Here is a 245763-nt window from a genome sequence, read left to right on the forward strand (position 1 = left end):
CAAAAGAAAAAAAAACCACACTCTTCACAGTAGCATCCCCCAAAATGAAATACTTAGAAATCAATCTAACAAAGGAAGTAAGAGATCTATTCAGTGAAAATTGCAATACTCTGAGAAAAGAAATCAAAAAGGATCTCAAAAAATGGAAAGACATTCCCTGATCATGGATAATAAAGCAAGCATTGTGAAAATGGCCATTCTCCCAAAATTGTTACACATATTTAATACAATTCCAATCAAAATACCATTAACATACTTCACAGATCTAGGGAAGCCATTTCCTTAAATTCATCTGGATCCAGAAGAGTCCTAGAATAGCAAAAGAAATTCTGAGCAGCAAAGACAAGGCAGGAGGCATCACAATCCCTTACTAGAAATTATACTACAAAGCTACTGTGATAAAATTATCATGGTATTAGAATAAAAACAGACCTGAAGATCAAGGGAATAGATTAGAAAATACAATCACAACTACAAATACACTCAGCCACCTCATCTTCAACAAGGGGGCCAAACATTCATTGGAAGAAAGCCTCTTCAGTAAATGGTACTGGAAAAACTGCTTTCCATATGCTAAAAACTAAAATTAGACCCATGCCTACCACTGTGTACAAAGTATAGTCTAAATGGATCAAGGGTCTAAATATTACAACAGAAACACTATATTTGCTGGAAGGCGAAGAAGGTAGAAATCTTGAAGACATAAGGGTAGGCAGAGAGTTATGAACCAAAATCAAACTGCACAGGAAATACTCCCCAGAATCAACAACTTGGATCTTGTCTTATTAAAAAATTTTTGGATGTCAAAAGAAATCTGCAACATAATGAAAAGAAAGCCCACAAATTTGGGGGGAAAGTCTTAGGAGGCCTTTGTCTGTGGGACAGTTGGCTATCTACAACATATAAAGAATTTAAAAAACACCAGGCCCCCAAAATTCAAAGACCCAATTCAAAAATGGGCATCTGAGATGAATACACACTTCTCAGATGAAGAAATACAAATAAATATATGAAAAAATGTTCTACATCATTTGTCATTTAAGAAATGCAAATTAAAACAACAGTGAGATTCCATCTCACTCCAGAAAGAATAGCTAACATTAAGAAATCATACAATAACAAATTCTTGAGGGATTGGGGGGTGGGCCAGGCACCCTTCTCCATTATTGGTGGGAGTCTAGACTGGTGCAACCACCCTGGAAATCAGTTTGGAGTTTCCTCAGGAAACTAGGATTAGAGGTTCTATTTGACTCAGCTATCCTGTTTCTGGGAATTTTCCCAGAAGAACTCAAAACATCATACCACAGTGATATAAGTGCACCTGTATTTATAGTAGCATAATTTGTAATAGCTAAATCTTGGAAACAACACAAATGGTCATCAACTGAAGAATGGATAAAAAAGATATGATGTTTATATGATGGAGTACTACTCAGTTATAAAGAAGGATAAACTTGAGGCTTTTATAGGTAAATGGATGCCGTTGGAGACCATACTCATAAGTGAAATAAGTCAGACTCACACGTGTAAACACTGTATTGTCTCTTTCATGTAAGAAACTGAAAGATTAACTGAAGTCCAAAAGATAACATAGATATTGTGAAAGGGAAGGAAACTGCTCAAAAGGAAAGAAAAGAACTGGGATGGGAAAGAAGAGGAAAAAAAAGAAGGAAAAAATATACATATACACACAGAATATAGTTAAGGTAATTATACTATTAATCCGTTTATTTTAGGGAAAGAAACTGTGATTGCTTGTATTGTTTGATCTGTTTTATATGCCTGTATCTTGTAATCTAAAGATAACAATTTATAATGACTATTGTTGGTTTAGTATCAAGTTGTTTTGAAGTCTTGTGTCATTTTTACTGTTTTGTTTCATTTTTGGTTTGTTTTCTTTTAATCTCTTTAAAATAAAATAAAAATAAAAATTGTATCCATAGAATCAACAGCCCCTGCTCTCAATTTTAGGTGTCATGTTTCTAACAAGGAGGACCAATTGTTTCAGCACAAATCAGCCCTCAAAACCTGGAATAGCTCCTCATGGCACACTAAGAAGGTATGCCTGTGGATTTAGCTCAACGGCACAAGCCCCTGCCTGGCAAGCATGAGTCATGAGTTTGATTCCCAGTAGCAAATGTTTTTTTTTTTTTTTTAAAAAAAACGCCCTTCCTTTTCTGTTTGAAGGAGATGTCTAAAGACTTAAGGAACCATATGAGCATGTCATATCAGTGGTTTACAAATGTTTAGGTGCCACAGGGAAGTTGATACTGTATCGCAACTGGTGCTGATAAGGATTATTTTGCAGACATTTTGGCTTTTTGCTATTTTATGAGGAGGAAGTATTTTCTAGTTCTTTATAATGGAAGATTGAAATCACCAAATACTCTTCTAACAGCCCTTCTTGGTTTGGTGCTGTCATTGTATTCTAAAAGCTTGCATGCCAGCATTCTAGGGAAAGTCAAGTCCCTTGGATAACTTACTATAGAAAATAGCAAGCCTGAGGTTTGCAGCCTGAGCTGAGATGGAGGGTGGAGATGGCAAGGTGGCACAAAGAGAGTGTGTGGAAGCCAGACATTATCAATTTATTATGTTTATTTTATTGTATAATATTTGTATGTTTATGAGACAGTAATATATTATCTCAAGATCTTATATGTTAATATGATAGAAACATACTGACTCATTCTACATGATGCCTGACTTCTTACAAGATTCAGCTTTGCATAGCCATGTGTCTGTCAAATGCCCTTATTGATTTTAAAATGGTTATTGCTTCTTTTGTTGAGTTCAATAATATTATGTGAGCAGCCACCCTATTCCAAGGACAATGGTAGAAAAAAAGTCGCCCAAGGTTTTAACCTCGCCCTCAGAGAATTCAGGCACTGGGGGCAAGAACTAAGCAAACAAATAACACTACTGTGGGATTCATGCAAGCATAAGAGTGTGGACAAAGAATAGCAGCAAGACAGGGAGAGCGTAGTTTAATCTCAGGAAGGAGAGAGAGATTAGGCAAATCTTTGGAGAGGAAGAGATGCTTGGTAGTTTCAAAACATTGCTTCAAATGTAAGACTGTATCTTTTCACTTCAACTCGGTGTTTAAGAGTGGGCCATAAATTCTTCAATGAAATTGAAAAGGAAGCAATCCTCCCTAATCATTCCTGGAGGCAAGTATTACTCTGATACCAAACCAGAGAAAGATCCAACCAAAAGGAGAACTATAGGCCAATCTCACTAATGAACATCGATGCACAGATTCTCAATAAAATAGTGGCAAATAGAATGCAGCAAATCATCAAGAAGATTATACATCATGACCAAGTGGGATTCATTCCAGGAATGCAGAGATGGTTTAACATATGCAAATCAATAAATGTAATACACAACATCAACAGAGCCAAAAACAAAAACCACGTGGTCATCTCAATAGATGCAGAAAAAGCTTTCAATAAAGTCCAATATATTTTCATGATAAAAAAAAAACCCTTTAGAAACTCAGAATACATGATGTCTACCTCAATCTCATAAAGGCCACCTTTATGACATAACAAACCAACAGCCAACATTATAATAAATGGATAAAAACTGAAAGCTTTAACACTAAAATCAAGAACAAGACAAGGATGTCCACTATCACCACTCCTATTCAATAAGTTCTGGAAACACTAGCCACGGCAATCAGACAAGAGAGAGAAATAAAAGGAGTAAGGATAAGGAAGAAGTTAAACTTTCACTATTTGCAGATGACATGATACTCTATATCGAAGGCCCCAAAAACTCCATTGAAAGACTACTAGAGGTAATAAATCAATTCAGCTGTGTAGCTGGATACAAAGTCAACACTCAAAAATCAATAGCATTCTTGTACACAAACAAAAACTAACTGAGAGAGAAATTATGGAAATATCGCCCTTCACAATATCATCTAAAAAAATGAAATACTTAGGAATCAACCTAACCAAGAATGTAAAAACCTATATGCTTAAAATTATGCTACCTTAAAAAAGGAGACTGAAGAGGATATTAGAAAATGGAAGAATATTCCTTGCTCTTGGCTAGGAAGAACCAACATTGTGAAACTGTTTACTCCCAAAGCTGTCATACAGATTTAATGCTATCCCATTCAAAATACATTAACATACCTCACAGATCTAGAGAAAACACTCCTAAAATTCATTTGGAAACAGAAGAAACTGAGAATAGCAAAGGCAATTCAAATTCTGGGCAACAAAGGCAAGACAAGAGGCATCTCAATTCCTGACTTGAAACTACACTATAAAGCCATAGTGATAAAATCAGCATAGTACTGGCAAAGAAATAGACCTGAGGATCAGTGGAACAGATTAGAAGATGCAAGCACATCTACAAAGACACTCAGCCACCTGATATTTGACAAAGGGGCTAAACATGTTCACTGGAAATAAGATAGCCTGTTTAATAAATGATGATGGAAAATTGGCTTTCCACATGCTGAAGACTGAAACTAGACCCATGCATATCACCATGTACAAAACTAAAGTCTAAATGGATCAAAGATTGAAATATTAAAACAGAAACACTAAATCTACTGGAAAACAAGATTGGTAGAAGTCTTGGAGACATAGGTGTAGGCAGAGAATTCATGAACAAAATACAAACTGCACAGGAAACACTTCAAAAAATCAACAACTGGGATCTCATATTATTGCAAAGTTTCTGCACTTCAAAACAAATCACCAACAGAGTGAAAAGAAAACCCACAGAATGAGAAAGAATTTTAGCCAGCAACCCCTCAGACAAAGGACTTATATCCAGAACATACAAAGATTTGAAAAACGTCAAGCCTCCCAAATTCAAAGACCCTCTCCAAAAATGGGCATCTGAGATGAACACACATTTCTTAGATGAAAATATACAAATGGCAAATAAATACATGAAGAAATGGTCACCATCACTGGTCTTTTGAGAAATGCAAATTAAAACAGCATTGAGATTTTATCTCACCCCGGAAAGAATGATTGCCATCAAGAAAACAACTGATAAGAAATATTGGCAAGGCTGTGGTGAAAAAGGAACACTGCTCCACTGTTGGTGGGAGTGTAGACTTGTGCAGCCACTATGGAAATCAGTATGGAGAATTCTCAGAAGACTAGGATTGGAAGTTCCATTCAATCCAACTATTCCTTTTTTGGGGTATTTTCCTGGGAAAACTGAAAAGGTTGTGTCTCAGTGATATAGGTGCACTCACGTTCATAGTAGCACAATTTGTGATAACTAAATCTTGGAAACAACCAAAATGCCCATCAACTGCAGAGGAGGTGAAAAAGGTGTATTTCTATAGCATGGAATATTACTCAGCTATGAAAAAGGATGCTCTTGAGGCCCCCATAGGTAAATGGAGGCAACTTGAGACTATCCTCATAAGTGAAATAAATAAGAATCATATTTATAAATATCACATTATGTCTCTGGTATAAAAAGTAATAAGAATTATAGGAGTAATAAAACCCCAAATGTGTAATTGCTATTGTAAAAAAGAGAAAAAAAGGAAGTGCTCTAAAGGATATAACTGCATGTACATTTAAGTGTGTAAGATAACCATATTGCTAAGGTTTTGTTGGATCATTGAGCAGAGCTGTTTGCAGTCTCACTGTTTGAATATCCACATTGTATGCTTAATTTTGTAACTTGAATAACTATTCCTAAGATGACAGCATTTAATTTATCAACTAGTGATTTCTTAGTGTTTACTTTTTTTGAAATTCTGTAGTATTACTACCCATTTTTCTGTTTTGCTTTTTTCTCTTTAAATAATTTTTTTAAATGTAAAGAAAAAAGAAGAAGAAGAAGAATGGGCCACTATCTCCCCAAGAACTAATTGCTTCCTAGTTCGGGATGATGAGCAGATGTTGACAAAACTTCTACTTCAGGATGTTCTCTCTTAAAACAAGTGCTTTGGGGCTGGGGATTTAGCTCATCAGCATAAGCGCCTGCCTTACAAGCAGGCAGTCGTGAGTTCGATCCCTGGTACCGATAAAAATGGAAAAGACCAAAAAAAAAAAAAAAAGTGTTTCAAAGGTATCTGTGAAACCCATGCCTAAATAAAGCTATTTCAAGTTACATTTCATAACTTGTTTAGTCATAATATTGTCTTTTACCTATAAATGACTTACTTATTTTAATTATGAAGTTATTAGAAGCACATTACAGATAACATGGAAAAAGAAGCCACCTGTAACAAAACAATTTACACAACTAATGTTATTGTGGTAATGTATTTTATCTCCTTTCTGATACATATTTTTAATTGTATTATGAATTATTGTTATGACTTGTGTCTAGATGTCTTAGAGCCAGTCAATTATAGGTTGAAAACTCTACAAACTGTAAGCTAAATAAACCTTTCCTGTTTAACTTTGAGTGTCATGTATTTTGTCCAAAAAATGAGAGACAAGTAACTAAGACAGAATTTGGTACAAGAGAAGTAGGGTTGTTGCCCTTAAGATTCCATTGGACAAAAATACTATTCTCTATGCATTAACTCTACTGTAGATAGGTTGTGGGAATCTTTCTAGTTTATTGATATTACAAAAAGAATACTACAATTCATTTTTTCTTCTACATTTTATATACAGACATCCAAGGGATTCTTTACAGCAAATATCTAGAAATGGAATCTTTGAATCTCCAGGCATATTCATCTTCAATTTAACTGAGTAGCATCAATTGGTTTCCAAAGTGACTGAACCAATTTCCACTTTCCATGGCAATCTGAAACTCCCTCCTCACCCATTCTCACCAACTCATGGTACCTATATTTATAACTCTTAAAAACAAGGCAGAATATCTTTCACTTCTGAATCTTTCTCTTTATATACAGCTAAATAAAGATCACATACTCAAAACATTTTTTCTGACCATTTGCTGTCAGGGAATAGATTCTATGCAAAGACAACTGAGATCAAACATCTGTAGTTATTTATATCCATAGGTTAAAGCTTTGCTTTAATTTTTAAAGAATATTTATATAAACATATATTCAGACACATGAGTCTACATAGAAAAATATGCATAATTTTATTAATATAAAAAGTAGGAGCAAGTCAGTAGCATTTTCTTGGTTAAGAGAAATTCTAGAAAATCTGCACATTACACACATGGACTGTCTGTTTACATAGGAATGTAAGAATTCTTATATAGTTCCATTTATGAATCCTTATATAGTTACATTTATGAATAAAATAGGTTTTGAAATGCAGTCATTTGAACTTAGTAATTGTCTTAGTTACTTTTTACTTGTCCCTGAGACAAAACACCTGATGCCCAAAGTTGGGAAAGAAAAGGTTTATTTCTTACAGTTCTTAGAGGTTTCAGTCCATGCTCAGTTGGCTTCAAGGCAGGGTGGCATGGCAGGGCTGCAGTTCATGGCAGAGCAAACAGCAAGGTGGAACTGGCGAGAGTGAGCGACACATGCCTTCTTCCCGCCATTACATCATGTCCTGGCTCCACCCCTAGGCGGGTGTAGAACTCACACCACCAATCCAAGCACTATACAATGAACCAATCACAGATGCATAATGTAAATGCATGAGGCCTGGGGGCCACCGACATAAACCATGACAGTAATCCACTTCACAAAATTAGTACTTGGAACCACTAGCTAGAGGTTCTGATTTGTCAACTGGTATAAAAATCAAGTTAAACATACATAATTTAAAATGAGCTTAAATATATACCTTACTACTCAGGAATAGGGCTTGAAACTCTATAAATTTATTTTTTCTCTGATTATAACAGATTGTCATAGTCCCACTACCCCCACCAATTTAAAATCAAATTTGCTTTAAAATATGAAACATTTTATCATCCATCTGCACAATTTCAAGATAAACTTTGAGACATTTAAAGCTAAAAGTATTGTATTTGTGCAATTTCAACAATCAGCAAAAGATAAAATTTTAAATTATAGTTCTGAAAAGGAAACATTTCTTACTAGTCAAATATATAATTTTTATCTAAAATTAACATTACTAAAGTTATGTTAAAGAGAATATGGCAAACATTTGTTATCTCATAATTTTTTTTCTTTTCAAAGGAATAAAACAAGTGAAACAAAACAATGGGAATAATATTGGATTTCAAAAATAAGACAGTAGGAAATCAACCATAATTATTGTAATTCACATTGTTATCCTCTAAACAGATGCTCAGACCACCAGACACAGGCATGCAATTTAAACACTAAATTGTCTGTTTACTTCAGTTGCTATCATTTGAGAAATATCCAGTGTGTGACTTTAATTTCTTTTGTGCCTGTGTGTTCTGGACTTGTTCTGAATGCACTGGAGGTCAAGATTGCACCCTGCTCCTTTATTCTCCAATCTGAGATTCCCAGAGTAACGGAGAGATGTGGGCAGCTGCTTATCAACGTTCCCGTGATGGCTGTGTGGCCTCTTCTCCTACAGGCACAGGGCAGCCGTCTCACTGGAGCAGCATGGCCTCTTCTCCAGGCCCATGATAGTGGGCTCACCAGGGGCTATGGCTTCTTCTCCTCTGAGCTCATGGCAGCGGGCTCACTAAGGAGGTGCTAGAGGGGGGAGTTGTTTCTAATGAATTGATCATCACATTTCTAAAATTCTGAAATGGCCAACAGACCATAGCTAGATACCACTTTAGGCTTCAATTTGAAACCAACAGCTTCAGAAAATTGCCAGCCTTGATTCAGGGCCATATATCTCATAATTTTGAGGGAAAATTTTTTCAATTGCAGAAAATCTTTTTTTTTTTTTTTCACTAGTTTAAAAACATAATGGAGGGCCAGGGATTTAGCACAGTGCCGTAAGCGCCCCCTGGCAAGCACAAGGTCGCGAGTTAGATCCCTAGTACAAAAAAAGTATATATATGGCAATATAAGCTTGCTTGCAGGGGTTTTGTTTTTTGTTTTTGTTTTTGTTTTTGAGCAGGATCCTGCCATGTAGTCCAGGCTGGCCTTTTAGCCCAGGCTTACTTCAATCTTGCAGCAATCTTGCAGCTTCAACTTTCCAAGTCCTGGGATTACAGGTATTATTGACCACACCTAGCAAATATGACCTTTCTAGTATCACACCCTTCCCCCAATATTTCGTATATGCTTCTAATATTTAAAATATTTGATTTGTTAACAACATTTTATCCTTGATTTTAATTTCATTAAGTAAAAATAAAGAGGCTAGGCTCTGAGCAGAATGACTAACCTAGAAAATTATGAAATATCCCTTTTATTTTGTACTATACAGATTTTAGCTTTACAATAAATATATATATACCTGACAATGGCTGTCTGATAACTGAAGGATTCTGAAGCCTGAATCTTAGTACTTGACTCCCAACACTTGCTAGCTGAGTGACATTTCAAAGTCTGTATTCCCAAATGTGCAAATATATGATAATAGTTCCTGAATATCCCACAAGATATTCTAGGAATATCTCACAAGATGTCTGGGAAAATGAAGTGAAAGAATGTTTGTAAATGCAATCAATAAGCCATAAAATGTAAACAGATGTAAATCACCTCATGTTCAAATTCCAGCTTTATTTTTTGGTTAATGACTTTAACTTTTTAAAGCCTATTTCCTTGCCTTTGAAAATGGCAGTTTGATGAGATGTAAGTAAGAAAATACTCTAGAGTTTAAGCACAATATGGGTGATAAGGGGCTTAGTAAATGTAATCAGTATTTCTTAATTTATTGCCTTCATCAAGAAACAAATTGCTTAGCATTGTCCTTCCAATCATAATCAGTTATACAAACTACAAATTGTAGGTCATGATAAGTGACCTACAATTGGGAGAGAGCTAAATTTGATAACAGTCTGTAGAAAAATTGTGGATCTTTTCTCTATAAAGCCAAGCAGCCAACACAAAAACTAACCCTTGCACTTATTAAGTAACTAGTGAAATAACCTGGACAAAACTACATAGATAAATATCCCATTCTAAGAATATTGTTGCAAAGGTCAAGTATCAGCATCAGTACAGTTTGATAAATAAGATGCTCAACATGTTTGGGTAAGAATACTACTTGTTCATTTCTCACAAGGACACTTCAGTTATGACTTATGTTTCTCTCTTGGCTTGTGTTTTTATATCACTCTGTTCTTTGTTTCCTTATCACTCATATCTACAACCAAATGGCTTTGGGCATTATCATTCAGCTGTCTTTTTTCCATGTTGTCCTGGGTGTTGGACAAAGTGGATCATCAGGAGAAATGTCATGTGCTGCCTCTCACAGGCTTCATTTGCCTGCCCCTGCAGCGCTGGATGTCAGACATCTCCAAGCCGTTATGACCCAAATTCAGATCTGCCATGTGCCAGGTAACCTAGACAACTGTATTGGAAAATTCTGGCTCTAAGAGATGCTAACTCTTTAGATGATTCCATTAAAAAAAACTCAATTAAAAAGTATAGAAATTTTTGTGTACTATAATGGATGGCATAAAAAACAAGATAAATGTAAACCAAGTAGCTATTATTTCTGAATATGCATAGAGCACTGACTCATGGTAATTTCTGATCTTATCCCAATGAGTTGCACAAGTGCTGGAAGTCAAACACCTGCTCATTTGCTAATGCAGCAGAGGGAATTCAAACATTGGGATTTAATGACTCTAAAATATACCACATATTCTATTTCAGACTAACAATATATTTTCTTTCATACATGAGTTTGTTGTGATAATAAATTTCATAGCTAAAAAATCTGTGTATTCTATATTCTGCCTTACTGATGGTAATTTAGTTTTGTGTTCTAAGAAAACTATAAGCTCTGGAAGAATATTAGCCCATTTCAAAATTTGAGGAATTGTACACAGTGTCAAAAAATGATAGCATTCCTGTGGCATTCAAGGCAATTAAATACATTTATGTCACATCAGATCCTAATATAAAAATATAATAGCATACACTTTAAACATTAAAGGTAGATTTTAATCTCTCCAATTTTCTCTGGGGAGAGGATTTTGTCCACTGCCTGAAGATAACTTGGTTGATATTTATTACGCATGAAGTCTGTGTCCAAAACACAGCTGATAATCTGGTTATATATCTACTAGAAATGTTTGCTAAAATTATATATAGACCACCGATGAAGAGAATAACATTTATTTCAGCTCAGTGAACTTGTAATGACCTTCTGCTGCATGTGAGGTACCATGATGGGCACTGACAGGAAAAAAAGACAAAGCCCTTTGTAGTCTTATCGATGAGTAAGCACAAAAATAGGTCATTCACATACAATATATCAAATGCTCCGAGAGAGCTGGGCACAGAACCATGTAAATATGGACAAGGAACTTCCTTTCTAAATTTCAGACTCACTAATAGAACAGCCTTCTGGATATCATTAACTTCTCAATATATTCAAGACAAAACTCAGAAACTGTCCCACCCAAGTAATTTTAGTGAATAACGTTCATTTTCTCTGACTTATAGAGTCTGTTCTGCTTGTATGCGAGAGTAATATTCAAACAATAATTGACAGGGTGGGTATCTGACCCAGCTCTGCCCTCACTTAGGTGAGGTAATTGAGAGGTAGACAATTCTGTTACGTATTTTACTCATCATTTTGAATTTCTTTATACTGAGGAAACACTGCAGTAAAAATTAATCAAAAGAAAGCTCCTTGAAATTTATATTGTTACTAGGATTGTAAACCTTAAGAAATACCATGACCTTGGTGGAATTTCAGAGATTAGTTCCACCATCTAATACTTGGCAAAAAAGAAGGGATAGTGATAACTATTCTATTTCTGTTCAATTTACCTTTCTGGCCTGTATAGAAGTTGAATGGATCTTGGTGTCTGTATATTACTTTCCATTTAGGTGACTCCAGTGGCAGCTGCTGCTTAGATGTAGTTTGCTTTCAGCAACAAATTTAGCCCCTGGCACCTAGTGTACTGCTATTGATCTGCTAATGCTTCTTCTCCCACAAATATATACAAGTATTCCCCAGAAATAGTTTCCTACTACCTGATATATATAGCCTCAGGTCTGGGACAACTCTGAGGGACTTAGGACTTTGCATTGGGTAAGTAGGCACTCTACCTCACTGAGCTCTCTTTGCGGAGTTTAAGACAATACAGTGTGTACTACATTTGAGTGTACTACTTAGAGCCCACCTGCAAAACTGCCACTTCTGAGGGGAATTGTAGGCTGATGTGTAAGATGCTCTTCTTTGTCACAAAGCAGTCCAAATGACACTTTCACTGTCTATTGCAAATAAAACACTGTATAAAACCTCTGGCAAGCAGGAATTAGAGAATTCCCATGGAGAACTCATGCTATTGAGCCAAATCTTTGCCACTTCTCCAAAAAGCATCCACTACCAAGAAAGATCTTAATAATCACTTAGGAAAAAAAGGGTATATTCATTACATTTTGTTTTAATTTACTAATACAGTGCATAATGAACATTCATTGTTGTAGCTGGTATACATATGTCACACATCTTGATTCTTTTATGCACCTTCCTTTTTCCTCTCTCCCACATACCTCCATCACTTTGTTTCCTTATCATTTACATAAAATCTATGTTCTTCTTCTTATTATCTATATTTTATTTTGCTCTTGAAGTTACTTACATTTTTGGTTTCTTTATAAGATAAATCATGTGATATTTAAAATCCCATGTCTGATTTCATCCACTTAATACTATGGTCTCAAGGTATATCTATTTTCCTACATTTACTCAAAATCTATCTTTCTAGCAGAGTAGTACTTCATTGTATCTAAATTCTCACATTTTCTTCATCCACTCACCCATTAGTGAACGTACAGGCCACTTCCAAATTTAGTTACGAACAATTGTGCTTCTACAAACATGGATATGTTTGTATCACTATGATTTTAATTATAATCACTATATTTTAATTAACTCTTTGACCAGTCACCATAGAGCTATGTTATGATGCTGTATATGAAATGGTTGTAGCAGCAAGAGAGGAAGTTATTAATGTGCTTAACATCATGGACTGGGTTAGCTACTGTTTCTGATAAGTCCCTATGGGGCACAAGTCCTCAAGAAACTAACCAGCTACTTGATACAGACTGATTGCAGTCAATCCCTACGTTTTGGGGCAGGAAGAGATTTGGCCCAGTTAAGGTAGAATATATACAATACAATATATATATACATATATATTATATATATATTGCTTTCCTGAATGTGATAAGTATTTACAAAAGTATCACAAACAATATATATATATAATATATATAATATATATAATATATAATATATAATATTATATAATTATTATATATTATATAATATATAAATTATATAATTATTATATATAATATATATTATATATAATATATAAGTTATATAATTATTATATATAATATATATAATTATAATATATATGTAATTATATATATATATTGTTTGTGATACTTTTGTAAATACTTATCACATTCATGCACTTTCAGATATTTTCCTCACCTTCATAGTATTCCACAAAACATTATTCCTGATCATCATTCCTGATTTATAGCCGGAGAAGTGCAATATTGTGTTCATTCCCATTGAATTCTCTGCTCTTACCCAGAAAGAGCACCCAGAAATAGCTGACTTCATAGAATAGTGGAATGGCCTTCAAAACTCATTTAAACTGCAAGATAAAATTTTCTGAGTCAGCTACTAATAGATGATGCCATCTTCTCTGCAGCCAAAATAAATGGGTCTAGGAATCAAGAAGGAAGAGAAACCGATCTCAATATCACATGTGACTGTTTGAATGAAGCTGAAGATAGACTCTCAGACCTTGAACCCAGGATGAAAACTTATGATCAGGAAAGAAAAGATCTCTTAAAAATAATAAGGATCCAGGAAACAATTCAACAGCTGCAAGATGGTGCAAATGGAACTAAGACTGGTAGGTGTCAATGAAAAAGCCGGGGGGCAGCACAAATGACATAAGAAGACTATTTACAAAAATAGTAGCAGAAACTTTCCCAAACATGGGAAAAGAATCTGATATACAGATGAGTGATGAATTTAACACCAAATTAAGCATAACCAAAATAAACCTTCACCCAAACATATAATTAGGATATCAGGAACTCATCATAAGAACAGAACACTAAAAGCTGTCAGAGAACAGAAACAGATCACTTATGAAGGAAAGCCTATCAGTATCACAGCAGACTTCTCAGCACAAACCTTCAAGTCAAGAAGACCTTAGAGTGAAGTATTTCAAGTCCTGCAAGAAACCAACTTTCAACCCAGACTTATGTACCCTGCAACATTATCTTTGAAAATAGATGGAGAAATAAGATACTTCCATGACAAAGAAACAGCTGAATAAATTCATGACCACCAAACCAATACTACAAAGAGTACTGAAAAATACTCTAGAAGGAGATAACTACAACTCCAAGAACAACAGCAGACAGAAACCACTAAGCAGGGTAAAAAATTAAACAGAAAAAGTAGAAAACCAACAGCAGAAAGATAGCATGACAGGGATTAGTCAGTGTATTTCAATTATATCCAGCAATGTAAATGGTCTCAACCCACCAATAAAAAGACACAGACTGGCAGAGTGGATTTAAAAAATCCAACAATATGCTTTGTACAAGAAACACATTTAACTCAGAAGTAAATTCATAGACTAAAAGTCAAAAGATGGAAAAGAATAGTCTATACAACAGGAACCCAGGAAAAGGCATCAATAGCTAGTTTGTTTACAGATAATGTAAACTTCAAACCCAGAATGATCAAAAGAGATAATGAGGATCACTACGTACTTGTAGGGGAAAAACTCAAGAGGAAGAGATTACAATCATAAATATATATGCATCAAACATGGGAGCACCCAACTATTTAAGACAAATTTTAATAGACATGAAAAATCAAATAAGCAATAATAGTTATGATAGGAGAACTTAACATCACATTGCCACAGAGACAGATCAACCAAACAAAAAAATCAGCAAAGAAATAACAGAACTGAATCAAAGTTGTGAAAAAAAATGGACCTAATAGATATGTACTGAGTATTCCACACAACAATAACAGAATATACATTTTTTCTGAGCTGCACTTGGGTCATTCCCTAAAATAGATCATATATTAGCTCACAGAAAATGCTTAAGTAAATGAAAAGGGACTGACATAATTCTATGCATATTATCTGACTATATGCAATAAAATTGGAAATTAATGGCAAAACCCCCATTAGAACCCAATAACCCATGGAAATTAAATACCACTCTCCTAAACAACCAATTGGTCACAGAAGAAATTAAACAATATCTACAATCAAATGAAACTGCAAGTACAACTTACTAGTACTTGTGGGACACAGTGAAACCAGTCCTCTGAGGATAATCTACAGTGGTAAACTCCTACATTAGGCAAATGAAATGAACACAAGTAAACAACCTAATGCTACACCTCAAACATATAGAAAAAGCAGAGCAAGTCAAGCCCAAAACCCAAAGAAGGGGGGAAATTATAAAGCTCAGAGCAGAAATTAATGCAATTGAAACTAAGAAAACAAGTTAGTTATTTGAAAGAATAAATGAAATTGATAAATCCCTAGTTAACTTTATCAAAGAGAGGAAAGTAAAAATGCAAACCCATGCAATAAGAAATGAAAAGGGTGAAATCACTGCAGACCCTGTGGGAATACAGATCATCAATGCTTACTTCAAAAACCTTTACTCTCATAGATTTGATAACACAGAAGATATGGACATATTCCTAGAAACACTTGAATTACCAAAATTGAATCAAGAAGATATAAAACTGCTGAGTAACCCAATTTCAGTTAATGAAATTAAAAATGTAATCAGAACCTTAACCAACAAAGGAAAGCCCAGGTCCTCCTGTGGATTCACTGTGACATTCTTCAAGAAATTCATGGAAGACTTAATGCCAACACTCCTCAAACTCTTCAATGAAATTCGAAGGGAATCAATTTTCCCTACCACAAGGGAAACAAGTATTACCCTAATACCAAAACCAGAGAAAGACCCAACCGAAAAGGAGAATTACAGGCCAATCTCCCTAATGAATATAGATGCACAACTCTTCAATAAACTACTGGCAAACAGAATGCAGCAAGTCATCAAGATTATACACCACAACTAAGTGGGATTCATCCAAGAAGTGCAAAGATAGTTCAATATATGCAAATCAATAAGTGTAATCCACCATATCAATAGAGCCAAAGACAAGATTCACATGATCATCTCAATAGATGCAGAAGAAGCTTCTGACAAAACTCAATGCTCACTCATGGTTTAAAAAAATCCTATGGAATAAATGGGGTATACCTCAATCTGATAAAAAGTCATCTATGACAAACCACTGGCCAACATCTTACTAAATAAATAAAATTTGAAAACTTTCACACTAAAATCACAGACAAGATAAGAATGTCCATTATTACCACTCCTATTCAATATAGTTCTGGAAACATTAGCCAGAGCAATTAGACAAGAGAGAGAAATAAAATGAATAAGGATAGGAAAGGAAGAGATAAAATTATCATTATTTGAAGATGATACAATGCTCTACATAGAAGATCCCCAAAAATCCACTGAAAGACTTCTAGATGTAATAATTAATTCAGCAATGTAGTTGGATACAAGGTCAACACTTAAAAATCAATAGCATTCCTGTATACAAATAACAAACTCATTGAGAGAGAAATAAGGGAAACCACACCCTTCACAGTAAAACCAAAAAATGAAATACTTAGGAATCAATCTAACAAAAGAAGTAAAAGATCTATACTTTGAAAATTACATTACTCTAAAAAAGGAGATTGAAGAGCATATTAAAAAATGAAAGGATATTTCTTGCTCTTGGTTAGGAAGAACCAATATTGTGAAAATGGTCATTCTCCCAAAATTGTGTACAGATCTAATACAATTCCAATCAAAATACCATTAGCATACCTCATAGATCTAGAGAAGTCATTCCTAAAATGTATCTAGAACCAGAGGAGGCCTAAAATAGCAAAGGTAACTCTGGGCAACAAAGACAAGGCAGGAGGCATCACAGACTCTCACTTGAAATTATACTACAAAGCCACTGTGATAAAATTAGCATGGTATTAGAATAAAAACAGACCTGAAGATCAAGGGAACAGATTAGAAGATATAACTACAACTACAAATACACTCAGGCACCTCATCTTCAACAAGGGGGCCAAACATTCACTGGAAGAAAGCCTCTTCAGTAAATGGTACTGGAAAAACTGACTTTCCATATGTTAAAAACCAAAATTAGACCCATGCCTACCACTGTGTACTAAAGTAGAGTCTAAATGGATCAAAGATCTAAATCTTACAACAGAAATACTGTGTCTGCTGGAAGACAAAGAAGGCAGAAGTCTTGAAGACATAAGGGTAGGCAGAGAGTTCATGAACCAAAATCAAACTGCACAGGAAATACTTCCCAGAATCAACAACTGGGATCTTATTTAAAAAATTTTGTTGAGACCATACTTATAAGTGAAATAAATCAAACTCACATGTATAAATACCAAATAGTTTGACTAGTGTAAGAAATAGTAAGAATACATAAAAGTATGTGGGATAATCATGATTCTCCATTATATTGCTTTGAAGCCTTATAATGTTTTCATTCATTAATTGGAATGGTTTTATTCTGGGTTGTTTGATTTTATTGTCTGTGATGGTATGAACAGCTATTTTGAAGAAAACAAGACATTATAATAGCTAGTGATGATTTAATATCATCTTATTTTGAAGTCCCACCAAGCTTTTGTTCTTCTGTCTCCATTGGTTTTTATCATGTTGTATCTTACTGAATTTTATTATATGTGATAGTATAAACAAAATATTTTATAGACAAGGAGATAATATAGTAACCTTTGTTCATTTTCTGTTAGTTGATTCTGAATACCCTGTAATACTTTCATTCTCTTGAATGGTTTTACACTGTCTTTTTATATTTGATACTATAGTATATGAAGATATACTCAATTATTTCAAGGAAAGAGACACTATGGTAGTTACTGTTATGTCGGATTGTCTTGTGGTGAAACATTATGTTGCTTAAATTGTTCTGTTCTGACCTGTTTTGTTATGTCCTCTTTTATCTTAATATTTTTTTTCTAAAAATTTTTAAAAATTTGAATGTCAGAAGAAATCTGCAACAGAATGAAAAGAAAGCCCACAAATTTGGGGGAAAAAAATCTTAGGAGGTCTTTGTCTGAGGGACAGTTAGCTATCTAGAACTTACAAAGAATTAAAAAGAATCAGGCCCCCAAAATTCAAAGACCCAATACAAAAATGGACATCTGAGATGAATACACACTTCTCAGGTAAAGAAATACAAATAGCAAATAAATGCATGAAAAAATACTCAGCATCATTCATCACTCATGAAATGCAAATTAAAACAACACAGAGATTGCACCTCAGTCCAGAAAGAATGGCCAAGATCAAGAAATCAACCAATTAACAAATGCTGGAGAGGCTTCAGGCAAAAAAGAACTCTTTTGTACTATTTGTGGGAGTGTAGGTTGCTGCAACCACTGTGGGAAGGAGTTTGGAGATCCCTCAAAAAGGTAGAATTAGAAGTTCCATTTGACCCAGTTATCCTGCTTCTGGGAATTTTCCCAGAAGAATTCAAAACATCATACTACAGTAATATAAGTGCACCTATGTTTATAACAGCATAATTTTTAAAAGCTAAATCTTGGAAACAACCCAAGTGCCCATCAGTTTAGGAACGGATAAAAAAGATGTGGTATTTAGGGGCTGGGGATTTAGCTCAGCAGCATATGCGCCTTCCTTGCAAAGCAGGCAGTCGTGAGTTCAATCCCTGGTACTGATAAAAATGGAAAAAGACCAAAAAAAAAGATGTATTTTTATGCAATGGAGTACTACTGAGCTAAAAAAGAAAGATGGCATCAAGGCTTTTATAGGTGGATGTGACTTGAGACCACACTCATAAGTGCAATAAATCAAACTCATCTTTGTAAATACCATATTGTCTCTTACTGTAAGAAACTGAAAGGGCAAATATGACCCAAAATCTACAATAATTGTTGTGTAAGTGTACGAAACTGCTCAAAGAGGAAAAGTAACTGAGATAGGGGAAAGGAGGAGAGAAGGAAAGGAAAAGGAAAAAGACATAAATTTGTGTATGTAAATATATATACACACACACATAAAATGGCTAAAATGACTATAATACTCATTGCAATAGTCCTTGGAAAAGAACAGTTAATACTCATATGATTAGATCAATTTTCCATGTCTATATCTGGTAATCTAAGCAATGCTTCCAAAGGTAACAATATGCAATACTGCAAACATTGTTAAATTCCTATCACCTTATTTTGAAAACTATACTGTTATTGTTTTGGATCTATTGTTGTTGTTGTTTGTTTATCTTTTTTGCTTTTTGTTTTTCTTTTCTGTGTCTTTTTTTTCTCTAAAATAAAAAATATCAAAAGTAAGGACCATGTGCAGAGATTTTGCTGCCCATACTTCTAAGTTTCAGTTGTGGTGATCAGGCCTTCATTCCCCAGGGCAGAAGCTTTTTGCCATGAGACACAACAATGGATCTGTTGAACTGAAAGTTGAAACTAACACCTGAGCATTTTTTGGTTCTTTATGGTTTTGACTGGGAGAATTACTCCAAATTAATAAGGAAAAATTGAGTGGCAGCTGGTAGGACTATATCTGAAACCCAAGAGATTCTTTGAGAAATTTTTTTTGTATTTCCATATACAATGATGAAGTTTAATGGACAATGGAAGTAGTTTTTAAAATAAATCAGGACAAGCCAATATTCAGATGCTGAGGGACAATATTGAAAGTTTGAATCACACTGCCAGGCAAAAATAAAATCCAATCACTTCAGGACAAATGAAACAAAAAGGAAAAGAGTAGTTACAAATACCAGCGACAAGCTCATGACCAGTTATAAAAATAGACTATTGCAGCTTTGTACTTTTCTTCATAGCTTATTATATGTTTTTGTGTATGTGCAGAGATGAATGGGTAAACTATCTCAGAAGTTTAGTGGGTACTTTGAATTTTCTGTAGAAGAAATTCAAACGGGACTTTGACTGAATTTGAGGAATAATTGACCTGCTCCAGAGAGGGATATAGGGCCTCCCAGACATCACTTCAATGATTGTAGCACTTTGTGTTCCCAACTTTGGGTAAAGGAAGAGTGTATTCACTCATACAAAAGATAACTGAATCTTATTTGGAAAACATATAGAGTGTTTTGTTGGTGATGGTGATTGTAGTGCTTGGAAGATGAAGTATAGTAAATTAAATGTGGATGCTAAGTAGCCAGGATAGAGACCATGTTGATACCAAATTATTATTTCTCAGCTGCAAATGTGCCCTTTCCCACTGCACTTAATGGTGCTGGTTTAGGACCTTTCCAAACTGAAAGGGTTTTGGCCCAGACCGGACACTGTAGCTGAAAAAGCCTCAGCTGGAACCAGGGCGCTCCTACCTCCCCGGTCCCTAGAGATCTCCCTCCACCCTTCGGAATCTGCCCTGGCGCCAAATGTGTGCCAATGAAATACCTGTGCATCTTTAATGGCACTAGGGCACTACCCTAAGCTTAGGCTACTTATATACCCCCCCACGCCATGTGTCCGCAAGAGAGATCTCCGGACTCCAGCTGCCCAGGGGGTGTCGGTTATCTCTCTCCGTGTTCTCAGTGTTCTCAGAATAAAGGCCTCTTTTGTTTTATACTTCTTATCTTTTGGAAATAATCCTATCACAAACCACATTTCTGTTTTGTGAGTTGGCTTCCTGTTAAGCACTACTGATAGGATATTCTAGGATCCTGCAAAGGGAAGAAGGATAAAGGGACTTGCCATGCATTTTCTTTCTGCCTAATTTTTGTGTTTGTGAGTGCTACCCCAGCATGGTTTCTTCACACATTTTGTTTTTCCTATAGCAGCAACCTAACTGCACTGTCTCAATTTCAGCCCCACAGGACTCTATAAAAGCTTCTGAGCTTTTTAGTCATTTTACATTCTCCTCTGTAATCCACCACCTCCAAGTGGTATTTGCTTCCTGCAATTGCTACTCCCATATCTTTATGTTTTTCCTTTGTGTTTTTGGTTATGCAGTTGACAAGTTATACCTGGTTAATGAGTCCTTGTGTTAAATCCTTTTTGAGTAGCTTCTGTCTTCTGCCTGGATCCTGAATGACACAGGTACCTTCCTAGGATTCTCATTCCCTGGCCTACCTGGGAAATTCTCTTCTGCGGTATTATCAGCAATGATCCCTAACGTAGTAATGATTACATATCTCCATTAAATAGAAGGCTCTACAGCAATGTATACATTTCTAAATTATTCTTCTTGCTGGCTGCCTTTGTCATCATATTGCCTAAAAAGCAGGCATTCAATGGATATTTGTTGCACAAATATAAAGGATGTACTTGAGCCAGCCACCCTTCTCCCATGCAAAAACCACCTGATTTTCCAGTTCTGTCCCTCTTGTGTCACTCAGGCAAAAATCTCTTTTTCTCCATGGGAACAGCTGGGAAAGTAATTGTATTAGAGCTTTAATCGTCTGATACTGTTGAGCTTTCTCAATAAATGTTTCATGGTTATTTATCTATTAGTGAATTAATTATTTATTGAGTTGAGGTCTCACTATTGTTGCTCAGGTTGGTTTTGAACTTCCAGATCGCAAGGAATGGGATTATAGGGATGTACCACTGCATCCTGTTTATGATTTCTTATTTCAGAATAGTAGGTCTGATGACAGCAGGAACTTTTTTTTGAAACAATTTTTTGAAAAAAGAAACATTAAGTCAAATTGTTTATCACTGTATGGACTCTTGACAACACAAACAATTTCTCCTAATATATAATGTATTGCCTTCTATTTGCATTCTACATAAACAATCTTGTTTCCCAGGCCTACTTCGTAATCCCTGTTTCTGCATTTTCATAGATTAATCATTACACTGTTTTTTTTTAATAAGCAATGTTGTAAACAGAGGCAAAACATGCAAAATCCTAGAGTCTACATTTATGCAACTGCTCACACCATGAAGAATTTCAAGATTCAAATTTTAATGAACTATAAGGGAATTTTCAAAAATGAGTGTTTTTTAAAATTTGCTGTTTCAGCTGGGGATATATCTCAGTGGCACAAGTGCCTGCCTGGCAAGTACAAGGTCCTGAGTTTGACTCCCAGTACCACACACAAAAAATTTTTTTCATTTGTTGTTTCTATTGACTTAAAAATGCAAACAAAAAGAACTGGTTTTTTTAGATGAAACAGTGCTATGTGCATGCATTTTACCAAGTATTTTCCATACTTTCAACTTTTTTTTCATTTGAGGCATTGAAAATTATCCTAGAAACCAACTTACTTAATCTAAAATCCTGTCTATAATGATGGTACTGTAACCAAGATGAGATTATAAATTATTCTGTCAGACTCTCCAACTCATTCTGTGCTCTGTAAAATCTATATGTAGAAAATTATAAGTTTCAATGATCCTTTTATTCCCACACAAAAAGGCCATATACATTAGTGTATAGTATATACACTATAAACTCCAGTTAGATTAAAGACTTTAAATCCTTTTGTTGAGAATTGGGAGATTTTGGGAAAGTTGTCTGAGTCCACAGTGTCTGTTCTTTCATCTGTAAACTGGGGATGGTAATATTATCTGCTCACAAGGTAACTGTGAACAATGATCAGTATTGCAGAGCTTTTGGAAAGCAGCAGGACTTCCCAAAGGTTAGTAGTTATGGTAACTTTGCAACCTCCATTGTTTACTGCCCTTTCTTGTCTTGTATCTTTTAAGAATGAGAGAACAGGTACATTTAGAGGAAGGCTCTAATACTTAATCTTGTCTCTAATAATCTAATCTAATATGTCATTATTTAAGATGATGGTAGAAGAGATATGCTTAAGCTATGGAAGAGTCAAGGAAGAAGACATGATCTTTATGGAAGGACCAGTTCATGGTAGTAAGGAGATGGATGGCAGGAAGGACCTTTCCCAATCTGAGACGTTTCACTGACACCATTCTTTATTAAGCAGCTACAAACTCATTTGTGAAGCAGTACAAAAAAGAAATGTGAGAGCTGAATCTCCCAAAAACTTTTTTTAGCTTTACTAAGTATGATTGCCTCTACTACCAAGCCACCAATTTCCCTTTCTATAATTTTCATTCTACAATTCTCATGTTTTTTTTGCTTTTTCCAGATTTATTAACATCAGCAAATAAAATAGCACCGTGTTTTATATCTAACGTTATATTTAAATTCTTTGTCATCAGATCTATAAAAGATAATAGTATTATAAAAGTGACTTTATGATGCACTTAATTTATTTTTTATTTTAAAAAGAAAAAGTATAAAAATAATACAGAATCAATACAAAATAATAGAAAACTAACACTAGTGAATAAATTGCATATTGTTATCTTCAAAGCAGTTATAGATTACAAGTAGTAGACTACAAGATTACAAATAGTAGATTACAAGATTCAGGCATGAAAAAATGATCAAACAATCAAACAATGAAAATGCAAACTGTTCTTTTTGATGAACTGAGATTAGTATAGTTACCTTTCATACACACACACACATATATACACATATATACATACAATCTTTTCCCTTCTTTTTTTTCTCCTTTCCCCCATCAGTTCTTTCCTTCTGAGTACTTTCCCTTTCACTTTCACAATATCTATTGTACATTTTGGACCATGTTTATTCTTTCAATTGAGACTAGGCAGATATTTTTATTGAAATGAATTTTAGTAACTACAACATTGTGTGAAAGTGCTACCACACATATCATGCATGTAGATACATATATATTTATTATTCAATTAAATTAGTCTATTTTCCATAGCTCTTAAATCTCTAAGGGTCATTTTGAAAAGCTATACTGTTAAATCATTTTTGTTTTTTCTTTTGTTTCAGTTTTTTTGATACCGGGAATGGAACTCAGAACCTTGTGCTTGCCAAGTAGGCTCTGTGCCACTAAGCTGTATCTCCAGCCTCTAATCAGAAAATTTTTAAAAATTTTTTATTTTAAAGAGCTTAAGACAAAAGATATAACAAAGCAGATCAGATCAGATCAGAACAATGTAAGTAACACAGTACTTCACCATAAGACAACCTGTAATTAACAGTAACTACCATAATGTCTCTTTTTTAAAATAGTTGAGCATAACTTCATATACAATAGTATCTAACATAATAAAATAGTATAAAACCATTCAAGAGAATGAAAGTATTACAGGGCATTCAGAACTAAATAACAAAGAATAGACAATGGCTACTATATTATCTCATTTTCCATAGAAAATTTGTTTATACTAACACACATAATAAAATCCAATAAGATACAACATGATAGAACCAATGGAAACAGAAGAATAAAAGCATGGTAGGACTTCAGAATAAGATGATATTAAAGCAGAACTGGCTATTATAATGTCTTGTTTTCTTTATAATAGCTGTTCATACAATCATGATAATAAAATCTAACAACCCAGGATAAACCATCCCAACTAATGAATGCAAACATTATAAGGCTTCAAAGCAATGTAATGGGGAATCATGATTACTATAAACTCTTATGTACTCTTACCGTTTCTTACACTAGGGAGACTATATGGTATTTATACATGTGAGTTTGATTTATTTTGCTTATGAGTATGGTCTCAAGTTGTGTCCATTTATTTATAAATATCTCAATGTGATCATTCCTTATAGCTGTGTAGTACTCCATTGTATAAAAATATCACAACTTTTTTATCCATTCCTCAGTTGATGGACACTTAGGTTGTTTCCAAGATCTGGCTATTACAAATTGTGCTGCTATAAACATGGGTGCACATATATCACTGTGGTATAATGTTTTCAGTTCTTTTGGGAATATGCCTAGAACTAGAATAGCTGGAACAAATGGGACTTCCAATCCCAGCTTTTTGAGGAATCTCCAGACTGATCTCCACAGTGGTTGCACCAGTCCACACTCCCACCAATAGTGCAGGAGAGTTTCTTTTTCCCCACAGCCTCTCCAGCCTTTGTTATTGGTAGTTTTGTTGATCCTGGCCATTTTTCTGGAGTGAGATGGAATCTCAGTGTTGTTTTAATTTGCATTTCTCTGATGACTAATGATGATGAGTATTTTTCCATGTATGTATTTGCCATTTGTAGTTCTTCATCTGAGAACTGTATATTTATCTCAGATGCCCATTTTTGGAATGGGTCTTTGAATTTTGGGGGTCTGATTTTATGAAATTCTTTATATATTTTAGACAGAAGGCCTTTATCTGAGGGACAGTTCACTAAGATTTTTCCCAGTTTGTGGGTTTTCTTTTCACTATGCTCGAGATTTCTTTTGACGTGCAGAAACTTTTTAATAAGATGTGATGCCAGTTATTGATTCTGGGAAATATTTCCCATGCAGTTTGATTCCTGTTCATGTATTCTTTGACTACCCCTATGTCTTCAAGATTTTTACCTAATTTGTCTTTCAAATGATCTAGTATTTCTGTTTTAATATTCAGATCTTTGATTCATTTAGATTTTAGTTTAGTACATGGTGATAATCATGGGTCTAGTTTTAGTTTTCGGCATATGGAGAGCCAGTTTTTGCAGACCATTAAATAGACTGGTTTTTCCAGTGAACATATCTCACCCCTTTATCAAAGATAAAGTGGTTGACTGTGTTTGTAGTTGTGGTTGTATTTTTTAATCTATTCCATTTATCTTGAGATCTGTTTTTATTCCAGTACCACGTTGATTTTATTGCAGTAGTTTTGTAGTATAACTTCAAGTCAGGGATTGTGATGCCTCCTGCCTTTCCTTTGCAGCTTAGAATTGCCTTTGCTATTCTAGGTCTCTTCTGGTTCCAGATGAATTTTAGGAGTGATTTCTCTAGATCTATGAGGTATGTTGATGATATTTTCATTGGGATTGGATTGAATCTGTATAACAGTTTTGGGAGAATGGATATTTTTACAATATTTATTCTTCCTATCCATGAGCAAGGGATGTCTTTCCATTTTCCGAGATCCTCTTCAACTTCTTTTTCAGGGTATTATAATTTTCCCTGTATAGATCTTCTACTTGTTTCATGAGATTAATTTCTAAGTATTTCATTTTTTTGGATGCTAGTACAAATGGTGTGGCTTTCCTTATTTCTCTCTCTGTGGTTTTGTTGTTGGTGTATATGAATGCTATTGATTTTTGAGTATTGATTTTGTATCCAGTTACATTGCTTAATTTATTTTCTATATCTAAGAGTCTTTCAATGGAGTTGTGGGGGTCTTCTATGTACAGTATCATGTCATCTGCAAATAATGATAAGTTAACTTCTTTTTTTCCTATCTTTACACCTTTTATTTCTCTCTCTTGTCTAATTGGTCTGGCTAGTATTTCCAGTACTATATTAAATAGGAGTGGTGATAAGGGACATTCTTGTCTTGTGCCTGATTTTAAGGTAAAGGCCTTCAGTTTTTGGCCATACTGGCTGTTGGTTTGTCATAGATGGCCTTTATTATGTTGAGGTATAGATCATCTATTCCAATTTTCTGTAAGGTTCTTAGCATGAATGAGTGCTGGACCTTATCAAAAGCTTTTTCTGCATCTATAGAAATGATCATGTGATTCTTACTTTTGGATTTATTGGTATGGTGGATTACACTTATTGATTTATGTATGTTGAACCATCCCTGCATGCCTGGGATGAATCCCACTTGGTCATGGTATATAATCTTCTTGATGATTTGCTGCATTCTGTTTGCCAATATTTTACTGAGGATTTTTGCATCTGTGTTCATTAGAGAGATTGGTCTGTAGTTCTCTTTTTCAGTTGGGTCCTTCTCTGGTTTTGGTATTAGAGTAATATTTGCTTCTAGGAATGACTTAGGAAGAATTGCTTTCCTTTTGATTTCATTGAAGAGTTTGAGGAGTGCCAGTATTAAGTTTTCTTTGTATTTCTTGTAGAATTCCGCAGTGAATGCTTCTGGGCCTGGATTCTTCTTTGTAGGTAAGGATTTAATTACATTTTCAATTTCATTAATAGAAATTGGATTATCCAGCTGTTTTACATCTTCTTGACCCAGCTTTGGTAGTTCATATGATTCTAGTAATCTCCATTTCTTCTGTGTTATCGAACACATGAGAGTAGAGGTTTTTGAAATAGGTGTTGATGATCTTCTGTATTTCCACAGAGTCTGTAGTGATTTTGCCTTTTTCATTCCATATTGCATGAATTTGAGCTTTTTCTTCCCTTTTTAAAATAAGGTTGGCTAGTGACTTATCAGTTTCATTTATTCTTTCAAAGAACCAACTCTTTGATTCATTGATTCTTTGGATTATTTAGTCTCTATCGCATTAATTTCTGCTCTGAATTTTATAATTTCCTCCCTTCTTTTGGCTTTGGGCTTGACTTGCTCTTTTTTTCTAGATATTTAAGTTGTAGCATCAGGTTATTTATTTGTATTCATTCTGTTTTCCTGCTGTGAGAACTCAGTGCAATAAATTTTCCTCTGAAGACTGGTTTCATTGCATCCTGAGATTTTCGTAAGTTGTATTTTCATTTGCTTGTAGGTATTGTTTAATTTCTTCTTTAATTTCCTCTGTGACCCACTGATTGCTCAAAAATGTATTTTCAATTTCCATGTGTTTGTGGGGTTTTTACAGTTTCTTTTATCATTAATTTCTAGTTTCATGGTGCTATGATTTGACAACATACATGGGATAATTTCAATTCTTTTGCATTTATTTAAATATGTTCTGTGGGCTAGTATGTGGTCTGTTTTAGAGAAGGTTCCATGTACTGCTGAGAAGAACGTATATTCTGATGTTGTTGGATGGAGCACTCTGTATATGTCTATCAAGTGCATTTGCACACAGGTGTGATTCAGTTCTGTTATTTCCTAGCTGATTTTCTGTCTGGTTGATCTGTACCTTGGTATCAATGGTGGGTTAAGGTCTCCTGTTATAATTGTGTTTTAATAATTTGATTTTTCATTTCTATTAATATTTGCTTTGTATAACTAGGTGCTCTGGAGTTTGGTGATTATTATCTCTTCCTCATGACGTTTTCCCCTAACCAGTATGTAAGGACCTTCTTTATCTCTTCTGATCATTCTTGGTTTGAAGTTCACATTGTCTGCAAACAGAATAGCTACCCCCACTTTTTTTTCAGTTCCTGTTGCATGAAGTACTGTTTTCTATCCTTTGACTTTCAGTCTTTGAGTTTCCTTTTGAGTTAGATGAGTTTCTTGTAGACAGCATATGGTTGGATGTTGTTTCTTTATCCATTCTGCCAGTCTCTTTCTTTTAATTGGTGAATTGATACCATTTATATTAATGGTTATAAGTGTTATATATTAGTTTATTGTTGACATGTTTTCTTTCTCCTGTTGCATCTTTACCTTTCCATTCTGTTTAATTGTCTGCCTTGCTTAGTAGTTTTTTCCTATGTATATCTATAATATCTTTCAGTATTCTTTGCAGGGTTGGTTGGGTGATCATGAAGTTCTTTAGCTGTTGTTTGTCATGGAAGTATCTTATTTCTCCATCCATTTTGAAGGACATTTTTTCAGGATACATCATTCTGGGTTGGAAGTCATTTTTCTTTAGGGTTTGAAATACTTCACTCCATGCTCTTCTTGACTTCATTGTTTGTGTTGAGAAGTCTGCTGTGATTCTGATATGTTTTCTTTTATAAGTGATCTGTCTTTCCCTCTAACAGCTTTTAATATTCTGTTCTTATGTTGGATTTTGGGATGGTGATTATTATGTGTCTGGGTGTGGTTTTATTTTGGTTATGGCTATTTGGAGTCCTATATGCTTCAATAATCCATATGTCAGCTTCCATTCTCATGTTTGGGAAATTTTCAGCTATTACTTATGTAACTGGCCTCTTGATATCATTTGTGTTATCCCCTTCTTTTTCATTTATCCCTATCAATCTTATGTTGTTTTTCTTCGCATCTTGCAACTGTTGAATTGTTATTTCCCAATTCCTTGTTATTTTTAAAAGATCTTTCATTTCCTGTTCACTAGCTGCAATCTTGTCTTCAAGGTCTGAAATTCTATCTTCACTTTCATTGACATTGTTTTGACAACTTTCAATGGAATTTTTGATTTCCTGTATATCTCTTTGAATCTGCTTCATGTATTCTGTTTGTTTCTTATATTGTTCATCCAGGGATTCTATTTGTTTTATTTTGTTCCTCTAATTTTTTAACTGTGTCTTCTTTAGATGTGTTCAGTATCTCTTTCATTACTTTTATCATTTCTTTCTTTTACCTGGGACATTATTTCTAATTTGAATTTCTTTAAAGCTTCCTAGTGTTGCTTCTTTATTTCAGTTGCTATTATTCAGGTATTTCAGGTGCATGGCATATATTTTCTTCCATGTACATGGCTCCTAGGCTTTCTTGGGATGGGCTGGAGATTTGAGATTCCATTTTGGTCTTTTGTTTTGTCATTTTTTTTATATTTTCATGTTTCCAGTGTTGTTCCCCTGGGTGTTTTAGAAATCATTTTCCATGCTCTCAGCTCCTAGGACTGAATGGAGGTTGCTAAGTGTGGTTTAGTCAGGCACACAGGACCTCCTGTGCCACCTCCAGTGTTCTAGGATGCTGGGCGAGCACCTAACCACTGTGGATGATGTTCCCAACTCTCCCCAGGCAAGGACCAATGGGTTGAAACTTACTTCATGTGCTCTCATCTCCCCTGATTGAAGAAAGTCACTGGATGTAATCTAGTCAGGCCACAAAACCTCCAAGCCTAGTCTATTGTGGCTGGAAGCTGGGCGGGTCCTTGACCACTGGGAGCAATGATCTTAAACTCTCCTGTGGCTTGGGATAGTGAGCAGGAACTCACTCTCACTGGCATCCCAGTTCCCTCCTTCAGCAACACAGTTCCTTGGATTGAAAGAAGGTCACTGGGCATGGCCCAAGCAAACCTGAAACCTAAAGAGCCCAGTCTAGTGTGGCTGGAAGCTGGGCATGTCCTTAACCACTGGGAGTGATGATCTTAAACTCTCCTGGTGCTCGGGATGGTGAGAAGGAACTCACTCCCACCAGCAGCCCAGTTCCCTCCTCCCCTATTCAGTCTTAAGAACAAAAAAAGAGGGTCTGGAGATGCCAGAGCATGTTAAAAATCCTACAGTTAATAGGAAAATTAAGGTCCAGTAAACTTCTACAGACTTCACAATGTTCTAAATCCTTCTCTAAACGATATGTGCTACATAGGAATATGAATGTTACGTGCTATACACATGTACTAATAAATAAAATAAAATTAATAAAAAATAAAAACTGCACTTAACATGGTGATTCTTCACCTGTGTACTCTAGAAGTAGTCTGGCAGAGGCTGTAGAAGAGAGAGAGAGAACTTTAAACTCACAGTAGTCTCTACTGAAAGGCCCAGTGGAGGTGCAGAGCTGTCCCTTCATTTCTTTGGAGTGTCCTAAACAAGATAAAAAAAAAGTCACTCAAAGCAATCTCAGGCTACATTGTCCAGACATCTACTGGGATTAAATAGTGTCACATCAAATGCTGTGTGAGTGTGTAAGAGGTGAGAAGCACAAAGAAATCTGTTGACATAAGATTAAACACACCATAAAAACAGAAAGCAAGGCAAATCTGGTAAGAAATTCATGGAAGGGATTGAAACAGTGGCAGAGCATGGGTCCCATATCACTCTACAGTATCATCACCTGTAACACAGATATTGACCTCAAAAGCCTTAATCCAGCATCAACAACAGGGGAGTGTGGTTTTTGGTAAAGACAAACCATGAGATAGTGACCTCCAAGTGTCATGCCATGGTCAGACATAGCTGAAGAGCATCAGCACTTGTGCTAAACAACTCATACATAACAGAGAGATGTAATTCTTTTAATGGCTGTCAAAAACTAAAAAGTTAACTTAGCTGGGCAGAAACTGAGGCAGAAGGATCATAAATTTGAGCCTAGTGATTCAGAAAGACCTTGTTTCATAATAAAAAAAGAAAACTGGGGATTAGCTCAGTGTGAGGGCCCTGGGTCCAAACCAGTGAAAGAAAGAAAATAAGGAAAAGGAAAAGGAAAAGGAAGGAAGGAAGAAGGAAGGAAGGAAGGAAGGAAGGAAGGAAGGAAGGAAGGAAGGAAGGAAAAAAGGAAGGAAGGAAGGAAGGGTCATCCTTATAAGATCTTCCATGCAAAGGAGGAATTTGAGTGCTGGGCAGACTGAAGGACTGGAATTCAAGCATCTACACAGGGAACACCTCAGTAACAAACTCTCCTGGTGTTTTAACACCTCCAGCACATAACCATCAAACTGTCATAGAAAGTGGGAGTACGTATTGATGATAGCAATCTGTATTGAAGAAAAATTGTAAATTGGATGACTCAATATAAAAAAGGCCTTCTAATAAAATATGTTGGCCTTTAACTCCCAACATTAGAGATAATTTTAATATGATGATATTAATTCACAATGGCTGCTTTTGTTGTTTAGGAAATTATATTTTATCCTTTGTTTAATATATAACCATTTTATCAAAGTCAACATGAACTATTTGACATTATCGTTTTTATCAATTCAATTTTAATTCAGTGATGGAGAATCTAGTGTTATGTTTAAGAGAGAGATGAAAAGTCTTGTGCATTCAGATATGGGGCATGACCTGGAGACTGTATCCCCTCTTGACTCTGTTTTCTGCTCACCATGCCACTCAGGCCACTGTTTCTTCTTTGAAGCTGGACAACCCTACACTGAAACATGAGCCAAAATAAACTTCTTATTCTTTAAGTCGGAGGTGTTAAGTATTGGTCTCAGCAACAATGACAGTGACTAAGACAGTGACTGCATAGTTTTTTTTAACAGTTTTAGGAACCAAAACAGTTATATTTCTAAAGGCAAAGGTAAATAATAATACCCTATGAATAAACATACAAATGACACTTTTTTCATATAGACAAGATTCAATTTCTAACTGAAACCTTCTAGAGTAAAGAATATGACACATATTTTATCATGTACATGGGAGTAACTGTCAAAGGAAGTCTGCTCTAAGTTCTATTCAATGACTGGGTGAAAAAATGTGTTAGTATTCAAATCCCTTTTTTAATATTGATTATGTATTTGGATACATTTTGTAAATTCCTTATAATTACCAAGAGGCCACATTTCAGTGAACCTGTAAAAATTGATCATCAGCCCTTTCTGAGAGGTGTGCTAGAGAATTTGATATTTGAAGAGGAGAGGACTATCCCACGGACTTAGTTTCTGTCCTGTAGAAATTTATATTTTTCTGGTATTACTTTTTTCCTCCTTATCCAAACTTCTCCTCAAATGTTTGGAATGCAACTTTAATTCTGGAATGGAAATTATCTTACACTGAAGTGGGATAAAACATGCATGATTTTTTTCCTTCAAAAGCAAGTATTTGTTCACACAAGAGTTAACCTAAAATTAGTAGCTGATCATTTTCTACATAGATTGCTCCAAAAAGTCATTTAGGTCTCTGAATCGTAATTTTTACTCTCATACAGTTTCAATACATAATGTGTGAAGAACAGCTTTCTGAACACAGCAGAAGAGAACATTCCCCTGGAATGGGGTACTTAAAGGAACTATGCAATACTTCTAGTCTTAGTTAATTTCCTCAATGCTGAGACAAAATACCTGACACCCAAAGTTAAAGGAGGAAAGGTTTATTTCAGCTCATGATTTGTAGAGGTTTCAGTTTATAGTTCATTGACTCCAAGGCAGGCTGGCATAGCATAGCAGAAGGACATTTCAGAGGAGAAACAGTTCATGGCAAGCAGAAGACAGCAAGCAGCAAGCAAAGCAGCAACCCTCTTTCTGTCTCTTATAATTATCCAAAGTGCAGCATTCTTAACCCTAGCATCACATCATAAATCAATCCTGGCATCACATCTTTAATCCCACCATCACACACTCTATATCTAGTCACCGCCAAAAAGCCCCACCAATGGCACAAGAGGTTTCAAGGGAAAATCAAACTATATGTCATACCATTTTACCTCTGATCCCCCTGAGAACTGAAAAAGTCATTTATTTCATCTCTAAGAGTTTCCAAAGTCATAACAGTTTCCACTGAAAAGTCTAAGTCTCTTCTGAGATTTTAGGCAAACTCTTATCTGTAAGTCCAAGTACAAATGAAGAGAAAGTTAAACTCTTACAACATTCAATGGCACAAGATAAACATTACCATTCCAAAAGGTATAAATAGGGGGACAGAAAAGACAGGACCAAAAAAAGTCCAAAATCCATTAAGAAAAATAATAAGCCCTGCAGTCCTATATCCAGAAACTAAGGTAATCTCTGGGAAGATGTAAATCAAAAGGGCTTGGGTGGCTCCATCCTGTAGATAGCTGCATCTTTCACAGCTTCTCTCGTGATCTGCCTCTGTTCATTTCTTGCAGCTTTTCTTGGATGATCCATGTTCCTGGCCTCTCCAACCTTCTGGGATCCCCACTGAACCTTCAGCTTCAAACTCACAGATTTACACACTGCGCTCTCAGAAGCACACTGCATGCCCTCCTGTGTCTTCTTCTGAAATCAGGGTGGAAGCCTTTCTGACCCAACAATTCTTGCTATGTGAATGCACCTAAAACCAGTATCACACAAATGATGCCAAGGTCTGCTGCCAGTCTGAGCAGTAGCCAGGTTTCCCTCTCTCTTGCATGTAGGGATTGAATGTCTTGATCACTAATCCCTCTAAACCAAATTCTGATGAACAAATAGTTCACAGCCATTCTGGAATATGGTGCTCTGGGGCTCTCCTCTCAAAGCAAAGTCTTTCACTTTTGCAACTTGGAGGCTCCAAAGGCTGGAATCTTGTTGTTTCTTTGATATTCTCAGGCTATATTTTTCATCATCTTGTTCCTTCTCAGAAAACAAGTTCACCTCTGCTCTAACTTTGCAGGCCACAGCTTTACTGGAGCAACACTAATAGACCAAATCAGTGTTTTAAATCACTCTCCTAGCTGTTTACTATTGATTCTCCATATAAATCTGACTAAAATCCTCCAAGAGTAGTTATGTCATTGCCTGAACATTAGACTGCCTTCAAACATCTACTCCAAGATTATTTAGTCTGCTGTATTTAATCCCAGTCTCAGGCAGTCTCTGGAAAAAAGCAAAATGCAGACAAACTTTCTGCCAAAGCATAATATACATCATCTGGAATCCAATAACCAATGCAGTCCTTCTCAGCAGAAACTTCCTGAGCCTGGACTTTACTGTTAGGATTTCTATCAGCCTTCTGGTCTTCTGAGCTCTGACAAGAATCTCTCATCAAGTACAGATTAAGATATTCCAGGCTACTTTTTCAGCTTCCAATCCTAAACTTTTCTAAACTCTTCCCACAGTTCCAAAGGCTCCTGAATCTCATAGTTGGATACAGTCATAAAACAACCCCACTTCTGTTACAATAATCCATATCAGTCAGTGCTTACTAGAGAAACAGATTTAATGCAAGATATAATTAAAAAGATATACAAACTAAAAGAATTTACAAGATTAATTTACAATGACCACCACAGAGTCAGGTATAGAAGAATGCAAAAGGTCTGTCTGTGTACTTGAGACCTGAAGAATCTAGTCAAAGACTTGTAGCTCAATCTGTATCAGATCAGTCCTGTCAGTCTGTATCAGGAGGCTGAAAAGTCTGCACTAGAAGACTGAAGAGTCTACACTGGAACCCAGGAGATGACCTTCAAGGTAAAGGAGAAAACTGGAACTCCTCTAAAGAAACAAAAACTAAGCCTTCCTTCTTTGTTTCCCTTTATACCATTCTAGCAACAATTCTTCCTAGGGTGGGTCTTCTATGCCCAGAACTATAGATGAACCAATTTAGTTGGATGTTTCTTACTCAAGTTGACACAGTTAATTGTCACACATCCACAGGCAATTCTTCAAGGAAAAATAATAGAAAAAAACATTTTTCTATGGTGGTTTAGATCTAATTAAAAAGAGAAAGAATCAAAATCTCTGCATCAATTATATCCTATTTGTGTTAATGTGAGAAAAATAAAACTGGTGTGGCTAAAACTTTCACTTGTTGCTTCATGATATTTATGGAACCCTTTGCCAGTTGCACTAAAGACTGGTCACACTTGATTGCACTCATAGGGAGGGTATACAAAGTGGCACTGATGGATGGTCTTTTTTTGAGAAACAAACATGTCCCTTAAAAAACATCTATCTAATAGAATTTCCCAAATCACTGATAAGTTTGCAATTCACAAATTACATCCTGTTCTTAAGAAAGTTGAAGATAGGCTATTATGCATATCAGATCAGCTTCTGAAACTTCTTATCTTGTTTTATACTCTACCATGAGGTCTTCAGTACTGTTTTCCTATTTGTTTTGTTTTTGTTGTTGTTATTTTTGCAAGCTCAGTTCTGCTATCATCTCCAGCTTGATGCATCTTTTTGTTCACCAATTTTCTGGAGTTTTGGGGTTTTTTTCTTTCTTAATAGGGCCTATTCCTGTGTACAGTGGCACACTCCTATAATCCTAGCAGAGACTGAGGCAGAAGGATGACAAGTTTAGGCCAGAATGGAAAACTTAGTGACTCAGTGAGATCTTGTATCAAAGTAAAAAGATCTCAGGATGTAATTTAGTATGAAGGCCCTGGGCTTAATCTCTGACACACACACACACACACACACATCTATCCATAGACTTAAAATTCATGTCACTTTTGGGTAGCCTCACAATAGTCTTCAGACCCACTGTCTGTGTCTAGTCCTAAGTGGAGACCTGGGCTGGAAAAATCCAAAACAGCAAGTTGGGATTTTCATTTTTGACACTTCAAAAAAAAACACTCAGGTTTCTTGCTCTGCATTAGCCACAAGGCCGTTAGGTTGAAACTGCTTGTCTTTATGCACACTTTGCAAAGAAACGAGGTTTGAACGCTGTTCATTCCTTTGAAATCACTCAGTCTAGTTGGCCTACAAAGTGGATTGGTTAGTTCCTATGCACATTTCTGTCTTGTTAATTACACATTTCAAGTCTACTAGAAAACATGGCTAAAAAGAAGCCTTGAAAGAAACCCTTAAGTAGAAAGGAAATTTGAGAGAAGAAAGTCCAAGAAGATAGTAAATAATAGAGAAAAGTATTTTTGAAATGAAACTCATCATTTTGAGTTTTGCGAACTGTATGGAAAAAAATAATTACTAAAAATGTGAACTGAGTAGTACTGATGATGTTAATGTTTAAAATTATGTTTGTCATTTGTCAAGACAGAATTGAAGATCAAGCATGACAGACAAATATTCCAAGATATATTCTCTAAAAGAATTAGAATAATCTGGGGCTCCTCTAGTCCCCACAAATATCAGATATTAAAGATATTATTTTATGAATGTAACAAACATTGTACTTTAGCCTTTGTCACCAGTACTCTTAACTCCAAATTGTCACTATTATTTAAAGTTCTGTGTTAGTTAATTTTGTTTGTTAAGTTGACACATAAAATTATGTGTCCAGATATTTGTTCAAAACATTTTGTGAAAAATTTTTTTCATAACATCAACATTTAAGTCAGGATAGTTGGAGTAAATTACCTCCATGTGAATGGGCCTTCTCTAATCAGTTGAAGACCTTGTTAGAAAAGAAACTTATACACCCTGAGCAATAAGAAATGTATACACCCTGAGCATAAGGAATTCTACTGGCAGACTGCCTATGAATTAAAATGACAGCTCCTATCAACTGATATGCCTTTGTGTGTGTGTGTGTGTGTGTGTGTGTGTGTGTGTGTGTGTGTGTGTGTTTTGATGGAGTTCAGACCAATGGCCTGGCACACATTCAACAAGTAAAAATGCTTTACCACTGAGCTACACCTGCAGACCTAATTCTTTAAAATGGAAACAATCTGTTATGGATTAAAAACTGGTGGTCAACTTAAAGCCAGAAGAACTGAATCAACATGATGCTGAGCATAGATATTTCACCTGAGGAAAGTTGCCAGCATAAATAGAGATGTGGAGAAGGAGAAGTTGTACACTGAGATGCATTGAGGCATTGAGGCATTGAGGCATTGAGGCATCAAGGCATTGTGGGTTCTCCTATGTGTTGCTGTTTGAGCCATTTAGTTCCCCTGGGGAAGCTCTGGTCCTCACACTGAACATTGCTTCCTGGCTCCAGAGGGGAAGATGTGTGCTGCTTGGTCTCCAGGATGAACGCATCACACTGACTTCCTTGCATGTACTCGACTGTGCTTGTCATCAGAAGAGCTCAGGCTTCATGTCACTGAGGATGGCTATGCTGCTTTTCAGGACAGCCCTGGTCTTTGTTGTGAGTGTGACTTCTTGGCTCCAGCATAGAACCCTCAACCTACCAGCACAGCTCCTTCATTCTGCTGGCATACACTTCCTAGCTTCACAGCTAACCTTTTGGCCTTCCTAGCACAGATCCATAAAAGAGACTGGCATAAGTCCTTTTTGTGGACTTTAGACCTCCAGTTGGACTCATGGGAGGCATTGTCATGAGCTCTGGACTCATGTGGGACATTGATGTGGGATTCAGGCACTGGGCTGAATATTCTGTCTTTAATGTTGTGGATAAATTTCCTGTATTTTCTTGTGTTAACTCTGTAACAATAAAACAATATTATAAAATCCATGTCCTGATTCTAATTGTTCTCTGCACAACCCCTGACTATAACACAACTTGTTCTCCAAATGGGTATTCACACACATGTGCACATATACACATCCTGTTTGTTTTATTTCTCTGAAGCTTGCTCCCCAGTATAGTTAGGAATAAGATCAGAGTTCTAGGTGCTGCCCAGTCCCCATGGCCAATACTGGCCACATTGTACACCCCATGGAAAAGGAGAGAGGTACAGGCTCATTCCCACCACCCATACCAGCTGCTTTGTGTGCCTAGTAAAAGAAGAGAGAGGCTCCACACTGCCCCAACAGTGACCACTTCATATACCCTGTGTAAGAGAGATGAGCGGGCTCATTATGAAATCCTAGCCATCTCTACACATTGTTTCTCATCTGACCTCTTTGCTTTGGTTAAAGATGGTTGATGAGTGTTCTTAGGTTTTGTCAGTATCAGTTGATAATTAGTGCTGTAGTTGTCACTGACTTCCTACAGTCAAGGTGACACTTGGCTCTGTCAATTGGTTTTCTTTGTATGCTAATATCTGTATCGCCTGGGGGTTAATAATAATACATTCCCAAAAAACCAAGCAGTGGGCCAAAAAGGCTGTAAATCCAAGCACAGAAAACAAACAAACACAAAATAGAAATATGAATTAAAAAGGTAAAATAATGCCTCCCAAAATTCCCAGTCCTCCAAAGCCAATACAGGACCTTTGAGGGGGAGGAAATCATAAACTTCACAGAAATGACTGAAAGGCATCAACAAAGAAAACAAAACAGTACAATAAGTTACTGGTCGAATTCAAAGAATATAAAATTAATCATAATAAGCCAAATGAAATAAATTATCACCAGGTCTAGAAAAAAACTCAAAAAATCATCTAGTGAAGCTAAAGAAAGACATATAAAACGTGCAAGTTCAACATACAGAAGGATAGGAGTCCATAAAGAGTTTGAAACAGAAACCCAGGAGATTAAAATATTATTAAATGAAACATATTAGAAGATGCAGAAACTCAAGACATACTCAGCAACTGTATCTTTGACAAAGGAGCCAAACACATTGACTGGAAGAAAGATAGCTTCTTTCATAAATGTTGCCAGAAAAACTGTCTCTGCACATGCTGAAGATTACAATTAGATGCATGTATTTCACCATGCAATAAACTAAATTTGGAATAGATGAAAGATCTAAATATTATAATGGAAACTTAAATCTGCTGAAAGATAGAATAGGCAAAACTCTTGAAGACATTGATGTGAGCAAAGACTTTATCAATCATACAAGAGCTATCACAAAGAATCAACAATTGAGAACTCATCTGATTAAAAAGCATTTGCACAGCAAGAGAAACTACCAACACAGTGAAGAGACAATCTGCAACGTGGGAGAAAATGTTTGCCAGCTATTCCTCAGACAAAGGATTATATGGGAACATATAGAGAACTCAAATATATCAGACCTTCCAGATTTAAAGACCAAATCCAAAAATGGGCATCTGAGATGAATATATACTTCTCAGAAAAAGAAATACAAATGACAAATAAATATATGAAAAAGCGTTCAGTATCACTGGACATTTGAGAGATGCAAATTAAAACAACACTGAACACGAAGGTTCCTTCCTGCAGGCAACCAGCAGGAGCAGGGACACAACCAGGTAAGCCCTGTGCATCTGTAGGCCACTGTTGGAGGCCTGTGGTTCCCTCAGGCAGCCATCACCCATTAGCAGAATCAGACAAACACTTCCTTGTGTCTGCCACCATTGTGGGAATCCCAAAGTAGATACACAGGCAGACAAAAGCAGACACACCTCCATGCACCCCTGATCATCAGCAAAGCCCCAGGGTAGCTGCATAGGTCTGAAAAAGCCTGTTCCATACCCTGCCATCTCCCTGAAAATCTGGATTTAGAATAACCCAGGTGCCTGTCCCATCCTGATACACTGCCTAGGGGCAGCCAATGCAGGAAGTGCTTGGGGCCCCACAACTGGCTTGTTGGGAGGAACCCAGGAGAACGACAAGACAAAGGAGCAAAAGGCAAATTTAGACCTCTAGCCCACACACAATAAGTCTGGGACATATACTCATGGAAGAAAATGGAAGTCACACACCTGAAATCTCTGAGAGGACAGCAACTGAAATAAAGAAATAACTTCATGAAATTGTAAAAGCAGTCAAATGAGAAATAATGTTTCAGGTAAAAGAAGAAATCACAAACATACTGAAAGAATTGTTCAGCAGGTCTAAAGAAGACAGAGACAAAAAAGAGGAGCATAGGAAAATGATGGAAATGATTGAATGAATGTAGAAAGGAATTACAGTGCATGAAACAGATTCAAAGAGATATCCAGGAAATTAAAAATTCAATCAAAAGCTGGAAAAAGTGCTTGTAAGAAACTAAAGACATACTTTGAAACCTTGAAGATAGAATTGTAGCTAGTGACTGTGAAAGGAAAGATCCCTTAAAAATAACATGGAATCAGGAAATAACAACTCAGTGGCTGCAAGATAATACAAACAAGCATAATTTAAGAGTGATAGGTATCAACAAAAAAGCAGGGATCAACACAAATGAAATTAAAAGGATATTCACAGAAGTAATAGCAGAAAACTTTCCAAACGTGGGAAATGGATCTGACATGCAGATAAGGGAGGCATATACAACTCCAACTAGCCATAAGCAAAGTAAATCTACAGCCAGACATATAATAATCAAGATTCCAGAAATTCAACACAAGAACAGAATATTAAAAGCCGTTAAAGAAAAGAGACAGATCATCTCTAAAGGAAAACCAATCACAATCACAGCAGACTTGTCAACACCATCATCAAGACAAGAAGAGTTTGGAGTGAAGTGTTTCATACCCTAAAATAAAACAACTTCCAACCTGGATTGATCTACCCTGAAAAACTATCTTTCAGAATTGATGGAAAAATAAGATACTTCCAGGATAAAGAACAACTGAAGGAATTCACACCAAACCAACCCTACAGAGAGTGCTGAAGGACATTCTAGAGAGAGATAAAAATGACCATGGTTCTGGGAACAGCAGCAGAGGAGGATTACCAAACAAGATAGGCAACTGAATAAAGGGGGAAAGTGGAGGGCCAACAACAGGAGGATAGCATGACAGTGAAAAACCAACAGATGCTGGTTGTAATCATTAATGTAGATGGCCTCAGATCAGCAATAAAAAAGAAACAGAGAGAGTGGATCAAGAAATGAGATCCATTGATATATTGTATATAAGAAACACATTTAACTGGAAAAGAAATTCATAGACTGAAATCAAAGGAGAGAAAACAATTATTCCATGTAACAGGAGACAAAAAAAAAAAGCAAGAGTAACTTGCTCATCAACCATAGAATGGATAAGAAAGACATGGTATTTCCATGCAGTGGAAAGCTACCCAGCTCTAAAGTAGAATAACCTCAAGGCTCCTGTACTTAAAGGAACACAATTAGAGATCATGTTCATGGCCGAAACAGTTCAAACTCATATGCATGAACCCTAGCAAAAAATCAGAAGGAATCGATTGGATCCAAAAGTGAAATAGTTAATATAAGAGCAAAGAGGAGGGAAAGGTGGAAACCACTGTCAATTTCTTATTGCCTCATCTGGAACTCTTGCAATGTTTACACAATTTTGTTAGGTTTGGCTTTGCTCTGTCTTGTTTTGTTAGATTTTATGCTTTCAGATGGTAGGGCAGCTATTTTGAATATAATGGGATATATTATGGTAATGATCATTTCCTATTGTATTGCTTGGAAGTCTTATAATGCTTTCATTCGATTGGTTTTATTCTGTTTTATTTGATTTTATTATGTGTGATGGTACAAAAAAACAGGACATTATGGTAGCCACTGCTGATTTACTATCATCTTGAAGTCCTACCATGCTTTTGTTCTTCTGTTTTGACTTGTTCTATCTTGTTGTGTTTTATTTGATTTTATTATGTGTGATGGAATATACAAGTTTGTTTTTTTTAGGAAAATGAGATATGGCCATTATTCATATCCTGTTATTTGGTTTGGAAGTTCTGTAATGCTTTCATTCTTTTGAACGGTTTCATACTATTTTGTTATGTTTGATATTATTGTGAGTGAAGGTATGCTCAACTATTTCAAAGAAAAGAGACATTATGGTAACAACTGTTGATGTCCAGTTGTCTTGTTGTGAAGTGCTCTGCTGCTTGCATTATTATGTTCTGATTTGCTTTGTTTGTTATCTTTTGTTTTATTCTCTTTAAAATAAAAAATAAAATAACATTGAAGTTCTACCTCACTCTTGGAAGAAAGGCTATTACTAAGAAATTAGCGGCTAACAAATGCTGAAGAAGCTGTGAGAAAAAAAGAACTGCTCTGCACTGTAAGTGGAAGTGTAGACTGGTACAATCACTCTGGAAATCAGTGTAGAAACTCCTCAAAAAACTAGGATTGGTGATCTCATTTAACCCAGCTGTTCCCTTTCTTGGTATCTTCCCAGAAGAATTAAAAACATCATACCACAGCAATATATGTGCACCTATGTTTATAGCAGCATATTTTGTAATAGCTGGATCTTGGAAACAACCTAAATATCCATCAACTGAGGAATGGATAAAAAAAATGGTACGTTTATACAATGGAGTACTACTCAATCATAAAGGATAAACTTAAGACTTTTATAGGTAAATGGATGCAACTAGAGACCATACTCATAAGTGAAGTAAATCAGACTTGCATGTGTAAACATTGTATTGTCTCCCTAGTGGGAGAAGCTAAAAGAAATAATATATGTGTTTCATATATATATGTATATATATATATATATATACATATATATATATATACACATACATACTACTAGTTTCTCTTAGTTCACTGAAAAAACTGGTTTGTGCTAATATTGCTTGGAAAACTGAATGCAGATATCTTGTACGCTGAATAATTAAAGATAATAATATGCAATGTACTAACCACTGTTCCTTATAATTATAGTGTTTTAAAATGTTGTGGGCTTTTTTCTCTTTAAAAAATATTACTAAGACTTCCAGGAAGATGGAAAAGTAGAAAGAAGCAGAGAAAAGAGCCTCTATGGGAGACACCACCTAGACACAGGAATATCCCATTGTGAGGCAGACAAGAAGGAAGTAAATGGGTCTCTTGGACCCAGGAAGAGTCTGAAGTCTGAATCAAAGCCCACAGAGAGAGTCAAAAGAAAACTTGAATGAAGAAGAAGGCAGTAGCTGGCAGCACCTTTGCCCAGAGCAGGACTCACTGTGTGAAGGGAGCTGCTGGAACTTGAGGATGTGCAGTCATGGTGACAGTGGTGGCTGGCAACCCCAGAGGCCCCCGCAGAGACACTAGGCAGTGGAGGGGAGTGGCAGATGTGGATGACTGTAACTGACTTGCAGTGAGTGCAGAGGACTCCGTTCTCCCATGGGAGGCAGCGATTGGCCAGGAGCCATTTTGGAGTTAGGCTGAATAAGCCTGGAACCAGAATTGCTGCCAGCTTTGTCCAGCAGATCCTAGCTGGGCACAGATCCACAGAAATTTTTTGGACTGTGGTGATCCCAATGAGTCTGGTCTTGGGGAAGGCCTGCTAAGGTTGTCTACTACTCCATCATAAGGAACTCCTGGCTTGTGGGGATACAGTGGCATGATTCAGGATGCTGTCTCCACAGGCTGTCTACTAGGAAACCCAGAGAAAATCCTGGAAGTGAACTATTTTGTTATTGTTCTTTTGTTTTGTTTTTCTTTTCTTCTTTTCTTAATTGTTTTAGTCAGTTGTTTATTTATCTTTCCCATTTCTTGTTTTTTGCTTTAGTGTGAGTGTGGTTCCTAACCGCTTGTAGGTGTGGTTTTGTTCTGTTCTTCCTTTTATCTTTTCAAACTCTCTTTTCCTTCAGTCTTCTGCATCAGTTTCCCCAAGTTGGTGGGATCCATCTTTCTCCTCTGACCTACTTGTAATCGCTTTATCCTTTCACACTTCTTTGTTTTCTCCTTAATCCATTTTAAGCTTCAAAATGGATTGAGGATAGAATTGACATATTACAGACTCATATATTGTATATAATTGTTTTTCATTCTGTTATATGGTCACAAATTCAGTTTTTATAGTTAAAAGTTGCAAATCAGGGGTTGGCTGTTTATTGTTTTCTAGGCTGTGTTTGTGCTATTGCTAACACTACAGCCAAAATTGGCATAATTGTTCTAAATAGCTGTTGGTAAATCCACAACTGAGATTGCCAAGAGGTCATAGAAAAGACTGTGGCATGGAGCCAAAGAACCAGAGACTATGCGAAGTGAGTAATAGCTTCTCATCTCCAACAAACTGAGGAGCTAAGATCTTCCAACAGACTCAGAGTCCAAAATCCAGCTACACCTGGAAGACATCCCAAAGAAGTGATCTTAAACTGGGTGTCCTAAATATCACCAATAAAGCAACCCACCATAAGCATTTAACAAGTATCCCTCCAGAAATTAAACTAAAAAATAAAAGAAATGGGGAGATAGTTAAACAAGACACAACCTCAAATAGTCAGTTCACTAAAAGCAAACCCAGGGGGCAATGAGGCTGAAAAACTCAAAAGACTCCCACCAAGTTCTTTCTAAAGTGGTAACAAAGCAACTTAATGAAGTTCTGGAAAAAGTGAAATCAGAAATAAACTCAAATAACCACAGAGATTACCAAAATACACACCATGCTTAGTGATGTTAGAGCAGACATAGTCAAAAAAATAGATGAGATTAAGCAAATTATGGAAATACAACATAGGAAACAAGTGAAACCCATAAATCAGACTCAAACAGATATCCAGGAGAATAAAAACTCCACTGAAAGTATTAGAAGCCAATATGAGGACAAGATCTCATATTGAAGATATGCTTGCAGTAAGTGACCAGGTAAAGAAAAATTTCTCAAAACTAGCAAGGGAACATGAGAAATCAATCCAGCAGCTGCTAGATGAGACAAAGAAGAATAGCTTAAGATTAATTGGAGTCAATGAACAAGCAGGAGGTATCACAAATGATATTAAAAACATTTCACAGACATTGTGACAGAAAACTTTCCTGGCAGAGAAAAAGAATTTGACATACAAATAAGTGAGGTATATAAAACTCCAATTAGCAATGATCAAAAAAAAATATACAGCCAAGCCTATCATAGTCAAGATTCCAGAAATTCAAAAGAAGAATAGAATTTTAAAAGCTGTTAGGGAAAAGAAACAAGTCACTTATAAAGGAAAGCCCATCAGAATTGCAACTGACTTATCAGTGCAAACTCTCAAGTCAAGTAGAGCTTGGATAGAAGTATTTCAGGTTGTAAAGCAAAACAACTTTCAACCCAGATTGATGTATCCCACAAATTATCTTTCAAAATTGATAGAGAAATGATCATGACAAAAGATCTGACATGACAAAGAACATCTGAGGAAATTTATGGCCACCAAACCAGCATTCCAAAATGTTCTGTAGGACATTCTACAAAGAGATAATAAGGACTATAACTCTATCAACCCCACAGAAGACAAGTATGAATCCAACAGGAAAGGCAATTAGAAGGAAGGTAAAAAGGAAAAAAAGGGGGAGCCAGTAATAGGAAAATAACATGGTCTGAATTCACTAGTCAAAAGACACAGACTGGCAGGATGGATCAAAAAACACGATCCAATAATATGCTGTATACAAGAAACACATTTCATTCAAAAATAAATTCATAGTCTGAAAGTTAAAGATTAGAAAACAATACTCCATGTAACAGGAATTCAGAAAAAAAAGGGGGTTGCTATTCTATTTGCAGATAAAGTAAATGACAAGCCAGACTGATTAAGACTGATAAAGAAGGTCATGACATCCTAGTAAAGGGAATAACCCAAGAGGAAGAGATAACAATCAAATACATATGCAACAAATATTAGTGCACCCAGTTATATAAAACAAATATTAATGGACATGAAAAATCTAATAAGCCTTAATACAATCATATTGAGAGACCTCAATACTCTGCTGTCACAAAAAGACAGATCAACTAGACAAAAAAATCAATAGTTAAATATTACAACTAAATCAAACTTTTGAGTAAATGGACTTAGTAAATGTTATTAAAGTGTTCCACCCAATAACATCAGAATACACAGCCTTCTCAGCTGCACAAGGGACATTCTCCAAAATAGACCACATACTGGCTCATAGAACATGCCTAAGTAAATGTAAAGGAATTAAAATTTTCCCATGCATACCATCAGATATTGGAAATCCATGCCAAAGAAAACCACAAAAACTTCATCAATACATGGACATTAAATAGCACCCTACTGAACAATCAATGGGTCACAGATGGAATTTAAAAACACATTAGAGTTTTTACAGTTGAGTGATAATGACAATACAACAAACTGGAACTTGTGGGAACCAATGAAAGCAGTGTGAAAAGGGAAATTTATAGCAGTAAATACCCATATCAAAAAATAGAGCAAACACATATAAACTTCTCAATGTTGAACCTCAAACTTCTACAAAAAAAAAGAGCAAGATAAACCAAAAGTTCATACAAGGGAGAAAATTATAAGGACCAGAGCAGAAATTAATACATTGGAGATTTTAAAAAAGTACAAAGAATCAATGAATCAAAGAGTTGATCCTTTGAAAGATTAAATAAAATCGACGTCATTGGCCAACCTTATCAAAAAAAGGAAAGAACAAATCCATGCAATTAGGTATGAAAAAGGTGAAATCACAACCCTGTAGAAACCCAGGAAATCATCTATAACTACTTTGAAAACTTGTATTCTAATAAGATGGAAATACAGAAGAAATGGACAGATTCCTAGATACATATGAATTACCAAAGTTGAATTAAGAAGATATAAAACTCTGGCACACAGGCTGAGAATCAAATGTCACATCCTCTCCTCCCTCACCCTCCCCTGCTCCCCATTTAGCAACTGGAAGGTGTCAAGGACAGCCAGAGTTGATAGCAACTAAGGTACAAAAAGCAACTAAATGCTTGTATTGTTGCCTGAAGCCAGAGGTCTGAGAATCTCTTGGGAGGATGACTGTACGCAATATAGCAAATATGGGGGATTTCCTTTTATCTTCTCTTTGAAGGCAAATATTGTTTCCACTGTTTTGCTTTGTTCTGATCAATTGTCTTGCTCTATTCAGTATTCTGTTTTTATAGGTTTTATAATGTCTGTTTTTGCTTTGATTTTGATATACCTGATTGAATGGACAACGACTGCGAAGATAGCACGATATACTATGGAATCTATTATTGTTATCCCAGAATCCTACCTTGAAGTTTTGTACCAATTTCACTGCAGTTTTTGATTGGCTATTTTCTGTCTTGTTTTGTTGTATTTTGCTATCTTCAAAATAAAAAAGATATAAAGCTCCAGCATAACTCAATATCAATAAATGAAATTAAAGATGTAATTAAAAACCTATGAACAAAGAAAAGCCACAAAAACTTTAGTGAAGACCTAACACCACTACTTCTAAAACTCTTTAATGAAATTGAAATGGAAGTAATACTCCCAAATTCTTTCCTGGAAGAAACAATATTCTAATTCCAAAACCAGAAGAGGACCCAACTAAGAAAAAGAATTACAGATCAATCTCTGTAATGAACATTGATGCAAAAATCCTCAATATGATACTGGCAAACAGACTGAATCAAATCTTGAAGAAGACTGTACACCATGATCAAGTGGAATTCATATCAGAGATGCAGTGTAAATCCATAAATATAATACATTATATTAACAGAGCCAAGGACAATCATATGATCATCCATTCAATGCAGAAAAGGCTATTGACGAAGTCCAGAACCCATTCAAGATAGAAAAAAAAACCTACAGAAAATTGGAATAGATGGTCTTTATCTCAATCAGGTAAAAGCCATACATGACAAACCAAGAGCCAACATCATACTAAATGGACAAAAACTGAAGGATTTCACTCTAAAATCAGAAACAAGATAAGGATGTCCACTTTCTCCACTCTTATTCAACATAGTCCTGGAAACTTTACCCAGAGAAATTAGATAAGAGAAAGAAATAAAAGGAATAAATATAGGAAAGATGAAATTAAACTATCATTATTTGCAGATGACATGATACTCTACTTAAAAGACTCCAAAAACTCCACCAAAAGTCTTCTATATTTAATAAGCAAATTCAGTAATGTAGCTGGTTACAGATTCATTCAAAAATCAATGGCCTTCTCATACATAAATAACAAAGTCACTGAGAGAGAAATCAGGGAAACAATACCTTTTACAATAGCATCTGAAAAAATGACATATCTAGGAATCATTCTAATGAGGGATGTAAAAGACCCCTAACATTAAAAACTATAACACTCTGAAAAAAGAGATTAAAGAAGATATTAGAAAATGAAGAGCTATCCCATGCTTGGGTAGGAAAAACTACTATAATGAAAATGAGCATATTCCAACAACACTGTTATACAGATTCAATGCAATCCCAACCAAAATTCTAATAGCACATCTTACAGAATTAGATAAAATAATCCTAAAATTCATCTGGAATAGAAGATACCTAGAATAGCAAACACAATCCTGGGCAACAGAGACAAGACAGAAGGCATCATAATCCCTGACTTGAAATTATACTCTAAAGCTACTATAATAAAAAGTGTAGTACTGGCAAAAAAAGAACACACCAGACTTGAAGATCAATGAGGTAGATTAGAAGATGCAGAAACTTGTGCAGACACACTAGTCTACCTTATCTTTGAAAAAGGTTCCAAACACATTCACTGGAAGAAAGATAGCCTTTTTAATAAATGGTGGTGGAAAAACTGACTATATAGGCTGAAGATTAAAGCTGGACCCATCTCTTTCACCATGTAGTAGGCTAAAATCAGAATGGGTAAAAGATCTTAATATTAAACACAAACACATTGCTGGAAGATAGAGTAGGTAAAACTCTTGAAGACACTGGTGTAGGCAAAGACTTTATGAGTAAAATCTACATTGTACAGTACTTATTGCAAAGCATCAATAAATGGGATATCATCCTGCTAAAAAGATTTTCACAGCAAGAGAAATCACCAACAGCCTGAAGAGCCAACCCACAACGTGGAAGAAAATTTTCACCAGTGGTTCCTCAAATAAAGATGTATAAAGAACTCAAAAAATCAGTCCTCCCAGATTTAAAGACCGAATCCAAAAATGGACATCTGAGATGAACACACTCTTCTTGGATAAATAAGTACAAACAGCAAATAAATATGTGAAATGTTCAACAGCACTAGTCATTTAAGAGACCCAAATTAAAACAGCATTGAGATTTCACCTCACCCCATAAAGACTGGATAGTATTAAGAAATCAAGCAATAACAAATGCTGGAGGGGCTCTGGGGCAAAAGGAACTATTTTCCATTGCTGGTGGGAATGCACCACTGTGAAAATCAGTATGGAGATTCCTCAAAAACCTAGGACTAGAGGTTCCATTCAACTCAGATATTCCTCTTCTGGGAATCTTGCCAAAAGAATTTAAAACATCACACCACAGTGATATATATATATATATATATATATATATATATATATATATAGAAAGAGAGAGAGAGAGAGAGAGAGAGAGAGATGTTTATAGCAGCACAGTTTATTATAGCCAGATCTTGCAAACAACCCAAATGCCTATTGACTGAGGAATGGATAAAAAAGATGTGATTTTCTATACAATGGAATAATACTCAGCCATAAAGAATGATGAACTAGACACTTTTATAGGTAAATGGATGCACCTTGAGAACATACTCATTAGTGAAATAAGACATGAATTGTAAACATCATATTGTTTCATTAGTGTGACAAGTTGAAAGAAAAAGACATGTATGTATATAAAAATAGTTAAGATGTTTTTTTTAAAAGGAGAAGCATAATGGCCTCTTTTGTTATCCACATGGCCTGTTCAGAGCAAATTCAATACCTCCTTCACTGAACACCTCTGTAGGTTCTTTTTCCTTCTACACCTTGTCCTAGTCTTTTTATCCCAGATAGAATGACCTCAGCCAAAGCAATGACTTAGGTCACACCTGTCTTTAGTATAACTAAACCCTCTGTGAGTTATTTTGAGTTGAATTTTGGATATCTTACAAAATTTTTGATGTGCTGTAAGGTTTGGGTTTTTTGCATGTGGATATCCAGTTGTTCCAGTATATTTATTGAAAGTATAATCCTTTCTCCACTTAATTGCTTTGCCAGAAATCAATTGTCTATTATGTAGGTATCTATTTTGGGACTTCATAGTGTTATCTTGGTGGTTTGTCTGTCTTATATCAATGCCATTTTGTCATGATGGCTGTAACTTTGTGATAAATCATGGGATTGGTGATGGTTGGGACTCTAATTTTGTTCCTTTATCAAAGTTTTTTAGACTACTCTGTCTTTTGTATTTCTACAGAAATGTAAGAATCAAAAGGTTAATTTTTATGAAAAAGATGTTGATATTTTGATAAGGGATTGTGTTTTCTGATCTTTATTATTTTCTTCTATTGAGAACAGTAAAGGACTTCTGAGGTGAGCTTGACCTAGTGTGGCACCACTGAAGGATTGTCTGCTTGCTAGGTCTGAGAGTAGAAAAAAGGTCCCAGGTCTATAGAAAGGAAGGAAACTTAGTTATGGATCAATACTTCTTCTGTGTCTACTGATTAGCTCTCCTAATCATCTCTGAGTATTGTGTAAAAGCCTGCTTTGCATGACTTCCACTCCACTGACTACCTTACATTCTGTATTGCTGCTCTGAACCTGGGTCACAAGTTTGAATACTTCCTGGCTTGTTGTAAGGGGAAGCTGAGGCCATGTGAGGTGAGTTCCAGAGTACAGCGCTGGCTTGGAGAGAGTTTAAAACCATCACTCCCAGAGGTTAAGTGCCTGCCCAGCTGCCAGACATCCTGGATTAGGCTCCTGAGGTTTCACAGGCCTAACTGGACCGCACCGAGCGACCTTCTTTCAACCAGGAAGCTAAGACCATGCAAGGTGAGTTCCAGCATGCAGTGCTGGCCTGGAGCGAGTTTAATACCATTGCCCACAGTGGTTAAGTGCCCGCCCAGCTTCCCTACACACTAGACTAGGCTCATGAGGTTTCACGGGCCTAACTGGACCATGCCCAGTGACCTTCTTTCAGCCTTGGGAGTTAAGGTCACATGAGGTGAGTTCCAGCATGCGGTGCTGACCCAGAGAGAGCTTTGGACCATCATACCCAGTGGTTGAGAGCCCACTCAGCTTCCTGGAACATTGGAGGTGGCACAGGAGGTCCTGTAGGCCTGACTGGGCCATGCTCAGCAACCTCCATTCAGTCCCAGGAGATGAAGGGATAGGAGGCGATTTTCAACATGCCCAAGGGAAGCTTTGGAACATCACTTGAAACACAGAAATACAGGAAATGACAAGATGAAGGACCAAAATGTACTCTCAAACCTCCAGCCCATTCCAAGAAAGCCTAAGAGCCATGTACGTAGAAGAAAATATATGCCATACACCTGAAATACCTGAAATAATAGCAACTGAAATGAAGAAGCAACTCCAGGAAGGTTTAAAGGAATTCAAATTAGAAATAATCTCCCAGGTAAAAGAAGAAATGATAAAAGAAATGAAAGAAATGCTGAACACATCTAAAGAAGACACAGTTTAAGAATTAGAGAAACAATGTAAAAAGATAGAATCCCTGGATGAACAATGTAAGAAACAAACAGAATACATGAAGCAGATTCAAAGATATACAGGAAATCAAAATTCCATGGAAAGTTGTCAAAACCACCTCAATGAAAGTGAAGATAGAATTTCAGACCTTAAAGACAAGATTGCAGCTAGGGACCAGGAAAGGAAAGATCTTTTAAAAATGAAAAGATATCAGGAAATAACAATTCAACAGCTGCAAGATGATGCAAAGAAAAACAAATAAGATTGATAGAGATAAATGAAAAAGAAGAGGACAACACAAATGATATCAAGAGGCTATTTACACAAGTAATAGCTGAAAATTTCCCAAACATGAGAATGAAAACTGACATAAGGATTAGTGAAGCATGTAGAACTCCAAATAGCCATAACCAAAAATAACTACACCCAGACATATAATAATCACCATTCCAGAAAACCAACATAAGAATATAATTTTAAAAGTTGTTGGAGAAAAAGGACAGGTCACCTATAAAGGAAAACCTATCAAAATCACAGCAGACTTCTCAACACAAACAATGAAGTCAAGAAGAGCATGGAGTGAAATATTTCAGATCTTAAAGGAAAATGACTTCCAACCTAGACTGATGTACCCTGAAAAACTATCCTTCAAAGTGGATGGAGAAATAAGATACTTCCATGACAAACAACAGCTGAAGAACTTCATGTTCACCAAACCAATCCTGCAAAGAACACTGAAAGATATTCTAGATACACATAGGAAAAAACCACTAAACAAGGCAAACAACTAAACAGAATGGAAAAGTAAAGATGCAACAGGAGAAAGAAAACATGTCAACAATAAACCAATATATAACAGTTATAACCATGAATGTAAATGATCTCAATTCACCAATTAAAAGAAACAGACTGGCAGAATGCATCAAGAAACAACATCCAACCATATGCTGTCTACAAGAAACCCATCTAACCCAAAAGGAAACTCATAGACTGAAAGTCAGGATGGAAAACAGTAATTCATGCAACAGGAACTGAAAAAAAAAAGTGGGGGTAGCTATTCGGTTTGCAGACAATATGAACTTCAAAGAATGATACAAAGAGATAAAATAAGGTGACTACATAATATTAGTTAGGAGAAAACTTCAAGAGGAAGAGATAACAATCTTAAATATATATTCACCAAATTCCAGAGCACCCAGCTATACAAACCAAGTATTAACAGAAATGGAAAATCAAATAAGCAATAACACAATTATAACAGGAGACAGTAACACCATTGACACCAAGGTACAGATCAACCAGACAGAAAATCAGCAAAGGAATAGCAGAACTGAATCACACCTGTGTACAAATGGACTTGATAGACGTATACAAAGTGTTCCATCCTACAACACCAGAATATAGATTGTTTCAGCAGTACATGGAACATTCTCTAAAATAAACCATATACTAGCCCAAAGAACATATTTTAAGTAAATGCAAAAGCATTGAAATTATCCCATGCATGTTATCAGATCATAGCACCATGAAACTAGAAATTAATGATAAAAGAAACTGCAAAAACCCCACAAACACATGGAAATTGAATAATACACTCTTGAGCAATCAGTGGGTCACAGAAGAAATTAAACAATACCTACAAGCAGACGAAAATACAAATACAACTTTCCAGTATCTGTGGGATGCAATGAAAGCAGTCCTTAGAGGAAAATTTATTGCACTGAGTTCCCACATAGGAAAACAGAACAAAAACAAATAAACAACCTGATGCTACACCTCAAACAACTAGGAAAAGAAGACCAAGTCAAACCCAAAGCCAAAAGAAGGGAGGAAATTATAAAAATCAGAGCAGAAATTAATGCGATAGACTAAGAAAATAATCCAAAGAATCAATAAATCAAAAAGTTGGTTCTTTGAAAGAATAAATGAAATTGATAAGTCACTAGCCAACCTTATTTTTAAAAATGAAGAAAAAGCTCAAATTCATGCAGTAAGGAATGAAAAAGGTGAAATCACTACAGACTCTATGGAAATACAGAAGATCATCAACACCTATTTCAAAAACCTCTACTTTCATAGGTTCAATAACACAACAACATATGAAGTACTAAAACATATGAAACTAGAAACATATGAAGTACTAAAACTGGGTAAAGAAGACATAAAACTGCTGAATAATCCAATTTCTATTAATGAAATTGAAAATGTAATTAAGTCTTTACCTTAACATATTCACTGGAAGAAAGATAGTCTCTTCAATAAATGGTGCTGGAAAAATTGGCTCTCCATTTGCTGAAAACTAAAACTAGACCCATGCCTATCACCATGTACTAAACTAAAACCTAAATGGGTCACAGATCTAAAAATTGAAACCGAAACACTAAATCTGTTGGAAGACAAATTTGGAAAAAAATCTTGAAGACATAGGGATAGTTAGAGAATTCATGAACAGGAATCAAACCTCATGGGAAATACTCACCAGAATCAATAACTGCAATCATGTCTTATTAAAGAGTTTCTGCATGTCAAAAGAAATCTTGAGCATAGTGAGAAGAAAACCCACAAACTGGGAAAAAAAATCTTACTGAACTGTGCCTCAAAGGAATTCTGTGTAGAACATATAAAGAATTTTTAAAAATCAGACCCCCAAAATTCAAAGACCTAATCCAAAAATTAGCATCTGAGATGAATACAAAGTTTCAGATGAAGAAATACATATGGCAAATAAATACATGAAAAAATGTTCATCATCATTAGTCATTAGAGAAATGCAAATTAAAATCTCAGTGGGATTCCATCTCACTCCAGAAAGAATGGCCAGGATCAAGAAAACTACCAACAACAAATGCTGGAGAGGCTGTCGGGAAAAAGGAATTCTTTTGCACCATTGGTGGGAGTGAACACTAGTGCAACCACTCTGGAGGTCAGTCTGGAGATTCCTCAAAAAGCTGGGATTGGAAGTCCCATTTGTTCCAGCTATTCCACTTCTAGGCATATTCCCAGAAAAACTGAAAACATCAAACCACAGTGTTATATGTGCACCCATGTTTATAGCAGCACAATTTGTAATAACCAGATCTTGGAAACAACCTAAGTGGCCATCAACTGAAGAATGGATTAAAAAAGTTGTGCTATTTTTATACAATGCAGTACTACTCAGCTATAAAGAATGATCACATTGAATTATTTATAAATAAATGGATGCAACTTGAGACCACACTCATAAGCAAAATAAAGCAATCTCACATGTATAAATACCATATAGTCTCACTAGTGTAAGTAGTGGTAAGACTACATAAGATTTTATGGTAATTATGATTCCCCATTACATTGTTTTGAAGCCTTATAATGTTTTCATTCATTACTTGGAATGGTTTTATTCTTTTTGTTTGATTTTATCATGTGTGATGGTATGAACAGCTATTGTGAAGAAAACAAGACATTATGGCAACTACTGTTGATTTAATATCATCTTTCTTTGAAGTCCTACCATGCTTTTTTTCTTCTTTTTCCATTGGTTCATGAATTTTAATGTGTGATAGTATAAACAAATTTTATATGGAAAATGAGATAATATAGTATCCATTGTTCATTTTCTGTTATTTAGTTCTGAATGCCCTATAATATTTTCATTCTCTTGAATGATTTTATACTATTTTGTTATGTTTGATATTATTGTATGTGAAGGTATGCTCAACTACTTCAAAGAAAGAGGCATTATGGTGGCTGTTAATATCGTTGTCTTGTTGTAAAATGCTGTGTTGCTTACATTGTTCTGTTCTGATCCACTTTGTTACATTCTCTTTTGTCTTAATCTCTTTAAAATAAAATTTTAAAAATATGTTATATTTTCTTCTGTTTGTTATTTTATTGTCTTTTATTTCTAATTTCTTAAGGTAAGATATGAAAATATTTCATAACTTTCTTCTTTTCTAATAAATATACTTGGTGTTACAAAACATTTTTTTAAAAAAATCACAATGGGAAAACTTTTTAAAAATTATTAAAAGTATGTGCAGCAGAAGTGACCAATTTGAAGACACAGTGTCAGATCTGAAAGACAGGGCTATTATTGGTGATCACTTAATGAAAAATACTTTAAAAACAAGAGTACATGAAAAAAACATATCTAAGAGCTACTAGGTAAATCAAAGAAGACTATATAAGAGTAATTGGAATTAAAGAAAAGTCATCCATGTGTGGTGGTGTGAGCCTGTAATCCCAGCAACGAGGAGGCTGAGGCAGGAGGATCACCACACATCACAATTTGAGGCCAGTCTACAACACATAGCGAGTTCAAGGACAGCTTGAACTACATAATGAGACCCTGTCTAAAAAAATTAATAAAAAGATGGCACAAGGGGCATTAAAAACTAATTTACAGAAATAATAGCAAAGATTTTTCCAGGCAAGAAAAAAAATGTAACATAGAGATGAGGCATAGAGGACTTCCAAATACATGATGAGAAAAAAACACTCACGTAATTAAAATATCAGAAATCTAATACAAGGATAGAAACTTAAAGACAAGAGGAGCTTGGAAAAAAGTATTTTATGCCCTAAAAGAAAACTTCCAACCCAGACTGATACAGTCTCCAAAATGATCTTTCAAAATTGATGAAGAAATAGCTTATTTCCATAATGATGACCACCTAAAGAAATTCACACCACAAAATCAATACCCCCAAAATTCTCAAGAACATTCTTTAATGATACAATAAATCTAATAAAACCAAATGGAATGAATGCATGAAGTAGGGCTAGCAATTAAGTCAAAGGAAAAGCAAAACAGCCACTAGTAAATAGTAAAATGATAGGAATAAGTAAATATCTATCAATTATAATTATCAATGTGAATGAACTCAATCAGCAATCAAAAGACTAGCAGAATGAATCACGAGACAAAATCCAACATATGCTATATACAAGGAACTTATGCAAAAAGAAATTCAGACTAAAAAATAAATCAAAGAATGGAAAACAATATTACAAGCAACAGAAGTCAAAAAACAAGCAGGAGTAACTATCCTATTTTTAGATAAAGTAGACTGTAAGCCAAAGCTGCTCAAAAGAGACAAAGAAGGATAGTACATGTTAATTAACAACAATTCAACAGCAAGAGAGAACAATTATAAATATATATGTATTGAACTTCAGTGTGCCCAACTTCATAAAATAAATACTAATGGACCTAAATGATCAAATAAACTTCAGTATAATTCTACTGAGGACCCTCACTCACCCATTGTCACAAATAGATCAACTGAATGAAAAAAATCAACAAAGAAATATCAGAATTGGGAAGATGGTGGAACAGTAAGCAGCAGAGTAAATAGCCTCTCTGAGAGAAACAGTCCAGATGCTAGAACATAGCATTGTGTGGAAGACAAGAAGGAAGGAAGTGGTTCCCCTCAATACAGAAAGAACCTAAAGTGAGAATTGAAGCCCACAGAGAGAATTTTAAATAGAAAAATTTAAACAGAAGAAGGCAGTAGCTGGTGGCACTTTCACCCAGAGCCAGACCCACTGTGCAAGAAAAGCTGTTGAAACAGTCACAGTGAAGGTGGTAGCTGGCAAGCCTGAAGACCCCTGCAAAGAGACATTGTGGTGGAGGGAAGCAGGGGACTAGAGAACTGCATCAGCTGACAGTCAGTATAAAGGACTAGGACCTCCCATAGGAGAGGGTGATTGACCAGGAGCCATTTTGGAGTTGGGCAGGATAAGCCCAGAACCAGAACTGCAGCCAGCTTGCTTCAGCCACTCCTAGCTTGGAGCAGACTGCTGGAAATGTCTTGGACTGAGTCCTACCCTTGTGCACATTCCAACAGCCATCTCTGAGGTTTCCCTGAAGCTAACCCCAACCAGCTCCACCCACTGCTTGTAGTCACTGTGGTGGGGGCTCCCTGCTGTTAACCAGCATGGGAAAGAGGTGGCAGCCTGCTCCACCCCTCCTTGCACTCCACCAGCTACCAGTGAGCCAAAGCTGGCTGGGAAAAGCAGCAAACAGCCCTAATCCAGTGCACCCAATGGTCACCATCAGATATCCCTAGCCAGCACGAACTAGACAAAGCAAAGTCTCAATTCAGAGAAATTGTAGGCAACACAGGCAGTACCAGGGACCCCACAACCCACTTCTCTGGAAGAAACCAGGAACATAACAAAAGAAAGAAGCAAAAGGCAGTTTCTGGCCTCCAACCCAAGCAGTTCTGGTCCAGGAGATGTAAACACGTAAGAGACTGAGAGTCACTCACCTGAAGTTTCTGAAGCAACAGCAACTGAAGTAAAGGAACAACTTCATGGAGCTATAAAAGAAATTAGAGCAGAAATACTATCTCAGGTAAAAGAAAAAATGAGAAACATAAGAATTGCTAAGCATCTCTAAAGAAGACAGATGGAAGGATAGAGGAGCATAGGAAAATGAGGGAAATTTTGAATAAAGAATATAAAAAGACTTAGAATACATAAAACAGACTCAAAGGGATTACCAGCAAATTAAAAACTCCATTGAAAGCTGCTTGAAAGGAACTAAAAAGAGACTTTCAAACCTTGAAGACAGTTTTGCAGCTTGTAATTGTGCAAGGAAAGATCTCTTAAAAATAACAAGGAGCCAGCAAGTAACAATACAAAGGGCATAAGATGACATGAAGAAGTATATTTTAAGAATAATAAATATGAGTGAAAAAGCATAGGTAAATACAAATGAAATACCATGGCTATTTACAGACATAATTAAAGAAAACTACCCAAGCATAGGAAAATAAAATGATATTGAGATAAGTGAGGCATACAGATCTCCAGTCAACTATAATCAAAATAAATCTATACTCAGACATATAATAATCAAGATCCCAGAAATTCAGCACAAGAACAGAATATTAAAACCTGTCAGAGAAAAGAAACAGATCACCTATAAAGGAAAACCCATCAGAATCAGGACAGACTTCTCAACATAAACCATCAAATCAAGAAGAGCTTAGAGTGAAGTATTCCAAGCCCTGAAAGAAAATAACCTCTAACCCAGGTTGATGTACCCTGAAAAATCATCTTTCAAAATTAATGGATAAACAAGATACTTCCATGACAAGAGCAACTGAAGAAATTCATGACCACCAAACCAGCCCTACAAAAAATACTGAAGGAAAAAGACTGTGGTTTCAGGAACAGTGGCAGAAGGGACTCACTGAGCAAGGCAGACAATGCAATGAAGGCGACAAGAGATGGAGCAGAGAAGGTTGGCCATAGTCACTAGTATAGAGGGCCTCAATTCACCAATAAAAAGAAACACAGGCAGAGTGGATCAGGAGACAGGATCCATCAATATGCTTTATACAAGAAACACATTTAACCCAAAGGTGGTTTATAAACTCAAAGTCAAAGATGAGAAAACAATGCTGTATATGACAGGGAACAAGAATAAAGTGGGGGTAGCCTGCCCATCAATTGCAGATTGGTTAGAAAGCCATGACACTTTTATACAATGGAAAACTATTCAGCTATAAAGAAAGATAACCTTTAGGCTCTTTTAGGTAAACAGATACAACTTGAAATCATGCTCAGGAGTAAAAAAGTTCAGAGTCACAGAAGTGAATAGTGTGTTGCCTTCCTAGTATAAAAACTAACTCTTAAAGGAGTTAATTATATCCAAAATATACAATACATCCTGTGAAAGTGAAAGGGAAGAAATTGTCTTAAAAAAGGAAGACAGTGGCCATTGTTAATCTATTATCATGATTTGAACCCCATATTGCTTCATTGTTCTGTTTAGTTTGGTTTTATTCTGTTTCAGTTTGTCTAATTGTATTATATTTTGTGGCATGGTCAACTATTCCAAAGATAGCAGGATATATTATGGTAACAATTTTTTATTTCCTATTAGCTTGATTTGAAGCTTTTGTTGTTTTGTTTTGACTGATTTTATTCTATTGTGTTTTGTTTGACTGTATCATGTGTGATAGTATAGGCAACTACTTTGAAGACAATAAGATGCATTATGATACCTATTGTGGTTTACTATTATCTTCTTTTGAAGTCCTATAATGTCTCTATTGTTTTGTTTTTATTGGTTTTGTTCTGTACTGTTTTGTTTGATTTTATTATGCTTGATGATATGGGTAATTCTTTTGAAGATAACAAGCGGCATTATGGTAGCCATTGTTGATCTCCTTGTATTTTGTTTTTAAGTCATGTACCATGTTCATCCTTTTGTTTTAATTAACTCTATTCTGTTTGGTCTCATTTGGTTGTATTCTCTTCAAAATAAAAAAGAAATATCGGAGTTATATCAAAACTTTGAACAAGTGAAGTTAATTGATGTCTACAATGTTCCACCTAACAACAGAATAACATTCTTTTCAGCAGCGCATAATACTTTTTCCGAAATGGACTACACACTAGCCCATAAAGCATGCATAAGTAAATGCCAAAGAATTAAAATTTTACCATGCATATTATCAGATCACAGTGAAGTGAAACTATAAATCAATAGCAAAAGAAACCACAGAAACTATACAAACACATGAAAATTGAACAACACACTCTTGCATAATCAATTGGTCAAATTGTGGAATAAATAAGACAGTTTCTAAAATTAAAAGAAAATGCCTATACAACATACCATAACTTATGGGACACAACGAGAGAGGGCCTCCAAGGGAAGTTTGTATTTGTAAATGCTCATATCAGAAAATCAGAATGATTCCAAATCAGGAGCCTAAGAATGCAATAAACTGAAGGCATACAATGTTACAATAGACTAAAAACCAAAAGAAAGCTATACACAGAAGACATCTATGAGAAGTTGTCTTTTTTCCAAGGATTCTAAACCAGCAATAAAGCTACCTGCCATAAGCCATTTATAAACATGAACTCATGAATTAGGATTTTAAAAATAGAAAACTAGAAGATATTTAAACAAGATGCAACCCCAGACTTCCAGCTCACCGAAGGCAAGCCCAGGGGCAATGAGGAGGAACAATTTAAAAGCCTTCAACCAAGACTCTCTGAAGTGGTAACAGAAGTAATAAAGCAGATGAATGCAGCTCTAGAAAAAAGTCAAGTCAGAAATAATCCCTCAGATAACTACAGAGATGGTGGCCACAATGAGAGACACAGTTAGTAGCTCTAGAGAAGATACAGATTTAAAAAGTAGATGAGCTTAGGAAAACGATGTAAACCTTGAATGCCCAACATGGGAAAGAAACAGATTTGAACAGATTCCAGGAGATTAAAACTTTCAATGAAAGTGCAGAGAGAATATTAAATATAGAAGACAGGTGTCATGGTTACTTTTCTCTCTTTGTTGGGACAAAATACCTGACCCAAAATTAAGGAAGAAAACGTTTATTTAACTCACCATTTGTGGATTTGAAATATTCCAAGGTCTCCTTGAATCACACTTCAAGGCAGCAGCCAGCAAAAGCAGCCAGAGAAAAAGGGAAAATAAGCCTCTACTTCTCCCTTATATTTTAAGCAGGCTACCTCCATTCCGAGGGTGAGTGTAGCATGCACAAAATCTCTGATCCTTTCTCTTGCACAGAATGAGGATATTTACAAAGTAAGGACCATGTCTCCCTGCTGAATCTCTCAGTTAAACTCCTACACTTTTCAAGTTGACACAATGTATCAACCATAACAACAGGATTGTGGTTAGCAATCATGAAAAGAAAGATTTCACAAAAACAGCAAGGGACCACAATAAATTAATCTAACAGCTAGTAGATGATGCAAAGAAGAACAACATAAGATGGATTGGAGTCAATGGAAAAGCAGAAGATAACATAAATCACATTTTAAAAACATGTTCACAGAAGTAATGGCAGAAAACTTCCCATGCAGGGAGGCATATTTAACATATAGGTAAGTGAGGTATATAGAACTCCAATGAGCCATCAAACCCTTATCCCAAAAACAAAAACAAAACAAAACATAAAGCTACACTTAGCTATATAAGATTCAAGACTGGAAATTCAACACAACACAGAATATTAAAAGCTGTTAGAGTAAAGAAACAAATCACATATAAAGGAAAATTGATCAGAATCACAGCAGACTTCTCAAAACAAATCCTCAAGTTAGGAGACCTTGGAATATTTCAAATCCTAAAATAAAACATATTTTGTTTTACCTGAAAAACTATATTTCAAAATGATTTTAAAAAATAAGACACTTCCATGATAAAGAACACTGAAAGAAATTTGTGACCATAAAACCAGCTCTCCAGAATCAAGAAGATATAAATATTCTATATAACCCAATCCTAGTCAGTGAAATTAAAGATGTAATTAAAAATCTGTCAGCAAAAAAGCCCAGGCCTGGATGAATTCAGTGCTGAACTCTACAAGAAAATTAGAAAATATCTCATAGGAAACTGAAAGATAACTAATACTTCCAAAGTCATTCCTAGAAGCAAGCATTACCCTGTATCAAAACCAGAGAAGGATCCAACCAAAAATAGAATGACAGGTCAATCTCCCTAATACACATAGGTACAAAATTCCTCAATAAGATAGTGGCAAACAGAATGTAGCAAATCATTAAGAAGATTATATACCACACAAAGTAGGATTCATCCCAGAGATGCAGGGATGGTTCAACATATGCAGATCAATATATGTAACAGACCCAAGGATAAAAACCATATGATCATCTCAGAAGATGCAGAAAAGCATTTTTAAAAGTCCAACACCTATACACAATTTTTAAAACTTAAAGAAAATCAGAATAAATAGTCTTTATCTCAATCTGATAAAAGCTATCTATGACCAACAAGCAGCCAACATCATACCAAGTGAAAACCCGAAAGCTTTCACTCTAAAATCAGGAACAAGACAAAACCGTTCACTATCACCACTCTTACTCAATATAGTTCTGGAAACATTAGCCAGAACAATTAGACAAGAAAAAAAATAAAAATAATAAGTACAGGAAAGAAAGAGGTTAAATTACATTTATTTGTGGATAGCATGATACTCTGCAGAGAGGACCAAAAATTCCACCAAAAGACTTGTAGATTTAATAACCACATTCAGTAGAATAGATGGATACACAAAGTCAAAAATCAATAGCCTTCCTGTACATGAATAACAAAAACATTGAGAGAAAAATAAGGTAAACAACACCTTTCACAATAGCATCCAAAAAAGAAATACGTAAGAATCAATCTAATGAAGTTAAGCATTGTAGTCAGGGTTTATTGGGAAAAGATTTAATATAGGACACATCATTTACAGGATTATTTTATAATATTCAATGAAAGAGTCAAATGCAAAAGAGTGTGAAAGATCTGTCCACACACTAAGAATCCAGTTGAGTACTCAGATCCTACAGCAATGTCCTGCATGAGTCCAGCTCAAAACTTAAAGCCCATGGCAATGTCGTCTATGAGTTCACCTGCAGACCTAGAGTCCAGGACAATGTCTTATGCAACTCTGTATCAAGGATCTATGCTGCAAGGCCTAAAGGTCAGTGGTAAAAGCTAGAAATTCTGTGCCAGTGGGGTGAAGGATCTGTGATAGTAGGCTAAGGAATCTGCATGATCTTCACTGCAGCTAGGAGTGATACTCAAGGTAATAACCAGAGCTCCCCACAAAAGAACCACAGTCATCCTCAGAGACAATGAGATCTTGAGCTCCTCCAATGATTAGAACAGCTGAGTTATATTAGGAAAGCTAGTGTGACAAGCTTCTCCAGAAGAATCAATAGTACACCATCTTCCCCTCTAGTTATCCTCTAGTTATCCTTTTCATGCTGTTGATGACAATCCTCAGTGCCACACCCAGCACCATGCTGATTCCATTCAGCTAAGTGTTACAAGCTGACCATCAGTTAATCCACCACAAGAAGCAAAATACTTTTACATTGATAATTATAGTACTGTGAAAAAGGACATAAAATATAGAAAGATATTTCTTGTTCTTGAGTAGGAAGAACCAATTATGAAAATAGTCACACTTCCAAAATTATTATACACATTTAATGCAATAGCCAATATCATCTCTCACAGGACTAGAATCCTAAAATCCTAAAACAATCCTAGAATTCATTTGGAACCAAAAGAAACCTAGAATAGCAAAAGCAATTCTGGCCAACAAAGGTAAGGCAGGAGGCATCATAATTCTTGACTTAAAATTATACTACACCACTACTGTGTTTAAAAAAAAAACCATGGTACTGGCAAAACAAAAACAGACCTGAGAATCAATGGAACAGGTTAGAATGTGCAGAAATAACTCCAGACATACTCAGCCACCTTAACTTTCACAAATGAGCCAAACATTTGTTACCATTTGTTGATAGCCTTTTTAACAAATGGTGCTGGAAAAATTATCTCTGCACACACCAAAGATTAAAAATACACCCATATTTTTCACCATGCACTAAACTAAAATTAGAATGGATCAAAGATCTTAACATTAAAACAGAAACACTAAACCTGCCAGAAGATAGAAGAGGTAGATCTTTTGAAGATATCGATATAGGCAAAGAATTCATGACAAAACCCTGATCACAGAGAAACTATCATAGAGAATCAACAACTGGGATCTCATCTCATTAAAAAGCCTTTGCATAGAAAAAGAAACCACCAGCAAGATGAAGAGACAAGCCACAATGTGGGGGAAAAATTTTAGCCAGCTGTTCCTCAGACAAAGGACTAATACCTAGAATACATTAAGAAGTAAAAACAAACAAAAAAACAGACCAGGATTCACAAAGAAGCAAGCCTTCCCCGTGAATCAATGTCATGCATGGGCTACCACTGGCAGGGGACAGCCAGACTCAAGCCTTTTCCCAAGAGTCAGTGCCATTCATAGACTGTGGGGAATGGGAGGTGGGAAGAACAAGGATTCACCAAGAATCAAGCCCTCCCTGTGAACCAGTGCCATATGTGGGCCACCACTGACAGGGGGACAGCCAGACCCAAGCCTTTCTGCATGAGTCAGTGCCATTCACAATCTGTTGAGGGAGAGAACAAAAATTTACCAAGAAGCAAGTCCTCTCTGGGAACCATCATATATGCAGTCTGTGACCAGCAGGGAACCCAGCAGCCAGACCCAAACCTTTCCTTGTGAGTCAGCATCATTTGTAGACTGTGGGAGGAGAGAACAAGGATTCACCAAGAAGCAAGCCTTCCCTCTGCACATACCATGCATGGGCTGCCACTGGTGGGAGGACAGCCAGATCCCAGCACACAGGCTGGCAAACAAGAAAAGCTCCCCCCCTCGCCCCGAGACCCCCACCCCCAAGCCACTGGCTGATCCAGAGAGACACAGGCTGCAATGATAACTATTGAGGTGAAATGCAATTTGTTGCTTGTGGTGTTTTAATGTTTCACTGACCATGCAGGTCTAGGGCCAGTGGTCTGATCATCTGTTCAGAGGACAGTAGTACACAGTGTGGCATCTAGAAGGAATCTCTTTCTGAAGGTGGTAGCCATTGTTAATTCTCTGTTATCTTTTTTTGAAGTCCTCTCATTTTCATTGTTTTGTTGGGTTTGGTTTCATTCCATTTCATTTTGTTTGATTTTTTTATATATGATGGTATGAGCAGCTATTTCAAAGATAGTAAGATATATTATGGTGGCCACTTTGGATTTACTATTGTCTTGTTTTGAAGTCCTTTAGTGCATTCCCTGTTTTGTTTTTATTGGTTTTATTCTGTTCTGTTCTGTTTGATTTTTACAATATCTAAAGGTATCTGCAGCTATTTTGAAGATAATAGGCATTATGGTAACTGTTATTGATTTTGTACTGTTTTGATGTCTTGTATCACTTATACTGGTTTGTTTTGATTGATTTTACTGTTTTATTTTCCTTGGTTTTATCCTCTTTTAAAAAAAATCATACCCCAAATTTAAAGACCCAATCCAAAATAGGCATTTGAAATGAACAGACATTTCTCAGGTGAAGATGTAGGAATGGCAAATAGATATATGAAAATATGCTCAACAGAATAGGTCATCTAAGAGATGCAAATAAAAACAATGCTGCAATTCAGTCTCATTCCAGAAAAAATAGCTATTATCAAGAAATCAATCCATAATAAATTTTGGTGGAGCTGTGAGGAAAAGGAACCCTTCACTCCTGGTGGGAAGGCACCCTGGTGCAATCACTAGGGAAATCAGTGTGCAAATTCCTCAAAAAACCAGCACTTGAGGTTCCATTTAACACACCTATTCCCCTTCTAGATTTCTCCTTGAAGGAGTTAAAAGCACCATACCACAACAATATATGCATACTTATTTTACATTGACACAGTTTGTAATAGCTAAATCTTGGAAAATGCCCATCAATCAATGAGTAGATAAAGAAGACATATTTGGGGCTGGGAATTTAGCTCAGTGGCATAAGCATCTACCTTGCAAGCAGGCAGTTGTGAGTTCGATCCCCAGTACCGATAAAAAAAAAAATTTTTTTTTTAAACCAATGAAGTACTCTTCTTCTATAAAGAAGGATCAGCTTGAGATACTTTTAAGTAAATGGATATACCTTGAGATGATACTGTTAAGTGTAATAAATCAGACATACATGTTTAAATAGCACACTGTTTCTGTTGTGAGAAACCAAAAGTGTAAATAAGGATCCAGATGTATAACAGACATTGGGAAATGGGGGAAAAAATGTTCAAATGAGAAGGGGAGTAAGAGAAGGCAAGGGGGAAGGAAAGAAGAGATAAGAAAAAATAGAAAATAAAAGGAAAAAAATGGATACAAAGCTTTTGTAAATAAGAGGTAAAAAGAGGTTGAAAAATGGGGCAAAGAAGAGAAAAAAAGAAGAATCAAGACATTATTATGCACAGGTACAAATTCCCTATGATGAATGTGATCATTAACTATATCTAAAATGTTCCAATAAAAAAAGAGAAAAAAATGGGAAGTTATTCCCTGTTCCTAGATTGACAGAAACAATATAATCAAATACAAGTCAAAATACCAATAGCATTTCTCACAGATCTAGAGAAAACAAGTCTAAAATTCAAATGGAACCAAAAGAGACCCACAATAACAAAAGCAATCCTGGGCAACAAAAGCAAAGCAGGAAGTGTCACAATCCCAGATTTGAAATTATTCTACAAAGCATCTGTCATTAAAACATCATGTACTAGCATGAAAACAGGAATATGGATCTATGCAAAAGAAAAGAGGAAGCAGAAACAACCTCAGGAATGTCCAGGTATTTGCTCTTTGATAAAGAGGCCAAAGATATACACTGCTTCTTTAATAAATGATGCTGGGAAAACTGGATATCCACATGCAGAAGACTGAGTCTTGACCAACACAGCTCACCATGTACTAAACTAAAATCAAAGTTGATCAAGCTCTAAATATTACAACAGAAATAATCTGCTGGAAGACAAACTAGATAAAACTCTTGAAGATATTAGCATAGGCAGGGACTTTCTGAACAGAACCCTAGTTACAAAGAAATAATTCAGAGAATAAATAAATGAAATAATATCAAATTAAAAAGTGTCTGCACAGCAAAGGGAACAACCAACAGAGTGAAGAGACAACATAAAAAATGGAATAAAATTTTGCCAGCTATTCTAGAGGACTAATATCTAGAATATATATAGAAGTCAAAACACATTAGAATCCACAAAATAAAAACCCAAGCAAAAAAATGGTCAACCTAAATTAGCAGACACTTCTCAGAGGAAGAAGTATGATTGGACAATAAATACATGTAAAAATGTTCAATATCACTGCCCATTAGACAAATGCAAACTAAAACTACATTGAGATACTATCTCACTCCATCAAAAATGTACACCAAACAATAAAATAATGACAAATTCTGGCAAGGGTATGAGGAAGAAGGAACTCTTCTACATTGCTGGTGGGAACATAAGCTACTATAATTACTATGAAAATCAGTGTGGTTTTTCCTCACAAAACTAAAATAGAAACCCCATTTATCCAGTTGTCACCCTCCATTGTATTTTCCCAAAAGAGTTAAAGACATCATATTACAGGGTTACATGACTATGCATTTTTAAAAATTTTTTTTTATTAAGGAGAAAAAGAAAAAACAGAAATAGGATACAAGTTACACAGAATTTCAGAAAAAATAAACAATAGGAAATCACTAGTTAATAGATTACATATTATTATCTTACAAATAGTTGTTCAAGTTACAAAATTAAAGCATATAAAGTGGGCTTTCAAACAGTGAGACTGGAAACAGTTTTGTTCAATGATCCAACAAAACTCAGTAATATGGTTATCTATCTTATACACTTAAATATATATGCAGTTATATTCTTTAGAGCACTTTCTTTTCCTTTCTTTTGTACAATGACAATTACACATTTTGGGTTTTATTACTCCCACAGTTCTTATTACTTTTTTTTGAAGAGAGTAAAACCAAATGTGACATAACAGAACAGAGTCAGTCAAATCAAAAAGATGAACATAATAGATAATGTAAAAACAAAATACTAAGTGATCAACAATGGTTACCATACTGCCTCTTGCTATCTTAAAAAGAATTGCCTACATCATCAGTTATAATAAAATTGAACAAAACAGTAAAGAATAAAATCAAAATATTGGAGACATTACAGGGCTTTAAAAGAAGATAATAGTCAACCGGAATGTGTGTCACAATGAATATTATTGTCTTTACAGTTGTTGCCTATACTTTCGAACTTGGTACTATCAAACAAAGCAGAATAGAGGAAAATCAGTCAAAGCAAGATGGTGAGGGCTATGCAGGGTTCCAAATCAAGTTAATAGGAAATCAAAGTGGGTTACTATAATGTATCCTGCTATTTTTATCTTTCCCTTAATTAAAAAGAAAAAAATAAAAAAGTAAATAATTTAAAAAAAGGAGACTGAGATAAAAGAGGGCATAACAACAAAACAGCGCAGGTCAAAGCATAACCATTTAAGCAAAATAGTGTTTCACCACAAGACATCCCGACATAAGAGTAGTTACCATAATGTCTCTTTCCTTGAAATCTTTGAGTATAACTTCATATACTGTAGCACCAAACATATCAAGACAATGTAAAATCATTCAAGAGAATGACAGTATTACAAGGTATTTAGAACCAACTATCAGAAAATGAACAATGGTTTCTGTATAATCTCCTTGTCTATAAAAGTTTTTGCTTATATTATCATATATAATAAAATCCAATAAGATACAACCTGTTAAGACCGATAGAGACAGAAGAATATAAGTTTGATGGGACTTCAAAACAAGATGATACTAAATCAGCACTAGCCATTATGATGTCTTGTTTTCTCCAAAATAGCTGTTCCTACCATCCAATCTTCTCTGCCTCACTTCTGGTGAGCTCTTTTTCTGTCGTTTGTTGTCAGTTTGTCTTCTTCATTTTGCTTTCTGCTCCATTCATTGTGGCCTCTCTGCCAGTGTTTCTGAAGTCTTGGTATTTTCCTTTTTTAGACTATCCTGCAGTATTCTCTGTAGAGTGGAATTGGTGGTTGCAAATTCCCCTAGTTCCTCTTTATCCTGGAAGCACCTTGCTTTTCCATCAATTTCTAGGGACAGTTGTGCAGAATATATCAATCTTGGCTGGAGGTTATTATCTTTCAAAGCCTGAATTATTTCCCCCCATGTTCTTCGTGATTTGATGGTTTGTGCCAAGAAGTCTGCTGTAATTCTGATGGGTGTTCCCTTGTAAGTGACCTGTTTCTTGTTTCTGACGGCTTTTAGTATTCTGTTCTTATATTGGATTTCTGGAATTTTGATTATTATATGCCTGGATGTTGCTCTGTTTGGGCTGTAGGTGGCTGGGGTCCTGTATGCCTCATACATCTTGAGTATCTTTACCTTTTGCTAAATTAGGGAAATTCTCTTGGATTATTTCTGTGAATAGCTTTTGTAGTCCATTTGTTTGTGTCCCTACTTCTTCTTTTATGTTCTTAATTCTTAGGTTATAGATCCTCTTATCATCTTCTAGCCTTTGTATTATTGCTGTTTGTTTTCTTGTTATTTTTAAGAAGTTTTTCATTTCATGCTCCCATATTACAAGTCTGCCCTCCAATTGAGATAATCTATCCTAAGTTTGTTTCAAGCTGTTATGCCAGCTTTCGATAGAGTTTTTAGTTTCCTGGTAATGTCTTTGAACCTGCTTCACGTATTCTATGTTTTCTCTATTTTCTCCATCAAACAATTCTCCCCTTTTTTCTGTTCTTCCATTCCACCATCTGTTTTTTCTTGGGCAGTGCTTAGCATTTCTCTAACTATTCTACTTATATCTTGCTTTATTTCATTAAATACTTCATTTTTAAACTCATCTATGAGGCTCTGGAAGTATTGCTTTATGTCTATTGGTGCCATGCCTGATATTGCATGTTTTCTGTCTTCCTTTGCATTTCCCTTTCCTGGATCAGTGTTCTCAGGATTGGGGATTAAGGACCCTTTCTTGATGCTTCCTCTTCCCATACTTTTTGTTCCTTCCATGCAAGTGAATGTAGAAGGCCCAATTTTTTTCTCTTTTTCAGTTACAGTTTGTTTGAATTGCGCCAGCTAGGTATTCCTGCCCACTGCAGTGTACTAGGGAGACACAGACCTGGGCAGCCTCTGCTGGGCCCGCCCCTCCAGGTCAACCTACCGAAGGCTTCACTGCTAGGGTGCACCTCCAGGTGCTGGGACCTGGGTTGAGCTAGCCTACTGGGTCTTAGTCAGCGGCATCACGCAGTCCAGGTACTCCCCACCAATTCCGCTTGAGAGGGGAATATGTGACTGAAGTCACTGCAGCGCCCTGTTCCGCCAAGTCGGCCTGGCCCCAGTATGTCCTTTGCTGGAGCCTCCTACTCTATGAAAGGGTCCCCGTCCGCTCACTCACCACAAGTCGATGTAGTGCTCCCTGCTAGTCCTGCTCTCAACTCCATTCACAGATTCCCGCTCTCAGAGCTTTCGTGCGTCTCTCTCCCTGCCCTGCAGATTTGGACGCAGCAGCAGTAGCAGGAAATTCAAATCATGGCTTCCACTGGCGCAGGTTCTATCTTCCACACTGAGATTTTATCTGTTCCTGTTATAGCACCAGGATTGGATTTCCTGTTGGTTTCTCTTAGCTTACTTCATTCCTGGGTTGGCAGGGTGTATTTCCCCTTGCTTACGACTCCTCGTACCACAGCATTCCTGGATTCTAAGTGGGGTATCTCAGAGAGCCTCTGTAGTTGCTGCTATCTATCCACTGTGTTCTTCTTGATGACTATGCATTTTTATAGCACTACAATTTATAATGGTGTATCCTCAAGAAAACATGCATGCCCATTGACCAATGAATGGACAAAGAAAATGTTTTTTTTTAATTTGAAGAGAATAAAACAAAACAAAGAGCAAAACAAAACAGAACAAAGTACAGCAGAGTAAAACAACACAAATAACACAGGATTTCAGAAAAAGACAGCAGGAAATCAGCAGTGGCTACCATAATGTCTCTTGTTTTCTTCAAAATAGTTGACCATACACTCACACACAATAAGTTAAAAAACATCAAAATAGTATAAAAGCAATCAAAACATAAGAATAAGAGTTGTAAGGGCTTTCAAGACCAGACACTAGGAAATCAATAATGGCTATCATAATATCTCTTGTGTTCTTCAAAATAGTTGTCCATATCTTCACACATTGAAATTGAATAATTAAAAACAGACTAAAACCAATCAAAACCAAGAATAAAAAGTATTATCGGCTTTTGAATCAAAATGATCAATGGCTACCATGGTGTCTCATTTTCTTCAGTGTAGTTGTTCAGACTAACATACTAAAATCAATTCTCATAAACTCTTTAGGTGAAGTTCTAGTCATATATAAGCGTATACATGTACATCTATCCTTTATATATTATAAGAAAAAACAAATGAACAAATAAATAACTATATCTAAGAGCCCAAAACAATAACAATGTAGGCTTTCAAAACAAAGTGGTAGGAACATAACATGTTTTGCTGTTTTGCAGTTATCTTCATAAGTCTTATTTGAATTACTAGATATAGTCATGCAAAATTGATCTAATCCTATGGATATTGTCTGTTTTGTTCCAAGAACTAAAAGAATTAGTAGTACAATCATCTTAGTAATCTTAAGTGTATACATATGAATTTATATCATTTCATTCTCTCTTCCTTCTTTTCTTTCTCCCTGAGTTATTTTATCCTCTGTGAGCAGTTTCTTACCCTTTCACAATATTTATTGAAGATTTTATATCTTATTTACTCTTTCAGTTTCTTACACTAGGAAGACAAAATGGTATTTACACATGTGAGTTTGATTTATTTCACTTATGAGTATGGTCACAAGTCACATCCATTTACTTATAAAAACCTCACTGTGGTCTTTAGTATTTCATTGTATAAAAATACCACAACTTTTTTATCCATTTCTCAGTTGATGGATATTTGGGTTGTTTCCAAGATTTCACTATTACAAGTTGTGCTGCTATAAACATTGGTGCACATACATCACTGTGGTTTGATGTTTTCAGTTATTCTGGTAATATGCCCAGAAGTGAAGTAGCTGGGTCAAATGGGATCTCCAATTCCAGCCTTTTGAGGAACCTCCATACTTGAACCAGTCTACATTCTCAACAATGCAGAAGAGTTCTTTTTTCCCCATAGCCTTTCCAGCATTTGTTATGGGTGGTTTTCTTGATGCTGGCTATTTTTTTCTGGAGTGAAATGGAATCTCAGTGTAATTTTAATTTGCATTTCTCTAATGACTAATGATGCTGAACATTTTTTCATGTATTTGCCATTTGTATTTTTTCATCTGAGAAGTATGTATTCATCTCAGATGCCTATTTTTGGATTGAGTCTTTGAATTCTGAGGGACTGCTTTTTAAAATTCTTTATACGTTCTAGATAGAAGTCTTTTGCCTGAGGGACAGTTGACTAAGATTTTTTCCCAATTCATGGGTTTTCTTTTCACTCTGTTGGAGATTTCTTTTGACATGATAAAAAATTTTAATAAGATGAGATCCCAGTTGTTGCTTCTGGGAATATTTCCTGTGCAGTTTGATTTTGGTTGATGAATTCTCTTCCAACCCCTATTTCTACCTATTTTTTCTTCCAGTATATTTAGTTTTTCTGTTTTAATATTTAGATCCATGATCCATTTTGACTTTTGTTTAATGCATGGTAATAGGCATAGGTCTAGTTTTATTTTTGGGTGTATGGAAAGTGAGTTTTTCTAGCACCACTTGTTAAAGAGGCTATCTTTCTTCGAGTGAATGTATTTGATTCCCTTGTCAAAGAGGTGGCTGAGTGTGTTTGTAATTGTGGTTGTATCTTCTAATCTATTCCATTGACTTTCAGGTCTGCTTTAATGCCAGTACTATGCTGATTTTATCACAGTAGCTTTGTAGTATAACTTCAAGTCAGGGATTGTGATGCCTCCTGCCTTGCCTTTGTTGCCCAGAATTGCCTTTGCTATTCTAGACCTCTGGTTCTAGATACACTTTAGGAATGACTTCTCTAGATCTGTGAAATATGCTAATGGAATTTTGATTGGAATTGCATTAAATCTGTATAACAATTTTGAGAGAATGGCCATTTTCACAATGCTTGCTTTGCCTTTCCATAAATAAGGAATGTCTTTCATTTTCTGAGATCCTTTTCTATTTCTTTTATCGAAGTATTATAATTTTCACTGAACTTTGTTTGACTGATTTTACTTCTTTTGTTAGATTGATTCCTAAGTATTTCATTTTTGGTGATGCTGCTGTGAAAGGTGAGGCTTCTCTTATTTCCCTCTCCGTGACTCTATTGTTTGTGTATAGGAATGCTATTGATTTTTGAGTGTTGACTTTGTATCCAGCTACATTACTGAATTTGGTTATTACATCTAGAAGTCTTTCAATGGCATTTTGGGGCTGTTCCATGTAGAGTATCATGTCATCTGCAAATAATAATAGTTTAATTTCTTCCTTTCCTATCCTTATTCTTTTTATTTCTCTCTCTTGTCTAAGTGCCCTGGCTAGTATTTCCAGCACTATATTGAATAGGAGTGGTGATAGTGGACAGCCTTGTCTTGTTCCTGATTTTAGAGTGAAAGCTTTCAGTTTTTGACCATTTATTATGATACTGGCTATTGGTTTGTTATAGATGGTTTGTATCAGATTGAGGCAAAGACCATCTATTCCAATTTTCCATATGGTTCTTATCATGAATGAGTGTTGGACTTTATCAAAAAGCTTTTCCTGTAGCTATTGAGATGACCATGTGATTCTTATCTTTGGTTCTATTGATATCACATATTCTGCTTATTGATCTGCATATGTTGAACCATCCCTACATTTCTGGGATGAATAACACTTGGTCATGGTGTATGATCTTCTTGATGATTTGCTGCCAGTGTGCTGTTTGCCAGTATTTTATTGAGAATTTTTACATCTATGTTCATTAGGGAGGTTGGCCTGTACTTCCCTGTTTTGGTTGGGTCTTTCTCTGGCTTTGGTATTAGAATAATACTTGCTTCTAGGAATGAGTTAGGAAGAATTTTTTCCCTTTCTATTTCATGGAAGAGTTTGAAGAGTGTTGGCATTAAGTCTTTTTTGAATTTCTTGAATTCAGCTGTGAGTCCAACAAGACAAGACCTGAGCTTTTCTTTGTTGGTAAGGTTTTACTTACATTTTCAATTTCATTAACTGAAATTGGATTATTCAACAGTTTTACATCTTGATTCAGCTTTGGTAATTCATATGTTTCTTTTAACATGATAAAAAATTTTAATAAGATGAGCTCCCAGTTGTTACTTCCGGAATAACACAAATCTTCTGTGTTATCAAACCTATGAGAATATAGTTTTTCAAAGTAGGTATTAATGATCTTCCGTGTTTCCACAGGGTCTGTAGTGATTTCATCCTTTTCATTTCTTATTGCTTGAATTTGAATTTTTTCTTTCCTTTTGAAAATAAGGTTGGCTAGGGTCTTACCAATTTTATTTATTCTTTCAAAGAACCAACGCTTTGATTTGTTCCTGATTTTAGAGTGAAAGCTTTCAATTTTGACCATTTATTTCTTAGTATCTCTTGTATTGATTTCCACCCTGACCTTTATAATTTCCTCCCTTCTTTTGGCTTTGGGCTTGGCTTGATCTTCTTTTCTAGATCTTTGAGGTGCAGCACCAAGTTGTTTGCTTGTGTCCCTTCTGTTTTCCTGATGTGAGAATTCACTGTAATAAATTTTCCTCTGATGACTGATGACATTCCACAGGTTCCAGTAAGATATACTTGTTATTGGGGCTGGGGATTTAGCTCAGCAGCATAAGCACCTGCCTTGCAAGCAGGGGGTCATGAGTTCAATCCCTGGTACCAATAAAATTAAAATGAAAAAAAAGATATACTTGTATTTTCATTTACTTGTAGATATTGTTTAATTTCTTCTATGATCCATCGATTGTTCAGGAGTATAATATTTAATTTCTGTGTGCTTATGGAATTTTTGCAGTTTCTTTTGTCATTAATTTCCAGTTTTATAGCACTCTGATCAGATAATATGCATGGGATAATTTCAATTCTTTTGTATTTAATTAAGCATGTTCTATGGGCTAGTATATTGTCTATTTTAGAGAACCTCCCATGTGCATCTGAGAAGAATGTACATTCTGATTTTGTTGGGTGGAACACGTTGTACACGTCTACCAAGTCCATTTGTTCACAAGTTTGATTGAATTTTATATTTCTTTGCTGAATTTCTGTCTAGTTGATCTCTTTGTATCAAAGGGGGTGTTAAAGGCTCCCATTATAATTGTATTATTATTTATTTGATTTTTCACTTCTATTAATAGTTTTACATAGCTGGGTGTTCCCATATTTGGTCTGTATATATTTAGGATTGTTATCTCTTCCTCTTGAAGTTTCTCCCTAACTAGTGTGATCTTTTTTTATCTCTTCTGATCATTATTGGTCCTCGAAGTTCACATTGTCTGAAAATAGTACAGCTATACCTGCTTTGCAGGGGTTCTTATTTCATGAAGTATTGTTTTCTATCCTTTAACTTTCAATCTGTGAATTCCCTTTTGGGTTAGATTCTTGTATGCAGCATATAGTTGGATGTTGTTTATTGATTCATTCTGCCAATCTGTTTCTTTTAATGGGTAAATTGAAGCCATTTCCATTAATGGTTATAATTGATATATATTGGCTCATTTTTGTTATGTTTTCTTTCTGCTGTTGGTTCTTTAGCTTTCTCCTCTCGTTTATTGTCTGACCTGCTTTAGTGGCTTTTTTCTGTCGGTGTTCATGGAGTTGTCTATCTAGACTATCTTTCAGTATTCTTTGGAGGGTTGATTGTGGTTATGAATTTCTTCAGCTGTTCTTTGTCATGGAAGTATCTTATTTTTCCACCAATTTTATCTTGACTATTTTTATGTCTATCTAGACTATTTTTTATGTTTATCTAGACTATCTTGCAGTATTCTTTGCAGGGTTGGTTTGGTTATTATGAAATTCTTCAGCTGTCCTTAGTCATGAAAGTATCTTATTTCTCCACCAGTTTTAAAGGACAGTTTTTCAGGGTACATCAATCTTGGTTGGAAGTCATTTTCTTTTAGGATTTGAAATACTTCATTCCATGCTCTCCTTAACTTCATTGCATGTGTTGAGAAATCTACTGTGATTCTGATGGGCTTTCCTTTATAGGTGATCTATTTCTTTAACAGCTTTCAATATTCTGTTCTTATGTTGAATTTCTGGGATGTTGATTATCATATGTCTGGGTGTAGATTTTTTTTGGTTATGGCTAACTGGAGTTCTATTTGCTTCACTTATTTGTGTACCAGTTTCCTGTCCCATGTTTGAGAAATTTTCTGCTGTTTTTTCTGTAAATAGTCTTTTAATATCATTTGGGTTACCTTTTTTATTTACACCTATCGATCTTGTGTTATTTTTTTTTTGCATCGTCTTGCAACTGTTGAAGTGTTATTTCCTAGTTCCTTGTTATTTTTTTTTAATTTTTTTTGTCTTTTTCCTTTTTATCAGTACCAGGGATCGAACTCAAAACCGCCTGCTTGCAAGGCAGGCGCTTATGCCGCTGAGCTAAATCCCCAGCCCCTTCCTTGTTATTTTAATAGATCTTTCCTTTCTTGTTCACTAGCTGCAACTTTGTCTTCTGTATTTGTCTGAAAGTCTATCTTCACATTCATTCATGTGGGTTTGCCAGTTTTGATGGTAATTTTGATTTGCTGGATGTCTCCTTGAATCTGTTTCATGTATTCTTATGTTGTTCATGCAAGGTTTCCATCTTTTTGCAGTGCTCCTTGATTTTTTTTTAGCTAGATCTTCTTTAGAAGTTTTCATCATTTCTCTTATTATGCTTATCATTTCATCTTTCACCTGGGAGAGTCTGACATGAGTTCCTTTATAGCTTCCTGAAGTTGCTTCTTTACTTCAGTTACTATCATTTCAGAAGTTTCAGGTGTATGGCTTACATTTTCTTCTATGTGCATGTCTCCTAGGCTTGTTTGGGATGGGTTGGAAGTTGGAGGTCGCATTTTGCTCTTTTGTTTTGTCATTTTTCCATATTCCCCTACTGGCACTTAGAGATGCCCTGTATGGAGATGCACACTGGGTGAACCTTCAGCACTTTCCATGTGGCTCACCAAAGTACCTCAGCTGCTTGAGATTACTGGGAAAGGCCCTACCATGTTCTGAGTGGTAGTAAGGCTGAATGGTATGTGGAACATACTGGCCAGGCTTTCACCTCATGCCTATGGCACACCAAATCTGCTCCCTGGCTTCTTGGGGTCTTTGCATGTGGCTCCACCAGGTTCTAAGCAAAGACCTTCTGCTGCACAGCTAGGTAGGGATTGCTATGGTAGGCTTCAGCTCACAGGTGGTAGCTCCCAGTTACCTGGAAGATACTTGGCAGGGCCTATCCAGGAACCAAGTGACTAAAGGTCCCACAATGTTCAGAGACTCTGGTCAGGGCCCCACCAGGTTCCAAGCAAAGTCCTACAGCAGCACAGTTAGGTAGCGGTTGCTGTGGAAGGCCTCAGCTCACACGCAGTGGCTCCCTTCTACTTGGAAGTCACTGGGCAGGGACCAGCGAGGACCAGAGTGATGATCCAGAGGTCCCAGAGTATTCCAGAATGATGGGCAGGCACCTACCAGGTCCTAGGCAGAGTCCCATGGCTGTATAACCAGGTAGGGATCTTTGGGTCATCACTCATATGTGGTAGCTCCCTGCTACCTCCAAGTTGCTAGGCAAGGCCCAGCCAACCAAAGTGATGACCCAGAGATCCCACAGTGTTCCAGGATGTTGGCATGGGCCCACCAAGATCCAGACAGAGTCCCAAGGCTGCACAACTTGGTAGGGATCTCTGTGGCAGGCTTCAGCTTACATGCAGTGATTCCCTGCTACCTGGAAGAACAAAACGTGGTATTTATACATAGTGGAGTACTAGTCTACCATAAAGAAAAATAAATTTGAGGCATCCAGAGGCAAATGGATTCAACTTGAGAATGTAATGTTTAGTGAAATAATTCAGATGCACAAGCTTAAATATCACATGGCTTCTCTTATGGGAGAAACTAAAACAATACATACATATATAGAGAGAAAAAATTAGAACAATACATATATATATATATATATATATATATATAGAGAGAGAGAGAGAGAGAGAGAGAGAGAAAATAGATGAATAGGAAGTAGGGTGAAGTTCAAGTAATTTCCTAAATTATCTACACTGTTGTTTCAAAACTGTTTTAAAATATATGCTAATTTGTTTTATTTATATTACTTATTTGTTCATGGGAAGGAAAATTTTGTCCTTTTGTCTCTTTTTTGTAAGTCTTTTTGTGTATGACTTGTACTTCGAGTAACAGTCATTCTTTTAAAATCATGATGCACAGTCTACTATTGCTATTCTCTAATTATTTTGTTATTAAATTTTGCTTTATTTTCCAGAGAAGAGTGATTTTTATGTTTTCTTTATTAATACCTACTTGTATTACATTAAGATAAAAATTAAAATGATTATAGATTTTATAATCATAAATTTGAGTTCAAATCTCCCATTTACTAATTGTATACGTTAGAGAAGTCACTTTACCTGTGTGTCTCACTTTCATCTTTAAAATGAGAATGACAAACTGGGCATGGTGGTGCACCTGTAATCCCAGCACACTGGAGGATGAAGCAGGAGGATTCCCATGCTTCAAGGCCAGCTGGGATACATAGTTCAAAGCCAGCTTGAACTATATGGTAAGACCCTGTCACACACTCTATAATTTTGTATCTTTTGTTTCTTTTCTTTTTTTTTTTTTTTTTTTTTTTTGGTACCAGGGATCAAACTCATGACCTAGCGCTTGCCAGGCAGGCTAAATCCCCAGCCCTGTTCTTTTGTTTCTTCCATTTCTGCCCGCCTATATGTGGTCATTTTTAAGTGCGTGTGTGCATGTATAGTTTTGATATTCCTGCCTTTGAGCACAATTCTCTTCCTTTCAATAGACTTGGTTTAATAAATTGCTTTAAAGGAAAAGAACATGGCAGTGATGGTACAAAACTTCCCAGTTTAGGTCATAAAATGCCTGTGGCTCTCCTCTCAGTCTCAATGTTTCTCTCCCTGCCCCTCACCTGTCCTATTACTCCTTACTGGAATGCCTGAGCTTAGGCATCCCCATCATGAGGCTTACAGAGTAGAACTGAGCCTCCATCCTGCCTTTGGCTACTGAATGTGGAAACAGATTCTTCTCCCCACCTGGTGGCTTCAGTCCTGACTAACAACTCCATTGTAACTTTGTGAGATGCTGAGCCAAAACCCCACACGAAAGTGTTCACAAGTTCCTCAGCCTCAAAACTGTGAAAACAAATATTTTTATTTTACACAGTTTTGAGTACTTCATTACACAGTAAATTACGCCACTCAACTCAGATTTATAAAAGCATCACTAATGCACCAATGTCTCCCATTTTGCCATTGTATTTTGCATATTGATACAATATATATGCCATATTAACAGTGCTTTTGTTTCTCTCCCTCTCAAGGGTTTAAGCTGCATAAAACCAGGTCATTGTTAACTGTACTACATCAAAAAAAAAAAAAAAAAAGAACAAAACAAAACCTTAAGCTTGATATACAAAGGCTTTTTAAAGCAGTTAAACAAAGAATTGCTGTTGGCTATGTGTCATATGGCATTTTGAGCCTTTTGCAAATATTATCCCATTTAATCTTCAAAACACTTTAGCCAACATAGTATTATTACTACCTTCATTTTATATGTGAGAAAAATGAGGTCAAATTATAGACAAGTTGAGTAGTTTACCCATGGCCAGACAACTGGTAAATGTTACTGAATTAAAGAGGAATGATTGTTTTTTATAGTTCCACATTTTATTCATCTTAGAATCTTTTATAGTGCCTTGTATGATATACAACAGTAATTCAAATATTTGCTAATTTACGGTTTCTTTTGGAGAATAAAGTCTTGCAAACCTTGATTGTGGATAGTTTAAACTGACTCTCAATTGAAATAAAAAAATGATTACAGTCAACATGAGCCTAAAATAAATTTGGATGATTTTTTTTTCACCTGCCCTTACTTCACAAGGAAAAAAGGGGGACAGAGTTTGGTATTTTGATCACATAATATGCCTAAAAATGATTTTAATTAAATGTACTAAATTTAATGGTTTAGGATTCAAAACAGTTTTGTGTGGTTGGTGCTGGCTTTGTTCTTTTGTTTGTTTGAGACAGGGCCTTGCTGTGCAATCCAGGCTTTGAACTCAATGTGTAGCCCAGGCTGGTCTCAAACTTGCAGCAATTCTTTTTTTCAGCCCTAAGGGCTGGGATTACAGGTGTGTGCCACCATGCCCAACTAGCAGGAAGGGTTAAAAAATGACAACTAGATCAAAACAGTTGTTAACAAGAGTAATGCATGTTATTTTGGTATACTTTCTCACAACCTAAATAAAATATTTCTACAGAACCCTTTTGAGATATAAGTAGGTGGCTGCTGTCTTAGTTCTCCTAAAAAAACTCCTCCTAGTAAAAGTATGAGACCAATTATTTCTCCTGGTGAGGTCTTTTTTAAAAAGTACCCACATATGAGAAGCCTAATGTCAGTTTACAGTTACAGAGTTGGCCAAAGCCTGGAAAGCAGTTTGATTCTGACAGGCTCTCTCTCTGTGAACCTTTCCCTTCACCTTCATATTAATTAGAAAGTGTTTACATTATCTGGTATTGAATGAGAATTCCTTCTTTCTTGCTATGATGGCTGACAGGGGAGGTGTATTCCTCTTACATTCTGCCTCTGTACAGATAAATGAAAATAAGTATTTTCGAAGCTGTTTCTAGACTCAAGTGTAGGCAGATGCTAAAGATGTGATTCTAATGTCTAAATCATTTCCTTTGTTCCAGTAAGCAGGACTATTTCTCTGACAAGATACTATCTTTACTAACTATCATGTGAAAACATTACCTAAAAAATTCATTTAGGACAAACAAGATTGGAAATTTCTATCACTGACAATTACACAGTTTTGCTGTCTTTACTTGTGAAAAGCTCTGGAATTCTGATTGTATGTCTTGAAAAACTAAGAACAGACCACTTTGCACTCCCCAATTTGGTCCCCTTTAGCGGTCCTAGACTTTCGAGAAGGTCTCACATTAGGTAACTTTGCATTTTGAAACCCAAGCCCTTAAAGGTAGCAGTTTCACAAGTGCTTCTTTACTACTCTGCATTTGAAGCAAGATTTCATGACTGTGCCATAAAATCAAGCAAATATAAGAAATTTTGTAAGAATTTTTAATAAACCCTTCTCAAAGAAAAAACTTTTTAGAAATACAAATAACTGCTATTTTTTTTAAAAAAAGTAAGTTCTGTTCTGAGACTAAAGACAAGCCAAAAATGACTATGGGGTATTTTTGGTCTAAAATTTGTGTAAGCCAGAACCATCCAAAGAGCAAGACAATAAGGAGTGGCTTGCAAGTGCTATACTCTTCAGGGTCAGGAAAGCAGGGGTTCAACCCTGGGGGACAATCTTTGACATATGTTTTACTTCTTCATCTTCTGTAACATGGAGACAATTTTTTTTGAAAAGCCAATTATAGAGGGGAACTGAGAATTAAAAAATAAGAGACTACAATAAAAATGCTTAAATGCTTGGTATATAATTAGTCATCAGTATGGTTATTATTCTCAAATGTCCCATAGAATGGCTAATTTTACTATTTTGAATAAAAGAGAAACATTCTGAAAAAATATAAATTCCTTATCTCTACCTGAAGATTAATGTCTTCTTTATAGACTTTGTTTATTTTCAGAGGGGATTTCATAATTTTTGTAACCAGAATTTATTATAAAAATACAGTTTGGAATTTGTGTTGGTTTTTTTAAGACAAGGTCTCACTATGTAGTTCAGGCTGGGCTTGACCTCACTACGAAGCCCAGGCTAACCTTGAACTTTTTGACAATCTTCCTGTCTCAGCCTCCTGAGTGCTGGGATTACAGATATGTGCCACCACACCTGGCTAAAAAATAATCATTAAGAAAAAATATGTTGTTAAAGTCTTCCAAATGAATAGTGAAAACATAATTTTTCTTTGTATAACTTGCTCCTTACGGACCTATTATTTATAGTTATACTGTGGATTAAATTGTCATTGGTAATTTCCCAGACAGCAAGACAGTTCTAAATAAGCCAGAACATCAAAAAGAGTAAGTATATAAGTATATAATTGAGTGAGAGCTCTTAAATACTCCTGGTTATATTTTAATTGGCTCAATCTTCATGCCAAACAGTTTGGCAATTTGATACTCATTTAAAGCCACAAAAATGTAAATAACATTGGACTCAATAACCGAAGAGATAGTACATACATTTTTCCCTTTTTTTTTTTTTTTTGGTACTGGGGATTAAACTCACAACCTCACAAGGCAGGCACTTGTGACTGAGCTATATCCTCAGCTCCATCTTTTAAAGTAATAGCTTTAAGGCTATTTAGTTTACATACCATACAATTTATCCATTTAAAATTTTCAATTCACTGGGGGTTGTTTATTTTAGACAGAATCTTAGTATGTAGTTCACCCTGGCCTTGAACCCTCTATGTTGTCCAGCTTAGCCTTGAACTCAAAATGACCCTTGTGCCTCATAGCCTCCTAAGTGCTGGGCTCACAGGCATGCACAACCATGCTTGGCTCATTGGTTTTTGATATATTGAGCATTACCATCACCATGATCAATTTGGGAACATTTTCACCACCTCAAAAACAAACTCCGCACCTTTAACTATCATGCCTCAATCCAATGTCATGCCTCAGCTTTATGCAATCACTCTCATCTACTTTCTATCTCTACAGCTTTGCCTATTCTTAACATTCATAGAAATAGAACCACAAATATGGTCTTGTATGACTGGCTTGACTTGGCACATTTTCAAAGATTATCCACATTATACCACGTTTCTTTTCTCTGAGAAATATTCCATTGAATAAATATGACATACAATTATTAACTGATGTGTGTCCTAGTTTTGTTATAATAAAATAACTGGGATTGGGTAATATGTGGAAAGAAGAAATAGGGTGGGGTTTTTTGTTTGTTTGTTTTGGCTAATGGTTCTGAAGTCCAAGGCACGGTGCTGGATTCTGCTTCACTCCCAAAGAAGGCCTCACAGTGGGAGAGAGACTGGGTACCTGTGGAAGAGTGGAATGGATTACACGCAAGAGAGCCAACTGAGAAACAACTCCCTCTGCGACAACTTCTTTCAAGAACTAAGGCATTCCCGTGAGAACTAATGCAGTCTCTGAAGAAAGCCATTTGTCCCTCTCAAAAGACCTCGTGCCTCTCAGCATTAATACTTTGGGAAAACTGGTCACAATATAGGCTTTGTTGGGGACAAACCATATTCAAAGATTCAGAGATTTGGCTTGTTTCACATTTGCTGAATGTTCATAATGCATGTAAATTTTGCATGGATATATACTTTCATTTCTTTAAGTATACACCTAGGAGTACAACTGTATTATTGTGTGCATGACACACGCATTGCTGGACAATCAAATACATGCTCTTGTGCATTCTATGCAAGCGCATTACTACTGAGCTACACTGCCACCCCTCTCATGCTCCAACAAGAAAATTCTCAACACCCTCAGTATGGTGTTACCCTCTTCATAGAGTATTTCCAGAAAAATGTTGGCTATGCAAAATGAAGACCACGATACAGAAAAAGGCTGCAGGAAGTGAAAACAGCAGGGCACAAATGTAATTTACTTGAAATCCTTCCAGGGTCTCTCAAGGAGCTTTCTATTCTCTACTAGTCCCATGTAATCTATCCTCTGCCTTCCGTTTCGGCCTCAGCTCGCTCCCCATCAATTCTGTAAGGACCAAGCACACTGGTTTTTTTGTGGTTTTTATATTTGCTTCAGAGTTCCTACACATGTTGCGTCCTCTGCCAGTACTATTTTATTCTTTGCTCACTGGTTTCAAGTCTCATCTTAAAAGTTATTTCAGAGAAGCCGTCTCTGCTAAACCAAACTAGGCAAGAGGTGTTTCCATAGCAGCCTGCACTTTTCAGTCTTACTATTACTGTCTGATACTGATCATTATTTATTCAGTCAGCAATCAAACACTGACAGCCTTTTACACACACAGCAAAGATTCCTGCCGCCTGTGAGCTTATATTGTAGAAAGGGCGCACATGCACAAGTAAACAAATCAATGCATACGGTAACTGAGATACTCCTTCAAGACTGGAACTATTTCAGTCTTGGTTATTTCGAGTCTGCCAGAGTCTAGCAGCTGAATAAGCACAACACTACTTACTTTTTCCAGTGACTATTAAAATAGGCATATAGAAGACAAAAATGGAAAACACAAAGGAGGTCACTTCTTTAAATGTTTAAGGGTTTCCCCCTTTTCCAAGGCTTTTTGTAAGACTACATATTCTTTTTGTCTTAACAGCAATAAGAAAGATAAGCAAAAATTGCCGTTTGTAGTGGAAAAAAAAAAAACTCCAGCTAAAACATGTTTATGTTGCCACAAACGCGTTTCAGCCCTAATGACAAGTCCCTACCAGAAGCCCAAACCCCGCGCCTAGCGGGCGGCGACCCCGAGCACCGAGGGGTGGCCGCAGCGTTCAGGAAGCCTCTCCACTCCGCGGTGCGGGAACCTACGAATCTAATCACACGTCAATGGTAAGGAAACACGCAATTATCTGAAAGGTCAACAAAGGAGGCAAGACGTTTATACAACAGCCTGCCAGCTCTTCTCAACCAAGTTCCCCTATAAGCTCCGGAGCTCAGTTGGGTGGCCAAAGGCCGAGCGCCCACGGTGCGGAAACAACGGACCACCGAATGCCCATCCCCCCGCCCGAGCTCGCTCCGCTTCTTTCTTCCCCGAGGCGCATGCGCAGCGCACTCTCCGGGCCCCGCACACCTCTCCTGCTATCCGAGAAGAGGGTGACGTCATCTCTCGGCGGCTTGATCCTTCCGCTCCAACAAGAAACGAGTCCGCGCACCTTTGCTCAATTTCTGCCCAAGGACAGTATGCTCCCTCCTTCCTCCGTAGTGCTCACGACTTCCCCTGGTCCTTCCTGGCCACCCAGCGACGTCTTCTTACGCTTGTTGGTCCGGGAAGGTGGCGGGAAGGGAAAAGGGGGCGGGAGAGAGGCAGGTCGCATTGTTTACAAAGCGGCCGCAGTCTGGATTGGTCCGCGAGGGCGGGGCCAGGTGGCTGGATCTCCTTCCCCTCCCCAACCTTCCCGCGGGCGGACGCGGCGGCGCCTCGCTCTCGCCTTTTCTTATTTTTTTCCCCCCTTCCCCTTTCCTTTTCTTTTCTTTTTCCCCTTTCCCCCCTTTCACCATTTCCCCTCGGAGGCGCTTCCCCCGGGCAGGGGCCGAGCCGGTCTCACCCCCCGCCTCTCCCCTGCCCCCGCCGCCCTATGGCGAGAGGGAGCCCCCTCCTCACCGGGGCAGTGGCGGCGGCGGCGGGCACAGGCCCGGGGTCGTCATGGAACTGATTCGCTGACGACCCCGGCCGCAGCCGTGCGTTCCGCTCGCGCCCTGCGACCCCGGCCCGGCCCCCCTTCTCCCTCCTTGGCCTGCCGGGTCCTCGGTCCGCGCGCCCCGCCGCCGCGCGCGGAGGGAAAGAGAAGGTGACGCCCCGGATGCCCCCGTGTCACCCCTGGGAGGCCTACTGCTCCGCCAAGGGAGAGGAGGAGGAGGAGGAGGAGGTGAGAGCGAGGAACCGCCGCGTTGCTTCCGGAACTCAGGACGCCCGCGCGTCCGGCACCTGCTCCTCTACAGAACGGTGGCGCGGGGCTTGCTTGCAGCAGATGTTCCCGTCAGCCCGTAACTTTTCTGTAGCTGCAGCGCGGTGTCTGTCCCGGGGTGCGTCGTTTGCTTGCACAAAGCGGGAACGCGCCCCCATTCCCAGACTCCTAACACCCTAGGGGCCCTTGAAACCTAACTTAGCCTCCTGGTCTGGGTGGATTGGGCGAAGCGCCAGTGCAATGGAATGGTGCGGGGAGGAGAGCGTTGGCTGGGACTGGTCGGGCTGTAGAAAACGTGAGCTTTGAGTTGCACCCTGAGGAACAGGTAAAAATCCCGGATTTTGAAATCGGCCAGAAGTCTTTTGTTGAGCTAGGGGTTCCGTTGCAGATCATTTTTGCAGGAGTTGAGAATTGGGTAGCAAAGTAATGTAAGGTCTCTGTCAGGAGGTAGGACACATTTAGACGGAAGGATTTTGAGTATTGAGAAGCATATTTCGTTTTTATTCTGTCGATGAAGAGCCACTCAGCGCTTGAGCAGCAACACTTGATGAGGCTTATTATCTGCCAAGCACTGTTCTTCGTGGTTTGCAACTCCTTTCAGTCTCTCAAGGAGTCGTTGATGATGGGAAAAGCCTCTTTTACATGCGAGAAAACTTGAGACTGACCCCACAAGATTAAGTAACCTTTATTTTTAGATAACTTTTTTTTTTTTTAGCTATCAGAACCCGCTGGTCAGAATTCAGTCTGTTATGCTACGTGGTCTCTGTCCTGAAAATGAATTTGTCGGAAAGATTAACAGTAGTGTTACCATTTTCTAGTGGGAGTTTATATGCCACAGAAAAGAGCAGACAAATAGAGTAAGAAAGAGCGGGTGGGATTTAAATTGGCTAATCTGGGGGGGAGAGTAACCATAGTCTTGAAAAGTTTCTTAATACTGGTTTCTTATAGTGATTTTGGAACGGCAGATTGTAGACATGATCTTAGTTAGAGATGATGAGGATTTGACCTAGTGAGACCTAGAGAACTCTGCTGCACATCCTTGTCAAAATTGGACCCTGTGTGCGTGGTTTACTCTGTGTAGTACTTCAAAAATGATTATTCATCTTTCTGTGCATGCGTGTTCATGTTTAAATCCAATTTAATAAGGATTACATGAACTTTCGAGCTTTCGACGACAGCAGACCAAATACGTGATAAACATTTAGTGAATGTAACCTATTATTAAACACGATGCTAAACTTTGAAAAACGAGTGCCATCCAGGAACTCACGGTTTAGTAGAAAAGGTGGGTCTACAAATGCAGAAAGTAGAATTATGTCCAAAATTAAATGTAGAAAGGCAGCATACAACTGCATTAGTTCCAGAGGGTACTATTATAAATTGATGCCAATTTTAGGCAAGAAAGTTTGAGGTAGAGAAAGACATTTCAAGTTGAAAACAGTACATAGAAAGGCATGATGAAAGAGCACACTGTTTTTGAAACTAGAATACCCTATAGTGTCTCATTGCTAGTGCTTAAAATCAAGGAATGAATTGTAGAACTTTACATTCTTAGGGTCACAATAAATTTCTCTTTTTAAAAGAGGAACTAAGAATCCAGAGTTCTTAGTAATACAGTGATTACGTATTAGTGAGGTTTATTTTGTACGGGACTGTGCCACACACTTCCTCAGAAAAGGAGCACCAGTAAGTGTATCTGTATTACCGCTTATGCTGTGCAATAAGCATTTTATAAACTTTTGAGTCAGAAATTAGGGTATTTGGTAAGCATGGAGAAAACATGGTGCAGTTGAGAGGATGGGAAGAGAAAGTTGAAACTATCTTGAACTTGTGTGTGGAATATTGCAAAATTCAGTTTGAGCATTCCTAATTTGAAAATAAATGCTCCAAAATCCAAACATTTTTAATGCTGACCTGAGGCCATAAGTGGGCAATTCACAGCCTGAAAGTTTGTTCCATGACAAAATTACTGAAATCTTGCCCCAAATTACCTTCAGGCTATATATTTAAGATGTGTATAAATGAATTTCTTGCTTTAAGTTTGGTCCCAGATAGCCCTAAACCTAGAAAAATCTGAAACACTTATGATGCCAGGCATTTAGGATAAGGCATACTAAGCCTGTATAATTTTTTGTTTTTATTAGCTAAAAAGCAATCAGAATTCTCCATATAACTAAGAATATACATTAATGTAATACTGTTATACAGCTATGTTAATAAGAAATAAAATTGTATTTTGTTTTATTCCTTATCTAATAATCTGTTTTAACCATAAAATAGGCTTGTGCATAGTCCTTAAAAGAAGTAACTGAAACCCATATTGTATGAAGATAGTTTCTGCTTCACTGGCATTCTAAAAAGCAGTGTAAAAAATAGTGACTTCCATATATTATGAGTATTTGGTCTTTTATGCTTTGTTTTCTTTTTTTCTCCCTGGTGTGTGTGTGTGTGTGTGTGTGTGTACCAGGGATCAAACTTGTGACCTTATGCTTTCATATACTGTGTTATAATCCTCTTAAAATTATCAGTGTATGAATCATAAGCATAAGGATATGTTGTTACAGAATCACAGTTTTCAATTTTAATAAATTTAGCACGGATTTACTTTTGCATGATCTGCTGTCCGTGTTATATTTGTGTCATTTGAACTAGCAATGACATTTACAGCATTTATGTTCCTCCACTTCAGGAGTGAATCAGGTTAGATATAGTGTATGCTAACATTTTTAAAACTATAGCCTCATTTAGTCTGAAGCATATCCACAGTTGTGCAACACTGACTTGTTTTCATTTTTTTATTTGCATTGTTTTTAATATTTTTAAAAGGTTAACAAAATTGAATACTTCTTACATTTACCTAGTGCAAGCAGAATTTTTTTAAAAATCAGTAGTGTACTGTCTTATGTTAATTGATGTGTTCTTTTTACCACTGAACAAGTCTTGCAATTATTATGTTGCAGAATTTAGTTTGTTGATATTTTGTTGAAGAATTTTACATCTGAGAGATAATTTTCTAGTGATGCTTGTCTGGTTTTAGTAGGATAATAATTGGGCTGTACGATTTGTTGTGAAAGTTTCCTCTTGTTTTTTGAAAGTTTATAAAGAATAGTATTAGCTTTTCTGTAAATATTTTGTAGTTCAACCAGTGAAGTCATGTAGGCATCACTTTTTCTACAGTATTTTTTTTTAAACTAGTGAAATAAATGTTATTTAATAGCTGTTCAGCTTTTAATAAGTTTGGTGGTTTGTTGTATTTCTAGGCTTAGCCATTTCTTCTGTATTGACAGATTCATCTACATATAATTTAAATTTCATTTTTGTCTTTTTGTATAGTAGGTAGAAATGTCCTTTTATCTGTGATTTTAATAGTTTATCTTTTATGTTTATTTCTTGGTCAGTCTAACTTCAGGTTGACCAGTATTAATCGTTTTAGAGAATCAGTTTTTTATTTTGCTGACTTTTCTCTTTAATATGCTATCTCCACAAATTTTGCTAAGTCTATATAGTAGTACCAACCAATGAAAATACTGATACAGCAAAAACATTCTGTATTAATATCTACTCTAATATTTGTATCTGTCTTGCTTTAGCTATAGTTTACTCTTCTTTTAGGCTGGCCTTAAACTCACAATGATCCTCCCACCTCAGCCTCCCAAGTGCTGGGATTACAGGTGTGTGCCACCATGCTCAGCCCATTTTTTGGTGGGTTGTTTTTTTGTTTGTTTTTAAGACAGGGTCTTCCTGTGTAGTTCAGACTGGCCTTGAACTCACTGTGTAGCCCAGACACTTTACAGCAGTCCTCCTATCTCAGCCTCCAAAGTTTTATAGGATTCTGTTACAGATGTTTTTCTCTGTTCTCATCTATACCTGCTAACCATAAGACTTAGGAGTCGTAAGACTCAGAAGTCTTTTAAGGAGAAAATAGTCCTTAACTGGCAACCATTTGTTGGGTTGTATTGAGAAAGCTAATGAATCCTGGTGAACACTCTGTTTGGGGTAACCAGTGGCATGGAAACATTTACTAAATAACATGTTTTTGATGACAGTTCAAACATTACAGACTAAAGTTAGATTGGGAAGAAATCTTAGAGCCTACAAAGTCCAATCTTCATCTAATAATAGTGTTCTTCTAAATATCTCTTAATGGATAGTAGGCTCGTGTTCACAGTGCAGTTGTAAGGTTAATATTTATGATTATTTTAGAGGAAATTATAGTGAATCTGCCCATCAAATTGTAAAAGAGCTGAGGCAAGTTCTAAACAACAAAATTGGAATGTCAGAATATCTTGGTAAAATACAACTGTGGATGGACTGTAATAAGGTAACTTTTTTTTTAAAGAAAGAGTACTCTGGATTCTGAACATTCTTAAGGATGTACCTCCCTTAAGACCCTCCTTTCATGCACACCCCCCCCCCCACACACACTCTGTAAGGTGGGGTAGAGGCAGATGGAGTTGGCCTCACAATGAACCTGAGAAAGTCTTTAAAAGTTTTAGTTGAAGCTGAGCATGTGACACTCACCTGTAATGATAGCACTCCGGAGGCTGAAGCAGGAGAATCACTGCCTGCCTGGGATAAATAATGAGTTCAAGGCCAGCCTGAACTATATAACGTACCGTTTATCTAAAAAAAAAAAACAACAAAAAGTTTTCTTTGACCATAAATTTCATCTGAATTGAAAATGTAGAATTGGAGCTGCTATAAAAGAGCCAAAATGTCATGTGAGGAACAGTTTCTCACCTATGAAAAAGGTGAATCAGTGAGCTTGATAAGCAGCTTTCAGACATTTGAAGGACTGACTGTGAAACTGAAATTTGACTTGGATTGGATTGTGGTTGTATGTTTTTAGTTTTGACCCCAGTGTTTAAACTTAAATTACTTGTGCGATTCCTGTTTTATTGATAGTATTGTGCTTTGTGCACAGTGAGTAATAAAAAGATGATATTGGCAGATATAACCAAAGAAAAACTTTTAAGGTAGTTAGGGAGACAGTGGATAGCTGCTCTCAGAACGAACTCATATCTGGCTAGAAAATCAAGATAAAATAGGCCTTTTAAGTATCCTTTACCTCCCTTTATTTACCTTTTTTTTTTATTAGTATGAAAATATTTCATGCTCACCATTGAAAAATTGAGAAAACTCAAGAACTTAAGCACACTGTCTTGTTTTGATTGATTTTATTCGAATGTTTGGTTTGGTAGTATCAAATATAGGCAACTACTTTGAAGACAGTAAGATTCACTATGATACCCATTCTGATTTGACTGTTAATCTTCTTTTGAAGTCCTATAATATCTCCAATGTTTTGTTTTTATTGATTTTGTACTGTAATGTTAAATTCAATTTATTGCATCTAATGATGTGGGCAATTCTATTGAAGATAACAAGAGACATGGTAACCATTGCTCATCACCCTGTATTTTGGTTTTAAGTCATATACTATGTCCATCCTTTTGTTTTCTCTCATTTGGTTTTATTCTCTTCAAAAAAAAAAAATTTAAAGAAGCAAAAAACAGGGCTGGGGATTTAGCTCAGTGGCACAAGTGCTTGCCTTGCAAGCAGGCAGTTGTGAGTTTGATCCCTGGTACCGGTAAAAACGAAAAAAAAGACACACACACAAAAAGAAGCAAAAAGCCAGGTGATATGGTGGCATATGCCTGTAATTCCAGCACTGGGAATGCTGAGGCAGAGGACTGCCATGAGTTGAAGGCCAGCCTGGACTACATAGTGAGTTCAAGGCCATCTTGAATTATGGAGTAAAACCCTGATTCCAAAAAAAAAAAAAAATCATAAGCTGGTTAAATGGAGGTAGTCTAGATGGAGTATGTGGTATAGCAGGACAGAAGATAGTAGCTTGAATTGGGACAGAATGCGAAAATTGAAAAAGGTTTATTTGTTCATATTTTTAATTTTATCAAAAATTTGTAACTATGTGTGTTGATTCTGGACATTTGAAAAACAGCAGTTACCTGCTTTGAACCTTTTTCTCCATTCTCTCACTCTGGAAGTTAGCTTTTTAAAACTCATAACCTACTTTTCTGTTTTTTAAGAGCACATTTTTAAGTAACTTGCCCTAATGGTGTATTATGGTATATAGTTTTAAATACTATCTGTGGTTTTCCTATTGTTAAAGATAAGGCTTTCATTCTACCTTCTGCTAACATTTGTACTTGGATCTCATCCTCCTGACATAACCTTTTCACAATATTTTTGAAATCTTTATATTTGATACTTTAATTGTTAGGTAAATCTTGTGATAAATTACTTTGTGGAACTTTTTTGTGAAACTACTTTTTTAGTTGTTTAGCTTTGAAGAATAAAACTATATTTTCATATTCTTCAGCAACTTGTAAATGCAGTTTTCTATAATAGTCATGCTTCTCAAATCTGTAGGTTTTGTTTTGTTTTTTGTTTTTTAAATCTAGAAACATCTCTTAAACCCAGTTGCCCTGCTCTAATCTAAACTTGCTTTCTTAGAGGACAAGTAACTCTGCTGAACTTTCTAGATCAAGTTCTGCCCAGTAGAACTTTCTGCATTGATAGAAAGGTTTATTTTTCTATACTGCCCATTATAGTATCCAGTAGCCACATTGTTTTAAAGTAGAGCTTTGAGTAAGTATATTTTTAACTGTTTAATTCAAATTGAAGTAGCCACATGTGAACACACAGTTTTCCCCCCCTGGTGCCAGAGATTAAATCCAGGGACCTGTGCTGTACCCCACTGAGCTATACTTCCAAACCTCAAGCACAATTTAAGATTGTTTCATTGTGAAGAAGTGGGAATGGATTGGACTTGATGTAATGGATACAACTTTTTAAATGAAAACAATTGATTTCTACTTTTTAGGAGGAATGTTTGGGACAACAAATTCTAGATATATCTAGTATTAAACCAGTGACTTAAAATTTTTTTTTTTTGTCAGTTTTGCATTTAGATCAGAGTTCAAGTTTTGTTACATAGCTTTGTTCTCTTTATGGCTACATTTCAGATTTAAAGTGAGAATGTTTTAGGTAACTGATTATTATAACACTTTAATAGATTTTAAAGAGTTGTAAAATCTTATATTGCCTTAGAACATTCTTATTTTGCCTTATGAATTGCTTAATAAATACCAGCATACTTTTATATATGTGCATATATTATACTTACCCTATAATTAAATAATAAGCATTATTTATATTTGATTTTATAGGTAGTTACATCAAGCTGGGTGGCAGGCAGATCCCAAAGGATATCATGAAGTTTCCAGGACCTTTGGAAAACCAGAGATTGTCTTTCTTATTGGAAAAGGCAATCTCTAGGGAAGCCCAGATGTGGAAGGTGAATGTGCCGAAAATGCCTACAAATCAGGTAATGATTTCTTTCTTTAGATAGATGAATTTTACTAGACATAAGTGTACTAGTGCACACATTAAATACTATTTTGACACTGCTGTAGAAATGTGTACCATTATGGACATGTTTTATATTTTATTTGAGGAATTTCTCTTTGATTCTAAGAATAAGAACTAGTTTTATTGGCTTGTTTTGTTATCTGAGTTACAGTTTTCTGAAGATAGTTATGCCCATTCACTTTCCTCATAATCTAATATTAGCAACAGTAAGTTGTTTTTATTTCTAGTACAGAGTTAGGGAAGTAGAACATCTTCATACAATTATCCTTTTTTTGCTTCTTAACTAGTACATTTTTGCAGTACATAATGATTACTTTCATCATGGGGAGCTGATTCGTATACATAACACATCTTAATTTTTTCTGTGTCCTTTTATTCACTCTTGTGTCTCCTCTATCTCTTGATCTTCTCTCCTTTTTCAAAGACCTATTGTCCTGTTTCCTATTATCTGTCTTTTATTGTGTGTCTTTATTTATACTTTGGATTTCTCATATCAAAGAAATCACATGATTCTTAAGCTTGTGTGTCTGATTGATTTCACTTTATGGTCTCAAGGGGCATTCATTTTTCCACAAATGACTCTCATGGCCTTTGGCCAATGAAGCAGTGCTCCATTATGTATAAATGCTGGATAAATTTCTTCATCCAGTCATCTGCTGGTGGACATATAGGGAGCTTCCAAGATTTAGCTATTTTGAGTTGTGTGGCTATAAACACAAGAATGTTATATCACTGTAACATGATATCTTTAACTCTTTTGGGTAGATACCTAGAAGGCAAATAGGTAACTTGAATGGAATTTCTAGTTTTAGTTATTTGAAGACTCTCCATGCTGATTTCCATTGTGGTTGTAATAGTTACTTTCCCATTAACAATATAGAAACCTCCCCCATTCCACCTTGTAGCCTTGCCTACCTTTGTTATTTGATTTCTTAACTATAGCCATTCTTTTTGGAATAATACAGAATCTCAGGATTCTTTAAGGCCAGAGATGTTGAACATTTTTTCATGTATTTATTGGCCATTTATACTTCTGAGGTATGTTTGATTTCAGTTTCCTTTTTTGATGGAGTTTTATTTTGGGAGCTGTTACAGTAATTTTTTTAAAAAAAATCTTCATGTATTCTAGATACAAGTTTTTAACTAGCAAAAAAATGTCTCATTCTGTATGTTATCTCTTTATTCTGTTGGTTGTTTCCTTTGCCGTGCAGAAACTTTAATATGATGTAATCCCATATGTTGATTCTTCATGTTAGTTTTTGTGCAAAAAAGTTAGTTTTTCTGCTCAAAAAGTCCTTGCTTATACCTGTGTCTTCAGAAGTTCTACTTTTTTTTTAGGTTTTACTTGTTTTATCTTCCAGCAGATCGTTTCTCTTTTCATACTTAGATCTTTGATTTTGGTTTAGTATATAGTAAGAGATACAGGTCTAGATTCCGTCTTCAGCATGTGTGTAGCCAGTTTTCCCAGCACCACTTGTTGGAGACTTGTTTTTCATCCAGCCTATGGTTTTGGCCCCTTTGTCAAAGATCAAATGACTGATTATGCCTAGGGTTTCTATGTCCTCATGCTGCATGGCAGTTTTGAGCCAGTACCATGCTGTTATCACCATAACTTTGCAACATGCAGTAACTGGGATTGTGATGCCATCAGCTTTCTTCTTGCCCAGGATTGCTTTTGCTATCTCATGTATCTTTTGGTTCCTTATGAATAGTAGTATTGTTTCCTGTAGTTCTGTAAGGAATTCTATTAGTATTTTGATTGGGATTGTACTAAATCTGTCAATTTGGAAGTATGTCTATTTTGTCAATATCTTCGTTCATGAGCTTGATTCTTTCAAGATTCTGGTTGCAAACTAACTTGGATGAAAATCAAATCAAATTCAATGGTTAGGTTCAGTGTTGACCTTCTGGGGAAATTTGATTCAGTTCTCACCAGTTTGGTATCTCTCCATTTTCTGATGTCCTCTTCCATCACCTTTTTCAAAATACTACAGATTTCATTAAAGGTATTTTTTACTTTTTTATGTTAGATTAATTCATATATATATTGTATTTAATTTTTCTTGTAGCTATTGTGAATAATAATTGACTTCCTAATTTCTTTTCAGTGGGTTTTATTATTGGTGTACAGGAATGCTATTAATTTGTTTGTTTTTTGGGTACCGGCAGTCGAACTCACAACCTTGCACTTGCCAGGCAGGCACTTACGCTGTTAAGCTAAAATCCCTGACTCTAATGCTATTGGTTTTTATATGTTGATTTTCTATCCTGCAGCCTTATTGAATTTATTAGATCTAGGAGTCTTTTGGTAGAATTTTTTTTGGCTTCTATGTAAAAAAATTCATGTCATTTGTTACTAAGGATAATTACTAAGGAAAGGACTTCTTCCTTTCCTATAGGTATTCCTTTTCTTTGTCTTACCTGATTGGTCTGGGTAAAGTTTCAAATACTGTATTGAACAGGAGTGGTGGTGGCTGACATCATTATGGTCTTGTTCCTGTTTTTAGATGAACAGGTTTCATATTTTTCCCCATGTACTCCTTGGAGCATAAGACTAATTTTGTCATCAGGTACATAAATGTGTTTCAGAACCATGTTTATACTTTAGAATGTTTCTTTTGATGAATTATTAATTATAATTTTATGAGTCATATTAAACAGTATGTACTTAACAGGAAAGAAGTCTACAGAAATTAAGTGTTGAGTTTTTAATATTGTTATATAAAAAACGTAATTTTCAGCATTGGTTTTTGGTGTGCAGAGTCTTTGAAAGAACATCAGAAATACGTTTCCATGTGAACTACAATGAAAATTATAGTTTTATGAGTCATATTACATTAAACAATCTGTACTTAACAGAAAAGAATTCCACAAAAATTAAGCATTGAGTTTTTAATATTGTTCGTATAAAAACCTCAAAATTTTCAGCATTGGTTTTTGGTGGGCAGAGTTTTTGAAAGAACATCAGAAATAAGTTTCCATGTGAACTACAATGAAAATACCAATAGAACTGTACAAAAAAAAAGTTACTCTTTACTTCAGTTATCACACCTGGTGTAATCTTCACACGTGACAATAGTACCTTCCATACTTGTATCACTTACACTGACAGCACATATGTTTTGGTTTCCTGGCCTTTGTATAGGATATGCCTGTTGTTTTGCTGGTCTTGCCGTTTTTTTAGGAGGTTCCTACTGTATTATTATAATGTATAGTTAACAGCAACATAAAATATCAGTAAAATTGTTAAATTCTTAATATGTATTATGCATTTAAAATAAACATCAATATTTTAACATCAGCAGTGTACTTGCTTACAAAAACTAAAAGATATATCAGAAATAAATTGCTGTATGACCTACAATGAAAATACCAATAAAACTACAACAAATATAATCTTTGCTTCAGTGGCTATATCTAAAGCAGTCTTCACACATGACAGCTGAATGTTCCGTGCACATATTTCACACTGACAGCACATGTGGTTGGCTTTCCTTTCCTGTATGACAAGCCATTCTTGTGACCTCTCCAATCTTCCTGTTTTATCAGGAGCTTCCTACTATATTGTACGTTGTGTGCAGGAAAAGAAAATATCACTAAAAACAAATATATAATGAGTGCTTAGAACAGACAGAACATTTTCATATCAGCTGTTTAATCTGCTTCCAAAACCTAAAAGATAACATGAGAAATAAAAACCTATGTGAACTTTAATACAAATAAAAGTCTACCACAGAAATAATTCTTGCTTTGAACTGTCATGTCCCAGGCAGTCTTCACACATGAGAACTGCATGTTACATACACAAGTATCATTTACACTGATAGCACATATGTTTTGTTTTCCCTTCCTTTCCTGTAAGGCACAGTTGATATCTTTTTATTTGCCTGTTGTCATAGTAGGTCTTTGTGATGCTGCCCCTGCCTGTTCACCTGTCACCTTACCAATGTGCTCCACAATATTTTTGTGTAGTTCCCTGGGCAGAAACATCCTATTTTTCCTCTGCTGAAAATGGTCTCTTATGAGTTCCAGTCCCAGTCCTCTAAGAAAATTTCTCCATGATATTTTTCACTTATTATTTTCTTTATGAACTGTTTATGTCACACATATTTAAGATTGAGTAAAGCACAACCTTTGGTCAATGCTTTGTTTTTCAGATCACACAGCTGCTGCGTAACTTAGTAACAATATCTACTTAACCTTTGGTTTTGTTGTTGATAGTTAACCATCTCAGGCTTCTGTTTGTCAAGGTTTCCCTATCACTATTTCCATCATGGTGAAGTGTTGACATGAGTAGTATCAGTTTGTTTTTCTTTGCCATATAGGAGGTCAGTGATGCGTCTTTCTGAAATCTAAAGGTTATACTATACAATATTCTGTTTCAAAATTGCAACATTTCATTTGGAATTTCTGTTTTGTTCTTTCATACAGTTTCTACACTGGTCAGTTTGTGCTCTTTTAACAAATGTAACATCAGTTAGAAACTGGTAAACCAGTTGTCAAATGTCCCATTCAGATTAATTTGGTAAATGGGAACAAATCTATTCACAGCACCATTTGGTTTATCATTGGTGGCTAAGTTCCATGATAAATGTCTTAAGTTGAAAGAGTAGTAAGTCTTCACATCTATAAAGGCATAAATTTTTATGCCTTTTTGTTTGCTTTGTTGTGAGACAGGATTTTGCTGTGTAGTCCAGGCTGTCATTGAACCCACGGCAGTCCTCCTACCTCAGTCTCCTGAGGGCTTGGATTACAAGTGTGCACTGCTACTCCAGCTTATTCCATATTTTGACCCATCTGGTTTCTGTAAGTTTTTTAACATTTCTGCAATTGCCATGAGAAATCCCTGCTAAGTACAGCAGACCTATGAATGCTTTCAGTTCAGCTAGTGAGGTGTCATGATAAGTACATTTTTTAATGTGACTGTTGGTATATAGAAACATTTTAATTGCATTTCAGCCTTTGTGTACTTCACATCTTGTAGCATTTCATCTGTTACAGTTTTCAACACTGAATAGCTGTGCTGGAATTTTCGGACCTACTTCTAGCATTGAATTATTACATTTGGTTGCGTGGCCATTTAACAACTTTTCAACTAGTCAAATACATGCTCATGTTGCTGTTTTCATCCTCATTTGAAGCAAGGAGGTCTACGTTCTCTTGTCTATATCAGTTTTTTGTTCCATTTCATCACAGGAACTTTGGCTTTTATGGCCAGCATCAAAGGCATCACCATTTTCATCATGTACCCAAACCACTCTTCTATTATGAAAGCATATATTTTATCATAATGGATCATCTTCATCATCCACGCAGCAGTAATCTGATGATTCAGTTTTGACCTCCTCTGAAACTTGCAAATCCTGTTTTTCATGTGTCATTGTACTGAATTGGGCTACTTCTACCAGAAAAATCAAAAGAAAACTTTAAAAAAAAAAAAAAATCCTGGGGTGGTGTGGATCTGTTGAACCTTCTGTGATACTTGGTTGAACATGCACAAAAACAGTGGCACATAAAGGTGTGTCTGTATCCATTTTCTATACTTTTTCACGTGAGCACACTCCTTGCTGTTTGTCAGACCAAGTGAATAAACACATAGGTTGCTTCCTGTAACCCTCAGGAATGCACAGCTGGCTACTATAACACTAAAATACAAAGTAAAGTAAAAAAGTAAGGGGTGGTTCTGCTGGACCCATGCTTCTGCCTTAGGAGTATGATGATGTTGATTGACAGTAGATTTGTCAAAAATGACTTGAGATAAGGTCCTTCTATACCTGTTTTCTATTTTATTAGGAACTGGTGTTGAATTTTGTCAAAGGCTTTTTTTATGTCTATTTTGATGACCATGTAATTTTTGTCCTATTTATGGTCATGTATTATATTTATTGATTGCCTTTCAGTAAGCCAACCTTGCATCCCTAATACCTACTGCATCATGATGTATAATCTTTTTAATGATTTGTTGCATTTAGTTTGCCAGTATCTTATAGAAGATCTTTTGCATGTATGTTCATTAAGGAGATTAGCCTTTAGTTGTCTTTTTTAGATGAATCTTTGGTTTTAGAGTCAAGGTAATACTAGCATCTAGGAATGAGTTTAATAGTACTGTTTCACTTCTATTACTTACAGTATTGCATTAAATCTTCCCTGAATTCCTAAATTTGTAGAATTCAGTGGTGAATCTATGGGTGCTGGCTTTTTCTTAATTGGAGGGGTGTTTTTTTGTGTGTGGTGTTTTTGTTTTTTGTGTGGTTTTTGGTCTTTTAATTACTGCCTCAGTTTCATTGCTTGTTACAGGGTTATTCAAGATTAGTCTTGGTTCAGTTTTGGTAATTTATCTATACCTAGGGATTTTTCCACTTCCAATTTATTGGAGTACAGGTACAGGTTTCAAAGTAGTTAATAGTTTTCTGGATTTCTGTGGTATCTTGTGATTTTGTGTCTTTCCTTTCTAATTATAATTGATTTGGGTCTTTGGTTCCCTTGGAGGTGGTGAGTAGTCTGTTGTGAACCTGCTCTTTATTCTTTATTCTTTGCTTCTGCTGAGTTCTTCATAATTTCCTTCCTTATACTAGCCTTGGATTTAGATTCTTGTATATTTTTGTACCCTGACGTATATGATTAGGTTATTTGTCTTGCCGGGGGTTTTTTGTTTTGTTTTTTGATGTGGATGTTCACAGCTGTAAACTTACCCTTTAAAAGGACTGTCTTCATTAGGTTCTGGTATGTTGTACTGGCATTATTTGATTCTAAGAATCACTTTCTTGCTTGATTTCTTCTGTGACTCACTGATTATTCAAGATGATGATGTTTAATTTCTATGTGTTCACATAATACCTATGAAAGTTCTTGCCATTGGTTTCTAGTTTCCAAGCTCTATGATCTACTGATATGCATGGGATAATTTTGATTTTTTTTTTTGCATTTACTTAAGCATTCTTTATGGGCTACATGTAGTCTATGGAGAACATCCCTTGTGCTGCAGAGAAAAATATATATTTTATTGTTGGGTGGAACACTGTTAAGATACCTGTTAAGTGCTTGTTCAAAGGTTTGGTTCAATTCTGAGTTTTCTTTTTGTTTTGTTTTTTTGTCTACAAGATCTAATGACAGTGAAGTAGGCATAGAGGCCTCCTTTAGAGTTGTATTGATGTTTATCTGATCATTTAATCTGATACTGTCTGCTTTCTGAAGTAAAAAATGCTGCTGTTCATTGCATATGTGTTTATAATTGTTATCTCTTGCTGTTGAGCCATTCCTTTAATAAATACATTGTGATCTTGTTTACCTCTTCTAATCAGTTTTGGCTTGAAATTCACTTAGTCTGAAAATAGGGATAGCTGTTACTCCTTGTATTATTTTCCTGTTACTGATTCCTTTTTTCTTCTCTTTAGCTTAACTGCTTACCCTACCTGGTTTGGCATTCTGGCCTCATTGTTTATTTCTAGGATATCCTTGCTAATTTTTTGGAATGCTGGATGGTGGTCATGAATTTTTTAAGATACTGTTTGTCATAGAAAAACCTTACTTCTCCATCTGTTTCCCCTCCATCCCCCATCTATTTTGAAAGATAGTTCTGCAGGATATATCAGTCCAGGTTGGAAGTACTTTGTTTTAGAACTTGAAACACTTCACTCCAGGCTCTCCTGACCTTTAACGTTTGTGCTGAGAAATTACTATAATTTTAATGAGTTGACCTTTGTAAGTGATTGTTTGCTTTTCTCTAACAGCTTTAAAGGTTCAGTTTTTGTGTTGGACTTCTGGGATTTTTGCTTATGTGTTGTGGAGAAGTTACGCCTTGCTTATATGTATGTTAAATTCTTTCCCAGTACTAGAGGAAATTATATCGTTCTCTGAACAGATATTTTTAATGTCATTCATGTTGTCTTCCAATTTTTGACAAATTCCAGTTTATCTTAAAGTTTATCTTCCTTGTGTCGTCTAACAGCTTTTAGATCCATTTTCCGTGTTCTTTTATTTGGTTTTAAGGTATTGCTGAACACATGGTCACCTGCATCAACCTTACGTTCTATTTCTGACATTGTCCTCACACTGGTCACGTCTATCTCCTGGACTTGTTTGGTATCTTTTCGTAAACTCTGAATCTTTGGTAAAGTGGCTGTGTATTGTATTGTTTGGTTTAGCTTAGCTAGCTTTTATTATTATGTATACTGCCAAAGCAAACACATCAGCTAGCTTTTTAAAAGTCTTTTATCTGTTTAGTTATATAATTTTTGAGCTCTAGAGTACCTTACGATTTGGAGTTGAGGGGGTTCTTTTCTCTTTTTTTTTTTTTTTTTTTTTTGGTCTGTTTTATAACTGCTTTTGTATTACTTCATACTGTTCAGCTGTTTGGCTTTTGTTTTTGTTTTCCTCCCCTTCTGTTTCCTATGGAGCAACTTTGGGGGAATTGAAAGGTTTTTGAGGCATTTTGTTCCCTTGCTTTCTTGTATTTGTTTGTTTGATGGATTGACTGATTTTGACTAAGAGTTGAGAGTCACTTACAGTGAATTTTATTGTTAGCGTGGAGCTTTTTAATATCTTCTTTCCAGTGATATACTTTTGAGCATGACCAACTAACTATAGGCCTCCATTAATTTGGAGAGAGAAGGGTGCAGTGTAATAATACAGCTGAAGACAAACTGGATATTGACATACTATAAGAACCAATTAAAATTATCTGTGGTCCAACTTACCAGTAGAAAACAAATCTGTAATATAATATAGACACAAAGACAAACCAAATAGACATACAGGGGAATTACCTACTGAATGCATCAACTATACCACCATTAACATTAAAAGAATTGAACAGTAATAGGGTCAACTAAATATTTAAAGATTAATAATAAAGCTTAGTTGTAATATTGCTAAAGATGGAGAGGGTGGGAAATGGAAGAAGTAAAATTTGAAAAGTAACAAGAGAAGGCAAAGAGAAAAGGGAGATGAAGAATCGTATTAAGGATTGAAAGGAAATTAATAAAATTAGATAAAAATGACAGAAAAGAATAAATGAGAAGAAACAGCAAAAGGCGGGGGGAGCTAATGAGAAATAAGTCCAAAAGCTTCATGTTTTTGAACAAATGATTTCTTTCCAGGCTCTGCAGTATTGGAATTCATGAGAAAATTGGGGCGAGATAGTTAATCACTACCAGGACGTATTTTGTTTTCCCACTCATGGCTTAGTAAATGCACAGTCCTGCCTCAAGTTTTTAGGCTTGCTGTGGTCAGTCAGTGGTGTCTACCCTAAGACTTGATTCACTCCAGCTGCTTCCTGTTCCTGTTTCCGTCTGTTTCCCAAATTACAGCTTTCTCCGCTACCTTCATAGCCTATGGGTTTGTGAGGTGCCCCCTGTCCAGTGGCTCCTGTCTTCCTTCATACACCCCAGCCCGTGGCAACAGTCTAAGCTGAGTTGTATCCCTAGTCACATTGGCAGACAAGGAAAGCAAACATATTCCTGAGCTGTGGTGAATGTAAGCAGAGGGGCAGTGTAGGGGTGAGAGGGAATTAAGCAGTCCAGTGTACTTAATGCCAACACTTTCAGACCCAGCCCCTTCAAAAACCACAAGAATGGACTGCGTTCTCACTGCAGAGGGCAGGACCCCTATGTCCTTCTTGGCCTCAGCTTAAACTTAACAGAATTTCTATGTCTGACCCATGCCCTCTCTATGATAATGTATCAAGGCCATCTCCCAGTCAGCCACTGTGGTGTATTAACTCCAGAATCCTCAAGTATAATTGTTCTGTACCATAGTTTTAAACAGTTAAACCCATCCACAAATGACCCCTGATTAAATACTGTCCAATATGGCACCTGCTGCTGTGGCTGTTTCTCCAGCTCTAACTTGCCATGCAGAAGGAATTATTTTCAATGTAAAATCCCACACTGTTTTTGTTGTTTTATTTTGTTTTTCTTTGTTTCAGAGACAGGTTTTTGCCATTTAGACCAGGCTGGCCTTGAGCTTGTGATTATCCTTTTGCTTCTGCCTCTGCCTCTGCCCTTGCCCCTGCCCCTGCCTCAGGGATTACAGGTGTGTGTCACCATGTACATCCTCATGTTGATTATGCAGTTTACAATAACCATGAGCTTTTCTTGGAGCTAGCACTGCCAGTCTGTTCCTTTGTTTCTTACTAGAGCTGCAGCCTCTCTCTGAGCTCACCTTGCATTAGCAGAGATAAATCTTTCTCCCCAAAAGCTGGGCTTATCTTTCTAGATTGCCTCACTCTTTTTTTCTATTTGACTTTTTGAGACAGGATTTTGAGTTTAGTTTATGCTGACCTTAAATTTACTGTGTGGCCCTTTCCTCCACACACAGGCAGGGAGAACCAGAAGAAGGCCCACCTCTCCCTGCAAGGTCCCGCCACTGGAAGGCCCTTTCTTCCTCGCACCTAGCATGGGCAGAGAGAACCAGGTGATCTGCCTCTGCCTGCTGGGCACTGCCACTGGAAGGCCCTTTTTTCCACATGTCCAACATGGGCAGAGAGAACCAGAAGAAGATCCACCTCTGCCTGCGGGTGCCGCCTCCAGAAGGCCCTTGCCTCTGCATGCCAAGCATGGGCCAAAGGAGACAGATCCACCCCTGCCTGCTGTGCACAGCCACAAAAAGGCCATGTCCTACAGACAGCCAGTGTGGGCAGAGAGAACCAGCAGATCCACCTTCACCTTCAGGGATCTGCCACTGGAACACTCCTTCTTGCAGGCAGCCAGCAAGAGCAGGGACACACAGCCAGGTAAGCCCTGTGCATCCGTAGGCCACCATTTGAGGTCCTTGATTCCCTCAGACAGCCGTCATTCACTATTGGAATCAGATAAACACACCCCTGTGTGTCTGCCACCATGGTGGGAATCCCATTGTAGATATACAGGCTGAGAGAAGCAGCCTCACCTACATGCATCTCTGATCATCAGCGAGGCCCCAGTATAGTAGCTATGGAGAAGCCAACGCCACACCCTGCTACCTTCACGTAAATCTGGAATTAGAAGAACCCAGGTGCATGTCCGAACCTCCTACACTACCTAGCCAACGTAGAAAGTCCCTGGGATCCCACAACCAGCTCGTTGGGAGAAACCCACAAGAATGTCAAGACAAAGAAGCAAAAGACAAATTCAGACCTCTAGATTGTCTGGGAGATACAGTCTTGGAACAAAAGGCAAACTCAAACCTCTAGCCCACACACAGTAAGTCTGAGAGGTACAGTCATGGAAAAAAACGGAAGTCACACACCTGAAATCTCTGAGATGACAGCAATTAAAGTAAGGAAACAACTTAATGAGAAATAAAAGCAGTCAAATCAGAAATAATGTCTCAGGTAAAAGAAGAAATCACAAACATTCAGAAAGGGTTGTTCAGCAGGTCTAATAAAGAAGAGACAGACAATAAAGAGAAACAGGAAAATAATGGAAAACCTTGAATGAATGTAGAAAGGAATTACAGTACATGAAACATTCAAAGAGAGATGTAGGAAATTAAAAATTCAATTGAAAGCTGGCAAAACCACTTGAAAGAGAATGAAGATAGACTTTCAAACCTTGAGGACAGGGTTGCAGCTAGTGATCGTGAAAGGAAAGATCTCTTAAATAACATGGAATCAGGAAATAACAACTCAGTGGCTGCAAGATGATGCAAAGAAGCATAATTTAAGAGTGATAGGTATCAACAAAGAAGCAGGGATCAACACAAATGAAATTAAAAGGATATTCACAGAAGTAATAGTAGAAAACTTTCTAAACGTGGGAAATGGATCTGACATGCAGATAAGGGAGGCATATAGGACTCCAACTAGCCATATAAGCAAAGTAAATCTACAGCCAGACATATAATAATCAAGATTCCAGAAATTCAACACAAGAACAGAATATTAAAAGCTGTTAAAAGAGACAGATCATCTCTAAAGGAAAAACAATCACAGCAGACTTGTCAATACCACCATCAAGTCAAGAAGAGTTTGGAGGGAAGTCTTTCATGCCCTAAAAGAAAATAACTTCCAACCTGGATTGATTTACCCTAAAAAACTATCTTTCAGAATTGATGGAAAAATAAGATGCTTCCATGATAAAGAACAACTGAAGGAATTCATGACTACCAAGCCAACCTTACAGAGACTGTTACAGAATATTCTAGAGAGAGATAAAGATGACCATGGTTCCAGGAACAGCTGCAGAGGAAGTTCACCAAGCAAGATAGGCAATTGAATGAAGGAGAAAAGTGGAGGGCCAACAACAGGAGGATAACAGGGCAGAAGCAAACCAATGTATGCTGGTTGTAACCATTAATGTAGATGGCCTCGGGTCAGCAATAAAAAGAAACAGAGTGGATCAAGGAACAAGATCCATCGATATACTGTATACAAGAAACATCTAACTGGAAAGGAAATTCATAGACTGAAAATCAAAGGAGAGAAAACAATTGTTCCATGTGACAGGGGACCAAAAATAATAATAACAATAATAATTTGCTCATCAACTACAGAATGGTTAAGAAAGATACGGTATTTTCATGCAGTGGAAAGCCTACCCAGCTATAAAGTATAATAATCTCAAGGCTCCTGTAAGTAAATGGACGCAACTGGAGATGATGTTCATTGCTGAAACAGTTCAAACTCTTATGTGTGAACCCTAGCATAAGAAACAGAAGGAGTGAATGAGATCCAAAAGCAAAATAGTTAATGTAAGAGCAAAGGGGAGGAAACACCTGGGAGAGAAAGGTGGAAACTACTGTCAATTTTTTATTGTCTTGTCTTAAACTCTCGCACTGTTTACACAATTTTGTTAAGTTTGGCTTTGTTCTGTCTTGTTCTGTCTTGTTTGGTTAGATTTTTATGCTGTCAGATGATAGAGGCAGCTATTTTGAATATTTTATGGTAATCATGGTTTCCTATTATATTGCTTTGAAGTCTTTTAATGCTTTCATTCATTGATTTGATTGGTTTTATTTGATTTGATTTTGTTATGTGTGATGGTATGAGTAGCTATTTTGAAGAAAACAAGACATTATAATAGCCATTGCTGATTTACTATCTTGTTTTGAAGTCCTGCCATACTTTTGTTCTTCTGTTTTGATTGGTTCTATCCTCTTGTGTCTTACTTGATTTTATTATGTGGAAGATATAAACATTTTTTTAAGGAAAATGAGATATTATAGTAGCCATTGTTCATTTCCTATTACTTGGTTTTGAAGTCCTGTAATGCTTTTTCATTCTCTTGAATGGTTTTATAGTATTTTTTATGTTTGATATTACTGTGAGTGAAGGTATGCTCAACTATTTTAAAGAAAAGAAACATTATGGTAGCTACTGTTGATGTCTAGTTGTCTTGTGAAGTGCTGTGTTGCTTGCATTGTTCTGTTCTGAATTGCTTTGTTCTGTTCTCTTTTGTTTTATTCTCTTTAAAATAAAATTTAAAAAAGAACTCACTGTATGGCCCAGGTTGGCCTCAAACTCATGACAGTCTTCCTGCTTAAGCCTCCCAAGTGCTGGGATTACAGATGTGTGTGCCAGTATGACCAACGTAGATTGCTTATTATTTTCACTGTGTTGTACTCAGTTTCTCCACCATTTTTGTAGTTTCTAGGTTTTTTTCTTGAAAGGCAATAAAACAAAACAAAGCAGTGAGAACAATATTGGTTTAAAAAAAGACAGAAAATCATATTTACTACATTGCATTTTGTCCTCTAAATAGATGCGTACACTGCCAGCTTTACGTCTGCAAAGTCAGTAGTACAAGCATGAAGTTCTTTGTGTACTTTAGTTGCTATCATCTCAGCCTGCAGTTCTTCCAAATCAGCTGGTTGTTGGAGGTGTCAGGGTCTTCTCCCTGCCTGCATGCTGGCTGACTCATGGGGAGGCCACTGTTTCCTGGTTCTCTCTTGGCTGCCCCCCCGCCCCTCTTTGTCTTCATCTTATCTTCGTCTTCTCACTGTTTTTTAGGCATCTGGATTCCAGGTCCTGGAGAGGTTGTAGTTTGCTACTGGTGTTTACTCTGCCATTTTTAGTGACAGTGACAGAGTCCCATCTTTAGTGAATAATAAATGCTTTTTAGTTTTTTAAAGTCTTTGTTTTTTTTAGAGAGGATCTCTGTGTAATACAGGCTGGACTTGAACTTGTATGTCATCTAGGCTCAACTTCCTGTCTCAGCCTCCCAGTAATGGCTGGAATTATGGCTGTATGCTATCTCACCTGGTTTAAATCAGTCTTTTAAAGGTGTTCATTGAATTAATAAGGTAATGTCAGTGTTGGAAGTCTCTAGAAGTTAAGCTAAACTCTTGGTAGAGCCATCTCCTAGTGTGCCCTACTCTTACCTCTGTATCTTTCCTTCTAGAAATTGGTACATTTGTATCATGATATTATATGTATACACTATATTTCCCACAAAATAAGACAGGATCTTATATTAATTTTTGCTCCAGAAGACACCATAGGGCTTACTGGGGGAGGAGTTCATGACTAACAATCTACATTTATTCATGTCATGTTCTAAAACATCATCGTAACTCTCCAAACCCTGAATTCTGGCCTGAATTTCTTGAGACACTATTTTCTGTAGAACCAATCTCTCATATCCAGGAATAAAGTCCTCCCTAAATGAGTACTTCATGTCCATCTGGCCCGCTTGTAGTGCATCGTTATTTGACAGATGATTAAGATTCACGCTAAATACAACCATGCCTCTTCATCATCAGATGCTCGTATTATTTGTGTGTTGTCTATACTCGAGTTGATCATATGCCTTGGCAGTAAGTCCCGAGTTCATCTGTTTACATAGGAGCTTGTATCTGTCCAGAGGCATCTGCTTTAGTATTTATAGATACTTAATTATAACTTACACTATTGTATTAATGTCAGTAATATTTAATTGTATATTAGTATTGTGGTATTTTGTAATTTGATACATCCATCTTGTGTTGCAGCGGATTTACTAAACATGTCTGGCTGTGGGTCTTAACTGGGACCTATTTTTGGGTAAGGTTTTTATTGCAAAAAACCTAAAAAATTGTGTTGGGTTTATTTTCTAGTTAGCTGTTATTTGGGGGAAAATATGGGAGGAGGGTTTTTTTTTCCCGGATAACTGAAGTTTAACCACTCTAAAAGTTTTATATAGTACTTTACACATCTCTTTATCCCTAGAACTTAACATGGTGCTTGGTGGTCAGGAAGTTTTTAATATGAATGAATGAATAAATAAATAAAAATATCAGAGTTCTTTCTGTGTTGTGTTTGGTTGTCTTTTGTTCACAGATAGATGAAATCTTTGTGTTTCTTCTAATTCCACCCTGTTTCTGTTGTTTTTTCCTACGAGTTAAAAAATTCGTTCTGTACTTACTATTGTCAGTTTGCACATTGAAGATGAATTGACTTGAATGAATACCGTCTGTGGTACAAGCATGTATATGCACTGTTCACTTCTGAAATAGGCTGTAGTGTCAGTTTGCTCCAGACGTCAGCTAATAAATATTTGTCATAGTACAAAATTATACCTGAGGCAGTCTATTCCTGATCTACTTTTTCATTTTTATATTTTTGTTTCTATGTGTCTTTTAGATTTCTTTAAATGTTTATTGTTTGCTATTTCGGATACTATTCTATACCTGGGGGATGTATCACAGTGGAAGAAAAATTCTGGCCTTTCTGGTTCATTATATAGCTACTTTTAGAACCTTTTTTCTTCCTCTATCTTCTTGAGTTAGCATATAAACCAATAGTGATCAACAGTCTTTCAAGGTGTTTGCTGTATACTGCTATATTATTACTAGTCTATAAGTGATTTAACAAATATTAGCGAGGTAATACCAGATAGGACAGTAGCACTAAAGAATTTGCCTTTAGTAATGCCAAGCAGAAGTTGGACTTAATTCTTAGAAATTTTGAATGAATTTGGCCTGGTAAGGTTAGAAGATATAAAAAGGGGACTTGCCAGAGTAACCTGTTTAATTCCCTTATTTTATTTTCCTGTTACTTCCAGAGACGGGCTTTTCTACTTCCCTTTCCATATTTCACCTTTCTTTTTTGAAACATGATCTCACTTAGTTCAGGCTGACCTTGAACTCATTATGTAGCCTAAGCTGTCCTCAAACTTGGAGCCATTCTGCCTCAGCCTCCCAAGTGCTGGGAGTATAGTCATGTGGCACCACACCAGGCTTTTTCAACTGTGAATTTATTTTTTCCTGGAAATGTTGATAAAAATGGAAAATAAAATATTTTAAAACTTCATTTTATGCTTTACCCTAGTTTCCTTTCTTTTTTTTTTTTTTTTTTTTTTCCCCTTTTTCCTGCCTAGTCTAAGATCTTTCACAGTTTTCTTATAATTTATACCCCTTGTCCCAGAAATCAGGAGTCAGGGCAGCATGATCAGGAATGAATATTATACACCTGTCATTACCCTTCTATGTGCTCTCTATTAACACACTATTTCCCTTACGATAGCACACACATTTCCTTGTGGAAGAATTCTGTAACTTTTGTTTACCAGCATACAGTAGATCCAACAGTAAACATTTTTTAAATGAATAATGAGTATCATTTCTTCATAATTTATTAAGATACCCTACTTTGGGGGGGTCTTTTTTGTGGCATTAGAGATTTAGCCTAGGGCCTTGCACATACTAGGCAAGTGCTCTTCCACTAAGCTACATCCCCAGACCCTCTCCTGTGTTCTTGATACTTGTAGAAAAGTTCTGTATAGGGGCTGGGGATTTAGCTCAACGGGATAAGCGCCTGCCTTGTAAGCAGGCAGTCGTGAGTTTGATCCCCGGTAGTGATAAAAACGAAAAAGACAAAAAAAAAAAAAAAGTTCTGTATAATTGTACTTTCAAATTTATGATGATTTGGTTATATGAATTTAGGGGATAATGTAAAATCAAAGTTACATTTATATCTATTCTAAATTTTGCTAGCATACTTTTGATTGACAAAAGAAAACCTTGCCACAAACTTTATATAAAGATGATTTTTGTTAGAATTTTGTGACAGTGAGGAATCAAAGGCCATCTAATTATGTGGTTTTCAGACACAGAATATTTTTTGTGTGTGTCTGAGAATTGAACCCAGGGTCTTATGTACAAGGTATGACTGAAATATCTGGTGATTTGTATTTAATAAAGAGACTAGTAGCATATGGATATATATGTGTGTGTGTTTTGCCAGTTGAATACATTATAAATTCTCTTTTTGGATTAACTGTTCTCCAATTTACTGAATCATCTTAACCTTGTTCAGCAATCTGTGTGGATACACTGATTAAAAACAATTCCTTTGATAAAATCAGAAAATACTGTCTGGAGCTTGCTTTCTTTATTCCTTTTTTTAAAACAGAAAGATGGGAATAGAACTACTTTAGGCATGGAAGTTTCTTTTTGTAAAGGTATGAATTTATTTGAAAAAGTGATCTTTAAAGATCTTAAATACTAAAGATTAGTATTCAGTAAGGGTGGGTCTTATCAAACTATTACCTTTTGTGGGGTGCAGTACTATTAGTTTTTGTTAGTGATGATGTTTTCTTGGTCCCATTTGTTGACTCTTTTCATGACTATGTTATATTTAAAAGAATTATTCGTTTATAATTTATTAAGAAGGGTTTTTTTGGGGTCATTCGGGACTCAAATAGTTGTGAGGTGAGAAAGTAATATTTATTGGATTTCATGCAGTTTGGAAAAAAAAGAAAATAATATTTAGTGCCTTTTTCATTCTGCACCCTTGCTTTACATAAGTTCTATCAATCATAACCATGATATGATAAACTTTTTATTATCTCATCTTTTGTAGTAATTCTTAATATTTTATGTTTGTGTTGTTTAAATACAAAATGACATTATTTAATGTACTGTATTATTCAATAATTTTTTTCTTGCATGTCCCCTATTGTATCTGTGACCTGAAGATGGAAATCCTGTTCTTCTCATTTCTACCTTTTTAAAAAAATTTTTAAGACCGGTTCTGTCTATGTAGTTCAGGCTAACTTTCAACTCACTGTTACCACAGGCTAGCTCAAAATCACAGCAGTCCTTTCGCTTCAGCCTTCTGACTGTGAGATTACGTTGTTCACTTTGCCAAAAAAAAGCCTTCTCAGTTTCATCAGATTGCATCACTACTAATCTCCCTTTTTTAACTTTCTTTTATCATTTATTTGTTTGACTGGCATACATTGTTTTTTCTTCTCTTCAGTACTTAACTATCCTTTCTTAGAAGGTTTATGACTGCCTTTATTTCCAGGAGCCTTCGGAGCAGAACTAGATCTTAGAGTAATACCTCAGGGCTGCATGAACATGTGAGAGGCTTTAGAACTAAGAACCATGATACTTGGCCCATGTTCTATCTGCAAGCATGTGTTTACTTCCTTCCTCTTGCCTCCTAAAGAAACTGTAGCTCCAAACAGTGGCGTTCTGCTGCATTTTTCAGTTTTTCTGTGAGAAGAATCATCTAAACTCTTGGCCTTAATAGCCTTACTCTGATTTCCTCAGTCATACTGGACATTAGTGTGTCTTTTCTGTAGGATATAACTGCTGCTCTATGTATCAAAAACTTGACAAGCGATGGTTTAGCTCATGAACTTCCTTAAGTTCTTGATCACTTTTGACTCAAAATCATGTGATTGATTCTCAAGTTAAAAATTCCCAGCAGTCTCTTTTACTCACCTTGATTTTATTTACAAATCTGGAGAGCGTAACTGTAGCTGCTACCTTTAAGGTTGCCATCATTTCTGTCTTTCAGAGTAAAGTTCATAGGCTTAAATTGGAACTCTTCCCTAATCAGCCCTGCTCATCACTTAGAAGTCAGAACTGCTCTCTTTCACTATAAGTGTAAATAGTGATTTTTTCATCACCTTAATAAACATATTAATATGAAATCATAAATTATATTTTTGTTAGTCTTTTTTAACCTTGTCAGAAAATGTTTATAAATTTATTTTCAGCTGGGGATTTAGCTCAGCGGCATAAGCACCTGTCTTGCAAGCAGGCGGTCGTGAGTTCGATCCCCAGTACCGATGATAAAAAAAAAAAACAACAAAAACCACAAAAATTTATTTTCAGTAATAATATTCTCTTATTAGGAATACCTCCTCCTTCCCCCACCCAGCACTAAAAGTTAAACCCACAGTCTTCACACTGAGCTACATCTCTAGCCCCTTTTCTTGGCATTTTTATTAGTACATGTTTGTAGTATATAATTACATGTATTGTGGAGTTGGTACATGTACGTAACATCTTAATTCTTTTTAATGTCCCCTCCCTCTCCTTTGTAGTATTTCTTATGCCTTATTGTTTAGTCATTTCAAAGGAAATTGGCCAGAAGGTACATGGATGTATAGTAGTTAACCTTTTAAAAAGATCAGTTATAACTGAGTTTACAACAAGATATAAAACTTATGTGTTATTAGTTGGTTTGTCTAACACAAAAGAACACTGTGTCATGCTAAAGCCGAAAAGTAAATTGAAGTAGGAAGAATTGGAATAAAATGAGTCATTAGTAGGTTCTGTGGCAGAGATTATAAGCACCAAATCATGGTGATTATAAGCAACAAAGCATCCTCATGATACCAGAAAAAGCCAAGAAAAATAAAGACATTTTGACTAAAATTTGTTTGAAGAGATAATATTGTCAAGATGAACAGCTTTTAATGCTCTAAGAGCTATTAATGCATCTGTTTATGATAGATAAAGATTTTAGAAACATTGGTGCTAGAGCCAGGCATGGTGACACATGCCTGTAATCCGAGCTCAGGGATTGTGAGGGAGAACCATCACAAGTTTAAGCCCAGCCTGGATGATTTTATGATGTAGTGAGACTCTGTCTCAAAGAGTAAAAGAAGGGCTGGGAATGTAGTTCAGTGCAAAGGTCCTGGGTTCAATCACCAGCACTGCCATAAAAGAAAAAAAAATTGATCACCATAAGAAAGGATTAAGTTATGGTTACTGTGCTTTCTAAGGAAGAAAATAAATACGGAAAAAATAACAGGTTTGGAACTCTCCCTTATTTACAACTCAGCCTTTTCCAGCTCATCACAAAGTACTGTCATGTCTGTACTTTGTACATTTACCCAGCAGAAGTAACTGTTAAGGATCTTTCATTTAGCGTTAGTAACTAGTAGGTCCTTATCCTCTTCTGTAGTTTCTTTCTTTATCTTAACTGTGATTCATTTATTCCTGATATTTTTCATGTATTAGTACTGATATTTTTGGTTTTAATGACTGTCATTCTGTTACTATGGTCCATTTATATTTCCTGTGATGAGGTGACCACTATTTGATGCCTTAGACACTTTATTAATACAAGAGTTGGGAAAACGTAATTATATTATCAGTTGATAATAATGTACTTAAATTTTAAAATGTATACCTGAGCTAGAGATGTAACTCAGTGGTATAACATTTGCTTAGCATGAGTGAATCTCTTGGGTTTGATCCCCAGTGCCCACCAAAAAGTTTCCTGAGTATCTCAATTTAGATATTTGGTGAGGTGGCATAGTGAAAATTTTAGTAGATTAAAAAAATACTGCCTGTTGGTACTAAATATATGTAAAGTTTTATTGTCATCTAAAGTATGGTTTCGAATAACAACATTCTAATATATAGATGCATTCTCTATAATATTTGCTAACTGTTATGAAAGAAAATTCTAAATATACTCGTGATCCTGAAACTGTGCTGTCATTTCTTTTAACGTTGTTTTGTAATTATTCCCTTGTAGAGTGTTTCTCCATCCCAGAGAGATGAAGTAATTCAGTGGCTGGCCAAACTCAAGTACCAGTTCAACCTTTACCCAGAAACATTTGCTCTGGCTAGCAGTCTTTTGGACAGGTTTTTAGCTACTGTAAAGGTAAATATTTTACAATTTATTTATATATGACTCTCATTTTGTTAAATTGTTAAATCTCATTATATGTTTAATTAGAGGCATTTACTAAAGTAGTATACAGTAGAAAGAAATAGAAAACTTCCTGCAGAATGGAATATGTACCCAAATGAAAACATGACATCTTGTACCATTTTACATTTTTTGTTTCTAATTGTGTTCTATAATTTTCTTTTTGCAAGAGTACTGTTAATAAAGGTTCATATATTGTTTTTAGTACAAACCATGTAGCATTGGTAGAATAGTTAAGCATCTCCAGTGTTGTTGTACTATAGACATGGACAGTGAATTAGAACAGAAAAGCAGAAGCATTTTTGAGATTTTTCTATTGCTTCTTACTGACTATAGTGTGCTTTTCTGGACAATACCTAAATACTTTTCCAGGGGTATACTTTAGGATATAAAGATGTCATAATTTTGCTATATTTTTATTAACTGAAATATACAAATATTTTTTTTACAACTTTATTGTTGTAGTATATCATTGGTTCTGTGATGTTATAGTAGGCCTTCAATAGATTTAAAGCAATAACTCAGTATTTATTTAACAGCAAAGCATAGAAGAATAGAAAAGCAATTAATTCACTTATGTGCCCTAGGGATATATAAACTGTGAGTTAAATGCTTTGTTACTAGGTGTTATGGCTTTTATCTAGATGTTCCCCAGTCACATGTCACTATAGGTATGGGCTTTTAGGAGGTGGCTGGATTATGGGTGTGCGATAGCTGTATTAGTCCACAATTAGTTTGCCTAGTTCTAAGTGTGGATAATGAGAAGGCCCAACTTGGGTGTGGATGGCACCAACCAATAGTCTTGTAGTGTGAATGGAATAAAAAAGGAAAAGAAGGCTCACTGTTTAGCTGCCCGCTGCCTGCATGCCATGATCTATTTTACTCTACCATGCTGCCCTGTCTTTCATTTAACTTCTTCGTATCTGGCATTATGTCTCAGCAAGGAGAGAGTAACTAAGATACTACATATAAAAAAGGAAAGTCAAAGATTATGGACTGGGGCTGGAGATTTAGCTCAGCAGCATAAGCGCCTGCCTTGTAAGCAGGCAGTCGTGAGTTTGATCCCCGGTACCGATAAAAAGGAAAAAAACAAAAAAAAAATTATGAACTATAAGATTTAGAATAGCCATCCAGTTACCATTTAATGTTTCAGACGTCCACTCTTAAGAGACTTAACCCTTAATTATAATGATGCTAATTTAAATCAGAGTAATCTGGGGGGCTCGGGATTTAGCTCAGCGGCATAAGTGCCTGCTTTGCAAGCAGGTAGTCGTGAGTTCGATCCCTGGTACCGATAAAAAGGAAAAAGACCAAAAAAAAAAAAAAAATCAGAGTAATCTGAAAACTGCTTGCAGCTTGTCTTCCTCCCTCTTCCCTCTTTACCACAGCTAACTTCCCTTTCACAAATAGCTCTTTAGAAAGATTAATTTAAGGATAGTGATCATGCTTAGGTTGCAATTTTTCAAAAATTATTAATGAACTGAGTTTGCTATCAAAAGATACTTCCTGTGCTTAGGAAAATTATGAAAACAGAATTTTAAAACAGTCTAGGATGAAGTTTTTTCTAGAGATACTTAAGGCAAACCATAAAAGGGCTACAACAATGAACAGAGCCTCTGGAGCCCTCATCCTATGGATATCACTATGAAGCTCTTCAAAAATGAACTGCACATGCAGCTCAGTGGTAGAGTGCTTGCCTAGGGTGAATGAAACCTGAGTTCAATCCCAGGCACCATAAAAAATAAAAATAAGCAACCCCAGGTTGCCACTCAGTGGTAGAGTGTTTGCTTAGCCTGCACAAAGGCCCTGGGTTTGATTAAAAACAGTAACAAAAGACCTGGGCCCTATTCCAGACCTCTTGAAGCCAGTTCTCTGATAGATGAGATAGCAGTTGTCTAGATTTAAGGGGGGAAAACGTATGGGTAAATCTAATACACAATCAAATTCAAGAACTGTCTGCTTTTTAAATTACACATTTGATATTGGGATTCTTTTTACTAATTTTTTTTTCATTGTGTGAGTTGGAGGTGGTTGAGACAGGATTTCATTATGTGTGTCTGGCCTTGAATTCACTATGTAACCCAGGTGATCCTCTTGCTACAGCCTCCAAAATGCCTACATTACAGGCATGTGCCATCAAGTCCTATTTATTAAATTTTTTACTGGTAGCCTTGATTTGGAAATTATATTGCTTACTCAAAGTTACTAACAATTCTTTTCTTTGTAATGAACTTGGATTACTTCAGAGATGTAGGATTTTATATTTTACACACATAAATAAAAGATCCTGGAAAATTATCCTAGTAGCAACATCTGAGTTTATTTCCTAGATTACCTGTGCTGTCTCCATTAGCCTATAAGACTGTTTTCTCACCTGTAGGATAAAGTCATAATAGACATGGTACTATTTTAGAAATGTTAACTATAATGGTTTGCTTGATAATCATTTCTAGCAATATTGTTAGTATTGAAACAACTTTTATTTCTCATATGAGCACAGGATTGAACGATTGCTGGACTGTAAGCTACTTATGCTGTGGCAGCAGTAATTGGCATGTTTATTAACTTAAATATAAAAATAAATGTTTAAATAGGTTTTACTGTGTGTATTTTGAAATTAATTGGACTGAATTGTTTTCTACATTCTGGTTTTGCATTGGCAAGCACATTAAAAGTGTATCCCTCTATAATATACCACCTGGCTAGGGTTATCACATTAAATGTTAGCTCTGATCTAGAAAGGAATCAGTGGGAATCAAATTCAACTCTGTAGAATTATCTACATACTTATCTTATTCACACAGTTTTTAAAAGTTATAAAAATTTAACCTTTTAGAAAAAAATCACTAAAGTTGCTTTTTACCTTTTTAAACTTTTAGGCTCACCCAAAATACTTGAGTTGTATTGCAATTAGCTGCTTTTTCCTTGCTGCCAAGACTGTTGAAGAGGATGAGGTAATGAATACTTCTACAATTAGTTGTTTCTTTTTTGAAAATTTTGTTTTTTAGGTTAAGTTGGTATTTGTTTGCCAAAATAAAAATTTAAAATGTCCTTCCTATCACTGTTCCCTTTTGCTTTGGATAGAAAATTCCAGTATTGAAAGTATTGGCAAGAGACAGTTTCTGTGGATGTTCTACTTCTGAAATTTTGAGAATGGAGAGAATTATTCTGGATAAGTTGAATTGGGATCTTCATACAGCCACACCATTGGATTTTCTTCACATTGTAAGTATACCCAAGGTATTTGTTACTTGAATATATAGACCAGTTTTAGTAACTTGAAAAATTAAAGATATATGTCTAGATCACTACATTAATCACTTAGAAACTTAGAAATTGACAGACTTAGAAAGTGATACCTGAAGAGGTTATGTTAATTTTCATATGTATAATTTACTCACAAATAGTATGAAAATGATGTTGTTGTGATTTCTTTTTTCCCTCCCCAGTTCCATGCCATTGCAGTGTCAACTAGGCCTCAGTTACTTTTCAGTTTGCCCAAATTGAGCCCATCTCAGCATTTGTCAGTCCTTACCAAACAACTACTTCACTGTATAGCCTGCAACCAACTTCTGCAATTCAAAGGATCCATGCTTGCTCTGGCCATGGTTAGCCTGGAAATGGAGAAACTCATTCCTGATTGGCTTCCTCTTACAATTGAACTGCTTCAAAAAGCACAGGTGGGTGTTAGTGTAATGAGTATTCTTTTTAGGTTTTTCTCTTTGGTATATAGAGGGTTACCAGATGATTATAAAACTGAGACAAAAGAGTAGATAAATTATCAGGTACTTTAAACTTGTGCACTAAACTTTTCTTTTGTAAAAGTTAAGTAATATTTTCTTGTTTTTTTTCAACTCTTCTAGATTAAGAATTTTGAAAAATTAAGATGATTCTCAGTATATTTTTCCTTGGTTTTGAATAGAGAAACATTTAGCTCTCTGTTTCATGTAGTACTTCTCAACTGCACTCAGAGAAGTCAAAAACATAAGCCACAAATGATTGCTTTTTAGCCAAATAATTTACTTTTCACTAGAAAGTGAAGAATTTGTAACAGACTTTGGCAAAGACTTTGGTAAAAGCTACCTTTCTGAAAGTTGTTTTGCCATCATAGTTCCTATTATTGCTTAAGATTCATTTGTAATTTCTGTCGACAGCTTGCTTTGAATGGTATGGTATCAACCACCCAAAAATAGTATAAAGGTTTAGTGGTGAAAATTCTCATTCAGATGTAATCATGCTATATATGTTGGCAACTACTTAAAGAGAAGCTTTATCAGTTCTCTTCATGCCACCAAGTTTAGATTTATTGCAAACCATACTCTTCTACCAGCTGTGTCCACAAAAGACTCACGAACCTATCCCTGTATACTGGGTATAAGGTTGTATTTATTCTTTCTTAGCAATATTCTGATTTTGTTTATTGGGTATTAGAAGACTATTACATTCTGAACTTAAAACATTTTGCAGTATAAAGAGAACAGTGGTGCTGTAACTGTAAAAAAAAAAACAGTTATTTTACAGTAAGATACACAATAATAGTAATATTTAACATTTGTATCTGTTAGAGTGGTATTACAGATGCAAGCTGTGACAGGTAGGCAGACACTGAGAAGTAACTGAGGGCTGTCTCTCAGCTTCTGAGAATTTTAGGCCCTAGTTTGTAAGAAGAAAAGGGCTGGGTGCTTTCATAAACGAATGACAATCAGAGCATTATTTAGCCAGAGCTTTGCCTCTGTAACAAGTTGTCCTTTACAAGGGAGATACACTTTTAAAAGCCCACCTTTGCCTCCCAGACAGTGTGTACTTTTATTTTTGCTTTTATCCATTCCTTCTTTTTGTTTAATCCAGCTTTGCTCTGCAGAGCCAGTTTCTTTTTTTTTAAAGACAGGATTTCATTGTAGTGGAGGATGACTTTGAACTGTGTAGCCGAGGCTGGCCATAAACTCACAGTTCCTCTTCTCGTCTCTCCTTCTGCCCTTACTCTATTTGTATGGCTATGCTCATGCCCTCCTCTCACTGATATGTCCACCTCAATAATCTCAGGGTGTTAACTATGATTAGTGATTTCCCTAATTTTTTAGCTAACAGTACTCGAAGTAGGTGGTCTATTTTAAAAAATAAAATTAATAGTTAAAAAGCAGACCTCATTCAGGCATGGTGGTACACACCTATAATTCACACTCAAGCTAAGGCAGAAGAATCACTGTGAGTGTAAGGCCAGCCTGGCACTATATAGTGAGTGACACCCTGTCTAAAAAAAAAAGAAGGCGGTTCCTACCCACCACCATCATCAGGGGATCCTGGTTCTTCTTGTGGTGCCTAACATCAAACTGTTCCAGAAGATATTCTCACTGCTTCTTGATTCCATCTTTTGTTTTTTCTAGCAAGGGATATTTAGAAATAATTATCATACTCCAATTTGGGAGAGTCATTAAAATTAGTAATAAAGGGTTTTTTTGATAGCTATAATTACAACAATCTCTGGCATTGAGTTTTATTCCACGTATATGTACTTGTTTTTTGGGGTTTTTTTTCCTCAAATTTAGATTATTTTACTATGATATGTTTGGTTTGAGATTTGGGTGGAGTTCATAGAGAGTGTTGGTTTGAGTAGCTTTTGTTACCCTTTTAACTTACTCTCTGCCAGTCTTCACCAGTAAAAATAATTTCATGGGCTTTTTTTGCACACAGAAAAGACACATAGGTCTTTTTTCAGGATTCTGTTAATGTTTCCTATGCCCAGTGATCAAGGCATTAGAATATTTGTGGAAGTTTTACTTTTTTAAAATAGGAAGTGTCATTTAGTTGCTAAAGAATAGTTCTGTGTTTCATTTTTGCTCTTTGTAGGCTGCTTCTCTCTCTGTTCCATAGGTCAGCTTACTCTACGGCCCTAGGGTATAGTAAGACCTAGCTTCTGGTCATAAGTTACATTGGTTTTTTTTAGGAAGAAAAAAATGTTTTAAGGAAAAAATTCCAATCATAGTTAGTCTTACCCATAATGTGTTATCATATTAGAAAGAAAAATCTGAACAAAATGGTTAATAAAATCTGCCATGTCCATGTATTTTTGATAATGTCAGGTAAATTTTACATTTGTATTACATGACGACTAATGCCAGCCTTTCAGTTTTCTTTACTGGATAACATGACTGTATAGTTAAAAAAAAATCCACAAAACTGGAAAAAAGTGATCCCAGATAGTTAAATGACCAAGATAAGCTTCCTGGAGGTGATAGCATTTAGCTATACCTGGAGGGAATGAATGGGCTTGTAAAATAGTTTCAGCAGACACAAACAGGATAAGCAGGGGTGAAGGGGGAAGTTTATGCAAAAATTGATCAAGCCTTTTTGACAGGAATGTAGAGCATACATTTTGAGTACACGTTAGGAAATACAGTTGACAAAGGCTGATTATTAAAACAAAACTGAGGTTAGCTTATGGAGACCCCATCTGAAATTTAAAAAAGGGGGTTCAATGTGAAAGCCCTTGAGTCAGTCCCCAGTACTGGAGAAAAAAAGGGAGGGAGGGAGGGAGAGAGAGAGACGTCTGAGTAAAAGAAAAATGCAGTATGCTATAGACGGCTTTGACAGTGTTGTACTTATAGAGAAAATAAGGCAGAGATTCTTGAAGCCTAGATGGTTCAGTTTAGATGATCTTAAAACACTAGGGACAGATGGCCACAGCAATATGTTGTGTGTCAGGATGGGGCGGATGTGGCCAAGTCAGATGTGATTCCAGAAAGAATTTATACACAAGCTGTGCTGAAGGATAAGGAGGAATGCGCAAAACTCCCAGATTAAGGAAAAATGTTATTTCTTCTTAGCATTGCTCTGTTTGCCACAAAACTATAAAGCCTAAAGCTCTCATTTATTTAAATACATTTAAATACATTGTTTCAAATTCTGAACTAGGCAACTTTCCCTATCTCTGATTTAACATTTCTTTTCCTTGCGTCTGGCTTCTTCTTTAAATGATTCATGAATTTTATGTTTGTCTTTGGTCTCCACTGAAGAAATTTAAAAAGGCAGAGGTAGGTGAGAGAGGCCTTGTGAAGAGGTGCGTGAACTGGGAGAAAAGTAGACTTGGCCGTAGTGGTGAACAGTTTGTGTTCCGTGTATATCCATCATACAATGGCAAATAATGATTTATATTAGAAATATAGACTTGGGCATAACTTAAGTGATGTTTAAGCTTCTGGAATTAGTTTGAAGTAGAAGGTGTGAGGGAGAGAACACTGAAGGAAAAGTAGTTAGCAGAGATGGCAGAGCCACAGTCATTAACTGTGTTGTTTTTCTCTGGTCCAGATGGATAGCTCCCAATTGATCCACTGTCGGGAACTTGTGGCGCATCACCTTTCTACTCTGCAGTCTTCCCTGCCTCTAAATTCCGTTTATGTCTACCGTCCCCTCAAGCACACCCTGGTGACCTGTGACAAAGGAGCGTTCAGATTACATCCCTCCTCTGTCTCAGGCCCAGATTTCTCCAAGGACAACAGCAAGCCAGAAGTGCCAGTCAGAGGTACAGCAGCCTTCTGCCATCGTCTCCCAGCTGCCAGTGGGTACAAGCACACCTCTGCTAAACGCAAAGTGGAAGAAATGGAAGTGGATGACTTCTATGATGGAATCAAGCGGCTGTATAATGAAGATAATGCTGCAGAAAATGTGGGTTCTGTGTGTGGTACTGATTTATCAAGGCAAGAGGGACATGCTTCCCCTTGTCCACCTTTGCAGCCTGTATCTGTCATGTAATTGCAACATCTGTTACCTTCGAATGCAAACTAAGGTTGACTATTTTGGGAACAACCTGTAAAACTAGGAAAGGCCATGGAGAGGGTTACCTTATCAGGCTGATTTGAAGTGAGCCAGCAAAAAAAAAAAAAAACCATTCACTTTTGTAGTTAATTATAATTTAGCATTGTTTAAGGCCAAAAATCTTTACCAGAACATTTTTTAAAAGTAAATTTCTTCATAGTGTATCAGTTATGCTCTGTTTTGTGCTAAGTGTAGCTTGCCCCATGTCAAAAAGATAAAAGTTCCAAAATTCACAGCTGTCACCCCTTTTCCCCAGCATCCTGATTTATTTTTACTTGCTTTTCCATTGAATACTTAATGAATTTTGTGCACATTGATCTATGTTCTCTGCCTTCCATTGAATTAGTCCACTTCCTGCCCTTTTTTGTGGTAGCAAAATTAGTATGACAGCCATGTTTTACCCATGATTTAGATTCTAGTTATCTGAAAAGTGTACTTTGTAATTGTCCAGATGAAAGAGGTGGTAATAGAAAAAGTTCTTACATTACCACTTGACTTTGTGTTTGTCTCATTTTAGTTTTTAGAGTTTAAAAACAAAATTGCGGCTTTATCTTAAATTTTAAAATGACATGTAACGAACATTTAGATTTGGCGAAAGCATTTTGACATTTGTGTAAAAGAATTTGTGACAAAGTTAATATATCCAGGTGCTCACCAAAGAAACATAACATAGATTTCTGTAACCAATCTGTTTATAAATGAATCAGTAGGAGACTGTCTTTAGTGTTGGGGCAGCTCTATGATTTGAGTCTGTAACGTAATTCAGTACCCTTGTTTATGTTAGGGTGTTAGGATTTTCTGATAAAAATCATTCCCTGTCTCCCGACCTACCTGTGCTTCTCTTACAATTGGACCCTGAGCTCCCTTTGCAGTCTGAGGAAGGTACTGCGGTCCGAACCATGTACTGATGACAAAAGCCTCTGGTAGCAATAAAAAGTTGTCCTTGACCTTTGTGTCTGTAACTTTTCTTCTGCCTCTGAAAAGGCATTGTTTCCTGATTACTAGAAACTTTTATTTCAACTAAGGAAGATAATAACCCAAGAATAGATGTACTGAAAAGAAAATGTCAGAGGGACATTGGTGTGTGACTGAAGGTTATAGATTTAGGCATAAAAATTCCAGAGTATTTTCTCACTGTAGGGAGTGGAATGGTGGTTGGTGATCCACACAGTAAGTACTCATCTTAGTGGAACTGTTTGTAGTTACTATGTCATTTTTAGCCCACTGATCTGTTCAAGTGTAGCACAGCAAGAGTATTCTCAGTCTACATCTGACTTTCGGAAATTCTGGAACACTTCACTATTACTTGACTATTTTGTGATCTTACCTTATTCCAACTGAAGAGGAAGCATTTACTCACATGTTCATATAGGGAATGGGAGGGAAGGTAGGAAGAATGAACTGTACATGTGAAGACAGCAAGGGATTAATTGGCTTTACAGTTGTGTATTTTTTCCCACAGCTGCATATTTAAAAACCCATATCCTAGAGCTATATGTGGTGGTACACACCTGTAATCCCAGCACTCAGGGAAAGCTGAGGCAGAAAGATTGAGTTCGAGGCTAGCCTGCACTGCATAGTGAAACACTCTGGAAAAAGAAAAGTCCCGATTTTTGTATTTCTGTTACTCAGTTCTAAACTGTGAGGATCCCCAAGAAACTTAAATACAGAGTCTGCCCAAAATACATATACACACTTAAGAAAAAGAAAATTAGTATGATGTTCTTTCAACAGATGGTGTTACTCTTGCATGGGGAATCCTAGAGGATGTCATATATCAGAAAATCCACTACACTGCTGGCCCTTAGAGGACAAACTGAAAAATGCAGTGCAGCAATCTCAGTGACCAGGTTACCTGAGCAGCAGTTTGCTATACTAATAAATGTCTGGAAGCTGATGGCTGCCACTTTGAGCACCTCTTATAATTGTACAGGGCAAGGTAACTTGTACTAACGTTGCAATGATTCAAACTTAGTATTAAAATATACGTTTTTCTCTTCCTGAAGTACAAATTTTTGGGGGGTGGACTTATTTATAGTACATCAAAAAAAAGGCACAAACTATGAAAACATGTTTTAATGTAGAAAAATGATGAGGTTAAGCCTCAGGTCAGAATATCGAAGTCCAATAGCAACCTGAAGTGTTTCTAATATTAAAGGTAGATGGTAAGTGGGAGCAGTGGTGTGCACCTGTAGTGTCAGTTACTCAGGAGGCAAGAGGCTAGCTTGTGCTCCAGGAGTATGCGGCCACCTTGGGCTACAGTGAGACCAGTCTCAAAAATGTCAGTTTGGGGACACTGAATCAAGAGGATAGTTGGGCTGCTGTCTCACAGCTTTTCAGGTGAGCAGTAGTACTTGAGACCTGACCCTCCTAGATACCTTCCAGTTGGAACTTCCCTGCCACATTCTAAAGACCTCAGTCCCATTTCTCATGACTTGAAAAAAATAGCAAATGCCAAGCTGTTTTCAGGAATATTCTCATTCCCTATTTTGCCTGAAAAACTTATTCCCAAATTACTTGGGTTAAATTTTGGTCTCACATCACAGACGAGTTAAGACCCTTGAGATTTATGAATCCTAATTGGTGGCTAGCACTGTGCCACACATCTATAATCCTAACCCTCTGGAATCCTGAGGCAAGAGGATTAAATTCAAACCTGTCATAGTCAATTTAGGGACTTGGTGAGACCCTGCCTTAAAAAGGACCGGAGATATAAAACGCAAAGACCCTGGTTTCAATTTCCAGTAGAGGGAAAAGTGTATCTGCTACCCCCCTGGTGGTTAAAATACCTACCATTCTGTAAAGCCTCAGGACAGAAGAGAATAACTTGATGGCCACACTAGCTCTCTGATCCCCCAGTAACAAACTACAAGGTGCAGTTTATTCTAGTCTCTGTAAGTCAGTCTGTGTCCTCTTAAAAGGACTGTCAGTGTACAATGGTGAAGGGAGGCTGGGAGCCAGGGTTCTCAAACACAATGAAAGGTGAGATACAATCCATTCGTCGATGTTCCCACACTACCTTTAGTTCTGAGGAAGCAGCCAGTAGCTCTTTACTCAGCCGACTGGTTCCCACTAGGAGGGAATTAAGACATGGGTGTTTGCAGCCACTCATGTGTTCTCCATACCCAAGATATCTGGGATGGCATTACTCACTCTGGAGTCTCCTGAAAGTTGCACTTGACCACTACCACCTGAAGCAGCATGTGGCCCTTCACAGGAAGAGAAAAGCTGTTGATGCTCAGCCAGCACGATGGAGACCGCTCATCATTATAGCGGTCTACACTTCCAACTGGAAAAGGAAGGCACTGGGCCCAATGTTTCTACAACAAATGATCCTGGAGCTTTCTGAGTTTACATCAGAAAACTGAGGGTTAGGGCCAGGGATTTAGCTCAGTGACGTAAGTGCTGCCTTGCAAGTGTGCAGTGGTGAGTTCGATCCCTGGTACCGAAAAAGAAAATTGAGGATTAAGAGCTGCCCAGTGCCAATATAACTATACAATTTTGAACAAGGTTCAACTTCTAACTCATCTAAAACCCCTTTTTGCCAGAAATGAGGTTCTGTTTAGTACACAGATGTTATTTCTAAAACCTCCAGTTGACGAAATCAGCCTTTTTGTTAATAAAAGAATGTATCTTATACCTATTAAGTAATACCCAGCTTTGGCCACTAGGTGGTGCTTCCAAAAAAAGAATAAAGCATCTTTTAACATTTCTGGAGAAGAAAAAAATCATCGAACGCACCTCATCTAAGCCTTGGTGCATTAACATCTTTTGTAATTCCACATTCACATCACTTAGGACAAAGTGGCCTCTGCATGTGACACTGAGAGAACTTCACAGTATCAGCCCCACAAGAGCAGGAGGTTGGATAATCCTCAGGCTGGAGTGTTGGGTGGAGAAAACCACCAAAATTAAGCATCCTAATTAGCAAGTTATGTGTAGCCCTGCAGAGTAGCCTAAGAATACAATTTAGAAAACATGAAAATAAAAACCCTCCAATGTTGATGCTTTGAATTTCAACTAATCAGTCATTAGGACAAAATACTAAGGACCATTTCCATCACAGAATTCAACTTAGAGCTCTCTTCCTAGCCTGCAGGTGTGTGGTTTTATGATACACTAATGTGTATCATCTTGGTCTAGAATAAACACATAACTCTCCCTGGTATTCACCACTGAAAATGCACAATCAGAGGTAACCAACAATATCAGAGATACAAATATGAGCTCACAACTCTAAAGTTTCTTAGTTTCTGGGCTTCTAGGTTAAGAATGCAACACCAACTCTTTTATCTTGACTTTTAAAGCATGGCTTTCACAACAGATTAAACATGACTTGACCTTACTGTTCTACAAGACAGTAGGAAAGTGTCTTCATAGCTCCACCCACAGTAAACTTGTCTATCTCCTGAAACAACTGATTTTGTTGGGCATAAGGCACTCCAGACTCATGGCAGGCAGCCGTGAAAATGCCAAGTGGGACCCTTCTGCTTTGCAGGGTATCATCTGTCTTCTGCAGACAAGGGCTTATCTTTTTCCCTTACTCCACAAATCTCCTGTGCTCAGCAATTATACAAACGGCCAAGTGCAATTAGTAATGCTGCATCCCAACACCTCATGTAGGGCTGGGGCACCATCTAGAATCAAGTATTTGGAAAGGTGGGGATGGAGAAGGGTGGTCAGACATAAACAGCAAGGTGAACTAAGCCTGCAACTCTTCAGCTCAAGAAGCACTGTGGAGTGCATAGCTTAAATCAAATCTTTGGGGACTGTTACTCACCCCTACTGTTGTGTGTATGTGTTTGATGTGCATGTCAGGAGGACCTCTGTGAAATAACCTGCTTCTCCTGATCTAGGTGCTTTAATTCAGAAAGGAAGTTTCTATAGTGGACTGGAAGGCCACCCATCCATTGTACTGCAAATAAGGCACATGTGATGTCATTTGTATCATGTATATATATGGTGAGGGACTCTTTTGAGACAGGTTCTCACCACACAGCCTAAGCTGGCCTCAATTTTGTGGTGATCCTCCTGCTTCAGGTTCCCAAGTGCTGGGATCACAGGTGTGTACTAGGCACATTGCTACTAGTCAGAATAGCAAGGCTGGAAAGGGAAGTGAGTGCTATCCAGGCTCAATTAACTCTCCTCAAATGAAACATTTAATCATCTCACCAACCCAAGGTGTGCCAGCTGCTTGCTAGAGATGGATCTGTAAGCCAGAGGCTGAGACCACAGGACTAGATACATGGTTCCAAGAATTCAAGCACAAGCATCTTCTAAGTGAGCCCAAGCACCCTCATTGTCAGTCTCCAGGGTGGAGAATTGAGTCCGATGCAGCACAAAGGTTTTCTGTAGAAAGATCATCTAATACAGGGAAAATTATGAATTTGTTAACTGTTTAAAAATTGTTTACTGATAGTCTGTGCCACTTGTAGACAAAAAACTGTATCACGGATAAGTATTTGCTGGAGAAACGTTGATGTCAGGCATATATGGATGACTTTCATTTCCCCTAGCTCAGTACACACTGACCAGGTCTCATCTTTCCTTCGATAGTGTACTAATCTCAGGGTCCGAAACTATTCTAGTACATGAAGGCAGAATCTGTATCAGAAATCAAGTCATATTTTTAAACTGAATGAAAAATACAAAGGTTACCATCAGTTACATATGGCGGAGGACAACTATAATCCTAGCATACAGGGAGGCCAGGGTAGGAAGATAAGCAAATTCAAGCCCAGCCTTGGCAATTAAGCAACTTAAGACCCTGTCTCAAAATTCCCGAAAGATAAAGGGCTGCAGATGTAGTTTTTAGCTCAGTGCAAAGGCCCTGCAGAGCAAAGTTCATTCCCTACTAACACACACACAGTCCTTGTTACCAGTGGAAAAATTCCAATGACCCAATTATCCTTTTCTAGTCTAACTGGAGATAAGCCAGTAATGGTTTCACTTCTTGTCAGCCAGGAGAACTTGAGAACCCTCCAGTTCTGTTACAAGAAAAGAAATCACCCACAGTAAAACAGTGAGTCCGTGACAATGGAGAGTCAGGCACCTGGCCAGTGGTATCCAAGACCAGTTTCCCTCAGGCCACCGAAGAAAGGTCAACTTGCCCTAACAGGCTGTTCCAATGAAGTGTTCACTCTTACCTTTTCTCTTATTGGAGACCGTTATTGAAAAACTGGAATGTCAGAACACATTTCTCTACTGAGAAAAAGAACTCCATTCCAGCTTAGACTGAAACCCAAAAGCCTCAGGTTCACTGATGCGGACACTGGAAGGTGACTGGATCGTGAGGGCACTGGCCTCATCAGCAGGACAACCCACAGAGGAGCTCAAAGCTCAGTGGGCTCTTGCGAGGCGGGAGGTGACCCAGCCAGCGGAAGCCGGCCCTGGGGGTGCAGAGAGAGAATGTTGTTCCTAGGACCTTCTCACACTAGTTCTTTCCCTTTCTGCTACCTGGTTGCCCCAGGTGACCAGCCTTCCTTTGCCAAACCCTTCTGCCATGATATTTGCCATGGAGCCACCTGACCATGGGCTCAAACTTGTGAAAGCAGGAGCCAAATAGACTTTTCCCCCTTTTAGTTGTTTATGCTAGCTTGTCCCAGCAATGAGAAGGTGACCAATACACTATCTTTTCATTTTTAAACAAAATCCCCCAGCATTTGAGAGACAAGAGGCCAGCCTGAGCTACAAAACAAGTTCAAGGCTGTCCTGGACAAGAGAGCAAGACCCTGTCTCAAGGTGGGTAAAATTGTTTTTAAAATGAGTGATAGGATAATGTTGATATTAAAATACTAAAAATGAATCTGAGTAAACTATAAGTAGTGACTACAGTGGTTTCAATAAACCTACATGTTCAAATTAGGAGACAGTAACACAGTCTAGCATCAGAGTGTACTTCCCTCCTGACTGCTCATATCACAGGACTTCAGTGGTGTGGTATGAAGAAAATGGCTCTTCATTCATGTTTTGATCACTCAATGGCACAGATGACAGTGGCTTTACTTACATTTATTAATATTTCTAAGTAAAAAAGCTGTTGGCAGCATGCTTATCAAACTGTCCTAAGGAAGCTCTTTCCCGCAATCAAAGCAGCAGGGATTCTGCTTCATCTCACTACCCTACACCAGCAGGGGTTGCCTTTTTTGCCCGTTCCTAAGGCTCTTGACCAAATCCAACTCATGCCATGAATAATATTTTTATGATCTACACACTACGTAGGTGAAAAATGAAGGTGTTTGCCCCAGATGAATTTGGAAGATGACATAAAATACGTGATTATACAACAGATTAAAAATTGTCCCTTGACTATAAAAACTACTCAAGAGTTGGCTGTTACTTATAGTAACCTAGCCTTGAATCTGACTCATAATGAGCAGGTCAGCACTGGGAATCACAAACTCAACTGGCATAAGTATATATGGATGTGGTGTATTTTAAGTGATCCCTGAATGCTTTAATTCCAGCAGGTTTTTGCAGGTAATGTGCATAAAGCCACCTTAGCCACTTTGAGAAGACAATGAATTGGACACATTGTTAACGATGCTGATCTGGGAGATGTTATGTGCTTGCATGAGGTTCTTTTCTCATGGTTAAGGCCTCGTGGGTCCCAGTAAAAAACCATGGACGCAAGGTAAAGCAGAGCTTAATGATAAATAAAGACAGGGATGGGCCAGAAAGTTATTTTAAGGTATCTTTAAATATAAATTGAGCCCCAGAGGCAGAAAAAAATCATCTACCCAACACTAGCATATTTTAAACATGATTAAGACTTGTAGATCAAAATCCTAGTAACAAAAAGGGAGATTCCTTTTGTTGTATCTAAGGTGAGGAGAGCGTATTAAAACAGTTTTGTGACTTCAACTTCAGTTACGTTCCCCTCGAAGTGAGCTTAAAATTATCATAATTTTGGTACTAAAAGTTTGAATAACCATACAAAAAGCAGAATCCTGATTCCAAAACAACTTATATAAGGGATGCAGGTAACACAGTCAAATAAAACCACAATGGTTCCCGAACTTAAAGGATGCCCACTTCTCTCTCTCAAGAGGCAGATGGTCAGCTGAAAAATAAAGACACTGTATCAATAGGACACTCCAAAGAAAAATTTGCATCCATCTCTGTGCATGCAATAGCGAATGTTAAGGAAAAAAAAAATCCCAAACACCAAAACAACCCTCAAAACAGAAGGAAGAAAAATGTTGCCCGTATCTCATGACCTGATGGTACTGAGCCCACCCAGGCTGTTCAGAGCAGTGTTCATGGGACAGGACACTAGTTACCACAGATCCATCTGTCCCAGAGGTGGTGGTCACCTCAAGCTAGGGATACATGCTCTCTTCAGTCCACAAGTTCTTGGATCAGCAGCTTCAATGACATGACAGCTAAGCAAGAGGATTCCAGCATAAAATCTTGGGTTTGGGCCCAAGTTCCCTGTTTCACCCAATTTCCTTTTAATTACTATTATGTTTTGGTAGTGGAGTCACTTCAGTAGCCACCACAGCTGGTGGTTTGTAAACGGACATTGACAAATACAAACAGCAGTGCATTATTTGACCCAGACTTTAAAAGAACAGGAGGCGATGGTGGAAATGAGGTAACTCTTCCCCAACACGTGTGACAGACAGCTCCTGCTCTTCTAATGCTCTATGTCCATTAGGAGAGAGTAGGGCTTGTCAACGGGATGGTTACATAAAGAAGAAGCTACAGAGAGAAAAAAGAAAGGTTCAGATTCAAATTTGCTTCTTAAAGCTTAAAAAAAAGTGCTTCTCTATAACAAGCTGTGGAAGAACAGTAGTGTGTCAGTTAAAGGGACGGCGTGACCAAGAGAGGCAGGAGGCACAGTGCTGATGGGCCCCGAGGCAGAGGAGGGGGGTCCTTCCCTAGAGAATGACTCCTTTCCCTGCACCAAGGTCTGGGGCGGGCAGGCAAGGGTGGCACAGGCAGTGTGGGAGAGACAGGACACCACAGCGCATGTCTTTGGAGAAGTGGAAGCATCCGAAGTCCATGATAATAGGTGAAAAAACAGGAAAAACTGCCATCCCTCATCCATTCCCTATGGGGTAAGCATGTGTCTGTACAAATAGTGTATCAAGCAGTGACCAAAAAGAACTCACAAAAGGGCACACAATATGACATTTGGGTAAAAATATATTTCCCCGCTTTTTATCTTGGCACTAGTGATATGTATGCATAGATTACCTGTTCACCACTGCTACCCTAACAGATACCACATCACCCAGCAGGCTGCTGAGTGACTACTTGCATACTTGAAGAAATAATACGCTTCACATCAACACAATCATTTTAGTTCTTAAAAAAAGACAAGCATCTAACATGCAGCTTACATATATGACAATTCTGTATTAACACTGAAAGTAGATTACATAACAGTTTTAGGAAACACCAGTTATTTCCAAACAGCAAAATGACAAGGATCTAGAACTACAGTTTAAGGCATATCAGCATATTTTAAAATTAAGAAATAGACAAAAGTTCTAAAGCTGTTCACAGCTTACTTTTCAATTTATTTTTTTTAAAAATCCCCTTCATACCTACATACAAACTAGATCTTGTAGGTGATAATCCCACTAAAGAGTTATTGTGTATGTGTCCTGCCACCAGAGCCAGGGCTTTTGAAAGCTGAGATCTGACAATAGTAAAACCAAGGGACTGGAGTGGACAGTTCTGGTGGGAACACACAGAAAGAGCAGGATATGGTTCAGAGAGAGCTGAAACGCCTGACTGGACACTGTATGTCAAACACAGAAGGCTATGTCACGAACAGGAAACCATGTCTGTTCCAGTGGGGTGCATAAGAAACAGAGAATGTGTTGCTGCTGGTGAATCACAAAGTAGAGAAGGATTTTCAGAAGCCTGTGCCCAGCATTACATGAAAAATTCCCCAGGTTGAGATGTCCTTTTGGAGAAAACCTGGACTAACTGCTACACAGTTTAAGCTGCAAAAATAACCCCCTGAACTGCCAATAAATTCTCATAAATGCTTCTCGGTCACAGTCTATGCCACTGTTATAAGTTTCTACAGTTCAGAAGAAGCAGAAAAATAGTCATTATGCTTGAACAGAGGCTAGCCAGAGCCATCTGGCCAAAAAAAAAGTGACCATTGTCACAGCACCAGGGAGAGGCCATTAACTGAGATCCAAAATGTAGTGATCACAAAAACAGCCTAGCGCAAGTGTCTTCTTGGTTTTCTCCAATAGAAGATGGTCGCTTCTCATTCTAGCCTCATTACATAGTCAGAATCCAGGACCCTCTGTCATAGCTAAGGACGCCCATAGCACTGTGCAGAACACAGGCTGGATTAGTCATTTCTGACTGCACAATGAGATTAAGAAGTGGGAAAAAAAATTGTGAAAAATATATAAATGTGATCACTTTAGACAGATTTAGCTTTTATTTAAAAGCTAGACACTATTCTCCCTAAATATCCCTCAAAAAAAAAGTTTCCATCCCATTTGATTTTAGAAAGTCAGAAAGATCCCAAAGATTTCTTACTACTGTACTTACATGCAAAGGCGAAAGCACATCCAATTAGATTTGAGGGTATCATTTATTCCGTGCAGAGCCAAGGACTACTGTGAAAAAAGGCATAGATACAGAAAGAAAAAGCAGCAATAACAAACTAACGGGCTAGGGAGCAGGGGTAGAGAAAAGTTTAGAAGCAACATATTAAAAAAAAAAAAAAAAGCTTCTATATTTCTTTTGACTTTTTATTCCCTGACTCTCCATAAAATTTATTTTGCCATGAAAAATTTAATGCAAAAAAATCAATAAGTAATCTTGGAGTCAAAAAGTCAGCTGGATGCTTTTTGTTGCTAGGCTCAATTTTAAAAGCTTTTAGAAATGCAAGACATAGAATTTAAAAGTGTATTTTCTATTACAAGGCACAAAAAATGCTCACACAAGCAATGACTGGAACAAGCATACAACACAAGTATTCAAGCTTTTGTGAGGTGCCCAGCATAGAAGCCAATCAGCCCAGGGTTAGAGTCAGCAGGCCAGCTAGCACTTGACTGCTCTACAGCTGGGAGGTCTTACAAAAACAAAAGCGAAGACAAAAACACTGATCCAACAGGTCCTCAACCTGTGAGGACCACAGTGCTGCCACGTCTAGTTTGCAGTCTCTACCCCAGTTTGTCTCCATTTGAGTGAACCATTTTCTTACTTTGCCTAATGACGTCTACATTATGGATGACCATTCCTTCTTTCTCCTCCCTATGTCTGGGAGCAAAGGGAAGGAAAAAAAAAACCTAACTTTTTAAAAGTATATATTGGGAGAGGGGAGGTGCAGTGTATCCTCATCTGTTTACTTGTAACTAGTGAAAGTCAGACTGAAAAGGAAGAGGTAAAATACTGGGTTCGTGAGAATGTTATCCTCTCAAGTACAACAGGAGGTGCTCTAGAGAGGAAGCGAAGGATCTAGTTGCAGCAGGATCAAGCATCAGGAAGAGGGAGCATGGAAGAGAGATTTAACCACGCCCCTCTCGATACCAACCAGGCAGGAAGTGTACGTCCTGGCACTGAGTCAGGCCTACTCTTGAGTGAGGTGATGGCTCTAGAACACAGAGAACAAGTGGAACTACCCATGATGAGGGGCCAAGAGAGGAAAATCCCTTTGAGACAACCAGATTCCAAATACCATCAAGAAAGCTGGAAGTGAAGCTGAAATTTTGACTTTCTTGAGCCATCCCATGTTCTTTCTCATATGTTGGACCTTAAATTTGACAAGATCTTCTCAAATTTGCCACTGATGACACATGGTTTATAGCAAATTTTCTATTTGAAGTCTTTGTGGCAATTTTCTCATGATTAGTGAAAAACTGTATTAAAGGTGACCACAGCCTGTAATCAATTGTAAGGTCGTTCCCCTCAGCCCACTGAGAGCAAATATAGATGTGTTTATGAAAGATTTCTTACTGCAAGCAGTAGGCAGGCTGTGGGGTGCCCACTATCCTTGGTGGAAGAGTATTCTACTAAGAAACGAGATCTGAATCTGTGAGTGGATTAAAGTTACACTGGTAAACATGATCAGTCACAGCATGTAGCCAGGCTCTGAGAGGTGGGTCTTCAGATGAGTCTCAACCCAAGTGAACAGAGCACAAGCTAGGGCAAAGAATGTTAATGTAAAATGAAAAATCCATGCATGAGTAAAAGTCATCAACAGTGCTACCAGTGTCCTGCCTACCTACAAATCTACCTTACTTTGGAGTTGGTGTAGAGGAGAGATTCGGAGTCCAGCGACTGCAATCATGGGGATTAATAATCAAGAAATGCAACTTGTTCTCAGGGCTACTGAGGGTTTTAGTTCAGCTGCTGAGGCGGTGAGAAGTTTTCACATCAGATGAACAGGCAGCATTTTACCCCACTTTCCTCCATCCAAAGCGACATACAAGTAACAGGCATGCTTTCTGCTGCCAATGGGAACAGGCATTAAAGGCAATCATTTACTTTCCAGAAAAAAGTCCAGCTGCACAGAGCTTTGGCTGTCATTCCCTTGTACTATCATTTTCCACCACCCAACAACATTCAGCAAAACAAGTTAAGAGTTACTGGTGTTTGGGGAAGGGTAAACAACAAAATAAAACCAAAGGACACAGATGGCAGAGGTACACTATTACTGCAAAAGCAGGTGAATGCGGGAACATCCTTGGCTTGCCAGGCTTTATGTGAAGCTTGCACTGCAAGTTAAAAAACAAAACAAAAAAGTTAGAAATAATAATAAATTAAAAAGAAAGGAGCGCCAGCACCAGCATTCAGTGATGGTGAATGCTCATGCAATGATTATGGAATTGACAGAAATTGAAATCAAAACTTGAGCTATTCCACATGACAAGCAAAAGCAAATTTAATATTTAATTACGGAACACATGGTTAGTTTCCATTTGCATGAAACTTAGAATTCACAAGTGACTTCTTGAAACCACTGTATATTCCCACAGAAGGAATTACTGTTTGATTTTTGTTTTCTCAAGTAACACAAAACCATTTTCTCTTAGGTATGGGTATCACATGAATACTGACTAGGAGCATCATCTTCCATTTTTGAACAGCTGAAGGAGTCAGAGAATAAATATACCATAAATACCTTCGAATAAACGACTTGAAGAGGTGTAGAACAGCTTGGGGATAAATGGAGGACATACTACTAATCTAGCTGGGAAGGACAAAAAAAGAGCAATTGTTACATAGGATAGCATGGCAATGCCAGGAGCTTTCCCCCTCTTTAAGCTACAAAGCAATCAAGGCCAAACCCAAGACCCATATATCTAATTTTAGTCAAACTCAAAACATGCAATGTTATTCCTTAGCAAAAATTTTAACTAGAAAAACAGATGAGGAGATGGTTATGTAAACTTTAGTTTTTACACACCAGTTTTATGGGTTTTGTTTTGTTTTGTTTTGTTTTTCAAGACCAGGTCTTGCTCTGTAATTCAGACTGGCCTTGAACTCGAGGTGATCTTCCTACTTCAGGCTCCCAAATGCTGGGATTACAAGTGTTTGCCACCATAGCCAGCTTTAAACAATAAATTTGAAAGCTTTCTTTTAGGGCAGAGGCATGTTAACCAGGAAAGCCTACTGGCAATTGGGCAAACTGTTTTCAGAACAGATGAGCACTGTCCAGTGGACAACATTAGCTTGGGCTGTCCAGCACTGTGGTGCAGCCACAGCAAGCAAAGGGACTTGGTGGCCAGAGATGGCAGGGATGGAGTCCAGCTAATGGCAGTGCCAGGGTTAGTTCTACCTTGTCTAGAATCTTAGGAAATGTTACAGATTCTCATGCTACTACAGGTTAAGGAGAAATATAAAGCCTTATCTATGTTAAAAAAAAAAAAAAAAGAAGCACATCATTAAAATGGAAAAAAGAGAATTTAAAACTATTAGAAAAACTAAGCCACTAAGGTGGAAGCACAGCAGGTGAATAAATAAGCTTCCCTGTAAACTTTGCCTTGAACAAAGCCAGCTCCCCAGAGGCCTCTGTGGTTATCCTCACACCTATGAGTTTCAGTCCAGGTGCTGCTCTGGTTACCCTGGTTCCTATCTTTGTGTTATCCTCTCTAACCAAAACCTTTCCCTGCCACTGGCAATAAGGGTGATTTTTTTTTCTTTTATACTTTAAGCCTCCCATAGCCAACACTTTCACTAAAAAGTGTGGAAAAGGCTAAGAAGCTTTAAAAAGTGGCACAAGGAATGTGTGTCACTGTCAGGCGCAGACCCTGGTTGACTATTATGACCACATCTAATGCTATTAATAATGAGAATATATAAATAAGGCTAAAATAGAATTTACACTGAATTCACATAAACTTTCAAAGCATTGTATGTACATTAGGAAGAATGTAACTGAACACATTCACAAGGGCAAGGAAAAACCTCCCTACGCAGGAAGTTTCTTCCTAGATTTTTTTAAAGAGGCACAATACTGATCAGCTCTTGATATTTTTATTGTGTAAAGGCACATCCAGCATTCATAAAATACTCTTAACATTGCTGGTCCTCTATAAACCTTTTTAGCCTTAAAACTTGTACTTTTAAGCACAAGAAAGAAAACCTAGACTTCAGGTTTCCTAAGCTGTGAGTTGACAGCTTTTATTCTTTCATTCATGCAACAGTCATATGTATATACACACCACCCACACACTCACACCCCCACACACACCACTACTTGTTCTTCTCTTGGACTAGTCTGGATTGAAGGTGTGATGCTAAATGGCTTTCACTTGTCTCCCTGGGAGTCCCTGGAATCAGGACCTGTGCACTGAGAACCCCGTAAGAGCCAGACGCTCTTCCAACATGAAGAGCTGTGAAGCATTTTCTTGCACCTGACATCAGCTAGGCAACTGTTTCTCTCCGAATTAATGCAGAATATCCAAGCCTGGGCCCTTGGACTCCTTGAGTCACTTGGGCTTGAACCAGCCCAAATTAAAATCACACCACCTCTACACCAACTACTGTTTTACTCTGAGAAGCTGGCTACTCTCCTGCCTTCTTCCCCACTGCCTCAGAGCCTGGAGTCAGTGTGTGCAGCATGGTTTAATTTCTGGGTGTCATAGCCTGTACATCAGAGCCTGTATTCCTTTGCTATATCACGGATTCCTTACAGATGAGTCTCCTGCGCATGAACAGGACTAAGTGGACAGAGCAGTGCCCACACACTTCTTCCTGACAGGCGGGGGCTCAAGCCTAGGTGCTATGTTTTTAAAGAATGTGATTCCTTAACTGCTTGAACACCAACATTTTTTATTACTCTCCCTGGAATCTTGGTATCTAAGGGTGAAGAGCAAGAGTCCTGAAACAAGCTGGGAGTTAAGCAGACAAATGAGAGTGGCATTTGAGGGTTTGTTCCTGGACCTCGTGATGTCTGCTTCAAAGGTCTTTTATCACCATCTTTACTGTCAAACCAACAGCTGCTGCCGTAAAACTGCACACTCTAGTTCTTAGGGTCATCTGAAGGAAAGCTTCAAATCCCAGAAGAATTTCAAGGAAGTTCACACTTCCTCTGGTTCAAATAGCTGTACTCGAGTATCCTGAGAGGTGACTCCCTCAAGAGCAGACCCTGATCCCTTAAACATGACACCAAGGATGTCTTTTAAAATGCTCTACGTGGGCACTGGTGTGGCTTGAAGGGTGGCAGAACTAAGTTAACTAGATGGGCACTTTGGTTGCATTTTACAATAAGACAGTTCAACATCTTGTTGAACTGAGAAGAGAACCAGCGACCACTAGCATCCCTTATAAATGCTTCAGGCTGGGAACAAGACTCAGTACCTGGCTCGCCACACTTGACAACATAGAGGAGAAAAATAAATTTAACATTGTGCACCTAGACGCTCTCTACCAAGAGTCACGAGAATTATGTTTCGAGGTACTGAAGAGAAAGAAACCTGTCTTCTCTGAGGAATCCTACAGTGCTGGAGTGGAAGACGCTACAGGAGATGACACATTACTCCAGTCCTGATTGCTTGATCAATGTGGTCAAGTTCTATAAATTAATCTTTGTGTACCCTTTAAAAATACTTTAAAAACCTTTATCATCTTCCCTGCACTGTAGAGAAAAATACTTGCTTTTATATTTCTGGTAATAGACCAGTGTCCAGTCTGTAAATAGGAAACCAGACATGCAAGGAGAATATACTGTTAGAGCTCCTCAATAAAGAGGGAGACACCTGCTTACTTTTTCTTATCCTTGTCTTTCTTGGTTTGCTGGGCCCCAGCCTGCTGGGCCTGGGACTGTAGTAGCTGAGCTGCCGCTTTCTTCTTCTGGAAGTTGTTTACCTCCTCCTCAAGCTCCTTCTTCTTGTCTTCTACTTTCTTTTTCTCTTCTTGGTGTGTCCGCTTTAGGAGATCAAACTTCTCATGAAGCTGCAAGAAGAAGACAAAGACAGGCTTGTTGAGAGCATAAAAATCTTACTGATAGAGAGCAGTGTTTCTTATAACAGCAGGTTCTACTTAAAAGAGAAATTTCCCATAAAACTATAACTGCTTATTTTGAGATACATCACAGCTTATAATGGCAATTATTGTGAATGAAAGCCACTAACATAATCAAGTTTTTACCTAATCTGAGCTCTGAAGTTCCCACACCCAGTTTTCTTGCAAACCTTGAAGTTGGGTCCCATCATAAGAACCCCAGAGAATGTTGAGAAGCCTGGCAGTTAAGAAACAAAACGCGCATTATGTGGCTGCATTTGCTTCCATTTCCAGAGTAAAGCATCATCTTGCTGGATCACTGCAGGGACAAGGCTACACTGTCAAGAAGTATTCACCTGTCCATGGCCTGTCAACTGAGTTCCTTAGAACTAAAATTTCCGGGGTTGGGGATTTAGCTCAGTGGCATAAGCGCCTGCCTTGCAAGCAGGCAGTCATGAGTTCAATTCCTGGTACCGATAAAGACAAAAAAAAAAAAAAAAAAGAACTAAAAATTCCTTGAACAGTCTTTCCAGTAATAATTTATATTCACTTTAAAAGACCATGGAGAAGATAAAAATTATCCACAATCCTAACAAAAAATTCAACCTCATGGTAAAAGTGGTTCTGTATTTCTGGTCCTTTTTCAACATGCATAACTATATTTACTTATAGACACATACAAATATCTACATTCACATACATATTATTAAACTTATAAAGCTGTATTGAGACACGTATGGTCTTTAACAGATTGAATTTAAGTAGATCATAAGCATGGGCTGGGGATATTACTCAGTAGTAGAATACTTCTGCCCAGTGTGCAGGAGAGGCCATGGTTTGATCCCCAGCATGGGGGAAAAAAAATCACAATCAAAATCAAAAACAAGGAGAGAAGCACTTAACACACCTCAGGAAGGTGACTGTGCCTGCCCCAACTGAGCCCCAGAGTTTGGTGGGTCCCGCAGGACAGTTGAGAGGCTGGTGTGTATGTGATTCGATCCAGCAGAGTGGGTTACAAAACATTCTCCCATGCTTGAGACCACATACTGTGTGTCCTATAGGAACTAATCAATGGCTTTTCGTCTCCAGGAGATACATTAGAAACACAAATATGCTGTCAAAAGAACTCCTTATTTTTCTCTGACTGTGGTTTGTTGGCTATACTTTCACACTGAAGAGAGGTGTATGCACTGTGGCTACTTGTACAGGCTCTGTCATGTACAATCACAGACCATTCCAGCAGGGAAAAGGATGAAAGACAACAGACAACTAAATCCACGGCATGAAGAATGCACACTACTCCAGCCCACAAGGCTCCTCATCATCTTCTCGGGTTCTTATGGTGGGACCCAACTCCAGGGTTTAAGAAAACTGGGTGTGAGAACTTCAGAGCTCAGAGAAAATTTGGTTATGTTAGTGGCTCTGATTCACAATAATTGCCACTATAAGCTTTGATGTGTTTCAAAATAAGTAGTTACAGTTTTATGGGAAATTTCTCTTTAAGCAGAATCTGCTGGTATAAGAGATAAGCAATTTATGAAAAGGACTATAGTCATTATCGGTCATAATTTTATTATTCAAAGTTAATGCATATGTGTTATATAGGCTTTTAAGTTTTCCACTAGTTCTGAAACTTTACAATGTAGATAGATATACATATATGTATCGATAAAATCTAGATTCTTGTAAGTAAAAAAAAATCCACGGAGGAAAGGAAAAACGTTTACTTATAATTCTAAATCATTATCCACTTGGTTTTTAAAGGCAACAGGCAAGAAAGCTCGATTTTCTTTTCTCTGTAGTAAAACCATCTTGAGTATTTAGCTATTCAAATATCCTTTAAGTTTCAACAGCCTTTTAAAAAAATATAATGAGAAAATTACTTACTTGTTATTTACAAAAGCAGTGAGCTAAAAGTCAGGTATGAAAAACACTCATTACTAACTGGCAGAAACAGGCTTATCGCATTCTCTCTCTCTCTCTCTCTCTCTCTCTCTCTCTCTCTCTCCACAATGGACGAGGGTTACTGGGGTGACATTCACATAACCTTTGAGGAAGCAGTGAATCTGACCCGGCAAAGGGACTGAGGGAGGTTTAGAGGGACACTGGAACAGGGGTGCATGCTGCAGGGGTGACGCCTGGGCCCAGACTTCGCTCTGACTTGTTGCCCGCTGACAGTGCTGCTTGGCCCACAGAGTTGGCGACAGATGAAGATAACGGTCCCAGAATCCTGAACCTCACATTTCAAGACTCATAAACTGAGGCAACAGAGCACTGCAAAGACTATCTGATCCATTCTAGAAAGCTTATAGTTTTAGTCTTAGCTACTAACTAGGTATGTGACTGTAAAAACGATTCAGCCTTTATAGTCTGTCTTCTTTCAAATGGGGAGAAGAGTATCTGCCTGCTTTTCTTGCCAGCTTACTGTGCTGCTTGTGATAAACTGCATGTAGAAAGTTGTTGGACCAGCATGAGATGCTATAAAATGCAAAGCATTCATAAAATAATCTCTTTAAGTTTTTGTCCCTTAAAAGAGGACAGACTGCTTACCTCTTTCTCTGCTTCTTTAAGTTCAGCCTCTTTCTCTTTCACTCGCATAACGAACATTTGTCTCATTTCTTCTTCTTTCTTTTGCAATTCCCCCAAGAATTCATTCCGCTTAGCTTCATACGTCTCCTGAAGACTAAAATTCCATAAACCAAAGACAGGGTCATTAAATTGCATAATAAGTTCATATCATCTCTATCCATCTACTTCCAAAAATAGATGAAGCTCCTGTTTACCAATCAAAGCTCAGATAAAATGACATTGTCTCATTTATGCTGTGATAGGACAGAAAAATATATCAAAACCTCGAATAAGTCAGGGGCCACAATGCAGCAAATACTAACATGTGTGGCGAACCAGCTGGGTGTGGTGTGACACATACTCACATAGGGAAAGCTTTGGCTTGAATATGATTTGAAGTGAAGAAGACGGGAGGGGACAGGGTAAAATGGAGAGGCATGGGGTCAGATTAGGGTTTGAGTTCTTGTCCTATCACTGACTCATCTTGGGAAAGCACAGCCTATCCAAGCTTCCCAATGCATAAGGAGTCGACACAGAACACAGAAACACTCCCCTTCCTGGGATGTCGCAATCAAATGCAGGCAGAAGTGAGCACAAGGATTTGACCTTTAATCAGTGCTTAGTAACACCTCCTCACTCCCCTCATTTCTCTCCAGCCCCCAATCAGGTGAACAAACTATAGACATAAGACTGCCTCTAAACATAGTGTAGAAAATTGCTATTTAGTTGAATTACTAATTGTAAATAGAACAGAGAGGAGTTTTACTTTCATTTTATGTTTTCTTCTTATCTACAAAACTTAGAACCTAATACCTTAAATGCCACTGACTTAGCTTTACCTCTAAATCAGAACAAAGATATTTATATAGAAAGTGCCTTTGGTCACACAATCAAAAACGAAACAACAACAAAACACCCATCACCCCATTCACACATACATAATACAAACAGTTGCTGATGTTTTGTAAGGTGCTAGCACTCTCATTCCATTCTTTTTTTCTATCTCTGCTTCCCTAGAACAACAGTTGTATAGGAACACGAATCTAATGCGTCCATTAGTTATCCAATCAACCCTGCCAACTCTGCCTGCTCCTGAACCATCTTGGGGCTTGATTTTCCAGAGTTCTGTGCAGCTTTCACACTAGCCCACAAGAGAAAACCAAGTTGGAGCATGATGATGTTACTAATAATAGTAGCAATATTTGGATTTCAAGATCTGGATGCTGATTGTGAGATACAGGATTATGTTGATTATAGACTATAAAACAATATCAGTTTGATTTTATCAGCTTGTAGTAAATTTTCCCCTGTTGTTCAGGTCAGAATTACAAAAGGCTCAGGATAACTTATTTGTTCCTGCTGTGAAATCTTACAGAAAACTCAGTTGCTGTTGACTTTAGTGTACCAAATGTGTCTTCCTCTTCTAACAATGAGATACCTCTCACAGAAACAATGCCCAACACATGTTCTAGAGATCACCACATACGATAGCTTCAAGAGAAGGTCTCAGAACACAGGGTTCCAAAGTCCAAAGAGGGAAGAATGCTATGCATGCTTTCTGAGGGGACTCACATGGGTAGTGAGTAAGCCCCAAGCTGGCAGCACAAGAGGACCACCTAGGCACATCTCAGTGTATTCTCCTAAATACCAGTTCCTAAGCCTCCTCCTAGAGAGGCTGATTCAGACTAGCTGTGATGAAACAGACTGTTCTGAAATGCTTCCCGGTGATTCCCAAAGTGAACCACTGCTTGTCTTAATGCTCAGAGAAACTAGTAAAAGAACCTGTTTAAGGTGATTAACTTAGAACTCAGACTGTTTGATCATGGAAACCTTTTGAAGTAACACTGCTACCTGGAACACTGAGAACTATAAACACGATTCTGCTTTATCTAGTCCCAGTCACAACCTAATTTATGCTCCAGAGGTGTATTTTCAAACTATGATCATGACCCAGTCATCGATCCAGACCAGTGTGGTAAAGCTTGAGAAAACATACCAAAGCACAGTGCAAACCATAAGAAGAGGTTACTGGAGAAGATGTGTGCTATGGACAATGATGGAACCATTGCCCAGGCCGGAGTGTCCCATATCATGGAAAACCTAAGGGGCAGCTTCGCCACTGGCAAGACAGTCCCCATGCATGAGCCTGGTAGTACTTCTGACATCCTGGGCTAGAGGAGAACAGGCTCAACAATACCACTGCTTAATTCCATCACTGCACCCTAGGACACGAGCCAGCTTTTGAACTCTGACATGGAAAATGATAATGACAGCAGCATATGAGAAAGATATCCTGAAACTTTACACCAAAGGGTCAAAACTACATTCAGTTACTGACAAGTAACGCACAACTGCAGCACCCATAGTCATATTTACAGGGTTCTGCCAACTGAGCAATACTCCAGATATCAGAAACCCTCAGCAATGTTTTCAGGCATAAAATCCCAGGTCAGAAAGAACTTATTCTATTTATCCACCCATAAATATCTGAAGTACTCACATCATTTGCAATTTTAGTTCTCAAAATTAATTTTAAATTACAGTTCTTAGAATTTTTTTCTAAAGGAGAAATCTGCAACTATTCTATGAGGTTTTAGGTAGGTCTAAATCTGAGGGCCTTATCTTCTAGTTTTCTCATGAGCAGCCCACAGGAGAGGAAGGTTTTGCTTTCATAGAAGTCAACAAAAGGGAGAATGAACACAGATCCTTTATTTCGTCATAATTCTCTTCCTGTTCAAATCTGATGGAACCATCTAGTGCAGGACATGTCCAAGGGTGACCATTCCCACCAGGATTTTTAATGGAGCAATTTCCACACGTGAATTCATTTAATATTAACAATAGTCAATAATGTAGTTATCTATCCCCTGCCATTTTAGAGATGAAGGAACTGGGACACAGGGATATTTAGTAACCTGGCCGGTTCACAGCACTAAGAGACAGAACCGGACTGCCTCACTCAGCTGGGCACTCTACTCCCTCCCCTGCACAGCCAGTGAACTGTGGCCTGGATGCTCCTGACACCTGCCATGATTGGAGGAGGTAAGACTGAGAGAGGTGGGAGGAGCTGTGGGAGCTGAGGCCACTGAGGTGAGAGCAATAGTGGCTAAGGAGAAAAGCAGCAAGGAGTGGCTAGAGGGAGACAGGATCAGCCTCTGAAGGCGGTTCAGGGAAAGAGGGGACCTGGAGCTGGCGGGGGTGCCAGGTGTGATCTGGGTGGGTGGAAGTGGTTCCAAGGCCACAGGGCAGCAGCTGGGGAAGTACACAGGGAGCAGGAAAGAGCTGCTGACATCTGGATGCATTTGTATTCTGCCAAAAGCTGGTGACAACAGAATTCTAAATTTAGGCAGGTTCTAGGACACCAGCACTCCATGGACTCGCCTGCTGGTGGTCTCCTCATCTTGTCTCCCACTGTGTGGTACATACAAGATGTGGCCATCACTTTTTCCTTATAAAAATGATACCAACACAAGTGTGATGCAAGGGACACAGGGTAGACACTGCATGTCAAAGGTAAGGACAAACTTCATAGCACAACCAAACAGAAATCTTTTACTTTCAGAACAATATAATCTTAAGCATTTCAAATACGTTCCTCCATCCTTACCCTAACTTCATATTTTTTAAAAACAAAACAGAAATGCTCTCCAAGGTCATTTAGGATTAGTGACTTTGCAGATGAAATTCTGGGAGGTCCCTAAAGCCAACTGTGGCTTCTACTTGTCCTTAGCTCTACCACCCTTCATGCAGGAACACCTGCCTCAGTATGGTCCCAGGTGCACAGGACGAGTCCTCAAGGGAAGGTTTGAGTCTTTTTAAAGTCATGGTTTCCAAGACAGGGAAACCTGTCTACAGATGTATGATTCAAAGCCAACTTGGTGTTCCAAATAATCCTTCCCACAGTGGGAGGGAACTGAGTCTTGAGTGATATCTCTGAAAGAGGAAAAACTATTTCCAGTCTAAACAAAAAACTTAGTCCAAGTTATTGAGGGGACAGAGGTATTTAATTGTAGAAGGTCCACTTTTCCCTGTCTTATTTTTCTTTTTTTAAATTTTAATGAAAGAAATACATTTATTAAAAGAATAAAAATACATTTAATGCATTTAACATAAAAATACATTTAGTAAAAGAAAACAAAACAACAATATAGGATTTCATAACAAGATGATGGAAAATTAACAGTGGTTATATTACATAGTTATTTTTAAAATAGTTACTCAGATTATCAGATACAGGCATGCAAAATTGATCAAACAATATAAGCACACCAACTGTTCCTTTCCATGAACTAACAGAATTAGTACAATTAGCTTAGCTATCTTGTGTGTGTATGCATATATTTTCCCTACCCCAGCTCTTTCCTTTTGAGCAATTTTTTCCCTCTCACAGTATCTACTGTATCTTTTGGATCTTACTTACTGTTTCAGTTTCTCACACTAGGGAGACAATATAATGTTTACACATGCAGGTCTAGTTTATTTCACTTATGGGTATAGTGTCTAGTTGCATCCATTTACCTATAAAAGCCTCAAATTTATGTTTTTTTCTTACATAGGGAAAAGAGTAAAGATATTGGTCATAAATTTATAAGTATATAAATTTTGCCTTTTCATCATCAAAAAATGAAAGTCAAGGCCAGTAAAAATGGGACCAAACAGGGAAGTGGAAAACATGTTCTCTAAAAGTAGGTGTCCTCACTGTCATCTCCCAAGGATCCTTAAGCAACTGAAGACAGGAAGCGCAGAGCAGCAGCTGCCTAGCAGCTTCCCAAGCCTGTGGAAGCCCTGCTGGGCCTACTCATTCACAGTCCGCCTCCTCCTGGGGGCACTTACCCTGCTACTACAGAGATGACTTCATTAAAACACCAGCAACCAAGACCACAAGGCAGGCCACAGGCCTTCAGCAACAGGAAATCATCAGCAACCCAGGCTATCAAGAGCCTAAGGAGCCTAGTTCCCCTGGCAGAAAGGCTGGTTTTCCCCAAATGGGGGGACCTGGCCCACCTGTCACTTCCTGTTGATCACAGGCAGATAAGGGTAGCATCACAGATTTTAATTCCATAAATGCCAGAACATGGCTGTGCTGAATTCAGGTTCTTAATAGTATGAGTGGCAAGTTACCTCTAATGAACTCAGTCACACATATCTAACTTTTAAAGGCAGTTCACAGGCTCCAGTTTATGATCTCATCAGGATCGGACCACCAAGGTTTGTGGATACTGGGAAATATCAGCCACAGACCAAATGTGGGGCACTTCCACCTGTCTTCATAGACTTCTATGGAAGCATCCCTTGCTCATTCATTTATCCTGTGGTCTGTAGATACTTCTGAATAAATGTACAAGCTGGGAGAAGCTTGTATGAGCTTCTGGGAGCAGCAGGGAGAAGATCACATGGTCTGAAGAAATGGCCCTCTATAGAAAGTCCTCTCAGTAGATTGACTTCGTCCCCTGACCTGACCCAGATGGGTTAGGGATGTGAGCAAGTAGCAGGGCCAGGACTTGGACTCAGACTCCCTCACTTGACCTAAGCCAAAAGGCTAAGAAGCAAGTGAATTCAGACTCCTGACTGTTAGCTCAGTATTTCTCAATAGGATCTAAATAAATTCAATTTTATGGCAGCTCCTTTGTTCCATCTGTGCAGAAAACAAACTCTGTGAATACTAAATGCAGCCTTTCTATACACACACACACACACACACACACACAAACACAGGTTATCTTTATCAGCTGTAATAACTACAGAAGGATTGATATTGACTTTATTTTCTGGTAAACGTATTTCAAGTGTCACTGTTAATACAAAAAGGTCTTCAACCTCCAGCACCAGAAAGTGCCTTTCACAGGCTTGAGGGTGGTCAGTTGTAGGAGCTCCCAGAGCAGAAGTACATAAGGGAGACTTGGCCTGAAGCTAATTGCTTAGTTCCAGCCTTTTGTCTGGGGTTTGCATTTGTTCTCACTAAAAGCACCTGTGCTGAGAGGCCTGCAAACCACACTGGCAGAGCCCACCCCACGCGCTACAGTGAAGTTCCACAGGTGTGCTGCACAAGACCCAGTGTGCAGGACTACAAGCAAAACCAGCTTACAAACGTTTCCCACAACAGAACTCATTCATGAATTGAGGACTTACTACACCGAAACACTCCCAGAGCAATTCTGAGAAAACAAACCTCCTTGGACAGGACGGGACAGGCAGCTCAGACGCAGAAGACACAACTTGCTCACACTGGGCACAAGCTACCAGTAACAACTGGGCACACACAACTTCAGTTCTGTGGCGTGCCCTAGGACCAGCCACACAGGAAGAGCAAAATAGTTTGTTCACACGCACTGTGGGTTCCAATGAGAAGAGGCACCAGGCTCAAAAACACCTCACATCATCTCAAATTCCTTTTAAACTGCTTCCATTGTCCTCCCTTCTGCCAGGACTTCACCATGACTGGAGCAGCCCACACCTGGTGTGGGCCCCAGTACCCCAGACCTGTCAACCCTTTCCCCATCATGCAGCTCTGACAGGGACTTGGCACTTGCTGGAGCACTAGCTCTATCCCCTCAGCACACTGAGTCTCTGCCCATCAGTGACTGTATACTCTTCCCTGCTCCTGTTGCTTTAAGAATTGTCCTGGACCACTGAAAGCTGGAAAGTGCTTGAGAAGTTCAAGCCCCAAAGAGAGAGCCTATTCAGCAAACATATACAAGGCAAACTGCAATTAGGAGCCATAGGTTAGTAAAAGCCCAGGTCAGCATCTGTGCTCCGCAGACAGGACAGTTAAGAGTTTGTGCTCAGGAGCCACAGAGTGAGGACTCAATCTCACCCATCTGTCACTACTGGACGAACTTGGAAGCGCTGCCTACAATTGCAGTTTCACCCCATCAGTTAGCTGAGATCACACAAACCAAGCAGTTAACACGATACCTGGTGATCCTGTGTGTGCCATGAATACCCTACCCCTACTCAGCCACTCCACTCACCCCCTCCCTCAGGCAGCAGGCACCCTGCCACTGCCTGAGAGACACCTGCCTGAAGGTGCCTTCATACCTGAAGGGCTTGCTGTCAGGGTCAGTGTCTTTGAACCCCATCTCCTCGAGCTTACAGCGCCGGTACAATTCGTAATGCCGGGCGTGTGTCTGCTCCCGCAGGTCCTCCATGTTCACACGGATCAGCATCTCTCGTAGCTTTACAAAGTCACAGTGGCTTTCATTCTCCACTGCAACAGATTGGGGGGGGGGGTGACACGTCCTGAAGTGATGCTCTCAAGATGTCACTGATATCACTATGAAATCCCTGAGGTCTCAGGGCCATCTGAAGATGCTTCACTGGCTTCCCTGGCACTGTGCCCTAAGAAGAGTTCTCTGACATGTGCCCTGCTGATGACAATGCTCACTGCCTACATCATGCAGGTTCAGGGCCAGGAGCTTTATAAATCCCGTCCCTACTCTCATCATCATTACACTCAACAGGCACTGTGACTCTTGCTTTGCAGTTCAAAAGCCCAGCTTTGGTGAGCAAGCTGAATCCCAAAGAGAAGCAGCAGAGTGTAGGCACAAACTCCATGTCACTTGCTCTGAAGCCATACTGTTGGGAACTGTGAGTGCAGCTATTAAATACCAAAGGCATCCCCCATTCCTGGATACTTACTGAAACAGCATTTACTTGAAAGACAACTTTCCCAAAGATAAAGGAGAAACATGCACCCTCTTGTTCACAAGAAATCTTTTTTTAGCTTTCTGATATTTTGTGGATACCACAAGTTCAAACTCCTAGGGGAGAGCTCTTTGTCCCTCTCTAGAAATGGATACTGAATTACCTTACACAGCCCAATATCTTATGGAGCTGCTTACCATCACTAGAGTGTGGTGGTTACTTCTCTCTACTGACTACTTGCTATCTGCTTATTGTTTCTTTTTTTACCCTAGCTGGAAAAGCAGATGAAAGCGTACCCAGAGACACCGTCACCACAGGCTCTCATTATGAGTCCCTTTCCCATGCTGGACATACCTTGCACCACACCCCAGGGGTACTGCCTGGCTTTTGCCATCTTGTTGCCAATCTTCACCTCTTCAGTACTTCCAACCACTGCAAATGGGAGATGAACCTGCAACAGAAGACAACACTGGTCATTTTCTAAAGTGCATAAAAGGCTGCTTCTGCTCCAGCCTCTTTCTCCCCCTCTGCAGATGTCGCCACTGTCTACACAAGGGGCCACATAGAACAGTCAGAAGACTCTCTAGCTTGCTTAATGCATTTCATATATCCCACCCCTACAATCAAATACTGAACATCTGCCATCAGGGAGATTCCAAAGGAAACTGCTAGGTTATGGCAACTGTACAGTGCTTTAGTGATGACATGCTATCCACCACAGCAGTCGCTCTACCTATAAGTACCAAGAAAGATGACATGGGACTAAGAAACTCACTTTTTAATTTACTTTTAACTAATTTGTCTCTACAATGGAAGCATATAAGATATTTTCCCATTCAACATAACTTTACTGCTAGGTAGGACTAAATTTCACTTGGCCTCAAACTCCAATCATCCAGAAACAAACAAAAAGGTCAGATGTGTCACTTTAGATGCAAATTTAAAGGAAAAATACATTTTGGATACTTAAAGTATATTAGGAATAAAATAAATATGTGGATCTGCTTTTTAACTGTAAATTTTGTAAAATATAATGTCAAGTATTTCTGATGAAAATTTGAAACATGAATTGAGATATACTATCAATAAAATACACCCTGGATTTCAAAAGCCTAGTTTTAAAATATCTCATCAACAATTTTACACTGGTTACATGCCGAAATAATAGTATTTTGGATATATTAGATTAAGTTTTTAAAATTAAATTTGTGTTTCTCATTGTTTTTTAAATGCAGTTAGTGGAAAATCTTAAATTACACTTGTAGAGCTCATACTGTATTTCTCATGAATGGAACCGCTTTACACACATGATCACTATAAAAGTTTCAAGTCAGAAACATACTTTAGCCCAAGATATTGACTCAAGCCTAATACCAAGATTACATTTATCTTAAGCAGAGATGATGTCCAAGACAACCAATTCTTTAACACTGGTTTATAGGGTACTTGTGGCCACATTTAGGGGTAGAGGAGAAAACTTGTTGTGTGTTTTTCTATAAGAACAAGGGAATTTGGAATAGCTGTTCCGAGAACTGTTCTCGAGGACTCCTTCCTAGTCCCATGTCTCCCTTGCAGTAAGCTGAGAAGCAAGTCTTTTTCAAGTCAAGAATTCCCTGGGCTCTCGTTGGCCCACTGGTACCTTCTGCACTACTCAAGGTAGTTAATTTCCTAGCTCCTCTCTCTCTCTGTAGGAATAAAAGCGGGTTATTTTTCCCTAACTCCAAGTCTAAAATTGAAACATGTTCTTTAAAGTTGAAGAGCAAAAGGACTTTTCCAGCCAACTTTCTGGCATAAATGACCAAGGAAATGTCTGTAGTCTATATAACAAAAGCAACCTCAGTGAAACTTTCACTTTCACACATCAGATGGCATCGTAGCAGGGAAGAACGGTCTGCAACAAAGGGCTTAGCAGACGACATCTTCATAAAGGGCAGGATTAGTCTGAAACATCAACAATCCTCAGTTCCATTAAGTTAACAAGAAAGAGCAAAAGTTCATGGATATTTTCTTCCCAAGAAGTTTAACACAAATTTAGTTTCATGACCATGAAACATTATTTAGAAAGATGGAGAAGGATAAAATGAGAAAGCAGATGGAATTCATTTTGATGTCTGGTTCTACAGCAGGATACACATGGCACCTTGGCTGGAGCTCTAGACACACCATGAGACATGCATACTGCTCTGTGTACGTGGTGCCAATTCTCAAGAGTGGGAGTGTCAGCTCAAGGGCCACACTGGCGGGGTTCAAGTCTTCCTCCACTGCCAGGGCTATGCAGTCCACATTCTTCACCTGAGGTAGGAACAGCTACCCCCTACCCATGAGGCTGTTCTGAGGGTTATGCATAAAGCCTTGGCTAGTCTCTGGGAAACAGTAAGTGCTCTATAAAATCAAAAGTATCAGGTGCCACTAAGACTGTAAAATTCTCAAAACTCATAGCAAAGAATATTGGGGGATAGAGGAGATTCTATATATTATTCAGTTTAACCTGTGTAAAAACCACCTTTTACAGAACTTCTAAATAGGTTCAAACAGAACTGTTGCCCACCAACCACGTGGCATGAGAACTAGTACTTAACAAGGCATTTCTTCCATCAGTCACACATTCACTTCAGAGTAGAGCAATTCCTTTGCAGCTCTTTCTCCTCAGTTTCAGCTCTTTTAAAGGAATCTGGTTGGTGATCTTTATGGCATCTGTCCTATTACATCCTAACTTCCAACAATCATTATTGGGCACACAAAGAATGATGTGTTTATAGAAATTACGCATCCTCAAAATGAAACAAGAAATGAACAGATGCAGCAGAGCTAGGAGACACATGAGGTAGTGGGAAGGGCCCGGTGGCAGCAGACAGGATGCAGGTTCAGCAGTGAGGGTTACCCTCAAAGCACACACTGAACAATGGGGATCCACATCTCCTTATCTCCTTATGGTTTCTCTCCATGATGTGGACATTGTACCTGCAACTGCCAATTTACCTAATGACTTGAAAATGTAGCAAAATTGTATGGAGGGGAAAGGGTAGGCAGGAGCCAACCACCAAAGCAAAGCAGAGGCAACACCACCAGAAACAAGAAGAGATCTCTTTCCTGAATAAGCCAGACTGGCATTTCCTTCCCAGAGATTTAAAGGAAATTCTGTCTTAACTCTCCCATGACAGCTGGGGAAACTGAAGCACAGGCTTTAAGGGTGATGGAGCTGAACCCAAACTGAAGACCTCAGGTCCCTAGGCAACGCAGCTGCCAAAACAAGCTCCCAGGAAAGCCAGGTATCCCCATGATACTTGAGGACTCACACTCATTGTCGCATTAATCTCCGCAACTGTTTCTTCATCTGTAGGAAACTGATATATTTGGACCCCATTGCTGACGAGTTCACTCATGATCTTACTCTTGAATTTGTGCAGTTCATTCTTGGCAATTGTGTCTGCTTTTGCAATTATTGGAATGATGTTCACCTATAAAAAATACATGTCTACTGTTACAATTCTAACATATAAAAAATTAGTAAATAAAACACAGCAAGCACGTGAATAAAAAACTCAAAACTTCACTGTAAAAATACAGAAGATACTGAAAATCAGATATTCTACTAGTCACAAAACTAAGACAATCAGGGATAGTTCTTTCTCTACACACTCTGATTTCTTCCTGTCTGACAATGAAGGCATACTTGTAATTTCCTCTCCTGTGCTACCTCACTCTACTTTACAGAATAAAAGGAAGTATTACTATTCTATGACAAATAGCAGTAACAAAGGAGCCTACCCTCTAAATAACCAAGCCCTCCTAAAGTGCCCTCCCAGCATCTTTGAGTGCTTGCATACTGCAGGCCCTAACAGGGCACTATCAAAGTTCTTGTTTGCCAGAGCAGTGTAGTGGCAGCTCTGTGCAGAGTAAAGTCCTTTCTTCTGATGCCCTGAAAATTGCTGGAAGAAGAGAATCTAAGTATTAACCAAAACAAAGGTATTTTCACCTACTTTTAAATTTCTCAAATACACATCAGCTAATTCCTTTGGAAACAGGCTCTATCAAATTATTTCATGCCAGAATAAGACCCAAGGCTTACTTCCCAAAACTCTGTCACCCAGAACAAGAGCGAACTGGAATCTGCCATGAATGGCAAACAGCTTGGGGTGAGAGCCAGGGCCACTCCACAGCAAGGCTCCAACCCCATGTTGGGACATTCTTTTCCCATTTTTAAAAAATTTATGCTTTAGGATTTATTTTCTTTTTCTCCTTGGTAGATAACAAGATGTCCTGACATCTGTGAGCTAAGATCACGCTCAACACCTAGTCCAAGAACATGGAGCCTTTGGGAAGGGTTCTGAGGTCCGTCCACATTCTTTAGCAATTCCTTAGGATCATGAGGCCCAAACCTGAAGTCCCTGATGAGACACCAGGAGATGACATGATGACCAGAAGCTCTTGTTCAGCACACTCTGGAGCCCCCACCCAACCTTGACTTCCTCCAGCAGGTTGTGGACACAAGGAAACCCCAGTGACAGCAGAGACAGGTTTGGGTCAGGACCCAAGGCACAGGCATTCCCCTATGGAGTCTGTGCACACATCAAGTATTCAGTGAATACCAACTTGGACAAAAGGGGAGAGATTCATATTTTCTTAGCCAAATTAATCAGAGTTGATACAGCCACCAAGCAATTTAATTTTATGATCTGTCTTCCCTCATTAGCAAAAGCGTGATCAACTTCTGTGAAATGACCACATCTGTTTATCTTTTCTCTTTACTTGTATAATCTGACTCTGATAAGCACCATTTTAAGATGTTACCTAATTCTCCATCTCTAGAACAATTCCGTTAATTAAAAGTTTAACCTGCTTTGTGGCTGGGTTTTTGGTTTGTCTTGCCTGTTTTTTTTTTTTTTTTTTTTTTTTTTTCCTTTTTAAGTCAAAACATAGTTATTTTGTCATCCTGGCTTGAGCAACATACTTGGACCTCAGGTCAGAACCCACCTCGCTATACTACCTTCAGGCTATCTGTGGTTCTCCCAAGAAAAGGGGGATGTGGGCTTCCGAGGATGTGGCAGTGCAGAAAGCAGCCCTCCTACCCAAGATCCCACACCAACAGGACAAGGGCCAGGTTCCAGTTCCCAAGGTCTACAGTGCGGGATGAGTGAGGGTTTCCATACCTTGCCATTCCATTCCGCCACCAAACCCTATGGTTTTATAATCCAGAAAAAAACAAATTACACTGAAAGAGAATAAACTGGGGCCTTAAGAGATGACCTAAGGGGAGAGGGGACAGAAGTTGAAATGGACCCATACCTTACTGTCCAGCTTTTTCATGGTGACCAGGTCGAGGGACTTTAGTGAATGTCCAGTAGGGGCGATGAAGTAAAGGCAAGCATGAATCCTCGTGTCATGATAGTTGAAGAGAGACCGTTTGATCTTCAATTCCTCTTGCAGGTAGGCCTCAAACTGGGCATCAATGTATTCCACTATCGGCTTATAGCTAGAATACAGAAGAATATTTGGCAAACACATTTTCAAATCACTGTGTTTCTGTTGTCAGCTCTTTTTGTAGTTCAGTGAAGACCATCCCCTGCGAAACATCACTGTGGCTCCATCCTCTTCAAGAGCTAGAGCCCAGATTGTAACTTTGGCTTCCAAGTTGACTCTTCATCACCTCCCCATCATCTCTCCTACTCACTCACTGGCTTGTGTTTTCTGCCCTAGCAACACACACAATCATGTGTACCCGTCCCACACTTCAGCCCTCATGTCCCTCTGCCCCTGCTCGGCTGACCCCTTTAGTGGAAGAGTCTTCTTCCTCACTCTTCTTGCACAACTCATCCTTTGACAGACACTACACTGGGAATGGCAACACATGGCTATTAACCCAGCTACTCGGGAGACTGAGGCAGGAAGATCCCTCAGCAACTTAGCAAGATCCTGTCTCAAAATAAAAGACAAAAAAGGATTGGAAATGTAACTCAGTGTGAAGGTCATGGGTTCAATCCCCAATACTGCAAATGAATGAATGAATGAATCAGTGAATAAAATGAAAACAAAAACGCAGACTATAAATACGTGGAGCATACTGCCTCCTCTGCCAGGGCACCCATGAGAAATACTGTTAAGAGAGAGTGTCATTCCTTCCTGCTGGGCCAAAACTATGCCTTTAAGTCCATCTCAATACACTGACTCTGAAACCCTCAACCAAGTGAAGACCCAGGAAATGAAACTGGCTTGTAATCTCAGGCTGCTCCCAATCCTCTTCCTGGCTCCTCCAGTAACCAGGGACTCTGGGCTCCAAGGGCCAGTGCACATTCTAGACTTCTCAAAATGGAGCAGCCTGCATTACTACAATCTTCGAAACTCTTTCCAACTTGAAAGCTGGATAATTAAAGACAATCTTTGTTTCCTAATTCAGTCATAGTTTGGACAGTTACATATGATTAGCTGACCAGAAACACAACCATTAACAGCATATTGGGAACACATATTCAATAACTGCAAGTTCCCCAAGGAGAAGCAGTAGGTTAGGTCACTATGGGAAACCCACTAATCTTTCCAGACTCCCAAAGGGGCAACTGCTCAGGAGAAACTCAATTTAGCAGCAAGGACCTATTAGTAGTCTAAATGATTAGTTCTCCACAACCATATTGCCTTTCTGAGGAGTAATTTAAACTGTAAGAAAAGTAAAAATCATTTGACGCCCAAATCTCTAACTCATAAATTAAGAGCCTTGAAAGGGCACTACAAATCTTTTATAAGAATGTCAGTAGACACTCCAAAATAGCCCCCAAATAAACTACAGTAATAAATATATGGCCCAAACTGAAAATAGTCAATAAAAATATTTGATGGCATTTTCTCTGATGATTTGTTCATAATTCATTGACTCAATTTAAGCATGCAAAATCTCTTGAGGCTTTAAAAATAGTACAATATGCCTCTGAATCATAACTAGCAAATCGCAAAAGATGGTACATGAGTAATAAGAGTCTTCTTTATTTTCCAATTTTAAAATTACACCACAATAATCCTAATTACTATGGGGTAGTTACCTGGGATGGTGGTTAGACACCTGGATTCAAGCCAGATGCCTCAGATCACAATCTAGCTTCAGTCACTGGCTGAATGGCCGTGGACAAGTCATAAACCTCTCTGTGTCCCACTTTCCTCACAGGGAAATGAAAGACAGAAACAGTACTTCTATCAGAAAGGACTAGCATGTGAAAGTAACACATCTACTTCATAAAAATAATATATGCAAAAACAGATAAAAGCTTGAGGTTTAAAAAGATTGAACAGACACATACACAATCAGGAAAAAAACCCAAACCCACAGGAACTCAGTGCCTTCTGGATTCCCTGGTGAGGGTTTTGTCCAGAGTACCTGCCCTGTGTGGCAGAATGGACGGCCCATTCCCAGAGGGCTCACCATGCCTGAGCTGACACAGAGACAGTGTCCTGGCACCAGGGGTCATTCCTGGGGCCCTCTCCGCTCAGTTCATAGCATTTGTCTTTAACGGCTCCCCAAATTCAGAGAGCTCTGAATTTGAGCTCTCTGTCTCCGCTCGGCAGTACTCTAAGGACATGTCTGCTTTCTGTCAACTTTCCTTCTTGTCTCTGCTTTTCATTCTGATTCCACGGGAAGCACAGCATATCCCCTTTGCAGGTAACAAGCTTTCTCAGCTGGCTGCACAAATCTTTTGTTTTCTTCTCTCATCTTAGGCCTCCCTTGCCTGCCTGGTAGACACTCCTGGCCAGTCTCTCATTCCTCCTCCTCCTCACATGCTGTGGTCTCTCTGCAAAATTTTTTTTTTTTTTTGTCTTTTTCCTTTTTATCGGTACGGGGGATTGAACTCATGACTGCCTGCTTGCAAGGCAGGCGCTTATGCTGCTGAGCTAAATCTCCAGTCCCCACAAAATCATTTTTAATGCCATGTTTCACTGACCATCTAATTTATGGCATGGTACACATTTCTACCTCTGCCCAGATCTTTCTCTTGAGCTTCAGAGCCTCATCTACTGAACTGCTTTCAGATATTTCCAAGTGTTCTTCTAACTAAATTTATCCAAAACCAAACTCTACCCTGTCAACACTCACAGGTCCCTATATGCCCAGCACAGTGAGGGTGCCACAACACACAACCCTATCTGAGTTGGGAACCCAGGTGATCCTAGAGATCTCCTCTCTCTCAGTCACACGTGAAACCCCTTCTTACCTTACCTTCTGTGGCACTATAAACAGTGGAAGCAATGTTCTTTTGGAGATCTAGTTACAGAAACCACTACTTCCTGAATCAAACATTTAATTATGCAAATAAAACAGCTTCCTCTTAATGAGAAACATACCAGCTATATGGTTTATACTCCAACTCAAAATTCCAGAAACAAATCTTCTGCCCTTCCCTTTAATGCTATCCTTTCTACTTACTAACTGTATTCACAGTCAGAAGAAAGAAAAGCCTTAACTCCAATTTTGCCTTTTGCTAGTTTCTACTTGTAAAAAACGATACTCAGTCTAGCATGGTGGCACATACCTGTAATTCCAGAACTAGGGAGGCTGAGGCAGGAGGACTACCTTAAGTTTGAAGCCAGCTGGGCTACATAGTGAGTTTAAGGACAGCCTGAACTACATGGCTGCAGAGACTTTAAAAAAAAAAAAAAAAAGGATTCCTATTTATATTCTGTGTAGCAAATCAAATTTCTTGGGATTATAGCCATACCAAGTGTGTATATTGGGGGGGATCCAAACAAGTCTTTACATTTTTGTGTAATTCCCTCTTAACACATGGAGGCAGTCTTGTTATAGGCTCATTAAAAATTTCACCCATAAAAATATAATAAGAACCACAAAAATTCCTCCTAAAAATGCTAGAAAAGTCTTCTTAGACAACAATATTTTCTGTCCATCAATCCTACCAACTGATCATTCTTGCAAAATGGCCTATGTCACCATTCAGGGTCTGAATCTTCATTTTACATATGATCACACCATTACTATGTTTTCCTCAGGCTATCTCTTAGTCAAGACAATTTCCCTTAACCCTGGACTACCACTGCCCAGAAGTGTAATAAAAAACTTTCAAGGGCAAACAGTCTGCTTCACTACTATTGTATGACTCTCAAAGATTGGATGAGCTTAAAGATTTTCTCTCTCAGTGGATTCCGATCACCCATGGTTTTTAGAGTTATCCTTATAATTCATGATATGCCACAGACAGCCCACCTCCCACTCCCCAAGTCAGATGAGGGGAGTAGCAAACAGTTCTATTGGAGCTGGAGAGCAAAACTTGGTTTCCCTTCCTCTCTAGAGACTTCCTTCAAGGAATACAGACTGCCAAAGCAAGGAAGCCCTTGGGCAAGAAAAAAGAACAGGACAGGAAACCTTACCAGATCTGTCTTCCTGCCTCCTTCTAGCTAGCCTGGCCAGAGGCAGATAATGATGTGGGAATGCTAACATGTCCAAAGCCTACATAAACAAACTAAGACATTCTTAAAGTCTTACATGTATGGTAGAAAAGCCTGCCTAATTCACAGGAGAGTAAAAATTATCACGGGTTAGAGAAGAGCACATCATTCCCACATGGTCACATGCTGCTGCAAAATGTACATTTCACTTCTAATTTCTTAATGGAAGCAAGGCCTATCCAAATAACTACTTTAAACAAGTCATTTGAGTTTGAAGTCAACAGTGTCAACAATGCCTTCTGAGGCATACGGTATTTAAGTATTTCAAATGCCACTCACAGAGATTACACAACAGCTGTCAAGAAATTTCAGAAGAAAAAATATTTGGTATCTAGGTTAGGTTAACATTACACTTCCTCTCTTCTAGATCTCCTTGGAAACTATTATTTGACCCAAATGAGTCAGATAATTTCTTAAAGAAGACTCCAGCTGCAAATACAAGAATCTGCATTGTACTGGCTTAGTGATTTGTCACTCAGTGAGACCCTCTGGCCTGAGGAAAGTCCTCTTTTGAAGGAAAGGCAAAATACACAATTTTAGTGGCAGTGCTAAGGCAATGACTGAGCTGGACGAGCACAGGGGAAATCATCTCTTTTCTTTCTTTCGTTCCTTTTTTTTTTTTTTTCTGGGATGGGGAGTAGCTAAAGTTTGAACTCAGGGCCTAGTGCATCCTAGGCATGTGCTCTGAAGTACATCCCACACCTTTTTATTTTGAAGCAGTCTTACAAAATTGCCTGGGCTGATCTTGAAATCATAATCCTCCTGCATCAGCCTCCCAAGTAGTTACAGGCATGTGACACCATGCCCAGCTGGGTATATGTCATCTCAGCAGTAAGATACTAGATAGAAGACATACTTATTCCTGTAGGAATCCTAAAAAGGGCTGTTCTGAGTCCCTCCAAAATCTCATGGAGTCATAGGTGGGGCTTTTTGGAGATGTCTGGTTCTGGAGTACATGATGCTGGCACCAAGGGTATGTAAACTGGCCCAATGAGTGGTTTGGCACAGTTCTGGGTAGGATTAAGGCTGCTTCATCCTGGGTGTGAGGGCTACCTTCCATGAAGGTGTGTTGGCTGACTAAGACACAAGGGACAAAAAGAGGGTTGCTGCTTGTCACTTGTAGCCTTCCGCCTGGCATTAACTATTTCTTCCCTGTCACAGCCCTCTACCATGCCACTCTGCCTTGGAGCCAGCCAATTATATGCTCAGAAACCTCTACAAACTGTGAATTTCCTCCTTTTATTTTGGGTGTCAGGTATTCTGTCTCAGCAACAAGAAAAGTAACTAAGACAAGGCTCAGTCAATGGATGCATGAACATGAGATTCTCTAACCCCAGGAAGAATCGTCTGGGCTGAGAACTGTAAATGAGGCCTTGCCCCATGTGTTGTATAAGTGTGCCATGCTCAGACACCCTGCTCAGTCCCTCCCACAGTGCTCCTGTGTCCTTTTTCTTGTCTCCAGCACTTGTTCCTCATTTATTTTACTTGGTATTACAGGCAATCTTCAGTCAGTAACCTGTCATTACTTGACACCAAGGTTGGAAGTTAAGAGTCCCTGCTCAGCTGCAGTGTCAGAGCTCCGCTGTCCTGGCTCCAGAACCACACACAGTGTCCTCTCTAACCAGTCTTTCTCATCACAACTAACAACTATGCCTGCTGCCACAGGGCAACATCTGAGGGGCTTTCAAAAAGCTCCAGAGACACAATGAAGAGTTCAGAGCTGAAAGAATGGATTAAATATTTCTGTCAGTACTGTTGTGTTCATATTCCTGTTGGAGATTATTAAAATATATCTAGACAAAGCACACTTCTACATAAAAAAATACTTGTGCATAACATGTCCAGTTTTCAGGATACACACACACACACACACACACACACACACACATATATATATTTTTTTGAGACAGGGTCTTGTTAATGCAGTTCAGGTTGGTCTTGAAATCACGAGGCAGCCCACACTGGCTTTGAACTTGCAATCATCCTCTTGCCTCAGCCTCCTGAGTGCTAGAACCGCCACCATGTCTGGCTTCAGGGTAATTTGTTTAAAAACCAAAATCTTGGCACTAATGAAATTTCTGAGCCTCCAAGAAACACACTATGACACACTTCTATACACTGGTCACTGTATGGGACATTCCTGTAAGGGTGTCAGTGCTCAACCATGTATATGGAAGTCTCAGTCTAGAACCATTTTTAGGAACTTTTAACTTTCCCAAACTTCTTTTGAGAATGAGTGCAATATTTTAAAATAATCATGACATTTAAACTCAAGATTGAATAGGATTGGTGCTCTTAAGAAGGAAGAGGAGCACGATCTTGAGAGCAGGATTCACATGTGGATTTGCATGGGAGGTCTCAAAGATTAACAGCACCCATCAAAACAGGGCTAACAGCAGTCCATACAGTAGACCCAAACTTAGGTGGCTTACAAATGGGGTCAATGTATTTTACAAAATAAAAGCTCACTATATTATTTTATAATTACATCTTCAAGTTTATAGAAAGAATGATAGCCAGTCTTAACAAATGAATATGCAACACGGACTGGTGGCTAGGAACCTTATTCACAAAACTATTGGACTGAAATGCTTAAAAAATATTCTATTTCTTAACTAGGTGACACATGACCATTTTTCACAGAATTTTGTAGCATAAATTACCTAGCTTAAGAAATCTGCTTAGAAACTTTATCCAATTATTTGATTTCTTCACTAGGCTTGACTGAGACTCTAATCACTACTCACTCAATTTGGCAAATTCTGTATCCGAAGTGCTGTTCACCTTTGAGCAGCCCAAGAGAAGACCCAGACACTGCACAAGGGCCTCAGCTACACCATGACCATCAGAGTCAGGATCCTACACCAGCTGGAAGCTCTTTTAGCATTTTTCTAGCATATCAATCAAAATTTTTTCTTCAGTGTGGAACTTTAATATCACTTTTGGCAAAAGATACCAAAACACAGGCTAACTCCTCATATTCACCACACCCCTCTTCAGGGCCCAACTTTTCACATACACTAGCACTGGAAAACACCTGAGAGAACACACAGCATACTCCTCTGAAAAGTCAGGTACATTTCCAAGGTCCACAGTTTCTTACTGGCAAAGCCCAACCACAGTGTGGTCTCCCAGTCCTGTGCTATGGCTTTCTAGGCAAAATCACAATGACTGTTTTCATCCAACTTGTGTTTGGGTATCAAGTCAAATATCCCACTCTGCTTCAGAGACTAAGACAGCATGGCAGATGCTCATCCAAATTCCTTTTACTTTTTAATGCCTTCTTACTCTACAGAGAGAAAAAGAAACCAAAATGGAAACCGAAACAAACCGAAACCAAAAGCTATATCTTACAGGATCTCTTCCTCCTAATACTCTGGATGTGACTCAACTTCTGCCAGCAGATGCAGCTGCGCAAGGCCTGGAAGCACGGAGACAGCAAAACAGGCCGAGCCACACAGAAGTAGACACAATGTGAGGACACCTGGTGACTGGGACAGATGTGGAGGGTCTCGTGCCCTCCTCTTGAGGCACAGGTTCCATGCAGCGAATAGCACCTGACATCAGGCTTTTCTATTAATACTATTCTGCAGGATTAGTTATTTCTCACTTTCCTAGTAGAAAAATCCCCAAACCTGGCTCTCAGATGTTCCTAGAAAAATAGCATAGACAATCTTATTCCTCCCAACAAATTCCTTTTTCTGCTTATCCCAGCTAGAACTGATTGTGTTGTAATTCTGATCTCTAAAAAGAATATGCTCAGAAAATTTCTCTGAAAACAAAAATATCTTATCTTTCAGGTGATAAGAGGACCAAGCCCCGCAACTAAAAAAACACCAGAAACTGTTAGCATCTGAATACACCCAGGCTAGAGCCTACTACCTCTTCACCCATTTATATCGCCACAGCATTCTAAGACGTACCTGTCATCTTTATTTATCTGGTCTCCAAATCCTACAGTATCGACAATGGTTAGCTTCAGCCGAACATTGCTTTCCTGAAGCTCGTAACTTCTGGCTTTTAACCGGACACCTGGTTCATTGTGAGTAGCTGGGTCACTTTCGAATTTGGTGTTGAATAAAGTGTCCATTAATGTGGATTTGCCAATTCCCGTCTCACCTACATAAACACAAAGGGAAAAATCTGAGAATGTGTATTTCAGACAACAGTTCAATTCATCAGTAGTTTTAAAAATCAATCACGTTTGTAACATTTCAAAAAAAGAAAGAAATTCCACTGTGGAGAACTCTATTTCTATTATAATTAACAAAAAAAGCCTCCCTAGAAATGCCTCATTGAATGTTGGAAACTATTAGCATGAAAAAGCCTGAATTTATAGAGCAAGATATTCTTTACCTCTGGATAGAAAAACAGTACCAGTGAGTTTGCCTATAGCCAACCTTCATATTACAAGATATAAACTATCTTTCTTCCTCTCCCAAATGTATGTATACAATACTATAGTACTTAAGGGGAAAAAACTATCACTGAATTACTGTTAACCTTAAAAACACACACACACACACACTTCATTCCATGCTACTGAAAATGAGCTATACATTTCAAAACAACTCTCTTGACAATATTTACTAATATTACTGAGGGCTTACTTTGTGTCAGGCACTGTACCAAGAACTTCCAATTCCTTCTTTCATTTAAACATTGCTACTAACCCCATCAAATAGATCCTAGGTTTTCTTGCATTTGGAGGATGAAGCACTTGGGCTTAGGTAAAGTTTCTAAGTATTTTGTCTAAAATCATACTACAAAGTAGCCAAGCTAGGTTCTACCAAATATCTGTAGTGCTTTAACAGCTACATTTAATCGACCCAGCATCCTGGCTTTACTACTACAGAAAAACTGACCACCTGGTATTTTCCAGTTATGAACATAAGTCTATGTTAATCCTTCTTCACTGAGTCTTCCCCCCACTCAGTTGAATTCAAGTTGGCAAACATTAGGTGACATTTAGGTGGGTGGTGACATTTATGACAAAGAAACTACATGAGGTTAAATGGCCTGAAACAATGACCCTGTTAATTTACAATGGTAAGTAACATCAGTGAGTTCTTCATTGAGTCTCTTCTGTGTGTAAAGTAGAGTATCAGGTACCTGGAATATCAAATATATGGCAAGATTCAAATGTGCAACCACGATGAATGTTAGATCAACCTTCAAAACAGGACCCAAGCAATAACGAGGGTGTAGTTCAGTAGTGGTGTCTGCCCATGGAATGTGCAAGACCCTATGTTCCATCCCCAGCACCACAGGAAACAAACCAACAACAAAGCACCAAGCAGAAGTTTCCCGTGATTTTAATTCTTTTGAGTCAAAGAAAGTTGGCAATTAGAGAACTCAGCCTTGCTGATGACAGTGGTAGCTAAGAATATATGATTGTGGCAAGAGGAAGGTAGAAATCAAGAAATATTAGCTCTAAAGATATCTTTTAAATATTCTCAGATTTCCAGCTGGGTTTAAACATCCCAGTATATATAGTAACCTTTTCAATAAATCCTAAATCTCATAATGTCCCTGGGAACATTTCCTCTTCTGAAGAATTGCTACAATGGCATTAAGGATGATGACATTCCATGGAAGAAAAGCAAAACTCTAGAATTTAGTGTTAGAGCAACACTCTCACTATAGGGACAAAACCCATTAATTAGAAGCTCTTTATTTATGGTACTTTTCCAATATGATGCAAAAGTAAAGTAGGATGGAGTCTTTCTAGATTTGAGCTTTCTCTGATTAAAAAACTTACGTGACCAGCCACTTATATTCCATAAAGTTGTGCAAACTGAGTGTGGTGACACACCTGAAATCTCTGAGAAAAGATGGAAGACTGAAGGGGCAGGATCACCTGCACTCACAAATTCTGGAACTAGTCTGAGCAATACAGCAAGATCTCAGCTCACTAAGTTGCAAAACTGCCTTAACTGGGCTCAAACTTGAATCCTCCTGCCTCAGCCTCCCAAACTGCTAGAATTACAGGCAAACCCCCACACCTGTCTTTGGCTTACTCTTTAACCTTTCCCATTGTGCCTAGCTAAGATCATAGAATTTTCTCCTCCATCAGGCTTGACTCAGCCAGTGTTTTTCCATATAGGGTGTTCTCCCATGTCTTAGAATCTAGTTTAGAACATAAGTGAGTACCAATCAATTCTGAGTTATTATTACACGAATAACATTCTAAGCATCTGCCATAACCACATTCCCCTTATGAACAAGTGACCGTGAGAGTTGACCACAGATAGGTAGGTGGACCAGGACAGGTCCCTGACCCAAAGGCCACCAAACACATCTGATTATTATACTGTGGTATAATAGTACCCACTGGACCCATCGAAGCAGAACCTCTCTATCTGAATGATAAACACAATCTATACATGAGGTCATGGCAAGAGAAAGGGAAACTGTACAGAGCAGAGTAAATAAGCAGAAGCTACAGAGCAGCAAAGGCTCGAAGCAAACAGAAGTTGTACTGTGGAGAGACGATGGCTGGAAACATAGCATAATAAGCCTATCAGTAGAGCATACTGGGAACTCATATATTCAACTAATGGTTAAGAATACAGCGATAGGGCCGGGGATTTAGCTCAGCAGCTTAAGTGCCTGCTTGGCAAATGTGAAGTCATGAGTTCAATGCCCGGTATCCAAAAAAAAAAAAAAAAAAAAAAAAATACGGTGATAAACACAGGCGTGAGGCTGAAATGGTGAACAAAAACAATCAAAACTGAACTTCTGTGATATCTTGATGTTATTCCAGATCCCCATGAGGTCTGATTGTGCAGTAGCTGAGAGCCTGTTTGGAGGTTCTAAGCAGGGGAGCACAGCTACTCATACACCCTCAAAGGAGGAACTGTCCTCCAGGGGTCATCCCCATTAACTGAGATGAAGTGTGGAGGGAAGAAAGGGACACCCGCCTAGCCAGCCACATCACCCGGATCAGCCCTGGCGATCAATGATATGACAGATGTCACAGCCAGATCATCCTCACATCCCATGCAGCAACTGAGACTGTGTTCTCTCTTCCTGACCTACCTAAATATTCTTACAAATAAACCCATCAAAAAACAGAATAGAAACCAGTCTCTGCTCTTTAAAATATAACATGCTCAAAATCAAGATTCATGGCTTAACAAAGTAGCTTTAAGCAAACCAAAGTTACCATGTAATGGATACAGAAATAAAAGATGGCTCTCCTTAAGAGACTATCTCATGGGTGACTCTGGAAGTACTTGAGTTGTGTGCAACCTCCTCAGCGTACCCAGCTGCTTCCCAGGATTTCTATGCTCTCTCAACATGGACAAGGGCACTCTGCAGAGCTCCCTAGAGCAATCTCCCCACACTCGAAGGTTCTGTCAGTAGAAAGTGACCTGCTGGCCCCTCCCTTGCTTCCTTAGGGACAGCAATAAACGCTTCAATTTATAGGACAAGAATTCTAGGTTACCTGGACAGGGCTGACATTATGATCTCCTTTTACTAGGTGGAAAATTATTAAGCACATGTGAATGTGGAACACCACACTTTTTTTTGAAGCCACAGTAACTTTAATGACATTATGGTGAAAACTATGAACAATTAGCATTCCAGGCCCTACTTAAAGCATGGAGTAATCAGTAGGTTGAAAAAACCACTGTCCCTCAAAATTTCAGAGTGTTTAGCTTTCTATTTCTCTGCTCTGTGCTTTTAAGATCCATAATTAGATACCGCAATGTGAATCACCAAAAGTAATTCCATGGGAAGTGACAGTTTTGGAATAAAATGAACTATAGAAGTCAGGGAGTTCTTCAATGCATTGGCTTCTCAGATATCTCTCTGAACCTTGAAAACAGAGCCTTGTTTATACTTCTGAAGATCCACAGAGCAAAAAGTGTCTCACTGAGTAACTGAGACCCTTCCAGTTAAAGGGTCCCATTCCAATGCAACCACCACAACAATATGTTTAGAAGATCAATGGCTACAGCACTCCAAAGCTTCCTTGCAGAGTACTATGGACTGGGGAGGCATTTATCAAATATTAAAATAAAAATGGTCATGGCAATCATTTACACTGAGACATCACTGTGGTAATTTTTCAGTTTTTTTTTATTGTATTGTCAATTCACTGAGTGTTAACATACAATTGTTACATATGTAACATGATTGTTAAAGCAATTAGAAAAATCACTAATTCAGACAGTGAAGTGCTATCCGTGACTTCTGTTTTTGCTGCTGTTGCCAGCAGTGGTGACAATGATGCCCAAATCACAAGGGAAAGCAGTCCTACCCTTTTCAATCCACTCTCAAACTGATTTCATACACGCACTCTAAGAGAGCCATGGGAGGGGACCGCTCAACACCAGAAAGGTTGCATTAATAACTAGAAGGTACTGTAGGTAAGACTCAACACGCTTTATTCGAATTGCCACCTGGCTTCTTAGGCAAGCAAGGAATTGTGCACAACCACCTGTGGCCTCCTCTAGACTCTAGGTTTTACTTGTGGAGGGAGCCAGGTAATCAGCATCCTCACACATTCCTCTTCAATGAACCATGCTTCAGTATCCTAACACCTCCCTAACACAAGGGACATTAACAGAACAGCATGTACTTCTATGTCCTGTACTGACTTGCACCTGCCCAAATATCTCTTTTCTAAAATTCCACAACAGAAACTTCTCCAGATGAGCTCCCTGGGTAACTATTTCTGGTGTTCTTTTACAGATACCATAAAGTTGTCACATACTAAACTTTTAATTTGTGTGTGGTATATAGTACATGCTCACTAAAAGATCTGTTGAATGGGTGAATAGATTCCCTCTACACTGACTACTAAGCTGAGTGACAATATATTGCCTCGTAAATTAATTACTATGGACAGGCCTGATGGTAGAGTTTGAGCTCTGACTCTACCCTTGGCTTCCTTACTTTCTGGGGTCAAGTTTATCTTTCTTCATTTTATCCTTTAAGTTGCTTCACAGTCTTTCCTGGAAAAAGAAGACAGGATCAGTATGTTTAAAATGTGACTGGAGAATCTCACAAGTGATATTAACAGTATGGCCTCAGTTAAAATAACCTTGAACTTACCTGTTTTCTATTCCTTTTTTCTCATCCCCTCAAAAGAACTAAGCTTGAATTGTTTTTCATGTATTTTTCAAAATGTATTACTAATTTACTTTGGCTCTCCTATGAATAAACAGGTTCCTCTCCAAAAACAGGGATATACAGTATCTTATTCACTTCTATATCTTTAAGAAGAACCACTACACAGCTAGATCACTGCCGTATGCACTTCTCAGTGTCATTTCAGAAGATGAACGAGAAGATAGCGAAATACGGAAGCTGAAGTCTAATTTAGATTTTTGAGTAAAACATAAAAAGCTTTACTGAAAGTGAAGTACAGTTTGGAGACTGACAATGTGTTGTGAGCAAGACAGAGGCTGCAGGAACTGGCACCCCAGGGTGTCCTGTCAGCGCATTTAGCATTTCCATCTTCTTTCTGGGCAAATGCACACTATTCCTCCCTCTCTCTTCTACAGTTACTCCCCAGACTCAACAGAGAGGTGTTCTAATAGCAGAAACTGAATTCAGTGTCTCGGAAACAGACTGAAGTTCACGCCAAGACCAGGTTATGCCCTAGTATCCTCTGCTTTTTAAGCTGTTGCCGCAAAACAAAAATAGGCTCTTTTTAGCTGTTGTGATTTTTAAAAACCCTTAATGGGAGAGTATACCTCTTTTTCAAACCTTGATTCTCTCCCACATTTCCCACATTTATCACATGAAAATAAAGTAATGCTATACCATCAACACGTGCATACTGTGACAAGGAAGAACGAAATCACCAAGGGTACTTAGAAGTCAAATATCATACCTTCCTCTTATGTGACTGCCCCAATGTTTTGATCAGCTAAAACACTTTTTATAGATTTAAAAAAAAAAAATCAATGATTGACGGTGGATATTTTTTCTTATGCAGCTATTTTTATTTGTGGAAATATTTTACATATCTTAAAATTTAAAATATTTTTTAAATATTTAAAATAATTTAAAATACTTTAATCAGCTCCACCCTCTGAAGATCAGTTAATGCTACACCTCCATCTCCCAAAGAACTACTGCCAGCTCTGATCAAAGGGCTCTCTATTAATTCATTTTCTGTTACTACAGTGAAATGTCTTGAGATTGGGTGACTTTATGAAGAAGAGAGCTATTCAGCTACAGTTCTGGAAGTTCAGGGCATGGCCAACATTCGTTTGGCTCAGGAGATTTCTGGTGGTTGGCATCACAGTGGTGGCAGCACATATGGAAGGAAGACTACTCAGCCAGACTGCTGAGCTTTAGAGTGTACTGGTGACGGAACCCAGCAGTTCACACATGCTATGCAAGAACTCTACTACTAAACTACATCCCCAGCCCTTTTTATTTTCTGAGACAGGGTCTTTCTTGCTAAATTTCCTAGGGTGGCATTGAACTTATAATTTTCCTGCTTCAACCTTCCAAGCAGCTGGGACTACAAGCATGCATTGTGTTTCCTGGCTCCAAACTTCTTTTATCACACACTTTCAAAAGAACTGACTCAAGGCATCTATAAGAACTACCTTAATTGCTCCTGAGACTATTAACCCAATGACCTATGACTTCTCAGTAGACCTCACATTCTAAAGGTTCCACAATCTCAATACTGCCACACTTGGGACCAAGCGCCCAGCACATGAACTCTCAGGAGGCACGGTCAACCAAAGTCAAACTATGGCAGGTTCCGGTCAGTTATGGAAAAGAACCCACAGAATTAACTATGAGGGCATGCAAGGATATCCAATACATATTGTGAAGTGAAAAAGAGAAAAGAATATAAATAGTATGAATGCAATTGTGAAAAAGCACCCGTGGAATCATGAGAGCTGGTTTTATCTGTCCAGGGTATGTCTAGCCAGTGCCCAATCCCCTTTCTGACAACGTGACTTTCCTATGGGGAACCCATTGTGTTTTGGAGTAAAGGGATCCCATCTCCCAGCCAGGTTGGATTTGTGACCCCTCCTTGTGAACTACAGAAATCCTCAGGGTTCAAGTGAGATGTATTGGAATGGTGGGAGGGAAAAGCCCAAATGTTGGCCTAGTAGAAGCAAGGAGGACCAAGAACCAGGGACAGTGGTGTCCTGATAGCTCACTGACCCTTGGATCTAGTTCTTAATTTCCTAACTTAATACATTATCTTCTGACTGTGTTTTGGGTGGTGGGGGAAAGTCTTAACTGAGTTTAAACTGGAATGCTGCAATTTTCTTAAAATTTTAAAAACACAGGAACAATGTGGTGGCACATGCCTATAATCCCAGCATTCCAAGAAGCTAAGGCAGGAGGATCACAAGTTTGAGCCTAGGCTGGGCAAATCAGCAAGATCCTGTCTCAAAAATTTTAAAAACCAGATGGAGCTGGAGAGCTCAGTGCAAAAGTCTTGAGTTTATAAAAAGAGGCAGAGAGATACTGTGTAGCTGGTTTTAGAGATGAGGAGAGACACCCAAGAGCCAAGAACTGCATGCAGGCAGCAATGGAAGCTGGAAAAGTACCGGATTATGTTTTCCCCTGGAAGGTCCTGAAAGGGACTGGGCCCTGCATAGCCATATCAATCTCTATTACACAGCTGGAACAAAACAGATTAGCAGGACTATCAGTCACTGGCATAGTTTATTACTGACCTTTACAGTACTCCTAGAAGGATCCCAATGTCATCTCTGCAGAATGGGATGCAAGTGGGAGATGAAAATTGCAAAAAGTAAAGATATACTATGTTAATCACTTTGAAACAACTAGCCTTAAATGTGTTTAAGAAGGAAAGCAGAATATGTAAAAATCATGGGTTATCATCACCCACCCTGGAGGTCAAGATTAAGGCTACTCTACAGATCCAGTAGGGCAAGCCTTCTCACATGGCCTGTGAGAAGTCCCCACCTGCACCAGCCTGTGCACCTCGGGGCCCACATAGCACCACACCCACACCCACACCCACACACACACACACACACACACACACTGCCCTCGGAAGGCCATGCACTCCTACACAGGGGCCAAGTAGCTCTCAGGTAGGCTCATAAAGCTGATCTTGGAGACTGGGCTGAGAAGGGCAGGAAAAGAAGCCAGAATAGTAGCTGGCCTAGATTAAAATTAACATACTTTCAATAGAAAGCCAACAAATTGCCAACAAATTGCTATGCTTGTGAAGAGCTGCCCGCTCTGCAGTGAGCATGTAGAAAGTCTGCTGAATTGTAAGAGGCAGGGGGAAGGGAAAGCATGAGTTGGCTGCTCCTCTCCAGTCACTTTCTTACTCAGTGCTTAAGACACAATACCATACAGTAAGCCTGTCCAGTATGCCAGCCAAAGCAACTTTCTACATGACAGGCTTTCACAACACCCAAGCACACACAGCCCATGTGCAATAAATCCCTCAAGAAACTTTGGATGGTGGTGCATACATATAATCCCAGCTACTCAGGAGGCTGAGACAGGAGAATTGAAAGTTCAAGGTCAGTAAGAGCAATTACTGAGATCATCTCAAAATAAATCTTAAAAAGGACATAGCTCAGTGGTTGAGTACTTAACACATACAAGACGCTGAGTCCAATTGCCAGCACTGCCAAAAAAAACCAAAACCAAAACCAATGAAGTTATTTTAAAAAACAAAATCTGTTTCCCCCAAATACCACTACTAACAAATAAGCCACAGCTCTTCTCACGGTAAATACACACCCTTTCTAAACTCAATGCATATTATTTGCGCAAGGAGTATAATACATCCTTCCAAGTTTTTGTTTTTGTTTTTTTCTCCTAAAACAAGGTCCCACTATATAGTTTAGGCTGGCCTTCAACTAACTATGTAGCCTAGGCTGGCCCTGAACTTGTAGCAATCCTCCTGCCTCAGCCTGAGTGCCGAGATTACAGGAGTGCACCGCCATACCTGGCATACATTCTTCCAAGTTTAGAGGGAGGGTAGTCACTTGGCCACACACAGATCTGCTTTGGTCCGTCTCAAAGGTTATGCAAAAGATTATGATAGCAAAACAACCTAGCCCAAACCATTTCAGTGCTGTTTAGTCTGGTTACTATCAAGTGTGACAGGAGGAAAGGAACAGCTATTGTCTGCTCCAGGGACATTTCTTCTCCAAACTAACAAATGGGATCCATTTTGATTTTCTTATTTTCCTACTTCTTTTAAACCTTCTTCTAATTTAAAAAGAGAACGAAAAATCCTAAAGCTGGAAGCCTAAGCTAAAGTATAAAATACAATATGTATGAGTAAAGGGTACTGAGGATGCAAGTCAGGTCTCTGGACTTTCCCACGCGTCTACCCGGAATTGGAATGAACTAACATCAATTTTAGATACCAACTTAAGGACTAAAGGCTAATTTCATTACTGAAGCACAAAATTCATTTCAGATATAAAACAGAATTTTACACTGATTTCTGCCCTAAAAGCAACTAAGTTTTAAAACTGTAAGTGTATTAAAGTAGTTAAGCGAGCTGGACACAATGGCACACGTATATAATTTCAATTGCTCAACACTGAGGTAAGGAGGAGCCAAGTTTGAGGCCTTCCTGGGCTACTCAGCGAGACCCTGTCTTAAAAAAAAAATTAAAAGGGCTGGTGATACAGCTCCCAGTAAATGTTCCTGGTTTTCATCTTTGCACCATGAAAAGGGAGGAAGGAAGGAACTAGGTGACCACAGCAAAAGGAAGTCAGAGTAGTGTTGGATTTTACTAGAGATAATGTATCTTTGAAAAGACTCCAGGAGAGTTTACTATATGGTACTCAGTCAGAAATGCTAGAAACAGATTCTTAGAAGGCCTTTGAATATTTTTACTATAGGCATAACAGTTCCTTCTTTCAACTTTCTATACCTACTTAGGGTCCAAGTCCCTCTCCCTACCAAAAATTAAAATAAATGTTTTAATAGCAATATTAAACCAGCCAGTTGCTCGACTATGTGACAGAAATAAAAATGGTTTGAACAATATCACGAAACATACATAATACCCAAATGAATCCCTCACTCTTTACAACAGTGTGATATAAGAACAGCAAGCGTTATTGCTTTGCTCTCCTGAAGACGTAGGGAAACAAAAGTGTCATTTTCCTGGAAGCTTGCTCCACTGTCACATACCAGCAGCACCTAAGGGTGGGGCCTCTCAGGGCAGTGGGTGATGTGTCACTTACCGACACACAGGATGTTGAAACAGAATCCTTGAGACGTAGACTTGTTGACCAGCTGGTCAGGCAGACTGTCAAATCCAACATGGCCAGAAAGGGACAAGTTTCGAAGCTCTTCATTCTGGAATTGCAGAGAAGAAATGTCTGAGAGGTCATGAATGGTGCTGTGTTTTCCTCCTGTCCTGTCTGTCATGCCCAGAAAGAGATCCTCTGGTGCCTGAAGCTTCTCAGCTTCCTCGTAACTGAGGGTGCTAGCATTTCCAAAGCCACATTCTCTCTATAAAACTAGTCTCTCTTTCAGACAGACCATGTCCCAGGGGCTTTGCTTCTAGCTTTCTGATCCCAGGAAATAGGCACTTCTAAAAGTGGCTATTTGAAATATGCAGTAAGTGACACAAACAAAACCTCCAAACATTTTGATATTTCCATCATTCATTCAAAACTTTCAATTTATTTTTAACTGCTAATTAAATATTCTTCTAAATGCACAAAGGAGCTTTGTTTGAGAAGCTCAAAGAGGAGAATATAAGCAGGTTTCAACTAAGGCAATGTTGTAACAACCATAATGGAGCATAACCAAATCTTTTCAGCACCAAACTAGCTCAGTCTCCTGTACTTTTTCTAGGAGAGACTCAAAAGGGCAGCTTTCTGTAGTCCTCACACAGGTTGTGCTTTTCAGGACCTCTTAGAACATGCTCAGAGACTGGGGAAGGCAACTTGCAGATGAAAGCTGGGCAACTTCACATTTTGGTTGAGATAATGTTGACTACTTTTGCACTTTAAGTGCATTTCATGGGCATTAAAGACAATCTATGAATGCTCTCTTTCCTGGGAAACAGGGCTTACCTAGGGTCCTTAGATCACAATATCTTGATTATGGTTCACAATTCCAGAAAGGAGATATTTAAAGTCTTTTCCTTGAAGATTCCTAGTATTCTGGCTGTGTCACCAATGAACTTCACGTTCAGAATACCAAAGCTTGAGTGAGCTTCACAGTGCCAATTTTTAAATAAAAAAGAAAAGGCTTTGTATGTAATCATTTAGCTAATAATGCTAACGACTAGTTTTCATTATCCTTCTATTTTTATATGGTATAATTTTAAGAGTGATTACCTTTAATACTCAAAGATTGAAGTTCTATTTTCAAATTTCTGCAGTACTATATAGTACAGAAATGTGGCTCCATTTAATATAGTGACTTTAATGGCTTTTTGATAGTCCATACCAGCTGTAACTTTATGATTCTGAAATACGACTAAAACCCACCACACTGCTTGAGTACTACAGTAGCAGCTGTGCCTTTGAGTTCAAGGGGACAGAGAACAGATGTCTGGTCTATGAATAGTTGCCTTGAAACCTGCCAGCAGCAACAAGAGACTCAAGAACAGGCACTTATCCTTGAATGGGGCAGCATGCTCAACCCATCATACAGATTCAAGAACAACCCAACAAGTCTCCCAATAGCACTGGGCGTGGTCCAGCCCAACACTGTACCTGCTCCTTCCTCTTCAGATACCTCAAAGGTTCTGACAGCAAGTATTTTTAGGGTGTTCACCACATCCGCCAAGACTTGGGGGAGGACCTAAAATGAGTCCCAGTTATATTTAGAATTGTTTCCATCACAGCTGCAGGATGGCTGCAAGCATAGGGCTCAGGGAAACCATCGGACACCAGCTCTCACTTCTGCTGCCCCATAAGTGTGGACAGCATGATGGGGAAAAAAGGAGACCAGGTTTGGAAAGCAGCACCTCACATTCCCTCTCCTCGCCATCACAACGTTTCCTTTCATTACTGCAGGGAGTGGTTGCAGCTGGCTTCTTGAGTTTCTAGATACCAGATACCCACCATGAGTCAACCCTCGGAAAGAATCAGAGTTTGTAATTATAGCTCTCATCCCAGAATCCAAAGCTCAGCATCTCATATTCTCACCGTTTTCCAAAACATGAGAAGCCACCCACATACCCACAGAGTATTTTTATACCCATTGAAAGCCACATACAAAAATGAAGGGTTATAAAACATTTTGCTCTTAGAATTTTTGAAATTTAAAGTTGTGTCTTTAGTGCCTCTGTCTTCTAAATTTGTGGTAAAAAAATATTTAGATTTTATAATACAGTTCTTCAATTTCAAAGTTTGGGCCTCATTCTCTGCAAAAGGAGTCAATGGGAGGGTGGCTCCTCATCAGTGTGTGGTGAGCAAAAAGGAAACAGGAGTTCTTCCTGTGGCATGAGCAGCCCAGCACCCAGAAAGCCCGAGGGAAGGCAGGGGGCTCTGAGCAACTCACCTGTGACTCACACACCAGCAGAACTGAATTCTATACCCAGCATTTTATGGCTTCTGTCTTAAATGTCTCTATAGAAAGCAAAGTCTCTTGTGAATCTATAGACCCAGTTTCAAGTAACTACATATATTGTTATATAATCCACATTATCACACACAGAAATGATTCATCCAATTTTCCTCAAATATTGGAACTATTCACCTTAGCTCTCTATGGGAGAACGGGGCTCCTCCTGGGTTTTCTTAACTGTACCACACACTGACTGAAGCATAGCCTTCCACTCCCAAACTCACCTTTCTCCAGAACCTCCTGTTTCTGTTAATGGTACTCACCATGCTTGTTAATGGTACCCACATCCTTGCCCCAAAATTTCAAAATCTTATCAGTTCTACGTCCCATTCCTTCCTCTTTATGCCTACTAACTCAACAGTTTCCCTGCCTTGATCCCATCCCTCCCTACCCCTTCCTCTCTGTCTTGCTGCCAAAAGGGAATTTAGCACTTATAGGCTCCCAACCCAAACTCCTTGGCCTGCTGTCTCAGGCCTTCAATGGGCTGAATCTAAATAACCACTAAACTAGATGCCTCACTTCTCCCCGGGGAGAATGTGACACTGCAGTTATACTGGAAAGACACCTGGAGCCTTCTGGCCAGAATACTGCAGTGACTCTTCATTTCTTCCCACCTGGGAGGGACTCATATATATCCAAATCTCCCAAAGCCCACTGAACTATTATTACCTTCAAGATCATCTTCATGATGAAATCTCAGGAAGAATTTCAGCGAATATTCCCCTTGCCAATAAAAGTACAATCCTGATTGAATAAAGGTGGCTTTGAGGTATTTAATATTCTATGATCATCATAACAGCTATCATTTATTGGTCCTTTCCAAGGTTCCCAAAAACCCCTCAAAACAAATGAACTAACTCATTTCTCTTGATAATTATGACATAACCATGACTAATTACATAATGTAACTTACAAATGAGAACATGGAGGCACAGAAGTTTAGTAACTTGCCACAGTCACAGTTAGCAAACTGAGAAGCTGAAATCTGAATGCAGGAGGCCAGAGTCTTTATACTTACTACTTTCTCTTGACCTAGGATTTTTCCAGGCAGCCCTAGAAATTGCAATGCTTTCAAATTCTATAAAACCCTAGTAAATTCAAATAGGAAGGAAAAAAACACTCTCTCTATAGTCATGACTCTTTGGCAATCACAAAGGTTGGAGATTATTGGCAAGGTACTCCAAGTGTATTTTCACTGGTCCTGGCAATACCAAGACCAGACTTTTTTGCTGCTATGGTGCAGGAAGCCAATAATATAAGGCTAGGTTTTAATCATTTTCAAAGCAAAAGTGCTCACATTAAGCCACTCTAAGTCCTTCACTGATTTAGACCTCCATTTGCTAATCTATCTGTTGAAGATCTATTATTAGATGAGAATGGTTATGATTAAATTCTAGGGTATAAAATAAAATAGCATCTTTAACTTGACTAACTTATTTTTCTCTTGTTAGAACTTCTTGTGAATACAGTTATTTGTTCATTCAAAGATACTACCCTAAGCCCTAAGGGCTTATTCTGTTATTCACTGATAAACACTGTTGCTAAACCTAAGAATTTTACAGCTGTGGCAGTAGAGACTAGACATACTAAATGCAACACTAGAGACGAAAGTGAGAAACACCATCACTTTCACCGTAGGGAGACCCAGGAGACAGAAGTAGCTTTTGGCCACTAAAATAATGAGGCACCTGAGTTGCCCAAATCTAGCAGTTAAAACAACAGCACAGGTGACAGAAGCCTTCTAGATAAATGCTATTTATGCCCCAAAGGTCACTTTACTACAAAAATATACACTGAAGTTCATAATTGCCATGTTTTTAAAAATGCCCAGCTGACTTCATTATTGAGATAATTATAAAACAACTTATATAATATAAGAATGTGTGCCCAACACCTACATTCTGAGTGCTGCTGTAAAATATGTTCCACAGTTCCAAATCTTGCTTAGCCAGAGGATAGCTGAAGGCTGGGACTCTGACAGCCATGACTTTGAACCTCTGCTCGGCTTAGTTTCCCTAATGCGCCCCCTCATTCTGCCACCAGTAAAAATGAAGCACCTGGCAGAGTTGCATTTAACAGGTCTTCAGGAAAGCTGGGTTTTCTTTCCCTAAATTAGATGGAAGGGAAAGATAAATATAACTTTAAACTCTGAAGTCAAACAGGAGTTCTGTTATTGCTGCTAGGCATTCCAGGAGAAGCTGCTAATCAAAGTTCTTGGATTAAATGAGAAATTACAATCACAAAGGGAAGAGCAGAGTGAACAAAACAAAAAAGGAGAAATTCAGAAGAAAATTCTCCTTCAAAATAGGAAATTCTTTTACAAAGTTGGAGGAGGAAAAAACCAGAATAAAATTTCTGCCTCCAAAACCAGCAAATTCAGCAGCACTGAAACCTTCTGTGGCTGGAAATCATCCTGGATTCTCCATCTTCTCTTTCACTTCTATTTTAATCCTACCCAGACTCTTGAAATTAACAAACTGTGCCACATGGATTCTAGGCTCACACTCAAGTGACATTCCTTTACTTTTACAATTCAAGTACTTCAGTATTTGATGAGGTTGGGTAGCCTGTAGCACCTGATTATCATTAGCAGGCAGACACAGAAAATATGTTACCAAGATGATGTTTTGTTACTTTAAAACTATGTTTAATTAAAACTATGTTTCTATTTGAAAGGAAGATAATTTTACATTTAAAGTCAGAAATTATAAGTTTAAACAGATCTCCCTTTTAAATTTAAATTATGTTTTTAAATTTTAATGAAGTAACTTCTTTTATGCATTCAGGTAAGACAGCCTGAGATTCTGTTAATTAAAAAGTGACGATTACATTTTTCTCAAGGCCTCAGTTTATGGACAGTAATTCTATTCCTCATAGGCTAGCACCGGTCCTTGCTCTAGGGACAATGGGAAATAAACTAAAGCAACAATATAGGCTTACAGGAAAAACCTTTAACTGGAAAGCAAAAAACACTACGGGACCTTTATATTAAGGAAGGGACAAAGATGAAGCCAGCCTGAACAAGGGAAAGTACATCCAGCTAGACCTCCTAGGGACGGGGAGAAGTTAGGGTGCATTCTGAGGAAGACATCAGACTGGCCCTTTCCCAAAAGAATGGAAACCAGTTTCATGGGGTGCTGTCATGCTGCACCCCTTAGCCCAGTCCTCGTTCTGTAACTCCGGAGGAATCTTCATGGCTTGAGGAGCAATCAGGTCCCCGAAAGGATGACTGTCTGCATGGGGTCTTCCCAGGCATGTAAGGCTTTGCTGGAGTCCAAAGTGAGGGTAAGTTTAGGGCAAAGTAGATTCTGGACGTAGCCCTGTGTCTCTGTAAGCCTCTTATCCTTGCATCCTCGCAAGGATGATGAGACAGGCTGGATAAATTTAGGGGTAATAAACCAACTCTTTGGACATACATTTCCTAAATTCCTAACATGCCTGTAACAAAGCGAAAAGACTTTATCCTCAGAGTTTTGTAACAAGGAGGTCAAGCTTTGAAAACAAAGGCATCCATAGGCCCAAGTGAAGAGGCTTTTAAGTACCTGATTAGCTCATATGAAAACAAATCATGCTTTTAACAAGTAACAAGTAAGGATTCAGGAGTCTTATGGCCCTGTGTCCCTACCCGTAGTCTGTGTTATTCTGACTGAAGGCTGTGGCTTATGTTTTCTCATCTGTAAAGTGAGGAGATTTAAACAATGGCCTCTAAGTCAAGTCTCTGGTTCTAATGTTAACTGTAAGGCTTTCTGAGTCTGGACTCAGGCATGCATAAATGTAAACTTACCATTTTGCTTAGGGAAGGTCAACACCAAGTAAGAAATTCCTGGCAGCAAATTTTCTCTGCCTGTATTAAGATGGTTCAGTTTTAAATGGCCCATCAAGTTAATTTCTATCACATATCCTGAGGAACTCCAATTCTAATGGAAATCTGTGTGTACCTCCATGTTTTCTACCCGAACGCTTCATTCTGCTTTGTCTTTCTATAATAATTATTCATTTGTTGAAAGGTTATATACCTATTCTATACAAGTGCCTTGCTTAAAAGCAGTTTTTCCTTCAGCTATTTCTAATGTGAGATTTTTAAAAAGTAGATTTATAACCTCAACAAAAAACCAGAGAAATAACTTCTGTGTAAGTCAGTCATCTGTCATCAAGAAGAAAAGTATACCTTTATTCACAATTTCATTCCAAGTATTTACCAATATATGCTAGATAGTGTGCTAAATACTAAAGACACAGGTCAGAAAACAAAGCATTCCTGACCCATGGAGCCTAATGGAACAAGCAGATATCACTCAAATAGGAACAGCCTAATGGAACAAGCAGATATCACTCAAATAGTCACAAGTGCACAAGATATGCATTGTATACCACTGTGTACTATATACTATGTTAAGTGCTAGGAATAGAATGGTGAGATAAGAAAGCATCCCTAAATCATGAAGTATACAGTATAGTTAATGACACCCAGATAATCAAATAATTACAAATGGCTGGGTGCCGTGGTGGATGCCTGTAAGAAAGCATATTAAAAAAAAGTGTCAATCCAAGCATTGAAGGCTATTAATTTAGCCCCACATATGGTTGATGTGTAGTTTTTATGTATTGAAATGAAAACAAATCATCTTGCTTGCTAGAGGAGGTAGCTCACATCGTAAGAGGACAGACATCTATCCAATTTAAACAGAGCTAAAAGGGAACCACAGGGCAGCAGAAGGAAAGAAACGCAGTAGGACACATTCCCTTTTGCCATCTCTTCTTCATGAAAAGAACGCCCACAAGGAGAGGTACACGTCCCTTCTCTATCTTGATTAGTATCTTTATTGAGCCCTGTTTCAGCAGTATAGATGCCACCCAGACAAAGAGAACACTGATCCTCATATAAATTCCATCAGTAACCACAGCCCACTTCCCAGTATTTGGAGAAATTTAGGCTCATCAACTGTCTGAGAAGTTTTACCTGAAGGCCCTAAGTAATCATTTCTGTAAATATTCATTCTTATCAGAGTATAATCCAGAGAGTACTGAGTTAGATTCACATTTTCTCTTAAAGAAACAAAGACTGGTGGGAAAATGGGAGAAGCCCTTTGTTCCCTTGCAAGAGGGAAAACACTGGAATGTGAAATATCAACCCAAACCACAACTATGAAGCTTGGATGGGGATATTTTCAAGGCTAGGCTCTACTAGGGTAATTTTCATAATACAAACTGTCTCAAGCATCTCATTACCAATGAAGGTCACATTCTTTAAGGATGATTTAGACAACATTTGCTACTCTTCTTGTCATCTATACCATGAAATTCCAAGGCTGGAGCCAAGAAAATCCCTAAGGAAATTATCTCACACAAACAGCAGAACAATGAGAGCCACAGAAAAGAGAGTAATGGATAGCAGGAAAATCTTATGTTAATAAGAGGAGAAAATAACTCCACATGGGCCAGCTAGAAGCTGGGACAGAAAAAAGGGAGTATCCAGGGGACAACTAGATAATAAAGCCAGGTAAATGAGTTCTGCATGCCAAACTCTCACAGGCACCCTAAAACACCACCAAATCACCAGAAAAGCATTTGACTAATACTAATTACTTGACCCCAAGTGCTATTGTTAAGTAACTTTCTCCAAAAGACTTCCAAAAAAGGTACAAATTTTGCTTTTCTAAATTCTTGCGAAAAGAATGCACCATAAGGATTTTCTTTGGGGATGGCAGAATTACAGAGAAATTTTACTTGCTACATAAATTTCTATAAATTTTAATCATTACAGAAAATCTTTTCTACTTTAATAATAGAAAATAAAATGTACTTTAAAGCCAAAATGTTAATAACAATAATAAATAAATGCTAAATATCTATTTTAAAGCTAAGCATAGTGGTGCACACCTGCAACCCCACCCCTGGGGAGGCTGAGGCAGGAGGATCATCACTGAGTTCAAAGCCTGCCTGGGCTACACAGTGAGCTTAGGTCAGCCTGAACTACACAGCAGGATCCTGTTCCAAAAAAAAAAAAAAAATCTACTTTAAGGCGGTAAATCTTCAATTTTTATTGCAGCTAAAAGAAGAGAGACAGGATAAGAAATCAGTACTTAATCTTTTAAAACACAATCCAAGTCACTGTGGAAATAATGAAAGTCAGCAGAAAAGCATAATAATACAGTGGTACCTCGGTTCACAAACAATTCTTTACATGATTCTGGTACAAACTGAACTGGACAAGAACTGAACCAAATTTTACCATAAGGTTAACAGTGACCCTAACCACTGAATTTGATTCAGCTGACAAGTGAAGCCCACATAAGGATACCTCTGCCGTCACTTAGCTGTGTGACCTACGGTAAGTCACTTAGCCTCAGTTTTGTCAACTTAAAATAAGTATCACAGGATGGTTACAAAAATGAATTAACATACTTCCCTATCCTCAACCTTCTTGGTGATCTCAACCTAACCTGTGACACGGGTGGCTAACCACAGGCTAACAGCCCCCTCCTCATGACCCATAGCCCTCTCCCAGCCCCTGGGCTCCCTCCTCGCTTATCCACAGTCCAGAGGTTTCCAACTAGCATACCAGTACTCTGTGGAACTCATCCTGTTTACCATTCTATTCAAACCTGTCCTTTTTCCCATTTTCTTATGCCAACGGCAACATCTACCGATCAGAGTAACACCTCTTAGCATGCACCTGATAAAATCTACACAGGTATAATATAATATGGTCTCCACACTCTCACAAAAGAGTCCCTTGTTGAATCATCTCCCCCCAAACTAACTCTTAACAGGGAAGACTTATTAAAGTCAATTCGCAGGTTAGATTTTCTTCTCTATGTCCAGATGTAAAAACTGCTAACATTTACTGTCTTTTGCACCACACAACATTTAGCCAAAAACTTTTCTCACCCTGTCATCTTCCTGACATAATTGCAGCCCATCTTACCAGGTGGTTTCTATCTCTACACCCTGAAAACCCACATGCTCAGGGATTGCCTCTCCCGAACCCTACCCCACTAGTTTCAGTGTTTCACCCAGTTTCACACAGTCGATTTTCTTTAGGGCCAAGTAGAAATAGAGGACCCAGCGCCCAGCGTGTGGCCCATGCATGCTCCCCGTCCTTCCCCACTACACATAGATGAGTCAAAGCAGTCATGGGTGAGTCCTAAACAAAAAGGCTGAAAAAACACAGCTGCCCAAGTTTTCCTTTTGCCTGTTTTTTTTTCAGATTCTTGTGGCCTTCTCCACATCCTACTTTAGGAAACAGTTAAGTGACCACATTGCCTCAGAGATCTGGCTGGTTTGTCTGTGACTTAAGTTTCACCTTCATTCAAGCAGAAATAGATTTCTCATACACCAAGGAAGAAAGGATTGTTAAAAAGCAGGTCCCAAAAAGGAGGATCTGAAGTGAATAGAGTCCGGGCTACCACTTATGTAACTTGTGGGGAGGGCTGTCATTAATAAAACAGCCGATGGGCAAATAACCACTAAGTGTGACAATCCAAAAATCCTAGGGTGGGGCACTTTTTCCTTACAGATAGAATATGTGTGAGAAAGTCTGTAAACTCAAGGGGTTCAATCCAGCTGGATTCCAAGAACTAACAATAACAGAAACAACATTTTCTTAAGTTTCCAAAGAACACAGTCTGTGTTGCAACCCAAGTGACTAATGTCCAGAAAAGCCTTGCAAAGCTACAAAGTGCTGACCAGCAGAAAGCTTACAGCCAGGAATGACAAAGGCCACATGTACATTCCAGGGATGCTTACCAATTTTACAGTACTCAGAGGAAGATAGGGTAGGCGGGAAGCAACATGACAAATAGGCAAGAAGTATTTATAAAGGCACAATTAGATTAGAGACACATGCTGAAACTATTCCCAACCCCCACCTTATCACAGAAAGAATAAGAAGTCCCTCCTAGGCAGCCACTGAGGCAAGCTAATGAGCGAAAGCTAGGCGTCCCAAATAATTTCAGAAGTGGGATCTTGAATAATCCAACTCCATTAAGATATATCAGCTCTCTGTAGAACTAAACAATACTCAACTGTCTCAGTTTTCCATCTAGGTCATTTTAGTCCTTTCTACTCTGCCCTAGCATAGCTCTATCTTTCAGACAAGTTTTTCCAAAGCAGGGAAGAATAGAAGGTCAAAGAATAATACTAAGAAGCCCAAACCAACTGGAAGTTTCCCCCATTTTTCATGTACCACTGTACTCATCACACTCATACACCCGTTCCTCAGTACTTCCTTTCTGAGAAACACTGTAGCTTAGTTCACGTATTTCTAGTCATTAATTGTATTAATCAGCAAATAAAGAAATCTGGGTGGGGTGCTTCCTTCCCTGTGCCACATTTCTATCAATGGATTTAAACTAGTCATTTCCTTTATAAAAGATACCATTTTAACTTCTGTACCTTTCTGAAAAGGCAGAAGATTTATAGATACCATAATGATCACATAATGGTAGTCTTGAAGAGAAAAGGAAAAAAAAACATGTCAACTCTAAAGCAGTCCTGAACAAAAAGCATCAACTTCCAACCATAACCTGCCACTTCCTCCTCTCAAGGCATATTCCAGATAAGTCAAGCTGATCTGGAATACCTCTGAGTGCAGCTAGACACTTCCAGCTCCTGACAACTGAGGACATACACCTAAAACTACCAAAGCCAGAGTAAATACGCTCTCAGGAAAAAACATATGCTTAACCTCAATCCATCAAACATCGCTAAACAACTATGGTTCAAATACTCAGGCCTAAGAGTTTCACTTGTCTTTACCTCAGCCATGGACAAAACACTATTAGGGTAGAACAGAAATTGTTCACATAAATTTGAAATACTGGTTTCCTATTGCTATGTAACACATTATCACAAGCTTAATGGTCTGAAACACTCACTGTCAGCTCCCATTTCACTGGTCACAATCTGGGTGTAGCAGATCTGGAGCTTGTGTTCAGGACCATGCCAGGCTAAGATTGAGGCTAGGCAGGATGCACTCACAGTTCCTTGTAGCTGTAGCAAACAGCTCTTTCTTGTTGCTGCTTGTCCCAGCTCCAGAAGGCAATCCATAGTTCCATCTACATGGCCACTTCCACCTTCAAAGCCAGCAACAGAAAATTGCTATGTCTCTCTCACATTTAGAATCTCCTTCCTTAGGAGGAGCTCTAGTCCTTGTAAAAGACCTGATTGGGTTCTGGTCACTTAAGATAACCTTCATCTCTAAAAGGGAACCACTTAATAACCAAGCTTACTTACAGAAGTGGCTACATTTTGCCAGTCACAAGCTTGAGGGACATGCACAGCATTGTACACCAGGACTGGGGTCATCTCAAGAGTCTGCCTACCAGAAATGCACGACCACAACCTTCCAATTTCTTGTAGGGAACTCTTGGGTAGTATAAAATAATCAATAGTAGCATAATACAACTAAGTTTCCAGGGGAAAAAAAGGTAGAGGTAGTAAATAAAAAGCACATCAAACCTGATGCTCTCAGGTTACCACAGCATTTCTCCTCCCTTTTTTACATGAACTTGGTAAGAAGGGTAGATAACCACTAACTGTAGTTTCTAGCTCTTTCGAGGGAATCTTCCAACGAGAGTAAACTTTGCAAACAAGTACTGGGTAGGGTATGTAACAAGAATTCTAGGAAGCCAGCTGTAGTGGTGCAGGTCTGTCTGTAATCCTAGCCCTCTGGGAGGCTGAGGCAAGAAGATCAGAAATTTCAGCCCAGCCTAGACAACTGAGCAACTCAATGAGACTCTTTCTCAAAACAAAAAATTAAAGAAAGGTTGGGGCTGTAGCTCAGTATGAAGGCCCTGGGCCCAATATCCAGTAGCAAAAATAGAAAAAGTAGAAAAAGAAAACATTCTTAAGTCTTACGAGGGAGAAAAGTCATTGAGATAAAACAGAAGACAACTTCAAAATGCATCATAATGAAACAGTACTAAGGTTATAGGGTTAGACAGTGGAAGTTAACACAGGGAAGAGCATAAATAGAAGGGTTCCTTTAAGTAGGTCAGAAATAATCTGGTAAGGTGAAAGATGTGGATGAATACAGAAAAGGTATGGGGATGGAAAGAGAAACTAAGCTGAATCTGTCAAAGAAGGCACCAGGAAAAAGGAGATCCAAAGAGCACAGAAACCAATGAACTTGAAAAACAGTGAAAAGATACAAGATATTACCTAATTCACATTTCAGTTTACTGGAAATATTTTTTAAGCATAATTATAAAGACACATTGATGCAACACATAAACATTTATGTGCCCTGGATCTGTCACTGTGTGTTCATGTCAAGTGGGGGAGTAATTTAGAAATGACCACTGACCAGCCACATTTTGAAAGATTTTTCTGTTTCCTACTTGATTTTTTGACCCTCCACTACACTGATGAATATATCTTCCACCAGACCAGCAAAACAAGGGATCTTGAGTATAGAGTTGCTTTTTAGCCAAGATTTTAACTAAGATTACCAGGCTGGGCAGTGGTCCAAGTGGTAAGCTAGATGCAAAATTCCTGAACATTTTTAAAAATTGCATTTTAAAAAAATGTTTCAGAGAACCTAATAACTTCATTACTTACAAGTACAATTCCTGCCATTCTAATCAAGATAGTTTTCTTATTTTTTTCTTACTCTGTTCTCCTTCTTAAGACATTAAGACCAGTTAACCACTACAAAATAAACACTCCCATAAGCAGAGACAACTCTCTACCTTACTTGCATGTTGTGGGAGCACATCCAGCTTCAGAGAAAGGTGCCTGAGGGGCTTTCACATACACACCGGTGTGCTTAAGAAAGCAGACAAGATTATTAAACTCTTTCAGAGGGTCCTACCACTGCATGATTTAGCAGGCTGGCTTTCTTGTCCTGATCAGCTAATGCAAAACAAACCTTTTCAAACACTGCCTGCTCACAAGAATGTTCCCATAGACCCCTCTACCCACTCCATTGTCAGAAATCCATTGTTTCTTAAAAGCCATTTTCATCATCACTGTTAATAGGTCTGAGTAATCAAGTAGGGTCAAGCATAACACTGGGAAAATTCTACTGCATAAGACAATCCATTATCAAATCCCATCTACTCTCAAAAATGGGTGCTCACATACATGCACTGGCAGAAATTCTGTGTTCACAGGCTCCTTGGAGGGAGCATGAGAAGGTTAGGACAACAGCTCTGAAACCTCAGAGATGAGGTCCAGTTCCACCTTGTCAAACTTCAGCTCGAAAGATTAAGAGTTATGGGCCACATGAAAAGGAACCCATTTTTGACAGTCTCTGACCCATGCTCACAAAGAAGCATTAATCTGAAATCAAAACTTGAAAGATTATCACTTGGCCGGAGATCCTTGCTATAAGTCATACATTCTGTAGAAAGGAGAAACTGAGAATGTTAAATGAAATCCAAGGTAAAAGAAACACAAGAATTAGCAAAAGCCATAGACACTGATCCACGTGGCTGCCATTAAATTCTTGAATGGTTCATTCGAATAATTATTATTCGAGTAGTGAAAATGAAAGGCAGGCATGGAGAACTAAGTGATAACTACACTGGCAAAGTAAGAACTACTTTGGTCATCTGAACTTGAGAAAATTCCAAGCCTCAAATCCCTCCTGACACAGAGAAGGTCAAATCATGCGTGTTACTATAATAATGGCTACACAGAGTTAAACCCCTTTTACCACAATTACACCGAATGCACATACTTGGGTAGTGATTTCCAGGGGTGAGTTTATGTCAGGGTGACAGCCACAACCACGGATGTAAGAAATGAGGCTCAACAGTCAGGCGCCAGGACTGCTCCTCAGCCCAGCTTCCTACCTACTCTGCAACCAGATACTAAGACGTCAGGAAACCGTGCAGAAATGACCACAAGTCACATGGACAAACACTCCTGTACCGCATGGACAGACACACTGGAAAGCTTTACTAGGCACTGACAAATGTACCACATATTTCACCTCATATTCTGGCACCAGGGTGAAAATGTTGATGAAAGTATTTTAAACCTATTAGATTAGTTTCCCAATATAAAGGTTAAAATATACAAAGATAGGAAAAGATGGAATGAGCTCCACCTTTTTAGCCGAAGAAGCAAAATAATGTCCTTAATAAATCAACCGAAACAGAATTTTCCACATAAGAAAGCAGAACAAGTGAGTAAAGACCACAGTATTAAGCACAGTTAGCAAAAATGAATAAGAAATCCCCGACCATCCAATCATGCCTGCTCTGCCTGCATGTTCCCCAAGGCCACCACAACCATCGAGGGAAAAAAACCACAGTGTGCCAAGCATCTTCCTAGCCCTTCAAAAGGTCTTCCCATTTAATCATCCAAACTCCATAAAGTACATATTGTTGCCCCAGATAAGGAAACCACAGCTCAATTAAATGGTAGGACGGTGTTCAAATCAGTTTTGCCAGACTCCAAATAAAGCTGGACAGCTGGATATGTGTCACACTCACCTTCACACAGACAATATCCCTACTCTCACCCAATGGCTGAAGCTGACACAGCCTTAACATCGAGGGCCAAATGGCATCTTCTTTGCTGAGCCTTCCTTTTTTTTGGTTCCGCTGCTCTCTGTTTTACAAACTCTCAGAGGATCCGGAGCAGTCAGCACATCTGGCAGCTGGCAGTGCTTTCCTTGGTCAGGGCCCCAGAAGAAGGTGAAGACAGGAACTCACACACCTTGTTCTGAGCTTTACTCACTAGTATGCCATGTTACCAGAGTGGTATGTTTGAGATGAATGAACACAGAGGCCAACTTGTCACAAACCCTATGACCTGTCTTCTCTAATCCCAAACAAATGTCGCTGTGGAACAGCACAGGATGAACAGACTCATAGAAGCATTACATGGGCATTGGAATGCCCAGCATATGTTCAACAGAGGCAGCAAGACTTGAGGGGGCCCTTGGAAATGGAGAACACTGAGGTGTCCATGCCCCAACCCCAGCTCCTGTACAGATCCTTCCTACACCCGTTCTTAGCCCCAGTCAGCTATGGGGAGCGGAGACAGGGTAGCAAAGAGGCCAAACACAATAGGGACACTTGCTTTCAGGAGACAATTATTCTGTTACAGTTAAATGCATAAAGTTCCTATTTTACACACGGATGATAAGCATCATCCAGGCATTTTACATGGATCTCACTTCTTATGATCACCTCTGCGGTATGTGTCATTGTTATTCCTATTTTACAGCTGCGGCAACTGAAGCTTAAAGTGGTAACACAGTTCAGGGTCACAGCAAGTAAGGGGCAGGGGCCAGGGTTCAAAGCCACACTGCCTCTGAGTCCTTGTCACCACACTGAAAAGGCCCAGGAAACTAGCTAGGAAAGCTGTTTCTGGTCACTGTCTACAAACCAGAGCAATAAGTGTTTGCACTGGACACCATGGGACACCCCAGCCTCACCCAAGTGCACTGCACTATCTTCTGAGACCAGAAACAGAAAAGAACTCACTCTGTCACAGCACACAGGCCCCGTGCACCCTGTGGTAGCCTTATAAGGAAAGTAAAGGAGAAGCTATGAGGAGGGGACGGCAGGAAGCAGGAGGGAGAAGAGTCTGAGAGGAGAAGGCTATCCCAACTGCTAAAGTGGATTTCTCATCCTTCTCATAAAAGAAGCAAAATAAGACTGACTGCAAGTTTATGAATATTGAAAAGCCCACCGATTCATGCATTTTCTAAAATTATTAAGTCCCCTTCTTTACTGTTCTCTAGCAAAGCTTGTCAATGGCAGAAGAAAAATAATTCACCAAAGCTTTCACAGAAGAAGCAACAACAACAACAGCAATAACAAAAAGACAAACAGGATGCAGTGAGGTGTCCTGGCTGATTAAAGCCACATGCCTCATACAGAGACACCCCCATCACTTCCTCCGTCGCTTCCCACAGACCCCTGAGGAGCACTCATCATGTGGCTGTCCAGCCAGCAAACCTCTTGGTAGTAAGGCTAGACAGAAAGAAATATTTTGTTTGCCTGCCTACTATGTGCAAGAGACAGAAGAGCCTTTTGAGTGTGTTTGTGGTACTGAGGGGTTGAGCCCAAGGGCGCTCTTCTACATGCCAACCAGGTATTTTTTATATTTTTTATTTTAAGACAGGAAACTTAAATTGCCCATGAAAGACTCAAGTTTAAGATCCTTCTACCTCAGTTCCCTAAGTGCTGGGATTACAAGTGTGAGCTACTATGCCCAGTTCTAGTGAGTCCTTTTTACAAACTTGGCTTATTTTTCAAAAGATGTACCTTTTGAGATAAAAGAACATCTTAAAATTTATTTCCTCATCCTGTCTAGAAGAGAAGGCTAAATATGCTCATTACTCAGGCATTTAAAATTAAAGGGAAAAAAATGATTTACTGATGGAACACCATTACCCGCTTCTGAACTTATACTTACAAATAAACCTTTAAAACTAGTAACATCTTTTTGGTATCTTGAAAGATTTTTGTAATGTATTTAAAGCTGGCCTTAAACTCGGTATACAGCCCCGGCTGGCCTCGAACTCAAGGCAATCCTCCTGTCTCAGCCTCCCAAGTACTCAGATTGCAGGTATGTGCCACCATGCCCTGTGTAACAAGTAACATTTTTAATCTCAAGAAACTCACAGTTAAGAAGCCTACCTTGCATTTGCATTAGCAATTTCACCAATGTTGTTTCACTTAATAAATATAAGAGTATTTACTTGGGCTCCCATCTCTTAAGCCATTTTAGTTACACTCATAGTCCCTTAAATGTATGTCCCTGAAGCTTACCATTTGGAACAAAAGTTCCAACTACCAGATATGGTGGCACCAACACAAATTGCACATTGCATAGATTTTCGAACAATCCACAAGGTATTTACAAATAGTTTACTCAAGACATTGAAAATTTCTCAGCTATAAAGAAGGATAAACTTGAGGCTTTTGTTGGTAAATGGATGCAACTTGAGACCATACTCATAAATGAATTAAATTAGACTCGCATGTCATGTTGTCTCCCTAGTAGAGAAAAAAACTGAAAAAGCTGCAAAATGTACAATAGATATTATGAAAATGAAAGGGAAAGAAAGGAAAAAACAACTCGGATGGGGAAAGGAGAAGAGAAAGAAGGAAAAAGATTATATGTATATATGTATACATATATGTAAGTGTGTATATCTATATATATAGATAATATACTAGTAATCTGTTAGTTCATCAAAAAGAACAGTTTGTTTTCATTGTTTGATCATTTGTTTCATACCTAAATCTTGTAATCTGAACAACTACTTTGAAGATAACAATATGCAATGCATTAACTAGTGCTAATTTCCTTTAAAAAAAGACACTGAAAATTATATTCACATATCATCTATTAAAGCAATAGTATTTCTAGAGTGCAAAGCACTTCTATAAGTACAATGCAAAGCATTCTAAAAGTCAAACTTTAATAAATTTAAAGAAGCACATTATTTAGTACCACATTTCCTCTTTAATAAAAATTGGTAGTTGCTTCATTCTGAGCCTTTTCCTATGGTCTAAGTTTCTCCCCACAATATTGTTCTTATCTATTTCTACTTCACTTCATAGCACATTGTGTAGTACTTATTTGGACTTACCCACCTCAAAACAAACAAGAACATTCATACAAAGCTGTTTTCATCATTACAGGATACAGGTAAAAATCCTCGAAGCTCTCCAATGCTTTTATTTAGGACCTGCTTTTTTTAAAGTCATCATCATCATTACAACAAGGGTGTGTGTGTAATGCTGGAAATGAAATTCAGCTAGTGCCTTTTTTAGACGATCTAGATTATCACCTCTTTGTCCTTTAGCTACATCATCTGTCATACAGATACAAAGACAATGGTCACTGAGCAAGGGTATACAAAGTCTCTCTAGTTCTTACATTATGGGATTCTATGAGAACCAGAGCCTACATTAGCAAAGACATCAGACTTTAAGATATAGTTGAGTTTGAGTCTCTGATTCTGTTTATTATCAATAACAATGAAGGAATCACAAGCTTCAGAGCTTACAGTAACCCAAATACCAAGCTAGGTATGATGGCACATACCTGTAATCCCAGTACACTGGGAAGGTGAGGCAAAGAGATCTCAAGTTTAAGCCCATCCTGGGAAACTTAGTGACTTAGGGAGATTCCGTCTCAAAAATTTTTAAAATAAATAAAATGGCCTACAGTTCAGTGCAAAGGCCCTAGGTTCAATCCCCAATACCACGCACACACGCACACATGTGCACACACACACACACACACCCCAATAGCAAAAGTACCAAAAAAGAAAAATAACTGTGCTGGGTAATCCACATATCACAATGTGCATTTTTTAAAATTTAGGTCTAAAAAAATCCAAGCCAACAAGGCAGTGACTGAATAAAGAAAATATCATATTCATTATTTCCAAGGAATAAAAACCCAAGCTCTTTTTTTGAATATTCATAGTTATAGCCTTTTATAACATATTCTTACTGTGTAAAGGACACAGAACAACTATACACTCAGCACTCAATCCAAGAAACTCATTACCAAAAGTTGTGATGCCCCAGAGTACCCTATACAATGGCATCCTTCTCTATCCAAGGCACTTACCAAGGGTAAACACTGTCCTGAATTTGCATTAAGTCGTGTTTTGGTCTTTCTTTCTCTCCTTTTTTCCCCCGGCTTTGGTCTTTCTTTATACTGATACTTTACATACCACTATCAGCACACAGTGACTAGAATTCTTGACTTCAAAATAACAGAACAGGCATTAGCTTCTCCTAACATCTGTCAGGAAACGCAGGATCCTCCCTAGAGGAGACTGAGTGGGAGAAGAGGCTATGAGAATTACTTTAAAGGAATCCCTCTGACATGTGGTCAGAGGACCCCTGAGGAAAAGTCCTGGGGTATACAAATTCCTCCTTTCCCAACCACACATCCGGTAGCTCTTTTTCACATACTTTAGCCAGAACAATATACTGTACCAGAGTGAATGAAAATCTGAGAGGAAGACCCAGTTGTCTTCCATCAAGTGACAGAGTAGAGATTTACTAAATTGTAAAAACGTGCTGGGTATAGTGGCGCATGCCTGTAATCCTAGCACTTGGGAGGCTGAAACAGAAAGACTGCCATGAATTCAAGGCCAGCCTGGGCCACATAGTCAGTTCAAGGCCAAACTAAACTGCATAGCGAGACCCCATCGCAAAATAGAAAAAAAAGAATGCAAAAAGATGTGCCTAAGTTTTCTATTTAAAAAAATACAGGATTTCTTCATAAAACAATGTAATTTTTGTTAACAGGGAATAAATTTATGTTACATTAAATGAATTGATAAGCAAATATTTTTAAAATAGAAGTGGGTTGAAGTTACAGTAAAAACTCATGGGAAGGCCACTCTCTGTCACAGGTAGCACTCTGTGAATAGAAGTACGCCAATTAACCAAAAACACCACAAATGAACACTCTCACACTCTCCCTTCTTGGGGCAGGACAGCACTTAAACCGTGTTCTGTGTTCTTGGTGAAGCATTCATTAAGTTCTTTGGGCCACAGGCTGGAGGTACATACACAAGCAGCACTAGTAGAAATCCACATTATATGACACAGCCTTTTACAAGGGCTCACATGATTTTACAAAAGATAGCTCATCACAAATATTCAACTGCATCAAGACAGGATTCAGTGGATTTGCAGGTAGCGCCAAAACTGTCACCATAAATTAGTCAATGAGCAGGGTCCTGAACACAGCTCCACAACAGAAGGGGGAGTCTAGGTTTCCTACACCAGGCACTGGAAAGCCACTGAAGAAGCTGCCTCCAAACTGCCTTTCTAGAATGCCTTCATTCTTCTGTCCTAGGGGATTTGGCTCCACTTCTAGGTTTGTGGGCCTTAAGCAGGTCACTTATTCTCCTGGGTCTTGGCTTCCTTCTTTACAAAAAAAAAAAAAAAAAATGGGTGAAATGATAAGGTTCTTTCTCTGCTAACACTCTGTGAAACCCAACATAACAAAAGCCTCACAGCATCTGGTGTGAAACCCAACATAACAAAAGCCTCACAGCATCTGGCAGGCAGTAGAGGGGGTTTGTCGAGTGTTAGTCTCAACATAGCTACTGGTCTTTCTACGTCCACACAGGCTGCAGGAGCACACTTGTTGGGGTGATTCTGAGACAGAAGGGAAAGAAATAGGGAAAGTCAACACTGGGCCTCCAGGATGCTTTAATCCAACTTCTGCTGCTATGGGTAGAATTTATGAATGTCAGTGCTTCATGAGTGATTAGATAATTGGTGAAGCCAGGTGTAGTGGTGCATGCCTGTAACTCCAGCACTCAGGAGGCTGAAGCAGGAGATCAATGTGAGTTCAAAGCCAGCCTGGGCTACACAGTAAGTCCAAGGCCATCCTGGATGGCATAGAGAGACCCTATCTCAAAAAACAATACAAAACAAAACAAAACAAGAAAGAAAAAAAGAAAATTGGTGAAAAAAAGACAGACTCAAAGTCAAAAGTATTCTGAAGCTCAGGTGACCCCGACTTCTCCGGGGATTATAAAGATTTTTATTTGTACAAGGAGAAGTGAAAATGACATCAATACAGTGATGGTGTCAGAGATAAGGATGTAAAGATGCCCACGAAGTACACCAAAACAGCACCATTCTAGTCACATTCTAGTTACCATGCTAGTCAGAGTAACTTATTGCCTTGAATGTGTAAAAGTAGCTAACATTATATAGTGCTATTCACATGATAGCATCAACTACCAGCTGAAGTGCTTTTTTTAAAAGCATGCATGCTTCACATTGTCACAAGCCTGTGAGATAGCTACACGTGCCTCATTCTACAAATGTGGAAACCAAGTTACAGGGATGCAAAGGAATTTACCCAAGGTTTCAGATCACAGCAAGGCATGGTGGCACATCCCTACAATACCAACACTTAGGAGGCTGAAGCAGGAGGACTGCTCTGAGTTCAAGACCAGCCTTTGCTACATGGTAAGTTCAAGGCCGGCCTGAACTATATGTCAAGATTTTGTCTAAAAAAAAATAAAAACCAAACAAACACAAACAAAAACCAAGATTTCAGAGCACGTAATGAAGCCTAGATTTTAATCCAAATTGACATTAAGATATGATACCAACAATTCACCTCAAAAATTTTCCACATACACAAATTTTACTTTTCATCCTATTTGCCTGAGGCCTGAATTGATGACAGTGGCCCAGGAAGTGGCCGCTGACAGAGAACTGGGGAGGTGGCACCTGATACCACACCCAGTGTGGGTGTCAGGTACTCACTCACACAGTGACAGGTAGATTTTCCTGGGCACTAAAGGAGGGATAGATGGTGGGGAGCAAGGCCTCAGCTCAGGAGAGATTGGCCCATGTCACTCTGGTAGGAGGTGCAAAGCCAGGGTAGAAAAGCAGGGCCCTGAGGAGGGGCCAGGCTTTCTCCTCTCCCCTCCCTCCTTACCTCACCTTCTTTCTCTGCAGCACTGAGGACCAGGGCCTCAAGCACACTGGATCAGAGCTCTGCCACTCAGCTAAGTCCTCTGCCAGGTCTTTTTAAATTTTATTTTGAAACAAATTGCCCAGGCGAGGCTCTGTCCTCCTGCCTCAGCCTTCTGCATAACTTACACCCTGCTTTTTTTTTTTTTTTTTTTTTTTTTTGGTAATGGGAATCAAACTCAAGATGTCACACTTGCCAGGCAGGCACTGTACTACTGAGTTATATCCCCCGCCAGGCACCCTGCTTTAAAGAACAAAGAATATTTTCAAGGGATCAAATGGTAAAGGCCTGAAAGAACATTTTACTTCCAATAAGAATAACTAACTCCTTCACACGTGGCAGCAGATAGAACCTGACATACAGCAGAACGGGCACTGGCTGACTTCAAGGGTCCATTGGTACCCACAGGTGGAGTTGACCCTTTATACCTATGATCCACATCCTTGGACTCAACCAAACTTAGATCAAAAGCATTCCAGGGAAAAGCATGTCTGCACTTACCACATGCCATGGTTTCTTATCTTTCTCTACCCAAGAGACAGTAACACCTACTTACCCAGCGCTTCCATTGTGCTGGGTATTATAAGTAATCCAGATGTGAATGCACAGGTTCTATGCAAAAGGACCTGAGATTCTCCGATTTTCTTATGTCCCCCAAGGGTACCGCAGGATGACTCTAAGTCTGTTTTTTAAAATATGCACTGGTCACATTGGGCATCCCTGAGTTAAAGAAAGGATAATACTGCTACCATTTACTTACATGCTGTGAACTTTGGAATAATTATTTAGCCCTGTTAAGCTTTGCTCATCTGCAAAATGGCACAGCAATGGTGCTACTCTTCACACTGCAACTGACTAAATGAGATAACACACTTGGAATTCTTAGATACAGTGCCTGCCACCAAGTGAGCACTCAACATCAGTCATGTTGTTTTGTTTTGTTTTGTTTTGTTTTGTTTTGTTTTGTTTGAGACACAGTCCTTTTATATAGTTTAAGTCAACCTTCAACTATGTAGCACAGACTGGCCTTAAGCTGGTAGAGATCCTCCTGTGTCAGCCTCCCAAGTGTTGGGATTACAAGTATGCACCACTATTCCCAGCTTTAGTGTGTGTGTGTGTGTGTGTGTGTGTGTGTGTGTGTGGTAGTAAGGATCAAACCCAGGCATACTTTAGGACTAAAAAGCATCCTCAAGTCTTTTTTTTACTCTGAGACAAGGTCTCATCAAGTTGCCCAAGAAAGACCTAAACTTGCAATCCTCTGCCTCAGTCTCCCCCAAAGCTGGGATTATGATCATGTACACCTGGCCCACTCAAATTTATTATTACTGTTATTGCTAAGTAAACTGTACTTTGCTTTATAAACTAGGAAATTAACCAAATGAAATACAATACCTAATGTTAAGATGAGATCTCCAACCCAAAACACAAAATAACAATCTTAAGGACCCTTATTGCTAACTTAAGAGCCCCCTTTGCCTGTCTTCCATTTTCATTTATACGCAACTGCTAATTACAAGTTAGTGTTAAATAGCTCGTAAAAGTTTCTTAAAAATTACAGGGCATTAAATGTCTATCCTAATTAACAAGAGGATTCTTGATCCCTTCCTTCCTTTCAAAGAGGTTCCAAGGCTCTCTGAGTTGTTCTTCTGACTCTACTGCTGGCGATGCCTTCTTTATAAATGAACTCATTTTTTAACAGTTGCTATATTCTTGTCTCCTCTAAACCACTGAGGAAGCACAAAATAACACTTAAATGAATTTCAGTGAAAAGTGAACTAAATTTCTATAGGAAGACATCAAAAGTACAAATCAAAGAGAAAAGAAATCACACTCGAGCTTCTGTATACCAAACACCAAAAACAGAAGATACCTGGCTGTGTAGAAGGCACCCATTTAAGAAAGGATTACTATCAACAAGAGAAAAGGCCAGCAGAGGGACAGATTGAGGTCAGGATGTAAACAGGTCACTCACAAAGGAATAAATACAAACAACTGTAAGCACAAGGACAAAAATCTTACTAAATCACAGCAGTCGGGGATCACAGCCGCTTAGAGCTGGAGTTTGTGGGATCATTGGCTACTTTTACTTCTAATTAGTTTTAGGAAAGTAATTTACATCTCCTTATTTCAAATGGCCTGATTTTTAAAAGACCACCCCATGCAAGGCATAGAAGAGGCAGTGTGACAACACACATAAGCCCCAGACTTAACGATGGTGCCACTTAGGATTTTGGCTATAATGGTTACAGGAAGGGTACTAACTGAATTTGCCACTCACAGTGGGTTTATCGAGACACAACCCATCTTACGGGAAGAACCACCTGTACTTGTCCCTTCACACCTGGATCCTTGTTGGTTCCTTCTGGTCTTTTAGGATAGGGAGTGCATCACTGAATAGCCCCGAAACTGTATCCATCCCTAAGTGATTTTCCTGTTCTGACTTTCACAAGTGAATACTATTCTTTTAAGAAGCTACAAATCTTGGCATATTCATAAGTGTCATGCTACACTCAGACATGATTCAAAGATCATAATTAAAAAGTACTTAGCTAAAACAATCACAATTTTGCTCCAGAACAAGACATAAAAAGATTTAAAATTTAAAAATAACTGAAGTTGCCTTTCACCAATATACATTCAGGCAGGTCTGCATCAAGGCTATAGGCTATTCTTAAATTTATCATTCAAATTTCAGTATTTTAAGTGAAGGATCAACTTTTAAAAACTTCTATAAAAAACAAAGTAGCAGTCCAGGGATATAGTTCAGGGGCACAGCACTTGCCTGGCAAGAGCAAGGTTCTGAGTTCAGTTCCCGATACCAAAAAAAAAAAAAAAAGGTTCAAAAAAATAAAAAATAAAGCAACATGGGACGCAGTCAGAGTTGGCTGAGAGGCAGTCACACAAAATCTCCAGCTCTGCCACTGTTCGACTGGATGACTTTGGGGCAGGATACTTTTAAATTCTTCATCTTTGTTCATAAAGTGGGGCTAAAATATGCCTTATCTATACATACAAAATAGGCTTGTTATCGTTTCAACTGAGATAATGTGTCTAAAGTCTTACCCACATTAAGAAATTCCATAATAAGCAATATTTAATGTGTTCTTTGCTACCAATTTGCTACCAGCATCAACTTTCCTAGACACGTAAGTACATTTATGTAAGCTATACATGTAGATACCATAAACTTTTAAAATATGAATACTTATTCTCACAAATCTTGCCATGTTCTCTTCCAGAGGCAGAGACATCTATGAATCACTACCTCTTACTCTCATCAAGCATGCTGCCAGTTCTCTGGAAGGTAATTAAGCAGTGAAAATAAAATACTGAAAGCAACCCATTAATTTCTTTACAAAACAACTTCAAGGCTCATTGCTATACATATAATTTTCGATTATTAGGAAGAAACCTGGGGAAGGCCCTAAATATGGCATCAAAGGGAACTAACTACCTATGCATTTGCCAAGACTGCTTTACTCAGTGACTCCACCGTTCTCTGATTAACAGGAATAAATTATATTACCCCATCAACTCCAATTCATTGAGTACCCAGGGCTGGGAATTGGGCTAAGACTACAAATGGGAAAATGAAAATTAAAAACTTGAACCTATTGCATGTGCTCATTTCTCCAAGCCCCTGCTGCCAAGTGCGCAACCACTAAACAGTGCTGACTGTGAGAACTCCTGCAGAGAATTTAGCAGGTTACAAATCTGTTCTGTAATCTTCTAAGATGCTATGCCACTGTATCTCTTACTGATTAAGTTCCTCCACATAGGAGGAAAACACTACACAACTCTGTAGTCTGCAACTATAGAGTTACTTTTGAAATAATTATTGAATAACTCCTTTAGGCCAGCCATTTTATACTGTGTTTAAAAAACAAACATAAGTCATGAAAACTATTACAGTACAAGAGGTCTACTTTTTACAGAAGACTAAGGAGAATTCAGAAAACTCCTAACTCTGTGGGGTGCATTGGGGGGAGACGTAAGAATCCCAGACACTTTGAAGAATGAGTAGATGCAGAGGGAGGGCACGGCCAGTAGGAAAGCTTTCTTTGAGCAATGTTCAAAGATAAAGAAAGGCATGCCTATGGGGCCCTGCAAGTAGTCTGGGGGGGACTGTGTAAATGAAGATGTTGCATCTCAGAAGGGCATGCATGTCACCTGGAAGCGGAGTCTTCATATAACTATTTTTGCAGAGGAAAGCAATAAATTCTACCTTTAAATCTTTTACTTTGGAAAACTCATCCCCAGAAAAGGACCTTTTAATTCAATGGTTTACAAAACAGTATTGATTTGAATTTACTTGTTGACTGTACTGGGAACTGGACCTAGGGCCTCTGCATTGAGCCCTCTTTCATTCTGAGACAGGGTCTCACTAAATTGCCTAGATTGAGCTTGAATTTACAATCCTCCTGCCTCAGTCTCCCAGGGTGCTGGAATTACAAGCCGGTGCCACATGCCCAGCTATGAAATACTTTTTAAGAACTAAAGTAAACGTTTGAATTTAAAATAAATCAGAAAGTTCTGTACCAAAAAAATAAATAAATATAAATCAGAAAGGGCCTAGAAATGGCAGAAGTGAATTTTTTACTAATGCTTTGATTTTAAACTAGTTAAACGAGTTTGCACTTTTTTTTTTTTTTTTTTTCTTTTTTTTGTGGAACCAGGGATCGAACTCACACACCTTGCGCTTGCCAAGCGGGCACTTTTGCCTGCTGAGTTAAATCCCCAGCACCTCTCCCCCAAAGTTTGCAGTTTCAAGCTGCTGTGTGTGACAGGCTCCTTAGTTGTGTTTATTCAGCTGTGGTGCACTCTGATCTCTGAGCCATGAAGTTGGTACAGTTTGGCTTACTCCTGTTGATTGGATCTGGTGGGCTTTATTTTCTACTTTCTTGTGAAAAATGAGCAGGCATACGTTTTTAATTCATTTGATGTCTAAAATGACAGATTTATTTTATTTGGTTAGGGCCCTGGAATATAATTCAGGTCACATGTCAAATTTTTCTGTAACTTTTAAATTAAAGTTCAAATGTCTCTTATTTTACACTTACTTTTGTAATCATCAAAATGGTAAAATGCCGCTTCCCTTACAAAAGTTAGTTTAGTCATATGAATACTCTGTGGACTAAATTTAGAAAACAAATAGAAGGCCAGGTGTAATGGTGCATGCCTATAATTCCACAGCTGGGGAGGCTGAGGCAGGAGGATCACTTGTGAGTGCAAGACTAGCCTGGACTACATAGTGAGACCTTGTCTCAAAAGAAATAAATAAAGCAGAAGACAAGATCTAATACTGCTTTCTGTGGGTTCATTCATCCCCTGCTCCAAATCAGAATGAGCAGGATACAGTTACAATAACAAGAGGACGTCTTTGAGTCTGAGATAGCCAATGCAAGCTGTAATATTAGTAGAGCGTATCAAACCATTGTGCTCTTAACCAAGACTGAGCATGAGAAGCACTTCAATTTCCAACTTGCTTCTGTTGGCCTGAAAACACACAAACAAATCCAGCATCTGGCTGCAGCCAGAAATCTTTTCAAGGCAGTGAAGAGGTTTCCAGCCAAACAAAATGTGAAAGGAAAATTGTTCCATATGTGCACATAGAGCCTTTAACTTTTAATCTCACGTTTCTTAGTAAAAATGCTCCAGCATAACAGTATTTGAGCAAGATAAAGTGAGGGGGTGCTGAGTAAAAAGATAAAGTGCTGAGGGGTTGAAAGCAATAAAAAACACCAAGGATATTTTTTTAAAGAAAGAAAAATCAAGAAGCAAACAAGCAAAAAACCCCAACAACAAAACACAATAGCAATGTACGATTGCAAGTCAAGATGAGAGCAATTTAACAATGGTTGTTATAATGCATATTGTTATCTTCAAAACAGTTGCTCAGGTCACCAGATACAGGCATACAAAATTGATCAAACAAAACAATTTCCCTTTAAGACGTTTCTTTCCCTCTTACTGTATCTAGTGTAACTTTTGGATCTTATATCAGCAAGACAACACAGTGTTCGCACACTAAGGACATTTTTATTAGGAAGATAGCCAAGTGAGGTGGTGCAAGTCTATAATCCCAGCACTCCAGGAGCCTGAGGCAACAGGGTCACAAATTCAAACCCAGCCTGGATAATTCAGTGATTTTAGGAGACCCTACCTTAAGATAAAAAATGGACCAGAGATGTAGCTCAGTGTGAAAGTCCTGGGTTCAATCCCCAGTACCACAAAAAAAAAAAAAAAAAAGCCAAAAACAAAGATGAAGATGATGAAAAAGAAAAAACAAAGTAGAAGGATACTGTACTATATGCCTTATTGCCCCTTCCTCAAACTGTTATCTTGAATCATAAGAAGTTCCAGGTTTTGTAAATGAAAAGTGTCTAAATACCAACTATTTCATATAGTTCAACTAATTACTACAAAATTTTGCAGAATAGTGGGCAGTTTTGTCACATCCTTTTACCGTTAGTGGTAAACTAGTTTTATGCGTTTAGCACTTTGAAAGGCATTTGGAAAGAATACCAAAACTCATAAAAACTACAGAAAGTCTACCATTGTCTTTTAATAACTAGAAACACAGGTTACATCAACCTCCTCAGAAGATGTTTCCTAAACAGTCTACTTAGGAAACATCTGCTTTTTTTTGGTTTTCTCACGATTCTCAAATTGTCACCAATAGTTCCCAGAGGACACATTGGTCTACAGGCAGGAAAAACAAAAGAAAAAGGAAGGAGAGTGCTGGATTCCTACAGGACAGGGAAGGGTTAATGAGAAATGTAAGGCACAGCTTTATTCCCAGATTCAGTTTCCTCATCTTAAAGGAAAACTCTATATTAATTGACCTCTAAAAGTTCTTCCTTGGCTATAGCACTAACGATGTATTGGAATTTGGTAACAGGCTTTATTCTACCTATATTCACTTGCATTTTATGTCCTGGTTCTCAACTCATAAATGATTTACAGTCTATAAGAACTGCCATTAACTGTCATTGGAGCTCAACCAAAATTAAAAACCCAGCCCCACTCACTATATATAGCACAAGCTTTTGCAGAGGCACGCTGCTTGCCTGCCACACATTCTGAGCTGTGCTGCTACTCAACCACATGTTCACTCTGGTGCTTCTTCTGACGGGAATCTCCATGGACTATCCCTTTTTGGAGAGATCCTATGAAGGAAACAGTCTGAAGGTTCTGATGGTCACCTGAAATGCCCTATATACTTCAAGTCAGACTTTAAGCTCTTGGATCACTGTAATTGTTTTTGTTTTGGTTTTTTTTTTTTTTTTTTTTTTTTGACTTTTTCGTTTTTATCAGTACCAGGGGTCGAACTCACGACTGCTTGCTTGCAAGGCAGGCGCTTATGCCGCTGAGCTAAATCCCCAGCCCCTGGATCACTGTAATTTTTAAAACAAGTACATTTTTCACACACCCATACCCCCATGTTTTAATTGTTCAGATTTTAAAGGATTCTGAAAGACATACTAAAAAACGTTTTAATGGTTTCTTCTGTCAAAATACAAGAAAAATAAATAATTTTTTCCAATTCAAATCAGATTGCAAACTGGCAGACTCAGCTCATAAACATGTTTATGTGACCCACATGGTATTTTTCAAATATTTGATTTAATGTTGCCAAAAACTTCAGATGGAGAAATTTCACTTCAAATTTTAAATGTGCATCTTCTCTTGCAAAATTGAAAACTGTACCATTTCTCTAGGTAGAAGCAAGAGGTAGAGGCACATTAGAATCACAGCGGAGTTACAGCATAGTCACAACAATTTAACTGAAGAAGATGAAAGTTTTCTTTTTCTGGTACTTTTTTAAGTCTGCCAAAAATAAGCTAACCAAGCACAATCGTACCCACCTATATAGTATTCCCAGCTATAATGAAGCTGAGCAAGGAAGACCAAATTCAAGGCTGGCTTGGTCAACTGAGACATTATCTCAAAATTGAAATAAATTCAAAAAGTTGGGATGTAGCTCGGTGGCAGAGACTTACCTAGCACATGAATTCAATACATAGTACCACGAAAATAAAAGAACAAAAAATAAGTTAAACAATAAAACTCACTTTGATCAAAGATGGTTGTATGTGTCTCCCTTACTATTTTATCATACCATCAGTAATTTAATTCAGAAACAGTTTACCAAAAGTCTGTGATACACCACTGATCATTAATTATTTTAAAGAAAATATATAAACAAGTTTCTATTATTAATGAATGGCAACATAAAAGTAAATACTTTCTAACTGTAATAAAGTATAAGCATTGAGACCTAGATTACATTTATTTTCTTTCTGTGTTGCTGCTAGATATAAACTTGGTATATGACAAAGGCATCTGAACATCTATAACTTAATGTTTTTTAAACTTCTGGTTTTTTTATACTAATCTTGTACCATCTTTGCTGAAAATAGTGCTATAATTGGCTAATCAAATCAGTCATTCTAGAAGTCTTCACTTTTTTTTGTCTCTGCCCTGCATGAAAAGGACTCCACATCCGATTTGATGAGATATCATCATAGTCTCATTCTTAGACCTACCCCAGACCAAATGTCTCTGTCACATGTAGATAAAAAGACTCATATTTCTTGGGAGGACTATCTGCAAAAATGGCACAGATCTTGATTTGATTACTGTGGCAGCTTTAATATATAGGATAATACTACAGTTTGGATCTCAAGTGTCCCCTGAAGGCCCATGTGTTTAAAGATCTAGTCCCCAGTTAGCAATAATGGAAATGGTGTAAGCTCTGTAAAAAGTGAGGCCTAGTGGGACGTCGTTGGGCAGGGCCCTGGAGAAGAGTACCGCCCTTGGTGCTTCCCTTCTCTTTGATTCCCATCCCTAAGAGCTCTCTCTGCTTTCCTACACACGCGCACCATGGTGGACTATCTCTTCACAGCCCCAAAGACAACTGGGTCAACTGATCATGCATAAGAAGCTCCAAAACTGAGAGCCAAAATGAACTTTGTCTCTTTATAAGTAGATTGCTCGGGTGTTTGCTACAGTAATGGAATGCTAACATGGGGGGTGCTATCCAACTATTCACTATCTCCACTAAGCTGGGAATAAAGTAAACAAAGCTAAAATGCAAAACAGATGATGAGATTTAAAAGATATTTCCTGTCTCCCAGAAACACAGTTAACAGAAGACTAACCAAGCTCAATGTGCAAACTTTACTGGAGACATGATCATGTTTAAAGAAACAAAAACAGCATCCTATTGCAGCAGAAAGCTTGCCGTGGTCCAGAAGACTGCTAATATAGCTCTTCTTCAAATGTGTATTGTATTTTTCTATCAAGAAAACAGCTTAGCCAAGTACTAGGAATATTTTGGATGATACAAAATTCTTTAACCATCACAAATCCATCTCTCTAAGTCCTGAGATCCTAAGTATAGTGTTCCAAGTTTGGAATTTACATATTCTGCACTCTATCATTAGAAACAATATTACTATTAGCTCCTAAATTCAATGGTAAAAGCACAGCTACAATTCTTGCTTTATGTTGTAAGAAATATTCTGTTAATATCAGTGATGCAAATAATATTTCCTTCAAGGTATCCATATGATTAAAATGTTACTGATACAAGGGTTTCCTTTTTATGAACCAAAATACAGAAAACAAACAGGTATTTCCTATGTACGCTCTACCAGAAACAGACATAAAGTCTCAGCCCAACAGACAAAATTTCCTAAGTGACTCCATTACACTGTCAATGACAAAAACACTTCTCCAATAAGAGTATTTATAATACTGTGTGTCATGGTTTATGTCTGTGTTCCCCAGGCCTCATGAGTTTGCATTGTGCATTTGTGATTGGTTCATTGTCTAATGCTTGGATTGATGGTGTCAGTGCTACATCCACATAGGGGTGGAGCCAGGATGTGATGTAATGGCAGGAAGAAGGTGTGTCTTGCTCTTTTGCTGGTTCCTGCTTGCTGTTTGCAGCCGCCATGTACTGCGGCCCAGCCATGCCCACCTGCCTTGGAGCCAACTGAGTGTGGATTGAAACCTCCAAAAACTGTAAGAAATAAATCTTTCCTTTCCCAACTTGGGCCTCAGGTATTTTGTCTCAGCAATGAGTAAAAAGTAACTAAGACACTGTGGTTACAGTCAGGAACAGCATCTCCATTCCCAAGGTCATAAGAATCTGCCTTTTTAAAAACTAAGGCAGGAATGATTACAAGTTTGAACTCAAGTGAATCGATAGATCTGGCAGGCATGGTACAGAAAGCCCTAGACACTTGATAAGAGCTCAAATCAAGCTGCTTCTCTCTGGAGCTAAGTTCCTATTTGCTGAAGAGACTGGGCTAAAACATGATCCTCAGCTTTGTTTTTACCTTTTAAAGTTTCCATGATGCTACAGCACTGCTGGCACTCAACAGTACTCAATGATAAATACCGAATATGCATAGTGTTTAATAAGTGGTTTAAAATATGCAGAAGCCCAAAGCACAAACTCAAAACACAAGTAAGCAAGGTCTGGCACAGGAACTGTTCTATCTTGGAGTTCAAACCTGGCTTTTTATTATTGCAATGATGGTGAGGAAGCAGTTAAAGCACACAGACCACCACACATTCACAAATACTCATTACCTATCTTTGTCAAATCATACCTTTTACATCCATATGTTTCACTCTCTTTTTTAAATTACAGATGACTTTGAAGATGCCTGATTACCTCTCCAGGTCAATACCCTGTCTCTCAACAAGAGATGAGATGGTGCCTGGGACTTACTCTAAAACAGTCTGAGGAGGAGGGGTAGGAGGAGGCTTGAGACAGGGGAAACATGATTTAAGAATTGGCCATGAATTGATAATTGGCCTGGATGATAGGATAGAAGGGCTCAGTATACCATTCTCTATTGTTATATATGTTTGGAATTTCAATTAATAAAGTTTTTTTAAGTAGGGGAACCAACTAAATATCTCTACACTAAAACCATGCTATATCATAGTAGCTACTAGCCCCATGTGACTAAGTATAAATTCATTAGAATTTCTTATTTATGTATCTACTGATTGGAGGGCTCCACGCATGCCCAGCAAGTGTTCTACCAGTGGGCTACATCCCTAGCCCAAAATTAAACACAATAAAAATTTCAGTTCCACAGCTTCAGTTACCTTTCAAGGGTTCATTAGTCACCAGTGGATACCATATAGAAGAACATTTAGCATCATCACAGAAGGGTGCATGGCAACCCTGCTCTGCATCCCAGGCTGGTATCTCCATTTCAAAAGCATCTGAAAAGGGTATAACCAACACTCAGAAGACCTGACCTTGAGATCACAACTATCTACCTTGAGCTGCCTGAGGCCTTGGTCCATCAAAGAGGGTCTGAAGGTGTTGGGTCAAAAACAGTATCTAACTGAAGATAAACTTTCACCTACTGAAATCTAATCAAATGAAAAACACATGGAACCACACAATTTCAACTAGGAAATCACTAATGTGTAGAATACAATGAGTAAGTCGCAAAACCAATGTACACATTAATAATAACACTCCTAAAGTACATTTTAAAACAAAACCAAAAAAAACTGAAAATGACTCCAGTTTTAATTTAAGAAGCAGAGAAATCACATTTCAACTTTCAAATTATATTCTAGTTCCTTTACTTGGAATAGAAAAATTAAGTTTTACTTGCTCTTTTAACACTTAATTTTCTCATGGCTAATATTACAACTGAATGATGGAAAACTGGCCAAGGAGGATAGCTAGAATACACCAGTTAGGCCAAACAGCCAAGACACTTGAACGAATGCAAAAACCTTGCCAGGCTAACAACCAAGACTACTGTTTTCATCTACATATGAGACAGGATTCTTATACCCAGATACAGTGAGTATAGAGAATCTCAAACAAGAAATTTAATTTTTTTTGAGACAATGTCTCTATAATCTAGCCCTTTAACTCACTATAAAGGCCAGACTGGCCTCAAACTCAATGCCATCTTCCTGTCTCTGCTTTCTAAGTGCTGGGATTACGGTAATGCACCACCATGCCTGGTCAAAGAAAAACTTTAAAAGACTATTAATCTTGCCTTCCCAAAATGAGATTATTCTATATCCTTCCATTTATCTTTATGCTAGATTAATCTAAGAGAAACTGATTAAACAGATCCTATTTCTAGCAACTTTTTATCATTAAATCTGTTATCAGAAAAAAACATGATTATCATTTACATTATGATGTAAGAAAAGTTAAATAAGCCAAGTGAGATATCCGCCTCTCAAACCAGGCCAAACCAAAACTTCTCGGTCCTTTTCTCCTAATTATGTATGTGAAGAGAGTGTACACCCATAGCCTCCACCAAGGGACACGTGGTTTGGACCAAAAGAACAAGAGAACAGAAGCTGAGAGGCGTGGCTATGTTATTAAATTTATATCCCTTTATCCAAGGCTCTAGAAGCAGGTCTTGTGCAATTTATCTTGCAAAGTATTTAAAGATTGGGACTTTAAAAACAATAATCATAGGCATTCACCAATTCTTTGACAATAGGCCAAGGCCTTTTCATCATAATGGTTGAGAAAAATTCTAATAAATGTGTCTAGCCAGCATAAACCCACAGACATAATCTATAGTTTCCAGTTCCTTTAAAGTGAAGAATTTAAAAGTACTGTTATCAATGCAATCTGAGTGCAGACTTTTTAGATTCTTACAATTTTTCTCCAACTCTATACAACTGTCTCTCTTATACTAAATTCCCAGGTTTTATTTTAGCAAAATTCTCACCTTTATCAAATCTTTCCAAAACATTTAATTTAGAAATTGGTTGCTTTTCACACTTACCTCTCATACATTTATAGAACACAAAATTGATTTATGTAAGTGTGAAGATTTCTGCAACTGGCATAAGCAAGCATGCAAACAGAAAACCTATCCATTAAGACAACTCTGTTGCAGGTATAGAAATGCACATATGCCCTAAAATAAAATATCAATCCAACAGTCAAAAACACTTCGAATGCTGTGGGCAGTCAGCATGTTTTGCTGAGAGAATGGAGAGTGCAAATTAATCTGGCAGAGTCTGAAAACATTCCCTCCAGATTGTGATACAACTTTCCAAATCCTTCTTGTGTGCCCTTTTATCCCTGCCCTAAACAAAAAGAATAAATGTCCAACAGTAAGCTGGGAAGAAAGAAAGCTGGAAATCATCCTTTAATTACTCCTCAAATTTTATAGGAAGAACAGAGAAATGAAATGGGCCCCATCCTTTTGGAATACTGAGCCAAGTTTCAGACCTTACCCAACAGCAAGGCCAGTTCTGAATACTGGCAAGAAGAGTCAAGTATTATTTTTCTGCCAATGCCAGAAGCCAAACATTATTGGAGTCCCAACATAGAAAGTCCTCAAATATCATACTGGGTAAAGCACCACCATGACTGAGTTAAAACATGAGGTAGGAATGACCAACAAGTCTCGGTAACTAAACCCTAAACTGAAACTTTCTTGTAAGATCTCTGAATCTTAAAAATGGGGTGATCCATTTAACTTCAATTTCAACTTGAGATGTGCTTGAGAAGAAACAGGGTCTTGACATTTTCCCTTCCGCATCATGTAAGCTGGGGCTCAATGTTTGTTGACTTAATACACAGGAGGTAGGGAAAAGCCACTGAGGAATTAGAATAGAAGTTCTTCAAGAAAAAGAAGAATTGGCAACATTTAGAAACACCCACCCCCATTTTCCAATACACCTTCAGAAATCTCCATTCCTAGACATTAGAATGACACTATCCACTCCCCCTACCTCGCCCCCATCCACTTTTGCTGGGATTAAAAATCCAATTTAGAGACAGGTTCTCCTCCATACAGTCTAAAAACCAGCTCGGGAGCCGCAGTTAGGGACAGCAGACTATTAATAATATCAATAGCTGAAGGCTTAATTTTCTGCCTTAAATTCACAAAGTACCTTAGAATTTTAGTTTTGGAATGGGACAAATTTGACTTCTTTAGAAATTTCAGAGATAAAACTGTGCTCCATCTTCAAGGCATCAAACATTTCCTGGAAGAACAGTGATCAAAACTGCAAGAAACTCATCAAGGCTAGAAAAACTTTGAAAGGTGAATGGAGGAGCAATCAAACTGTTGCAAGAGTCCAGGGCACTAGTTTTAGACTGCCCCTGCACACAAGGGAAATCAAACCAAATGATGCAAAGACTGCAGATCCTCAAAATTCCTCTATATTCATTAAGGTTGTTTCAGGAATTAACTCATTTTCCCACTCTACATAGGCAGTACAAGCTCAAAATTTTCTGTTTTCAAAGCATTTTAAGCTTCAGTCCAAGTTCATAGCTCATATACCAACACCATAGTTCTCCCATTTACTCTGTATCTAGTTCCTAGAATATAAAAATGTAACTGACTTGAAATAAAAAAATTTTAAAAGTTACAAAGTACATACTGTATACTCAAAAGCAAGCCCTGCTATACTAAGGAATATAATTCTATTACCAAGAACCAGAAATGAAAATTATACAAAAATTTAGGTGATAACATTAGATTTTTCCCTTTTGAATATAGTTTTTATAAAACTTTGAAGTTCTTTCTTCAACAAATAGTGTTGAAAACCTCGTAAGGTCAGTTTGAGTATTTTTTTAACATCTAAAATAGCTCCATAATCCTTTATCTGTATAAGGTTTAAAAAAAAAAAAAAAAGAAAAAAAAAAGAAAAAAAAAAAAAAGCTCTTAACCAGAAAACAAGCTGTTCTTCATCCACTTCTCCCCAAAACTCAAGGGCTTGCAATAAGGACTTGTGTACATGCAGTTACTTTGGGGTGTAATCAAGGGAAGAAGGAATGGGGACAGGGAATAGGGAACGGGAAGGAGGGAAAATCATTCTTAAGGGGATCATGGAGCTAATCAGCCCCTTGGGCTGTACCTGGGCCCAGGTGGGCCCCTCAGAACTTAGTCTACGCTATCTACCTTAGTGACAAAAGAAAGTAAGCATTTATTCACAGCACCATTAGTCAAGGACTATTCCACAGGATGACAACCTCTGTACATAGACAGGTCAAAGGGCTAAACAAACATGGCTAGGGCCAAACCTGGAGCTGTGAGGTCTACACAGCAACAACTGGAATTAAAAAGGTAAACTGTAAGGATGTGGGGCACAAACTGTATTCAGGTCTTACCCAGTGGACCTGAAGGGTTTTCAGTCTAAAGTTCATAGCGGGAGGGAACACAAGAGACCCTTCCAGTAAGTCTGGCAGCAGACTAAGAAGTATGAATGTGGCCAAGGGCTGGCAGAACAACTATCTGTGAAATGAGGCTATATCTGTTTTTTACTGTTCACAACTATATTGGCTAATTCCTCTTTATTTGAAAAAGAAAACACAGCTGGGTGGGATAGAGTACTTGATGCATCACAGTGTGACACAGACATACAACCACCAGAGTAAGAATTTTTTTAAAAAGTTGACAAGCCCAGATGGAAGGTGGAGTATCTAATCCATGCCTTGGTGCTCAGACTAGAAAGCAGAGAAACTGTACTTGAAGTACAGTACACAAAAGAGGAACTGCTCAGTTCCTGTCAGGGTGGCAGTCTGGGTTTGAACCCAGTTTTCAGAAGAAAGCCTTTATTATTTTAACATTTATTTCCCCTGGACAATTTTTTCTTTTCTTTTAAGACAGGATCTCGCTAAGCTAAATTGACCACGTTGGCCTTGACTTTGGAATCCTGCCTCAGTTTCAGCAACTAGAATTATAGGCACATGCCACCACACCTGGCTGGATAACTTTCACTGCAGACCAATGTTCCAGGTGTCAGTGTAAACTCTATGAGTGCACTAACTCATTCAAACTGTAACTCTGTAAAGCCCGAAGCTGTTACTGTCTTTCAGATGAGAGAAGTAACTTGCCTGAGGTCTCAGAATTGCTACAAGAGCAATTCCAACTCCAGAGCTTGCATTCTTAACCGAAATGCTGTGCACTGCTGCCTCTCAGCAGAGAAAAACAGCAGGGGAAGGAAGGATGCCAGCTGAGGTGTCTGCACAAGGCGGCTGTCGAAGGTCTGATTTGGAAGCATCCCAAGGCAAATAATTCCCTCAACCAGCCTGAAGTCCTCTAGGCTTCACAATCATTTCCCAGAGAGTATAGTCCCAGGCTGGGGCCACCAGAGAGTAGCAGAAAAGGTCTTTCAGAGGGTCACCCCATCACCTATTTGGTGACGAGGCCACCAGCTGCTCATCATGGGAACAACAGAAGCAATCACCTTTTGTCTTCAGTTCATTCTGGCTGCTGGTTCAATGTCTCAATGAATGTCTGTCTGTCTGTCTCTCTCTGTCTCTCTCTCTATATATACATATAAATACACATACATATATATACACACACACATATATCTTTATCCTCCTCCTTCCTATTCCTTCCTCTCCCACCTCTTTCTCCTCCTGTGTCCAGTTAGAATGAGAAACAGACAAATTGAGAAAAATCACTACAGACAGATAATTTCTTAAAGACAGGACTCGGTGTGGCTCAGGGGTAGAGTGCTTGCCTAGCATGTGTCCTGAGTTCAATCTTCAGCACCACAATCAATCATAAAAACCCTTAGCTTCATGAAGCACAGTCCCTGACCAGGATGCTGTGGTCTGCTTATTATCACCCAAAATATTGCCTGCATTTTCCTAGACAGGGGTTTACTTGCCCATCCCGTAGCTCTCAAACTTGCCAAGTCACTTACAGAGTCACTCTGCAAAATTAGGAGGAACCATTTACTCTTGACCAATGAATCTCAGGGGAAGTGACTCACACAAGTCAGCTCCAGGTTCAGCATTTCTTTTTCTTCTGCCACCAGACTGGCAATATCCAGACACAGCATGCTCCCTGAGCCTGTGTCCTAAAGTCTGTGCAACACAGGGTGGAGCAGGCAAGGTCCTTGAACAACAGATAAGCCGTTGTCTTGTAAACCAATAAACTTCCGGGGCCAATTAATCCCCTCAACATTATTCAGCCTCACTGACGGGAGGTCTGAGCCTTTAGTTCCAAAGCCAAGCTTTCCCACTACGAGGCAGAACAACTTAATGTCTCATCTTCCTATGTCCTTTTTCAGGTATTTTGAAAGGATATAGGAATATAATTGTCATGATGGTAATCTGAATAGAATAAAAATCAAGACGCTACACTGTGTGGTGGCACATGCTTGTGATTCTAGCACCTGGGTGGCATGGGCAGAAGGATTACAAGTTTGGACCCAGCCTGGGCAATTTAGTGAATTGGCAAGATCCTATCTCAAAATAAAACATAAAAAGGGCTGGGGATGTAGCTCAGTGTGAAGACCCTGAGGTCAGTACTCAGTACTAAAAAAAAAAAAAGAAAGAAAAGAAAGTCAAGACACTGAGCAGGCTTTCTGTGCAAAGATTTAGTCAAATCTTTTTAAATTTCAAAAGCAAATCAGAATAACTTCTAATGGTCACCCTTAATGACATTTACAAAACTTGTAATGGTACTCAAACACTATACAAAGCAATGAAAAAGGTCTTAAGTTCTAAGGGAAGTGTCTTTTAACCCATTTTTTCCTACTCTTCTAGAATTCAATGGATTTTTAATTTCCTTCTTGGACAACCTGGCAGCAACTTGAAATCCAAGGTCTTACCAAGTCCACAATGAGAGCTACCATCCTGCTTTGGTGCCACTCATCAGGATTCAGATGCTTTCGCTCCTAAAAAGAATTTCTAGCTGTGTATCTTGAGCAAGAAGAGCTCAATGTGTAAAACCAGACAGAGGAAGATCTACTGGCATGCGTCATCCATCACCAGACCTCTCCTCCTTTTCGGTGTCCTACCTCAATCTTCATTTTATCTATTCTTTGAGGGCTCACTTCAGGCAAGAAAGGCATCAACTCTCTGTTCACCCTTTATGGTAATGAATCCTAAACTAGTGCTCTGTACATTTTCAGTACCATATGTTGGCCAATTTGAAGAATCAAAGACATTTACAGATTGGGGGCAAAGGATAGTTAGGGCATAAAATATTTAACAGTAATATAGTGAATACAGGGCTGGGGATGTTACATCCTCATTGAGTACCTGTTAAGCATGTGGAAGGACCTGCATTAGATCCTCCTCTTTCGAAAGGAAGAGAAGCAAAGAAAAGAAAGATAGGAAAGAAAAGGATATGCTACATGATCTAGACGTCATCGTGCCAGCTCATGCCTGCCCACTCTCTACCCAGCCCTGACCCGCTCACTTGCCCTCCTGCACTTGCCGTTCTTGGCTACATCCACATTCGCCCCTCCACTTGCTCTCCTTGCTCAGCTCATCACTTACTCATCCTTCAGCGAGATTTCATGAGACCATCAGCACCTGCACATAAAACTAAATGAGAAATACCTGACAAAACAGATGGACAGAAAGTAAGAATAATTTATTGATTTTTTTTCAATTTCCAACTTAATATTACTGATTGTATTTCTGTTAGGAAAAAAAACTACAAAGAAAATTGTATTTTTCCCAAAGAAATGTTACTACTTAAAAACAAGAAGGTAAATTTTATGTGTATTGATTTTATTGTCCGCAATAATAATAATAATTAGGCAAGGGGCCAAGATGCAGCTCAGCAGCACAGCGGTTACTTGGCAAGCGCCATGGTCCTGGGTTTGATTCTCAGTACAAAACAAAAAAAGACAAGAGAATCAGGCAAGTACTAAACTTCCATTAGTGTATGTTTCTGTTTATTTGCTTTCATTTCTGGAGCATGATATGCATCTCCTACTCTTCTGTCTGTCCCCTCTCTCAACCTGTCACACTACCCACAGGGTCAGGAGGAAGAGCAAATATGTCTGTACAACCGGGCTGCCTGCATCCTTTGACTTGAGCAGTGTGCACTCACTGCCACACACCCTAAAACAAAGAGGCTGGGTGCCCTGCCTGTGGTTATATCAGGGGACAGACACTGCTTTCTAACTCAGACCAGGCCTCAGGCCTTCAATGAGGCAAACTGTATCACCTACCAAAAGCCCATGTAGTGTTATGTTCACAGCACTGCAGACAGGCAGCCAGCGTGCCCTGAGGGAGTCAGAGCAGGCAATTGTTCCTATTATGCTGTCCGGAGTCTTCTGCCAACCCAGATTTCATACACACACACACACACACACACACACACACACACACACACACACAGATAGAGGGTATCAGTTATATTGTAAAGTAGTTCTTCAGTTCTTCTTGGGGAAAAAGACAGAAGCTGTAGCTGTACTGGGTCTTTGTTTAAATAATAGTTCAGCTTTGCTGACCCTAGTTTGAGACAGATTTGGCCAAGGACATGAAAGATAGCACAATAAAATAAAATCCAGAAATAGCCTTGCCTCCATGTTTAAGTTCCTGTGGGGACACACAGAAAACTCTGCTCCCAAGTCTAAACCCAAACAGTGTATCAGTGACATATCATCTATGGATGTAAACATTTGTTTTGTGGCAATCAAAGCAGGCCTTCCAAATCACACCAACCATGAAGTCCCCCAACCAGTCATTCCTTAGTCTAGCCAGACACACAGGGTGGCCCTAAGCATCTGTTTCCTCCATTATGGGTGTTCCAATGGTCATACAGGGCCTATCCAGCCACATAGCTTGGCTTTGAAGTAATAACTTATATAACATGGATTATCTCTGCTGAAGTAAAACTCACAATGTTGATAGAAATACACTAGCAATTTAAAAACTGTTACATGAGGATGGTGGGATCTGGGTATTTGTGTTCTTTTAAGAAGTTGGTTGGATCTATTTTTTCCTGGAACATAAACATATTTTTAAAGATAATTTAAAAGATTTAAATAATTAATCTAGTGTCCACAAGATTTAAAAAGCTGGGCAAGATGATGCATACCCAGGTGAGAGGCTAGTATCCACAAAATTTTAAAAACTGGGCATGGTGGTACATGCCTATAATCGCAGCTGGGAAGCTGAGGCAGGAGGATCACCATGAGTTAGAGATCAGCCTCAGGTACATATTACATAAGAACCTGCACCATAAAAGAAAATTAAAAACACTGCTTGCATTCCTTAAAAATTATTTACAGAACCTCAATGTGTATGTATAATTTATACTACTGGCTAAACAGTCCTAATCTTTCAAATCTGTCTGCTACACATCAACCCATTTATTGTTGAGAGGGCCCTTCCTGGGACCTTTTTCAGCTCCACTCATCTTCCGGGCACATCAGCCAGAGCCCTCCATCTGCAGCCACATCTACAAGTCACAGAAACATCCATTTCCTAACCTGGGAATATAACATTCACTATCAGTACTTTCTGTCATGAGACAGACCAAGAACTGTGTTTAGGAACTGTCTACAAGGTCCTTTACCTGACAGATATGGCCTTTTACCTGATTCATAACTGTTTACTTAACAAGTGCCTAAGATCTTTCTTCCCTAGTTTATAAACTCTACTGAAGCTGGTTATTTTCATACTTGAAGACATTAAATATTTCAGAAAATAAAAGCTCCTATTAAGAGGATTTCACTGCTGTATCCAACCAGCACCTAGCATGGTGTCCGGCACATAGCAGATGCTCAACAAATGGTGTTAAATGAGCAAGTGGTGAACTAAGTATGCTATGTCTTTTGGGTCAAAAGAGAAAAAAGCAATTTAAAAAATTTCTTGGAGGACATCACAGAAAAAGATTTCACCCACTGGAAAAGTTTAAACACACATTTGTTAGGAGTAAAGTAAGAAATACTGCACTGGAGAGGAAAATGAACCAAATGACCTCTGAAGTTCTTTCAACTTCTGGAATCTAAAACCTGATAAATAGCAGCCCACCTTAAGAGGAAGAACAGCTACATAAAGCCTCATTCCCTGGTAGAGTAATTACCACACGCTGTCTACAGTAAAGTAGCTGCTCTGGGATCCAGATGCAAAAATACTAATTCATCCAAAATGTGGGCAAATCCCTAGAGGACAATGCCCCCAGCTAATCATCAGTCATTCTGGAAAGAGCACACATGCTCCACGGTCTTCTCAGGGCCAGGCCCTTGCCGGTACCATCAGGGAAACTGACAGCAAGGGATGAAAATTGCAAATGGAATGAAGAGTGTCATATTAAAATGAAGTTTTCGCCCTGCAATCAGTAACAGTCACTTAAGAAACACATATGAATTTAGCCTTGGGGTTTATATGGTTCTAACCAAAGATAATCACAAGACAGAAAATACCACATCTGACATACAAGCACATTTATGCCCTCAAATTGTTATATTTACCTTGAATATCACACTAAGGCTTCTAAAATTGAGGGCAAGTCGTTCAGATTTAATTTTTCTTCAATCTGCATGAGAGAGGTAATTTATAAGGCAAGGAGCTATGTTTATTTTCCTAAACTTTCTAAAAAAATTTAGCTAATTCCAAAGGAGTAAGTAGGGCAACTCTATTCATATATAAATCAACTTTGGAGGATGTCTCTCAAAGACACCTCTCCTGGGGCCTGGGGATTTAGCTCAGCAGCATAAGCGCCTGCCTTGCAAGCGCGCAGTCATGAGTTCGATCCCTAGTACCGATAAAAAAATTTTTTAAAAAAAGACACCTTTCCTTTCTTTAATTCAAATCATAAAAAAGGGAACTGGAGAGACAGAGAATTCTAACATCACTGTGGGCCAGGTTTAGAGACTCTTACGTTCTCTAAGAGTTGTTTTGAAGATGCAACTGCAGAGACACACTTTAAGAGAGAAGCCTGGTGAACAAAGTGAAACAGTTCAACAATTCCTTGCAAACGTGATCACACTTTTTTTTCTGCAGCGTATTAAAAGATTTTTTTTCCTCTGTTGTAGATTCTCTGATCACTCATACAACTCAGAACAAAAAAAAAATCTCGTTTTCACATTTTAAGTAATCTGATCCTAATTCTGGCAACAGGAATGTGCAGAAAGCAGTACCCTCCTTCAGATATATACACTTCTTACAAAATCTCTATTACCTAAATGAGAAAGATTTTACACAAGACTTCTTTGACAGCCAGGTGTGGTGGCATACACCTGTAATCCCAGTACTCTGGAAGCTGAGGCAGGATTGTAGAGAGTTTGAGATCAGCCTGCACAACATATTGAGCATAAGACCAGCCCAAACTACATAACAAGACTCTGTCTGAAAAAAAAACAAAGAAACAAAAAAATTCCTTGCGATTAAAACATCTGGCTGGCAGACCTAGTGTTAAATATGACTACAGCCACATAACTAACTTTTAAATCCACATATTGTTCCTATTTAACTGACATATATGAACTAATATACAGAAAATGTGCAGCAAATCATTTCTTCCGCCTCCGCCAGTCCTCAAGAATACATCTGCAATAAGTACTGCTAAAAGCGACACCCCTACCAGAATATGTGTGTTCCCAGGCGCTTGCCAGTGAATCTACGGCGGATATTGTTATTTTGGTTGTCTGGATCTGCGTAATGATAATAAGTGGAGTTGGTAGGAGTAATAATTTGGCCAGATAAACTTCACCTCTATGAATCTGTTTCCTCACCAGAAAAATTTGACCACAGACCATGCAAACAAAGTGACAAGCTCTGACCCCAAGTGACAACAAGCTATGACCACTAAATTGTAATGACACGATTTGTATATAAGTGGAAACCAGAATTTTTAAGTGGCTGCGTGTAAAAGGCCTAGAAGACCCACAGTTACACCCTGATGAGACCGTTACTTTCTGATGGTGGAAAAAGTCTTTGAAAAAACACTCAGATGGCAGAATTACCAAACTCAGGTACAAGTCTTCGAAGAGGGGACTTCTCAAACTTCTCAAACCCCTGGGCCAGGCTGAGGGGTACAAAAGGCGAGAGTGAGTCTGGGGAGCACAGCGAAGGGCAAGGAGATGGAGAGCTCAGACAGCTCTGCCGACCTGGGGATGCAAGCGCTTCCAGCATCTCTGCGAGAGACTTCGGTCTGCGCCGGTGGCGTCTCTCAAGCCACCCCTATGCGAAGGGGAAGAAGGGACAGGGAGAGGCAGCTGCAGAGGGAAGGATCCAGCCCGAGGCGTCCGCAAAGCCGAAGACGTAAAAGTGGACTCTGAACATCGACAAAGAAAGAGAAAGGAGGACTCCCCTTCCCCGCGGCCTGGCTCCTTTCAATGGGAGGGAGGCCGCCCCGCCCCACCCCGCGGCCTCTCCCCGGAAGGCGAGCAGCCCCAGGGCCCTGTCCTCGCCCCCCCAACCCATGCCGGCCGGACCCCACGAGCTCGGGGCAGAGCACCCCTCGCCTCTCGGCCGGCGCGAGCCGCCTCACTCCCCCACGCTCCCGCCTGGCTCCCACCCACCGCTACAAGGGAGCCTTTAGAAACTTTTGTGTGGGGTGTGTGTGTGTGTGCGCGCGCGCGCGTGTCTGGGGCTTTGTCCCCATCCTGGGCAGGGCCGGGAAGCCCGGGCGGGTGCCTCTGAGTGTCCGGGATCTCACAAAGCACCACGGAAACCACCACGGAAACCCCACCCTTAGACCCGCGCCTCCAGCCCTAGGCCCCGGAGCCCTGGTTAGCAATTCCCACGCCCTGATGGCCCTGGGCGCCGGCCTCGCCTGTCACGCGGGAAACGGCGCGCGCGGGAACACGGAGGCGGCTGGCGATCACCCTGGCTCCAAGGATCCTTTTCCAGGGAACACACGGAGCGTCCCTTTGGCCATCGTCCTCAGAAGAGGAGTGCGGGGCGGCCACACCGCTGCACTCGGCCGGAGCGGAGCCTCGAGCTGCTCATCCAGAGCTGCAGACGCGCGCCCCGAGCCGCGCTCACGCCCCTGCACGCACGAGGAGCCCACCCGCACTCACCGACGGCCTTCCCACAGCCACGGCCATCGCGGCGCCCGGGCGCTCCCCGCCGGTACCCACAGGACTCTCACGCGCCTCCGTCACGGCTGCGCTACGCTCACACTCAGGTTTCGCGCGCGGCCCGCCGCATCTGCTCGGCTCGCCGCCGCCCTCCCAATTTATGGGCGCAACATGGCCTCCCGCCTGGGCGAAACCAAGTGTCTCCGCGGGGGGAAGATAGACTCACTCCCGATCCGACCGAGGATAACTGACGTGGTTCCGAAGAGGTCTGCAGGCCTTCCCGGAGGGCTCGCATTCCCCGAACTCTGTCGCTCACCGACTGGTGACCCTCTCCTGCGCCACCAAGATACCCCTGACCTGAGCGCAGGCCACTACCCCCACTCCGCTGCATGGTAGAGTCTGCATAAAAGCCGGTCCCGGGCCCGGCCCCGGTTCCTAGCAAGCGGTGCGTAGCGGGCGGTCCGGCTGCCGGCGGGCTGGAGGCGCGAGGCCCGGGAGGGCCGGGCGCGGGCACCGCGTGCAGGGAGATTGCCCTGCGGCCGCACGCCCCTCCCGGAAGGCCAGGCGGCCGGATTAGGGGCGACACGGGAGTGCCGGGCGGCCTCCGGGAAGAGCTGTTTGGTCCGCGAGTCCTCCCGCCGGCCGGGTGGCAGAGCAGACGCGATCCAGCTGCTGCCTGCGGAGGACCGCGGAGGAAAACGCCCCCGCTGGGAGATACGGCCGAGACGCGACTGCCTTCGGGCGTGGCCGGAGAGGTCGCGCGTGGGCTCCGCGGTCTGCTGGGTGCGGGAGACCGACTCGAGGGCCCGGAGGGCTGGGGCGCAGTGGGGCAGCTCAGACCTGCCTCGGGCCAGCACTGACGGGGCTGCGAGGTGGCCCCAGTGCTGCGGGTCCCCGCCGCCCTCGCGGGCAGCAGAGGAAACCCACGCCGGGAACCCACGAAGGCCAGAGCCTTGGGGACCTCTGTTTGATTGGGGGCGGGACCCCGTTGGTTTGAAGCTCTCTCGGGAGAGGGCGCTGAGGCTGCGATCGGCCCACGGATTACCCCCGGGGAAAGCCAGCCTGCTGAGTTGGGGCGCCTCCGAGTCTGACTTGAGACTTCAAACGCCGGTTCTTGGAGACCTCGAGTTTGCCCCTCCTGTTCGTGCTGGGCTAGAGCGCGCCCCACTGCCTCCGGTGGGTGGATCGAGGGCTTCATCCTCCCCTACAAAACAAGGGAGGCCCAGCCAGGGAGGGCACCTCGAGGAGAAAAAGATGAGGGGCGCCGACTTTCTGTCCCACAGACTTTCAATCTTTTGAGAATAGGGACCACCATTTTATGCAGTAGGTGCTCAGTAAGCGTCAGAGACTACATGTGGACCGGTGCTATGCAAAGGGAGAGAGGACAGACATACAGTACTCCCATCTGTCACTGTAATATGTGGACGTTAATGCTTTTCTTTCATAGACCAGACTGGGCACTGCCCTGGGATAAGCGGGCTCCCCACACCTCCAGCAGAGTGTATGAGCAGTTACAAAGTATCTTAGTCCCTTTCCTCTCACTGGGACAAGTATGCTACACCTACAACTTAAATAAGGACAGGTTTATTTGATTTGTGTTTTTAGTTCATGGTGGGCTGCCTCCAGGGCCAAAGGGCCTGCCAGGCACAGGGTCCAGGAGATGGGCCCCCCAGGACTAGCCTTTTCCCCTCAAACGCCTGTCTCCTAACATGGAGTCAACCGCAGCACCCCATGTGCACCTTCCACAAGCCTGCCAGATAAGTGTCTGAGCCCTTTGGGAACATCTTTCATCTAACCCATAGATGTTAGTTAACAAGACTAGCCTGGCTGATTTTATGTATGTACTTATTTTTAATTTTAAAAATACTTATGTTGTAAACTCAGGTTATTAAATTATTATAACCTGGTGGATAGATGTGTTCATTCTGATAACAAAAGTGTAAACCCATACAGTGCAACAGATTTAAGAAAATCCCTTTGGGACAAAAATCACTGATTATTCGCCCATCCTTGAACCCAGGCGCGCGCTCGCGCGCGCACACACACACACACACACACACTAGGGATTGAACCCAGAAGCTCTATGACTAAATTACATCCCAGCCGTTTGTATTTTTTGAGACAGAGACTAAGTTACCCAGGCTAGGTTCAAACTTTAGAACCTCCAGTTTCAGCTTCCCAGAGTTCTAGAATTCAGGTGTGCACCATCATACAAAGTCTGACATTAGCACCCCCACCTCTTTTTAAAGAGGAAACAGGTAAGTATATATATGATAATAATAATAATACATAATTATTTTCAGCCAAAGGAGACTATTTCAATGTGTCAGTAATATATGACCTTCAGCAAGTTACTTAACCTTTCAGTGCTTCAACCTGTCTCCCCTTCCTCCCCTCTCCTCCTCCTTCCCCTCCCCTCTCTCCTCTCTTCTCCTTTTCCTTCCCCTCCTCTTCCTCTCACTGGCTTTTTGAGACAGGGTCTCACTTTGTAGTTTGGCTGGCCTTGAACTCACAGCAAATCCCCTGCTTCAGTGCCCCCTGAGTGTTGGGGTTCTAGACATACAATACCATGCCTGGCTTGTTTTAATCTTTTAGAATTTGTTTGAAAAGAGTTCCTCCCTAATAAAGTTGCTGAGACATTAGATTACTTTTTTTAAACTAAATTCCCAGCACTATACTAGGAAAAATCAGTATGCACTAGTTCTGTGGAAGGCAGGGGTGGGAAGACAAAGTTGAACCCAGGCCTTTTTTAATTTTTCATTTTGAGACAGGGTCTTCCTAAATTGTCCAGGCTGGACTTGAACTTGTGATCCTCCTGCCCTTGTCTCCCAGAATGCAGGGATGACAGGTGTGCATCATCATGCCCCATATGCCTTTAACAGCCAGTTTATAAACTGCTGGGAGACAGACCTTTACAATTCTGATTAATATGCCAAATGCTAAGAAAAGAGACATATGACTAATGGAATTTTAGTAGGAAATATTTAACCATGGAGGTAAAACAGAGGAAACAGCAAAGAAGAAATTCTAGGTACGGGAACAATGAGCAAAGACTCCGACCAAGGATAAGGATGCTATGGGAAGAGTCCATATCACAGTAAAATGGCAAGAATGTGGCACTTAAATGGCACATTAGCATTTATTAGTTTTGTGACATCAATCCATTTGGTCTTCTTTCATCCTCATTTTTTGCCCATTGTAAAATAAGGTAGCAATAGTCTTTACAAAAGCCATCATCTTCTAATAGTATCTACTTTCCTGTTTAGTGGAGAGATTTTCCAATGAATGCTCCACCGTGGGAGGAAAGAACACTGTAAATGCCTGTTACAGAAGAAGGTCCTCAAGATTATTTCCATCAAGCCCTGGCTCTCAATCTGAGTGTGATCAAGGAAACATAGTCAAACTGTAAAATGACAGGAAGACTACAAATTGTTAGTTTGTGCATTCCGTAATTTACTTTTTATTTTTAGGCTTATGTTACCTAGAGGTTGTTGTTTTGGCTTACAATTAAAAAACAAAGCTTGGCTACAGTAAAGATAATGAATTGGAAAGGGATATAGTAGGAAATGGAGAGTAAATTAGAAACTACTGACACTTCTGGTTTGATTCTGAATCCCTTCTGCAATACTGTGTAAACATGTTCAACAAAATAATTTTTGTTGATTTCATACAGTTTTGAAGTCCTGTATCACTTATATAGGTTTGTTTTGATTGGTTTTATTCTGTTTTATTTTCCTTGGTTTTATCCTGTTTAAGATAAAATTAAATATAGATACAGATATATACAAATTTTTTTTGGCAGTACAGGGAATGGAACCCAGGGTGCTCTACCACTGAGCTACATCCCCAGCCCTCTTTATTATTTAAGGTTTTTTTTTTTTTTTGTCTTTTTCCTTTTTATTGGTACTGGGGATCGAACTCACAACTGCCTGCTTGCAAGGCAGGTGCTTATGCCGCTGAGCTAAATCCCCAGCACCCTATGTAAGTTTTTGAAACAAAGCCTTGCTGGTTTGCCCAAGCTGAGCTTGGACTCTTGTGATTGTCTTGCCTCAGCCTCTTTAATGCCTAGATTACAATGGTGATCCCAGCACCTCATCCCCACCCAACCACCCACTGTGGTAGGTCTCACTGTGTAATGACTGGCCTATAACCAACTCACTGTGGCTCAGCTGGTCTTGAGCTTGCCACTCTCCTACCTCAGTCTCCTCAGTGCTGTGGTGATCTAACTAATAGTTGTCACACAGCTGAACTGAATCAGTGTGGTGCTGCATGTGGAAGGCCCAGTCCTGTTAACAGCATAAAAGGAGAAGTGGAGAAGAAGATGTTGTGCTGTTGATTCTCTTGGAGAGGCTTGGCATGCTGGCTTTCTGCTATGAAATCAGCTGTTCTCCTCATCTTTGGAGGAGCCAGGACCTCGCTGTCACTGAGAATGGCTGCTGCTCTTTTTGGAGGAGCCCTGGCCCTTACTTTGAGTATTGCTTTCAGCTTTCAATACAGATCCCTCAGGCTGCTGGCACAGATCCTTCTGGTTTCCACTGCTGACCTTTGGACCTTCCCAGTGTAGAGTCATAAAACGGACTTGCATGAGTCATTGTCATGGGCCCTAGGCCTCCAGCTGGACTCGTGGAGGACATTACATGGGCTCTAGGTCTTTAGCTGGACTCATGCAAGACACTGTCATGTCATCCTTAGCTGAATTCTTTGAGTCTCTAGCATGAGGACAGATCTCCTACACTCTTTTGCATTTGACTCTTTGGGTGAATATTATAAAATAATCCCAAATCACGTGTTCTATATTAAATTGTTTGCCTTGTAAACCCTGACTACAACACTCATGCCAGCTTAATAAAGCATTTAAGCAAATAAGAAAAAATAAAAATAAATCACTTAAGAACATCCAAATGGGAGATGAAAAACTCTCTCTGAGGATGACAAATTTACATGTAAAAACTCCTAAGGACTCCACTGGAACATTAATAAATGAGCTCAGCAAGATTACATGATACAAAATCAATAAACAAATATCACTTCTATTTCTGGACACTTGCAGTGTACTATAAAAAAAGGAATTAAGTCCCTTTACAATACCACCAAAAAGAATAAATACTTAGAAATAATTTTTTCAAAAAATGCATAGTACTCTTTAAAAACATTTATGAAGGAATTTTTTTAATGTGCTGTGAAAGCACCCAGAGCCTCCTCACACATACTAAGTGGCTTACCACTGACAAACATTTCCAGCCCAGAAAAATCTTTAAAAACCCAATTAAATAGAAATATATCTTGTGCTCATGAATTGGAATACTTAACATTGCTAATGTGGCAATATTCTCCAAAACAATCTACAAACTAACAGCCTTTATTAGAATCTCAACTAACTTCTTTATAGAAACTGACAATCTGATTTCAAAATTCATATGGCAATTGAAGGCCCCAAATACCAAAATTTAGAAAATGTGCACCCCATCCCCATATTTCACATTTCACTGTAAAGCAACAATGAAGAAAAATGGACAGACTTGAAGATAATGGACTAGAATTAAAATTCCTAAAATAAAGCCAAGTCAACTGATTTTTCAACAGCGATGTTAAGATCATTTCTTCTTGACAAGTGGTCCTGTGTGATCACAGGCAAAATATCCATGGTTAAAGCCAGAGTCTTTCTACCCAGCTGGTTTTTACCTTATGTGCAGAAATTAACAATGGATCAAAGATAAGAGCAAAAACTATAAAACTCTTAAAACAAAAGTAAATCTTCGTGATTTACTTTTTGTGATTTACTGGGGTTTGGAAGTGGCTGTGACACCAAAAGCACAAGAATAGGACAAATTGATAGATTGTATCAAAATGTAAAACTTTATGTTTCAAAGTACACTTATCAAGAAAGTGAGGCAAAAATTTATACAATAGGAGAAAATATTTGTAAATCATACATATGGGAGGGACTTGTACCTAAGATATATGAAAAATTCTAAAAAATTCAATAATGAAAAAATGACCCAACTAAACAATCAATCAAAAGATTTGAAAAAACATTTTTTCAAAGAAGTTACACAAATGGCCAAGAAACATGAAAAAAATTATTGACAATATTAGAAGGAAATGGAAATCAAAACCATAACGAGATACCATATCTATTACAATGGCTACAATTTTAAAAATCAGGATAATAACAAGGGTTATTGAGGAGACAGAGAAATCAGAGCCTTCATCTAGTGTTGATGAGAGCATAAAATGACACAGCCACTTCAGAAAACAAATGGCAGTTCCTCAAATGATTAAACACAATTACAGTATGATCTAGCAGTGCCAAGTACCTATATGCCCAAGAGAAGTGAAAACATGTTCACACAAAAACTTACACCAGAATACTCAGAGTACTGTTCACAGGTACCTAAGTGTTCACAGTGTTCATCTAATGATACGATATGGTTTATCCTTTCAGTGGAGTATTATTTGGTCATTAAAGAGAGTTAAATTCTGATAAATGATACGTAGTGGCACTTAAGTATTATGCTACATAAAATGAAAATGTCACAAGTGATCACTAGGTATGTGATCTCACTTATATTTCTAGAATGGGCACATCTGTAGAGACAGGAATGAAATTGTTTAGTTACTCAGGACAGGGAGAATGAAGGTCAAATGCCACACACACAAGCCCAGGCTGTTTGGAAGAAAAGGGGATATACAGAACACTTACTGCTAGGTGGCATCATGGGAGATGTGGCCTAGAAGGGTCTCCCTCCTTCCCAGACTCCTCCCTTCACTCTGGTTTCTGGCTGCCTTGATAGGAGGAGGTAGCCTTCCATGTGCCCTGTGCCATGCCACCCTGCCTAGGAGCCAGCTGAGCATGCAAAGATGGAAACATGAGCCAAAATAAATTTCTCCTCCTTCAAACTGTGGGTGTCAGGTATTGTATCTTAGCTATGAGGAAAGAAACTAAGACATACCTCAATGCTGATTTAATTTTCATTTCTTTAAGGTTCACAGCATTTTGTACCTTCTTATTTGTCATCCACATACCTTAGGTGATGTTTATTCTGCCCATTTCAAAACTGCACTTTCTTGTTAATTTTAAGACTTCTTATAAATTCTGGATACAAACCCCCTAATAAATATGTCTTTTATTTTCTCTTTGTCCTAGGCTTCTCTCTCTCTCTCTCTCTCTCTCTCTCTCTCTCTCTCTCTCTCTCTTTCTTTTCTCTTTCATTCTCTTTCTCTCACTTTATTTTGTTTTCATTCTTTCTTTCTTTTTGGAGGAGAATAGTGCTAGTGATGATGGTAGTTTGAGACGGGGTCTTGCTATGTTGCCCAGGGTGTCCTGAAATCCACTGTGTAGCCCAGTCTGGTTTTCAACTGGCAATTCTCCTGCCTCTGCCTCCTGAGAACTAGGACTATTATTTTCTAAACAGAGTCTTAGAAAGAGCAGAAAGTTTTATGGGATGGAGCATAACTCATTTTTTCTTCTATGTATCATGTTTTTGGTGGGATATCTAGAATTCTGATAAACCTATGTTATTCCTCTAGAAGTTTTGCAGTTTAAATTTTTAAATTTAGACTTACATTGTATCTTAGTTAATTTTTGTGCCTAGTGTGTGATAAATATTGAGGTTCACTTGTTGACGTGCAGTTTTTCCAGCATTACATGTAGAACAGGTCATTCTTTTTCCAACTTGCCTTTGCAACTTCATAAAAAAAAAATCAGTTGATCGTATATGTGGTTGTATGTTCATAAAGTTTCTGTTCTGCTTTGTTGATCTGCATGTCTATCTTCTTGCCAATATTTTACCACTTTGATTACTGTAGCTTTACATTAAGTCTTGCAATAAAGAAACATGATTTCCCCAATTTCATTCTTTTCTTTCAAAATTATTTTTGGCTAGCTGAGCATCATGGCACATGCCTGTAATCTCAGAACTCAGGAGGCTGACACAGAAGGTTCACTGTGAGTTGGAAGCCAAGCTGGGTTACATAGTGAGTTCAAGGCCAGCCTGCATTACATAGTGAAATCCTGTCTCAAAACAAACCAAACAAACAAAAATTTATTTTGGCTATTCTTGTTCCTTTGCCTTGCCATATAAATCTTATAAAAAGCTTATGAAATTTTAACAAAAAGTATGCTAGGATTTACACCAAGATTGCAGTAAGTCTATAGAATAGCTGGGGAGAATTAACAATTTTTTTTTTTGTCTTTTTCATTTTTATCGGTACCAGGGATCGAATTCACAACCGCCTGCTTGCAAGGCAGGCGCTTACGCCGCTGAGCTAAATCCCCAGCCCCGAGAATTAACAAATTTATAACACTAAGTCTTCTAGTCAATGAGCACAGTGTATTGCTTAATTTAAAGCAGATTTCCCCATTTTAAATTCCTTTATGGAAGGTGTCATATTATTCACTCACTTAAAGTATAAAATTCAGTGGTTTTCTAAATATTCACCGTTTCCAGTCTCATAATTCCCTCACTTTGTTCCTTCAGCCCCACGAGTGGTGATGACTACTTCATGTTCCTAGTCTTAGTGCCTTATCATACTGTGTCTCCCTAACTTTACCTACTCTGTTACATCTCATACTTTAAAACAGGCCACTTATGGGTCTCCTTAAAATGAAGATTTTTAGGCTGGGCATGGTGGCACACACCTGTAATCTCAGCACTTCGGAGGCAGAGACAAGAGGATTGTTGCGAATTTGAGACCAGCCTGGACTACAAAGTGAGTTCAAGGACAGCTCGAACTACATAGCGAGACCCAGTCTCAAAAAAAAAAGGAAAAAAAAGATTTTTACATAGTACTCTACAGTGGAACCTGAGTTCTACATTTACAGCACAGTGAGCTGATAATGTTGCTAGTCTCTTACACAGAGGATCACGCCATCTGCCAACAATTATAATTTGACGGGGGCGGAGGACATAGCTCAGTGGCACAGTGTCTGGCCGACAAGCATGAGGTATTGAGTTTGATTGCCTGTAACAAAATAATAATAATAGTAATAATAATGATGATAAATTGACATTCATTTTACATGTGTATCTCTTTTATTTCTTTCTCTTGCCTGATAGTCTGGCTAATGTTTCAAGAACTGTGTTGAACTGGAGTGCTAGTCACAGTATTGTTCCTGATTTCAGAGGGAAAGCTTTCCTTTTTTCCCCATCTAATATTATGTTGGCTATTGGATTGTCATAAATGGCTTTTATCAAGTTGACATAAGACCTTCTATACCTATTTTCTTCAAGATTTTTAAAATCATGAATGGAGGTTGGATTTTGTCAAAGGCTTTTTCTGAATATATCGACATGATCATATGGTTTCTTGTCTTTGCTATGTTTACATAGTGTGTTACATTTGATTTGCATAGATGGAACCGTTCCGGTATCCCTGAAATAAATTCTGGTTGGTCATGATATATTATCTTTTTGATGATTTGTTGCACTTTGTTTGTTGGTATCTTGGTGAGGATTTTTGCATCTGTGCCCATGAAAGAGAATAGTCCATAGTTCTCTTTTTGGTTGAGTCCTTGTTACAGAGTAATGCTAGCTTGCAGGAATGACTTTGGGAGTACTCTTTTAACTTCAGTAAAGAGTTTGAGTTTCAGTATTGGCATTAGATCTTTTCTAAAATTCTTGTAGATTCAGCAATGAATCCATCAAGACCCAGGCTTTTCTTACTTGGTAGTTTTTTTTATTACTTCTTCATTTTCATTGCCTTATATTGGATTATTCAGGATTTTTGTATCTTCTTTTTGTTTGTGTGTGTGGCTTTTTGAGACAGTGGATTGCCATGTAATCCAGGCTGGCCTTGAACTTACTATGTAGCCCAGAGGCCTCAAAATTTGTAGCAGGCCTCCTGCCTCAGCTTCCCAAGTGCTGGGATTACAGGTATGTACCACTATGCCCAGCTAGGATTTTTATATTTACTTGTTTTAGCTTTGGTAGTTCATATGTATTTACAGTAGGAATCATTATTTCTTTTGGATTCTCTGTTTTATTAGATTACAAGTTCTCAGAGTAGTTGTTAGCTTATAGATTTTGGCAGACTCTGTTGTGATCTCATATTTTAAATTTCTAATTATTTAAGGTTTTCACTTTTTGGTGAGATTGGATAGCAGGTTTTTTTTTTTTTTTTAATTCTTTCAAAGCACCAGCTCTTTGGTTCATTCTTTGTAATTTTTTTTTGTCCCAGTTTCATTAATTTCTGCTCTGACCTTCATCATTTTTTTCCTTGCACTAAGTTTGGATTTGCCTTGTTCTTGTTTTCTAGGATCTTGAGGTGCATCATTAGGTCATCTGTATGAATCTGCTGTGTTTTTCTGATGTGGGGATTCACAGATATGACTTTTTCTTTCACAGATATGACCGCTTCCATTGTGCCCCATAAGTACTGCTATGTGGTACTGACATTATACTTTGATTCTGTGAGCTCTCCGATTTCTTCCTTGATTTCTTCTGTGACCTATTGATTACTGAAGAGTATAGTTTAGTTTCCATGCATTGGCATAGTTTCTATGGTTACTTTGGGCATTGATTTCTAGTTTCATTGCACTGTGATATAGTAATAGTGTGGTATAATTTGAGTTCCTTTGCCTTTACTTAAACATGCTTTACAGGTGGATATGTGGTCTATTTTGGAGACAGTCTCATGTTGCTGAGAAGAATGTGTATTCTGTGGCTGCTGGGTAAACACTCTTAACTATCAAGTCCATTTGTTTGATGATTTGGTTTAACACTGAAATGTCTTTCTTGAGATCTATCTACTTGTGATAATGGAGTATTGAAGTCCTACATTATAAATTGTATTGGTGTTTATCTGATTTGTTTTATGTCCAGTAGTGTTTGTTTTAAGAAGATAGGCACACCAATATTTGGGGCATATATAATTATTTCTTTCTGTTGAATTACTCCCTTAACCAACATGTACTGACCTTTATCTCATCTGATCAATTTTGGTCTGAAGTCCATTTTGTCTGAAATTAGATTAGCTACTTTTGTTTTTTTTCCTGGGTTCCTGTTGCATGGACTTTCACTTTCCATCTTTTGATCTTTAATATGTGAATTTCTTTTTTAATTAAATGTATTTCTTGTAATATTGCATATTGTTGGGTTTTATTTCTTGATCCAATTCATCAATATATGTCTTTTGACTTTGGAATAGAGTCTATTTGTCTTGAAAGTCATTATTGAAAGTTACTGACATCCCTATTATTGTGTTTATTGCATTATTTTCCTGTTGCTGATTTCCTTTTTTTTTTTGGCATTGTTGGCTTCATTGTTTCCTTCTAGGATATTCTTTTTTTTTTTTTTTTTTTTGGTCCTTTTCGTTTTTATCGGTACCAGGGATCGAACTCACGACTGCCTGCTTGCAAGGCAGGCGCTTATGCCACTGAGCTAAACCCCCAGCCCCCCTTCTAGGATATTCTTGAGAATTTTTTGGAGTGTTGGCCTGTTGGTCAAGAATTTCTTGAAATGTTCTTTGTCATGGAAATATCTTATTTCTCAATCAAATTTGAAGGAAAGTTTTCCAGGATGTGTAAGAATGGGTTGGAAGTTGTTATTTTGTAGGGCTTAAAACACTCCACTACAAGCTTTCCTTCCGTTTAAAAGTTGTGTTGAGAAGCCTACTATAGTTTTGATGCATTTGCCTTTATAAGTGATTCATTGCTTTTCTCTAACCACTTTCAAGACTCTGTCCTTGTATTGTACTCCTGGTATTTTGACTATGATATAATTTAACACTGAGGATTTCTCTTTTGGTCATGACTGCTTAGGGTCCTATATGCCTTACTTATCTGCATGTTTATTTCTTTTCCTATAATTGGAATGTTTTCTGCTATTATTTCTCTAGACAGGTTTTTTATGCCATTTGTGGTATCTTCTGATTTTTTATTTCTTCCATAAATTAGTTTTACTTGTATCACCTAGCAACTACTAGACCCATTTTTAAGCTTTCTTGCTTTTAAAGTATCTCTTACAGTTTGTCTTTGAAAGCATCTCTGCTTTCTAATTCTGATAGTCTATCCTCACTTCAGTCACTTCTGCTGCCCGTGGTTTCAATATAATTTTTAATCACCTGGATTCCTATTTGGAACTTTTTCATGAACTCTTAATTCTTGCTAAACTGATCATGTATGTTTATATCATTTTAATTCAACTAACGTATTAGTGTCATCCATAAACTCCCTGACTATTTTAATACTTCCATTATCTCTTTAGTTACATCCTCTGTGACCTCACCAGGTGTCTGATTGATCAGTTTTTTCCCTCCTCTGTTAGCCATTCCAGTAATTCAGCCGCATGACTTTTATTTCCCTCCCACTTGATGTGCACGGGGTCAGCTTTGGGGAAATTGGGAGGTTTTGAGGCATTTTGTTGCCCATCTTCTCATGTTTCTGTTGTTTTTGTTGATGAGGATTTTTTCTGCTTAGGTTTGTGACTGTCTGTAGTGGAATGACTTTGATGCTAGTGCACAGATACCTTTAGTCTGTTTTTCAGTGATACATTCTGGGTATAGCTAACTGTAGTACTTTGTCTCTGTCCCAAAATCTGATCATATTTGTTAATTTGGGAGGTGAGGATCTAGTGCACTTGGCCCAACATCCAGCTCTCCAAGAATGGACCAAAGTGTTGTAAATGTCACAAAGGTAATCTGGGTGTTGTCATACTTTGGAAATCCACTAAAAGCAACATTTATGTGACTCTGGTAATATCAAGCAAATCAACATACTATTGTCCAACACAATTTGAATATTGACATGCCATAAGAATTGATAATGTGGCACTCTTAACCATAGAAAAGAAACCTACAATTAAGGTACAAACACTAAGACAACCCAGACTGTCTTGATTACTTTTCTTTTGTTGCTAGAACAAAATACTTGACCCCACAGTGAAGGAAGGAAATATTTATCTAGCTTATAGTAATTTGATGTTTCAATCCATACTTAGCTAGCTTCATCTAAAACCAGCACCACATGGATGATGCCAAGGTCTGCTGCCAGTTGGAGCAGTAGCCAAGATTTTTCCACTCTTGGCTGTGGAGGTCAAGTGCTTGGATCACTGGGCTCTCTGTACCTGATTGTGAGGAACAAATTCTCTATGCGACTGCCATTCCAGAACCTAGTGCAGCCAATGCCATTTTGGAACTTCATGTGGCCTCCACCATCACCATTCTGGAACGGGACACTCTGCAGCTTTCACTTCTGTTTTGAGGCTGCAAAAGCAGTCTTTCACTTCTGTTTTGAGGCTGCAAAGTGTGGAGACCCATTGCCACTTCCCATGATGCCTCCAGGCCATGTTTTATATTCTCTTGTTTCTTTTCAGCAATCCGAGATCTCAGTTCTATCTCAGTCCATAGCCATATTGGAGCTTCCTTTCTGGCCAAACTTACATTGTTTTAAATCATCCTTCTGGACTTTTTGCTCTTGATTTCCAACATAAGTCTAGCTAAAAGCCCCCAACCATAGCCATACCACTACCTTAACATTTGACTGCTTTGAAATTTCTTCTGCCAGATCAATTAGCCATCACCCTTAATCTCAGTCTCCAGCAAAGTTTCTGGACATGAGCAAAATGCAGGCAAACTTATTGCCAAGCCATAACACCATTGTCTGGAGTCCAACAACCAGTGCAGTCCTTTCCAATAGAAACTTCCCAAGACTGATCTTTACCAACAGGATTTCTATCAGCCTTCTGTGGTCCTTTGTAATCTGACCAGAATGCTCCATACAGAAGAGCATAAGGTGTACCAACTCTACTCCTTCAGGCAACCTTTCCAAACCCTTCCCACAAGCCATTTCCAGAGGCTCTTGAACCACATGGTCAGGTATAGTCACAGCAACAACTCACTCCACTGGTACCAAAGAAAATTTTGTCTTCATTTCTTTTCTCTAATTGCTGGGACAAAATACCCAGTACCCAAAATTACGGAAGGAAATAATTATTTAGCTCAGCTGGCTTCAAAGCATGGTCAAGGGGCAACCATTCATGACAGTCACAAATGACAAGAGTCAAAAGAGAAAGAGCAAAAAGGAAAAGCATGCTTCTTTCCTTCCCTTATATTGTATACTGGCTACTCGCCCCTGGGCGGGTACATCACTCACGCTCCCAATTCGAGCACTAAACAATGAACCAATCACAAACATTAGACTCAGCCACCTTTGAAAGGCCCACACCCCGTGACTGCAGGAGGCTTTGGGAGTGAGGATTTAAACACAAACCATAATAGTAACATAGAGAAAATATGTACTAAATGCAACAGCTATACCTCCACAAATGATAGACAGCAGTAATAACACAGAGTTAGCTATCTAAAGATTAATAAAGCTTAATGGTTATACTATTGAAGAGGATTGGGAAAGGGAGAAAGCAAGAGGAGACACTTTTGAAAAATTAAACAATGTGAGATGACACAGGAGATGTAGGATCCTATCATGGAATAGAAGGATATTTACAGAATTAGAGAAAGAAACAGAAAAAAGCAAATGAGACCTTCCGGGAAGATGGTGGAGCAGAAAGCAGCAGAGAAAGCAGCTTCTCTGAGAGTCACTGTCCAGATGCTGGAATATAGCATTGTGAGGAAGATGAGACACAGCAGTGGAGGGGAGCAGTGGACATGAAGGACTGCACTTGCTGGCAGTGAGTGCAACTTAGTCCTCCTGTGGGAGACAGCAATTTGTTGGGAGTCATTTTGGAGTCAGGCTGGATAAGCCCAGAACCCAGAACTGTTGTGGCTTCCTCTCGCAGCTCCTAGCTGGGTGCAGACCTGTGCAAATTTCTTGGACTGCAGCAAGCACAGTGAGTCTGGTCTTGGGGCAGGCCAGGTGGAGATTATTACTCCACCATAAAGCAACTACTGGCTCACTGGAATAGAGTGGCACAATTCAGGACTCTGCTCCACAGGTTATCTACTAGTGAAATCAGAGAGAATCCTGAAAGTGGACTATTTCTTTTTTGCTTTTGTTTGTTTTGTTTTGCTTTGCTTTTTTTGGTTTTATTTTGGTTTTCTGTTCTCTTGCTCCTTCATTGTCTATATATGAGTGTGAAAATGGTTCCTAACCTCTTTGTGGATGTGGTTCTGTTCTGTTCTTCTATTTATCACTTCAATCTCTCTTTTCCTTCAGTCTCCTGCACCTGTTTCCCCAAGTTAGCATGATCCCTCTTTGTTCTTCAACCTTACTTCTAATCTCTTTCTCTTCTTTCACTTCTCTATTTTCTCCTTAATCCATTTTAAATTTTAAACCCAAGGGAAAAATTAACACATTACCGATATATTTTCCATATAATTATCTAGTTTGTTTTACATTTTGTTATATAATCACAAATCTAGTTCAGATGGTTAAAAGCTGAAAATTAAGGGTTATCTCAGTTTGTTGTTTTCTAGGCTGTGTTTGATGCTATTGATACAACTACAGCCAAAGTTGATTGAATTCTTCTAAACAGCTGGTGGTTCTCGTCATCCATAACTGAGATTAACTAAAAGTCACAGCAAGTATGGTGGCACAGTGCCAAAGATTCAGGGACTAGGCCAAAGAAGCAACAACTTCTCATCTCCAAAAAACTAAAGAGGTAAGATCTTCCAACAGACTCAAAATCAAAGACTAGCTATACCCAGAAGATACCTTGAGCAGTAATCACCACCTGAGGGTCCTAAATACTACCAATAAAGCAACCCACCAGAGGCAACTTACAAGCACCACCCCAGGAATTAAACTAAAAAAGGAAAACAAATGAGAGACCCGCTTAAACAAGATGTAACCCCAGATATCCAGATCACCAAAGGCAAACCCAGGAGGTAATGAGGTGGGACAATCCAAAACCCCCAACAGGTTTCTCTGAAGCGGAAACAACAAAGTAATTGAATGAGGCTCTAGAAAAATGAAATTAGAAATAATCTCTCAGATAACTACAGAGATTACCAAAATATACGCCATGTTTAGTGACATTAAATCAGACGAACAAAAAAATAGATGAGCTTAAGCAAATTATTGAAGTTCAGCATAGGAAAGAAATGGAATCCATAAAGCCAGTCCAAGCAGATATGCAGGAGAATAGAAGCTCCACTGAAAACATTCAAAGCAGATTAGGCCAATGTAAGGACAGGGTCTCAGATACTGAAGATAGGCTTGCAGTTAGTGACCAGGAAAAGAAAGATTTCTTGAAAATAGCAAAGGACCATCAGAAATCAATCCAGCAACTGCTAAATGAGAAAAAGAAGAATAACTTAACATTAATTGGAGCCAGTGAACAAGCAGGAGATACCACAAATAACACTTAAAAGATGTTTACAGACATCATGACAGAAAACTTTCCTGGTAGAGAGAAAGAATTTGACCTGCACATAAACAGGCATATAGGACTCCAATTAGCAATGATCAGAAAAAAAAAAAAAAAAAAAAAAACTACAGCCAGGCATATCATAGTCAAGATGCCAGAAATTCCACACAAGAATAGAATCCTAAAAGCTGTTAGAAAAAAGAAACAAATCACCTATAAAGGAAAGCCCATCAGAATTAACAGCTGACTTAGCACAAACTGAAGTCAGGGAGAGCTTGAAGTACTCCAAGTTCCAAAGAAAAACAACTTTCAACCCAGATTGATGTACCCCACAAAAGTATCTTTCTAAATTGATGGAGAAATAAGATACTTCCATGGGGAAGAACATTTAAGGAAATTTATGACCACCAAACCAACTCTAAAATGTTTTGAAGGACATCCTAGCAAGAGTTAATAAGGACTACAATCCATGAACCTCCAAGAGAAGAAATCCATCAAGGAAGACTAACAATTAGAAAGAAAGAAAAAAAGCAGGGGGGCCAACAACAGGAAAATAACATGACAAACATAAGTCAATACATATCAGTTATAACCATCAATGTTAATGGTCTCAATTCACCAGTCAAGAGACACAGACTGGCAGAATAGATCAAGAAGCAAGACCCAACAATATGTTGCAAACAAGAAACACATTTAATTCAAAAAGAAATTAATAGACTGAAAGTCAAAGGACGTAAAACAATACTCCACGCTACAGAAACCCAGAAAAAGGTAGGGGTAGCTATTCTATTTTCAGACAAAGTGAATTTCAAGCGAAGACTGATTAAGAGTGGTAAAAAAAAGGTCACTACATTCTCTTAAAAGGAACAGTCCAAGAGGAAGAGATAACAATTATAAAATATATGTAACAAATACCAGTGCACCCAACTATATAAAGCAATTACTAACAGACATGAAAAATCAAAGAAACCCTAATACGATTGTATTGGGAGATCTCAATACCCCACTGTCACAAAAAGACAGATCAATTAGACAAAAAAATAATAATGAAATATTAGAACTAAATCAAAAAATTTTTAGTGGCAGGTATTGAATTCGAATTTTTGAACGAATGACCCTAGTAAATGTACATAGAGTGTTCTACCTCACAACATCAGAATACACATTCTTCTCAGCTGCACATGGGACATTCTCCAAAATAGACCATATACTGACTCATAGAATATGCTTAAGTAAATGCAAAGGAATTGAAATTATCCCATGCATACTATCAGACCTCAGTGCAATGAAATTGGAAATCCATGCCAAAGAAAACCACAAGAATTTCATGAACATATGGAAATTAAATAGCCCCTTCCTGAACAAATAATGGGTAACAGATGAAATTAAAAAAGAAATTAGACATTTTTTACAGTTGAATAATAATTACAATACAATATACCAGAATTTGGGGGAAACAATGAAAGCAGTCTTAAGAGGGAAATTTATAGCAGTAAATACCCATGTATGGAAAACAGAGCAAGCACATATAAACAATGTTGAACCTCATAATCAATGTTGAACCTCAAACTTCTAGAAAAAGAAGAGCAGGATAAACCAAAAGTTCATACAAGGAAGGAAATTATAAAGATCAGAGCAGAAATTAATACATTGGAGACTAAAAAATGTACAAAAATTCAATGAATCAAATAGTTGGTTCTTTGAAAGATTAAATCAAATTGACAAACCCTTAGCCAAACTTATTTTAAAAAAGGAAAGAAAAGACTCGAATCCACACAATTAGGAATGAAAAGGGTGAAACCAAAATAGACCATGCAGAAATCTAGAAAATCATCTATATCTACTGTTATGGGTTAAGAACTGGTGGTCAACTGAACGCCAGCTGGATTACATCAGCATGGCACTGAGTGAAGATGCTCCACCTGAAGAAAGTTGCCAGCGTAAATAGGTGGAGAAGCAGAAGGAGGTTGTTAATGCGTTGATGAGTTATTGCATTTTGTTGAGGCATTGTGTGCTCTCCTAAGAGTTGCTCTTTGAGCCGCTGGTTCTCCTGGAGAAGCTTTGGTCCTCACAGTGAGCATTGCTTCCTGGCTCCGGAGGGGAAGATGTGTGCCGCTTGGTCCCCAGGATGAACTCGTCACGCTGGTTTCCTGGCATGTACCCGACTGTGCTTGTTCTCAGAAGAGCTCAGGGCCTCCATGTTGCTGAGGATGGCTGTGGTGCCTTTCAGGACAGCCCTGGTCTTTGTTGTGAGTGTGACTTCTCGGCTCTAGCATAGAACCCTCATTTCACCAGCACAGCTCCTTCACCCTGCTGGCATGGACATTCTGGCTTCCACTGCTAATCTTTGGGCCTTCCTGGCACGGATCCATAAAAAAGACAGACTGGCGTGAGTCCTTCTTGTGGACTCTGGACCTCCAGTTGGACTCGTGGGAGGGAGGCATTGTCATGAGCTCTGGGTTTTTATCTGGACTCATGCAGGCATTGTTGTGGGATTTAGGCCCTTGACTATTCTATGTCTTTGGTGTTGCAGATAGATTTCCTGCATTTTCTTGTGTTAACTCCTGATGACTATTATAAAAGTAATATTATAAACTCCATGTCCTGATTCTAATTGTTCTCTGCACATCCCCTAACTAAAACATCTACTGTGAAAACTTATATTCTAACAAGATGGAAAATAAAGAAAGCATGGAAATATTCCTAGATACATATGAATTACCAAAGCTGAATCAAGAAGATATAAAACTACTAAATAACCCAATACCCATAAATGAAATTGAAGATGTAATTAAAAATCTATCAACAAAGAAAAGCCCAGACACTGACAGATTCACTGCTGAATTCTACCAGAAATTTAAAGAGGAACAAACATCACTGCTTCTCAAACTCTTTAATGAAGTTGAACAGGAAGCAATACTTGCAAATTCATTCCTGGAAGCAAGCATTACCTTGAACCAAAACCAAAGAAGGACCCAACTAAGAAAGATAATTACAGACAATCTCCCTAATAAACATTGACGCAAAAATCCTCAACAGATGCTGGCAAACAGAATGTAGCAAATCATCAACAAGATTGTACACCTTGGTCAAGTGGGATTCATCCCAGGGATGCAGGGATGGTTCAACATATGTAAATCCATAAATATAATACATCATATTATGGAGCCAAAGACAAAAATCATATGATCATCCAACAGATGCGTAAAAAAAACTTTTGACAAGGTCCAGCACCCATTCATAATAAAAATCCTACAAAAAACTGGAATAGATGATTTTTATCTCAATATGATAAAAAGCCATCTATGACAAACCAATAGCTAACAAAATGCACAAAAACTGCACAAGACAAGGATTCCACTTTCTCCACTCTTATTCAACATAGTTCTGAAAACTTTAGCTGGAGCAATTAGACAAGAGAAAGAAATAAAAGGAATAAAGATTGGAAAGGAAGAAGTTAAACTATCATTATTTGAAGATGACACAATATTCTACTTTGAAGACTTGAAAAATTCTACCAAAAAGACTTCTAGATTTAATAAACAAATTCAGTAATGTAGCTGGTTACAATGTCTACATTCAAAAATCAATAACATTTCTATATGTGAATAACTAAGTCACTGAGAAGAAGTCAGGGAAACAATACCTTTTACAATAGCATCCAAAAAGTGAAATACCTAGGAGTCAATCTAACAAAGGAGGTAAAAGACTTCTACATTCTAACTACAGCACTCTGCAAAAAGAGATTGAAGAGCATATTAGAAAATGAAGAGCTGTCTTGTGCCCTTAGGTAGGAAAAACCAATACAGTGAAAATGGCCATACTTCCAAAACTGTTATACATATTCAGTACAATCTCAATTGAAATTCCAATAGCATACCTCACAGAATTAGAGAAAATAATCCTAAAATTCATTGGGAACTAGAAGACACATAGGATAGCAAAGGAATCCTGGGCAACAAAGACAATACAGAGAGCATCACAATCCCTGACTTGAAATTATACTATAAAGCTACTGTGATAAAGCAGTGTGGTACTGGCAAAAAAAAGGAAAAAAAAAAAAAAAAAAACCAAACAGACCTGAAGATCAATGGAATAAATGCAGAAACAGCTACAGAGATACTCAGACACCTTATCTTTGACAAAGGTGCCAAATATATTCACTGCATGAAAGATAGCCTGATAATAAATGGTGTTGGTGAAACTGAGTCTACACACACTGAAGATTAAGACTGGACCTATATCTTTCACCATGTACTAAGCTAATGTAGAGTGGATCAAAGATCTTAATATTAAAACAGAAACCTTAAATTTGCTAGAAGACGGAGTAGGCAAAACTCTTGAAGACACTGGTGTAGGCAAAAACCTTATGGACAAAACCCAGATTGTTCAGGAACTGTCATAACGAATCAGCAACTGGGATCTCACTCTACTATAAAAAGCTTTTGCACAGCAAGAGAAGCCACCAACAGAGTGAAAAAACAATCCACAATGTGGGAAAAAATGCACTGTAGCTGTTTCCTAGACAAAGGATTGCTACTGACAACATATAAAGAACACAAAAAAAAAGTTCTCCCAAATTTAAAAACCCAATCCAAAAATGGGCATCTGAGATGAACTCACACTTCATAGATAAAGAAATACAAATAGCAAATAAATATGTGAAAAAATGTTCAACATCACTGGTCATTCAAGAGATGCATGCTAAAACAGCAGAGATTCCACCTCACCCCAGAAAGAATGGCTACTATCAAGAAATCAAGCAATAACAAATTCTGGAGGAGCTGTGGGGGAAAAGGAATGGTACCTCCATTCTGGGGGTCCCTCTGTCTCCACCTGTGGCAATATGCATGGTTGGTGGAATGCAGACTGGTGCAACCACTATGGAAATCAGTGTGGAGATTCCTCAAAAAGCTAGAACTAGAAGTCCCATTCAATCCCAGCTATTCCCCTTCTGTGTACCTTCTCAAAAGAATTAAAAACATCATACCACAGCGATGTATATGCACCCATGTTTAGGGCAGCACAGTTTGTAATACCCAGATCTTGGAAATAACCTAAATGCCCATCAGCTGAGGGATGGATAAAAAAAGATGTGGTATTTTTGTACAATGGAGTACTATTCAGCCATAAAGAAGGATACGTTGGAGAATTTTATAGGCAAATGGATGTATCTTGAGATCGTACTCATTAAAGATGTAAGACACACATAAACATTGTATTGTTTCATTAGTGTGAGAAGCTGAAAGGAAAAACATATGTACATATGTATGTATAGGTATATAAAAATAATAGTTAAGATAATTATACTACTGATTTCTCCGAGTTCACTAAAGAGAAATATTTGTGCTGGTATTATTTGGACAATTGAATGCAGATGTCTTGTGCTTTGAGTGAATGATTTCAGGATGACAATGTGCAATGCATATACTATTGTTGCCCCCTGATTGATGTGTTTTGAAATTTTGTTGTAGTTTTTTTCTTTCTTCTTCTTCTTTTAATCCTTGAAATAAAATGGATTTGGGGGCAATAAAAAAAGCAAATGAAAAGGGCTGGGGACCTAGATCAGCAGCACAGCACCTGCCTGGCAAGTCGAGGTCATGAGTTAGATTCCTGGTATGAAAAAAAAGAAAAAAAGCAAGTGAGAAATAAAAAAGAGAAAACTGAAGAAAGAAGAATAAAGTAAGAAGTAATGTCAACACTAAAAAGAAGAAAAAAATTAAAAAGCAAGTGATATAAAAGAAGAAAAATAACCCACAAAGAAAAATTCCCCAGACCCTGAAAAATCCATGAGGAGAAAAGATGAAGGGAGAAGAAAAGATGAAATAAAGAAAAAAGAAGAACAAAGAAAAAGCAGGCAAAATTGTTTTCTATGTAGTTTTGAATAAGCGGTTTTGTTCCTGGATCTACAGTTTTGGAGCACAGCAAATCACGGGTTTCTTTGCCTAGCCTTACAGCCTGTGAGTCTGTGAGGTACCTCCATTCCGGGGGCCCTCTGTCTCCACCTGTGGCAGTGTGCAAACTGAGTCACATTCCTGCTTGCCCTGGTAGGGAAGGAGACAGTCACACCCTGACCTCAGAGCCAGATGCAGGCAGCAGAGCAAGGCTCAAGCCCTCAAGCCAGCGCTTTCAAACCTGGCAGAGCTCAAGCCACGCCTGGTTTCCCAGTGCAGAGTCAGGGTTTCCGCTTTCTAGTCTGAGCTCAAGCCTTCAGGGAGTCTCTTTCTAGCCTACTTCCTGTCTGCAGCTGTCTCTTGTCCAGTCACTATGGGACAGGGTGACCCCAGAAACTCTAAAGTGAAGTCCACCCCTACCTCTTAAATCTCAGAGTCAGACAACCCCGACCTAGCACGCTGTAGCAACATGATGGGCACCCGCATCCGTACCCTTCTCTGGCAGCTGCAGCCTGTGTGGAAGTTGTCTCCTCAGAGCAAACCCCCAGACTATCCCTGTGAGTTACAACTGTACCCCTCAACCCCAGCCCATGACACCAGTGCAATCTTCTGTTGCCATTTCTCCCTGGAGCCCCCCACACTCACCTCGCTTCTAAAGAGCCAGGCTCCCCTCCCACAAGCTGCAAGCCAGTAGCCAGGGAAGGTCCAGACTGCTCCGTTCCCTTCCCTGCATTGTGGTCCATCTGTCAAACTTCTCTGTAGATTTCATTTTCCTGTTAGTTCCTTCCCAAATTCCCAGTGATCTACGCTTTTTTTCTTCCCCAGGTTTTATTGTTCAATATCCAGATGCTGGATCTCAGAGAGGCTGAATTTTTGCTGCCACTTGTCACTCCACCATCTTGATTGGAAAAACTGTTTAAAAATTAGTTGTAGCCAAGCATAGTGATGCGTGCCTGTAACCAGAACTTGGGAGGCTGAGGCAGGAGGACTGCCACGAGTTTTAGACCAGCCTGGACAGGACTACACAGTAAATTCAAAGTCAGCCTAAGCTATATAGTGAGACCCTGTATGAAAAAAATAAATAAATAATTTCTTGATATTCTTTTAAAAGCAAAAATTATCTAAGCCTATAGAGAAGTATCAGTTCCCATAAGTTCATGCTAGTCTTTAAGACATGCTCTTTAGAAATTGGGCCTCAAGAAGGAACATTCTGACACAAGAAAAAAAGACTGGGATGTAGCTTGTTGGTAGGTTCAATCTCTAAGATCACAAAAGAATAATAGAACTGCACTACTTATAAAAAAAAGTTTTGTGGGCAAAATATGTGAATATATACATCATAAATGAAAATACATATTTGACTAAATGCTCAGTATCATTGAAGCTCAGTATCACCAGTCTTCAGGGGATGCAAATTGAACCACGATTGTATAAGACCTACATGACAGGTGAAAATTAGAAAAATTAACAGCACCAGTTGTGCAGATCATGTAGAATAGAAAACTCTAATGCACTGCCATGAGACTATAAAGTGTACAAGTGGCTTGGAAAAGAGATTCAAATAATATTAAATGTGTATTTACCATGTGACTCAACAACTGCACGTTTATGTAAGAGATAAAAGCACATTTCTATAAAAAGATGTGTCTGTAAAAAAATTCATAGTTTCATTTATTTATTATAACCATAAAGTGGAACATAGTTCCTCAACAGAGCAGCCGTAGTAGTGCACACTGGTAATTCCAGCACTCATGAAGATGAGGCAGGAGGATTGTGTAATTTAAGGCCAGTCTCATATAGCGAGATCTCACCCCACCCCCCAAAAAAGAGTTCCTCAACAGGTTAGTCAATAAATTATGGTATATCTGCATAATCAGGTACTACTGCCAATGAAATGAACTACAAATATGTGAAATGTGTGGGTAAATTTTAAAAACATTCTGCTTAGTGAAAGAAGCTAGCCACAGAAGCATAGATACAGTATGATTCTATTTTATGAAATTATAAAAACACAGACCTAATCTATAGTTATAGAAAGTAAAATGGTGGGGGCTGGGGATTTAGCTCAGCGGCATAAGCACCTGCCTTGCAAGCAGGGAGTCGTGAGTTTGATCCTCGGTACTGATAAAAAAAAAAAGAAAGAAAGTAAAATAGTGATGCTTGGGTAGGTAGACTGACTTAAAGGGAGCTTCAAGAGGAACTAGTGAAGTTAAAAAAAGGTCCTACATTGCAAGCATGGTGGGAATCATAGAAGTGGTTTATCTGCATAGTTAAAATGAGTATATGCTGTGTATATAAAATATACAGCAACAACATTCACCTTTTAAAATTGCTCTGCCAGTGTTTTTGTTGAATCGACAACTCTCAGAGTAGGTTAGGGCTTGGTATAGAAATCGTCACATCCCATCCGCCTTTGGCTTGGGTTTGTCAAGCGCTCGTGCTGAGTCCTTGCACGAGGGGCGCGAGGTAAAGCATATCTCGCATCATGGTCACAGCAATCCACTGTATGATGAGGATCCCGAGGCACAGAAAACCACTCAGTGGCTGCTTAGTGTGGTGATGCTGAGTGGCAGAGCCCAGATCCACTCCCAGGTCTGGGTGATTGTCCCTGTCCCGGTCCCCACACTGTGCTGCTTGCTTCACAGGCTCATCTCAGCACAGCCCTTGGATTGCAGTCTCACTCAACACCAACAGCAAAGACTGATGTTTGAAGGAGAGCTGCAGCGGGGAGACAGCTGACCAAGCAAACCTAACTTGGCCCTTACGAAGTATATGCTTACCACACTCTGCACACAGTGTCACTGTTGTTTGTCGCCGTATTTCACCTCACCCTGACAGTCTTTCGTCCGGCTGCTATTACCAAGCTGAGCCACTTTAATACCCTGGCCCTGTTCCAGACAGAAATGTCTCCTTATTTCTCCCCTTAGCAACTGAAATTGCTAGAAGTGAAAGTAACAATAAAGATGATGATGACTTGGATGTCAATGGAACATGAAAGGCAAATAAGCAATTGTATAATTAGGACAAAAATGTAATTTGGATTACCAAATATATGCTTCTGATTTCTTTATCCAGTACAAGGGATTGAGCCCCCAGGCGACAGTGAGCCACATCATCAACTCCTTTTTTATGTCAAGACAGCATTTTATTAAGTCACTAACCGGCTCAGGCAGGGCCTGAATTTGTAATTCTCCTGTCTTGGCTTCCCAGAGGGTTGGAATTACAGGCATGCACCACCATATCTGGCTTATGCCTCTGATCTTAATCATTTATTAATTAAGCATTTCCCATTTAATGTACTATTGACAAAAATAAGTAAGACAATTTCTACACTATTCTATATTTCTGTAAAAAATGGGAAGAAAAACACCTAGGTAAATATGCATAGAGTCTCTTTGGAAGGATACACAGGAAGCTGGAAATAGTGTTTGCTTCTGTGAAAGGGCACACTGGCAGGCGTGGGTCAGGATGGTAAACACTGCATTTTACCAAAATGTAGTTTTTTCTCCAGAGCTGACTGATGAACAGAGGATGATTCTACTCCTTTGAGAGCAACTGTTAATGAACGGGTTAATGACCCAATTCTCCCAATTCTATCCAGGAAATGAGAGAAAAGGAGAGGTTTTTGTAGAAGGTACTAGGTCTCATTCTCTCTCTGTCTCTGTCTCTGTCTCTGTCTCTTTCTGCGTGTGTGTGTGTGTGTGTGTGTGTGTGTGTGTGTTGTTTTGCTGATACAAGGTCTCACTTGCTTGGGTTACAAGCATGCATCACCATGCCTGGTTCCATTTGCAGCTACAGGGTAAACCAGGATTTGGCTGAAGCCTATGCTCTACAGAACTGAGTAGAAAAATAGAGTCTGGGTCTTGATAATACATTTATGCCTCTAACTCAGCCCATCTTCCCATTTCTTACATAATGAATATAATTCTCTATCACTTAACCCAGTTTTAACTGAGCATTGTGTATTCTGGAGCTGAAACCATTAAAGCACATGGAAATTTCTTTTATATACTACATTTATTTCCCTTTTAAAATTATTTGCCTACATATCTATTTCAAAACATTTTAACAGTTTACTGTATTTCAGAAACTAAGAAATGGAAACCATCCAAGGAAAATTCCCTTTACTTTTGAGTGTTTTCCCCTCCTTAAAATGTAATTTCTTAGAGACTTGCCTCTTGTCTGTCAATAATCTCAGCTGTCCCAACTCCTCTACCAGGCAGCCATGGATTTAGCCTTATAGAGTTAGCATAGGTGGAATAATACGGAACTGACTTCCTTGTAGGTAAAAGTGATCAAAATACAGTGGTACCTTGGTTCAAAACTTAATTTGCTTTAGAATTTTGGGGAACAAGGCCACTCTTGTGTTTCTGTGGGGAACATAGCCATGGTTATGTTTGTTTCCTAATGTGGAGTTTGTGAATGGAAGCAAAATTTGGTCAAATGCTTTTGTTTGAGAACCAAATTGTCTGTGAACAGAAATGTTCCGGAACCAAGGTAGTACTGTATTGGCAATTTTTTGATATAAATCACACTGATCAGTGTTCACGCAGAAGAGATCACACAGGTGTTACCAGCAGGAGCATTTTCTCTCTTTGTCAGTGCCCTGAAGTGTTCTGGCCCTTGATAACTCTTCCCCTGGGCTTTCCCCAAAAGCTATTTTCATTTTTTCCCTTAGGTCAAAGGGAATCTGTAAAGACAAGAGCCCTGTGCAAGTTAATCTCAACTGTCAATTTGACTGGATTAAGAGACTCCTGAAGAGGTGACTGGATCACGGGGACACTATTACTTATCAGCCAGGTTCACAGCCAAGTGTGTTGTTAGAGGTGGGGCTGAGCGGGTGTCTCTGTTCCTCTGCGCCTAGGCCCTCTCCTCTCCCCCCACTCCACTGCTCTGCTCTCCCATGACTTCGGTTTCCCATCTGCCAGAACTAAGCAGCTTCCCTCTACCACACCCTTCTGCCATGTCACTCTGCCTTAGAGCCAGCCAACCACAGACCAAAACATCTGAATGAAATAAACCATTTTCTCCTTTACATGGTGTATATCAGGCATTTTGTCCCAGCAATGAGAAAGTCACCTAACACCAGCCCTGCCGCTCCGATCATTACACATCACCATGCATTCATTCTGTCCCACGTTTTGTTTTTTGTGTTGCCTGCCCTTCCCTCTAGCAGCCATTCCATGCTTCCTACTGACAAAGAAAACCAGATTTTCCCCTTTGATGTGCCCTTGTGATTCCCATGCATGAACTGTCACCTCCCTCTGTAGCCTGCACCACCCCTCCGCCTTCCTAAAGGCGCTGCCCTGGACTCTGCTTTCTCAATCATCTCATGTTAGAGCCGCCAATAAAACAAGCACAAATGGGACCATAGCTCAGTGACACAACACTGCCTGGAAAGTGCAAAGTCCTGCACAATTTCTGGTACCAGGAAAAAGAAAAGCATTTAGTGGCTTAATACAATAAACTGTAGCTACTTCACAGTTTTTGTGGGTCAGGAAATGAGAAGCAATGTCCCCAGGTGCTTCTGGTTAAGGGTCTTCTTCTTGGTCTGGGTCTGCAGTTATTGGAAGGCTGAGCAGAGGCTGAAAATCTGCTCCCAGATTACCTGGAGGCCTAGCAAATTGGCACTCGTTTTGAGGAGATCCAAGTCTTTGCCACGTAGATTTCCCTATAAAGCTGTTTCCTTTTCACATGGCAGCTGACTTTCCCAAACCAAGTGACCCAGGACAGCAAAGAACAGGATAAAGACTCCAAGGACTTTTCTGACGTAGCCTTAGAAAATGATAGCACATCATTTCTACAATATCCATTTGGTTATAGCATTAGGTTGACTCAACGTAGGAGGTGACTGTGAAAGGCTGTTGATACCAGCAGTCAAGAATCACAAAGCTACCTTGCAGGCTGACCATTATAGAAAGTTATTATTCTCCCAATTTTACAGATGAGAAAACCGATGTCCATAGGGTCCTAGAAGTCTGTCAAAGCCACACCATCGAAAAGGAAGTGTTACTGAATCTGTTGGAAGAATAAATAGATAAATTTCTTGAAGACATAGGTAGAAGTAAAGGCTTTCTGAACAATATTTCAATTCCATATGAAAAAATATCAAGAATTAACAAATGAGGTTATATCAAATTAAAAGGTGCTGCACCCCCAAAAGAATCAACCAATAGAATAGACAACATATAGAATGGGAAAACTTTTGCCAGCTGTTCCTCAGAGGATTAATATCCAAG

At 38.5% G+C, this 245763-nt stretch overlaps 2 protein-coding genes and 1 non-coding gene across 14 annotated transcripts; 1 reads left to right on the top strand and 2 right to left on the bottom strand.

The window, feature by feature from the left end:
* Positions 1 to 8577: 8577 nt before the first annotated feature.
* On the bottom strand, positions 8578 to 8710 carry LOC111753851 (small nucleolar RNA SNORA2/SNORA34 family). Its single transcript, XR_002788629.1, has one exon. It is a non-coding gene; the product is annotated as a small nucleolar RNA SNORA2/SNORA34 family (small nucleolar RNA).
* A 76552-nt stretch (positions 8711 to 85262) lies between these two features.
* Positions 85263 to 122489, top strand: Ccni (cyclin I). Its single transcript, XM_003477593.5, has 7 exons — positions 85263 to 85439; positions 92672 to 92829; positions 113554 to 113682; positions 116610 to 116684; positions 116815 to 116955; positions 117180 to 117410; positions 121036 to 122489. Exons 2-7 carry the CDS (start codon positions 92716 to 92718, stop codon positions 121477 to 121479), a joined length of 1134 nt encoding a protein of 377 aa, XP_003477641.1. The 5' UTR covers positions 85263 to 85439; positions 92672 to 92715; the 3' UTR covers positions 121480 to 122489.
* A 6048-nt stretch (positions 122490 to 128537) lies between these two features.
* Positions 128538 to 218578, bottom strand: Septin11 (septin 11). 12 transcript variants are annotated; one of them, XR_010046947.1, is made up of 11 exons: positions 217592 to 218578; positions 171813 to 171927; positions 161550 to 161745; positions 153469 to 153655; positions 151479 to 151640; positions 148537 to 148633; positions 147577 to 147745; positions 140521 to 140653; positions 137735 to 137922; positions 132070 to 134240; positions 128538 to 129604 (listed from the first exon to the last, which is right to left on the bottom strand). XR_010046947.1 is itself a non-coding variant. In XM_063247225.1 (11 exons), exons 1-10 carry the CDS (start codon positions 218561 to 218563, stop codon positions 132113 to 132115), a joined length of 2241 nt encoding a protein of 746 aa, XP_063103295.1. In that variant the 5' UTR covers positions 218564 to 218578; the 3' UTR covers positions 128538 to 129604; positions 132070 to 132112. The 12 variants fall into 12 exon arrangements, 8 of the variants coding, with proteins under 8 accessions (XP_063103295.1, XP_063103294.1, XP_012996772.1 ...); XR_010046946.1 differs by having other exon boundaries at positions 128538 to 130245; XR_010046948.1 differs by lacking the exon at positions 132070 to 134240 and adding an exon at positions 134648 to 134716.
* Between the last annotated feature and the right edge of the window lie 27185 nt (positions 218579 to 245763).

This window comes from Cavia porcellus, unplaced genomic scaffold (assembly GCF_034190915.1).
Source record: "Cavia porcellus strain 051 isolate PalLab524CR breed Dunkin Hartley unplaced genomic scaffold, mCavPor4.1 scaffold_4, whole genome shotgun sequence".
Classification (NCBI taxonomy): Eukaryota; Metazoa; Chordata; class Mammalia; order Rodentia; family Caviidae; genus Cavia; species Cavia porcellus.

Bases quoted from the DNA above. Each gene is read 5' to 3' on its own strand.
- Septin11 (XM_013141318.3), bottom strand. From the start codon at position 218,563: ATGAAGCCCTCGATCCACCCACCGGAGGCAGTGGGGCGCGCTCTAGCC. The intron at 153,656-161,549 runs GTACGTCTTAGA...TCTGTATTCTAG, and splicing joins CAGATAAATAAAGATGACAG to CTATAAGCCGATAGTGGAAT. The intron at 132,138-137,734 runs GTAAGCAGGTGT...CTTTTTTCACAG, and splicing joins AAAGACAAGGATAAGAAAAA to TAGTCCTTGGCTCTGCACGG.
- Ccni (XM_003477593.5), top strand. From the start codon at position 92,716: ATGAAGTTTCCAGGACCTTTGGAAAACCAGAGATTGTCTTTCTTATTG. The intron at 113,683-116,609 runs GTAAATATTTTA...TTAAACTTTTAG, and splicing joins GGTTTTTAGCTACTGTAAAG to GCTCACCCAAAATACTTGAG. The intron at 116,685-116,814 runs GTAATGAATACT...TGCTTTGGATAG, and splicing joins AGACTGTTGAAGAGGATGAG to AAAATTCCAGTATTGAAAGT.